The sequence below is a fragment of the Phyllobates terribilis genome, unplaced genomic scaffold (assembly GCF_046119375.1).
Source record: "Phyllobates terribilis strain yellow unplaced genomic scaffold, ASM4611937v1 Scaffold_13__5_contigs__length_258822181, whole genome shotgun sequence".
NCBI lineage: Eukaryota > Metazoa > Chordata > Amphibia > Anura > Dendrobatidae > Phyllobates > Phyllobates terribilis.
This window is the reverse complement of record NW_027362773.1, coordinates 96,285,581-96,573,938: the sequence shown is the minus strand read 5'-3', so window position 1 is coordinate 96,573,938 and position 288,358 is coordinate 96,285,581. Positions and strand designations below refer to the sequence as shown.

At 43.5% G+C, this 288,358-nt stretch overlaps 2 protein-coding genes across 3 annotated transcripts in view; both read left to right on the top strand.

Moving 5' to 3' along the window:
- The first annotated feature begins 48,394 nt into the window (after positions 1 to 48,394).
- SLC6A5 (solute carrier family 6 member 5) lies at positions 48,395 to 194,659 on the top strand. The gene is made up of 16 exons (XM_073658226.1): positions 48,395 to 48,803; positions 52,938 to 53,450; positions 55,068 to 55,203; positions 57,564 to 57,695; positions 86,366 to 86,539; positions 90,272 to 90,413; positions 92,940 to 93,072; positions 100,364 to 100,498; positions 102,276 to 102,379; positions 102,677 to 102,801; positions 102,982 to 103,094; positions 104,321 to 104,452; positions 105,813 to 105,912; positions 131,043 to 131,143; positions 186,922 to 187,089; positions 188,676 to 194,659. Exons 1-16 carry the CDS (start codon positions 48,801 to 48,803, stop codon positions 188,829 to 188,831), a joined length of 2,367 nt encoding a protein of 788 aa, XP_073514327.1. The 5' UTR covers positions 48,395 to 48,800; the 3' UTR covers positions 188,832 to 194,659.
- Positions 194,660 to 237,616: 42,957 nt separating this feature from the next.
- NELL1 (neural EGFL like 1) overlaps positions 237,617 to 288,358 on the top strand; it is a 932,419-nt gene continuing 881,677 nt past the window's right edge. The window contains exon 1 of one of the 2 annotated variants that reach the window (XM_073658224.1): positions 237,617 to 238,053. In XM_073658224.1, coding sequence (XP_073514325.1) covers positions 238,005 to 238,053 — 49 coding nt within the window. In that variant the 5' untranslated portion in view covers positions 237,617 to 238,004. The remainder of the gene's footprint in view (positions 238,054 to 288,358) is intronic. The other variant, XM_073658225.1, reaches the window with a different exon arrangement.

Here is a 288,358-nt window from a genome sequence, read left to right as displayed (position 1 = left end):
ACCTACAAGAGGCCCTGAGGGCCATAAAGCAGACCGACCCTGATGGGGTGGGAAACGAGGACAGGCTGTTGACTGAACAATTTATAGAGGGTTTATATTGCAATGCCCACCGAACCCAGTTGCGGGCAATGGCCTTACAGGATCCCCATCTGGACTTTGCACAGTTCAAGGACAGAGCCATCCGGGTGCTCCGAGAACCGGCACCAGGTGGCGTTGTGACCCACAGACGCCCCACTACCACTTACTACCAGGAGGCGGCGCCCTTGTCAGCAGGGCCTGTGGGAGCTGATGCGCAGGCTTTGGACAATGACCCGGCTCCAGACCTACACCATCAGGTCCAAGAGCTAGCTAAGAGCGTTGCTGCGCTAACCTGAACTGTGCAGTCTTTACAGGTTTCCACCCCAGGGAAGATCCAGCTGGCATCCGGACCGGAGGACATCCCGTGGCGTCGACCAAGGAGGACCCCACCGGCCAGAGGAAGACCCAGTGACCGATACAGTGAGGACGGACGACCCATCTGCCGCCGCTGCAATCAACCCGGACATATGGCAAGGTACTGTTCTTTAAACGGGCACAACCTGGGGTAGAGGGCCAACCCCCAGGAAAAAGATCACCAGGCCCATCGAACTGGCGCGACAGATATGTGGGAGGACGTCCAGTCTTGCCTGTGGTACTGGATGGCATTCCCATGAGTGCCCTACTGGACACCGGGTCACAGGTCACCACCATCCCGTACGTGCTCTTCAAGCAGTACTGGAATGACTCGGATATTACCCGCTACCCCGACGACGACTTGAGTATCATCGCCAGCAATGGTCAGCCCGTGCCACAGATCGGATTTAAAGAGGTGACCATCAAAATTGGTAGAGTCGAACTGGCCGCACAGGGACTGATCATTGTAGATATCGATAAACATGAGAGTCACCCAAAAATAACTCTAGGAACTAATGTAATTGAAAATTGTCTTGCAGAGGTGATTTTCCTTTTACAGCAGGTTGCCAAGAATGCCAGCTCCGGCGAGCAGCGGGTGCTCCAGAAAGAGATCCGGGCACTGATGCAACGGCAACAAGTGGAACTCTCCGGCGGTGAGATTGGTAGCGTAAGAATGTGTGATCCTTTTCCTATTGCCATGCCCCCAAAAAGTGAAATGATGATTTGGTGCCGGGCAGCTATTGGTCTGAGAGGTAGAGATTACCAGGCAATGGTAGAACCAGTTTACTCAGACAGTAGGCCCACCATTTTGACAGCACGGGGGGTGGTCAATGTACGCCATGGGAGGGTGCCCATTCGCATAATAAATATCGGGGAGAGGGAAGTGTACCTGCCCCGGTATGCCACGCTAGCCAAATTATATACCACTAATCAAAGTTCTATACAATCTGTGGAACCCTTGCCTCCATCTCACCCGGAGGAAGGTAACGGCTCTAAGAAAGACATGGAGGACTGGTGTCAGCAACTACATTTGGGTACTGACTCCACTCCCTCACATCAGAAACAAGGAGTCTATCGGGTGGTTCAAGAGTATGAGAGAGTGTTTAGTAAACACCCGTTAGACTTCGGGCGAGTCAAGGGGGTAGAACATCGCATCCCCACGGGAGATCATCCTCCCATAAAAGAGAGGTATCGACCCGTACCCCCTGCACATTACCAACACGCCAAGGGGATGCTTAGAGATATGAAGGAGGCTGGGGTAATCCGCGATAGTTGTAGCCCCTGGGCAGCCCCATTAGTTTTAGTCAAAAAGAAAGACAACACCATGAGGATGTGTGTAGATTACCGGAAAATCAACCATATCACACACAAGGATGCGTACCCCTTACCAAGGATAGAGGAGTCATTGGCTGCTTTAAGATCTGCTAACTTCTTCTCTACCTTGGATCTCACTAGCGGGTACTGGCAGGTTCCTGTAGCAGAGGCGGACCGGGAGAAGACCGCATTCACCACCCCGATGGGACTTAGCGAGTTCACCTGCATGCCGTTCGGACTCTGCAACGCACCAGGAACCTTCCAACGCCTAATGGAGTGTTGTCTGGGCCACAGAAACTTCGAGACGGTCCTGTTGTACCTGGACGATGTCATCGTATATTCCAAGACGTATGAGGACCACCTGAAACACCTGGCGGAAGTGTTCGAGGCTCTGGCGAGTTACGGCCTAAAGGTGAAACCCTCCAAGTGTCACCTCCTGAAACCAAAGGTGCAGTACCTGGGACACGTGGTGAGCGCTGACGGAGTGGCTCCCGACCCCGATAAGATCACCGCAATTAAGGGATGGCCAAGCCCCTCCAGCGTAAAAGAAGTGCGGCAGTTCCTCGGGTTGGTAGGCTACTACCGAAGGTTTATTCCCGGTTTCACCAAAAAGGCAGCACCTATGCAGGACCTCCTGATAGGCCAGTCCCGGAAGGCCAAGAACCAGAAGCCGCCCTTCAAATGGGAAGAGCTGGAAGAAGAGTCCTTCCGCCAGCTGAAGATGGCCCTCACGGGGGACGAAATCCTGGCGTACCCGGATTATAGCCAGCCCTTTATCCTCTACACCGACGCCAGTAACATCGGGCTAGGAGCCGTACTGTCCCAGATCCAGCAGGGGAAGGAACGAGTAATCGCCTACGCCAGCCGAAAACTGCGACCCACCGAAAGGAACCCCGAGAATTACAGCTCATTTAAGTTAGAGTTCCTGGCCGTAGTATGGGCAATCACTGAGCGCTTTAAGCATTACCTCGCTTCTTCCCGGTTCACCGTGTACACGGATAACAACCCGCTGACACACCTGGACACGGCAAGACTCGGTGCCCTGGAGCAGAGGTGGATGGCCCGTCTGTCCAACTACGAGTTCACAATTAAATACCGGGCAGGACGCTCCAATACCAACGCGGACGCCCTGTCCAGGATGCCCAACCTGCCGGACGGAGGAGAAGATCCGGAGGGACTGGAAGAAGTTGAACTCCCTGCGTTCCACCGTCATGGGACTATTCAGTATTCCCACCGGGTAAGGAGTAAGCAGGCTGCTACGTTGAACCCCTTACCCCACTACAACTGGGCGGAAACGCAAGACAGCGACCCTGCCGTCCGACTGGTGAAGGAGATGCTGACTCGGCCGGAGGCTCGCCTTGAACCAGACGCTCCGGAGGAAGCCAAACAACTATGGGCAGAGAAGAGTCGACTGTTCCTTTACAAAGGGAAGTTGTGCCGCAGAATGGTTAACTCCCGGACGCATGAATTACTCTGGCAAGTAGTGGTGCCACGAAGAGACGCAGCCATGGTGATGGAGGCATACCACGACGGAGCTGGACACTTTGGGTGGAAAAAGCTGGAGTTCCTGCTGCGCGAGCGGTTCCACTGGGTAGGCATGAGGGGAACCATCGAGAAGTGGTGCAGAGATTGTGGCCCGTGCAACCTGAGAAGGAAGGACCGAGCCAGCCAGAAGACTCCCCTGCAGTCCATCGTCACCCGGCAACCGTTGGAACTGGTAGCCTTGGATCATGTAAAACTGACCCCAAGCAGAAGTGGCTACGTCTACGCGTTAACCATCGTGGATCATTACTCCCGGTTCTTGGTTGTCGTCCCCGTCAAGGACTTAACGGCTCAAACAGCAGCTAGAGCCTTCCAGCAGCACTTCTGCCGTCCACACGGGTACCCGGACCAAGTGCTGACGGACCAGGGACCTGCCTTTGAAGCGGAGGTCTTTCAGGAATTCTGCAATCTGTATGGCTGCCGGAAGATAAGGACGACACCCTACCATCCGCAGACTAATGGACTTTGTGAAAAAATGAACCAGGTGGTAATGGATCTTCTAAAAACGTTGCCCCTGGAAGAACGCAGTCTGTGGCCTGAAAAGTTGCCCGATCTGGTGGACCTATACAACCACATCCCGGTAGGTTCCACCAACTGTACCCCGGCTTACCTAATGAGGGCAAGACCTGGTAAGTTACCTGTTGACCTGGAAATGGGAGTCCTGACCCCCGAGGACACTTCACCAGAAACAGACTGGGACACAGAGAGGCAGCAGCAGTACCGGAGAGTACAGGAGAGCGTGGAGCGAAGTCTCTGTCAGGCTAGGGAAAGACAAGAGAAAACTTACAACCAGTATGCTCCCGCTGTTCCCCTGGTACCCGGAGAGCAGGTCTTGAAGAGGAAGAGACGGCTCCACAAGTTGGACGACCAGTGGGAGAAGGACCCGTACACCGTACTGCCCTCAAGCCACGAGAACCCGAAGGTCTGTACCATCAGTAAAGACGGAGGGGAAACCACAGCCATTGTATCCCGGGACCACCTGAAGAAGTGTCCCGAACAACTGAGGAACCCTGAAGAGGAACAAGAAGACCATCGACCCGTGGAAGAAAGGGAAGATATGGTTAGTACCGTGCTCGGGGACTTTCCTCAGTCTTGGACTCAAGTCAATGGTGCAGTTGTGGTACCCGTACTCACCTTCCTCCAACCATCATCCCAAGAACCTACGGAGCAACGGGTAGAGCTGGAAGAACAGCCGGTCCAGGAGGCAGAAGACTCCACACAAGCAGAACAGGAGAATCAACCCTCTGCTTATAGTGAGCCTGCCGTACCCCTAGTGAGACAAAGAGCCGGTAGACAGCTGCCCAGTTTACCCTTGACAGCTCCTACACCCTGTAGTTCAGGGCCAGACAGTCAGCTCCGTAGGTCCACTCGGGCCACTAGAGGCCAGTTACCCGCACGCTGGAGAATTTAAAGTGTATAAATTGTTTTATTTATGTTTTTCTGTGTCTTGTTGCTTGTGTATAATTTTGTGTTTCTAGTTATTTTTAGGAAACCTTGGTGGATTTACCGGGAATCCTTGTATATAGTTGGAGCGTAACCCAGGATGGACTAGAGACTGTTAAGGACTCGGGGTAGGACAGACCCCTACCTGGTTACGTCTCCCTGTGTTGGTGAAATGGACACCTTTGCTTTTCTTCAAAGACTGCATCCGGTTGCGGACACGCCGTAACCATCTTATGTGTTTTTCTTATAGTATTGTTATTGTTATACTTTGTTATGTTTTTCTAAATGTGTTTAGTCCCGGAGTACTAAATTTCACTAGGGGGGAATGTGACACCCCAGGGGTCTGGTTGCCACAGTGATAGAGATATTATGTCTGAGAGCAGGTGGGAGGTCCTTTGGTCAGGGATCCTGTGCATGCCACACCTCCTGCCCAGTCTTGGGAGGGGAAGAACTTCCCCTGTATAAACCCGGGGCTGAGGCAGGGTGAGTCAGACAAGGAGAGTAGAAGAAGAGAAGAAGTAGAGACAGCATAGGAAGAAACAGCAGTTACAAGGAGTCAGGGGCTGGCAGCTGCAGAGTTCGCCCTGACTAAGAAGACTTTTTACCGGACCCGGAGTCCGAGGCTGTGGGGACTAATTCCTGCCCAGCAGCAGAATCCGTCAGGCAGGGGATTTCAGGTCCTCTGGCCCAGAAGCCCGAAGGCACGGTCACACGCGTGGGACCAGCACCGCCATCGTGGAGCGGAAGCCATTAGAAGGCCCCGAGTCACCGGCCATACGGGTGAGCACCACACGGTACACTCAGGGACGTGGGCTACTTACATCAGCTCCTAGCAAGGTAGCCAGAAGAGTACAGTCAGTTTGGGAGGCCTACAACTACGCCTGGCCAGGGGAGATCCCATCTGCTCAAGGACTGACCAGGCCCCATCCGCTAGCAAGTACTCCGGGAGGGTCTTTTGTTGTTACCAGTAAAGACCCTGAACTACACCGTACCGTCTCTGAGTGGTTCCTGCTACCCCCATCATCCACGTCGGCTGCCCTGAGGCCATACCCCTCCCGTTGGGGGTTATACTATCACGCTGCACAATCCCACCATCGGCCTCAGCGGTCTGCCCTGCAGCAGCAGCCCCCTGGCTGCACTCAACGGGTGGCGTAGTCATCAACCATTTACTACTAATGGACTGCCGTCTAGTTTGACTCCCTGGGCACGGACCGGGTCACCGCCACGAGACTACAACCCTCCACAGATCCGGCTCCGGGTAAGCTCCCGCATGCGCAGCGCAGCGCGACACAGGCCCAGGGGCGCGTCACCTACAACTCCGCCTGGCCAGGGGAGATCCCATCTGCTCAAGGACTGACCAGGCCCCAATCGCTAGCCAGTACTCCGGGAGGGTCTATCTTTGTGACCAGTAAAGACCCTGAACTACACAGTACTGTCTCCGAGTGGTTCCTGCTACCCCTATCATCCACGTCGGCTGCCCTGAGGCCATACCCCTCCCGTTGGGGGTTATACTATCACGCTGCACAATCCTACCACCGGCCTCAGCGGTCTGCCCTGCAGCAGCAGCTCCCTGGCTGCACTCAACGGGTGGCGTAGTCGTCCAACATCTACCGCTGATACAGCGCCACTTAGTCTGACTCCCTGGGCACGGACCGGATCACCGCCACGAGACTACAACCCTCAAGAGATCCGGCTCCGGGTAAGCTCCCGCGTGCGCAACGCAGCGCGACACAGGCCCAGGGGCGCGTCAACTTTTGGCGTAGTCGGCAGGATTTCGTGCCCGCAACCACCGGGTACTGCGTGCCTGAAAAAGAGACTTTTAAAACTTACCTGTGGTGAAGATTTCCGCCATCCGGCGCCATCTTCAGCCTTCTTCCCGCCATCCGTGGAGTTTTCCCGCCGTTGGACGCCATCTTGGGGACGCCGCGCGGGAAGAAGAGGGGCGTGGACTCCGAAAACGCGCGAGAACTGAAGCCCCGCCTCACGTCCGGACGTTGCGTAAGGTCCTGGAAGGAGCCCAGCAGACGCCGACGTCACAGGAGCGCGACGGAAGGTCCTCAACCCTGACGATCCACTGCGGAGCCGCGGCCTACGGAAGAGGATCATCGCAAGGTAGGCCACGGTCCACTAGGGGGGAGAAGGATGTCGGATACGGAGGAGAGCTTCACCGCTCCAACCCCCGCCAGCGCCACCGCTGTTGCGGTCATGCCTTTCACCATGCCCTATATCCCGGGAGCAGCCTGGCTACCCCAGTACTCAGGGGAGTCACATACCCTGCAGGACTTTAGAGAAAAACTGGATAGCCTCTTCCAGGTGTACCCCCTCACAGAAGAGCAAAAAGTAAGCATCCTGGTGGCCCAATTAACCGGGGCAGCCCAAAGGGAGGTAAAGTCCTGGCCACCTGGGGGGAGGACTGTCGCAGGGATACTAACCCGGCTGAGGGACACCTTTGATACCCGCACCTCAGCCGAGATCAAGCTTAGATTCTACGGGTGCAAACAGCGGGCACATGAGAGTATAAGGGACTATGCCCTGAACCTACAAGAGGCCCTGAGAGCCATTAAGCAGACCGACCCTGACGGCGTGGGAGACGAGGACAGGCTGTTAACTGAACAATTTATAGAGGGTTTATATTGCAATGCCCACCGAACCCAGTTGCGGGCAATGGCCTTACAGGACCCTCATCTGGGATTTGCACAGTTCAAGGACAGAGCCATCCGGGTGCTCCGAGAACCGGCACCAGGTGGCGTTGTGACCCACAGACGCCCCACTACCACCTACCACCAGGAGGCGGCGCCCTTGTCGGCAGGGCCTGTGGGAGCTGATGCGCAGGCTTTGAACAATGACTCGGCTCCAGACCTGCACCATCAGGTCCAAGAGCTAGCTAAAAGCGTTGCTGCGCTAACCCGAACTGTGCAGTCTTTACAGGTTTCCACTCCAGGGAAGATCCAGCTGGCATCCGGACCGGAGGACATCCCGTGGCGTCGACCAAGGAGGACCCTACCGGCCAGAGGAAGACCCAGCGACCGATACAACGAGGACGGACAACCCATCTGCCGCCGCTGCAATCAACCCGGACATATGGCAAGGTACTGTCCTTTAAACTGGCACAACCTAGGGTAGAGGGCCAACCCCTAGGAAAAAGATCATCAGGCCCATCGAACTGGCGCGACAAATATGTGGGAGGACGTCCAGTCTTACCAGTGGTACTGGATGGCATTCCTATGAGTGCCCTACTGGACACCGGGTCACAGGTCACCACCATCCCGTACGTGCTCTTCAAGCAGTACTGGAATGACTCGGATATTACCCGCTACCCTGACGACGACTTGAGTATCATCGCCAGCAATGGTCAGCCCGTGCCACAGATCGGATTTAAAGAGGTGACCATTAAAATTGGTAGAGTTGAACTGGCAGCACAGGGACTGATCATTGTAGACATTGACAAACACGAGAGTCACCCAAAGATAACTCTAGGAACTAATGTAATTGAAAATTGTCTTGCAGAGGTGATTTTCCTTTTACAGCAGGTTGCCAAGAACGCCAGCTCCGGCGAGCAGCGAGTGCTCCAAAAAGAGATCCGGGCACTGATGCGACGGCAACAGGTGGAACTCTCCGGCGGTGAGATTGGTAGCGTGAGAATGTGTGACCCTTTCCCTATTGCCATGCCCCCAAAAAGTGAAATGATGATTTGGTGCCGGGCAGCTATTGGTCTGAGAGGTAGAGATTACCAGGCAATGGTAGAACCAGTTTACTCAGACAGTAGGCTCACCATCTTGACAGCACGGGGGGTGGTTAATGTACGCCATGGGAGGGTGCCCGTTCGCATAATCAATATCGGGAAGAGGGAAGTGTACCTGCCCCGGTATGCCACGCTAGCCAAATTATATACCATTAACCAAAATGCTATACAATCTGTGGAACCCTTGCCTCCATCTCACCCGGAGGAAGGTAACGGCTCTAAGAAAACAATGGAGGACTGGTGTCAGCAACTACATTTGGGTACTGACTCCACTCCCTCACACCAGAAACAGGGAGTCTATCGGGTGGTTCAAGAGTACGAGAGAGTGTTTAGTAAACACCCGTTAGACTTCGGGCGAGTCAAGGGGGTAGAACACCACATCCCCACGGGAGACCATCCTCCCATAAAAGAGAGGTATCGACCCGTACCCCCTGCACACTACCAACACGCCAAGGGGATGCTTAGAGACATGAAGGAGGCTGGGGTGATCAGGGATATCTGTAGCCCCTGGGCAGCTCCACTAGTCTTAGTCAAAAAGAAAGACAACACCATGAGGATGTGTGTAGATTACCGGAAAATCAACCGTATCACACACAAGGATGCGTACCCCTTACCAAGGATAGAGGAGTCTTTGGCTGCTTTAAGATCTGCTAACTTCTTCTCTACCTTGGATCTCACTAGTGGGTACTGGCAGGTTCCTGTAGCAGAGGCGGACCGGGAGAAGACCGCATTCACCACCCCGATGGGACTTAGCGAGTTTACCTGCATGCCGTTCGGACTCTGCAACGCACCAGGAACCTTCCAACGATTAATGGAGTGCTGTTTGGGCCACAGAAACTTCGAAACGGTCCTGTTGTACCTGGATGATGTCATCGTATATTCTAAGAATTATGAGGACCACCTGAAACACCTGGCGGAAGTGTTCGAAGCTCTGGCAAGCTACGGCCTAAAGGTGAAACCCTCCAAGTGTCACCTCCTGAAACCAAAGGTGCAGTACCTGGGACACGTGGTGAGCGCTGACGGAGTGGCTCCCGACCCTGATAAGATCACCGCAATTAAGGAATGGCCAAGTCCCTCCAGTGTAAAGGAAGTGCGGCAGTTCCTCGGGTTGGTAGGCTACTACCGCAGGTTCATCCCCGGTTTCACCAAAAAGTCAGCTCCTATGCAGGACCTCCTGATAGGCCAGTCCCGGAAGGCCAAGAACCAGAAGCCGCCCTTCAGATGGGAGAAGTTGGAAGAAGAGTCCTTCCGCCAGCTGAAGATGGCCCTCACGGGGGATGAAATCCTGGCGTACCCGGATTACAACCAGCCCTTTATCCTCTACACTGACGCAAGTAACATCGGGCTAGGAGCCGTGCTGTCCCAGATCCAGCAGGGGAAAGAACGAGTAATCGCTTACGCCAGCCGAAAACTGCGACCCACCGAGAGAAACCCTGAGAATTACAGCTCATTTAAGCTAGAGTTCCTGGCAGTGGTGTGGGCAGTCACCGAACGCTTTAAGCACTACCTCGCTTCTTCCCGGTTCGTCGTGTACACGGATAACAACCCGTTGACACACCTGGACACGGCAAGACTCGGTGCCCTAGAGCAGAGATGGATGGCCCGCCTGTCCAACTACGAGTTCACCATCAAATACCGGACAGGACGCTCCAATACCAACGCGGACGCCCTGTCCAGGATGCCAAACCTACCGGACGTAGGAGAAGATCCAGAGGGACTGGAAGAAGTCGAACTCCCCGCGTTTCACCGTCATGGGACTATCCAGTATTCCCATCGGGTAAGGAGTAAGCAAGGCGCTACGCTTAACCCCTTACCTCACTACAACTGGGCGGAAACGCAAGACAGTGACCCTGCCGTCCGGCTGGTGAAGGAGATGCTGACTCGGCCAGAGGCTCGCCTTGACCCAGACGCTCCGGAGGAAGCCAAGCAACTGTGGGCTGAGAAGAGTCGACTGTTCCTTTACAAGGGGAAGTTGTGCCGCAGAATGGTTAACTCCCGGACGCATGAACTAATCTGGCAAGTAGTGGTGCCACGAAGAGACGCAGCCATGGTGATGGAGGCATACCACGACGGGGCTGGACACTTCGGATGGAAGAAGCTGGAGTTCCTGCTGCGCGAGCGGTTCCACTGGGTAGGCATGAGGGGAACCATCGAGAGGTGGTGCAGAGACTGTGGCCCGTGCAACCTAAGAAGGAAGGACCGTGCCAGCCAGAAGACTCCCCTGCAGTCCATCGTCACCCGGCAGCCGTTGGAACTGGTAGCCTTGGATCATGTAAAACTGACCCCAAGCAGAAGTGGCTACGTCTACGCACTAACCATCGTGGATCACTACTCCCGGTTCTTGGTTGTCGTCCCCGTCAAGGACTTAACAGCTCGAACAGCAGCGAGAGCCTTCCAGCAGCATTTCTGCCGTCCACACGGGTACCCGGACCAAGTGTTGACAGACCAGGGACCTGCCTTTGAAGCGGAGGTCTTCCAAGAATTCTGCACTCTGTATGGCTGCCGGAAGATAAGGACGACACCCTATCATCCGCAAACTAATGGACTTTGTGAGAAAATGAACCAGGTGGTAATGGATCTTCTGAAAACGTTGCCCCTGGAAGAACGCGGTCTGTGGCCTGAGAAGCTGCCCGATCTGGTGGACCTATACAACCACATCCCGGTAGGTTCCACCAACTGTACCCCGGCTTACCTAATGAGGGCGAGACCTGGTAAGTTACCTGTTGACCTGGAAATGGGAGTCCTGACACCCGAGGACACTTCACCAGAAGCAGACTGGGACACAGAGAGGCAGCAGCAGTACCGGAGAGTACAGGAGAGCGTGGAGCGAAGTCTCTGTCAGGCTAGGGAAAGACAAGAGAAAACTTACAACCAGTATGCTCCCGCTGTTCCCCTGGTACCCGGAGAGCAGGTCTTGAAGAGAAAAAGACGGCTCCACAAGTTGGACGACCAGTGGGAGAAGGACCCGTACACCGTACTGCCCTCAAGCCACGACAACCCAAAGGTCTGTACCATCAGTAAAGACGGAGGGGAAACCACAACCATTGTATCCCGGGATCACTTGAAGAAGTGTCCCGAACAGCTACGGAACCCTGAAGAGGAACAAGAAGACCCTCGACCCGTAGAGGAAAGGGAAGACATGGTTAGTACTGTGCTCGGAGACTTCCCTCGGTCTTGGACTCAAGTCAATGGCGCAGTTGTGGTACCCGTACTCACCTTCCTCCAACCAGCATCCCAAGCACCTACGGAGCGACAGGTAGAGCTGGAAGAGCAGCCGGTCCAGGAGGCAGAAGACTCCACACAAGCAGAACAGGAGGATCAACCCTCTGCTTATAGTGAGCCTGCCGTACCCCTAGTGAGCCAAAGAGCCGGTAGACAGCTGCCCAGTTTACCCTTGACAGCTCCTACACCCTGTAGTTCAGGGCTAGACAGTCAGCTCCGTAGGTCCACTAGGGCCACTAGAGGCCAGTTACCCGCACGTTGGAGGATTTGAAATGTATAAATTGTTTTATTTGTGGTTACCTGTTTTTCTTGTTACTTGTAAATAATTATGTGTTTCTAGTTATTTTTAGGAGTCTTTGGTGGATTTACCGGGAATCCTTTGTGTATAGTTGGAGCGTAACCCAGGACGGACTAAAGACTGTTAAGGACTCGGGGCAGGACAGACCCCTACCTGGTTACATCTCCCTGTTTTGGTGAAATGGACACCTTGCTTTTCTTCAAAGACTGCGCCCGGTTGCGGACACGCCGTAACCATCTTTATGTGTTTTTCTTTTTGTATTATTATTGTTATTATCTTGTTATGTTTTTCTAAAAATATGTTTAGTCCCGGAGTACTAAATTTCACTAGGGGGGAATGTGACACCCCAGGGGTCTGGTTGCCACAGTGATAGAGATATTACGTCTGAGAGCAGGTGGGAGGTCTCTTGGTCAGGGATCCTATGCATGCCACACCTCCTGCCCAGTCCTGGGAGGGGAAGGACTTCCCCTATAAAAACCTAGGGCTGAGGCAGGGTTGGTGAGTAGAGAAGAAGCAGAGGAAAGAAGCAAATATAGGAACAAAACAACAGGAGCTCTGTGGGAGCAGTGTTACAAGGAGTCAGGGGCTGGCAGCTGCAGAGCTCGCCCTGACTGAGAAGTGATCACCGGACCCGGAGTCCGAGGCTGTGGGGACTAACTCCTATCCAGCAGCAGAAACCGACCGGCAGGGGATTGCAGGTCCTCTGGCCCAGAAACCCGAAGGCCCCGAGTCACCGGCCATACGGGTGAGCACCACACGGTACACTCAGGGACGTGGGCTACTTATACCTGCCTCTAGCAAGGTAGCCAGAAGAGTACAGTCAGTTTGGGAGGCCTACAACTCCGCCTGGCCAGGGGAGATCCCATCTGCTCAAGGACTGACCAGGCCCCAATCGCTAGCCAGTACTCCGGGAGGGTCTATCTTTGTGACCAGTAAAGACCCTGAACTACACAGTACCGTCTCCGAGTGGTTCCTGCTACCCCCATCATCCACGTCGGCTGCCCTGAGGCCATACCCCTCCCGTTGGGGGTTATACTATCACGCTGCACAATCCTACCACCGGCCTCAGCGGTCTGCCCTGCAGCAGCAGCTCCCTGGCTGCACTCAACGGGTGGCGTAGTCGTCCAACATCTACCGCTGATACAGCGCCACTTAGTCTGACTCCCTGGGCACGGACCGGATCACCGCCACGAGACTACAACCCTCAAGAGATCCGGCTCCGGGTAAGCTCCCGCGTGCGCAACGCAGCGCGACACAGGCCCAGGGGCGTGTCATACACCAGGGGCGAGGAGCAGATGTTATACTCTGGGGGCGAGGAGCGCATGTTATACCCCAAGGGAGAGGAGCAGATGCTATACACCAGGGGCGAGGAGCAGATGTTATACTCTGGGGGCGAGGAGCGGATGTTATACCCCGAGGGAGAGGAGCGGATGCTATACACCGGGGATGAGGAGCGGATGTTATACACCGGGGGCGAGGAGCGCATGTTATACCCCGAGGGAGAGGAGCTGATGCTATACACCGGGGATGAGGAGCGGATGTTATACACCGGGGGCGAGGAGCGGATGCTATACACCAGGGATGAGGAGCGGATGTTATACACCGGGGGTGAGGAGCGGATGTTATACCCCGAGGGAGAGGAGCGGATGCTATACACCGGGGATGAGGAGCGGATGTTATACTCTGGGGGCGAGGAGCGGATGCTATACACCGGGGGTGAAGAACGGATGTTATACACCGAGAGTGAGGAGCGGATGCTATACACCGGGGGTGAAGAACGGATGTTATACACTGAGAGTGAGGAGCGGATGCTATACACCGGGAGTGAAGAGCGGATGTTATACTCTGGGGGCGAGGAGTGGAAGCTATACACCGGGAGTGAGGAGCAGATGCTATACACCGGGGGTGAGGGGCCGGATGATATGCACAGGGGGCGAGGAGTGGATGTTATACACCGGGGGCGAGGAGCGAATGTTATACGCCGGGAGTGAGGAGCCAGATCTTATACACCGGAGGTGAGAAGCGGATGTTATACTCTGGGGGCGAGGAGCGGATGTTATACACCGAGAGAGAGGAGCGGATGCTATACACCGGGGGTGAGGAGCAGATGTTATACACCGAGGGAGAGGAGCGAATGTTATACACTGAGGGAGAGGGTCGGATGTTATACATCGAGGGAGAGGGTCGGATGTTATACACCGAGGGAGAGGGTCAGATGTTATACACCGAGGGAGAGGGTCAGATGTTATACACTGAGGGAGAGGGTCGGATGTTATACTCTGGGGGCGAGGAATGAATGTTATACACCGAGGGAGAGGAGCGGATGTTATACACCGAGGGAGAGGAGTGGATGCTATACACCGGGAGTGAGGAGTGGATGTTATACTCTGGGGTCAAGGAGCAGATGTTATACACCGAGGGAGAGGAGTGGATGTTATACACCGAGGGAGAGGAGTGGATGTGACTCACACCCTGGGCCGTGGGGCACCCGGAACTGGGCTTCTGTGCGATGCTGGGGGTAGTAGTGGCAACCCGATCCCGTGGCTCAGGGCGGTCAGACCAATGTTGTGGCAGTCTATTTATAGATTTGGGAATGTCCGACTACGCCACCCGTGGATTGCGGTCAGGGATGACCGCCGCTGCAAGGCAGACCGCTGAGGCTGGTGTTGGTGTGCAGCACAGGGGTAGGATAACTCCCCATGGGAAGAGTGTAGCCTCAGGGCAGTGTAGGTGGATGCTGGGGGTGATGGTGCAGGCGCAGCATAAATCACACAGAGTCCAATGGTGCAGTTCAGGCCTTTTACTCACAGTTGATATCCAAGTCTCTTCTGTCAGCAATGACTGCCCAAGCCGTGCTGCGTCCACCAGGTGAGGGACTCGGTCAACCCCCAGGCAACTCAGGAGTGTGGCACAGGACCCCCTTCTATCCTTTCTCTGGCCTCTCGTGTCCCACCAGTGACCACGCTTCTGTCCGGCTGCCTCGGGCCTTCTCTGGTAAAACTTGGCGCCGTTTCCCTGACCCTATGTGGTGCCTTCCTAGCGGGTGTAGCAGGGGGTCGCACCAATAAATGATCACGACCTCCGGTTCTTGGCTGAGGGATGATTTACCTCCACCAACTTGGGAATCCGGTACCCTTCCACGGCCTGACCCTTCACCCGATATAACGCGGGCTTGCAACGGTTGCTGTCCGTTCTGCTCTCTTAGGGTCCCTTCTGCTTTCTTGTTTCTGGAGCCTTTCTACTCCTCTGTCTCTCCTCTTTCCTTCCTTCTCCTTCTCCTCTTCTCCTCTCTGGCCCTGGCCTTCTCTCCAGGCCTGCCTTGTGGAGCTGAGCTCAGGCTGAGCCACAGCTCCCTGTCAGCTCTCTCTCTCTGCTGCTCTGACTGACTGAACTCTACTCTAAAGATGGCTCCCACCTTTTATCTACTTCTCTGTGTCTGAGCTCAGGTGACCTGCACCCAATGAGCTCATTCCTATGCTCCAGAAACCGTCCCCTACTGCTCCTACATCACTGGGTTCTCTCCCCCCTCCCCACTCCAGCCAGGGACATAGTCAGTTGTGCCTGCAATTATATGGGAGCACAGTCGAGCTGTCCCCCGGAAATGGAGTGAGTGTGTGTATGCAGCTAACTGAGCCCTGGTCCACACTCCATCCTTACCTGAGAGTGGAATATCACACCTCTGGTTGAGGTGCAATACCCCTGTGGCAACCGAACCCTCGGGGCGCCACATTCCCCCCTGGTAAACCACAGAACGTCCTCGGGCTGGAGCAAAGCAAAAGACCATTCAGAAACATGCAGATTTTTAGAATGCATTCACATATAAGACTAGAAACCATCATAACTCATCCCTTTATGGGAGGCAATTCTGCTCCTTTAACGTTACTGGCACATTTTCTCTTTCAGCAATTATTATAAGACTTTCTTCACATATATAAAACATTATAAAACTCTTTTCACTTTTATAACCACATCTGTCACATATAAAACATTTTTCTTGTAAACATTCTTCATGTAAAACTTTGGTTAACTGGTCACAGTGGACTTTGCAACCAGGTGTCCATCTTTCTATTAAGTGCAAACACATAAACACAAACACGAGGGACCCGTTCGTAAACCCTCAACGAAGGCCCTGGGGTGGCTGCAGGGCGTAGCTGATTCAGCTGCTGGACCTCGTCTTCAGCCACCTATAACAGGTTTTTGTTCTGAGGTCAGTTGTTGTTGTGGTCTCTTATAAAACCAGTAGGGGGCACTTTAAGAAGTGCAATTATGTATATAGATTGACCGCTCCCAGTCCTCGGCCGGATAGTTCAATAAGTTGGCTGCTCCCAGTCCTCAGCCGGTTTTAACTGACCCGATACCGGGTAACTCTCCGCAACAGTTCCTTCACCCTGACGGGCAACTATGTACATTGGTACGCTGCCACTCCTTAGTAGCGGTGTCCTCCCTGTGCACCTTCTTCCTCCTCGCCATATTCTTCAGACCCGTCCGGGTCCTCTGGGTAACAGTACTCCTGGTACTGCTCCTCCTCCACCCTCTGGACGTTGAGGGCATACCACCCTTTTAGGCCTCGATGCCCGGTGTATATTACCCGATCTCCCGAGAACAACTCCCGCTTCGGGTGACCCGCTGGCAGGTGACCCTCCACATCCCTCCTGTCAACATGGATGTCTGTGGTGGTGGCAGAGTCCCGAATGAACCCCCAACCTTTTGCCTGGTGGAACTTCACCACGGTCCCAGCTGTTTTAGGACCGCGTGCTGCATGGAGGTTTCGGCGTGTGCGCGTCTTCTCCTCCGCGCTTCGGGCCTGCAGCTGCCCCCTCTTCCGGCGCCGTGCCCGCTCCTCCTTCGCAAGCTGCTCACAGATCTCCCGCCTGCGGACGGCGGCCATCCGTGTCTCCTGGGCAAACCCCATCACATCCTCCCCGGTTTGGTCCCATCCTACCTGGACCTCTTCCTCCGGGAACTGAGAGACGGCGACTGGCGGTGGTAAGGGCAAGAGCGGAGCGAGCGGGGCCTCGGCCTTTGCGGGCAGGTTTTTCCGCAGACTGGGGTGAACCCATCCCTCCGGTACGGGGACCAGCTCTCCATCAGGTCCGGCGAGCTGGCTGTACAGGTCAGTCCCAAGGGGTGGTGGTTTCGGGACCGGGGGCGCATGCGGCTGGGAGGCGCCTGTGGTGGTCAGGCCTTGCGACCGGGCCTGGAGCGGGCCGCTTCCTACCGCGTCCGGGGTCAGGGGGCACGACGGGGGGCGTGGTTCAGCGATGGTCTTCGCGGCTTGCGGCCCAGGTGTTTGCGGCAGGAGCGTGGAAGCTGCAGCGGCTCCCGGGACTTCTGGCTCCGCGGCGGGATCCAGGGGTTAGGCTACGGCGTCAGGACCCGGGGCAGGGGCGTCCGCCTTACCTGCCTCCGCGGCAGCACTGTTCTCGGCCTCCGGTCTTCTCTCTCTGTCTTCGGGGGGCAGGCGCACTGCCGGGTGCTGGCAGCGTCTCTTGCTGCCGGGTCACGACCCGCCGGGCCATCTCCTCCCTCCATCAGTCGATGACTTCCCTCTGCGCTCGGACCATCCTCCGGTCCAGCTCCTCCAGCGCTGTCCGCAGGAACTCAGGGTCTTCTGCGGGGAGCTGAGCCATCAGCTCCGTGAGGCTGTACGGGGACGCCTCGGCCTGCAGTAGGCCACTTGTCAGGGTGCTGGAGTTGACGCTCCTCTCCATCTCCGGGTGTGGTCTGGCGAGACTGATCCAAACCACACCCTGCCCCTCGGTTTTCTTCTCTTTCCGCCCCTGTCAGGGGTGGTCCTGGGGCAATCTGCTGACAATCACTCTCAGGGGCAGCCCCCCCACCTTGATGGACATCTCTACAGCCGCACTCATGGCTGTTGGGGGTGGGCTCCTTCTTTGGCGCCATTCTGGGACCTGGCCCACGATGGGAGGTGGCTTCCTGTTGTCGTTTGGCGCGCACATTATGGCGTCCGTTCTGCCGGGGCGGGCGCCATTTTCAATACAGTGAAACAGTCTCTTTTCAGGCACGCAATACCCGTTTGTGGCGGGTTGGTCACAATCCTGCCGACTACGCCAAAGCTGACTCGCCCCCTGGGCCGTGGGGTACCCGGGACCGGGCCTTCTGGTGTACGGTGCAGGGGGTAGTAGTGGCAACCCGATCCCGTGGCTCAGGGTGGTTAGACCAAATGTTGTGGCAGCTATTTATCAGTGTTTTGAATGTCCGACTACGCCACCCGTGGATTGCGGTCAGGGATAACCGCTGCTGCGAGGCAGACCGCTGAGGCTGGAGTTGGGGTGCAGCACAGGGATAGGATAACTCCCCACGGGAAGAGTGTAGCCTCAGGGCAGTGTAGGTGGATGCTGGGGGTGATGGTGCAGGCGCAGCATAAATCACACAGAGTCCAATGGTGCAGTTCAGGCCTTTTACTCACAGTTGATATCCAAGTCACTTCTGTCAGCAATGACTGCCCAAGCCGTGCTGCGTCCACCAGGCGAGTGGCTCGGTCAACCCCCAGGAAACTCAGGAGTGTGGCACAGGACCCCCTTCTATCCTTTCTCTGGCCTCTCGTGCCCCAACAGTGACCACACTTCTGTCCGGCTGCCTCGGGCCTTCTCTGGTAAAACTTGGCGCCAGTTTCCCTGACCCTATGAGGTGCTTTCCTAGCGGGTGTAGCAAGGGGTCGAACCAATAAATGATCACGACCTCCGGTTCTTGGCTGAGGGATGATTTACCTCCGCCAACTTGGGAATCCGGTACCCTTCCACGGCCTGACCCTTCACCCGATATAACGCGGGCTTGCAACGGTTGCTGTCTGTTCTGCTCTCTTAGGGTCCCTTCTGCCTTCTTGTTTCTGGAGCCTTTCCACTCCTCTGTCTCTCCTCTTTCCTTCCTTCTCCTTCTCCTCTTCTCCTCTCTGGCCCCGGCCTTCTCTCCAGGCCTGCCTCGTGGAGCTGTGCTCAGGCTGAGCCACAGCTCTCTGTCAGCTCTCTCTCTCTGCTGCTCTGACTGACTGAACTCTACTCTAAAGATGGCTCCCATCTTTTATCTACTTCTCTGTGTCTGAGCTCAGGTGACCTGCACCCAATGAGCTCCTTCCTATGCTCTAGAAACCGTCCCCTACTGCTCCTACATCACTGGGTTCTCTCCCCCCTTCCCACTCCAGCCAGGGACATAGTCAGTTGTGCCTGCTGTAACATACCTGGCGGCGTCCTTGCATGGTGGTCCATCTCCCACTGTGCAAGAGCGCGCACTTGATCTCCAGTCCAGAATGTCTCTCTGGCTTCCCTCCATGCTGTCTGTTTGTGTCTGTTTCTGCTGCTTAAGGGCGGCGCCCGATCACTTCCTGCTTTTTGTACCTGCTGTGGGTCACACCCCTTGTGCGTCCTCAGCCTATAGCTGTCTGTCACCTGGTATATAGCTCAGCTGCTCCCATCTATTCGTGCCTGAGCATAGTGTTTCATTCAGTGTGTGCTTGCACTCTGAAGGTGCCAGGTCCCGTTCTGTGTTCTCTTGTCTGCCTATCCTGGAGGCTGTATTTCCAGGCCTGTCTGAACACGCTCCTAGCCTGTTCCTCCTGCCTTCTAGGGGCCGATTACCTAGACCCGTTCCTGTATCTTGTCTGACCTGTCTGAACACGCTCCTAGCCTGTTCCTCCCGCCTTCTAGGGGCCGATTACCTAGACCCGCTCCTGTATCTTGTCTGTCCTGTCTGAACACGCTCCTTGCCTGTTCGTCCTGCCTCTCTGGGGGCCGTATTCCCAGACCCGCTCCTGTATTCCGCTGCAGTGTCGGTCTCCTCCGTACACTCAGTTCCAGTCTGAACTCTCTCCTATCCTTTACCTGTTTTGCCTCTATGTCCGTTCCCTTCCTTTTTCTGCAGAGTCTGAACTCGTACCTAACTCCTGCTTGTTGTCTCTGTACTCCCGTTTGTGAGTTTGTGGTCCACTCGCTACTTCTCTGCAAGTACCCTGTGGGTGTCTGGCTCTGCCTTTCCCTTCCTGTCTGTTCCGTGTGAACAGAGCCCTGTCCCCCCTACTCAGCCTTGCCTGCTCTGACTCCTTTGCTCACCGCTCCGGCGGTTCTAGCCTGCTCTGACTCCTTTGCTCACCGCTCCGGCGGTTCTAGCCTGCTCTGACTCCTTTGCTTACCGCTCCGGCGGTTCTAGCCTGCTCTGACTCCTTGCTTACTGCTCCGGCAGCCTTGCTCCGCTCTGACCCTTTTGCTCACTGCTCCGGCAGTCCTGTCCTGCCCTGCTTCTGCCCGCTGCTCCGGCAGTCCTGTCCTGTCCTGCTTCTGCCCGCTGCTCCGGCAGTCCTGTCCTGCCCTGCTTCTGCCCGCTGCTCCGGCAGTCCTGTCCTGTCCTGCCCTGCTTCTGCCCGCTGCTCCGGCAGTCCTGTCCTGTCCTGCCCTGCTTCTGCCCGCTGCTCCGGCAGTCCTGTCCTGCCCTGCTTCTGCCCGCTGCTCCGGCAGTCCTGTCCTGCCCTGCTTCTGCCCGCTGCTCCGGCAGTCCTGTCCTGCCCTGCTTCTGCCCGCTGCTCCGGCAGTCCTGTCCTGCCCTGCTTCTGCCCGCTGCTCCGGCAGTCCTGTCCTGCCCTGCTTGTGCTCGCTGCTCCTGCAGCCCCGTCCTGCTCTGTTCTTGCCCACCGCTTCGGGCGTTCCCTCTCTGCTGTGGTTGTCTACCGCATCTGTGGTTCTGTGACCCAGTCTGTACTGGGTCTTAAACTTTCTGTGCTCCAGCCCGTCCTTTCGGCCAGTACCTCCCTGCCTGCATACTCGCCTGTATCTACCCATCTGCATACCTGCCGTGTTTGCTTACATCCACCAGTCTGTGCCAGCCTAACCTGCCTGTTCCAGTAATCCCAGTGAGGGTCAACCCCCGTGTCCGGAGTTTGACCTGGAGTAGCACCTGGTCCCTCTGCCCGGTTTCTCCCTGGTGCACTGGCGTCGTATGCCGTCGTGCCACCTTGGTCGGATCGGCCAGATACTTAGTCACGCCCCTCCAGGCACTCTCCGGTCCATGGTCCAGTGGAACCACAACACCCGCACACGCCAGTCAGTCCGGGCGTGTGCATAACAGCATGCTCAGGCCATGGTTCCCGTTGAGCCCCACGGCCTTCGCTCTCTGAGAAGTTTTCCAGCGAATACATGCATTAAAATAAATAAATAATATTTTTTTTTTTCCCTTTAGCTGAGTTCCAGGCGAATTACGCACCCGTCCAGATGGATCTATCTGCTCTCGTTCCTGCGGATCCGCTACGTTATTATGGGGATCCAAGACAAAGTCGTGCATTTGTGGAGCAATGCATGCTACACTTCAAGTTCTACCCTCTATGTTTTCCCACCGATCGGGTTAAGGTGGCATTCATTATGTCTTACCTGGCGGGTGATGCCTTGGAATGGATCAACCCCCTATATGAAACACAGGATCCGATCCTCCTGGACCTAATGGCCTTCCTGGTGGCCTTTCTAATGGTCTTCGATGATCCTAACCCGGAGGCTCCTGCTGAAGCTTCACCTCCCAATATCCCGGAGCAGCCCCGATGGGTAATGTGTGTGGGTAGCGCAATAGTCCTCCAGCCCAATGAGACTACTGCCCACCCAGAATCCTCACAGGGTGACTACGCTTTCCGGAATACTTCTCCCAACCTCAAGAGGCAGTCCAGACGTGCTAGACGTAGAGGCAAGCCGTCACGCCAGGGTCTGTCCTCCCTGAGACCTCCTGACCCCAACCTTGAAGTCCCTACTGAAGCTTCATCTCCCTGTATCCTGGAGAAGCCCCAACGGGTAATGTGCGTGGGTAGTGCACCAGGTCTCCTGCCCGAAGAGACTTCTGCCCATCCAGACTCCACACAGGAGAACTTCCTGCACCCGGCATCAGATGCTTCACCCACTTTAACCGGTGTGCATGTCCAAGGATGCTCCAAAGCTGTGGTTACCTCTGAGTCTGTGCACCTCTACTACCTGGCGGAGGACCCCCTGTTGCCTCCTGAATCCTCCGGGATTCCACTCGATGACAAATGGAGAGAGACTTCTCTACACTCGGTACTCGATACTTTGTCCGCTTCGTCCTGTGAGCCTGACAATGGGTACCCCAAAGTGGTAGTTACCCCCGAGTCTCTACACCCCTCCGACCAGGCGGAGGACCTCCAGTTGTCTCCAGAACCCTTCGGGGTGCTACCTGGTAGCGAAAGGACAGAGACTCTCCTATACTCTGTACCTGATACCTCGCTCGCTTCGTCCAGTGAGTCCAACCTAGTGTACTCCGAAGCAGAGGTTACTCCCGAGTCTCTACACCCCTCCGACCAGGCGGAGGACCTCCAGTTGTCTCCAGAACCCTACGGGGTGCTACCTGGTAGCGAAAGGACAGAGACTCTCCTATACTCTGTACCTGATATCTCGCTCGCTTCGTCCAGTGAGTCCAACCTAGTGTACTCCGAAGCAGAGGTTACCCGTGAGTCTCTACCCCCCTCTGACCAGGCGGAGGACCGCCAGTTGTCTCCAGAACCCTTCGGGGTGCCACCTGGTGGTGAATGGACAGAGACTTTCCTATATCCTGGATCTGATACCTCGCTTGCTTCGTCCAGTGAGTCCGACCTAGTGTACTCTGAAGCAGAGGTTACCCGTGAGTCTCTACACCCCTCTGACCAGGCGGAGGACCGCCAGTTGTCTCCAGAACCCTTCGGGGTGCCACCTGGTGGTGAATGGACAGAGACTTTCCTATACTCGGTACCCGATACCTCGCCTGCTTCGTCCAGTGAGTCCGACCTAGTGTACTCTGAAGCAGATGTTTTCTCTGAGCCTCTGCACTCTTCTGACCCGGCGGGGGATCTCCAGTTGTTTCCTGAATCCTCCGGGGTACCACCAGATAACAAAGAGACAGTGACTTTTTCTCATTATGTACCTGATAACCCGTCTATTTCTTCCTGTGAGCTTGACAAGATGTACCTCGAAGCAGAGATTACCCTCAAGTCTCTGTCCCCCTCCAACCCGGTGAAGGACTTCCAGTTGTCTCCTGTACCCTCTGGGGTGCCACCTGAAAATATGTGGAGAGAGACTTCCTTGTGTGCTGTTCCTGGTACTCCACCCGTTTCGTCTGTTGCTGAGGATGGCTGGATAGGAGGTAGCATCCTAGCTAACCAGATGAGATCAGTTTTTCCTGTGGACAGTGGAAGTGATCTCCTTGAAGTGAACGACTGGTCCTCGAATTCCCTGCGGAAGATTCTGGCGGGCCTGAAGAAGAGGGGGCGTAAGGGGGGGGGTACTGTAACATACCTGGCGGCGTCCTTGCATGGTGGTCCATCTCCCACTGTGCAAGAGCGCGCACTTGATCTCCAGTCCAGAATGTCTCTCTGGCTTCCCTCCATGCTGTCTGTTTGTGTCTGTTTCTGCTGCTTAAGGGCGGCGCCCGATCACTTCCTGCTTTTTGTACCTGCTGTGGGTCACACCCCTTGTGCGTCCTCAGCCTATTGCTGTCTGTCACCTGGTATATAGCTCAGCTGCTCCCATCTATTCGTGCCTGAGCATAGTGTTTCATTCAGTGTGTGCTTGCACTCTGAAGGTGCCAGGTCCCGTTCTGTGTTCTCTTGTCTGCCTATCCTGGAGGCTGTATTTCCAGGCCTGTCTGAACACGCTCCTAGCCTGTTCCTCCTGCCTTCTAGGGGCCGATTACCTAGACCCGTTCCTGTATCTTGTCTGACCTGTCTGAACACGCTCCTAGCCTGTTCCTCCCGCCTTCTAGGGGCCGATTACCTAGACCCGCTCCTGTATCTTGTCTGTCCTGTCTGAACACGCTCCTTGCCTGTTCGTCCTGCCTCTCTGGGGGCCGTATTCCCAGACCCGCTCCTGTATTCCGCTGCAGTGTCGGTCTCCTCCGTACACTCAGTTCCAGTCTGAACTCTCTCCTATCCTTTACCTGTTTTGCCTCTATGTCCGTTCCCTTCCTTTTTCTGCAGAGTCTGAACTCGTACCTAACTCCTGCTTGTTGTCTCTGTACTCCCGTTTGTGAGTTTGTGGTCCACTCGCTACTTCTCTGCAAGTACCCTGTGGGTGTCTGGCTCTGCCTTTCCCTTCCTGTCTGTTCCGTGTGAACAGAGCCCTGTCCCCCCTACTCAGCCTTGCCTGCTCTGACTCCTTTGCTCACCGCTCCGGCGGTTCTAGCCTGCTCTGACTCCTTTGCTCACCGCTCCGGCGGTTCTAGCCTGCTCTGACTCCTTTGCTTACCGCTCCGGCGGTTCTAGCCTGCTCTGACTCCTTGCTTACTGCTCCGGCAGCCTTGCTCCGCTCTGACCCTTTTGCTCACTGCTCCGGCAGTCCTGTCCTGCCCTGCTTCTGCCCGCTGCTCCGGCAGTCCTGTCCTGTCCTGCTTCTGCCCGCTGCTCCGGCAGTCCTGTCCTGCCCTGCTTCTGCCCGCTGCTCCGGCAGTCCTGTCCTGTCCTGCCCTGCTTCTGCCCGCTGCTCCGGCAGTCCTGTCCTGTCCTGCCCTGCTTCTGCCCGCTGCTCCGGCAGTCCTGTCCTGCCCTGCTTCTGCCCGCTGCTCCGGCAGTCCTGTCCTGCCCTGCTTCTGCCCGCTGCTCCGGCAGTCCTGTCCTGCCCTGCTTCTGCCCGCTGCTCCGGCAGTCCTGTCCTGCCCTGCTTCTGCCCGCTGCTCCGGCAGTCCTGTCCTGCCCTGCTTGAGCTGTCCCCCAGAAATGGGGTGAGTGTATGTGTGTGTGCAGCTAACTGAGCCCTGGTCCACACTCCATCCTTACCTGAGAGTGGAATATCACACCTCTGGTTGAGGTGCAATACCCCTGTGGCAACCGAACCTTCGGGGCGCCACAGATGCAATACACCGGGGGTGAGGAGTGGATGCTATACACCGGGGGTGAGGAGCGGATGTTATACACCGGGGTTGAGGAGCGGATGTTTTACACCGAGGGAGAGGAGTGGATGCTATACACCGGGGGTGAGGGGCCGGATGTTATGCACAGGGGACGAGGAGTGGATGTTATACACTGGGGGCGAGGAGCGAATGTTATACGCCGAGGGAGAGGAGCAGATGAGGTACACCGGGGGAGAGGAGTGGATGCTATACACTGGGGGTGAGGAGCGGATGCTATACACCGAGGGAGAGGAGAGGATGCTATACACCGGGGGTGAGTAGTGGATGCTATACACCGGGGGTGAGGAGCAGATGTTATATACCGGGGGTGAGGACTGGATGTTATACACCGAGGGCGAGGAGCGGATGTTATACGCCGGGAGTGAGGAGCCGGATCTTATACACCGGGGGTGAGGAGTGGATGTTATACACCGGGGGCGAGGAGCGAATGTTATACGCCGGGAGTGAGGAGCCGGATCTTATACACAGGGGGTGAGGAGTGGATGTTATACACCGAGGGAGAGGAGCGAATGTTATACGCCGGGAGTGAGGAGCTGGATCTTATACACCAGGGGTGAGAAGCGGATGTTATACTCTGGGGGCGAGGAGCGGATGTTATACACCGAGGGAGAGGAGTGGATCCTATACACCGGGGGTGAGGAGTGGATGCTATACACCGAGGGAGAGGAGCGGATGTTATATACCGGGGGTGAGGAGCGGATGTTATACACCGAGGGAGAGGAGCGGATGTTATACACTGAGGGAGAGGGTCGGATGTTATACTCTGGGGGCGAGGAACGAATGTTATACACCGAGGGAGAGGAGTGGATGTTATACACCGGGAGTGAGGAGCGGATGTTATACTCTGGGGGCAAGGAGCAGATGTTATACATTGAGGGAGAGGAGTGGATGCTATACATTGGGGGTGAGGAGCAGATGTCATACATCGAGGGTGAGGAGCGGATGTTACACTCTGGAGGTAGTAGGACTGAATGAAAAAAAAAATGCAATTCAATCGTTTGTTCCATATAGTGTATGTAGGGATACAGGAATGACGAGCATATCTATAATATAACACTACAAACGTCCCTCTGTCCGAAGCCTTATAGACTGCGCAAGCGCGACACACCTGCCAGTCTGGCTCCAGACAGAAGAACGCATGGAGCCGTTACAGGTAAGAGGAGTGTATGGCGCCGGAGATCACGGTATGCGTAGGCACTGAATGCATACCGCGATCTCCGGCGCCATACTTACATATTTACCTGACCGGGTGGAGCGTTACCACGGCGCCACTGTTCTGGCCGGAGACCGGGGCAGGGGTGAGGCATTAGAATCGGCGCATAGCGCTATCCGGCGCCATTTTACTGAAGACACATTTGTCGTGTGTCTTCAGCAAAATGGCGCCGGACAGCGCGATATGGGCACGCGCGTACTCCGCCACCACACTCCTCCCCCGGGGTGCCATGCATACCAGGATGAGGAATGGGGTACCATGCATACCAGGATAGGGATGAGGGGTACCATGCATACCAGGATGAGGGATGGGGTACCATGCATACCAGGATAGGGATGAGGGGGTACCATGCATACCAGGATAGGGATGAGGGGGTACCATGCATACCAGGATAGTGATGAGGGGGTGCCATGCATACCAGGATAGGGATGAGGGGGTACCATGCATACCAGGATAGGGATGAGGAGTACCATACATAACAAGATTGGGGATTAGGGGTCCCATGCATACCAGGATTTGGATGAGGAGTACCATGCGTACCAGGATAGGGATGAGGGGGTACCATGCATTCCAGGATTGGGGATGAGGGGGTGCCATGCATACCGGGATGGGGTACCATGCATACCAGGATGGGGATGAGGGGGTACCATGCATACCAGGATGAGGGATGGGGTACCATGCATACCAGGATAGGGATGAGGGGTACTATGCATACCAGGATGAGGGATGGGGTGCCATACATTCCAGGATAGGGATGAGGGGGTACCATGCATACCAGGATGAGGGATGGGGTACCATGCATACCAGGATAGGGATGAGGGGTACCATGCATATCAGGATAGGGATGAGGGGGTACCATGCATACCAGGATAAGGGATGAGGGGGTACCATGTATACCAGGATGAGGGATGGGGTACCATGCATACCAGGATAGGGATGAGGGGTACCATGCATACCAGGATAGGGATGAGCGGGTTTCATGCATACCAAGATAAGTGATGAGGGGGTACCATGCATACCAGGATGAGGGATGGGGTACCTTGCATACCAGGATAGGGATGAGGAGGTACCATGCATACCAGGATAAGGGATGAGGGGGTACCATGTATACCAGGATGATGGATGGGGTACCATGCATACCAGGATAGGGATGAGGGGTACTGTAACGGGTCTGGGAGGTGGAACCTCTGGGCTACGATACAAAGGGGCAGTCCTTGTAAGGAAGCGGGTGGCTCCCAGGGTAGGCGGGCAGGTAGTCACGGCAAGTGACGGGGACAGTCTCTGGGTAGAAGGGCAGGAGGTCACGGCAAGTGACGGCGAAGCCTCCAGATAGGCTAGCAGGCAGGTAGCAGGTGGACGCTCCCAGGTGAGCGGGCAAGAGTCTCTGGACAGGCAGGTGGTCACAGCAAGTGATGGCTAAGCCTCCAGGTAGACTAGCAGGCAGGTAGCAGGTGGACGCTCCCAGGTGAGCGGGCAAGAGTCTCTGGACGGGCAGGTGGTCACAGCAGGTGACGGCAGAGCCTCCAGGTAGGCTAGCAGGCAGGTAACAGGCGGACGCTCCCAGGTGAGCGGGCAAGAGTCTCTGGACAGGCAGGTGGTCACAGCACGTGACGGCAGAGCCTTCAGGTAGGCTAGCAGGCAAGTAGCAGGCGGACGCTCCCAGGTGAGCGGGTAAGAGTCTCTGGACAGGCAGGTGGTCACAGCACGTGACGGCAGAGCCTCCAGGTAGGCTAGCGGGCAGATAGCAGGTGAGCGCTCCCAGGTGAGCGGGTAAGAGTCTCTGGACAGGCAGGTGGTCACAGCACGTGACGGCAGAGCCTCCAGGTAGGCTAGCAGGCAGGTAGCAGATGAGCGCTCCCAGGTGAGCGGGCAATCAGATCCATAGACAGACTGGCAGGGCTGGTAGGCAGACTGTCGGACCGCAGGAATGCAAGTAGATAGACAAGTGTCAGGCAGGTATCAAGCAGGAATCTGGCAGGTAACTGGCAGGTAACTGGTAACGGGACCTGAGGGCTGAAGCAGAGTGATAGACAATGCAACAACATTGCTCGGGCAGCTCCACCTTGGAGGAGGTGCCTTATATATGGTGAGGTCCTCCGGCCATTGGCCGGGGACTCCTTAGGACGGCGCGCGCGGCCCCTTTAAGAGAGGGGGAGCGCGCGCGCGCCCTAAGCACAGTGGCCGGGAAGCAGCGCGCGCTGCCAGCAGAGCGGGAGGAGGACGCCGGGCACGGAGCGGAGAGGTGAGGGGAACAGAGTCCCTGCCTAGCAGGAGGCAGGGACGCCGACGCTACAGTACCCCCCCCTTTAGGCCCCCCCTTTTATAGGCCAGACAGAAATTTATCAAGGATGAGAGGGGCATGGATGTTCTCCCGGGGCTCCCACTTTCTCTCCTCAGGACCAAACCCCTTCCAATCCACTAGAAAAAGGTCTTTCCTCTTACCCTTTTGGTGGCCAGAATGTTCTCTACCTCAAACTCGTTTTCAGCGGAAACCGGAGCAGGAGGCGTACCTGTAGACTTGGAAAAAGACTTAAGTACCACGGGTTTGAGGAGAGATACATGGAAGGAGTTAGGGATCCGCAAGTTGGCCGTGAGTTTCAATTTATAGGCCACTGGGTTGATTTGTTTGATAACTTCCAGTGGGCCGATGAACCGAGGCCCTAACTTGTAGGAAGGAATCTTGAGCCGGACATACTTGGACGAGAGCCAGACTTTATCTCCAGGACGGAATTGTGGAGGATCCAGGCGTTTTTTGTCAGCGTGTCTTTTCATCCGCTCGGACGACTGAAGGAGTGCGGATCGGGTACTCTCCCAAATGGAGGAAAATTCGCTAACGAGAGATTCCGCAGCCGGATTGTCCACCGAGGTGGAGACGGGAAATGGGATCCGAGGATGCTGACCGAAGACTACAAAAAACGGGGATTTGGAGAAAGATTCGCTCTCGTGATTATTGTAAGAGAACTCGGCCCATGGTAGGAGATCCACCCAGTCCGAATGGTGGGCATTAACGAAGTGCCGGAGGTAACTGGTCAGGATCTGATTGATCCGCTCCACTTGACCATTGGACTGTGGGTGGTAAGCGGAGGAGAAGTCCAGGGTGATGTCCAGCAGCTTACATGTGGCTCTCCAGAAGCGTGAGGTGAACTGAACCCCACGATCCGACACGATGTGGAGGGGCAGGCCATGGAGACGGAAGATGTGGCGGATAAAGTCTTTAGCCAGCTCGGGTGCAGACGGGAGGCCCGGCAGGGGAATGAAGTGAGCCATCTTGGAAAAGCGGTCAGCAACCACCCAAATGACCGTACAACCGGCAGAGACAGGGAGATCCGTTATAAAGTCCATAGCTATATGCTGCCACGGGGCAGCAGGTACTGGAAGAGGTAGGAGGCGACCGGCTGGCAGATGTCTCGGAACCTTGTTGCGGGCGCAGGACACACAGGCTGAAACAAAGTCTATTACGTCCTTGTGCAGGGTAGGCCACCAGTAATGCCGGCTAATAAGCTGGAGGGTCTTTTTCTGACCGGCGTGGCCAGCTAGTTTAGACGAGTGACCCCAGTGTAGGATCTTCTTCCGATCAGGTACTGTTACAAACGTCTTACCGGGAGGGAGACGATTTAGATTCACGGGGGCCACCTGCATTACTCTGGCAGGATCAATGATGTGCTTAGGCTCCTCCTCTAGATCAGACACCAGGAAGGATCGGGACAAGGCGTCAGCTTTGATGTTTTTGTCTGCCGGGCGAAAATGAAGAACGAAATCAAAGCGGGCAAAAAACAAGGACCACCGGGCTTGGCGCGGGTTAAGTCTCTGGGCGCTCTGGAGGTAAGCCAAGTTCTTGTGGTCCGTGTAAATAATTACCGGGTGAAGAGCCCCCTCGAGCAGGTAACGCCACTCCTCCAGTGCCAGCTTAATGGCCAATAACTCTCGGTCTCCTATAGAATAATTGCGCTCAGAAGGGGAGAAGAGTTTGGAGAAGAAGCCCCAAGTTACCATTCTTCCGGAAGACGACTTTTGGGTAAGTACCGCTCCGGCTCCAGAGGAGTAGGCGTCCACTTTGTAGCGCCGGCGTCCCTGCCCACTGCTAGGCAGGGACGCTGTTCCCCTCACCTCTCTGCTCCGTGCCCGGCGTCCTCCTCCCGCTCTGCTGGCAGCGCGCGCTCCTTCCCGGCCACTGTGCTTAGGGCGCGCGCGCTCTCCCTCCCTCTTAAAGGGGCCGCGCGCGCCGTCCTAAGGAGTCCCAGGCCAATGGCCGGAGGACTTCACCATATATAAGGCACCTCCTCCAAAATGGAGGTGCCCGAGCAATGTTGTTGCACTGTTCACTACTCTGCTTCAGCCCTCAGGTCCCGTTGCCAGTTACCTGCCAGATACCTGCCAGATTCCTGCCAGCTTGCTGTCTGACTCCTGCCTGATTATCTGCTACCTGCCTGCTAGTCTGAGGTCCGACGGTCTGCCTTACTACTCCTGTCAGTCTGTCTAAGGACCAGCCTGTCCGCTCACCTGGGAGCGCACTTCAGCCACCTGCCTGCTTGCCTGAGGTCCGACGGTCTGCCTTCCAACTCCTGTCAGTCTGTCTATGGACCAGCTTGCCTGCTCACCTGGGAGCACACATCTGCTACCTGCCTGCTAGCCTACCTGGAGGCTCCGCCGTCACGTGCTGTGACCACCTGCCTGTCCAGTGACTCCTGCCCGCTCACCTGGGAGCGCTCATCTGCTGCCTGTCTGCTAGCCTACCTGGAGGCTCTGCCGTCACGTGCTGTGACCACCCGCCTGTCCAGAGACTTCTGCCCGCTCACCTGGGAGCGCTCATCTGCCGCCTGTCTGTTGGTCTTCCTGGAGGCTCCGCCGTCACATGCTGTGACCACCCGTTCATCCAGAGACTCTCGCCTGCTCACCTGGGAGCTCACGTCTATCATCAGCCGCCACAGGTCGTACCAACCGTTTACCCAGAGACTGCCCTGGTCACTTGCCGTGACCATCTGCCCGTTCATCCAGAGACTGCCCCGGTCACTTGCCGTGACCATCTGCCCGTTCATTCAGAGACTGCCCCGGTCACTTGCCGTGACCATCTGCCCGTTCATTCAGAGACTGCCCCGGTCACTTGCTGTGACTTCCTGCCCGTCTTCCCTGGTCGCCACCCGCTCCCTTACAAGGACTGCCCCCTTGTATAGTAGCTCAGAGGTTCCGCCTCCCAGACCCGTTACAGTTTGCTCGGGCCATGGAACCCGGTGGCACCCAAGCTCCCTCGCTCTCGGACCTGTGTCATGAACTGTCCCGTCAAAGGTCCCAACAGGAGTCCATCCTGGGTCACCTGCGGAATGTCAATACTCGCCTGGACACTCTGACTGCTCCACCAGCAACCTCCGCCAGTGCCATGTCTCGCAATCCGGCAGCTCCGCTGCCCACTAATACCATGGTATCCTACCCCGGACCCCGGCTTTCTGCACCTCCTCGCTTCGGAGGCGACTCCGCCCAGGCTCGGGGCTTCATAAATCAGTGCACCCTGCACTTTGAACTATTGTCCCACCAGTTTAACTCCGACCGAGCCAAAATTGCATTCATCATGTCCCATCTCACCGGGGAGGCCCTGGCCTGGCTAAATCCTCTATGGGAGAGAGGAGACCCCCTGGTGTCCAACTTGCCTGCTTTTCTCACGGCTTTCCGGAAAGTCTTCGACGAACCCGGACGGAAGACCTCATCCGCATCATCACTGCTACGCCTCCGTCAGGGAAGTCTCACCGTGGGCCAATATGCCATACGGTTCCGTACCCTTGCCTCGGAGCTGGCCTGGGATAACGACGCTCTGGTATCCGTCTTCTGGGAGGGTCTGTCCGGCCGTATTAAAGATGAACTTGCCGGTCGGGACATCCCTACCACTCTCGATGACCTAATAACTCTTGCCACCCAGATTGACCTACGGTTCCAGGAGCGTGCCAAAGAGGTCACCCGTGAGAGGAGGTTACCACGTCTAGCTCCTACTTTTTAGAAACCCGTCACTCCCTCCGTCTCTACCCAGGTACACTCTCCTGAGCCTATGCAGGTCGACCAGACCAAGATGGTCAAAACCCGTCAGGACTTACGCCGTGCCGAGGGGAGCTGCTTCTACTGTGGCAGTAAGGAGCACCGGATCCGTACCTGCCCGGAGAGGTCGGGAAACGCCTGTGTCTAGGTTCGCTCAGAGAGGTCGATCTAGACAAGAATAAATCCTCTCCATCTCTGCTGTTGTCAGTCTCAATCGTCTGCGGGGAGAACCGTTATTTCGAACTAGCCCAACTTGACTCTGGAGCAGCCGGGAATCTTATTTCACAGTCCCTGGTAGAAAAATACCGCATCCCCACCAAACCTCTGGCTGTACCCTTGTCTGTTGCTGCCGTGGATGGGGGTCTCTTACCACGCCCCATCCAACTCATCACCGAATCCATTACTCTGCAGGTGGGAATGCTGCATTCTGAGAGTATCTCCTTTCATGTTCTGCCTGGACTCTCCCACGCCCTCTTGCTAGGCCTACCTTGGCTCCAGAGACATGCACCCGTGCTTGACTGGCAGACCGGAGAAGTCCTTCGCTGGGGACAGGACTGCCATAAGACCTGTCTGGTTCCCGTCCATCCCGTCCGTCCTTCTCCTACCCCAGCTAATCTACCTGGACTTCCGATTCCTTATTGGTCTTATGCTGATGTCTTTAATATAAAGGAAGCAGAGACACTACCCCCTCATAGACCATACGACTGCCCTATCGACCTGTTACCTGTTACCTGGTACTACTCCTCCCCGTGGGCGTATTTATCCATTATCCGCTGCTGAGACCCGGTCGATTTCCGAATATATTGAGGAGAATCTGGCCAGGGGATTCATCCGGAAATCTACCTCCCCGGCGGGAGCAGGCTTCTTTTTCGTCAAAAAGAAGGACGGCTCTCTCCGTCCCTGTATAGACTATAGAGGCCTTAACCAGATCACGGTGAAGAATAAGTACCCCCTTCCGCTCATTCCGGAGTTATTTGATCGTGTGAGGGGGGCTAGAATCTTCACCAAACTGGACCTCCGTGGGGCGTACAACCTGGTTCGTATCCGTCAGGGGGATGAATGGAAGACGGCATTCAACACCCGGGACGGCCACTATGAATATCTGGTAATGCCCTTTGGTCTCTGTAACGCTCCTGCCGTCTTTCAAGAGTTGGTCAATTACATCTTCCGGGACCTTCTCTACTCCTGCGTAGTGGTGTACCTGGACGACATCTTGGTCTTCTCTCCAGACTCACCGGAGGGACGTTCGTCAGGTCCTGCTCAGGCTCAGGCAGAATCACCTCTTCGCTAAATACGAGAAGTGCCTCTTTGAGCAGACCTCGCTTCCGTTTTTGGGCTACATAATTTCTCAGATCGGCCTACGAATGGATCCAGAGAAACTGTCTGCCATCGAGTAATGGCCTCGACCGGAGGGGTTGAAGGCCATTCAGCGATTCCTGGGCTTCGCTAACTACTACCGCCTCTTCATACCACACTTCTCTTCCCAGACTGCCCCAATTTCCGCGCTCACCCGTAAGGGTACTAATCCCAAAGAGTGGCCGCCCGAAGCAGAGGAGGCCTTTCTTTCCCTAAAACAGGCCTTCTCTTCCGCCCCGGTGCTGCATCGCCCGGACGGCAACAAGCAGTTCTTCCTGGAAGTTGACGCCTCCTCCTCTGGAGCCGGAGCGGTACTTACTCAAAAATCATCTTCCGGGAGAATGGTAACTTGTGGCTTCTTCTCCAAACTCTTCTCCTCTTCTGAGCGCAACTATTCCATAGGAGACCGAGAGTTATTGGCCATCAAGCTGGCGTTGGAGGAGTGGCGTTACCTACTCGAGGGGGCTCTTCACCCGGTAATAATTTACACTGACCACAAGAACTTGGCTTACCTCCAGCATGCCCAGAGACTTAACCCGCGCCAAGCCCGGTGGTCCTTGTTTTTTGCTCGCTTTGATTTTGTTCTTCATTTTCGCCCGGCTGACAAAAACGTCAAAGCAGACGCCTTGTCCCGATCCTTTCTGGTGTCCGATCTCGAGGAAGAACCTAAACATATCATCGATCCCGCCAGAGTAATGCAGGTGGCTCCCGTGAGTCTAAATCGTCTCCCTCCCGGTAAGACGTTTGTTTCAGTACCTGATCGGAAGAAGATCCTACACTGGGGCCATTCGTCTAAACTAGCTGGCCACGCCGGTCAGAAAAAGACCCTCCAGCTTATTGCCCGGCACTACTGGTGGCCTACCCTGCACAAGGACGTAATAGACTTTGTTTCTGCCTGTGTGTCCTGCGCCCGCAACAAAGTCCCGAGACACCTGCCAGCCGGTCGCCTCCTTCCGCTTCCTGTGCCTGCTGCCCCCTGGCAGCATATTGCTATGGACTTCATAACTGATCTCCCCGTCTCCGCCGGTTGTACGGTCATTTGGGTGGTCGCTGATCGCTTTTCCAAGATGGCTCACTTTATTCCCCTGCCAGCCCTCCCGTCTGCACCCGAGCTGGCTAAAGACTTTATCCGCCACATCTTCCGTCTTCATGGCCTGCCCCTCCACATCGTGTCGGATCGTGGGGTACAGTTCACCTCACATTTCTGGAGAGCCACTTGTAAACTGCTAGACGTCACCCTGGACTTCTCTTCCGCTTACCACCCACAGTCCAATGGTCAAGTGGAGCGGATCAATCAGAACCTGACCAGTTACCTCCGGCACTTCGTTAATGCCCATCATTCAGACTGGGTGGATCTCCTACCATGGGCCGAGTTCTCTTATAACAATCACGAGAGCGAATCCTCCTCCAAATCCCCGTTTTTTGTAGTCTTCGGTCAGCATCCTCGGATTCCTTTTCCTGTCTCCACCTCTGTGGACAACCCGGCTGCGGAATCTCTCGTTAGCAAATTTTCCTCCATTTGGGAGAGTACCCGATCCGCACTCCTTCAGTCGTCCGAACGGATGAAAAGACACGCTGACAAAAAACGCCTGGATCCTCCACAATTTCGTCCTGGAGATAAAGTCTGGCTCTCATCTAAATATGTCCGACTCAAGATACCTTCTTACAAGTTAGGGCCTCGGTTCATCGGTCCTCTGGAGGTCATCAGTCAGATCAACCCGGTGGCCTATAAATTGAAACTCCCGGCCAACTTACGGATCCCTAACTCCTTCCATGTATCTCTCCTCAAACCTGTGGTACTTAACTCTTTTTCCAAGTCTACAGGTACGCCTCCTGCTCCGGTTTCTGCTGAGGACGAGTTTGAGGTAGAGAACATTCTTGCCACCAAAAGGGTAAGAGGAAAGACCTTTTTTCTAGTAGATTGGAAGGGGTTTGGTCCTGAGGAGAGAACGTGGGAGCCCCGGGAGAACATCCATGCCCCTCTTATCCTAGCTAAATTTCTGTCTGGCCTAAAAAAGGGGGGGCCTAAAGGGGGGGGTACTGTAGCGCCGGCGTCCCTGCCCACTGCTAGGCAGGGACGCTGTTCCCCTCACCTCTCTGCTCCGTGCCCGGCGTCCTCCTCCCGCTCTGCTGGCAGCGCGCGCTCCTTCCCAGCCACTGTGCTTAGGGCGCGCGCGCGCGCTCTCCCTCTCTCTTAAAGGGGCCGCGCGCGCCGTCCTAAGGAGTCCCAGGCCAATGGCCGGAGGACTTCACCATATATAAGGCACCTCCTCCAAAATGGAGGTGCCCGAGCAATGTTGTTGCACTGTTCACTACTCTGCTTCAGCCCTCAGGTCCCGTTGCCAGTTACCTGCCAGATACCTGCCAGATTCCTGCCAGCTTGCTGTCTGACTCCTGCCTGATTATCTGCTACCTGCCTGCTAGTCTGAGGTCCGACGGTCTGCCTTACTACTCCTGTCAGTCTGTCTAAGGACCAGCCTGTCCGCTCACCTGGGAGCGCACTTCAGCCACCTGCCTGCTTGCCTGAGGTCCGACGGTCTGCCTTCCAACTCCTGTCAGTCTGTCTATGGACCAGCTTGCCTGCTCACCTGGGAGCACACATCTGCTACCTGCCTGCTAGCCTACCTGGAGGCTCCGCCGTCACGTGCTGTGACCACCTGCCTGTCCAGTGACTCCTGCCCGCTCACCTGGCAGCGCTCATCTGCTGCCTGTCTGCTAGCCTACCTGGAGGCTCTGCCGTCACGTGCTGTGACCACCCGCCTGTCCAGAGACTTCTGCCCGCTCACCTGGGAGCGCTCATCTGCCGCCTGTCTGTTGGTCTTCCTGGAGGCTCCGCCGTCACATGCTGTGACCACCCGTTCATCCAGAGACTCTCGCCTGCTCACCTGGGAGCTCACGTCTATCATCAGCCGCCACAGGTCGTACCAACCCTTTACCCAGAGACTGCCCCGGTCACTTGCCGTGACCATCTGCCCGTTCATCCAGAGACTGCCCCGGTCACTTGCCGTGACCATCTGCCCGTTCATTCAGAGACTGCCCCGGTCACTTGCCGTGACCATCTGCCCGTTCATTCAGAGACTGCCCCGGTCACTTGCTGTGACTTCCTGCCCGTCTTCCCTGGTCGCCACCCGCTCCCTTACAAGGACCGCCCCCTTGTATATTAGCTCAGAGGTTCCGCCTCCCAGACCCGTTACACACTTCCAGGAAGAATTGTTTGTTGCCGTCCGGACGATGCAGCACCGGGGCGGAAGAGAAAGCCTGTTTTAAGGAAAGAAAGGCTTCCTCTGCTTCGGGCGGCCATTCTCTGGGATTAGTGCCCTTACGGGTGAGCGCAGAGATTGGAGCAGTCCGGGAAGAGAAATGCGGAATGAAGAGGCGGTAGTAGTTGGCGCAGCCCAGGAACCGCTGAATAGCCTTCAACCCCTCTGGTCGGGGCCACTTCTGGATGGCAGACAGTTTCTCAGGATCCATTCGTAGGCCGGTCTGAGAGATTATGTAGCCCAAGAACGGAAGCGATGTCTGCTCAAAGAGGCACTTCTCATATTTAGCGTAGAGGTGGTTCTGCCTGAGCCTGAGCAGGACCTGACGAACATCCCTCCGGTGAGTGAGAAGATCCAGAGAGAAGACCAAGATGTCGTCCAGGTACACCACTACGCAAGAGTAGAGAAGGTCCCGGAAGATGTCATTGACCAACTCTTGAAAGACGGCGGGAGCGTTACAGAGACCGAAGGGCATTACCAGATATTCATAGTGGCCGTCCCGGGTGTTGAATGCCGTCTTCCATTCATCCCCCTGACGGATACGGACCAGGTTATACTCCCCACGGAGGTCCAGCTTGGTGAAGATTCTAGCCCCCCTCAGACGGTGAAATAATTCCGGAATGAGCGGAAGGGGGTATTTATTCTTCACCGTGATCTGGTTAAGGCCTCTATAGTCTATACAGGGACGGAGTGAGCCGTCCTTCTTTTTGACGAAGAAGAAGCCTGCTCCCGCCGGGGAGGTCGATTTCCGGATAAATCCACGAGCCAGATTCTCCTCAATATATTCAGACATGGACCGGGTCTCAGCAGCGGACAAAGGGTAAATACGCCCTCGGGGAGGAGTAGCGCCGGGCATCAGATCGATTGGGCAGTCGTATGGTCTATGAGGGGGTAATGTCTCTGCCTCCTTTTTATTAAAGACGTCCGCATAAGACCAATAGGGAACCGGAAGACCAGGTAGATTGGCTGGGGTAGGAGAAGGACGGACAGGATGGACGGGAACTAAACAAGTCTTATGGCAGTCCTGTCCCCAGCGAAGGACTTCTCCGGTCTACCAATCAAGCACGGGTGCATGTTTCTGAAGCCAAGGTAGGCCTAGCAAGAGGGCGTGAGAGAGTCCAGGCAGAACATGAAAGAAGATGCTCTCAGAGTGCAGCATTCCCACCTGCAGGGTTATGGACTCGGTGATGAGTTGGATGGGATGTGGTAAGAGGCCCCCATCCACGGCAGCGACAGATAAGCGTACAGCCAGAGGTTTGGTGGGAATGCAGTATTTCTCTACCAGAGACTGAGAAATGAGATTTCCGGCAGCTCCAGAGTCAAGTTGGGCTAGTGCAAAATAACGGTTCTCCCCGCAGATGACAGAGACCGACAGCAACAGAGATGGAGAGGGTTTACTCTTGTCTAGGACGACCTCTCTGAGTGATCCTAGACACAGGCGTTTCCCGACCTCTCCGGGCAGGAACGGATCCGGTGCTCCTTACTGCCACAGTAGAAGCAGCTCCCCTTGGCTCGGCGTAACTCTTGACGGGTCTTGACCATCTTGGTCTGGTCGACCTGCATAGGCTCGGGTGAGTGCGCCTGGGGAGTAGCGGGAGAAGTGACGGATTTCTGAAAAGTAGGGGCTAGACGTGGAAACCTCGTCTCACGGGTGACCTCTTTGGCGTGTTCCTGGAACCGGATGCCAATCCGGGTGGCAAGAGTTATTAAGTCGTCGAGAGTGGTAGGAATGTCCCGACCGGCGAGTTCATCTTTAATACGGCCGGACAGACCCTCCCAAAAGACAGACACCAGGGCGTCGTTACACCCAGGCCAGCTCCGAAGCAAGGGTACGGAACCGTATGGCATATTGGCCCACAGTGAGATTTCCTTGATGGAGGCGTAGCAGAGATGATGCGGATGAGGTCTTCCGTCCGGGTTCGTCGAAGACTTTCCGGAAAGCCATGAGAAAGGCTGGCAGGTTGGACACCAGGGGGTCTCCTCTCTCCCATAGAGGATTTAGCCAAGCCAGTGCCTCCCCCGTGAGATGGGACATGATGAAGGCTACTTTGGCCCGGTCAGAGATAAACTGGTGGGACAGGAGTTCAAAGTGCAGGGTGCACTGGTTTATGAAGCCCCGAGCTTGAGCGGGGTCGCCTCCGAAGCGAGGAGATGCAGAAAGCCGGGGTCCAGGGCAGGATGCCATGGTATTGGTGGGCAGCGGCGCTGCCGGGCTGCGAGTCATGACACTAGCGGTGGTTGCTGGTGGAGCAGTCAGAGTGTCCAGGCGAGAGTTGACTTTCCGCAGATGACTCAGGATGGACTCCTGTTGGGACCTCTGACGGGACAGTTCATGACATAGATCCGAGAGCGAGGGAGCTTGGGTGTCACCTGGTTCCATGGCCCGAGCAAACTGTAATGGGGCTGGGAGGTGGAACCTCTGGGCTACGATACAAAGGGGCAGTCCTTGTAAGGAAGCGGGTGGCTCCCAGGGTAGGCGGGCAGGTAGTCACGGCAACTGATGGGGACAGTCTCTGGGTAGAAGGGCAGGAGGTCACGGCAAGTGATGGGGACAGTCTCTGGGAAGAAGGGCAGGAGGTCACGGCAAGTGACGGCGAAGCCTCCAGATAGGCTAGCAGGCGGGTAGCAGGTGGACGCTCCCAGGTGAGCGGGCAAGAGTCTCTGGACAGGCAGGTGGTCACAGCAAGTGATGGCTAAGCTTCCAGGTAGACTAGCAGGCAGGTAGCAGTTGGACGCTCCCAGGTGAGCGGGCAAGAGTCTCTGGACGGGCAGGTGGTCACAGCAGGTGATGGCAGAGCCTCCAGGTAGGCTAGCAGGCAGGTAGCAGGCGGACGCTCCCAGGTGAGCGGGCAAGAGTCTCTGGACAGGCAGGTGGTCACAGCACGTGATGGCAGAGACTCCAGGTAGGCTAGCAGGCAGGTAGCAGGCGGACGCTCCCAGGTGAGCGGGTAAGAGTCTCTGGACAGGCAGGTGGTCACAGCACGTGACGGCAGAGCCTCCAGGTAGGCTAGCGGGCAGGTAGCAGGTGAGCACTCCCAGGTGAGCGGGTAAGAGTCTCTGGACAGGCAGGTGGTCACAGCACGTGACGGCAGAGCCTCCAGGTAGGCTAGCAGGCAGGTAGCAGATGAGCGCTCCCAGGTGAGCGGGCAATCAGATCCATAGACAGACTGGCAGGGCTGGTAGGCAGACTGTCGGACCGCAGGAATGCAAGTAGATAGACAAGTATCAGGCAGGTATGAAGCAGGAATCTGGCAGGTAACTGGCAGGTAACTGGCAGGTAACTGGTAACGGGACCTGAGGGCTGAAGCAGAGTGATAGACAATGCAACAACATTGCTCGGGCACCTCCATTTTGGAGGAGGTGCGTTATATATGGTGAGGTCCTCCGGCCATTGGCCGGGGACTCCTTAGGACGGCGCGCGCGGCCCCTTTAAGAGAGGGGGAGCGCCTGCCCTAAGCACAGTGGCCGGGAAGCAGTGCGCGCTGCCAGCAAAGCGGGAGGAGGACGCCGGGCACGGAGCGGAGAGGTGAGGGGAACAGCGTCCCTGCCTAGCAGGAGGCAGGGACGCCGACGCTACAGGTACCATGCATACCAGGATAGGGATGAGGGGGTACCATGCATACCAGGATAGGGATGAGGAGTACCATACATACCAGGATTGGGGATTAGGGGTGTCATGCATACCAGGATTTGGATGAGGGTTACCATGCATACCAGGATAGGGATGAGGGGGTACCATGCATACCTGGATGAGGGATGGGGTGCCATGCATACCAGGATTGGGATGAGGGGGTACCATGCATACCAGGATGAGGGATGGGGTACCATGCATACCAGGATTTGGATGAAGGGGTTCCATGCATACCAGGATGAGGGATGGGGTACCATGCATACCAGGATGGGGATGAGGGGGTGCCATGCATAACAGGATGAGGGATGGGGTACCATGCATACCAGGATTGGGGATGAGGGGGTGCCATGCATACCAGGATGAGGGAAGGGGTACCATGCATACCAGGATAGGGATGAGGGGTTGCATGCATACCAGAATGAGGGATGGGGCACCATGCATACTAGGATAGGGATGAGGGGGTACCATGCATACCAGAATGGGGATGATGGGGTGCCATGCATACCAGGATGAGGAATGGGGTACCATGCATACCAAGATAGGGATGAGGGGTACCATGCATACCAGGATAGGGATGAGGGGGTCCCATGCATACCATGATGGGATGCCATGCATACCAGGATGAGGGATGGGGTACCATGCATACCAGCATAGGGATGAGGGGGTCCCATGCATACCAGGATGAGGGATGGGGTACAATGCATACCAGGATAGGGATGAGGGGGTACCATACATACCAGGATAGGGATGAGGGGGTACCATGCATACCAGGATAGTGATGAGGGGGTACCATGCATACCAGGATAGGGATGAGGGGGTACCATGCATACCAGGATAGGGATGAGGAGTACCATACATAACAGGATTGGGGATTAGGGGTCCCATGCATACCAGGATTTGGATGAGGGGTACCATGCGTACCAGGATAGGGATGAGGGGGTACCATGCATTCCAGGATTGGGGATGAGGGGGTGCCATGCATACCGGGATAGGGTACTATGCATATCAGGATGGGAATGAGGGGGTACCATGCATACCAGGATGAGTGATGGGGTACCATGCATACCAGGATAGGAATGAGGGGGTCCCATGCATACCAGGATGAGGGATGGGGTACAATGCATACCAGGATAGGGATGAGGGGGTACCATGCATACCAGGATAGGGATGAGGGGGTACCATGCATTCTAGGATTGGGGATGAGGGGGGTGCCATGCATACTGGGATGGGGTACCATGCATACCAGGATGGAGATGAGGGGGTACCATGCATACCAGGATGAGGGATGGGGTACCATGCATACCAGGATAGGGATGAGGGGTACTATGCATACCAGGATGAGGGATGGGGTACAATGCATACCAGGATAGGGATGAGGGGGTACCATGCATACCAGGATAGGGATGAGGGGGTACCATGCATACCAGGATGAGGGATGGGGTACCATGCATACCAGGATAGGGATGAGGGTTACTATGCATACCAGGATGAGGGATGGGGTACAATGCATACCAGGATAGGGATGAGGGGGTATCATGCATACCAGGATAGGGATGAGGGGTTACCATGCATACCAGGATAGTGATGAGGGGGTACCATGCATACCAGGATAGGGATGAGGGGGTACCATGCATACCAGGATAGGGATGAGGAGTACCATACATAACAGGATTGGGGATTAAGGGTCCCATGCATACCAGGATTTGGATGAGGGGTATCATGCGTTCCAGGATAGGGATGAGGGGGTACCATGCATTCCAGGATTGGGGATGAGGGGGTGCCATGCATACCGGGATGGGGTACCATGCATACCAGGATGGGGATGAGGGGGTACCATGCATACCAGGATGAGTGATGGGGTACCATGCATACCAGGATATGGATGAGGGGTACTATGCATACCAGGATGAGGGATGGGGTGCCATACATTCCAGGATATGGATGAGGGGGTACCATGCATACCAGGATGAGGGATGGGATGCCATGCATACCAGGATTGGGGCATGAGGGGTGCCATGCATACCAGGATTGAGGATGAGGGGTACCATACATACCAGGATGAGGTAAGGGGTGCCATGCATACCAGGATTGAGGATGAGGGGTACCATACATACCTGGATGAGGGATGGGGTGCCATGCATACCAGGATTGGGTGCATGAGAGGTGCCATGCATACCAGGATGGGGATGGGGGGTACCATTCATACCAGCATAAGGCTGAGGGGGCTATACATACCAGGATTGGGCATAAGGGAGCCATGCATACCAGGATTGATATGAGCGGTGCCATACCTACCAGGATAGGATGGGGACCTCACATAAGAGGATGGGGGGCCACAAATACCAGGATGTGGGCAGCACAAATACCAGGATGGGGGCAGCACAAATACCAGGATGGGGACAGCACATAGTAGGATGGAGGCGCATGATGGGGGCAGCACAAAACAGGATGGGGGACCATATACCAATAAAAATGCTCGCCACCCGGGCATAGAATGGGTTCAATAGCTAGTCCTTATATAATCAGGCTGATTTGCCATTCTAGGGTAGTTTGCCAAGCTGTGTTTGGCACCTCAGGTAGAATCAGCCATCTTCTCCATATTGGTGGTCACCCAGCTTTCTCAAGGGACTGCTGAATCAAACTACACACCCTTTGCTTGTTGTCTGTAAGGTTAGAAACACATTCTTCTGCATAGGAGCTGTATACACAAAGCAGTGGATGAGTTTTAATCGATATTATTTGCAAAGTTGCAATATTTTTTATTAACTTGGAAAGGAACAATGGAACTCGATATTGTGTAAAATCTCTCCACACCTGTTTATAGTCTTGAGGCAATGACTCTTGTTTCAGTACATCATGTGTCCAGTTTCTTGATGCCGGTGCTGAACTCAACTGATGCTAAGTTGTGACCTTTGTGCACCAGTCCAGGGTCCAAAGCCGGATCAAAAAACACTGTATTTAGGCTAGGTTTCCATATATCTATTGCACTGGGATCAGTTTCCCTTTAGCAACATTGTAGCTTGCTGGTGAGAAATAAAAAGCTGGATCCTCATATAAACAGAAACAAGGTCTTGGGGTTTTGGATCCAATTCTGGTGCAGCAACTGATGCAGAGGAAGAATAGGATGATCCCATGGAAACCTATAGGACCATTAGCGATTTTTATTTTGTATCCTATTCCAGAGGAAGAAAAGGGAATAAACGCAAATAGTAAATGCATAGGAGCCCGTAATATTTTCATTTTCAGGGTCATTCTGTGCAGTGTTGCTGTTTCCCCTATTTGTAGATATTAAGCACAGGTTGAAACAAACCAGAAACATGCAAATAAAATAAATCAATCTTTTTCAAGTGTCCTTCCCAGCCCCCCATAATAGGATTATTACAAGCGCAATCACCTAATGATCATCAGTATTATCTCTATTATTGTACTTTAAGTACTGGTGGGGTTTGGAGATAATCTGCAGGACCCTCCTCAGGGGGTAATTCATTTTACACACTGTCAGTTCATTGTCTCCTGTAAACAGTGATGGACTAAATAGTGTCATTATCTCTGCGCAGTAGTCTCTGCATAGCCAGCCTGTCCTCTGATGCTGGAGTACATTGCTGCTAATAAGCTTCTGTAATACAAGGATTTTATTCATACACAGCCACTCTCTAATTACATGATGTAAAGTGATTTTACACATCCTCTTCTGTAGTGATTCATTTCCCAATTTATACTAAAGATTGTCAGAGCTCCATTTTTCCAAACCAGTGCTCCAAAAAAAAAAACCCTGCAAAGACAGAAATGTATCTTCCTTTAGCCACCACTAGGCGGTGCTTAAGAGCTTTGTGAATACTGGTGTACATTGAGCTCCATAATAAGTCTGTCTTCTAAAGCTGCAAAGTAGTGTCAAATTCAGGTATACTCTTCATTTACAGTTATATGAAAAAGTTTGGGCACCCCTATTAATCTTAAGCTTAATGTTTTATAAAAATAGTTTTTTTTGCAACAGCTATTTCAGTTTGATATATGTAATAACTGTTGAACACAGTAATGTTTCTGCCTTGAAATGAGGTTTATTGTACTAACAGAAAATATGCAATCTGCATTCAAACAAAATTTGACAGGTGCATAAGTATGGGCACCTCACCAGAAAAGTGACATTAATATTTAATAGATCCTCCTTTTGCAAAAATAACAGCCTCTAGTCGCTTCCTGTAGCTTTTAATGATTTCCTGGATCCTGGATGAAGGTATTTTTCACCATTCCTCTTTACAAAACAATTCCAGTTCAGTTAAGTTTGATGGTCGCCGAGCATGGACAGCCCTCTTCAAATGATCCCACAGATGTTCAATGATATTCAGGTCTGGAGACTGGGATGGCCATTCCAGAACATTGTAATTGTTCCTCTGCATGAATGCCTGAGTAGATTTGGAGCGGTGTTTTGGATCATTGTCTTGCTGAAAGATCCATCCCCTGCGTAACTTTAACTTCATCACTGATTCTTGAACATTATTGTCAAGAATCTGCTGATACTGAGTGGAATCCATGCGTCCCTCAACTTTAACAAGATTCCCGGTGCCGGCATTGGCCACACAGCCCCAAAGCATGATGGAACCTCCACCAAATTTTACTGTGGGTAGCAAGTGTTTTTCTTGGAATGCTGTGTTTTTTTGCCGCCATGCATAACGCCTTTTTGTATGACCAAACAACTCAATCTTGGTTTCATCAGTCCACAGGACCTTCTTCCAAAAGGAAATTGGCTTCTCCAAATGTGCTTTTGCATACCTCAGCCGACTCTGTTTGTGGCGTGCTTGCAGAAACGGCTTCTTTCGCATCACTCTCCCATACAGCTTCTCCTTGTGCAAAGTGCATTGTATAGTTGACCGATGCACAGTGACACCATCTGTAGCAAGTTGATGCTGCAGCTCTCTGGAGGTGGTCTGAGGATTGTCCTTGACTTATCTCACCATTCTTCTTCTCTGCCTTTCTGATGTTTTTCTTGGCCTGCCACTTCTGGCCTTTAACTAGAACTGTCCCTGTGTTCTTCCATTTCCTCACAGTGGAAACTGACAGGTTAAATCTCTGAGACAGCTTTTTGTATCCTTCCCCTGAACAACTATGTTGAATAATTTTGTTTTCAGATCATTTGACAGTTGTTTTGAGGAGCCCATGATGCCACTCTTCAGAGGAGATTCAAACAGGAGAACAACTTGCAAGTGGCCACTTTAAGTAGCTTTTCTCATGATTGCATACACCTGGCTATGAAGTTCAAAGCTCAATGAGGTTACAAAACCAAAAAAAAGTGCTTTACTAAGTCAGTAAAAAGTAGGTAGGAGTATTTAAAACAAGAAAATGATAAGGGTGCCCATACTTATGCACCTGTCAAATTTTGTTTGAATGCAGATTGCACATTTTCTGTTAGTACAATAAACCTCATTTCAAGGCAGAAACATTACTGTGTCCAACAGTTATTATATATATCAAACTGAAATAGCTGTTGCAAAAACACCAATTTTTATAAAACATTAAGCTTAAGATTAATAGGGGTGCCCAAACTTTTTCATATAACTGTACAATCTACAGTACAGATGCAGATCGATGTGTTTCCATGGTTACATAACACAACAAGCAACCCCTGCACAGTCTGATCCTGCAGTTGTGTGTTACCATTCTTCCATTCATCTCTCCTTCTTCTGTCAGTAGTTTACAAAAAAAGAAAAGCAGAAGTAATGACTGACTGCAGCATTAGAGCCTCTAATTTTGGAGTCACATTGATCTGCACAAGAGCTGCAGACATTTTTACGTTTTCCTTTCCAAATCAAGAATGTTTGCAAAATTGTTAATTAATTTTATTTTATTTTTTTTATTTGCTTCATAAATTCTAAAATAAGGTTACAACATATCACATTCTCCAAAGTATCTAATTAACGCATTGTTATAGGAGAAACTGACTATAACTATTGGATTATATAGTCTCCATCTTCTCCATCAATGTGCAGTAAAATGCAATTTATTCTCTATTAATTGCAGTAATTTTCAAACATTGATTTATTTACCCGGTTACATCTCTTATAACGCTGCTGCGCTGTATAATATTCTTCCCTGTATTGGCATTTATTATTAGTTTATTGTCTGCAGTGTCTCTTTTTTTCCAAGCCTCCCTGCTCTCCTCCATGTCCTTCCTCTCCTCTTTTGTCCCCTCACATTTCGCCCCAATCCCCCCAACCCCAATTCTCTGCAGTGCAGCCATTTACACATTGTCAGTCACGACCTAAAGACCAGAAAGAAAACTCCATGTTTTCCTAATTTATCAGTGAAACTACAAGACCCAGAAAGGAGGGAGGAGGCAGGGGGTGCAGCTGTCCTCCCCGGCAGAGTTACACCTGTGACGTCATTAGCGTCTTATAATAACGCAGCCTTAATAGTTTATCGTCTTATTAATGTCCCGTTGATAGAAACAGAATTGAGTCATTGTGCTGGGACAGCAGGATCGGAAAAGACGCAAAGCTGCGAGTCAGCAAGGAGAAAATATATATTAAAAACGAGATTTAACTCCTCCAGAACCAGCAAGGACAGATATAAGACAGGACATGGGGCCGATCTGACACCCACCTAGATTTATAGAAATTCTTCTGGATTTGTATTTTACACAGTATTATTATCTCCTTATGCAAGAAACGAAATCATCTATAATAAATATAAATATATATATATATATATATATATATATATATATATATATACACACATACACACACATACATATATCTATATACAGTATATATATATATACATTCACACATACGTATATATACACACATATATATACACACACACATGTATATATACACTCACACATACATATATATGTATATATATATATACGTATTATACACATATGCATATATATGTGTGTGTTACTATTCATGCATATTCAATTATAATTTTATTTAAACCAATGTATCAAAGAAGTGAAAACATACACAATTTAAATGTTAGAATCTAGAAGAATTCAGTTATTGTAATTATTTAATTATTTTATCATCTTTCCTATTTGAATTATTCTAATGTGATATTTTTTTTATTTCCTATTATTATTTTGCTTTGCTATTTTTTCCATATTTTTTTTAGGAGTATAATGATGCTTATTTTACTATTCTATGTTTTTTTTATTATTATTGTTGTATTAATGTTACAATGCTACTCTTGTATTATTATAAATGATAGCCATCAGTATCTATTACTGCATACTTAGTTGAAGGAATAAATGAAACAAATCCGACATCACGTTTCCTCTTCTTTTTTTTTAAACTCCTTTATATTTTCGGTGTGTAAATCCTTTGTAATTTAAAGTAATACAAAACATAACGGGAAAAATATCGTTTTATATATATATATATATATATATATATATATATATATATATATATACATATATATATATATATATACACTCACACATATATATATACACACATATATATATACATATATATATTATATATATACACATATAAGTGCACTCTTATATGCACATACATATATATAAATACACACACATATATATACATACATGCATATATACATATAAGTAAACATATATATACACATCCATATATATGTACACACATACATATAAATGGAACATAAATGCACACGTATTTATATATATATATATATACATACATATATATACATACTATGTTATATATATATATATATATATATATATATATATATATATATATATATATATATATAGATGCACTTCTATGTAAAATGTCACCAGGACCTGAGCTGTCAGTCCTATACACACTTTCTGCAGCTGTAGATATACTATATCCTTATGTCCTATGCAGATATATTATCTCAAAATAGTCCAAAGCTCTAGAATAAAAACCCATCAGCCTTAGATAAAAGGCTCCTAAATTATTAGGTCAAATGTCCTTTCTCCTTTGCTGTAAAATAAGAACTTGCAGTTAACCATTTGCAACTCGGTATAAAATCCCACCCCATAATATAAATGCCCCCTTAAAGCTGCCTCATTGCTAAATCCAGATCCAATTGGATAAACACCTGAATCCAAATAAGGGAAGGGATCTGCCACTGACTGGGCTCATTGCTGCCTGTGTGTTTAATGTAAAGGGACGTGGTAGTGCTGAGCCCCCTCTAATGACTCCCTCCCTGTAGTAATCGCCCCCCTGTGACTCACGTTGTAGACGCAATCCCCCCTGATGACTGACAGCTCACAGGGCTCTAGGAGGACGCTGTCCCTTTAAAATCTGAATGCAAGTGTAATGATTTATCAAACTCTTATTATCAAGAAAATGTCAGGCGAAGGGCACCTTGTGCTGCACTGACGCAAAGCCAGACTTCTCCAGGAAGGTATACAAGCGTCTCCTCTCACAGGAGGATCCAGTCTTCCTTACTCTGCTGCAAGTGGCGCCAGGACTCCTGCGGAGATGGTGAGTGCTGGACTCTTCTCTTCACATCTGTGGGGTGATTTCTGTGGTTACACTCTTTATTTCTGTACTATCTGCAGGGTTTTATCACTGGGGTGAGATGTCTATGTTGTGCAGAACCTGGGGCACTGTGTGTAGTGTTGGAGGGTCGTACTGCCTATACTGATAAATTTGGAGGGTTTTTACATAGTGCTAAGCTCTGGGAGACCTATAAATAGGGTTTAAGGTAGGGGAGCTCTTGACAGTGCTGAACCCACCATGAGCTGTCCATAGTGTTAAACTTAGGGGTCCTCTCCAAAGTGCTAGACCCCTGTTGAGGTGTCCTAAGTAATGAACCTAGAGATGTCCACAGTGCTGAACCTAGAGATGTCCACAGTGCTGAACCTAGAGATGCCCTTAGTGTTAAACCTACAGATGTCCACAATGCTGAACCTAGAAATGTCCACAGTGCTGAACCTAGAGATGTCCACAGTGCTGAACCTAGAGATGTCCTTAGTGCTGAACCTAGATATGTCCACAGTGCTGAACCTAGAAATGTCCACAGTGCTGAACCTAGAGATGTCCACAGTGCTGAACCTAGATATGTCCTTAGTGCTGAACCTAGATATGTCCACAGTGCTGAACCTAGAAATGTCCACAGTGCTGAACCTAGAGATGTCCACAGTGCTGAACCTAGAGATGTCCTTAGTGCTGAACCTAGATATGTCCACAGTGCTGAACCTAGATATGTCCACAGTGCTGAACCTAGATATGTCCACAGTGCTGAACCTAGAGATGTCCACAGTGCTGAACCTAGAGATGTCCTTAGTGCTGAACCTAGATATGTCCACAGTGCTGAACCTAGATATGTCCACAGTGCTGAACCTAGATATGTCCACAGTGCTGAACCTAGATATGTCCTTAGTGCTGAACCTAGATATATCCACAATGCTGAACCTAGATATGTCCACAATGCTGAACCTAGATATGTCCTTAGTGCTGAACCTAGATATATCCACAATGCTGAACCTAGATATGTCCACAGTGCTGAACCTAGATATGTCCACAGTGCTGAACCTAGATATGTCCACAGTGCTGAACCCCCCGGTGCTGTCCCCAGTGCTGAACCCCCAGGCCCTGTCCACAGTGCTGAACCCCCAGGGTGCTGTCCACACTGCTGATTTCCCCGGTGCTACCCTAGTGCTGAACCCCCAGGTGCTGTCCCCAGTGCTGAACCCCCAGGTGCTGTCCCCAGTGCTGAACCCCCAGATGCTGTCCCCAGTGCTGGACTCCCATGTGCTGTCCCCAGTGCTGGACCCCCAGGTCCTGTCCCCAGTGCTGAACCCCCAGGTGCTGTCCCCAGTGCTGAACCCCCAGGTGCTGTCCCCAGTGCTGAACCCCCAGGTGCTGTCCCCAGTGCTGGACTCTCATGTGCTGTCCCCAGTGCTGGACCCCCAGGTCCTGTCCCCAGTGCTGAACCCCCAGGTGCTGTCCCCAGTGCTGATCCCCCCTGTTCTGTCTATAGTGCTGAACCCCCCGGTGCTGCTGAATCCATCCTGTAGATGTCCACAGAGCTGATCTGCTCATTATATCCTAATGGCGCGCAAGCCACCTGAGATTTCAGCAGTCTCAAACCTTATTCTGGAGCTCTGCACTTACAGGAGACAGTCCGCAGTCCTGAACCTGCCATTTTGGGATCCACAATTCCTCAATCATTGGCGTTCTGTCCATTCTGCTCAACCTGCCTGGGCTTTCTACGTTTTTTAAGGACAAAATCTATACATTATCCCCTTCACATGAGCACAGATCCGGATTCTAGGTAGCACGAACAGATCCAGTCTGTCTATCATTTACTTTTCTTAAATGTATATAATTATGTTAAATGCGTTCACCACAGACACACGCGTTGGATAAATTATAAATCAGTTAATCAAACATTGATCATTTGAATTTGTATAGAAAACACTTTAATTTCTTAAACTCTTTCTTTCAGCTAGTTTATTCTCTGTATATGTAGATATATATACATACATGTATATGTACATATATATTCATACAGTATATCTACATGTATTTATTTATTTGCGGCCACATTCACATTTACCTGTTATGTATTTACAGTCTCCCTTCTCTGTGTATAATGTTCCCCTTTATTTGTATATTAGATCCCCCTTCTCTGTACATCCAGTCCCCCTTCTGAGTTTTTACAATCCCTCTTCTCTGTATATACAGTTCCCCTTCTCTTTAGATACAGTTACCCTTTATCTGTATATTAGGTCCCCCTTCTCTGTATAAACAGTACCCCTTCTCTGTATATTAGGTCCCCTTCTCTGTGCATACAGTCCCCCTTCTCTGTATATTAGGTCCCCCTTCTCTGTATATACAGTTCCCCTTCTCTGTGCATAGTCCCCCTTCTCTGTATATTAGGTCCCCCTTTTCTGTATGTTAGGTCCCCCTTCTCGGTACATACAGTCCCCCTTCTCTGTATATACAGTCCCCCTTTTCTGTACATACAGTCCCCCTTCTCTGTATATTAGGTCCCCCTTCTCTGTACATACAGTCCCACTTCTCTGTATATACAGTCCCCCTTTTCTGTACATACAGTCCCCCTTCTCTGTATATTAGGTCCCCCTTCTCTGTACATACAGTCCCCCTTCTCTGTATATACAGTCCCCCTTTTCTGTACATACAGTCCCCCTTCTCTGTACATACAGTCCCCCTTCTCTGTATATTAGGTCCCCCTTCTCTGTACATACAGTCCCCCTTCTCTGTATATACAGTCCCCCTTCTCTGTATATACAGTCCCCCTTTTCTGTACATACAGTCCCCCTTCTCTGTATATACAGTCCCCCTTCTCTGTACATACAGTCCCCCTTCTCTGTATATACAGTCCCCCTTCTCTGTATATACAGTCCCCCTTCTCTGTACATACAGTCCCCCTTCTCTGTATATTAGGTCCCCCTTCTCTGTATATTAGGTCCCCCTTCTCTGTACATACAGTCCCACTTCTCTGTACATACAGTCACCCTTTTCTGTATATACAGTCCCCCTGCTCTGTATATACAGTCCCCCTTCTCTGTATATTAGGTCCCCCTTCAATGTACATACAGTTCCCCTTCTCTGTACATACAGTTCCCCTTCTCTGTATATACAGTCCCCCTTCTCTGTACATACAGTCCCCCTTCTCTGTATATTAAGTCCCCCTTCTCTGTATATTAGGTCCCCCTTCTCTGTACATACAGTCCCACTTCTCTGTATATACAGTCCCCCTTCTCTGTATATACAGTCCCCCTTCTCTGTATATACAGTCCCCCTTCTCTGTATATTAGGTCCCCCTTCTCTGTACATACAGTTCCCCTTCTCTGTATATACAGTCCCCCTTCTCTGTATATACAGTTCCCCTTCTCTGTATATTAGGTTCCCCTTCTCTGTATATACAGTCCCCCTTCTCTGTACATACAGTCCCCCTTCTCTGTATATACAGTCCCCCTTCTCTGTATATACAGTTCCCCTTCTCTGTATATTAGGTTCCCCTTCTCTGTATATACAGTCCCCCTTCTCTGTACATACAGTCCCCCTTCTCTGTATATACATTCCCCCTTCTCTGTATATACAATCCCCTTTGTCTTTATATACTGTTCCCCTTTGTCGGAGACTGGAGACATTGTCGCATCTTTTCTTCCTGAAATAAAGGTAAGTATTTCCCAGTAGGGTCGCAGAGTTGGGATTGTGAGGGGTCATAGGAAGAGACATGGGGAGGATTTTGCAGAGTTTTTACCCTCCTGTCTCCTGACTCTGCGGCTGCTGAGCGCTGAGTGACACAGAGGAAATGGGGCGTAAAATTAAAGAATCTTTGTACAACAATGAAAGGGGCAGGAGCTAGATCAAGTCGTGATATGAAACCCAACGAGGATCTGGGTCCCCGCAGCCCTCTGTGCCAGCATTGTGCACTGTGTAATACTGCACCCCCGGTAGATAATCCCATACACCCCTGGGCTAACAAAAATAAAATGTAACCATTGCAAAGCCAAGAGAAATTAATTAATGGGCTAAGTGCAGCAGATACAATGTTACCTTGCATTGCAGGTCAGAACATCCCCCCACATGTGATATAGGGCGCATGCAGCAGAGCAATAAGAATCCCCTTATATTCCATAGGACTACGTGAATCCAATGGATGTGAGGCAGAAGACGGTGAACAGCCCGGAGGGGGCTTCTCCAGGACTGATTGGGGGCGCAGGAGTTACCCAGCACAGCCCGGACAATGATGTCCCCCTACAAGCCTCCTCCAAATTGGCCAGGTTATCCCAATCTACTTCCAATGACAGCAAAGGATTTGAGGAATCCAAAGCTAGTGCCCTGGAGAGGTCTAGAACTGGGGGGTCGTGTAAGATCAGCACCCCAAGTCATGGCAACTTGGTGATAAGGAAAGACTCTGCAGATGGATTTCCACTGAAGGCTTCAAACATGACTGACATCAACGGGCAGAGTAACTCTGTGCACTGCAGAATTGTGCCCCTCCAGAGCGCAGAGGGGGACCCCAGCCAGAGCTATGGCAAGACCAGCCTGGAGCAGAACAATGCCAAGGGGGGCTGGGTGCCCATGAACCAGAGCACGGTGGTCCTGGGCACAGATGGCAACACCTCGGTCTTACCCGGCAACCTCAGTGGGGTAAGAACCTCTAAGGAGCTTATTATTTGTGTAGTGGGGGTGAGATGGGCAAATGTTCTGTATAAGAGCCACAAGAGCTTACAATCGAGATTCAAGGTGATGTCCTGGCAGAATGTCACCGTGTTAGTGGGTAAATAGTTTGTCGCAGTAAATCAGGAGCCGCTGGTTCAAGTTTATAGATTTTTGCTTTTAAAAAATAAATTGCTGCAATGAACATAAAGGTTTTTGGTTTGAAAATTGTGGAAACGAATTGTGCAGCAGCGAAGGCATAAAGGTATATTCTGTATACTCCTGACACCGGTATATGCATGTGCCGCACACGAATATAACGGATGTGTGTGCACGGATTTAACTGAAACGGATTTTCTTTTGAAATACTTGGTGCGACTGACGTCAACCAAATATATAGATTTATCTGCAGACCCCGAAAAATATACCATGTCACTTATTATACCAAGAGTAATGCCAAAAAAACATACATTGTCTATCTGTCTATCTATCTATCTATCTATCTATCTATCTATCTATCTATCTATCTATCTACTTATTATCCTATTTTCTATCTAATTACCTTTAAATTAATTTATTTTCTATTTATTGTCTATTTATCGATCTATCTATCATCTATCTATTATCTGTCTATTTTCTATCGAATTGCCCTTTAATTAATTTATTAATTTCTACTATCTATCTGTCTATTATCTATCTATATAATTATCTATCGATCTCCTTATTATTTTATTTTCTATCTAATTACTTTTTAATTAATTTATTTTCTATTTATTATCTGTCTATCTATCATCTATTATCTATCTATTTTCTATCAAATTGCCCTTTAATTAATTTATTTATACTATCTATCTATCTATCTATCTTACAATATCTATTTATTTTCTATGTAATTATTAATTAATTTTCTATTTATCTATCTATCTATCTATCTTACAATATCTATTTATCTATTTATTTTCTATCTAATTATTAATTAATTTTCTATCTATCTATCTATCTATCTATCTATCTATTTTCCAATATCTATTTATCTATTTATTTTCTATCTAATCATTAATTAATTTATCTATCTATCTATCTATCTATCCATCTATCTATCTATCTATCTATTTTCCAATATCTATTTATCTATTTATTTTCTATCTAATCATTAATTAATTTATCTATCTATCTATCTATCTATCTATCTATCTATCTATCTATCTATCTATCTATCTATCTATCTTCCAATATCTATTTATCTATTTATTTCTATCTAATTATTAATTATTTTATCTATCTATCTATCTATCTATCTATCTATCTATCTATCTATCTATCTATCTATCTTCCAATATCTATGTATCTATTTATTTCTATCTAATTATTAATTATTTTATCTATCTATCTATCTATCTATCTATCTATCTATCTATCTATCTATCTATCTATCCTTGGATCTATCTCTGTAATTCTATAACAACCGTTATTATGCATATTTTTAAAATATGTTCATCCACAATGTAAGAGAAAACATTGTAAGAAAAGTTAGGGCATTTGTCAGTGTATAAATCAGCTCTTTTGTTCTGGTTTTGTGAGATATGTGACCTGATTCTCTTTCCTTAGGAAGATGATGGGGATGAAAATAAAGCAAGAGGGAACTGGTCTAATAAACTGGATTTTATCCTTTCTATGGTGGGCTATGCTGTGGGCCTGGGCAATGTCTGGAGATTTCCCTACTTGGCATTTAAAAATGGCGGAGGTACAGTACTGATTGCTGTCACATTGGAGATGCTGCAGAATGCAGAGGATGTTCTGTACCTGAAAAAAAATAATACATAGGAGCAGATAAATAGTGGTAACATTATATAAACCTGAACCCCAGGATTACAGGACTGTCAAGGAGTATCTGGAGAACCTGGTGCTATTTGAAGCACTTTACTATGTACAGTATATGAGACAGAAGAGACAGGGATGACAGGTGTGACAGTAGATGAGACAGGGGTGACAGGGGTAACAGGGGTGACATGGGTGCACACCTCTCCCCCAATGACAATACATGTAACCCTGCACACCATACAATACTGCAGTGCAGGGAACAGAGCAGATCTGCAGATTGTCAGGGAAAAGGTTAATGCTTCAAAGAGGGAAATGTCGCTTCAGGGCAGAACATAATACAATGAAACAAATACCCTGCTGTGTATAATATACTAGTATTACTGTACACTGTAATAACAACTACAGAACACTGCAGTATACAACGTGCTATTACAGAGGTATAACAGCACAGCAGTGATCAACGTCCTATAATCACTGCAGTGTACAATATACTGTATACAATATACTGTTATTACATCGTACATCACTGCAGCTTATAATATACTGTTATTACATCACACATCACAGCAATATACAATATACTGTTATTACATCACGCAACCTGCAGTATATAATATACTAATATGACATCACACCACACATCACTACAGTATATGATATACTATTACATCATACATCAGTGCAGTATATAATATACTAATATTACATCACTGCAGTGTACAATATACTGTTATTACATCACACAACCTGCAGTATATAATATACTAATATTCCATCATACATGACTGTAGTGTACATGCACAGCAATACTATTTCTCCACATACAATATGCAGTATCCTATTATAATAACCAAACCCTGCAGTATACAGCATACTATGATATCACCATAGCATCAGACGGTTATCACCGCACAGCTCTGTAGGGTACAGGGTTGTATTATCATAGTCGCAGGACTCTGCAGTGTATGATATACTAGTATTACACCACACACTGCAGTCTGCAACATGTGATAAGCTTTCATCCCAATTAAACAACCCTGCAATTAATATTCTCATTTCACATCTCACAAACCTGTAAAATCCATTATCCATTATCCTATTGTCACAGTCAAACATTGATAGAAGAAAAGAGACAGATAGGAGAAAAGAAAGATAGATAGATAGATAGATAGATAGATAGATAGATAGATAGATAGATAGATAGATAAAGATGAACAAAGCAGGCAGCACTCCAATAATATAAAAATATATATATGGGCTGATTAAAGTCCACTTTGTTCATCTTTATATATTCTTCTTGGGAGGCCTTGCACCCATCATTCCAGTGTCACTAGTATGCTGTTCTAATTTTTTACTCTTGATGGATAGATAATAGAGAGTAAAATAGATAGATAGATAGATAGATAGATAGACAGATAGATAGATAGAGATATATAGATAGAAAGATAGATAGATAGATAGAGATATATAGATAGAAAGATAGATAGATAGATAGATAGATAGATAGAGATATATAGATAGAAAGATAGATACATAGATAATAGACAGATAGGCAGATAGAAGACAAACAGAGGCCAACAGACAGAGAGGTAAATATATAGATAAGTAGATATGAGATAGATAGACAGGCAGACATACATTCTGAGATGTGTTATGTTGAGAAGTTACATTCCAATTTCTGCACTCTTAAAGGGGTTTTCCCATAAACAAAGTACATTTTAATCAATAGATCTTGGAATAATAATAATTTCCACAATTGGATGTGTTTAAATAAAATGTCCCTGTGCTGAGATAATCTTATAAATGAGCCCCTGCTGTGTACTGTGTAATGGTTGTGTCTGACCGTTCAGGAACATAGTCTGATCATACCACAGCTCCTGGGAGAGAAGGGGAGAAAAAAAGTGCAGACAGGACAGCACAGGATTGCAAATGAGTTTTTATTTAAGTAAAGCATTATTTAAAAAACAGGCAGTGTGATGTTGTAGATCACAGAAAAAATCTGCTGTAATGTCTGTATACTCTTTTGCTCACCACCACCCCCCAGGAGATGTGGTATGATCAGAACATGTTCCTGTATGGTCAGACACAGCCATTACACAGTACAAAGCAGGGGCACATGTATAAGATTATCTCAGCACAGGAACATTTCATTTAAACACATCCAATTGTGGAAATTATTATTATTCCAAGATCTATTGGTTAAAATGATGATTAAACTTAACTTTGTTTGTGGGAAAACCCCTTTAAGGCTTCTTATTATTTTATTACTCTGTCTTCTCTCAGGTGCTTTCCTTATTCCCTACTTGACCATGTTGGCTCTGGCCGGGATCCCCATTTTCCTTTTGGAGGTGTCACTTGGACAATTTGCCAGTCAGGGCCCCATCTCTGTCTGGAAAGCCATTCCTGCATTGCAAGGTAAGTGACACTAAAGCTTCTTCCACAAATTCCACCATTTCTGCTCTCTGTGATACATTGTGTCTGGAGAGATCCAGAGATTCTTGGTGTTATCACCTCTTTACCAAGTTGTTTTGCCATCTTGGCTATGTGCTGGATCAGGTTTACTTGCTACCAGTTGTAGAATAATGTTCTCTATGACCCATGTTCTAGAGCAGTGTTCCCCAACTCCAGTCCTCAAGAGCCACCAACAGGTCATGTCTTCCGGATTTCCTCAGTATTGCCCTGGTGATAATTCCATCACCTGTGCGATACTAAGAAAATCCTGAAAACGTGACCTGTTGGTGGCTCTTGAGGACTGGAGTTGGGGAACACTGCTCTAGATCCTAGCTCCTTTACCTGTGGGATACAATCAGGGGACACCACAGTGATAATCCAAATGAGGAACCCTTCTAATGTATGTTCACACCATGACATCCCTACAACCAAAAATATAAAGAACGTTGTAGATTCTGCCCTGGTTCATTTTTCATCTTAAGAGAGGAAGCCAAATATTGTCCACGCTGCCTATGGAGCAGATCAGGACTCTATATTCACCTGGAGCTCCCTCCTTCACTGTTCTCCATAGTGGCTCTCTATGCTCCCCAAGTGTCCTTGGTAAGGTGGGTGGTGTATAAAGTTCTAGATCCCATACTTTGTCACTTCTGTTTGCTATGTACTCTAATATTCTGTTCTAGATTGCTCATATCATCGTCTGGGTATTTGACCTCACATATGCCAATGGTGGCCATGATGTTGCACCCTGTTGCTTTCAGCCAACATGTCCTCTCCAGGACTGTGGACACTGTTGTGACTATTGCTCCTCTGTGGACACTATGTGATTGGAAATATTAGATAGACTCTGCCATAGGGCTGCCTCAATGTTGTGTGGCTGGCACAATGATTGTAGCAGTAATTTATTGGTTTGATAATGATATTTGTCCTGCATGTCTTCATGGGCACAACAGTAGGGCAGACGTATAAGGCGGCACTACTATATGGGGCAGTCTTGTGAGAATACTGTTTGGAATAATACAGGATTGTTAATTGACTCACAAACACTGGGCTCTAAGAGTCCACGTCATGATTATAGTTGCATTTTTTTTGTTGCTCTGGTTTTTAGTGTTTTTTGCCTGTTTTTCGTATGCACTTTCTTTTTCGTTTTGCTTTTTTTTTTTCATTGTTGTTTTCTTCTATGTTTCTCACCTTGGGTGAAGGTTTGGGGTTTTCAGATATTGTCGGCTGATTCATCAGTTGCAACTTTTTAAAAAGTCATTCCATTTTTGAGCAAATGTGCTCCAGCCCACGTACTTTATCCCCAGATTGATTATATGTGCACGTGAAATTTTTGTACACATTTTGCAACGTTTAGAGTGGAAAATGCAACGTTTTGTATTAAAAAAATGCAAAATAGGTTGGTGCAAAAGAAACAAAAATCAATGAATATAACAAGACAAAAAAAAAAAAAGAAAAGAAAAATGACTTAAAAAACCCTCAAAAAACAAGTGATGAATCGAGCCCTTAGACTGAGAACCCAGAACTAAACACAGAAATGTGTACAGGTTATTATCAGGGTGAATGTGGAGGTGCGGCCTGGATTGTGATGGGGGAGGGGAGAGGCTTGTATCTGAATATTTTTTGATGTCCATTTTTTTATGATTGATGACCTGGAATGGCAGCTAAACTTCACAGCTTTCATCTACCCCTGACACACTATGCAAAATGTTCTAGGTGCTGCAAAGCATATGCAGATGTGTTGTGACCTAGACTACCTTGAGGATACATGGCATGCCTATTTATTGTGGAACTTTGTGCATTATTATACCGCTGCTGTTTCTTTTATACATGTTGTACTTGGCCTAAAAACATTGAAAAACACTATTTTAGCTGATACAAGAGACTACAGGGAAGTCTGGGCACATTCTGTCTGATCGGTCCGAGGTTTCTCTAAACCTTTTGTTTAAAAAAAAATAAACTATGTCTCCCCGAGAAGCATCATTTGGGAACCGAGTGTGAATTTAATTATTTTAGATGACATGTTCATGTTATTTAACTTCTTAACTCCTTGTTCTTCCTAGTATTAGTCGTACGACTACAAGCAGTCTCCATAACCTTCATGTGATCACTGTCTATTCTCATTCCTCATTGCCCGGGCTTTTTCCTCGACTTAACTTTGTGCCCTTTGATCTGTCTTTTATGTTCTAGGTTATTCATGTTTTATCCTTTCTCCACTTTATCATGTTATTTTATCTGATCTCTATATTACACTTTTATCTGAATACGTTTTAAAAGCTCAGTTATATGAGGGTTCTGGATCACAGGCTGCTCTCATGATGTCTCTTTACTGCCGTCTATATTATAAAGCTTCTCTCCCACTTTACAAGCTGTTTCACAGGACACTTTATTACTAGAGCAGACATAGGGCCAGGACGGAGCAGATTAGAGCCCAAGCTCTGCTGTTTTAGGATCAGTTTTTAGTTTTGCTATGATGTCCAGATTCTATAAATGTCCTGGTCCTGGCTGGAACTGTTCATATGAAACTTTATGGATTAAGTTTCCATTCAAAGTAGCTATACCTATTAGTAATATCTTCATGTCCTATGCCAAAGAATGACTTGAGTGGCATTGATTGGGTTTCCACGCAAAGTAGCTGTAACTAATGCTAAAATCACGTGTACCATGCCAACGGTTGGCTTGAGAGGCATTTATTGGATTTCCACGCAAAGTACCTGTACCTAATGTTACTATCACCTTGTGCTATGCCAAAGAACGGCTTGAGTGGCGTGGATTGTGTTTCCATACAAAGTAGCTCTACTTAATGCTAGTATCACTCTGTGAAATGTCAAAGGTTGGTTTGAGTGGCAAAAATTATTTGTCTACATATGTTGCAGATAAATCTGGAGAGTAGAAGGTGTGTAAGCTACTGTACGGAAGTGTTGTTTGGGCACCATATGATGTAGTTAATTAGATGTAAAGCCAGCGCCGGTGTTCCTACATGGTCCCTTTACCTCCTCCCAGCAGGGACACCAACATACTCACTGCGACAGCCGCTTGGCAGCATCCCCTTCCTCTGCCACAACTTCCTGCTCCCAGGGCCTGTGCACCTCGCACAGGTCTCCCGACAGCACGCGTTTGCATTCCTTGCCTCTTAAAGGGGTAGCGCACACTCCTTATATGTCCCCAGCTAATAGATGGGAGACACTAAGTGCTTAAGGCACCTTCCCCTGTAGGGAGGTGCCCGAGCAAAATTAGAGTTTAGTTAGTCTGCAAGCAGCTAAGTCCGTTGCCAGGTCCCTGTTCCTGTACCTCTCCTGTTACTCAGAACTTGAACCAGTTCTGCCTTCCTGAACCTGAATAGTCTGAATAAGAACTTTAACCTGGTACCATCCTGTCTAATGCTTCAGTACCCCCCTATATCTCCTCTCTTGTCTCAGTCTACCACCCTACACGTGCCCTCCATTCTGCAAATGACTTAAAACTAAAATCCTCCATAATCCGAACTTCCCACTCCCGTCTCCAAGATTTCTCGCGTGCTGCGCCAATTCTTTGGAATGCATTACCCAGGACTGTTCGATTAATTCCCAATACCCACAGTTTCAAGCGAACCCTAAAAACACATTTCTTTAGACTGGCGTATCGCCTAAACACACTCTGTCCGTCCCAGTTTTCCCCCATATTAAAATCTTCTTCAACTTCAGGTTCATACCAACCATGCACTTAATAGCCTCTGTCAGGACTGTACACATACTGGCTGGCGACCAGTCCATGTATTATTATTTATCCTATTCAGTATATCAAGGCTGCATTATACAATATATGTACTTTTTACCTTTCGTGTCTCCCCCATTTCCTCATAGACTGTAAGCTCGCGAGCAGGGCCCTCACTCCTTTCGATATGAGAAATGCTTATTCTGTATTGTCTGTATATGTCCCCCCTAAAATTTGTAAAGTGCTGCGGAATATGTTGGCGCTATAAAAATATAAACTATTATTATTATTATAATACCTGCACCAGTGTCCATCCAGCTTTGTAATCCAGAATCTACATTGTCTGAACCAGCACCAGTGTCCGTTCTGTCTGTGATCCAGAATCTGCACTGTCTGAACCAGCACCAGTGTCCATCCTGTCTGGCAATCCAGAATTTGCATTGTCTGAACCAGCATCTGTGTATGTCCTATCTGTGATCCAGAATCTGCACTGTCTAGGATTCCGATTCTGTGTCTGTGATCCTAACCCTTGGGGTCAGCTGCCGCAGTACCGGGGACTGCCCTGGAGTAGTACCTGGGTCTACTTGCAGCTCAAACCTAACTCCACCATCAGGAGCTCTAGTGAAAACCATGTGGCCGCTTAGCCACATGGGTCACACCCCTCCAGGGTAAGCCTGGCCCATGGCACAGTGGGTCCACGATCCACCAGCTTGACATTAGACACCATATAGGTTGATTATTTGGACAGTACAGGGTGTCCCTAAAGTCTGAACACATAGGAATTCTCTTTAACTAGAATGAATGTGGTAAAATTGATGGAAATGTGAATTTATTAAATCGAGTTCACGTGAACTTTGCAAAGTGCATTAACCTTTGCATCACAAATTTGGTGCACACTTTGCATGGCTAAATAATTTGTTATACCTTCCCATCTACTTGTTTTCCATATATCTCCACCTTCTTCTCCGTTGACAGCTCTGGCCTTACAGAGAACAAAGAAGGGTGGAGATAGAAGAGAAACACCTATCTTGGCTTGATCAGTCATTTTGGACCGACGGTTGCCTTTAATCACTGCTTCTACATTTACACATGAGGTTCTAGAACCTTAGAACTGGTTTCATATCTTTTTGCTGCAGATATTTTTCAAGTCAAACACTTTTTTTGTCTCATTCCTCTAGGGATAGAAACATTGTGGTGACTCCTTCACTGTTAGATCATCATCACCCTCTTGCAAACTCTGTTTTCTCTCCATAGTTTAGTTTTTTGGATTTCTCATAGATTGATAACAGGGTGAGAAAGGGCTTACTCTGCTTTACCTGTAATATTCCCAATGTGATCCCTAAATCTCTGCGTACCTCTATGATTAGATGACATCTTTTTATTTCTTTACTCCTGGTTGTTAGTATTCCATTGATGTAAGTTCTAGTCTCTTATTTATTTATCATTTATGTGCCAGAAATAAATATACTGTTCTTCTCTTGTTTTCTCGCATTCTAGTTTTTTTGATGCTTTTGCTCAGTTATATCTGTCTGGTGCTGAGATCAGCCATATTTTTTAGTTTTTATTTCAAGGTGAATAATCTATTTTTTTATATGTTTTTAATAATTTTATATATTCACTATCTGTCTGACATATATGGCATAATGTTCCAGATGTGTGTTCTAGATCTAGTTTCATACATGATCTGGATTAACACTCATAATCTAGCTATGTAGGTTTCCTCCACTTTATTATACGTTCTAGATTTCAAGTTTTTTTTTCTCTCCTGATTTTGACACAATATTATTCTTATTCTGACTAATGTAAGATCTAGATTTCTTACTTTTAAAGTCTGGTTTGGAGAATGATATAGATAATTTCTGATGTGTTAGTGATTGTTCTTCTGGATATTCCAGAGCGCCAGCATTCTGTTACGGATGTTCTAGATTCACAGTGTTGTATCTAGGTGTGCAGATCACCTATGAATGATCTCACTTCTCTCTGCAATGTATGATCTGGATTTCACATGTTCTTGCAGATGTAGATCTAAAATTCTTAGTTCTAAACCTCATCCACCAACATCCAGATTCTCAATGTATTGTCTAAACTCCTGGTTTTGTCTATGAAATAGGATGTCTGAATCATATGATGTTTTCCTTAATCATCTATGAAGTTTTTTTTAAATATTTTATATTTATAATAGTGTATCACATACAATAAATATCATCGCAAACTCACCCAAACCAGGAAAAAAAGGGACTCAACTAATAAAACTAGTGTCAATATGTAACTTTTTCACTTTTGAAGAATGCCACCATTTCTCTGCAGCCTTTACACGGTTTATAAGTTTATACCAAAACTGAAATATGAGATTTCCAGAAGAGAGACAACTTCTAATAGTGATAACTCTAGATAAGAGAAGAAGATGGATCACAACCTCACTAACAGACGAACTTAATGAATTGCCACAAAATTCTCCAAACAGCAAAAGAGCCTATAAAGAGACGACCACATGTTGCATCTATGTAACCTAGATTCTCAAACCATAAAGAGAGAACTTTTGGTCGTAAACAAAAAATTAGCATTTTACAAGTCACTTTTAGAACATTTTGAGTCTAAATAACCAATTTTAAACATAAAAAAGAGAACTATGGATGCAATCTGTGGATTATCATATACTATATCATTAAAAAATCATATTTCAAGGAAGAACTGCTTATTGACTCTTGAATACTTATCCAAGCTTCATCTGATATATCATACAGAACTCATTCTCAATAGGCTGTAGATTAAAAATTAAGCCTCATATTTAAAGAAATCAATTGAGATATTTATACAGTAATTCGCAGCTGATTTTATGAGTATAATAAGAACACATAAGCTTTTTCAGCGTTTTTTTCTGCATTTTTTTCTGCAAATTAAAAGTTGCATTTTTACAGCATCAGCAAAAGCTATGACACTTCAGAAATCTCATGCACACACTTGTTTTTTTTTTTTTTAAATCTGCAACAGGTCAATTCTTTCAGCATTTTTGCAGCATTTTTACAACCATAAAAGCAATGAGAAATTGAAAACAACACTGCAAGACGTTTTTCGTGGCATTTTCGAAGCATGTTTGGTGAATAAAGTAAACTTTATTAAACATTTAGACAAAGCAGAAATGTAATCTGCACCTAAAAACAGAAAACATAGCAATAAAAATGCAGCGTAATGACAGGTGTTTTGAATGCAGAATTTTTACTGCAAGTTTTGGTTGCAGAAAAAAATGCAGCAAAAATGCTGCATGTGAACATGGTCTAAGGGTCTGAGACCAAACTCATAATGTTAAAAAATATTTTTTTTGTTAATAAAACTTACCCATTGTATAAATGAAATTTTTCAAATTTCTAAGACACTTTCTGTTTCATTCTATCCCTTCCCATTGAATAAAAACCTTCTGATTTACACTCAGAATTGAACAATTCTCTCTAACTTAATAGATGATTATCTGCAGACTAAATACATTTAGCATCAGATTGTTTTGTCCTCTTGTATTTTAGTGCAGGTTATTAAAATTAACCCTAAAGATCTAGATGATTTAGCTTGCAGAGTTGTATCGACTGGATGCAAATGCAACAAACTCTCTGCTGTGATAATTATTAGATCAGGACTGGTTTCCAAATCACTAACAGCAGACAAAGATCTTGAAAAAGACGTTTAATTGAAGGACAATAAATAAGAGAAATTTGCCCATAAATTCAATCTGTTCTACGTCCACTTTCACCACATTCATTATGTGTTTTGCAAATCATATCCAGCATGAACCTTTGTGATACATTTGGACGATCAGATTGTCTAGTCTACATTTACTCTGCAGATTACTTAGTAAATCTGTCTTACTGTCTATTACAAAGTTACAGAATATATCTAATTAACCCCCTAGATGAGCTGAATTGCATCGGAATTTACCATCAAGCATGTCATAATTTAGATATTAGAGCATCAATAAACTGTAATCTGGATGTTTAGTACATGATTAATATTTGTAGCATTTTGTACAAATATTAATACTTTCTACAGAGCCATTAATAATATTAATATGTAATTAATATTTAATTATTAATATTAGTATTTTCTACAGAGCCAAGTGAGCAGAGCTTTATGGCAGTTTCCATCCATTCTCTAAGCTGTCCGCTCTGCAAATAATAGAATTAAACCCTACATATAAGTGGAGTTATTATTGGACTTGTTCCTCATCAGTTAGTTTTCTTTTCAGAGAACAATAGTAGCATGTAAATATGTATAAGTTTCTTATTGTGCCTCCAAATATCAATATACTACCTAGATATTCTTCAACAGAAGCAATGTTTCTAGACACGAGTTTCTTCTTAGTATAGTAAAACTTTTATGGGGTCATACACTACACCCCCGTACATCAGGGGTTTTAGAGTCATAGTTGGCTGTTTAGCTCCATCTAGTGGTGGCTGTCAGAAGACAGAATTTTATTATTGAACTCAATATCTGTGCAGACAATTTTGGGAACTTTGAAAAAAAAGCTTCAACTGCTATAAAGATTTATTAGAAAATTAGTCTCATCTAATACTGAACTGTAGAGGGATTCGGATAAGGTGGTTCTAGCATATTCCGCGGCATTACATGCAAATAAGGTCATGGGATGCATTAAAAGAGTTAGAGATGCCAGGACGAGAACATAATTTTGCCTTTATACAAGTTGACTCTACAAGTGCAGCCACTGTGTACAATTTTGGTCTCAGGTCTATAAGAAGAACTTCGCTTAACTAGAGCGGGTGCAGAGAAAAGCGACCGAGGTTATTAAGGGACTGCAGAACACGGGGCATCAGACCTGGAGTTATTCAGTTTGGGAAAAAAACAAATATATGAATTCACAGTACAGAGATCTGTATAATCAGCTTTTCAGACCTAGTCCTGCAGCGATGACAAGGGGGAATCCTCTACATCTAGAGGAAAGAAGGGTTCATCAAAATCACAGGTAAAAAGTGAGACAATGGATTCTTTACTGTGTGAGCAGTGAGACTATGGATTCTTTACTGTGTGAGCAGTGAGACTATGGATTCTTTACTGTGTGAGCAGTGAGACTATGGATTCTTTACTGTATGAGCAGTGAGACTATGTATTCTTTACTGTGTGAGCAGTGAGACTATGGATTCTTTACTGTGTGAGCAGTGAGACTATGGATTCTTTACTGTGTGAGCAGTGAGACTATGGATTCTTTACTGTGTGAGCAGTGAGACTATGGATTCTTTACTGTGTGAGCAGTGAGACTATGGATTCTTTACTGTGTGAGCAGTGAAACTTTGGATTCTGTACTGTGTGAGCAGTGAGACTATGGATTCTTTACTGTGTGAGCAGCGAGACTATGGATTCTTTACTGTGTGAGCAGTGAGACTATGGATTCTTTACTGTGTGAGCAGCGAGCCTATGGATTCTTTACTGTGTGAGCAGTGAGACTATGGATTCTGTACTGTGTGAGCAGTGAGGCTGTAATGCACACGCCCAGACTGACTGGCGTGTGCGTGTTTAGTGGTTCCACTGTGCCATGAACCGGAGAGTGCCTGGAGGGGCGTAACTAAGTATCTGCCTGATCCGACCAAGGTCGCACGACGGCATACGACGCCAGTGCACCAGGGAGGAACCGAGCAGAGGGACCAGGGTCTACTCCAGGTCAGACTCTGGACACGGCTGTTGACCCACACCGGGGAATACAGGAACAGGCAGACTAGAGCGCAGGCTGGGTAGGGTCCAGTACAGACTGGGAGACAAATTTGGAGCCGCAGATGCGGTAAACAAACAGAGTAAAGCGAAACCGCAGGTGCGGTAGTCAAGGCCGAGCAAAGCGAAACCGCAGACGCGGTGGACAGGGCCGAGCAAAGCGAAACCGCAGACGCGGTGGACAGGGCCGAGCAAAGCGAAACCGCAGACGCGGTGGACAGGGCTGAGCAAAGCGAAACCGCAGACGCGGTGGACAGGGCTGAGCAAAGCGAAACCGCAGATGCGGTGGACAGGGCTGAGCAAAGCGAAACCGCAGACGCGGTGGACAGGGCTGAGCAGGCAAGAACAGCCGAAGCGGCAAGCAAGGCAGAGCGGAGGGGACAGGGCTCTGTTCACACGGAACAGACTGGAAGGGAAAGGCAGAACCAGGTACACACAGGATACTTGCAATGAAGTAGCGAGTTGACTCTAAACTCACAAACGGGAGTACAGAGACAACGAGTAGGAGATAGGTACGGGATCAGATTCTGCAAGAAAAGGGAAGGTATGGACATGGAGAAAAACAGGTAACAGGCTAGGAGAGTATACAGACAAGAACAGGCAAGATACAGGAACAGGTCTAGGTATGCGGCCCCTAGAAGGCGGAAAGAACAGGCTAGGAACGTGTTCACACTGGCCTGGAAATACAGCCTCCAGGATAGGCAGAAGACAACAGGCTAGAGAGCGTGTACAGACTGCAGGTTAGAGTACACAAGTAGGACACAGTACAGACACGGGAACAGATACTACAAGACAGGTAACATACACAGGACGTGGCATGTCAGAGACAACAAGCCAACTGACAGGGCAAGATGCTCAGGCATGGGTTAATTGGAGCAGCTGGTTTAAATACCAGGTGACAGACAGCAATAGGCTGAGGACGCACAAGGGGTGTGCCTGCAGCAGGTATAAAAAGCAGGAAGTGATCGGGCGCCTCCCTTAAGCAGCAGAAACAGGCAAACAGACAGCATGGAGGGAAGCCAGAGAGACATTCTGGATTGGAGATCAAGTGCGTGCTCTTGCACAGTGGGAGATGGACCACTATGCAAGGACGCCGCCAGGTATGTTACAGAGGCTATGGATTCTTTACTGTGTGAGCAGTGAGACTATGGATTCTTTACTGTGTGAGCAGTAAGTCTATGGATTCTTTACTGTGTGAGCAGTGAGACTATGGATTCTTTACTGTGTGAGCTGTGAGACTATGGATTCTTTACTGTGTGAGCAGTGAGACTATGGATTCTTTACTGTGTGAGTAGTGAGACTATGGATTCTGTACTGTGTGAGTAGTGAGACTATAGATTCTTTACTGTATGAGCAGTGAGACTATGGATTCTTTACTGTGTGAGCAGTGAGACTATAGATTCTTTACTGTGTCAGTAGTGAGACTATGGATTCTTTACTATATGAGCAGTGAGACTATGGATTGTTTACTGTGTGAGCAGTGAGACTATGGATTCTTTACTGTGTGAGCAGTGAGACTATGGATTCTTTACTGTGTGAGCAGTGAGACTATGGATTCTTTACTGTGTGAGCAGTGAGACTATGGATTCCTTACTGTGTGAGCAGTGAGACTATGGATTCTGTACTGTGTGAGCAGTGATGAGACTATGGATTATTTACTGTGTGAGCAGCGAGACTATGGATTCTTTACTGTGTGAGCAGTGAGACTATGGATTCTGTACTGTGTGAGCAGTGATGAGACTATGGATTATTTACTGTGTGAGCAGCGAGACTATGGATTCTTTACTGTGTGAGCTGTGAGACTATGGATTCTTTACTGTGTGAGCAGTGAGACTATTGATTCTTTACTGTGTGAGCAGTGAGACTATGGATTCCTTACTGTGTGAGCAGTGAGACTATGGATTCTGTACTGTGTGAGCAGTGATGAGACTATGGATTCTTTACTGTGTGAGCAGCGAGACTATGGATTCTTTACTGTGTGAGCAGTGAGACTATGGATTCTTTATTGTGGGAGCAGTGAGACTACGGATTCTTTACTGTGTGAGCAGTGAGACTATGGATTCTTTACTGTGTGAGCAGTGAGACTATGGATTCTTTACTGTGGGAGCAGTGAGACTATGGATTCTATACTGTGTGAGCAGTGAGACTATTGATTCTTTTCTGTGTGAGCAGCGAGACTATGGATTCTTTACTGTGGGAGCAGTGAGACTATGGATTCTATACTGTGTGAGCAGTGAGACTATGGATTCTTTACTGTGTGAGCAGTGAGACTATGGATTCTTTACTGTGTGAGCAGCGAGACTAGGGATTCTTTACTCTGTGATCAGTGAGACTATGGATTCTTTACTGTGTGAGCAGTGAGACTATGGATTCTTTACTGTGTGAGCAGCCAGACTATGGATTATTTACTGTGTGAGCAGTCAGACTATGGATTCTTTACTGTGGGAGCAGTGAGACTATGGATTTTATACTGTGTGAGCAGTCAGACTATGGATTCTTTACTGTGGGAGCAGTGAGACTATGGATTCTTTACTGTGGGAGCAGTGAGACGATGGATTCTTTACTGTGGGAGCAGTGAGACTATGGATTCTTTACTGTGGGAGCAGCGAGGCTATGTATTCTGTACTGTGTGAGCAGCGAAACTATGGATTCTTTACTGTGTGAGCAGCGAGACTATGGATTCTTTACTGTGTGAGCAGCGAGACTATGGATTCTTTACTGTGGGAGCAGTGAGACTATGGATTCTTTACTGTGTGAGCAGAGAGACTATGGATTCTTTACTGTGGGAGCAGCGAGACTATGGATTCTTTACTGTGGAAGCAGTGAGACTATGGATTCTTTACTGTGTGAGCAGTGAGACTATGGATTCTTTACTGTGGGAGCAGTGAGACTATGGATTCTTTACTGTGGGAGCAGTGAGACTATGGATTCTTTACTGTGTGAGCAGTGAGACTATGGATTCTTTACTGTGTGAGCAGCGAGACTATGGATACTTTACTATGTGAGCAGTAAGACTATGGATACTTTACTATGTGAGCAGCGAGGCTATGGATTCTTTACTGTGTGAGCATTGAGACTATGGATTCTTTACTGTGTGAGCAGTGAGACTATGGATTTTTTACTGTGTGAGCAGTGAGACTATGGATTCTTTACTGTGTGAGCAGTGAGACTATGGATTCTTTACTGTATGAGCAGTGAGACTATGGATTCTTTACTGTGTGAGCAGTGAGACTATGGATTCTTTACTGTGTGAGCAGTGAGACTATGGATTCTTTACTGTGTGAGCAGCGAGACTATGGATTCTTTACTGTGTGAGCAGCGAGACTATGGATACTTTACTATGTGAGCAGTGAGACTATGGATTCTTTACTGTGTGAGCAGCGAGGCTATGGATTCTTTACTGTGGAAACAGTGAGACTATGGATTCTTTACTGTGTGAGCAGTGAGACTATGGATTCTTTACTGTGGGAGCAGTGAGACTATGGATTCTTTACTGTGTGAGCAGCGAGACTATGGATACTTTACTATGTGAGCAGTGAGACTATGGATTCTTTACTGTGTGAGCAGCGAGGCTATGGATCCTTTACTATGTGAGCAGTGAGACTATGGATTCTTTACTGTGTGAGCAGTGAGACTATGGATTCTTTATTGTGGGAGCAGTGAGACTACGGATTCTTTACTGTGTGAGCAGTGAGACTATGGATTCTTTACTGTGTGAGCAGTGAGACTATGGATTCTTTACTGTGGGAGCAGTGAGACTATGGATTCTATACTGTGTGAGCAGTGAGACTATTGATTCTTTTCTGTGTGAGCAGCGAGACTATGGATTCTTTACTGTGGGAGCAGTGAGACTATGGATTCTATACTGTGTGAGCAGTGAGACTATGGATTCTTTACTGTGTGAGCAGTGAGACTATGGATTCTTTACTGTGTGAGCAGCGAGACTAGGGATTCTTTACTCTGTGATCAGTGAGACTATGGATTCTTTACTGTGTGAGCAGTGAGACTATGGATTCTTTACTGTGTGAGCAGCCAGACTATGGATTATTTACTGTGTGAGCAGTCAGACTATGGATTCTTTACTGTGGGAGCAGTGAGACTATGGATTTTATACTGTGTGAGCAGTCAGACTATGGATTCTTTACTGTGGGAGCAGTGAGACTATGGATTCTTTACTGTGGGAGCAGTGAGACGATGGATTCTTTACTGTGGGAGCAGTGAGACTATGGATTCTTTACTGTGGGAGCAGCGAGGCTATGTATTCTGTACTGTGTGAGCAGCGAAACTATGGATTCTTTACTGTGTGAGCAGCGAGACTATGGATTCTTTACTGTGTGAGCAGCGAGACTATGGATTCTTTACTGTGGGAGCAGTGAGACTATGGATTCTTTACTGTGTGAGCAGAGAGACTATGGATTCTTTACTGTGGGAGCAGCGAGACTATGGATTCTTTACTGTGGAAGCAGTGAGACTATGGATTCTTTACTGTGTGAGCAGTGAGACTATGGATTCTTTACTGTGGGAGCAGTGAGACTATGGATTCTTTACTGTGGGAGCAGTGAGACTATGGATTCTTTACTGTGTGAGCAGTGAGACTATGGATTCTTTACTGTGTGAGCAGCGAGACTATGGATACTTTACTATGTGAGCAGTAAGACTATGGATACTTTACTATGTGAGCAGCGAGGCTATGGATTCTTTACTGTGTGAGCATTGAGACTATGGATTCTTTACTGTGTGAGCAGTGAGACTATGGATTTTTTACTGTGTGAGCAGTGAGACTATGGATTCTTTACTGTGTGAGCAGTGAGACTATGGATTCTTTACTGTATGAGCAGTGAGACTATGGATTCTTTACTGTGTGAGCAGTGAGACTATGGATTCTTTACTGTGTGAGCAGTGAGACTATGGATTCTTTACTGTGTGAGCAGCGAGACTATGGATTCTTTACTGTGTGAGCAGCGAGACTATGGATACTTTACTATGTGAGCAGTGAGACTATGGATTCTTTACTGTGTGAGCAGCGAGGCTATGGATTCTTTACTGTGGAAACAGTGAGACTATGGATTCTTTACTGTGTGAGCAGTGAGACTATGGATTCTTTACTGTGGGAGCAGTGAGACTATGGATTCTTTACTGTGTGAGCAGCGAGACTATGGATACTTTACTATGTGAGCAGTGAGACTATGGATTCTTTACTGTGTGAGCAGCGAGGCTATGGATCCTTTACTATGTGAGCAGTGAGACTATGGATTCTTTACTGTGCGAGCAGCGAGGCTATGGATTCTTTACTGTGTGAGCAGTGAGACAATGGATTCTTTACTGTGTGAGCAGTGAGACTATGGATTCTTTACTGTGTGAGCAGCGAGACTATGGATTCTTTACTGGTTGAGTAGTGAGACTATGGATTCTTTACTGTGTGAGCAGCGAGGCTATGGATTCTTTACTATGTGAGCAGTGAGACTATGGATTCTTTACTGTGCGAGCAGCGAGGCTATGGATTCTTTACTGTGTGAGCGGTGAGACAATGGATTCTTTACTGTGTGAGCAGTGAGACTATGGATTCTTTACTGTGTGAGCAGTGAGACTATGGATTCTTTACTGTGTGAGCAGTGAGACTATGGATTCTTTACTGTGTGAGCAGTGAGACTATGGATTCTTTACTGTGTGAGCAGCGAGACTATGGATTCTTTACTGTGTGGGCAGTGAGACTATGGATTCTTTACTGTGTGAGCAGTGAGACTATGGATTCTTTACTGTGTGAGCAGTGAGACTATGGATTCTTTACTGTGTGAGCAGTGAGACTATGGATTCTTTACTGTGTGAGCAGTGAGACTATGGATTCTTTACTGTGTGAGCAGTGAGACTATGGATTCTGTACTGTGTGAGCAGTGAGACTATGGATTCTTTACTGTGTGAGCAGTGAGACTATGGATTCTTTACTGTGTGAGCAGTGAGACTATGGATTCTTTACTGTGTGAGTAGCGAGACTATGGATTCTGTACTGTGTGAGCAGCGAGACTATGGATTCTTTACTGTGTGAGCAGTGAGACTATGGATTCTTTACTGTGGGAGCAGCGAGACTATGGATTCTTTACTGTGGAAGCAGTGAGACTATGGATTCTTTACTGTGTGAGCAGTGAGACTATGGATTCTTTACTGTGGGAGCAGTGAGACTATGGATTCTTTACTGTGTGAGCAGTGAGACTATAGATTCTTTACTGTGTGAGCAGTGAGACTATGGATTCTTTACTGTGTGAGCAGTGAGACTATGGATTCTTTACTGTGGGAGCAGTGAGACTATGGATTCTTTACTGTGTGAGCAGCGAGACTATGGATACTTTACTATGTGAGCAGTGAGACTATGGATTCTTTACTGTGTGAGCAGCGAGGCTATGGATTCTTTACTGTGGAAACAGTGAGACTATGGATTCTTTACTGTGTGAGCAGTGAGACTATGGATTCTTTACTGTGGGAGCAGTGAGACTATGGATTCTTTACTGTGTGAGCAGCGAGACTATGGATACTTTACTATGTGAGCAGTGAGACTATGGATTCTTTACTGTGTGAGCAGCGAGGCTATGGATCCTTTACTATGTGAGCAGTGAGACTATGGATTCTTTACTGTGCGAGCAGCGAGGCTATGGATTCTTTACTGTGTGAGCAGTGAGACAATGGATTCTTTACTGTGTGAGCAGTGAGACAATGGATTCTTTACTGTGTGAGCAGTGAGACTATGGATTATTTACTGTGTGAGCAGCGAGGCTATGGATTCTTTACTATGTGAGCAGTGAGACTATGGATTCTTTACTGTGCGAGCAGCGAGGCTATGGATTCTTTACTGTGTGAGCAGTGAGACAATGGATTCTTTACTGTGTAAGCAGTGAGACTATGGATTCTTTACTGTGTGAGCAGTGAGACTATGGATTCTTTACTGTGTGAGCAGTGAGACTATGGATTCTTTACTGTGTGAGCAGTGAGACTATGGATTCTTTACTGTGTGAGCAGCGAGACTATGGATTCTTTACTGGGTGAGTAGTGAGACTATGGATTCTTTACTGTGCGAGCAGCGAGGCTATGGATTGTTTACTGTGTGAGCAGTGAGACAATGGATTCTTTACTGTGTGAGCAGTGAGACTATGGATTCTTTACTGTGTGAGCAGTGAGACTATGGATTCTTTACTGTGTGAGCAGTGAGACTATGGATTCTTTACTGTGTGAGCAGTGAGACTATGGATTCTTTACTGTGTGAGCAGTGAGACTATGGATTCTTTACTGTGTGAGCAGTGAGACTATGGATTCTTTACTGTGTGAGCAGTGAGACTATGGAATCTGTACTGTGTGAGCAGTGAGACTATGGATTCTTTACTGTGTGAGCAGTGAGACTACGGATTCTTTACTGTGTGAGCAGTGATACTATGGATTCTTTACTGTGTGAGTAGCGAGACTATGGATTCTGTACTGTGTGAGCAGCGAGACTATGGATTCTTTACTGTGGGAGCAGCGAGACTATGGATTCTTTACTGTGGAAGCAGTGAGACTATGGATTCTTTACTGTGTGAGTAGTGAGACTATGGATTCTTTACTGTGGGAGCAGTGAGACTATGGATTCTTTACTGTGTGAGCAGTGAGACTATAGATTCTTTACTGTGTGAGCAGTGAGACTATGGATTCTTTACTGTGTGAGCAGTGAGACTATGGATTCTTTACTGTGGGAGCAGTGAGACTATGGATTCTTTACTGTGTGAGCAGCGAGACTATGGATACTTTACTATGTGAGCAGTGAGACTATGGATTCTTTACTGTGTGAGCAGCGAGGCTATGGATTCTTTACTGTGGAAACAGTGAGACTATGGACTCTTTACTGTGTGAGCAGTGAGACTATGGATTCTTTACTGTGGGAGCAGTGAGACTATGGATTCATTACTGTGTGAGCAGCGAGACTATGGATACTTTACTATGTGAGCAGTGAGACTATGGATTCTTTACTGTGTGAGCAGCGAGGCTATGGATTCTTTACTATGTGAGCAGTGAGACTATGGATTCTTTACTGTGCGAGCAGCGAGGCTATGGATTCTTTACTGTGTGAGCAGTGAGACAATGGATTCTTTACTGTGTGAGCAGTGAGACAATGGATTCTTTACTGTGTGAGCAGTGAGACTATGGATTCTTTACTGTGTGAGCAGCGAGACTATGGATTCTTTACTGTGGGAGCAGCGAGACTATGGTTTCTTTACTGTGTGAGCAGTGAGGCTATGGATTCTTTACTGTGTGAGCAGTGAGACAATGGATTCTTTACTGTGTGAGCAGTGAGACAATGGATTCTTTACTGTGTGAGCAGCGAGACTATGGATTCTTTACTGTGTGAGCAGCGAGACTATGGATTCTTTACTGTGGGAGCAGCGAGACTATGGATTCTTTACTGTTGGAGCAGTGAGACTATGGATTCTTTACTGTGTGAGCAGTCAGACTATGGATTCTTTACTGTGTGAGCAGCGAGACTATGGATACTTTACTATGTGAGCAGTGAGACTATGGATACTTTACTATGTGAGCAGCGAGGCTATGGATTATTTACTGTGTGAGCAGTGAGACTATGGATTTTTTACTGTGTGAGCAGTGAGACTATGGATATTTTACTGTGTGAGCAGTGAGACTATGGATTCTTTACTGTGTGAGCAGTCAGACTATGGATTCTTTACTGTGTGAGCAGCGAGACTATGGATATTTTACTATGTGAGCAGTGAGACTATGGATACTTTACTATGTGAGCAGCGAGGCTATGGATTCTTTACTGTGTGAGCAGTGAGACTATGGATTTTTTACTGTGTGAGCAGTGAGACTATGGATTCTTTACTGTGTGAGCAGTGAGACTATGAATTCTGTACTGTGTGAGCAGTGAGACTATGGATTCTTTACTGTGTGAGCAGCGAGGCTATGTATTTTTTACTGTGTGAGCAGTGAGACTATGGATTCTTTACTGTGTGAGCAGTGAGACTATGGATTCTTTACTGTGTGAGCAGTGAGACTATGGATTCTTTACTGTGTGAGCAGCGAGCCTATGGATTCTTTACTGTGTGAGCAGTGAGACTATGGATTCTTTACTGTGTGAGCAGTGAGACTATGGATTCTTTACTGTGTGAGCAGTGAGACTATGGATTCTTTACTGTGTGAGCAGCGAGACTATGGATTCTTTACTGTGTGAGCAGCGAGACTATGGATTCTTTACTGTGGGAGCAGCGAGACTATGGTTTCTTTACTGTGGAAGCAGTGAGACTATGGATTCTTTACTGTGTGAGCAGTGAGACTATGGATTCTTTACTGTGGGAGCAGTGAGACTATGGATTCTTTACTGTGGGAGCAGTGAGACTATGGATTCTTTACTGTGTGAGCAGTGAGACTATGGATTCTTTACTGTGGGAGCAGTGAGACTATGGATTCTTTACTGTGTGAGCAGTGAGACTATGGATTCTTTACTGTGGGAGCAGTGAGACTATGGATTCTTTACTGTGTGAGCAGCGAGACTATGGATACTTTACTATGTGAGCAGTGAGACTATGGATTCTTTACTGTGTGAGCAGCGAGGCTATGGATTCTTTACTATGTGAGCAGTGAGACTATGGATTCTTTACTGTGCGAGCAGCGAGGCTATGGATTCTTTACTGTGTGAGCAGTGAGACAATGTATTCTTTATTGTGTGAGCAGTGAGACTATGGATTCTTTACTGTGTGAGCAGTGAGACTATGGATTCTTTACTGTGTGAGCAGTGAGACTATGGATTCTTTACTGTGTGAGCAGTGAGACTATGGATTCTTTACTGTGCGAGCAGCGAGGCTATGGATTCTTTACTGTGTGAGCAGTGAGACAATGGATTCTTTACTGTGTGAGCAGTGAGACTATGGATTCTTTACTGTGTGAGCAGTGAGACTATGGATTCTTTACTGTGTGAGCAGTGAGACTATGGATTCTTTACTGTGTGAGCAGCGAGACTATGGATTCTTTACTGTGTGAGCAGTGAGACTATGGATTCTTTACTGTGTGAGCAGTGAGACTATGGATTCTTTACTGTGGGAGCAGTGAGACTATGGATTCTTTACTGTGTGAGCAGTGAGACTATGGATTCTTTACTGTGTGAGCAGTGAGACTATGGATTCTTTACTGTGTGAGCAGTGAGACTATGGATTCTTTACTGTGTGAGCAGTGAGACTATGGATTCTGTACTGTGTGAGCAGTGAGACTATGGATTCTTTACTGTGTGAGCAGTGAGACTATGGATTCTTTACTGTGTGAGCAGTGAGACTATGGATTCTTTACTGTGTGAGTAGCGAGACTATGGATTCTGTACTGTGTGAGCAGCGAGACTATGGATTCTTTACTGTGTGAGCAGTGAGACTATGGATTCTTTACTGTGGGAGCAGCGAGACTATGGATTCTTTACTGTGGAAGCAGTGAGACTATGGATTCTTTACTGTGTGAGCAGTGAGACTATGGATTCTTTACTGTGGGAGCAGTGAGACTATGGATTCTTTACTGTGTGAGCAGTGAGACTATAGATTCTTTACTGTGTGAGCAGTGAGACTATGGATTCTTTACTGTGTGAGCAGTGAGACTATGGATTCTTTACTGTGGGAGCAGTGAGACTATGGATTCTTTACTGTGTGAGCAGCGAGACTATGGATACTTTACTATGTGAGCAGTGAGACTATGGATTCTTTACTGTGTGAGCAGCGAGGCTATGGATTCTTTACTGTGGAAACAGTGAGACTATGGATTCTTTACTGTGTGAGCAGTGAGACTATGGATTCTTTACTGTGGGAGCAGTGAGACTATGGATTCTTTACTGTGTGAGCAGCGAGACTATGGATACTTTACTATGTGAGCAGTGAGACTATGGATTCTTTACTGTGTGAGCAGCGAGACTATGGATACTTTACTATGTGAGCAGTGAGACTATGGATTCTTTACTGTGTGAGCAGCGAGGCTATGGATTCTTTACTGTGGAAACAGTGAGACTATGTATTCTTTACTGTGTGAGCAGTGAGACTATGGATTCTTTACTGTGGGAGCAATGAGACTATGGATTCTTTACTGTGTGAGCAGCGAGACTATGGATACTTTACTATGTGAGCAGTGAGACTATGGATTCTTTACTGTGTGAGCAGCGAGGCTATGGATTCTTTACTATGTGAGCAGTGAGACTATGGATTCTTTACTGTGCGAGCAGCGAGGCTATGGATTCTTTACTGTGTGAGCAGTGAGACAATGGATTCTTTACTGTGTGAGCAGTGAGACAATGGATTCTTTACTGTGTGAGCAGTGAGACTATGGATTCTTTACTGTGTGAGCAGCGAGACTATGGATTCTTTACTGTGGGAGCAGCGAGACTATGGATTCTTTACTGTGTGAGCAGTGAGGCTATGGATTCTTTACTGTGTGAGCAGTGAGACAATGGATTCTTTACTGTGTGAGCAGTGAGACAATGGATTCTTTACTGTGTGAGCAGCGAGACTATGGATTCTTTACTGTGTGAGCAGCGAGACTATGGATTCTTTACTGTGGGAGCAGCGAGACTATGGATTCTTTACTGTTGGAGCAGTGAGACTATGGATTCTTTACTGTGTGAGCAGTTAGACTATGGATTCTTTACTGTGTGAGCAGCGAGACTATGGATACTTTACTATGTGAGCAGTGAGACTATGGAAACTTTACTATGTGAGCAGCGAGGCTCTGGATTCTTTACTGTGTGAGCAGTGAGACTATGGATTCTTTACTGTGTGAGCAGCGAGACTATGGATACTTTACTATGTGAGCAGTGAGACTATGGATTCTTTACTGTGTGAGCAGCGAGGCTATGGATTCTTTACTATGTGAGCAGTGAGACTATGGATTCTTTACTGTGCGAGCAGCGAGGCTATGGATTCTTTACTGTGTGAGCAGTGAGACAATGGATTCTTTACTGTGTGAGCAGTGAGACAATGGATTCTTTACTGTGTGAGCAGTGAGACTATGGATTCTTTACTGTGTGAGCAGCGAGACTATGGATTCTTTACTGTGGGAGCAGCGAGACTATGGATTCTTTACTGTGTGAGCAGTGAGGCTATGGATTCTTTACTGTGTGAGCAGTGAGACAATGGATTCTTTACTGTGTGAGCAGTGAGACAATGGATTCTTTACTGTGTGAGCAGCGAGACTATGGATTCTTTACTGTGTGAGCAGCGAGACTATGGATTCTTTACTGTGGGAGCAGCGAGACTATGGATTCTTTACTGTTGGAGCAGTGAGACTATGGATTCTTTACTGTGTGAGCAGTCAGACTATGGATTCTTTACTGTGTGAGCAGCGAGACTATGGATACTTTACTATGTGAGCAGTGAGACTATGGATACTTTACTATGTGAGCAGCGAGGCTATGGATTCTTTACTGTGTGAGCAGTGAGACTATGGATTTTTTACTGTGTGAGCAGTGAGACTATGGATATTTTACTGTGTGAGCAGTGAGACTATGGATTCTTTACTGTGTGAGCAGTCAGACTATGGATTCTTTACTGTGTGAGCAGCGAGACTATGGATACTTTACTATGTGAGCAGTGAGACTATGGATACTTTACTATGTGAGCAGCGAGGCTATGGATTCTTTACTGTGTGAGCAGTGAGACTATGGATTTTTTACTGTGTGAGCAGTGAGACTATGGATTCTTTACTGTGTGAGCAGTGAGACTATGAATTCTGTACTGTGTGAGCAGTGAGACTATGGATTCTTTACTGTGTGAGCAGCGAGGCTATGTATTTTTTACTGTGTGAGCAGTGAGACTATGGATTCTTTACTGTGTGAGCAGTGAGACTATGGATTCTTTACTGTGTGAGCAGCGAGCCTATGGATTCTTTACTGTGTGAGCAGTGAGACTATGGATTCTTTACTGTGTGAGCAGTGAGACTATGGATTCTTTACTGTGTGAGCAGTGAGACTATGGATTCTTTACTGTGTGAGCAGCGAGACTATGGATTCTTTACTGTGTGAGCAGCGAGACTATGGATTCTTTACTGTGGGAGCAGCGAGACTATGGATTCTTTACTGTGGAAGCAGTGAGACTATGGATTCTTTACTGTGTGAGCAGTGAGACTATGGATTCTTTACTGTGGGAGCAGTGAGACTATGGATTCTTTACTGTGGGAGCAGTGAGACTATGGATTCTTTACTGTGTGAGCAGTGAGACTATGGATTCTTTACTGTGGGAGCAGTGAGACTATGGATTCTTTACTGTGTGAGCAGTGAGACTATGGATTCTTTACTGTGGGAGCAGTGAGACTATGGATTCTTTACTGTGTGAGCAGCGAGACTATGGATACTTTACTATGTGAGCAGTGAGACTATGGATTCTTTACTGTGTGAGCAGCGAGGCTATGGATTCTTTACTATGTGAGCAGTGAGACTATGGATTCTTTACTGTGCGAGCAGCGAGGCTATGGATTCTTTACTGTGTGAGCAGTGAGACAATGGATTCTTTACTGTGTGAGCAGTGTGACTATGGATTCTTTACTGTGTGAGTAGTGAGACTATGGATTCTTTACTGTGTGAGCAGTGAGACTATGGATTCTTTACTGTGTGAGCAGTGAGACCATGGATTCTTTACTGTGCGAGCAGCGAGGCTATGGATTCTTTACTGTGTGAGCAGTGAGACAATGGATTCTTTACTGTGTGAGCAGTGAGACTATGGATTCTTTACTGTGTGAGCAGTGAGACTATGGATTCTTTACTGTGTGAGCAGTGAGACTATGGATTCTTTACTGTGTGAGCAGCGAGACTATGGATTCTTTACTGTGTGGGCAGTGAGACTATGGATTCTTTACTGTGTGAGCAGTGAGACTATGGATTCTTTACTGTGGGAGCAGTGAGACTATGGATTCTTTACTGTGTGAGCAGTGAGACTATGGATTCTTTACTGTGTGAGCAGTGAGACTATGGATTCTTTACTGTGTGAGCAGTGAGACTATGGATTCTTTACTGTGTGAGCAGTGAGACTATGGATTCTGTACTGTGTGAGCAGTGAGACTATGGATTCTTTACTGTGTGAGCAGTGAGACTATGGATTCTTTACTGTGTGAGCAGTGAGACTATGGATTCTTTACTGTGTGAGTAGCGAGACTATGGATTCTGTACTGTGTGAGCAGCGAGACTATGGATTCTTTACTGTGTGAGCAGTGAGACTATGGATTCTTTACTGTGGGAGCAGCGAGACTATGGATTCTTTACTGTGGAAGCAGTGAGACTATGGATTCTTTACTGTGTGAGCAGTGAGACTATGGATTCTTTACTGTGGGAGCAGTGAGACTATGGATTCTTTACTGTGTGAGCAGTGAAACTATAGATTCTTTACTGTGTGAGCAGTGAGACTATGGATTCTTTACTGTGTGAGCAGTGAGACTATGGATTCTTTACTGTGGGAGCAGTGAGACTATGGATTCTTTACTGTGTGAGCAGTGAGACTATGGATTCTTTACTGTGTGAGCAGTGAGACTATGGATTCTTTACTGTGTGAGTAGCGAGACTATGGATTCTGTACTGTGTGAGCAGCGAGACTATGGATTCTTTACTGTGTGAGCAGTGAGACTATGGATTCTTTACTGTGGGAGCAGCGAGACTATGGATTCTTTACTGTGGAAGCAGTGAGACTATGGATTCTTTACTGTGTGAGCAGTGAGACTATAGATTCTTTACTGTGGGAGCAGTGAGACTATGGATTCTTTACTGTGTGAGCAGTGAGACTATAGATTCTTTACTGTGTGAGCAGTGAGACTATGGATTCTTTACTGTGTGAGCAGTGAGACTATGGATTCTTTACTGTGGGAGCAGTGAGACTATGGATTCTTTACTGTGGGAGCAGAGAGACTATGGATACTTTACTATGTGAGCAGTGAGACTATGGATTCTTTACTGTGTGAGCAGCGAGGCTATGGATTCTTTACTGTGGAAACAGTGAGACTATGGATTCTTTACTGTGTGAGCAGTGAGACTATGGATTCTTTACTGTGGGAGCAGTGAGACTATGGATTCTTTACTGTGTGAGCAGCGAGACTATGGATACTTTACTATGTGAGCAGTGAGACTATGGATTCTTTACTGTGTGAGCAGCGAGGCTATGGATCCTTTACCATGTGAGCAGTGAGACTATGGATTCTTTACTGTGCGAGCAGCGAGGCTATGGATTCTTTACTGTGTGAGCAGTGAGACAATGTATTCTTTACTGTGTGAGCAGTGAGACAATGGATTCTTTACTGTGTGAGCAGTGAGACTATGGATTATTTACTGTGTGAGCAGCGAGGCTATGGATTCTTTACTATGTGAGCAGTGAGACTATGGATTCTTTACTGTGCGAGCAGCGAGGCTATGGATTCTTTACTGTGTGAGCAGTGAGACAATGGATTCTTTACTGTGTGAGCAGTGAGACTATGGATTCTTTACTGTGTGAGCAGTGAGACTATGGATTCTTTACTGTGTGAGCAGTGAGACTATGGATTCTTTACTGTGTGAGCAGTGAGACTATGGATTCTTTACTGTGTGAGCAGCGAGACTATGGATTCTTTACTGGGTGAGTAGTGAGACTATGGATTCTTTACTGTGTGAGCAGCGAGGCTATGGATTCTTTACTATGTGAGCAGTGAGACTATGGATTCTTTACTGTGCGAGCAGCGAGGCTATGGATTCTTTACTGTGTGAGCAGTGAGACAATGGATTCTTTACTGTGTGAGCAGTGAGACTATGGATTCTTTACTGTGTGAGCAGTGAGACTATGGATTCTTTACTGTGTGAGCAGTGAGACTATGGATTCTTTACTGTGTGAGCAGCGAGACTATGGATTCTTTACTGTGTGGGCAGTGAGACTATGGATTCTTTACTGTGTGAGCAGTGAGACTATGGATTCTTTACTGTGTGAGCAGTGAGACTATGGATTCTTTACTGTGTGAGCAGTGAGACTATGGATTCTTTACTGTGTGAGCAGTGAGACTATGGATTCTTTACTGTGTGAGCAGTGAGACTATGGATTCTTTACTGTGTGAGCAGTGAGACTATGGATTCTGTACTGTGTGAGCAGTGAGACTATGGATTCTTTACTGTGTGAGCAGTGAGACTATGGATTCTTTACTGTGTGAGCAGTGAGACTATGGATTCTTTACTGTGTGAGTAGCGAGACTATGGATTCTGTACTGTGTGAGCAGCGAGACTATGGATTCTTTACTGTGGGAGCAGCGAGACTATGGATTCTTTACTGTGGAAGCAGTGAGACTATGGATTCTTTACTGTGTGAGCAGTGAGACTATGGATTCTTTACTGTGGGAGCAGTGAGACTATGGATTCTTTACTGTGTGAGCAGTGAGACTATAGATTCTTTACTGTGTGAGCAGTGAGACTATGGATTCTTTACTGTGTGAGCAGTGAGACTATGGATTCTTTACTGTGGGAGCAGTGAGACTATGGATTCTTTACTGTGTGAGCAGCGAGACTATGGATACTTTACTATGTGAGCAGTGAGACTATGGATTCTTTACTGTGTGAGCAGCGAGGCTATGGATTCTTTACTGTGGAAACAGTGAGACTATGGATTCTGTACTGTGGGAGCAGTGAGACTATGGATTCTTTACTGTGTGAGCAGTGAGACTATGGATTCTGTACTGTAAGAGCAGTGAGACTATGGATTCTTTACTGTGTGAGTAGCGAGACTATGGATTCTGTACTGTGTGAGCAGTGAGACTATGGATTCTTTACTGTGTGAGCAGTGAGACTATGGATTCTTTACTGTGTGAGCAGTGAGACTATGGATTCTTTACTGTGTGAGCAGTGAGACTATGGATTCTTTACTGTGTGAGCAGTGAGACTATGGATTCTTTACTGTGTGAGCAGCGAGACTATGGATTCTTTACTGGGTGAGTAGTGAGACTATGGATTCTTTACTGTGTGAGCAGCGAGGCTATGGATTCTTTACTATGTGAGCAGTGAGACTATGGATTCTTTACTGTGCGAGCAGCGAGGCTATGGATTCTTTACTGTGTGAGCAGCGAGACAATGGATTCTTTACTGTGTGAGCAGTGAGACAATGGATTCTTTATTGTGTGAGCAGTGAGACTATGGATTCTTTACTGTGTGAGCAGTGAGACTATGGATTCTTTACTGTGTGAGCAGTGAGACTATGGATTCTTTACTGTGTGAGCAGCGAGACTATGGATTCTTTACTGTGTGGGCAGTGAGACTATGGATTCTTTACTGTGTGAGCAGTGAGACTATGGATTCTTTACTGTGTGAGCAGTGAGACTATGGATTCTTTACTGTGTGAGCAGTGAGACTATGGATTCTTTACTGTGTGAGCAGTGAGACTATGGATTCTTTACTGTGTGAGCAGTGAGACTATGGATTCTTTACTGTGTGAGCAGTGAGACTATGGATTCTGTACTGTGTGAGCAGTGAGACTATGGATTCTTTACTGTGTGAGCAGTGAGACTATGGATTCTTTACTGTGTGAGCAGTGAGACTATGGATTCTTTACTGTGTGAGTAGCGAGACTATGGATTCTGTACTGTGTGAGCAGCGAGACTATGGATTCTTTACTGTGGGAGCAGCGAGACTATGGATTCTTTACTGTGGAAGCAGTGAGACTATGGATTCTTTACTGTGTGAGCAGTGAGACTATGGATTCTTTACTGTGGGAGCAGTGAGACTATGGATTCTTTACTGTGTGAGCAGTGAGACTATAGATTCTTTACTGTGTGAGCAGTGAGACTATGGATTCTTTACTGTGTGAGCAGTGAGACTATGGATTCTTTACTGTGGGAGCAGTGAGACTATGGATTCTTTACTGTGTGAGCAGCGAGACTATGGATACTTTACTATGTGAGCAGTGAGACTATGGATTCTTTACTGTGTGAGCAGCGAGGCTATGGATTCTTTACTGTGGAAACAGTGAGACTATGGATTCTGTACTGTGGGAGCAGTGAGACTATGGATTCTTTACTGTGTGAGCAGTGAGACTATGGATTCTGTACTGTAAGAGCAGTGAGACTATGGATTCTTTACTGTGTGAGTAGCGAGACTATGGATTCTGTACTGTGTGAGCAGTGAGACTATGGATTCTTTACTGTGTGAGCAGTGAGACTATGGATTCTTTACTGTGTGAGCAGTGAGACTATGGATTCTTTACTGTGTGAGCAGTGAGACTATGGATTCTTTACTGTGTGAGTAGCGAGACTATGGATTCTTTACTGTGTGAGCAGCGAGACTATGGATTCTTTACTGTGTGAGTAGCGAGACTATGGATTCTGTACTGTGTGAGCAGTGAGACTATGAAACTCTCAGCCACATGATGTTTTTATGGTTGTTTTAGTAAAAAAAAAAGTTAAAGGAGGGCTTGGATACTTTTTTTGAAAAATATGTTACAGATCATGAGTCCTAAATTTTGGAGATTTAATGTTGATCCAGACAAATAGTCTTATTGCTATATGTGAAGTCAGAAAGGAATTTTTCCCCTATTATGAAGCATATGTTTTTTTTTCTTCCTCTGGATCAAGATGTTAGGTTATAGGTTGAGCTTGATGGTCTTGGATCTTCTTTCAACCTTAAAACAATAAACTATTACAGTATTTGTATGGCAATGGTTCAGGATCTGTGCCCGCTCTTCCCGACCATGAAAGTCTAGATTATCGTTAAATCTGATTACAGCTGTTTAATCCCTATCAGAGCCCCCATAACTTGAGATTTAAGAAAGACCCCATGTTTCCTGCAAATCTAGGAGGTAAATATATAAAAACAATGGGGGAGATATTTTAAGACTGCCGAGCGGCAAAGAAAGTTTAAAAAGTTGCAAACCATGTTGTATATATGGCGCGTGCCATAATTTGTGATTTTTTTTATGCCATTTGCTGGTAGTAGGGCAATGATACATGTCCCTCACTATGGTTTATTACCCCTTTAAATTGCCGTCCGGATGCAGTTTTGAGTCTTTCTTTGCTGTCAGCAACGTTCATTATATCATGAAATGTTCACGTCGTTAATATTCTGTTGGTTATAGGATTCTATTACCAGTTTACGATGCTGCAAATCGTCCCGTCCTCCTGCGCAATGTGCGATTAACCAAATAATTACAAATAATTAAAACAATAAATATGTTTTATTTGTTTTGATTCTTTTCACATTTTAATGAGAAATGTTCAGAAGTTGTATAACGGCCGCGTCTCCCCCCTCTCCCCAGGCTGCGGGATCGCGATGCTGATTATTTCTGTGCTGATCGCCATATACTACAACATCATCATGTGCTATACCCTCTTCTATCTCTTCGCCTCATTCGTGTCTGTGTTACCCTGGGCGTCATGTGAAAATCCGTGGAACACGCCAGACTGTAAAGATAAAAACAGATTGTTACTGGGTAAGTTGGGAACAAGAATACTCCTGATATATTAATTTATGTGAGTATAATACATTTATTCCACTAATAGGGATAGGAAGAGCTCGCTGAACTCTCATTCCTTAAAGGGGATTCTGTGCTTAGAATAAATACCTAAAAATAACCTATACATGTCTAAATGCTGATGCCACCACCGCTCAGAAGTTATTACTGTTTTATTACCTTGCTCAGCTCTGTGCTGCACCTTGGTTTTAATGCTGCCCGGGCTTCCTGTTTCCAGGATTATCAATGTTAAGGACTACACTCAGTCATGGGATTGCTCTCTCCTCTGGCAGACATTTACCTTATTTATAACAGGTCCCTGTATTACAAGTGTAAAATAGTGCTGTAATTACTCCCTGCCTTCACACACAACACAGATCTGCTATAGAGAGACTCTGCTGTTCTGTTGCGCTGTTCATTGACTCTGCCCAGTCTTGTTCCAAGCATGTGAAACACAATCCTTCCGAAGACAATACTGTATGTGGCCCAGAATGCAACACACAATCCTTCCAGGGACAGTATGGTAAAACCCAAAACAAGCGAAGTGAACATATACCCTGCTATAAGTAAATAAGTAAAAGCAATAGTGCATATAAATTACATTGGGTACTTAGTAAACAACGTCAAGTTGTACCCAAATTTGGGATTGTACCCAAATTTTCATTTTTTTTTTAGTTCAGGGACAATATGTTGTCCAGCATGTGAAACACAATCATCCCAGGGACAACATGTTGCTCAGCATGTGAAACACAATCCTTCCAGGGACAATATGTTGCCCAACATGTGAAACACAATCCTTCTAGGGACAATATGTTGTCCAGCATGTGAAACACAATCCTTTAAGGGACAATATCTTGCCAACACTTGAAACACAATCTTTCCAAGGAAAATATGTTGCCCAGCTTGTGAAATATAGTCATTAAAGGGACAATATGTTGCACAACAGGTGAAACACAATAATTCTAGGGACAATATGTTGCCCCACTTGTGAAACACAATCCTTCCAGGGACAATATGTTACACAACATGTGAAACACAATCATCCCAGGGACAATATGTTGCCCAACATGTGAAACACAATCCTTCCAGGGACAATATGTTGCCCAGCATGTGAAACACAATCCTTCCAGGGACAATATGTTGCCCAACATGTAAAATACAATCCTTCTAGGGACAATATGTTGCCTAGCACTTGAAACACAATCTTTCCAAGGAAAATATGTTGCCCTGCTTGTGAAACACAATAATTCCAGGACTAATATGTTGCCCAGCATGTGAAACACAATAATTCCAGGGACAATATGTTGTTCAGTATGTGAAACATAATCCATCCTGACACAAGGAGGTATTGGGAGAGCCAGGGATCAGTCAAAATAAGAGGCATGTGATATGTGAATTCTGTTCATCAGGGAGTGATAAGAGGACCTATAACCACATGCTCACAGCAAGATAAACATTATCTTCAAACACTACTGTATATTAGTCAGTGACTAATCTTGCTACATTTTCTCACATTTTTAAAAATATCAGTAAACACCTTTAAGTTCAAGTGGATCTGTATAAATCTTCATGCAATGAGCTCCCTCCAGTGGTGGCTGCAGGAAAACAAGATTTTTCTCTGTATCACAAAAAGCTCAGGGCATTAAAGAGTTATATTATTAAATGGATAAGAATATTTTCTTTTTACTATAAAAAAAATCTATCTATCTATGTATCGACTGTGGAATAGCTATAGGAGGTGGGGGTGCTTAGGTAGCTAGTGGATCTGAGTCCTGGTACCTCATGGAGCCCAAAGACTTCTTTACTACCTAAGAACGCATTAGTATCAGAACTGGCACATGCTACTTGGGGGCCTTGTTACAGATCTAGAATTGGGGTCAAAAAAGTTGAATTTACGCTTTTATGTGCAGATTATAGTAACATGCTAGAACAAGGCTTTTTAGGTAAAAGTTATATTGATCAATAGGGGCAAATAAGTTTTACCTATTTTCTGGTCTGGACACAGAATTTGCACAAAGAATGGGATCATTCCTGTAGCTGCCGCAGAATGGAGATATAGTAGCACTCATGCGCCCTCCGGTGACCAGTCCGTGTAATAAATACTCTTAGTGGTTGGTTTATATCAGTGTGTTTCTCAGGACATGGATGGATATTTGCAGGTGATTGTACAAAAGGAAACATTTTCTCATATTAAGTGATTCTCATAGTTTAACCTTGCACATTTCTTGAGATAGAACACACAATGTGAGTCATATAGTTAGTTATATGCAATGAGGTACAGACTGTGTTGGCGCCTGTCATATATTTATAAATAAAAAGTCAATATTGTAAAATATAAAGAGACAAATGAGTAAATATTTGCTCCTTATGAGGCCTCATCTCATCAGAGAAAGCAAAGCTGCAGTGCAAAGCATGAGAAGACAGAACAGCAATTGGAGCCTCTGACAAAACCAGAGGTGGATTTCAGATTACCTAAAATTCCACGGGACACTGGAGCTAATCTGGAGTCACGGAGCATAGCTGTGCGCTAATGGAGCAATAAAAATGGAAGCATGTTTGCACCACCTTGGGCTAGTGATCGATATATTGGATCTATACAGTGGCATGTAAAAGTTTGGGCACCCCTGGCTAGTGATCGATATATTGGATCTATACAGTGGCATGTAAAAGTTTGGGCACCCCTGGCTAGTGATCGATATATTGCATCTATACAGTGTCATGTAAAAGTTTGGTCACCTCTGGCTAGTGATCGATATATTGGATCTATACAGTGGCATGTAAAAGTTTGGGCACCCCTGGCTAGTGATTGATATATTGCATCTATACAATGGCACTTAAAAGTTTGGGTACCCCTGGCTAGTGATCGATATATTGGATCTATACAGTGGCATGTAAAAGTTTGGGCACCCCTGGCTAGTGATTGATATATTGGATCTATACAATGGAATGTAAAAGTTTGGGCACCCCTGGCTAGTGATCGATATATTGGATCTATACAGTGGCATGTAAAAGTTTGGGCACCCCTGGCTAGTGATTGATATATTGGATCTATACAGTGGCATGTAAAAGTTTGGGCACCGCTGGCTAGTGATTGATATATTGGATCTATACAATGGAATGTAAAAGTTTGGGCACCCCTGGCTAGTGATCGATATATTGGATCTATACAGTGGCATGTAAAAGTTTGGGCACCCCTGGCTAGTGATTGATATATTGGATCTATACAATGGAATGTAAAAGTTTGGGCACCCCTGGCTAGTGATCGATATATTGGATCTATACAGTGGCATGTAAAAGTTTGGGCACCCCTGGCTAGTGATTGATATATTGCATCTATACAGTGGCATGTAAAAGTTTGGGCACCCCTGGCTAGTGATTGATATATTGGATCTATACAATGGAATGTAAAAGTTTGGGCACCCCTGGCTAGTGATTGATATATTGCATCTATACAGTGGCATGTAAAAGTTTGGGCACCCCTGGCTAGTGATTGATATATTGGATCTATACAATGGAATGTAAAAGTTTGGGCACCCCTGGCTAGTGATCGATATATTGCATCTATAGTATAATCATAACCCCACTGATTGGATCAGCCCTGCAAAATGCCCTGATTCTTGGCTATTTGGGGCGACAACTCTGCAGTCTCTGTCCGCGCCCACCAGGTACTATTCCTCATCCCGTGTCTCACCATATCTCATGTCTCCTCAGATTCCTGTCTCATTGGGGACCAACCAAAAATTCAAATCAAGAACAGCACGTTCTGTATGACCGCCTATCCAAACTTGACAATGGTGAACTATACCAGTCACGCCAACAAGACCTTTGTCAGCGGAAGTGAGGAATACTTCAAGTAAGACTTGGTTTTTGTCTCTCACAGGTTTGACAGTGGGAAGCGACTCGTAATATGCTTATAATTTACAAGGCAGGGGGTAATAGTGATCAGACATACAATTCTGTATCTTGTAATACATCTGCACTAACTTTTTGCTGTTTTAACTTATTTTAATTATGGAAACCATCAGCAAGTAGGTTCACTGTTAGTTTTTTTTCATCTGGAGCAAAGATTCAGTTCAGCATTTATTCTATCGCAGATAAAATACAAATTGGCAAGCTTTTTTATATAAACTAGCAGAGTAACAGTATCTTCTCGGGATAGAATCAGTACAATAGTCCCTATAACATAGTATTTCCTGCCATTGCATTTCCAATATAATAGTTTTCATCGCTCTCCTCCACCTAGGAGGAAACATCTATGCACTGAAAGTACTAAATAGCAGATCCATCAACAACAACTTGCTGATGGTTTCCATGCAGAACCAGAAACTTTAGTTTTGAAAAAAAAAATATTGCAGCATTGTCGGAGTTTATATTTATTCATTATTCCGAGGGTAATTGTATGTGTTACTCCATATACTTACGGGCAGTAGAAAATATTGCAGAGAAAATAAACTAACACATAGTTGCAGGATAAGAATAATACACTAAGCATATATGTTACCTATAACCACTAGAACACATAGCTCTGCATTAGAGCTGCATATGACGCGCCCCCTGGGCCGCGTGGGGAACCCGGAACCGGGCCCTTTTTGTGGACGCTAGGGGTTGTAGTCACCGTGGCGGCGACCCGGTTCCGTGGCTCAGGGTGGTCAAACCAGTGGCAGTCTTTATAGGGTTTTTGTGGTTTAATGTCCGACTACGCCACCCGTGGATTGCGGTCAGTGCGAACTGCCGCTGCAAGGCAGACCGCTGGGGCTGATGGTGTATGCAGCTGAGGTCGTGTAACTCCCCACGGGAGGAGTGCAGCCCCAGGGCAGTGTAGTAGATGGTGGGGGTGATGGTGCGGGCGTTCCAGCACTAGTAGTGCTGTATGCGGTGAGAAAGCACAGAGACAAGGTATTGCAGTTCAAGTTCTTTACTCACAGTTCTCATCCAGGTCACTTATGTGCAGGTAGGACCGCCCGAGCCGCACCAGGGGGCTCGATCAACCCCCAGGCAATTCAGGAGTGTGGCACAGGACTCCCTTCTATCCTTTCGTCAGCCGTGCCCCACCAGTGACACTACTTCTGTCCAGCTGCCTCAGGTCTTCTCTTGGGAGGCTGGGTGTCCACTTCCCTGACCCTATGTGGTGTGCCTTTCTAGTAGGTGTAGTGAGGGGTCGCACCAGTAAATGGTCACGACCGCCGGTCCTTGGCTGAGGATTAGTGGCCTCCACCAACTTGGGATCCGGTACCCTGTTCTGCCAACCCGTCACCCGCAATCTCCTTGGTCCTTAGGGTTCCTTCTGCTTCCGTGTCTCTGGGCCTCTCTTGGTGTTCTGTTCCTTCTTACTTTCCTTTCTGTTGCCGTTCCTCTCCTCTGGCTCTGGCCTCCACTCCAGGCCTGCCTCGTGGAGCTGGGCCCAGACTGAGCCACAGCTCCCTGTCAGCCCTCTCTGGCTGAACTCCTTCTCTTCTCCAACTCTCTGCACTCCCCGCTCCCCTGAACTAAGATGGTGCCCACCTTTTATACCTCCCTTCTATGTTTGAGCCCAGGTCACTTGCAACCAATGGGCTCCTACCTATGCTCAGAGACCGTCCCCTTCTGCTCCTACATCACTGGGTTTTCCTCCCCCCTCCCCACTCCAGCCAGGGACATATTCTGTCGTGCCTGCATTACTGTACTAATGGGAGCACCGTTGAGCTGTCCCCTGGAAATGGGGTGTGTGTGATGCATCCAGCTAACTGAGTCCCGGTCCACACACCATCCTTACCCGGGAGTGGGATATCACACCTCTGGTTGAGGTGCAATACCTCTGTAGCGACCGAACCCTCGGGGCGCTACACATACGCAGAACGGTAGAAGACTTTCTAATTAGGGTTATTTGCAAATTTGCTTCATTATTAATATTTTTTTTTTTTGCAAAACTATATATTCTTTAAAGGGTTATTCTCTTCTTCCATCGTGAGCAGCACACAGCTCCTCTGCTCCCCAACTTCTTGGTTGCAGGTTGGGGTGCGCTTGTGAGTTTAGACAGTATAGGGAAACTTGAGGTGACCTAATTCAGTTGTCCTGCCAGATTCAGAGCCGCTCTTGTAAGCTTTATAGATCCTTGACTAGAGAACTGGCCACCCCTTGATAGATTGCAGAGGTGGTCGGTACCCTAGGTAATGAGCAGTACTCTAAACACCTAAAGATCCTTTGTTCTTCAGAATGGAGAGGATTTTTAATAAGAGGCAAATTGAAAAGTTGTTAGTTTTTCCAAGAACTTTGCATGTAACAAGATCCAAGTACAAGGGCGTCACAAGGCAAGTTATGTGCTGCTGTAAATTCCCTTTGGACCCTGCACAGTGGAATAAACCCCCCCTGTATATAATTTGTAATAGTCCCCTTATCTCAGGTACAATATGCTGAAGATTTCCGCTGGCATCGAGTATCCCGGTGAAATCCGATGGCCGCTCGTCTTTTCTCTTTTCCTGGCCTGGGTCATCGTCTACGCATCACTTGCCAAAGGGATCAAGACATCAGGAAAGGTAGGAGCAGACTCCAGAGGACAATAGCGGGAGTGCAATCTGTGATAAAATGATGTCAATAATATCGTTACTGTCTGTTATAACTCCACCAGAACGGAAAAATTCAGTTCATTTTGGGCTATGTTTGCATAACCATAAACTCTTTGACATTTCATGATTCTAGAAGAAATGAGCTGATTGGGAGGTATACTACCTGGGGTCCTGGAAGCTGAGATATGAGGGGCCACACAATTTATAGATCCCTGAAAAGTTCAGTTTTTGGACTTTTTGTCCGTGCAAAGCTGCAAAATGAGTCCTCACTCGCCAGAGTGTCCCCTCCATTTACAGGCAGCACTGCACAGCTCTGCAGGGTAAGGACATTGCAAACAGAGCCTCATATCTCAGCTTCCTGGATGAATTTGACATGGAATGAATGGGATATCGGGTTAAGGTTTTCAGCGTTGTACAGCAATGCAAACCTCATACAATAAGTCACCCTTTGCAGATACCTATTTTAAGTGTGGGGAAAGGGTGTTATTGCCATTTTTCCTATACTTATAGGCTGTCCGGTGGGTTTTTTTGCCCTGAAATAAACATTTATTAAATATATACTCTGGAATCAACTTTTTCTCATGTAATTAATGTTCACTTTTGTAAGTTATATCCACTGTTGCTGGATTAATACAGTTCTGCCCAGTGCACACTCCACTAGTCGAAGTATGCACTTTTTTCATTGTATCCAGAGAGCTCCCCCTGGTGGTGACAGCAGGCGGTCAGAAGTTTGTTAGGTAACTCTACGTCTATACAGGGGTTTGTGTATACAAACACCAGGGGCGGACATTTTATTGGTGCAACCCGAGGCCCATTAAATAAGGGGGCCACTACCATCTCCAAGGCAGGTGGAATTGTGCATAATGATGAGTTATTGGACTGCAGAGGGCCCATATATTGTTCTTGTACAAGGGCCCTTTTCTGTGTCACACACAATATATATGCTTATTGGATTTATATCAGAACATTCTTTAATCGATTATTTCCAGTATTAAGCTCCATTACTTTATTCCTTTGCTATGAATTAAACTGAACTGATAAAGAACAATGTATCACTTGCATCATTCCATGTTCCCAGGAGTTCACAATCTATCCCTGTATCACATAATACGGCCACAAGTCATCCTCTAATGTCCCGTTATGCAAAATATGAATATTCCTGCCATGGCAGCTACCACAGGGTTTACAACCCAGCTGTCCAAGGCTCCTGAAAGGCAAATCTGTGTCTAAGCAGAGCTGCCTACATGGGTTTTTTGCATTCTGAATTCTGGGAAAGCTTGGTTTCCACCATGAAACAAGCAAAGTATTACACTGTGTTATGAAAAGTGTCTCATGACAATGAGATTTAATCACTTGCAGAGTCTAAACATCTCAGCAATGAGTGAAGTAGCATGAAAATCATCTGCAACCAACAGGGACAGCCAGCCTCCTCATACAGAAGGCAGCCGCGGTTATTACCATCCCTGCCTTTCTGATCGCTGTATACATGTGTTAAATAATCAAATATTAATTTCTAATTTAAGTTCTGTACTGGTACATTGCTTCACCCTCATGGAAGGTTTTCTGACGTGATATTTAGGTTATTTCTGTACACTTAGCTCAGGGTAGATGGTAGTGCCATATATAGGAAACAGGTGCCTGATACAAATACTCCTATTCCTGCAACATCTTGTGCCATGATATTGACACGAACAGACGCAAAGTTCCATTCAGGATCCCGGGAAAGATGGGGAACAAACTTTAACCTAATGAGTTAATTATAGATAAATGGATAATCTCTTTGTAACTACTTCACCTATTTGATATTTTGCTGCAATGATTCTTTTTGGTAGAAAATCCAATAAACCATTACATTTTTTATAAGAATTACCATGACATTTTCTTTGGAGTATCGCATCTGGTAAGAAGTCCTGAATAAATAAATATACAAAATAAGTATATTTAACTAATCATGTCAGCAAATATACCCAGAACAGAGCTGAGAGTAAAAATGAATAGCCATAATTAATATTTAACAACATGAATGCAGCTTTCTGTTTAGAAAGCGGCAACTTTTGCTGTTCTGACGAAGGAGACCTAACCGCTGCTTATATTTCAGCCACCAAAAAAAGAGGAAATCAGCAGTAAAAAAAAAAAAAAAATGCAATGTTACAATGTAGCTAAAAGAGTGACCTGACGTAGGAGCAACAATGTATATAGAAAAATATAAGTTGATATTAAATAAACATCTACAAAAAATAAATATAAAAAAACAAACAAACAAAGTCACTGCACAAACTACACTTCTAGCCAAGATTTCAAAGTCACAAAGCTTTACATCCTGTATATAAAATTGATTGTAAAGATGATAAATATGGATTTTTGTTCACTTTGTAATATTGAAAAAAAGTGAAAAATGCATTTATTATTATAAAATATGGATATAAAATATATATAATAAAAATACATTAAGTTTGTTGAACGGTTGAATGAAAAAAACCCTGCAGATTTAACAAAAAAAAAAGAAGAAAAAAAAGCATCTATGACTGGGAATTAAGGATGTGTTCCCACGTTGTAGTTTTTCTGCAGATTTTCTTGCTGAAAGTTTTGTAATCTGCAGTGTGGGAATTTACCCTAACGAGAAAAATGACATAGACTGAGAGATGTGCGGCACAGCCCAGTCTTTAAAGGATATGGACACCTTCAGGGACAATTTTATTTTTACTGAAATACATGTATTTGGGGCAAAAAAATATGTTTGCAATTGGGTTTCATTACAGCTTTTGCACCGTTTGGCTTTTACAGGCTCACTGTTTCCCTGCACATTGCTTGCTGTAGAATGAGTTAACTAAGAATCCATCAGTGAGCTTATTATTATGGGTGCTTGCATCTCTTTTATTTGGCATTTTCTGAGCTCCTCTGAGCTAATTTCTGACTACGGACCATATCAAAGTTGAGCTGAACTTTGATGTGGTCCTAAATCAGCTGAGAAGAGCTCAGGTTAAAAAAAAACAACAACCCAAACTTCCTGTGAGAATGAGCTCACTGATCGGTTCTCAGTCATTCTGTAGCCAGCAATGTGCAGGGAAACAAAGTACTTGTAAAAGCCAAAACGGTGCAAATTTATAATTAAACACAATTCCAAAAATTATAATTAGCTGGAAAATACATGTATTTAAGTAAAATCAATGGTCCTTGATGACATCCATATTCTTTAAATGATTGAAAAACACTCATTAGAGAATCCCTGTGACATGCTCTGTACCATCAGGTCCCGCACTTGGCATATCACAGTGTATCAATTTTTCTGAAGTGTCCCTTTAAATACAACTCTAATACTGTAGGACGAGCCATGGACTTTTTCAGGGGAAATACTCTCTTATTAATGTCTTTGTTATTATTTTTTATATGACCTTTTAATGTAGGAATTGGCAGCCACTAGGGGGCACTGCTGTCTCATGACTTGTATATGTGCAATATATGGGTAAGTGTAGAGTAAGGACGCCTTGCCGCAGGATGGTAGGGAAAAGACCACCTTTGTTGACATGTCTGTGTTGGGGTATGTTCACATGACCGCATTTTTATGGATACATTGCAGTTATTAACAGAGGAAACTGTATTCTTATATCAGAAAATAATAAAATTTACAAGATCGGACGTATAGATTGTTTATGGATAATGATACACATGAAAAAAAAAATCCTCAGTTTTTTATACGCTCGTGTGAACGTAGCCTTACTGTCCAGGGGTAATAGTGAAGTATTTTCAGTGTCTTCCTCTGCACAGATTAACTTTGCACATTTTTCAGGTTTTTCCTGGCTGCTTTGGAATGAAGCCTAATTAGTTACTGGATTGTTGTCTGCAGAGCATGGTTAGTCTAAAAGGAAGGTGGTCCTCGTCCTCGTCCCACCCCTGGACCCCAGCCAGTGCTACTCCACACGCAACACCCACTAGGTGATGAAAGGACTGTGAACACAGAGAGGACAGGATAGACGCCTTTCTTTATCTTTACACTATTTGTATGAAAACTCGTATTACATTTGCAACTGTTTGAGTTTCTTATGCTCTAGTCACATCCAAAGCTGCATTTACAATTCTGCTGGCTTCCTTTTAGCTCTCAGGTTTATAGTCTCTTGGGTTTCCTTGAGGCTTTGTAGTAGTTACAAGCAGCATAAGAAGCCAGAATTATGAATGCAGCTCTGAATGTGACTGGTGTATAACATCATATGAAAAGGATAACATTGTATTCCACAACATAATGTTGTATCAATAAATCTCAATATTCTGTACAATGAGACTGCAATTGAAATTTGACTTTTAATTCATGTTCTGCAGCTTCTTATAATGTACACTGCTCAAAAAAATAAAGGGAACACTGAAATAACACATCCTAGATCTGAATGAATGACATATTCTCATTGAATACTTTGCTCTGTACAAAGTTGAATGTGCTGACAACAAAATCACACAAAAATCATCAATGGAAATCACATTTATTAACCAATGGAGGCCTGGATTTGGAGTCACCCCCAAAATTAAAGTGGAAAAACACACTACAGACTGATCCAACTTTGATGTAATGTCCTTAAAACAAGTCAAAATGAGGCTCAATATTGTGTGTGGCCTCCACGTGCCTGTATGACCTCCCTACAACGCCTGGGCATGCTCCTGATGAGGTTGCGGATGGTCTCCTGTGGGATCTCCTCCCAGACCTGGACTAAAGCATCCGCCAACTCCTGGACAGTCTGTGGTGCAACGTGACGTTGGTGGATGGAGCGAGACATGATGTCCCAGATGTGCTCAATCGGATTCAGGTCTGAGGAACAGGCGGGCCAGTCCATAGCTTCAGTGTCTTCATCTTGCAGGAACTGCTGACACACTCCAGCCACATGAGGTCTGGCATTGTCCTGCATTAGGAGGAACCCAGGGCCAACCGCACCAGCATATGGTCTCACAAGGGGTCTGAGGATCTCATCTCGGTACCTAATGGCAGTCAGGCTACCTCTGGTGAGCACATGGAGGGCTGTGCGGCCCTCCAAAGAAATGTCACCCCACACCATTACTGACCCACTGCCAAACCGGTCATGCTGAAGGATGTTGCAGGCAGCAGATCGCTCTCCACGGCATCTGCAGACTCTGTCACGTCTGTCACATGTGCTCAGTGTGAACCTGCTTTCATCTGTGAAGAGCACAGGGCGCCAGTGGTGACTTTGCCAATCCTGGTGTTCTGTGGCAAACGCCAAACGTCCTGCACGGTGTTGGGCTATGAGCACAACCCCCATCTGTGGACGTCGGGCCCTCATACCACCCTCATGGAGTCGGTTTCTAACCATTTGTGCAGACACATGCACATTTGTGGCCTGCTGGAGGTCATTTTGCAGGGCTCTGGCAGCGCTGCTCCTGTTCCTCCTTGCACAAAGGCGGAGGTAGCGGTCCTGCTGCTGGGTTGTTGCCCTCCTACGGCCCCCTCCACGTCTCCTGGTGTACTAGCCTGTCTCCTGGTAGCGCCTCCAGCCTCTGGACACTACACTGACAGACACATCAAACCTTCTTGCCACAGCTCGCATTGATGTGCCATCCTGGATGAGCTGCACTACCTGAGCAACTTCTGTGGGTTGTAGAGTTCGCCTCATGCTACCACGAGTGTGAAAGCACAACCAACATTCAAAAGTGACCAAAACATCAGCCAGAAAGCATTGATACTGAGATGTGGTCTATGGTCCCCACCTACAGAACCACTCCTTTATTGAGGGTGTCTTGATAATTGCCAATAATTTCCATCTATTGTCTATTCCATTTGCACAACAGCAAGTGAAATTGATTGTCAATCAGTGTTGCTTCCTAAGTGGACAGTTTGATTTCACAGAAGTTTGATCTACTTGGAGTTATATTCTGTTGTTTAAGTGTTCACTTTATTTTTTTGAGCTGTGTATCAGGGCAGAATCTGGGTCAGCAGAATGATTTGTGCTAATAAAACAAACCCTCAGCTGTGTCAGGAAAGATGGATTTTCAGCTCATTTACCAGCAAATTGAAGATAAAGGGTGAAATTAAAGGGGTGTTTCCATGATTGGTCTTCAGAAGTGCACCGCTCCTCTGTCTCCCAGCTTCTTGCTTGGCAGAGGTGGGGGGTTCACTTCTCAAGATTGACAGTTTGGACCAGTCTGTCCAGCGATCTGTCGAGCTTCAAATCGGAGTTTACAAGCTCAATATCAAAAATTTTGTAAGCGCTGTACTCCTTACCTAGGAGATCAGCCACTGCTGAGACCGCAGAGGTGGTCGGTAACCTAAGCAACCAGCAGTAAATAATGCAATTAAAAATCCCTCCGATCTTGAGAATGGAGATGATTTTAAATAAGATGTATATTGCAAAGTTCCTTATTTTTACCAGAACTTTGCAATTGCATCCATTTAATATGATGAGAAAAACCCCATTTAAAACTCAAAGGACTTTGGAAAGTTGCAGACGGTTTCATTTTACATTGGTTAAGCTTCATATAGTGATGACAAACTCAGCTCTGCTGCATTTGTAATATGGTATATATCCACCCTATCACCTTAGTATACAGACACAATATTAGTTTGATATGGATAGATAGATTTTACATTATTAGACAATGTTGAAACATTAACTGATCCAAGATAAAGACCATTGGCGGGCGAGAGACACAATTGCAAAGTCTGAGCCAAGCACAACACAGGGCGCTGATACACAGAGCAGCCAGTAGATGGCAGTACTCAGGACCCCCTCACCCTTCCATCTATGTTTCTAAACTAGGTGTCAAGAAAGTTCTTCATGTGCCTCTTCTTGTCCTGTGCTGTAACAATGTGCCTCCTGTGTTACTCTGCTTTGTGCATATACTTTCTGTGAATTTCTGTGATTGGCGTAATGTCCCTTTTATTCCAGGTGCTCACGCAGATTCTTAAAAAGTTTGTACCCCTCCCATTGTATCCATTGCTCTGGCAGCCACTCATCAGCAGATGAGCTAATTACGATGTATCTCAGGTGATCCTTTGCATTCATTCTATAAATCCTATTAGATGTAATGATATTTTAGGTGTAGTACCAGGCATCGGCCACTAGGCGGAGTGGAGAGCAAGCAGAGCACAGTGATACGATTGGAGGGGTCGTGCCAAGATCTTTGTCTCTCTAGGTTTTGTGTCTTTTCTCCAGGATCTGTCCAGTCTGTTCTCTGTGATGGTGGCCCAGTGCTGTTGTATCACTTCTCTCGCTTCCGTAGGACTCGTCATAGTATATTAATTTGGTTTTGTTTTATCATTCAGGTTGTGTATTTTACAGCCACTTTTCCTTATGTGGTTCTTATCATCCTCCTCATTCGAGGAGTAACTTTGCCAGGGGCAGGAGACGGCATCTGGTACTTTATCACCCCGAAGTGGGAGAAACTCGGAGATGCTATGGTGAGTATAGAAATGATATAATCCTTGCTGCCTGCAGCCACCACTAGAGGGAGCTAAACACACACCTTAATGTCTAATTCTGTCTGCAGTGAGCTCCTCCTAGTGGTAGCTGCAGGTAGCGACTATGACAATGTCTCTGGCTCAGTGGGAGGGTGGGACGCTGTCAGTGTCTAGGGGGGGCGCTCATGTCATGCAGCAAAGTCCAGAGAGTCCTGAGCATTCCCGAATATTGGAATTGAAGTATAACATTAGCCATCACTGTAATGTTGCTGATGATGAGGGTAATAGTACAGCAGTGTCTCTCGCACCCCTGGGGTACAATGTAATAGTCACATTGAAATCTAGGATAAAACTGCAACACATAAATGTATCACGTACGGTGACACGTTACTGTATCCGGGGATTGATGCTCCCGCCTGAGCGGCTCCACAAACGCTGGTGTCATCTAGTTTTAAATTGCCTCATTGATCGCTCCACGTTCTGGGGTCACCTGGGTCTCCTGTCATGTCAGCAGCGAACAGCAGAGCCCCCGATGGGACAGCAGTATGGACGTCCGCTCTGCACACAGGGAACATGCTGCTTGTATCAGCGCGACGTGGCCATAAGTAAGTGCACCCCTCCGCTGCCCGATCATATGGTAAACTAAGTAACGGGTGTGAATACAGAGCTGCTGTTACACTTTGTGCCGATATTTCAGCGCTGGTCTCCTTCTCGGTCTTTCTTTCACTGTATCTGTCGCTCTCATCAGTCACTTATCTACCATTTATTGTAGGAGATCAGCGCTGACTGAAGTCGGCACCACAACCATAGCGCAAGCGGATACACAATATCACTGCCTGACAGAGAGGTGACAGCCCTCACAATCCAGGCAAAAAAACAGAAAATAAATCTGGCCGAAAACTATATAATGCACAATCCTTGCTATATACCAAGCAATGGGGTCCCAGCAGTATCAGTATGCATTGTACCTGTATACAGGGGCCGACATATTAGTGCAACCTGGGCCAAAGAGACAACAGGGCCACAGCCACCTCCAGAGCAGCCCCTGACACAGACACCTAATGGAGGCATAATGATGAACTAATTGATGGTGAAGGACCTATATACTGTTCTCGCAGAGGGGCCCGTCTGTGAGACTCTTTTTACTCCTCTGTCTGAAATCTTGCAGGGAGAACCTGGTCATGGCCGGTTTATGATGAAATGATGTTCTTTCCACTTCTGGATTATGACCCTAACAGTGCTCATTGGAACCTTCAGTAATTTAGAAATTCTTCTGTAACCAAAGCCATTAGTATATTTTTTTTCAACAATAAGGTTGCAAAGGTCTTGAGACTGCTCACTGGTTTTAACCATCATGAGCTGTTTCTTGTGTTGCACCTTGGTAATGAGACACCTTTTTATACGCCATCCATTGAACCAGCTGATATTTTTCCCTTAGTAGCAGTATTGCTTTCTAATTACTGATAGATTTCAGCTGGTGTCAGGACTTTCCATGGCTTTTTGCGCCTCTATTTCTTCATGTGTTCAATACTTTTCCCTGTGTCATTTCTCATTATTACACACAACTAATGGACATCTATGGTTTGATTTCTTTGCCTGTGTTGATTGGATGGGTTGTTACCAACATCTGGTGAGAATTTCATGGCAATAGCACCTTTAGAAATATATTTACTTAGAAAATTGGTGACGTGTTCAATACTTATTTCACTGTCTCTATCTAGCTATCTATCCATCTAATTCATATCTATCATATATTGTATTTCTCTTTTTTATGAAGGTCTGGAAAGATGCAGCGACACAGATTTTCTTCTCCCTGTCTGCGGCCTGGGGAGGGCTGATCACGTTGTCATCTTACAATAAATTCCATAATAACTTGTATCGGTAGGTGCATAGAGGGATGGTTCATCTATTATTATTCTTAATCTAGCTATACCATCTATTATACTCATGACTGATTTTCTTGCTCGTGTAGAAGCTTCTTAAACATTAGGTTCAAAAGTAAGATGAACTATCAACCTCCAGATTAAAGAAACAGTGACACCTAGTGGTGAAATGAGATTATTAATTTTTACTGATCCCCCCGTCATTCTGCCCTCATCCATGTCTAGACTCCTGTGGGGTATAAGAATGAACTTGCCATCTATCTGCTCCTCTTATGGACTTTCTTCTCTCTTGCAGGGACACTCTGATAGTCACTTGCACCAACAGCGCCACAAGTATTTTTGCCGGGTTCGTCATTTTTTCTGTCATCGGCTTCATGGCAAACGAGCTAAAAGTAAACATTGAAAAAGTTGCTGATCAAGGTAAGTGCATGTATAGAGATATAATACTAATATAATGGAATATAGTAGAAATATAAGACAAAGCAAGCCACACCCACTGTCTTTGTGACCCCGCCCATGAGTAGCCTAGTTCTGCCCACAAGGTACATCACATTGCTCCATCTACAGAACTGCACTGACGTTTCCTAATTTTACCCACAGGTCCTGGCATTGCTTTTGTAGTGTACCCTGAGGCCCTGACCAGACTGCCCCTTTCCCCATTTTGGGCAATAATATTTTTCCTTATGCTTCTAACTTTGGGACTGGACACAATGGTAAGAGCAAATGAAGAATGATAATATATAATAAGCTTAGTCTGAAGAAAATATGCAGCATTGACGGGTAACACATGGAATATAACTAGAAAAGAAAGTAGATTCAAATGAATATTAGGCCTCCATCTAGTGGCCAAAAAGAGTACATGCTACAACAAGTAGGTAGATTCATATAATCCCCATATCATAAAGTGCATGTGCAAAATAAAAAAAGGCCACTACGAGGAGTGTTAAATAAAAGCTAATCCTAATGATCAGATGCTCCAGTATCTCAAAAAAGCATGTATATTAACAATAAAGTGCAAGTGCATGAAAACAGGTAGGTAGAGGAACAAGAAGCATCAGACCAGAAGGCAAAGGTTATTCAGCCAACATTACACATTGCAGAGGACAAGAAAATACATTTCCATATTTACCACCTCTAAGCCCTTTAACGCACATTTCGCAAAATGCTCCATCTGAAACGGGCCCTTGTTTGAGGTACTGGAGCATCTGATCATTGGGATTAGCTTTTAATTAACACTCCTTCTAGTGGCCTTTTTTATTTTGCACATGCACTTCATGATATGGGAATTATATGAATCTACCTACTTGTTGTAGTATGTACTCCTTTTGGCCACTAGATGGAGACGTAATACCCATTTCTATCTGAAGTATATAATATGTATAAAATGTAATGTATTTTCTCCATATAGGTCATTAGTAGGAAATAGGCGACATTCAGAAATTTGGACTGACATAGTGTCTGCATGCATATTTACCTGTGTTTACTGCAGTACAATCTGGCTTATTATTGTAATGTGTTTTCTTTTGTGTTGATATATATTGTCAATAAATATATATTTTTTTAATTAAAGGGAGTGTATCTATTGGCTTTTTTTGGTTTAATACTGCCTTTACATAGGACCTTTGTTTAGATATCCATGGAATATAACTATATGGTGCAGGAAAAATAGATTTTTGTACCGTGTTAGCTATATGGCATGGAGTCATGAAGTGCCACCTGGTGGACAGAATGTGAGGTTGATCTATTATCTCTAGAACTGGGGGGAGACGTTCGATTGTCAATCAGCATCAACTAGTGGCTCCAATTTTTGCCATCTTTGCCCTCGTTCTAGTATGAAGGATAGTGATGTCATTGAGGCACTGAGGTCTCAGGGAGGTCATTGCGGTGGAGATGTTTATTTGCCACTTTCTCCTTATTTTGTATTTATTTTTCATTTCAGTTTGCAACAATTGAAACAATTGTAACTTCGGTGGCGGATGAGTTTCCCAAGTATCTGCGGACACACAAGCCCCTCTTCACCCTGGTGTGCTGTGTGGGCTTCTTCATCATGGGGTTCCCGATGATCACACAGGTCAGTGGATCTGTCAATGAGAAAGATCTGTACATCAGAGGGACTGATTGTGAAAACAGGCGACTTTGCACTTTACCTCTTATTAACAATCCCCTCTGGTCTCACGAATGAATCGATTTTTAATTCCATAGCTAACTGCTTCGTGCCCAGGTTACCGGCCACTTCTGCAGTCTCACATCAGACATGGCTGGTTTCCTAAGCAGGGAGTGTGAGCTTACAAGCTATTTGCTGTGCCATCCTGGCATATGTTTCCATCCTGGTACATGTCCTTCCATCCTGGTATCATGTCCCTCATCCTGGTATCATGTCCCTCATCCTGGTATAATGTCCCTTATCCTGGTACAGTATCATGTACCTAATCCTGGTATAATGTCCCTCATCCTGGTATAATGTCCCCCATCCTGGTATGAAGTCCCCCATCCTGGTATCATGTCCCTGATCCTGGTATCATGTCCCTGATCCTGGTATAATGTCCCTTATCCTGGTATAATGTCCCTCATCCTGGTATATGTCCCCCATCCTGGTATCATGTCCCTCATCCTGATATAATGTCCCCCATCCTGATATCATGTCCCTCATCCTGGTATAATTTACCTTATCCTGGTATAATGTCCCCCATCCTGGTATAATGTCCCCCATCCTGGTATCATGTCCCTCATCCTGGTATAATGTCCCCCATCCTAGTATAATGTCCCTCATCCTGGTATAATGTCCCTTATCCTTGTATATGTCCTTCCATCCTGGTATATGTCCCGAATTTTGGTATATGCCCCCCATCGTGGTATATATATTCCCCATCCTGGAATATGTTCCCCCATCCTGGTATATGTCTCCATCATGGTATATGTTCTCCATCCATGTATATGGCTCCCCATCCTGGTATTTGGCCCCCCATTCTACCGGTGCCGCCGTTGTTCAATGCATAGAAAAACATAAATAAATGCTCCTACTCACTTTCCCTGTGCTCCCTTACCGCGAGGCGACGTCTTCTGAAGCCGGCAGCTGACTTCAGTGTCCAAGCAATGGGAGTGCGCCGTCAGTTGTGTGCACGCCGACGTCTGCTAGTGGCCTCTGATTGGTTGGCAGCATGTAATGCGGTGCACAAACCTAGCAAGCTCATGCGCTGCAATACACTTCAGCTGGATTTGCGTCCACACATCCAGTTGAAGTAGGGGCTGGAATCGGTGGGCCCCTTACCCGCCGGGCCTGGTCGCAGCGGCAACTGCTGCGGCCCCGGTCGTTACACCATTGTGCACACCCATCCCAGCCAGCAGGAATCTGAGAGGCAGGGCAGATAATGATAAGATTTGATTACCATTTTAATAATTAACTTTTTCTCATCACTTTTTGTCTTTTCTAGGGAGGGATTTACATGCTGCAGCTCGTCGACAACTATGCAGCGTCATATTCACTTGTAATTATTGCAATCTTCGAACTGGTGGGAATTTCCTATGTGTACGGTAAGAAATATCTCACAGAATCAAATATAACTGCAGCAAACAAGATTCCTTCCTATTAGGGTGACTAATTCCAGCTGTATATACAGACATTGTATATGTGTATAGTGACCAATACATGATAAAGGGCAGTATTCTAGTAGTTATATTCCTGTACATAGGGGCAGTATTATAGTAGTTATATTCTTGTACATAGGGAGCAGTATTATAGTAGCTATATTCTTGTACATAGTGGGACAGTATTATAGTAGCTACATTCTTGTACATAGGGGCAGTATTATATTAGTTATATTCCTGCACATAGGGGCAGTATTATAGTAGTTATATTCTTGTACATAGGGGGCAGTATTATAGTAGTTATATTCCAGTACATAGGAGCAGTATTATAGTAGTTATATTCTTGTACATAGGAGCAGTATTATAGCAGTTATATTCTTGTACATAGGAGCAGTATTATAGTCGTTATATTCTTGTACATAGGAGCAGTATTATAGCAGTTATATTCTGGTACACAGGGGCAGTATTATAGTAGTTATATTCTTGTACATAGGGGCAGTATTATAGTAGTTATATTCTTGAACATAGGGGGCAGTATTATAGTAGTTATATTCTTGTATATAGGGAGCAGTATTATAGTAGTTATATTCTTGCACATAGGAGCAGTATTATAGTAGTTATATTCTTGTACATAGGAGCAGTATTATAGTAGTTATATTCTTGAACATAGGGGCCGTATTATAGTAGATATACTCTTGTACATAGGAGCAGTATTATAGTAGTTATATTCTTCTACATAGGGGCCGTATTATAGTAGTTATATTCTTGAACATAGGAGCAGTATTATAGTAGTTATATTCTTGTACATAGGGGGCAGTATTATAGTAGTTATATTCTTGTACATAGGGGGCAGTATTATAGTAGTTATATTCTTGTATATAGGGAGCAGTATTATAGTAGTTATATTCTTGTACATAGGGGGCAGTATTATAGTAGTTATATTCTTGTACATAGGGGGTAGTATTATAGTAGCTATATTCTTGAAAATAAGAGCAGTATTATAGTAGTTATATTCTTGTAAATAAGAACGTTATTACAGTAGTTATATTCTTGTACATAGGGGCAGTATTATAGTAGTTATATTCTTGTACATAGGAGCAGTATTACAGTAGTTATATTCTTGTACACAAGGGGCAGTATTATAGTAGTTATATTCTTCTACATAGGGCTTAGTATTACAGTAGTTATATTCTTGTAAATAAGAGCAGTATTATAGTAGTTATATTCTTGTAAATAAGAGCAGTATTACAGTAGGTATATTCTTGTACATAGGGGGCAGTATTATAGTAGTTATATTCTTGTACATAGGGGGCAGTATTACAGTAGCTATATTCTTGTACATAGGAGCAGTATTACAGCAGTTATTTTCTTGTACATAGGAGCAGTATTATAGTAGTTATATTCTTGTACATAGGAGCAGTATTATAGTAGTTATATTCTTGTACATAGGAGGCAGTATTGTAGTAGTTATATTCTTGTACATAGGGGGCAGTATTATAGTAGTTATATTCTTGAACATAGGAGGCAGTATTATAGTAGTTATATTCTTATACATAGGAGGCAGTATTGTAGTAGTTATATTGTTGTACATAGGAGGCAGTTTTATAGTAGTTATATTCTTGTACATAGGAGCAGTATTATAGAAGTTATATTCTTGTACACAGGGGACAGTATTATAGTAGTTATATTCTTGTACATAGGGGGCAGTGTTATAGCAGTTATATTCTTGTACATAGAGGGCAGTATTATAGTAGTTATAATCTTGTACATAGGAGCAGTATTATAGTAGTTATATTCTTGTAAATAAGAGCAGTATCATAGTAGTTATATTCTTGTAAATAAGAGCAGTATTACAGTAGTTATATTCTTGTACATAGGGGGCAGTATTATAGCTGTTATATTCTTGTACATAGAGGGCAGTATTATAGTAGTTATATTCTTGTACATAGGAGCAGTATTAAAGTAGTTATATTCTTGTAAAAAAAAGCAGTATATAGTAGTTATATTCTTGTAAATAAGAGCAGTATTACAGTAGTTATATTCTTGTACATAGGGGGCAGTATTATAGTAGTTATATTCTTGTACATAGGGGGCAGTATTACAGTAGTTATATTCTTTTACATAGGAGCAGTATTATAGCAGTTATATTCTTGTACATAGGAGCAGTATTATAGTAGTTATATTCTTGTACATAGGGGGCAGTATTATAGTAGTTATATTCTTGTACATAGGAGGCAGTATTATAGTAGTTATATTCTTATACATAGGAGGCAGTATTGTAGTAGTTATATTCTTGTACATAGGGGGCAGTATTGTTGTAGTTATATTCTTGTACATAGGAGCAGTATTATAGTAGTTATATTCTTGTACATAGGAGGCAGTATTATAGTAGTTATATTCTTGTACATAGGAGCAGTATTATAGTAGTTATATTCTTGTACATAGGAGCAGTATTATAGTAGTTATATTCTTGTACATAGGAGGCAGTATTGTAGTAGTTATATTCTTGTACATAGGGGGCAGTATTATAGTAGTTATATTCTTGTACATAGGAGGCAGTATTATAGTAGTTATATTCCTATACATAGGAGGCAGTATTGTAGTAGTTATATTCTTGCAGATAGGGGGCAGTATTATAGTAGTTATATTCTTGTACATAGGAGGCAGTATTATAGTAGTTATATTCTTATACATAGGAGGCAGTATAGTAGTAGTTATATTCTTGTACAAAGGGGGAAGTATTATAGTAGTTATATTCTTGTACACAGTAGCAGTATTATAGTAGTTATATTCTTGTATATAGGAGCAGTATTATAGTAGTTATATTCCAGTACATAGGAGCAGTATTATAGTAGTTATATTCTTTTACATAGGGGCAGTATAATAGTAGTTATATTCTTGTACATAGGAGCAGTATTATAGTAGTTATATTTCAGTTCATAGGAGCAGTATTATAGTAGTTATATTCATGAACATAGGAGCAGTATTATAGTAGTTATATTCTTGTACATAGGGGGCATTATTATAGTAGTTATATTCTTGTACATAGGGGCCGTATTATAGTAGTTATATTCTTGAACATAGGAGCAGTATTATAGTAGTTATATTCTTGAACATAGGGGACAGTATTATAGTAGCTATATTCTTGTACATAGGGGGCAGTGTTATAGTAGTTATATTCTTGTACATAGGAGCAGTATTATAGTAGTTATATTCTTATACATAGGAGGCAGTATAGTAGTAGTTATATTCTTGTACAAAGGGGGCAGTATTATAGTAGTTATATTCTTGTAAATAAGAGCAGTATTATAGTAGTTATATTCTTGTAAATAAGAGCAGTATTAGAGTAGTTATATTCTTGTACATAGGGGGCAGTATTATAGTAGTTATATTCTTGTACATAGGGGGCAGTATTACAGTAGTTATATTCTTGTACATAGGAGCAGTACTATAGTAGTTTTATTCTTGTACATAGGAGCAGTATTATAGTAGTTATATTCTTGTACATAGGAGCAGTATTATAGTAGTTATATTCTTGTACATAGGAGGCAGTATTGTAGTATTTATATTCTTGTACATAGGGGGCAGTATTATAGTAGTTATATTGTTATACATAGGAGGCAGTATAGTAGTAGTTATATTGTTGTACATAGGGGGCAGTATTATAGTAGTTATATTCTTGTACACAGTAGCAGTATTATAGTAGTTATATTCTTGTACATAGGGGCAGTATTATAGTAGTTATATTCTTGTACATAGGAGCAGTATTATAGTAGTTATATTCTTGTACATAGGGGAAGTATAATAGTAGTTGTATTCTTGTACATAGGAGCAGTATTATAGAAGTTATATTCTTGCATATAGGGGGCAGTATTATAGTAGTTATATTCTTGAACATAAGATCAGCATTATGTAGTAATATTCTTGTACATAGGTGCAATATTATAGTAGTTATATTCTTATGCATAAGGGGCAATATTATAGCAGTTATATTCTTGTACATAGGGGCAGTATTATAGTAGTTATATTCTTGTACATAGGGGCAGTATTATAGCAGTTTTATTCTTGTACATAGGAGCAGTATTATAGTAGTTATATTCTCGTACATAGGAGGCAGTAATATAGTAGTTATATTCTTGTACATAGGAGGCAGTATTGTAGAAGTTATATTCTTGTACATAGGGGGCAGTATTATAGTAGCTATATTCTTGTACACAGTAGCAGTATTATAGTAGTTATATTTTTGTACATAGGGGCAGTATTATAGTAGTTATATTCTTGTACATAGGAGCAGTATTATAGTACTTATATTCTTGTACATAGGGGCAGTATAATAGTAGTTATATTCTTGTACATAGGAGCAGTATTATAGAAGTTATATTCTTGCACATAGGGGGCAGTATTATAGTAGTTATATTCTTATGCATAAGGGGCAATATTATAGCAGTTATATTCTTGTACATAGGGGGCAGTATTATAGTAGTTATATTCTTGTATATAGGAACAGTATTATAGTAGTTATAATCTTGTACATAGGGGGCAGTATTATAGTAGTTATATTCTTGTACATAGGAGCAGCATTATAGTAGTTATATTATTGTATATAGGAGCAGTATTATAGTAGTTATATTCTTGTACATAGGAGCAGTATTATAGTAGTTATATTCTTGTATATAGGAGCAGTATTATAGTAGTTATATTCTTGTATATAGGAGCAGTATTATAGTAGTTATATTCTTGTACATAGGGGCAGTATTATAGTAGTTATATTCTTGTATATAGGAGCACTATTATAGTAGTTATATTCTTGTACATAATGGGCAGTATTATAGTAGTTATATTCTTTTATATAGGAACAGTATTATAGTAGTTATAATCTTGTACATAGGGGGCAGTATTATAGTAGTTATATTCTTGAACATAGGAGCAGTATTATAGTGGTTATATTATTTTACATAGGAGCAGTATTATAGTAGCTATATTCTTGTATATAGGAGCAGTATTATAGTAGTTATATTCTTGTACTTAGGGGCAGTAATATAGTAGTTATATTCTTGTATAGAGGAACACTATTATTGTAGTTATATTCTTGTACATAGGAGCAGTATTATAGTAGTTATATTCTTGTACATAGGAGCAGTATTATAGTACCTTTATTCTTGTATATAGGAGCAGTATTATAGTAGTTATGTTCTTGTGCTTAGGGGCAGTATTATAGTAGTTATATTCTTGTACATAGGGGCAGTAATATAGTAGTTATATTCTTGTATAGAGGAACACTATTATAGTAGTTATATTATTGTACATAGGAGCAGTATTATAGTAGTTATATTCTTGTACATACGAGCAGTATTATAGTACCTTTATTCTTGTATATAGGAGCAGTATTATAGTAGTTATATTCTTGTACTTAGGGGCAGTATTATAGTAGTTATATTCTTGTACATAAGAGCAGTATTATAGTAGTTATATTCTTGTATATAGGAGCAGTATTATAGTAGTTATATACTTGTACATAGGGGGCAGTATTATAGTAGTTATATTCTTGTATATAGGAGCAGTATTATAGTAGTTATATTCTTGTACATAGGGGGCAGTATTATAGTAGTTATATTCTTGTACATAGGAGGCAGTATTATAGTAGTTATATTCTTATACATAGGAGGCAGTATTGTAGTAGTTATATTCTTGTACATAGGGGGCAGTATTGTAGTAGTTATATTCTTGTACATAGGAGCAGTATTATAGTAGTTATATTCTTGTACATAGGAGGCAGTATTGTAGTAGTTATATTCTTGCACATAGGGGGCAGTATTATAGTAGTTATATTCTTGTACATAGGAGGCAGTATTATAGTAGTTATATTCTTGTACATAGGAGCAGTATTATAGTAGTTATATTCCAGTACATAGGAGCAGTATTATAGTAGTTATATTCTTTTACATAGGGGCAGTATAATAGTAGTTATATTCTTGTACATAGGAGCAGTATTATAGTAGTTATATTTCAGTGCATAGGAGCAGTATTATAGTAGTTATATTCATGAACATAGGAGCAGTATTATAGTAGTTTTATTCTTGTACATAGGGGGCATTATTATAGTAGTTATATTCTTGTACATAGGGGCCGTATTATAGTAGTTATATTCTTGACCATAGGAGCAGTATTATAGTAGTTATATTCTTGAACATAGGGGACAGTATTATAGTAGCTATATTCTTGTACATAGGGGGCAGTGTTATAGTAGTTATATTCTTGTACATAGGAGCAGTATTATAGTAGTTATATTCTTATGCATAGGAGGCAGTATAGTAGTAGTTATATTCTTGTACAAAGGGGGCAGTATTATAGTAGTTATATTCTTGTAAATAAGAGCAGTATTATAGTAGTTATATTCTTGTAAATAAGAGCAGTATTAGAGTAGTTATATTCTTGTACATAGGGGGCAGTATTATAGTAGTTATATTCTTGTACATAGGGGGCAGTATTACAGTAGTTATATTCTTGTACATAGGAGCAGTACTATAGTAGTTTTATTCTTGTACATAGGAGCAGTATTATAGTAGTTATAGTCTTGTACATAGGAGCAGTATTATAGTAGTTATATTCTTGTACATAGGAGGCAGTATTGTAGTATTTATATTCTTGTACATAGGGGGCAGTATTATAGTAGTTATATTCTTATACATAGGAGGCAGTATAGTAGTAGTTATATTGTTGTACATAGGGGGCAGTATTATAGTAGTTATATTCTTGTACACAGTAGCAGTATTATAGTAGTTATATTTTTGTACATATGGGCAGTATTATAGTAGTTATATTCTTGTACATAGGAGCAGTATTATAGTAGTTATATTCTTGTACATAGGGGCAGTATAATAGTAGTTGTATTCTTGTACATAGGAGCAGTATTACAGAAGTTATATTCTTGCATATAGGGGGCAGTATTATAGTAGTTAGTTATATTCTTGAACATAAGATCAGCATTATGTAGTAATATTCTTGTACATAGGTGCAATATTATAGTAGTTATATTCTTATGCATAAGGGGCAATATTATAGCAGTTATATTCTTGTACATAGGAGCAGTATTATAGTAGTTATATTCTTGTACATAGGGGCAGTATTATAGCAGTTTTATTCTTGTACATAGGAGCAGTATTATAGTAGTTATATTCTTGTACATAGGAGGCAGTAATATAGTAGTTATATTGTTGTACATAGGAGGCAGTATTGTAGAAGTTATATTCTTGTACATAGGGGGCAGTATTATAGTAGCTATATTCTTGTACACAGTAGCAGTATTATAGTAGTTATATTTTTGTACATAGGGGCAGTATTATAGTAGTTATATTCTTGTACATAGGAGCAGTATTATAGTACTTATATTCTTGTACATAGGGGCAGTATAATAGTAGTTATATTCTTGTACATAGGAGCAGTATTATAGAAGTTATATTCTTGCACATAGGGGGCAGTATTATAGTAGTTATATTCTCATGCATAAGGGGCAATATTATAGCAGTTATATTCTTGTACATAGGGGGCAGTATTATAGTAGTTATATTCTTGTATATAGGAACAGTATTATAGTAGTTATAATCTTGTACATAGGGGGCAGTATTATAGTAGTTATATTCTTGTACATAGGAGCAGCATTATAGTAGTTATATTATTGTATATAGGAGCAGTATTATAGTAGTTATATTCTTGTACATAGGAGCAGTATTATAGTAGTTATATTCTTGTATATAGGAGCAGTATTATAGTAGTTATATTCTTGTATATAGGAGCAGTATTATAGTAGTTATATTCTTGTACATAGGGGCAGTATTATAGTAGTTATATTCTTGTATATAGGAGCACTATTATAGTAGTTATATTCTTGTACATAATGGGCAGTATTATAGTAGTTATATTCTTGTATATAGGAACAGTATTATAGTAGTTATAATCTTGTACATAGGGGGCAGTATTATAGTAGTTATATTGTTGAACATAGGAGCAGTATTATAGTAGTTATATTCTTTTACATAGGAGCAGTATTATAGTAGCTATATTCTTGTATATAGGAGCAGTATTATTGTAGTTATATTCTTGTACTTAGGGGCAGTAATATAGTAGTTATATTCTTGTATAGAGGAACTCTATTATTGTAGTTATATTCTTGTACATAGGAGCAGTATTATAGTAGTTATATTCTTGTACATAGGAGCAGTATTATAGTACCTTTATTCTTGTATATAGGAGCAGTATTATAGTAGTTATGTTCTTGTGCTTAGGGGCAGTATTATAGTAGTTATATTCTTGTACATAGGGGCAGTAATATAGTAGTTATATTCTTGTATAGAGGAACACTATTATAGTAGTTATATTCTTGTACATAGGAGCAGTATTATAGTAGTTATATTCTTGTACATAGGAGCAGTATTATAGTACCTTTATTCTTGTATATAGGAGCAGTATTATAGTAGTTATATTCTTGTACTTAGGGGCAGTATTATAGTAGTTATATTCTTGTAAACAGGAGCAGTATTATAGTAGTTATATTCTTGTACATAAGAGCAGTATTATAGTAGTTATATTCTTGTATATAGGAGCAGTATTATAGTATTTATATACTTGTACATAGGGGGCAGTATTATAGTAGTTATATTCTTGTATATAGGAGCAGTATTATAGTAGTTATATTCTTGTACATAGGGGGCAGTATTATAGTAGTTATATTCTTGTACATAGGAGGCAGTATTATAGTAGTTATATTCTTATACATAGGAGGCAGTATTGTAGTAGTTATATTCTTGTACATAGGGGGCAGTATTGTAGTAGTTATATTCTTGTACATAGGAGCAGTAATATAGTAGTTATATTCTTGTACATAGGAGGCAGTATTGTAGTAGTTATATTCTTGCACATAGGGGGCAGTATTATAGTAGTTATATTCTTGTACATAGGAGGCAGTATTATAGTAGTTATATTCTTATACATAGGAGGCAGTATAGTAGTAGTTATATTCTTGTACAAAGGAGGCAGTATTATAGTAGTTATATTCTTGTACACAGTAGCAGTATTATAGTAGTTATATTCTTGTATATAGGAGCAGTATTATAGTAGTTATATTCCAGTACATAGGAGCAGTATTATAGTAGTTATATTCTTTTACATAGGGGCAGCATAATAGTAGTTATATTCTTGTACATAGGAGCAGTATTATAGTAGTTATATTTCAGTGCATAGGAGCAGTATTATAGTAGTTATATTCATGAACATAGGAGCAGTATTATAGTAGCTATATTCTTGTACATAGGGGGCATTATTATAGTAGTTATATTCTTGTACATAGGGGCCGTATTATAGTAGTTATATTCTTGAACATAGGAGCAGTATTATAGTAGTTATATTCTTGAACATAGGGGACAGTATTATAGTAGCTATATTCTTGTACATAGGGGGCAGTGTTATAGTAGTTATATTCTTGTACATAGGAGCAGTATTATAGTAGTTATATTCTTATACATAGGAGGCAATATAGTAGTAGTTATATTCTTGTACAAAGGGGGCAGTATTATAGTAGTTATATTCTTGTAAATAAGAGCAGTATTATAGTAGTTATATTCTTGTAAATAAGAGCAATATTAGAGTAGTTATAATCTTGTACATAGGGGGCAGTATTATAGTAGTTATATTCTTGTACATAGGAGCAGCATTATAGTAGTTATATTATTGTATATAGGAGCAGTATTATAGTAGTTATATTCTTGTACATAGGAGCAGTATTATAGTAGTTATATTCTTGTATATAGGAGCAGTATTATAGTAGTTATATTCTTGTATATAGGAGCAGTATTATAGTAGTTATATTCTTGTACATAGGGGCAGTATTATAGTAGTTATATTCTTGTATATAGGAGCACTATTATAGTAGTTATATTCTTGTACATAATGGGCAGTATTATAGTAGTTATATTCTTGTATATAGGAACAGTATTATAGTAGTTATAATCTTGTACATAGGGGGCAGTATTATAGTAGTTATATTGTTGAACATAGGAGCAGTATTATAGTAGTTATATTCTTTTACATAGGAGCAGTATTATAGTAGCTATATTCTTGTATATAGGAGCAGTATTATTGTAGTTATATTCTTGTACTTAGGGGCAGTAATATAGTAGTTATATTCTTGTATAGAGGAACACTATTATTGTAGTTATATTCTTGTACATAGGAGCAGTATTATAGTAGTTATATTCTTGTACATAGGAGCAGTATTATAGTACCTTTATTCTTGTATATAGGAGCAGTATTATAGTAGTTATGTTCTTGTGCTTAGGGGCAGTATTATAGTAGTTATATTCTTGTACATAGGGGCAGTAATATAGTAGTTATATTCTTGTATAGAGGAACACTATTATAGTAGTTATATTCTTGTACATAGGAGCAGTATTATAGTAGTTATATTCTTGTACATAGGAGCAGTATTATAGTACCTTTATTCTTGTATATAGGAGCAGTATTATAGTAGTTATATTCTTGTACTTAGGGGCAGTATTATAGTAGTTATATTCTTGTAAACAGGAGCAGTATTATAGTAGTTATATTCTTGTACATAAGAGCAGTATTATAGTAGTTATATTCTTGTATATAGGAGCAGTATTATAGTATTTATATACTTGTACATAGGGGGCAGTATTATAGTAGTTATATTCTTGTATATAGGAGCAGTATTATAGTAGTTATATTCTTGTACATAGGGGGCAGTATTATAGTAGTTATATTCTTGTACATAGGAGGCAGTATTATAGTAGTTATATTCTTATACATAGGAGGCAGTATTGTAGTAGTTATATTCTTGTACATAGGGGGCAGTATTGTAGTAGTTATATTCTTGTACATAGGAGCAGTAATATAGTAGTTATATTCTTGTACATAGGAGGCAGTATTGTAGTAGTTATATTCTTGCACATAGGGGGCAGTATTATAGTAGTTATATTCTTGTACATAGGAGGCAGTATTATAGTAGTTATATTCTTATACATAGGAGGCAGTATAGTAGTAGTTATATTCTTGTACAAAGGAGGCAGTATTATAGTAGTTATATTCTTGTACACAGTAGCAGTATTATAGTAGTTATATTCTTGTATATAGGAGCAGTATTATAGTAGTTATATTCCAGTACATAGGAGCAGTATTATAGTAGTTATATTCTTTTACATAGGGGCAGCATAATAGTAGTTATATTCTTGTACATAGGAGCAGTATTATAGTAGTTATATTTCAGTGCATAGGAGCAGTATTATAGTAGTTATATTCATGAACATAGGAGCAGTATTATAGTAGCTATATTCTTGTACATAGGGGGCATTATTATAGTAGTTATATTCTTGTACATAGGGGCCGTATTATAGTAGTTATATTCTTGAACATAGGAGCAGTATTATAGTAGTTATATTCTTGAACATAGGGGACAGTATTATAGTAGCTATATTCTTGTACATAGGGGGCAGTGTTATAGTAGTTATATTCTTGTACATAGGAGCAGTATTATAGTAGTTATATTCTTATACATAGGAGGCAATATAGTAGTAGTTATATTCTTGTACAAAGGGGGCAGTATTATAGTAGTTATATTCTTGTAAATAAGAGCAGTATTATAGTAGTTATATTCTTGTAAATAAGAGCAGTATTAGAGTAGTTATATTCTTGTACATAGGGGGCAGTATTATAGTAGTTATATTCTTGTACATAGGGGGCAGTATTACAGTAGTTATATTCTTGTACATAGGAGGCAGTATTGTAGTATTTATATTCTTGTACATAGGGGGCAGTATTATAGTAGTTATATTCTTATACATAGGAGGCAGTGTAGTAGTAGTTATATTGTTGTACATAGGGGGCAGTATTATAGTAGTTATATTCTTGTACACAGTAGCAGTATTATAGTAGTTATATTCTTGTACATAGGGGCAGTATTATAGTAGTTATATTCTTGTACATAGGAGCAGTATTATAGTAGTTATATTCTTGTACATAGGGGCAGTATAATAGTAGTTGTATTCTTGTACATAGGAGCAGTATTACAGAAGTTATATTCTTGCATATAGGGGGCAGTATTATAGTAGTTATATTCTTGAACATAAGATCAGCATTATGTAGTAATATTCTTGTACATAGGTGCAATATTATAGTAGTTATATTCTTATGCATAAGGGGCAATATTATAGCAGTTATATTCTTGTACATAGGGGCAGTATTATAGTAGTTATATTTTTGTACATAGGGGCAGTATTATAGCAGTTTTATTCTTGTACATAGGAGCAGTATTATAGTAGTTATATTCTTGTACATAGGAGGCAGTAATATAGTAGTTATATTCTTGTACATAGGAGGCAGTATTGTAGAAGTTATATTCTTGTACATAGGGGGCAGTATTATAGTAGCTATATTCTTGTACACAGTAGCAGTATTATAGTAGTTATATTTTTGTACATAGGGGCAGTATTATAGTAGTTATATTCTTGTACATAGGAGCAGTATTATAGTACTTATATTCTTGTACATAGGGGCAGCATAATAGTAGTTATATTCTTGTACATAGGAGCAGTATTATAGAAGTTATATTCTTGCACATAGGGGGCAGTATTATAGTAGTTATATTCTTATGCATAAGGGGCAATATTATAGCAGTTATATTCTTGTACATAGGGGGCAGTATTATAGTAGTTATATTCTTGTATATAGGAACAGTATTATAGTAGTTATAATCTTGTACATAGGGGGCAGTATTATAGTAGTTATATTCTTGTACATAGGAGCAGCATTATAGTAGTTATATTATTGTATATAGGAGCAGTATTATAGTAGTTATATTCTTGTACATAGGAGCAGTATTATAGTAGTTATATTCTTGTATATAGGAGCAGTATTATAGTAGTTATATTCTTGTATATAGGAGCAGTATTATAGTAGTTATATTCTTGTACATAGGGGCAGTATTATAGTAGTTATATTCTTGTATATAGGAGCAGTATTAAAGTATTTATATTCTTGTACATAGGAGCAGTATTATAGCAGTTATATTCTTGTACATAGGAGCAGTATTATAATAGTTATATTCTTGTACATAGGAAGCAGTATTATAGTAGGTATATTCTTGTACATAGGAGCAGTATTATAGTAGTTATATACTTGTACATAGGGGAGCAGTATTATAGTAGTTATATTCTTGTTTATAGGAGTAGTATTAAAGTAGTTATATTCTTGTACATAGGAGCAGTATTATAGTAGTTATATTCTTGTACATAGGAGCAGTGTTATAGTAGTTATATTCTTGTATATCGGAGCAGTATTAAAGTATTTATATTCTTGTACATAGGAGCAGTATTATAGCAGTTATATTCTTGTACATAGGAGCAGTATTATAATAGTTATATTCTTGTACATAGGGAGCAGTATTATAGTAGGTATATTCTTGTACATAGGGAGCAGTATTATAGTAGGTATATACTTGTACATAGGGGAGCAGTATTATAGTAGTTATATTCTTGTTTATAGGAGTAGTATTAAAGTAGTTATATTCTTGTACATAGGAGCAGTATTATAGTAGTTATATTCTTGTACATAGGAGCAGTGTTATAGTACTTATATTCTTGTAAATAGGGGCAGTATTATAGTAGTGACATTCTTGTTCATAGAGGCGTTATTATAGTAGTTATATTCTTGTACATAGGAGCAGTATTATAGTAGTTATATTCTTGTACATAAGGGGCAGTATTATAGCAGCTATATTCTTGTACATAGGAGCAGTATTATAGTAGTTATATTCTTGTACATAGGAGCAGTGTTATAGTACTTATATTCTTGTACATAGGGGCAGTAATATAGTAGTGACATTCTTGTTCATAGAGGCGTTATTATAGTAGTTATATTTTTGTACATAGGAGCAGTATTATAGTACTTATATTCTTGTACATAAGGGGCAGTATTATAGCAGTTATATTCTTGTACATAGGAGCAGAATTATAGTAGTTATATTCTTGTACATAGGGGGCTGTGTTATAGTAGTTATATTCTTGTAGATAGGGGGTAGTATTATAGTAGTTATATTCTTGTACATAGGGGGTAGTATTATAGCAGTTATATTCCAGTACATAGGAGCAGTATTATAATAGTTATATACTTGTACATAGGAGCAGTATTATAGTAGTTACATTCCTGTACATAGGGGCAGTATTATAGTAGTTATAGTCTTGTACATAGGAGCAGTATTATATTAGTTATATTCTTGTGCATAGGAGCAGTATTATAATAGATATATTCTTGTACACAGGTGGCAGTATTATAGTAGGTATATTCTTGTACACAGGAGCAGTATTATAGTAGTTATATTCTTGTACATAGGAGCAGTATTATAGTAGTTATATTCTTGTACATAGAAGCAATGTTATAGTAGTTATATTCTTGTATATCGGAGCAGTATTAAAGTAGTTATATTCTTGTACATAGGAGCAGTATTATAGCAGTTATATTCTTATACATAGGAGCAGTATTATAGTAGTTATATTCTTGTACATAGGGAGCAGTATTATAGTAGGTATATTCTTGTACATAGGAGCAGTATTATAGTAGTTATATACTTGTACATAGGGGGGCAGTATTATAGTAGTTATATTCTTGTTTATAGGAGTAGTATTAAAGTAGTTATATTCTTGTACATAGGAGCACTATTATAGTAGTTATATTCTTGTACATAGGGGCATTATTATAGTAGTGACATTCTTGTTCATAGAGGCGTTATTATAGTAGTTATATTCTTGTACATAAGAGCAGTATTATAGTAGTTATATTCTTGTACATAAGGGGCAGTATTATAGCAGCTATATTCTTGTACAAAGGAGCAGTATTATAGTAGTTATATTCTTGCATACAGGAGCAGTATTATAGTAGTTATATTCTTGTACTTGGGGGCAGTATTATAGTAGTTATATTCTTGTACATAGGGGCAGTATTATAGTAGTTATATTCTTGTATATAGGAACACTATTATAGTAGTTATATTCTTGTACATAGGGGGCAGTATTATAGTAGTTATATTCTTGTATATAGGAACAGTATTATAGTAGCTATAATCTTGTACATAGGGGGCAGTATTATAGTAGTTATATTCTTGTACATAGGAGCAGCATTACAGTAGTTATATTATTGTATATAGGAGCAGTATTATAGTAGTTATATTCTTGTACATAATAGCAGTATTATAGTAGTTATATTCTTGTACATAGGAGCAGTATTATATTAGTTATATTCTTGTATATAGGAGCAGAGCAGTATTATAGTAGTTATATTCTTGTACATAGGGGGTAGTATTATAGTAGTTATATTCTTGTATATAGGAACAGTATTATAGTAGTTATAATCTTGTACATAGGGGGCAGTATTATAGTAGTTATATTCTTGTACATAGGTGACAGTATTATATTAGTTATATTCTTTTACATAGGAGCAGTATTATAGTAGTTATATTCTTTTACATAGGAGCAGTATTATAGTAGCTATATTCTTGTATATAGGAGCAGTATTATAGTAGTTATATTCTTGTACTTAGGAGCAGTATTATAGTAGTCATATTCTTGTACATAGGGGCAGTATTATAGTAGTTATATTCTTGTATATAGGAACACTTTTATAGTAGTTATATTCTTGTACATAGGAGCAGTATTATAGCAGTTATATTCTTGTACATTGGAGCAGTATTATAGTAGTTATATTCTTGTACATAGGAGCAGTGTTATAGTAGTTATATTCTTGTTTATAGGAGCAGTATTAAAGTAGTTATATTTTTGTACTTAGGAGCAGTATTATAGTAGTTATATTCTTGTACATAGGAGCAGTGTTATAGTACTTATATTCTTGTACATAGGGGCAGTATTATAGTAGTTACATTCTTGTTCATAGAGGCGTTATTATAGTAGTTATATTCTTGTACATAGGAGCAGTATTATAGCAGTTATATTCTTGTACATAGGAGCAGTATTATAGTAGTTATATACTTGTACATAGGGGGGCAGTATTATAGTAGTTATATTCTTGTTTATAGGAGCAGTATTAAAGTAGTTATATTCTTGTACATAGGAGCAGTAGTATAGTAGTTATATTCTTGTACATAGGAGCAGTGTTATAGTAACTTATATTCTTGTACATATGGGCAGTATTATAGTAGTTATATTCTTGTTCATAGGAGCTGTATTATAGTAGTTATATTCTTGTATACAGGAGCAGTATTATAGTAGTTATATTCTTGTATATAGGGGGCAGTATTATAGTAGTTATATTCTTGTACCTAGGGGCAGTATTATAGTAGTTATATTCTTGTACATAGGGGCAGTATTATAGTAGTTATATTCTTGTATATAGGAGCAGTATTATAGTAGTTATATTCTTGTACATAAGGGGCAGTATTATAGTAGCTATATTCTTGTACATAGGGGGCAGTATTATAGTAGTTATATTCTTGTAGATAGGGGGCAGTATTATAGTAGTTATATTCTTGTACATAGGGGGTAGTATTATAGCCGTTATATTCCTGTACATAGGAGCAGTATTATAATAGTTATATATTTGTACATAGGAGCAGTTTTATAGTAGTTACATTCCTGTACATAGGAGCAGTATTATAGTAGTTATAGTCTTGTACATAGGAGCAGTATTATAGTAGTTATATTCTTGTACATAGGAGCAGTATTATAGTAGATATATTCTTGTACACAGGGGGCAGTATTATAGTAGGTATATTCTTGTACACAGGAGCAGTATTATAGTAGTTATATTCTTTTACATGGGAGCAGTATTATAGTAGTTATATTCTTGTAACATAGTAACATAGTTTTTAAAGCCGAATAAAGACTTGCGTCCATCAAGTACGACCTGTTAGTTCTGTAATTGCTAAAGTTGATCCATAGGAGGGCAAAAACCGCAAATGATTTAGCCAATCTTCACCTGAGGAAAAATTCCCTCCCGACTCTGAAACCAGCAGTCAGAATAAATCCCTGTATCAACCTACTATTTTATTTTATTTTTAAGTATACGCTGAAATCTGCCTGGTATCTAGAAATGCATCCAGTCCCCGCTTGAACTGGTGTAGTGAATCCGACATTACCGTCTCCTCACTCAGTGAATTCCATATTCTCACTGCTCTTACCGTAAAGAACCCCTTCCTATGCTGGTGCTGAAACCTTTTCTCTTCCAGTCTTAGTGAATGCCCTCTTGTTACCGTAATATCCCTCCTTTTGAACAAATCCCGGGCAAGATCTCTATACTGTCCCCTAACATATTTGTACACATTTATTATGTCCCCCCTCAACCTTCTCTTTTCCAGGCTGAATAGTCCTAGTTTTGCCAACCTCTCTGGGTATTGCAGTCCCTCCATTCCCTTTATTAATTTTGTTGCCCTCCTTTGTACCTTTTCAAGCTCATTTATATCCTTTCTATATATTGGGGCCCATAACTGAGCACAGTATTCCAAGTGTGGTCTGACCAGTGCTTTGTACAGTGGAAGAACAATGTTCTCATCCTTTGCAGCTATACCTCTTCTGATACATCCCATTACCCTGTTTGCCCTTACAGCAGCGGCCTGACTTTGGGCACTCCAATTTAGTTTGCTATCAATCAAGATGCCCAAGTCCTTCTCCATCTCTGAATTCCCCAATGATTTCCCATTCAGTGAGTACTGGTGACTTCCATTTTTCCTTCCCATATGTATGACCTTACATTTCTCCTCGTTAAACCTCATTTGCCATTTAATGCTCCACCTACCCAGCTTATCCAAATCCCTCTGTAGGTCTGCACTGTCCTCTTTTGTATTAATTGTTTTACATAACTTTGTGTTATCTGCAAATATTGATATTTTACTATTTATCCCGTTGACTATGTCGTTAATAAAGATATTAAATAACATTGGGCCTAGTACAGACCCCTGTGGTACCCCACTAGTGAGTATATTCCATTTATAACCACCCTCTGCCTTCTATCCTTTAGCCAGTTAGCTACCCACTTGCAGACATTTTCCCCCAGCCCCATCATTCTCATTTTGTATACCAACCTATTATGTGGCACGCTATCGAACGCTTTTGAGAAGTCGAGATACACGACATCCACTGGTTCCCCCTGATCTACTCGAGAGCTAACCTCCTCGTAGAAGTCAATCAGGTTTGTTTGGCAGGAGCGATTCCTCATGAATCCATGTTGGTTCGGGGTTAAAAGATTATTAGCATCAAGATGCTCCGTAATCGCCTCTTTAATGAAACTCTCAAAAATTTTGCCCACAACGGACGTCAGACTCACCGGCCGATAGTTTCCGGCGTCACTTTTCGCTCCCTTTTTGAATATTGGCACTACATTCGCCTGTCGCCAATCAAGTGGCACAGACCCAGTCTCAACAGAGTCCTTAAATATAAGATATAACGGTCTGTCTATCACATTACTTAGTTCCCTTAGTACCCGTGGGTGTATGCCATCAGGTCCTGGTGATTTGTTTATTTTAATGTTACTGAGGCGTTTCTGTACCCCAGCTTGGGTTAGATTTGTCATACTTAGTGGAGGATTAAGTTTGTCACTTCTCATTTCTCCTGTTAGTTCTATTTCCTTTGTGAAAGTTGTCGAAAAAAAATTATTTAATAGATTAGCTTTATCCTCATCTTTTTCTATGATTTTGCCTTCCTCACTTTTTATCGGTCCAATATTATCCGATTTAATCCTTTTACTATTTATATACGTAAAGAACAGTTTGGGATTTGATCTACTTTCCCTAGCAATACGTCTCTCTGTTTCCTCCTTCGCTATTTTTATTTGTTTTTTGCAGGTTCTCGTTTTTTCCTTGTAACACATTAGTGCCTCCTTACTGTTTTCCTGTTTTAACCTCTTGAATGCCTCTTTTTTGCTATTTAACGCCCCTTTTACGTTCTTGTTCAACCATATTGGTTTCCTCTTATTTCTGGCCCTTTTATTCCCATACGGTATATATCTCTCGCACTGAGTATTCAGAATTCTTTTGAAGGTTTCCCATTTACTATTCGTATTCCTTTGATTAAGAACTTTGTCCCAGTCAATAAGTTGGAGGTTTTCTATCACCTGATCAAACTTCGCCCTCCTAAAGTTTAATGTTTTTGTTGTTTCCTTATTGATAACCCTACATAGGAGCAGTGTTATAGTAGTTATATTCTTGTACATAGGGGCAGTATTATAGTAGTTATATTCTTGTATATCGGAGCAGTATTAAAGTAGTTATATTCTTGTACATAGGAGCAGTATTATAGCAGTTATATTCTTGTACATAGGAGCAGTATTATAGTAGTTATATTCTTGTACATAGGGGCAGTATTATAGTAGTTATATTCTTGTACATAGGGGCAGTATTATAGTAGTTATATTCTTGTATATCGGAGCAGTATTATAGTAGTTATATTCTTGTATATCGGAGCAGTATTAAAGTAGTTATATTCTTGTACATAGGGGCAGTATTATAGTAGTTATATTCTTGTATATCGGAGCAGTATTAAAGTAGTTATATTCTTGTACATAGGAGCAGTATTATAGCAGTTATATTCTTGTACATAGGAGCAGTATTATAGTAGTTATATTCTTGTACATAGGGGCAGTATTATAGTAGTTATATTCTTGTTTATAGGAGCAGTATTATAGCAGTTATATTCTTGTACATAGGGGCAGTATTATAGTAGTTATATTCTTGTATATCGGAGCAGTATTAAAGTAGTTATATTCTTGTACATAGGAGCAGTATTATAGCAGTTATATTCTTGTACATAGGAGCAGTATTATAGTAGTTATATTCTTGTACATAGGGGCAGTATTATAGTAGTTATATTCTTGTTTATAGGAGCAGTATTAAAGTAGTTATATTCTTGTACATAGGAGCAGTATTATAGTAGTTATATTCTTGTACATAGGAGCAGTATTGTAGTTATATTCTTGTACATAGGAGCAGTATTATAGTAGTTATATTCTTGTACATAAGGGGCAGTATTATAGCAGTTATATTCTTGTACATAGGAGCAGTATTATAGTAGTTATATTCTTGTACATAGGGGGCAGTATTATAGTAGTTATATTCTTGTAGATAGGGGGCAGTATTATAGTAGTTATATTCTTGTACATAGGGGGTAGTATTATAGCAGTTATATTCCTGTACATAGGAGCAGTATTATAGTAGTTATATACTTGTACATAGGAGCAGTAGTTATATTCTTGTACATAGGAGCAGTATTATAGCAGTTATATTCTTGTACATAGGAGCAGTATTATAGTAGTTATATTCTTGTACATAGGGGCAGTATTATAGTAGTTATATTCTTGTTTATAGGAGCAGTATTAAAGTAGTTATATTCTTGTACATAGGAGCAGTATTATAGTAGTTATATTCTTGTACATAGGAGCAGTATTGTAGTTATATTCTTGTACATAGGAGCAGTATTATAGTAGTTATATTCTTGTACATAAGGGGCAGTATTATAGCAGTTATATTCTTGTACATAGGAGCAGTATTATAGTAGTTATATTCCTGTACATAGGAGCAGTATTATAGTAGTTATATTCTTGTACATAGGAGCAGTAGTTATATTCTTGTACATAGGAGCAGTATTATAGCAGTTATATTCTTGTACATAGGAGCAGTATTATAGTAGTTATATTCTTGTACATAGGGGCAGTATTACAGCAGTTATATTCTTGTTTATAGGAGCAGTATTAAAGTAGTTATATTCTTGTACATAGGAGCAGTATTATAGTAGTTATATTCTTGTACATAGGAGCAGTATTGTAGTTATATTCTTGTACATAGGAGCAGTATTATAGTAGTTATATTCTTGTACATAAGGGGCAGTATTATAGCAGTTATATTCTTGTACATAGGAGCAGTATTATAGTAGTTATATTCTTGTACATAGGGGGCAGTATTATAGTAGTTATATTCTTGTAGATAGGGGGCAGTATTATAGTAGTTATATTCTTGTACATAGGGGGTAGTATTATAACAGTTATATTCCTGTACATAGGAGCAGTATTATAGTAGTTATATACTTGTACATAGGAGCAGTATTATAGTAGTTACATTCCTGTATATAGGGGCAGTATTATAGTAGGTATATTCTTGTACACAGGAGCAGTATTATAGTAGTTATATTCTTGTATATAGGAGCAGTATTATAGTAGTTATATTCTTGTACATAGGAGCAGTATTATAGTAGTTATATTCTTGTACATAGGGAGCAGTATTATAGTAGTTATATTCTTGTACATAGGGTGCAGTATTATAGTAGATATATTCTTGTACATAGGGGCAGTATTATAGTAGTTATATTCTTGTACATGGGGGGCAGTATTACAGTAGTTATATTCTTGTACATAGGGGCAGTATTATAGTAGTTATATTCTTGTACATAGGGGGCAGTATTATAGTAGTTATATTCTTGTACATAGGGGCAGTATTATAGTAGTTATATTCTTGTACATAGGGGCAGTATTATAGTAGTTATATTCTTGCACATTGTGTACGATAGCTTCTGAATTCAGGAGAACGTTTTTCCAAGGTTATGGGGGATATAAAATTTTTGCTGTAATCTAATATATAAAGTAATAATTCATTTTAATACACACATTAATAACTTTTGAGTCCTTTGTTCGGCTCTTTCCTCATGTTTTTTTGCACCATTCATGTTATTATCGGCAGTGTCCTGAGTTGCTTTGTTAATCTCTTTATTATTATTCCGTGTACAGAGATGCATTTAGGAGGGGGCGCTCATCTTGGGGCTATATCTTGGATTTCTTGTAGACATGCAATCCTTTTTATGGCTGGATACCAGGATGATGATGCTGGCGCCCATCTGGGAGTCTCTTCATAAATAGCTGGAAACAGTTTGCATCTTGAATTGCTGCTATTTTAATTTTACGATCTTCACTTGTGTTAAAGACGGCGCCATTTTCTGTTTACTGCTCCCTGGAGGAACATTAAAGCCATCATAACACATATGTGTTACCAAGCGAGTGAAGGATCAGACGCCAGGAGACTCCACAAAAAGCTGATTTACACAAATTAAACCTGAATTACATGAAGACATTAACAAGAAGACGAGTTTTTAGTTGATTTTTAAAAGTTTTACTTGTAGAATTAGCGAGGTATGGAGGTAGATGGTGTCGCCCTTCTGTGCTGCCCCTAGTGGTGATTCAATCAAGTGCACATTTTTTTTTACTTTCTCATTATTGCCTTCACAGTTCAAAAGCATCTGTAAATGCACAATGGTCACGGGTATTCATGAAATACGTCACTTTGCTTGAACTGATAAAAATCGTGGATTTTCTGCACAAAAACGCACCACAAAAAACAAAAACAAAAAATCACAGTGTATATTCCATGTTGGGGTCCAGAATTTCAGGTTACGCCTCTGGAAGTGCGGCTGTGGCTGCAGAAATGATAAGAATGATGCATCAGGTCAGCCCATGACTGATAAAATATGGTTGGCCCATCCTAAGTCCTGGAAAACCCCTTTAAGCCCTTGTGCAAATGCTGTCTGACCTCCATTTCAGCTCCCATACAGGTCGTCACTCTGCTTTCCTACAGTCCAGAATGGCTGCAAATTTTCCTTAAAGTGCACAGCTGCATGACTATCTGATATGTATGGGGGTCTTCTGATATGTATGGGGTCTTCTGATGAGTATGGGGGTCTTCTGATGTATATGGAGATCTTCTGATGTGTATGGGGGTCTTCTGATGTGTATGGGGTCTTCTGATGTGTATGGGAGTCTTCTAATGTGTATGGGAGTCTTCTGATGTGTATGGGGGTCTTCTGATGTGTATGGGGTCTTCTGATGTGTATGGGGGTCTTCTGATGTGTATGGGGGTCTTCTGATGTGTACGGGAGTCTTCTGATGTGTACGGGAGTCTTCTGATGTGTATGGGGGTCTTCTGATGTGTATGGGGGTCTTCTGATGTGTATGGGAGTCTTCTGATGTGCATGGGGGTCTTTTGATGTGTATGGGGGTTTTCTGATGTGTATGGGAGTTTTCTGATGTGTATTGGGGTCTTCTGATGTGTATTGGGGTCTTCTGATGTGTATGGGAGTCTTTTGATGTGTATGGGGGTCTTCTGATGTGTATGGGAGTCTTCTGATGTGTATGGGGATCTTCTGATGTGTATGGGCCTCTTCTGATGTGTATGTGAATCTTCTGATGTGTATGGGGTCTTCTGATGTGTATGGGAGTCTTCTGATGTGTATGGGCCTCTTCTGATGTGTATGTGAATCTTCTGATGTGTATGGGAGTCTTCTGATGTGTATGGGGTCTTCTGATGTGTATGGGCCTCTTCTGATGTGTATGTGAATCTTCTGATGTGTATGGGGTCTTCTGATGTGTATGGGAGTCTTCTGATGTGTATGGGGGTCTTCTGATATGTATGGGAGTCTTCTGATGTGTATGGGGGTCTTCTGATGTGTATGGGAGTCTTCTGATGTGTATGGGGATCTTCTGATGTGTATGGGCCTCTTCTGGTGTGTATGGGGGTCTTCTGATGTGTATGGGGGTCTTCTGATGTGTATGAGGGTCTTCTGATGTGTATGGGAGTCTTCTGATGTGTATGGGGGTCTTCTGATGTGTATGGGCCTCTTCTGATGTGTATGTGAATCTTCTGATGTGTATGGGGTCTTCTGATGAGCATGGGAGTCTTCTGATGTGTATGGGGTCTTCTGATATGTATGGGGGTCTTCTGATGTGTATGGGAGTCTTCTGAAGTGTATGGGGGTCTTCTGGTGTGTATGGGGGTCTTCTGATGTGTATGGGAGTCTTCTGATGTGTGTGGGAGTCTTCTGATGTGTATGGGAGTCTTCTGAAGTGTATGATGGTCTTCTGATGTGTATGGAAGTCTTCTGATGTGTATGGGAGTCTTCTGATGTGTATGAGAGTTTTCTGATGTGTATGGGAGTCTTCTGATGTGTGTGGGGGTCTTCTGACTTTCCCCTGATGTTGGGGAAGAGAAGGATCCGGCAATTGAAATTTAACCCCCTGATCCTTTTGTCTTCAGGGGAGATTAGCTGATACCAGAGGAGTCCAACTGCTTTTTCCTTTCTGTCCATTGGAAACACATAGACGCTCATTCAAGCATCCATCACATATATGGGAAAGTTGGGAGAGATAGCTGTCGCCCTAACAGCTATTTCATATACGACATCATGCAGATTTGGGTGGAGGGGGGGAATTAACAGAATTGGGGTCTTTAAAATCGCAGGGACAAATCCCAATCCATCAACGAGCACTCGCAATTAGTAGGTGATATGTGGACATTGACGTGGATTGTGGTTTGGATTTGTACAATTAACCTGAGACAAAGCTGAGCAATGCGAAACGCATGACCAGAAGTGTTATCATGAGAACGCTAGAACAGAACAGCTCTGAATATGTATAAAGAGAAATCTGATAATCAAGAAAATCTGATAATCCAGCACAGAACTGGAAAGAAAACCAGAAAAGGAAACCAAAAGACTGAGCAGAGATCATTGATTAGGAAACTGCCATGATAGTGACCTCGATTATAGGAGTCATCGACACCCAAACACGTAAATAACAGCTCATGTAATCTCATGAATTTATAATAATCCAGAATATCTGATCATCTAGCTTTCATTCATTCCTATTAATTCTAGTCTTAATCATTGTTACTGCCATTTCCTTGAGGCTGAGAAATGTTATAATGTACAGATGAGACAATGAGGACATATTGTGGCAGATTTGCTGGTCTGTTGCATTCTCAAATATGACCACCAGATAGCGATGTTACATTCTCCCAGTTTTCCTGATGGTGATGAATCCAGTCTGCTCAAAGTGACTTTTGCCGTCAATCTCCCGTCTCGTCACATGAAGACTTTCTGCTCCCACTTCGGTCTGAATAATATTAATAGTAATAACATAACCCTGTGCTGTACCGGGTGCTCCCACGGGGGCTCATGCTGCTGCAGACTATGCTACGTACATTGGATATTTTGGGTCTAACATGAACCTTTGCCTTTTGCTTGTGCCCGCAGGTCTGCAGAGATTTTGTGAAGACATAGAGATGATGATTGGATTCCAGCCCAATCGCTTCTGGAAGATTTGCTGGGCCTTTGTCACTCCGACTATTCTAACGGTAAGGAGATTTAATAGAGCTTTTTACTCTGGGCATAATATAGTCCTTAAGTGCCGGACATAGGGACTGTGACTCCGGGGAGGAGGGAGAGAATAGTCCATGGGCAGGGCTGCCACCAGGAATTTCAGGGTCCCACACTGGCAAAACTTTCGGGCCCCCTTGAGACTCTGCCCAGGCTCTACCCCAGCTCTGCTCCAACTCCTCAAACCTTCTACAGTCCCACTGCCCACTCTTGGAAAAACTCCACTTCTGCACCATGTCCTCACCAATCACACATTAACACTTCACATTGAACACCATATCACATACATAGCCAGCAACTTTTGTTTTGGCCAAAAGATTTTTTAAGCAGCCATCACAACAAGGAGATTCTTATGGCCTGGCCCTACTCTACTCTAACCTAGTAAACATTTCTTATAATACCCAATATTCTTTTATAATATTTTTTTTAGGGAATATGTCACATGCATTTTTTAAAATGACCAATAATACCACATACAAGGGACAAATACCTCCACACAGTGACCAGATCACATATTACCACCACATAGTGACCGAATACTACAATACTGGTTATTAATAAAAAAAAAACAGAATACTGAGTGCCATTATACACATGATCACTGTACATAGTATAACAGTGTATACTGTCAGTGTACAGTTAACATACTGACTCACCAGTGATGTCACTAGGTGAAGTCCTTCATCTTTGCTTTTCCTCTTCATCCAGCGCAGACCGCCATCACTTCTTCCAGCCAGAACTTGTCTCTGCATAAAACAACAGTTATCTACAGCAGCTTCCAGAGCACATTCCCCAATATTTCCCCAACTTCTACACTACACCAGACAAAGAAATAAAAGTGACATAGTGCTGCCCTGCACAGTAACAGGACCTCCTCTCCCATTCTGCCCCTCATGTCTCCATTCTGCCCCCATGTCTCCCATTCTGCCCCTCATGTCTCCATTCTGCCTTCCATGTTTCACATTCTGCTCCAATGTATCCCATTCTGCCCCAATGTCTCCCATTCTGCCCCATGTTTCCATTCTGCCCACCATGTCTCAATTCAGCCCCCCATGTTTCCTCCCTGCCCCTAATGTCTCCCATTCTGCCCCCATGTTTTCATTATGCCCCCAAAGTCTCTCATTCTGCTCCCATGTTTCCTTCCTGCCCCCACAGTGTGGCTTAAAAAAAAAAACGTTCTCCTTATTTTGCCGCTCTCCAGCGGTGGCGGGCTCTCCCATCACCGGGAGTGTGATTGCTGGCGCATGACAGTGATGTCATACGCCTGCGACGTGCGCGCTGACGTCAGCCGCTGGCCTGTGATTGGCCGGCGGCTGTTAACTATTGCCGTGTGGGAAGCTTCCAGCATGGCAATAGATTTAAAGTGAACTTGCGCCCGAAGATGTACGTTCACTGAACCGGCCGGGCCCCCACTGCTCACCGGGCCCCATACGCCAGTAAGGGCAGTAATGCCCTGATGGCGGCCCTGTTCATGAGTGCTGGACATAAGGACTGTGATTCCAGTGGAGGAGGGAGATAATAGACCATGAGTGCTGGACATAGGGACTGTGACTCTGAGGAGGAAGGAGAGAATAGTCCATAAGTGCTGGACATAGGGACTGTGACTCCGGGGAGGGAGGAGAGAAAAGTCCATAAGTGCTGGACATAGGAACTGTGACTCTGGGAAGAAGGGAGAGAAAAGTCCATGAGTGCTGGACATAGGGATTGCGACTTCAGGGAGGGGGGCAAGAATAGTCCATGAGTGCTCGACACAGGGACTGTGACTCTGGGGAGGGGGGAGAGAATAGTCCATGAGTGCTGGACACAGGGACTGTGACTCTGGGCAGGGGGGAGAGAATAGTCCATGAGTGCTGGACATAGGGACTGTGACTCCGGGGAGGAGGGAGAGAATAGTCCATAAGTGCTGGATATAGTTACTGTGACTCCGGGGAGACGGGAGAGAATAGTCCATGAGTGCTGGACATAAGGACTGTGACTCCGGGGAGGAGGGAGAGAATAGTCCATGAGTGCTGGACATAAGGACTGTGACTCCGTGGAGGAGGGAGAGAATAGTCCATGAGTGCTAGACATAAGGACTGTGACTCCGGGGAGGAGGGAGAGAATAGTCCATAAGTGCTGGACATAGGGACTGTGACTCCGGGGAGGAGGGAGAGAATAGTCCATGAGTGCTGGACATAAGGACTGTGACTCCGGGGAGGAGGGAGAGAATAGTTCATGAGTGCTGGACATAAGGAATGTGACTCCGGGGAGGAGGGAGAGAATAGTCCATGAGTGCTGGACATAGGGACTGTGACTCTGGGGAGGAGGGAGAGAATATTCCATGAGTACTGGACACAGGGACTGTGACTCCAGGGAGGAGGGAGAGAATAGTCCATGAGTGCTGGACATAGGGACTGTGACTCCGGGGAGGAGGGAGAGAATAGTCCATGAGTGCTGGACATAGGAACTGTGACTCTGGGGAGGACGGAGAGAATAGTCCATGAGTGCTGGACATAGGGACTGTGACTCTGGGAGGAGGGAGAGAATAGTCCATGAGTGCTGGACATAGGGACTGTGACTCTGGGAGGAGGGAGAGAATAGTTAATGAGTGCTGGACATAAGGACTGTGACTCCGGGGAGGAGGGAGAGAATAGTCCATAAGTGCTGGACATAGGGACTGTGACTCCGGGGAGGAGGGAGAGAATAGTCCATGAGTGCTGGACATAAGGACTGTGACTCCGGGGAGGAGGGAGAGAATAGTCCATGAGTGCTGGACATAAGGACTGTGACTCCGGGGAGGAGGGAGAGAATAGTCCATGAGTGCTGGACATAGGGACTGTGACTCTGGAGAGGAGGGAGAGAATATTCCATGAGTACTGGACACAGGGACTGTGACTCCAGGGAGGAGGGAGAGAATAGTCCATGAGTGCTGGACATAGGGACTGTGACTCCGGGGAGGAGGGAGAGAATAGTCCATGAGTGCTTAACATAGGAACTGTGACTCTGGGGAGGAGGGAGAGAATAGTCCATGAGTGCTGGACATAGGTACTGTGACTCTGGGAGGAGGGAGAGAATAGTCCATGAATGCTGGACATAGGGACTGTGACTCTGGGAGGAGGGAGAGAATAGTTAATGAGTGCTGGACATAAGGACTGTGACTTCGGGGAGGAGGGAGAGAATAGTCCATGAGTGCTGGACACAGGGACTGTGACTCCAGGGAGGAGGGAGAGAATAGTCCATGAGTGCTGGACATAGGGACTGTGACTATGGGGAGGAGGGAGAGAATAGTCCATGAGTGCTGGACATAGGGACTGTGACTCTGGGGAGGAGGGAGAGAATATTCCATGAGTACTGGACACAGGGACTGTGACTCCAGGGAGGAGGGAGAGAATAGTCCATGAGTGCTGGACATAGGGACTGTGACTCTGGGAGGAGGGAGAGAATAGTTAATGAGTGCTGGACATAAGGACTGTGACTCTGGGAGGAGGGAGAGAATAGTCCATGAGTGCTGGACATAGGGACTGTGACTCCAGGGAGTAGGGAGAGAATAGTCCATGAGTGCTGGACATAAGGACTGTGACTCTGGGAGGAGGGAGAGAATAGTCCATGAGTGCTGGACATAAGGACTGTGACTCCGGGGAGGAGGGAGAGAATAGTCCATGGGTGCTGGACATAAGGACTGTGACTCCGGGGAGGAGGGAGAGAATAGTCCATGAGTGCTGGACATAGGGACTGTGACTCTGGGGAGGAGGGAGAGAATATTCCATGAGTACTGGACACAGGGACTGTGACTCCAGGGAGGAGGGAGAGAATAGTCCATGAGTGCTGGACATAGGGACTGTGACTCTGGGGAGGAGGGAGAGAATAGTCCATGAGTGCTGGACATAGGGACTGTGACTCTGGGAGGAGGGAGAGAATAGTCCATGAGTGCTGGACATAGGGATTGTGACTCTGGGAGGAGGGAGAGAATAGTTAATGAGTGCTGGACATAAGGACTGTGACTCCGGGGAGGAGGGAGAGAATAGTCCATGAGTGCTGGACATAGGGACTGTGACTCTGGGGAGGAGGGAGAGAATATTTCATGAGTACTGGACACAGGGACTGTGACTCCAGGGAGGAGGGAGAGAATAGTCCATGAGTGCTGGACATAGGGACTGTGACTCCGGGGAGGAGGGAGAGAATAGTCCATGAGTGCTGGACATAGGAACTGTGACTCTGGGGAGGAGGGAGAGAATAGTCCATGAGTGCTGGACATAGGGACTGTGACTCTGGTAGAAGGGAGAGAATAGTCCATGAGTGCTGGACATAGGGACTGTGACTCTGGGAGGAGGGAGAGAATAGTTAATGAGTGCTGGACATAAGGACTGTGACTCTGGGGAGGAGGGAGAGAATAGTCCATGAGTGCTGGACACAGGGACTGTGACTCTGGGGAGGAGGGAGAGAATAGTCCATGAGTGTTGGACATAGGGACTGTGACTCTGGGGAGGAGCGAGAGAATAGTCCATGAGTGCTGGACATAGGAACTGTGACTCTGGGGAGGAGGGAGAGAATAGTCCATGAGTGCTGGACATAGGGACGGTGACTCTGGGAGGAGGGAGAGAATAGTCCATGAGTGCTGGACATAAGGACTGTGACTCCGGGGAGGAGGGAGAGAATAGTCCATGAGTGCTGGACACAGGGACTGTGACTCCGGGGAGGAGGGAGAGAATAGTCCATGAGTGCTGGACATAGGGACTGTGACTCTGGGAGGAGGGAGAGAATAGTCCATGAGTGCTCGACATAAGGACTGTGACTCTGGGGAGGAGGGAGAGAATAGTCCATGAGTGCTGGACACAGGGACTGTGACTCCGGGGAGGAGGGAGAGAATAGTCCATGAGTGCTGGACATAAGGACTGTGACTCTGGGAGGAGGGAGAGAACAGTCCATGAGTGCGGGACACAGGGACTGTGACTCTGGGGAGGAGGGAGAGAATAGTCCATGAGTGCTGGACATAGGGACTGTGACTCCAGGGAGGAGGGAGAGAATAGTTAATGAGTGCTGGACATAAGGACTGTGACTCCAGGGAGGAGGGAGAGAATAGTTAATGAGTGCTGGACATAGGGACTGTGACTCCAGGGAGGAGGGAGAGAATAGTTAATGAGTGCTGGACATAAGGACTGTGACTCCAGGGAGGAGGGAGAGAATAGTTAATGAGTGCTGGACATAGGGACTGTGACTCCAGGGAGGAGGGAGAGAATAGTTAATGAGTGCTGGACATAGGGACTGTGACTCCAGGGAGGAGGGAGAGAATAGTCCATGAGTGCTGGACATAGGGACTGTGACTCTGGTAGGAGGGAGAGAATAGTCCATGAGTGCTGGACATAGGGACTGTGACTCTGGGAGGAGGGAGAGAATAGTTAATGAGTGCTGGACATAAGGACTGTGACTCCGGGGAGGAGGGAGAGAATAGTCCATGAGTGCTGGACACAGGGACTGTGACTCTGGGGAGGAGGGAGAGAATAGTCCATGAGTGTTGGACATAGGGACTGTGACTCTGGGGAGGAGCGAGAGAATAGTCCATGAGTGCTGGACATAGGAACTGTGACTCTGGGGAGGAGGGAGAGAATAGTCCATGAGTGCTGGACATAGGGACGGTGACTCTGGGAGGAGGGAGAGAATAGTCCATGAGTGCTGGACATAGGGACTGTGACTCTGGGAGGAGGGAGAGAATAGTTAATGAGTGCTGGACATAAGGACTGTGACTCCGGGGAGGAGGGAGAGAATAGTCCATGAGTGCTGGACACAGGGACTGTGACTCCGGGGAGGAGGGAGAGAATAGTCCATGAGTGCTGGACATAGGGACTGTGACTCTGGGAGGAGGGAGAGAATAGTCCATGAGTGCTCGACATAAGGACTGTGACTCTGGGGAGGAGGGAGAGAATAGTCCATGAGTGCTGGACACAGGGACTGTGACTCCTGGGAGGAGGGAGAGAATAGTCCATGAGTGCTGGACATAAGGACTGTGACTCTGGGAGGAGGGAGAGAATAGTCCATGAGTGCTGGACACAGGGACTGTGACTCTGGGGAGGAGGGAGAGAATAGTCCATGAGTGCTGGACATAGGGACTGTGACTCCAGGGAGGAGGGAGAGAATAGTTAATGAGTGCTGGACATAAGGACTGTGACTCCAGGGAGGAGGGAGAGAATAGTTAATGAGTGCTGGACATAGGGACTGTGACTCCAGGGAGAAGGGAGAGAATAGTTAATGAGTGCTGGACATAAGGACTGTGACTCCAGGGAGGAGGGAGAGAATAGTTAATGAGTGCTGGACATAGGGACTGTGACTCCAGGGAGGAGGGAGAGAATAGTTAATGAGTGCTGGACATAGGGACTGTGACTCCAGGGAGGAGGGAGAGAATAGTTAATGAGTGCTGGACATAAGGACTGTGACTCCAGGGAGGAGGGAGAGAATAGTTAATGAGTGCTGGACATAAGGACTGTGACTCTGGGGAGGAGGGAGAGAATAGTTAATGAGTGCTGGACATAAGGACTGTGACTCTGGGGAGGAGGGAGAGAATAGTTAATGAGTGCTGGACATAGGGACTGTGACTCCAGGGAGGAGGGAGAAAATAGTTAATGAGTGCTGGACATAAGGACTGTGACTCCAGGGAGGAGGGAGAGAATAGTTAATGAGTGCTGGACATAGGGACTGTGACTCCAGGGAGGAGGGAGAGAATAGTTAATGAGTGCTGGACATAAGGACTGTGACTCTGGGGAGGAGGGAGAGAATAGTTAATGAGTGCTGGACATAGGGACTGTGACTCCAGGGAGGAGGGAGAGAATAGTTAATGAGTGCTGGACATAAGGACTGTGACTCCGCGAGGAGGGAGAGAATAGTCCATGAGTGCTGGACACAGGGACTGTGACTCCAGGGAGGAGGGAGAGAATAGTTAATGAGTGCTGGACATAAGGACTGTGACTCCGGGAGGAGGGAGAGAATAGTCCATGAGTGCTGGACACAGGGACTGTGACTCCAGGAGGGGTGCGGGTATTGTTTCTATGAGGTGAATCGATACAAGTAGATAGATCTTCCTATAGACTTATCACATCTCCCCCAGTAAGGGCGCATCCACACGTCAGTGATTTTTCTGATGTGCAAAAAAAAGTCTGAGTTTCTTCAGTGATTTTGATCAGAGTTTGGTCCGTGTCAGTTTTTACCATCAGTTTTTCTTGGATGAAAAAAACAAACAAACTATGGATGAAGGTTTATCAATCTTCTAGTATTAAACGGTCCATGAAGAATGGACAGCAGACATGTCATCCGAGTGCGATCCGATTTTTTTCACCAATCCATTGACTTGCATTGCCGATTATGATCCAACACTCAGATCAATATCAGATAAGTCTCTTTCCTTGTGTGCAGACCACTCAGTCTGAGGAAAAAAATAATCGGACGTGTGAACTGTGCCATAGACATATAGGTACAAGTGCTATCCGTGAAAAAGAAGGAAAACCGTATGAGACTTATAGAGGGTCCTGCAAGAGATACAGGAGGCTGTCAGTCTGAGGTAGGACCCTCCTAATGTCAGGCAGTAGAGATGTATACAGGGCTTCATCTCTCAGTCATCCATACATTGCTAATACACCACCCAGTACATATATACAATACATATATATATACAGTACAGACCAAAAGTTTGGACACACCTTCTCATTTAAAGATTTTTCTGTATTTTCATGACTTTGAAAATTGTACATTCACACTGAAGGCATCAAAACTATGAATTAACACATGTGGAATTATATACTTAACAAAGAAGTGTGAAACAACTGAAAATATGTCTTATATTCTAGGTTCTTCAAAGTAGCCACCTTTTGCTTTGATGACTGCTTTGCACACTCTTGGCATTCTCTTGATGAGCTTCAAGAGGTAGTCACCGGTAATGGTTTTCACTTCACAGGTGTGCCCAGTCAGGTTTAATAAGTGGGATTTCTTGCCTTATAAATGGGGTTGGGACCATCAGTTGTGTTGTGCAGAAGTCTGGTGGATACACAGCTGATAGTCCTACTGAATAGACTGTTAGAATTTGTATTATGGCAGGAAAAAAGCAGCTAAGTAAAGAAAAACGAGTGGCCATCATTACTTTAAGAAATGAAGGTCAGTCAGTCAGAAAAATTGGGCAAACTTTGAATGTGTCCCCAAGTGCAGTTGCAAAAACAATCAAGTGCTACAAAGAAACTGGCTCACATGAGGACCGCCCCAGGAAAGGAAGACCAAGAGTCACCTCTGCTTCTGAGGATAAGTTTATCCGAGTCACCAGCCTCAGAAATCGCAGGTTAACAGCAGCTCAGATTAGAGACCAGGTCAATGCCACACTGAGTTCTAGCAGCAGACACATCTCTTCAACAACTGTTAAGAGGAGACTTTGTTCAGCAGGCCTTCATGGTAAAATAGCTGCTAGGAAACCACTGCTAAGGACAGGCAACAAGCAGAAGTGACTTGTTTGGGCTAAAGAACACAAGGAATGGACATTAGACCAGTGGAAATCTGTGCTTTGGTCTGATGGGTCCAAATTTGAGATCTTTGGTTCCAACCACCGTGTCTTTGTGCGACGCAGAAAAGGTGAACGGATGGACTCAACATGCCTGGTTCCCACCGTGAAGCATGGAGGAGGAGGTGTGATGGTGTGGGGGTGCTTTGCTGGTGACAATGTTGGGGATTTATTAAAAATTGAAGGCATACTGAACCAGCATGGCTACCACAGCATCTTGCAGCGGCATGCTATTCCATCCGGTTTGCGTTTAGTTGGACCATCATTTATTTTTCAACAGGACAATGACCCCAAACACACCTCCAGGCTGTGTAAGGGCTATTTGACCAAGAAGGAGAGAGATGGGGTGCTACGCCAAATGACCTGGCCTCCACAGTCACCAGACCTGAACCCAATCAAGATGGTTTGGGGTGAGCTGGACCGCAGAGTGAAGGCAAAAGGGCCAACAAGTGCTAAGCATCTCTGGGAACTCCTTCAAGATTGTTGGAAGACCATTTCCGGTGACTACCTCTTGAAGCTCATCAAGAGAATGCCAAGAGTGTGCAAAGCAGTCATCAAAGCAAAAGGTGGCTACTTTGAAGAACCTAGAATATAAGACATATTTTCAGTTGTTTCACACTTTTTTGTTAAGTATATAATTCCACATGTGTTAATTCATAGTTTTGATGCCTTCAGTGTGAATGTACAATTTTCATAGTCATGAAAATACAGAAAAATCTTTAAATGAAAAGGTGTGTCCAAACTTTTGGTCTGTACTGTACATATATACAGACATCTCATACACATGCAGCACACACACATATCACACATACAGCTCACATACACATCACACATGCAGCACACATACACATCATACACATACAGCACACATACACATTAAACACATACAGCACACATACTGTACACATGATCCACATACAGCAAACATACACACACAGCTCACGTACATACCATACAGATACAGCACACATACACATCATCCACATACAGCACACATGCACATCATACACATACAGCACACATACACATCATACACATACAACACACATACACATTATACACATACAGCGCACATACACATCAAACACATACAGCACACATACACATCATACACATACAGCACACATTCACATCATACACATACAGCACACGTACATATACACATACACATACAACACACATACACATCATGCACATACAGCACACATACACATCATACACATACAGCACACATGCACATCATACACATACAGCACACATGCACATCATACACATACAGCACACATACACATCATACACATACAGCACACATGCACATCATACGCATACAGCACACATACACATCATCCACATACAGCACACATACACATCATACACATACAGCACACATGCACATCATACACATACAGCACACATACACATCATCCACATACAGCACATATAATACACATCATACACATACAGCACACATGCACATCATACACATACAGGACACATACACATCATACACATATAGCACACATACACATCATACACATACATCACATATGCACATCATACACACCATACACATACAGCACACATGCACATCATCCAAATACAGCACACATACACATCATCCACATACAGCACATATAATACACATCATACACATACAGCACACATGCACATCATACACATACATCACACATGCACATCATACACACCATACACATACAGCACACATGCACATCATACACATACAGCACACATACACATCATCCACATACAGCACATATAATACACATCATACACATACAGCACACATGCACATCATACACATACAGCACATATACACATCATCCACATACAGCACATATACACATCATACACATACAGCACAATACACATCATCCACATACAGCACATATACACATCATCCACATACAGCACATATACACATCATACACATACAGCACACATACACATCATCCACATACAGCACATATAATACACATCATACACATACAGCACACATGCACATCATACACATACAGCACATATACACATCATCCACATACAGCACATATACACATCATACACATACAGCACACAAACACATCATCCACATACAGCACACATACACATCATACACATACAGCACACATACACATCATACACATACAGCACACATGCACATCATCCACATTCAGCACATATACTACACATCATACACATACCGCACACATACACATCATACACATGCAGTACACATACACATCAAACACATACAGCACACATACACATCATAAACATACAGCAGACATACACATCATACATATACAGCACACATACACATTAAACATTTACAGCACACATACACATCATACACATATAGCACACATACACATCATAGAGATGCAGCACACATACACATCATACACATACAGCACATATACACATCATCCATATACAGCACATATACACATCATACACATACAGCACAATACACATCATCCACATATAGCACACAAACACATCATCCACATACAGCACACATACACATCATACACATACAGCACACATACACATCATACACATACAGCACACAAGCACATCATCCACATTCAGCACATATACTACACATCATACACATACAGCACACATACACATACCGCACACATACACATCATACACATGCAGTACACATACACAGCTCCAATACACATCATACACATACAACACACATACACATCAAACACATACAGCACACATACACATCATACACATACAGCAGACATACACATCATACATATACAGCACACATACACATTAAACATTTACAGCACACATACACATCATACACATACAGCACACATACACATCATACACATACACATCATACACATACAGTACACATAACAGCGCACATACACATTAAATACATACAGCACACATACACATCATACACATAAATCACACATACACATCATACACATATAGCACACATACACATCATACACATACAGAACACATACACATTATACACATACAGCACACATACACATCATACACATACAGCACACATACACATCATACACATACAACACACATACACATCATACACATACAGCACACATACACATCATACACATACATCACACATACATATCATACACATACAGCACACATACACATCATACACATACAACACACATACACATCATACACATATAGCACACATACACATCATACACATACAGCACACATACACATCATACACATACATCACACATACACATCATACACATACAGCACACATACACATCATACACATACAACACACATACACATTATACACATACAGCACACATACACATCATACACATACAGCACACATACACATCATACACATACAGCACACATTCACATCATACACATACAGCACACGTACATATACACATACACATACAACACACATACACATCATGCACATACAGCACACATACACACCATACACATACAGCACACATACACATCATACACATACAGCACACATACACATCATCCAAATACAGCACACATGCACATCATACACATACAGCACATATAATACACATCATACACATACAGCACATATACACATCATACACATACAGCACAATACACATCATCCACATATAGCACACAAACACATCATCCACATACAGCACACATACACATCATACACATACAGCACACATACACATCATACACATACAGCACACATGCACATCATCCACATTCAGCACATATACTACACACATATACACATCATCCACATACAGCACATATACAAATCATACACATACAGCACAATACACATCATAAACATACAGCAGACATACACATCATACATATACAGCACACATACACATTAAACACATACAGCACACATACACATCATACACATATAGCACACATACACATCATAGAGATGCAGCACACATACACATCATACACATACAGCACACATACACATACAGCACATATACACATCATCCATATACAGCACATATACACATCATACACATACAGCACAATACACATCATCCACATATAGCACACAAACACATCATCCACATACAGCACACATACACATCATACACATACAGCACACATACACATCATACACATACAGCACACATGCACATCATCCACATTCAGCACATATACTACACATCATACACATACAGCACACATACACATACCGCACACATACACATCATACACATGCAGTACACATACACAGCTCCAATACACATCATACACATACAACACACATACACATCAAACACATACAGCACACATACACATCATACACATACAGCAGACATACACATCATACATATACAGCACACATACACATTAAACATTTACAGCACACATACACATCATACACATACAGCAGACATACACATCATACATATACAGCACACATACACATTATACACATACAGCACACATACACATCATACACATACAGCACACATACACATCATACACATACAGAACACATACACATCATACACATACATCACACATACACATCATACACATACAGCACACATACACATCATACACATACAACACACATACACATCATACACATACAGCACACATACAGATCATACACATACATCACACATACACATCATGCACATACAGCACACATACACATCATACACATACAACACACATACACATCATACACATACAGCACACATACACATCATACACATACAGAACACATACACATCATACACATACATCACACATACACATCATACACATACAGCACACATACACATCATACACATACAACACACATACACATCATACACATACATCACACATACACATCATACACATACAGCACACATACACATCATACACATACAACACACATACACATCATACACATACAGCACACATACACATCATACACATACATCACACATACACATCATACACATACAGCACACATAAATCATACACATACAACACACATACACATCATACACATATAGCACACATACACATCATACACATACAGCACACATACACATCATACACATACATCACACATACACATCATACACATACAGCACACATACACATCATACACATACAAAACACATACACATTATACACATACAGCGCACATACACATCATACACATACAGCACACATACACATCATACACATACAGCACACATTCACATCATACACATACAGCACACGTACATATACACATACACATACAACACACATACACATCATGCACATACAGCACACATACACATCATACACATACAGCACACATACACATCATACACATACAGCACACATACACATCATCCAAATACAGCACACATGCACATCATACACATACAGCACACATACACATCATACACATACAGCACATATAATACACATCATACACATACAGCACACATGCACATCATCCACATACAGCACATATACACATCATCCACATACAGCACATATACAAATCATACACATACAGCACAATACACATCATACACATATAGCACACAAACACATCATACACATACAGCACACATACACATCATACACATACTGCACACATACACATCATACACATACAGCACACATACACATCATCCACATTCAGCACATATACTACACATCATACACATACAGCACACATACACATCATACACATACATCACACATACAAATCATACACATGCAGTACACATACACAGCTCCAATACACATCATACACATACAACACACATACACATCATACACATACAACACACATACACATCATACACATACAGCACACATACACATCATACACACACAGCGCACATACACATCATACACATACAGCAGACATACACATCATACACATGCAATACACATACACAGCTCCAATACACATCATACACATACAACACACATACACATCAAACACATACAGCACACATAAACATCATACACACACAGCGCACATACACATCATACACATACAGCAGACATACACATCATACATATACAGCACACATACACATTAAACATTTACAGCACACATACACATCATACACATACAGCAGACATACACATCATACAGATGCAGCACACATACACATCATACACATACAGCACACATACACATCATACACATACAGCACACATACACATCATACACATACAGCACACATACACAGCATACACATACAGCGCACATACACATCATACACATACAGCACACATACACATCATACACATACAGCAGACATACACATCATACATATACAGCACACATACACATTAAACATTTACAGCACACATACACATCATACACATACAGCAGACATACACATCATACAGATGCAGCACACATACACATCATACACATACAGCACACATACACATCATACACATACAGCACACATACACATCATACACATACAGCACACATACACAGCATACACATACAGCGCACATACACATCATACACATACAGCACACATACACAGCATACACATACAGCGCACATACACACCATACACATACAGCACACATACACATCATACACATACAGCACACGTACATATACACATACAGCACATATACACATCATACACATACAGCACACATACACATCATACACATACACATCATACACATACAGCACATATACACATCATACACATACAATACACATCATACACATACAGCTCAAATACACATCATACAGATACAGCACACATACACATCATACACATACAGCATACATACATATCATACACATACAGCACACATACACATCATACACATAAAGCACACATACACATCATACACATACAGCACACATACACACAGCTCACATACACATCATACACATACATGACACATGCACATTAAACATTTACAGCACACATACACATCATACACATACAGCACACATACACATCATACACATACAGCACACATACACATTAAACATTTACAGCACACATACACATCATACACATATAGCACACATACACATCATACAGATACAGCACACATACACATCATACATATACAGCACACATACACATCATAAACATACAGCACACATACACATACATCACACATACACATCATACACATACAGCACACATACACATACAGCACAAATACACATTATACACATACAGCACACATACACATCATACACATACAGCACACATACACATTATACACATACAGCACACATACACATCATACACATACAGCACACATACACAGCACACACATACAGCACAATACACATACAGCACACATACACATCATACACATACACATCATACACATACAGCACACATACACATACAGCGCAATACACATCATACACATACAGCACACATACACATCATACATATACAGCGCACATACACATCATACACATACAGCACATATACACATCATACACATACAGCACACATACATATCATAAACATACAGCACACATACACATCATACACATACAGCACACAAACACATCATACACATACAGCACACATACACATCATACACATACAGCACACATACACATCATACATAAAGAGCGCACATACACATTAAATACATACAGCACACATACACATCATACACATAAATCACACATACACATCATACACATATAGCACACATACACATCATACACATACAGCACACATACACATCATACACACACAGCTCACATACACATCATACACATACAGCACACATACACATCATACACATACAGCACACATACACAGCTCCAATACACATCATACACATACAACACACATACACATCAAAAACATACAGCACACATACACATTATACACATACAGAACACATACACACACAGCGCACATACACATCATACACATACAGCAGACATACACATCATACATATACAGCACACATACACATTAAACATTTACAGCACACATACACATCATACAGATGCAGCACACATACACATCATACACATATAGCACACATACACATCATACACATACAGCACACGTACACATCATACACATACAGCACACATACACAGCATACACATACAGCGCACATACACATACAGCACACATACACATCATACACATACAGCACACATAAACATCATACAGATACAACACACATACACATTATAAACATACAGCGCACATACACATCATACACATACAGCACACATACACATCATACACATACAGCACACATACACATCGTACACATACAGCAAACATACACATCATACACATACAGCACACATACACATCATACACATACAGCACACATAAACATCATACACATACAACACACATACACATTATAAACATACAGCGCACATACACATCATACACATACAGCACACATACACATCATACACATACAGCACACATACACATCATACACATACACATCATACACATACAGCGCACATACACATCATACACATACAGCACATATACACATCATACACATACAGCACACATACATATCATAAACATACAGCACACATACACATCATACACATACAGCACACAAACACATCATACACATACAGCACACATACACATCATACACATACAGCACATATACACATCATACATATACAGCGCACATACACATAAAATACATACAGCACACATACACATCATACACATAAATCACACATACACATCATACACATATAGCACACATACACATCATACAGATACAGCACACATACACATCATACACACACAGCTCACATACACATCATACAGATACAGCACACATACACATCATCCACATACAGCACATATACACATCATACAAATACAGCACACATACACATCATACACATATATCACACATACACATTAAACATTTACAGCACACATACACATCATACACATACAGCACACATACACATCATACAGATACAGCACACAAACACATCATACACATACAGCACACATACACATCATACACATACAGCACACATACACATACCGCACACATACACATCATACACATGCAGTACACATACACAGCTCCAATACATATCATACACATACAACACACATACACATCAAACACATACAGCACACATACACATTATACACATACAGAACACATACACACACAGCGCACATACACATCATACACATACAGCAGACATACACATCATACATATACAGCACACATACACATCATACAGATGCAGCACACATACACATCATACACATACAGCGCACATACACATCATACACATACAGCGCACATACACATCATACACATACAGCACACATACACATCATACACATACAGCACACATAAACATCATACACATACAACACACATACACATTATAAACATACAGCGCACATACACATCATACACATACAGCACACATACACATCATACACATACAGCACATGTACATATACACATACAGCACATATACACATCATACACATACAACACACATACACATCATACACATACAGCACACATACACATCATACACATACAGCACACATACACAGCTCAAATACACATCATACACATACAGCACACATACACATCATACACATACAGCACACATACACATCATACACATACATCACACATACACATTAAACATTTACAGCACACATCCACATCATACACATATAGCACACATACACATCATACAGATACAGCACACATACACATCATACATATCCAGCACACATACACATCATAAACATACAGCACACATACACATACATCACACATACACATCATACACATACAGCACACATACACATCATACACATACAGCACACATGCACATTATACACATACAGCACACATACACATCATACACATACAGCACACATACACATTATACACATACAGCACACATACACATCATACACATACAGCACACATACACAGCACACACATACAGCACAATACACATACAGCACACATACACATCATACACATACACATCATACACATACAGCACACATACACATACAGCGCAATACACATCATACACATACAGCACACATACACATCATACACATACAGCACACATACACATCATACAAATACAGCACATATACACATCATACACATACAGCACACATACATATCATAAACATACAGCATACATACACATCATACATATACAGCGCACATACACATTAAATACATACAGCACACATACACATCATACACATAAATCACACATACACATCATACACATATAGCACACATACACATCATACACATACAGCACACATACACATCATACACATACAGCACACATACACATACCGCACACATACACATCATACACATGCAGTACACATACACAGCTCCAATACACATCATACACATATAACACACATACACATCAAACACATACAGCACACATACTCATTATACACATACAGAACACATACACACACAGCGCACATACACATCATACACATACAGCACACATACACATACAGCGCAATACACATCATACACATACAGCACACATACACATCATACACATACAGCACACATACATATCATACACATACAGCACATATACACATCATACACATACAGCACACATACATATCATAAACATACAGCACACATACACATCATACATATGCAGCGCACATACACATTAAATACATACAGCACACATACACATCATACACATAAATCACACATACACATCATACACATACAGCACACATACACATCATACAAATACAGCACACATACACATCATACACATACAGCACACATACACATCATACACATACAGCACACATACAAATACCGCACACATACACATCATACACATGCAGTACACATACACAGATCCAATACACATCATACACATACAACACACATACACATCAAACACATACAGCACACATACACATTATACACATACAGAACACATACACACACAGCGCACATACACAACAAACACATACAGCACATATACACATCATACACATACAGCACACAAACACATCATACACATACAGCACACATACACATCATACATATACAGCGCACATACACATTAAATACATACAGCACACATACACATCATACACATACAGCACATATACACATCATACAAATACAGCACACATACACATCATACACATACATCACACATACACATTAAACATTTACAGCACACATACACATCATACACATACAGCACACATACAGCACACATACACATCAAACACATACAGCACACATACACATCATACACATACAGCACACATACACATACCACACACATACACATCATACACATACAACACACATACACATCAAACACATACAGCACACATACACATTATACACATACAGAACACATACACACACAGCGCACATACACATCATACACATACAGCAGACATACACATCATACATATACAGCACACATACACATTAAACATTTACAGCGCACATACACATCATACAGATGCAGCACACATACACATCATACACATATAGCACACATACACAACATACACATACAGCACACGTACACATCATACACATACAGCACACATACACATACAGCGCACATACACATCATACACATACAGCACACATACACATCATACACATACAGCACACATAAACATCATACACATATAACACACATACACATTATAAACATACAGCGCACATACACATCATACACATACAGCACACATACACATCATACACATACAGCACACATACACATCGTACACATACAGCACACATACACATCATACACATACAGCAAACATACACATCATACACATACAGCACACATACACATCATACACATACAGCACACATAAACATCATACACATACAACACACATACACATTATAAACATACAGCACACATACACATCATACACATACAGCACACATACACATCATACACATACAGCACACATACACATCATACACATACAGCACACATACACATCATACACATACAGCACACATACACATCATACACATACAGCACACATACACATCATACACATACAGCACACATCACAGCACACACATACAGCACAATACACATACAGCACACATACACATCATACACATACACATCATACACATACAGCACACATACACATCATACACATACAGCGCACATACACAACATACACATACAGCACATATACACATCATACACATACAGCACACATACATATCATAAACATACAGCACACATACACATCATACACATACAGCACACAAACACATCATACACATACAGCACACATACACATCATACACATACAGCACATATACACATCATACATATACAGCGCACATACACATAAAATACATACAGCACACATATACATCATACACATACACATCATACACATATAGCACACATACACATCATACACACACAGCTCACATACACATCATACAGATACAGCACACATACACATCATCCACATACAGCACATATACACATCATACAAATACAGCACACATACACATCATACACATACATCACACATACACATTAAACATTTACAGCACACATACACATCATACACATACAGCACACATACACATCATACACATACAGCACACATACACATCATACACATACAGCACACATGCACATCATACACATACCGCACACATACACATCATACACATGCAGTACACATACACAGCTCCAATACACATCATACACATACAACACACATACACATCAAACACATACAGCACACATACACATTATACACATACAGAACACATACACACACAGCGCACATACACATCATACACATACAGCAGACATACACATCATACATATACAGCACACATACACATCATACAGATGCAGCACACATACACATCATACACATACAGCACACATACACATCATACACATACAGCACACATACACATCATACACATACAGCGCACATACACATCATACACATACAGCACACATACACATCATACACATACAGCACACATAAACATCATACACATACAACACACATACACATTATAAACATACAGCGCACATACACATCATACACATACAGCACACATACACATCATACACATACAGCACACGTACATATACACATACAGCACATATACACATCATACACATACAACACACATACACATCATACACATACAGCACACATACACATCATACACATACAGCACACATACACAGCTCAAATACACATCATACACATACAGCACACATACACATCATACACATACAGCACACATACACATCATACACATACATCACACATACACATTAAACATTTACAGCACACATACACATCATACACATATAGCACACATACACATCATACAGATACAGCACACATACACATCATACATATACAGCACACATACACATCATAAACATACAGCACACATACACATACATCACACATACACATCATACACATACAGCACACATACACATCATACACATACAGCACACATGCACATTATACACATACAGCACACATACACATCATACACATACAGCACACATACACATTATACACATACAGCACACATACACATCATACACATACAGCACACATACACAGCACACACATACAGCACAATACACATACAGCACACATACACATCATAGACATACACATCATACACATACAGCACACATACACATACAGCGCAATACACATCATACACATACAGCACACATACACATCATACACATACAGCACACATACACATCATACAAATACAGCACATATACACATCATACACATACAGCACACATACATATCATAAACATACAGCACACATACACATCATACATATACAGCGCACATACACATTAAATACATACAGCACACATACACATCATACACATAAATCACACATACACATCATACACATACAGCACATATACACATCATACACATACAGCACACATACACATCATCCACATACAGCACACATACACAGCACACACATACAGCACAATACACATACAGCACACATACACATCATACACATACACATCATACACATACAGCGCAATACACATTATACACATACAGCACACATACACATCATACACATACAGCACACATACACATCATACACATACAGCACATATACACATCATACACATACAGCACACATACATATCATAAACATACAGCACACATACACATCATACATATGCAGCGCACATACACATTAAATACATACAGCACACATACACATCATACACATAAATCACACATACACATCATACACATATAGCACACATACACATCATACACATACAGCACACATACACATCATGCACATACAGCACACATACACATCATACAAATACACAACACATACACATCATACACATACAGCACACATACACATCATACACATACAGCACACATACACATCATACACATACAGCACACATACACATCATACACATACAGCACACATACAAATACCGCACACATACACATCATACACATGCAGTACACATACACAGCTCCAATACACATCATACACATACAACACACATACACATCAAACACATACAGCACACATACACATTATACACATACAGAACACATACACACACAGCGCACATATGCATCATACACATACAGCACACAAACACATCATACACATACAGCACACATACACATCATACATATACAGCGCACATACACATTAAATACATACAGCACACATACACATCATACACATAAATCACACATACACATCATACACATATAGCACACATACACATCATACACATACAGCACACATACACATCATACACACACAGCTCACATACACATCATACAGATACAGCACACACACACATCATAGAAATACAGCACACATACACATCATACACATACATCACACATACACATTAAACATTTACAGCACACATACACATCATACACATACATCACACATACACATCATACACATACAGCACACATACACATTAAACATTTACAGCACACATACACATCATACACATACAGCACACATACACATCATACACATACAGCACACATACACATACCGCACACATACACATCATACACATGCAGTACACATACACAGCTCCAATACACATCATACACATACAACACACATACACATCAAACACATACAGCACACATACACATTATACACATACAGAACACATACACACACAGCGCACATACACATCATACACATACAGCACACATACACATCATACACATACAGCACACATACACATCATACACATACAGCACACATACACATTAAACATTTACAGCACACATACACATCATACACATATAGCACACATACACATCATACAGATACAGCACACATACACATCATACATATACAGCACACATACACATCATAAACATACAGCACACATACAAATACATCACACATAGACATCATACACATACAGCACACATACACATACAGCACACATACACATTATACACATACAGCACACATACACATTATACACATACAGCACACATACACATCATACACATACAGCACAATACACATACAGCACACATACACATCATACACATACAGCACACATACACATCATCCACATACAGCACACATACACATCATACACATACAGCACACATACACAGCACACACATACAGCACAATACACATACAGCACACATACACATCATACACATACAGTACAGACCAAAAGTTTGGACACACCTTCTCATTTAAAGGTTTTTCTGTATTTTCATGACTATGAAAATTGTACATTCACACTGAAGGCATGAAAACTATGAATTAACACTTGTGGAATTATATACTTAGCAAAAAAATGTGAAACAACTGTAAATATGTCTTATATTCTAGGTTCTTCAAAGTAGCCACCTTTTGCTTTGATGACTGCTTTGCACACTCTTGGCATTCTCTTGATGAGCTTCAAGAGGTAGTCACCGGAAATGGTTTTCACTTCACAGGTGTGCCCTGTCAGGTTTAATAAGTGGGATTTCTTGGCTTATAAATGGGTTTGGGACCATCTGTTGTGTTGTGCAGAAGTCAGGTGGATACACAGCTGATAGTCCTACTGAATAGACTGTTAGAATTTGTATTATGGCAAGAAAAAAGCAGCTAAGTAAAGAAAAATGAGTGGCCATCATTACTTTAAGAAATGAAGGTCAGTCAGTCCGAAAAATTGGGAAAACTTTGAAAGTGTCCCCAAGTGCAGTTGCAAAAACCATCAAGCGCTACAAAGAAACTGGCTCACATGAGGACCGCCCCAGGAAAGGAAGACCAAGAGTCACCTCTGCTTCTGAGGATAAGTTTATCCGAGTCACCAGCCTCAGAAATCGCAGGTTAACAGCAGCTCAGATTATAGACCAGGTCAATGCCACACAGAGTTCTAGCAGCAGACACATCTCTTCAAAAACTGTTAAGTGGAGACTTTGTTCAGCAGGCCTTCATGGTAAAATAGCTGCTAGGAAACCACTGCTAAGGACAGGCAACAAGCAAAAGAGACTTGTTTGGGCTAAAGAACACAAGGAATGGACATTAGACTAGTGGAAATCTGTGCTTTGATGAGTCCAAATTTGAGATCTTTGGTTCCAACCACCGTGTCGACGGAGAAAAGGTGAACGGATGGACTCTACATGTCTGGTTCTCACCGTGAAGCATGGAGGAGGAGGTGTGATGGTGTGGGGGGGGCTTTGCTGGTGACACTGTTGGGGATTTATTCAAAATTGAAGGCATACTGAACCAGCATGGCTACCACAGCATCTTGCAGCGGCATGCTATTCCATCCGGTTTGCGTTTACTTGGACCATCATTTATTTTTAAACAGGACAATGACCACAAACACACCTCCAGGCTGTGTAAGGGCTATTTGACCAAGAGGGAGAGTGATGGGGTGCTACGCCAGATGACCTGGCTTCCACAGTCACCAGACCTGAACCCAATCGAGATGGTTTGGGGTGAGCTGGACCGAAGAGTGAAGGCAAAAGGGCCAACAAGTGCTAAGCATCTCTGGGAACTCCTTCAAGATTGTTGGAAGACCATTTCCGGTGACTACCTCTTGAAGCTCATCAAGAGAATGCCAAGAGTGTGCAAAGCAGTCATCAAAGCAAAAGGTGGCTACTTTGAAGAACCTAGAATATAAGACATATTTTCAGTTGTTTCACACTTTTTTGTTAAGTATATAATTCCACATGTGTTAATTCATAGTTTTGATGCCTTCAGTGTGAATGTACAATTTTCATAGTCATGAAAATACAGAAAAATCTTTAAATGAGAAGGTGTGTCCAAACTTTTGGTCTGTACTGTACACATCATACACATACAGCACACATACACATACAGCGCAATACACATCATACACATACAGCACACATACACATCATACACATACAGCACACATACACATCATACACATACAGCACATATACACATCATACACATACAGCACACATACATATCATAAACATACAGCACACATACACATCATACACATACAGCACACATACACATCATACACATACAGCACACATACACATCATGCATATACAGCGCACATACACATCATACACATAGAGCGCATATACACATCACACACATACAGCACACATACACACAGCTCACAAACACATCATACACATACAGCACACATACACATCATCCACATACAGCACACATACACATACAGCACACATACACATCATACGCATACATCACTATGCACATCATACACATACAGCACACATACACATCATACACATACATCACTATGCACATCATACACATACAGCACACATACACATCGTACACACACAGCTCACATACACATCATACAGATACAGCACACATACACATCATACAAATACAGCACACATACATATCATACACATACATCACACATGCACATCATACACACCATACACATACAGCACACATGCACATTATACACATACAACACACATACACATTATACACATACAGCGCACATACACATCATACACATACAGCACACATACACATACACATACAGAACAAGTACATATACACATACAGCACACGTACACATACAACACACATACACATCATACACATACAGCACACATACACATCACACACATACAGCACACATACACATACACATACAGAACAAGTACATATACACATACAGCACACGTACACATACAACACACATACACATCATACACATACAGCACACATACACATCATACACATACAGCACACATACACATCATACACATACAGCACACATACACATCATATACATACAACACACATAAACATCATACACGTACAGCACACATGCACATACCGCACACATACACATCAAACACATACAGCACACATACACAGCTCAAATACACATCATACACATACAGTACACTTACACATCATACACATACAGCACACAAACACATCATACACATACAGCACACATACACATCATACACATACAGCACACATACACATCATCCACATGCAGCACACATACACATCATACACATACAGCACACATACACATCATACACATGCAGCACACATACACATCATATACATACAACACACATACACATCATCCACATACATCACACATACACATCATACACTTACAGCGCACATACACATCATCCACATACAGCACACATACACATCATACACATACAGCGCACATACACATCATACACATACAGCACACATACACATCATACACATACAGCACACATACACATCATACACATACAGCACACATACACATCATACACATACAGCACACATACACATCATACACATACAGCACATATACACATCATACACATACAGCACACATACATATCATAAACATACAGCACACATACACATCATACATATGCAGCGCACATACACATTAAATACATACAGCACACATATACATCATACACATAAATCACACATTAACATCATACACATATAGCACACATACACATCATACACATACAGCACACATACACATCATACAAATACAGCACACATACACATCATACACATACAGCACACATACACATCATACACATACAGCACACATACACATCATACACATACAGCACACATACAAATACCGCACACATACACATCATACACATGCAGTACACATACTCAGCTCCAATACACATCATACACATACAACACACATACACATCAAACACATACAGCACACATACACATACAGAACACATACACACACAGCGCACATACACATCATACACATGCAGTACACATACACATCAAACACATACAGCACACATACACATCATACACATACAGCACATATACACATCATACACATACAGCACACAAACACATCATACACATGCAGCACACATACACATCATACATATACAGCGCACATACACATTAAATACATACAGCACACATACACATCATACACATAAATCACACATACACATCATACACATATAGCACACATACACATCATACACATACAGCACACATACACATCATACACACAGCTCACATACACATCATACAGATACAGCACACACACACACATCATAGAAATACAGCACACATACACATCATACACATACATCACACATACACATTAAACATTTACAGCACACATACACATCATACACATACAGCACACATACACATCATACACCTACAGCACACATACACATTAAACATTTACAGCACACATACACATCATACACATACAGCACACATACACATCATACACATACAGCACACATACACATTAAACATTTACAGCACACATACACATCATACACATACAGCACACATACACATCATACACATACAGCACACATACACATACCGCACACATACACATCATACACATGCAGTACACATACACAGCTCCAATACACATCATACACATACAACACACATACACATCAAACACATACAGCACACATACACATTATACACCTACAGAACACATACACACACAGCGCACATACACATCATACACATACAGCACACATACACATCATACACATACAGCACACATACACATCATACACATATAGCACACATACACATCATACAGATACAGCACACATACACATCATACATATACAGCACACATACACATCATAAACATACAGCACACATACACATACATCACACATACACATCATTCACATACAGCACACATACACATCATACACATACAGCACACACACACATTATACACATACAGCAAACATACACATTATACACATACAGCACACATACACATCATACACATACAGCACAATACACACCATACACATACAGCACACATACATATCATAAACATACAGCACACATACACATCATACACATACAGCACACATACACAGCACACACATCCAGCACAATACACATACAGCACACATACACATCATACACATACACATACACATCATACACATACAGCACACATACACATACAGCGCAATACACATCATACACATACAGCGCAATACACATCATACACATACAGCACACATACACATCATACACATACAGCACACATACACATCATACACATACAGCACACATACATATCATAAACATACAGCACACATACACATCATACACATACAGCACACATACACATCATACACATACAGCACACATACACATCATGCATATACAGCGCACATACACATCATACACATAGAGCGCATATACACATCACACACATACAGCACACATACACACAGCTCACAAACACATCATACACATACAGCACACATACACATCATCCACATACAGCACACATACACATCATACGCATACATCACTATGCACATCATACACATACAGAACACATACACATCATACACATACAGCACACATACACACCATACACATACATCACTATGCACATCATACACATACAGCACACATACATATCATACACATACATCACACATGCACATCATACACATCATACACATACAGCACACATGCACATTATACACATACAACACACATACACATTATACACATACAGCGCACATACACATCATACACATACAGCACACATACACATCATACACATACAGCACACATACACATACACATACAGCACAAGTACATTTACACATACAGCACACGTACACATACAACACACATACACATCATACACATACAGCACACATACACATCATACACATACAGCACACATACACATCATACACATACAACACACATAAACATCATACACGTACAGCACACATGCACATACCGCACACATACACATCAAACACATACAGCACACATACACAGCTCAAATACACATCATACACATACAGCACACTTACACATCATACACATACAGCACACAAACACATCATACACATACAGCACACATACACATCATACACATACAGCACACATACACATCATCCACATACAGCACACATACACATCATACACATACAGCACACATACACATCATACACTTACAGCGCACATACACATCATCCACATACAGCACACATACACATCATACACATACAGCACACATACACATCATACACTTACAGCGCACATACACATCATCCACATACAGCACACATACACATCATACACATATAGCACACATACACATCATACACATACAGCGCACATACACATCATACACATACAGCGCACATACACATCATACACATACAGCACACATACACATCATACACATACAGCACACATACACATCATACACATACAGCACACATACACATCATACACATACAGCGCACATACACATCATACACATACAGCGCACATACACATCATACAGATACAGCACACATACACATCATACATATACAGCACACATACACATCATACACATACAGCACACATACACATCATGACATACAGCGCACATACACATCATACACATACAGCGCACATACACATCATACACATACAGCACACATACACATCATACACATACAACGCACATACACATCATACATATACAGCACACATACACATCATACAGATGCAGCACACATACACATCATACACATACAGCACACATACACATCATACACATACAGCACACATACACATCATACACATACAGCGCACATACACATCATACACATACAGCACACATACACATCATACACATACAGCACACATAAACATCATACACATACAACACACATACACATTATAAACATACAGCACACATACACATCATACACATACAGCACACATACATATCATAAACATACAGCACACATACACATCATACATATACAGCGCACATACACATTAAATACATACAGCACACATACACATCATACACATAAATCACACATACACATCATACACATATAGCACACTTACACATCATACACATACAGCACACATACACATCATACACATACAGCACACATACACATCATACACATACAGCACACATACACATCATACACATACAGCACACATACACATCACACATATACAGCGCACATACACATTAAATACATACAGCACACATACACATCATACACATAAATCACACATACACATCATACACATATAGCACACATACACATCATACACATACAGCACACATACACATCATACACACACAGCTCACATACACATCATACAGATACAGCACAAATACACATCATCCACATACAGCACACATACACAGCACACACATACAGCACAATACACATACAGCACACATACACATCATACATATACACATCATACACATACAGCACACATACACATACAGCGCAATACACATCATACACATACAGCACACATACACATCATACACATACAGCACACATACAGATCATACACATACAGCACATATACACATCATACACATACAGCACACATACATATCATAAACATACAGCACACATACACATCATACATATGCAGTGCACATACACATTAAATACATACAGCACACATACACATCATACACATAAATCACACATACACATCATACACATACAGCACACATACAAATACCGCACACATACACATCATACACATACAGCACACATACACACACAGCGCACATACACATCATACACATACAGCACACATACACATCATACACATACAGCACACATACACATCATACACATACAGCACACATACACATCATACACATACAGCACACATACACACACAGCGCACATACACATCATACACATACAGCACACATACACATCATACACATACAGCACACATACACATCATACACATACAGCACACATACACATCATACACATACAGCACACATACACATCATACACATACAGCACACATACAAATACCGCACACATACACATCATACACATACAGCACACATACACATTATACACATACAGAACACATACACACACAGCGCACATACACATCATACACATACACACATCATACACATACAGCACACAAACACATCATACACATACAGCACACATACACATCATACATATACAGCGCACATACACATTAAATACATACAGCACACATACACATCATACACATAAATCACACATACACATCATACACATATAGCACACATACACATCATACACATACAGCACACATACACATCATACACACACAGCTCACATACACATCATACAGATACAGCACACACACACATCATACAAATACAGCACACATACACATCATACACATACATCACACATACACATTAAACATTTACAGCACACATACACATCATACACATACAGCACACATACACATCATACACATACAGCACACATACACATTAAACATTTACAGCACACATACACATCATACACATACAGCACACATACACATCATACACATACAGCACACATACACATACCACACACATACACATCATACACATGCAGTACACATACACAGCTCCAATACACATCATACACATACAAAACACATACACATCAAACACATACAGCACACATACACATTATACACATACAGAACACATACACACACAGCGCACATACACATCATACACATACAGCACACATACACATCATACACATACAGCACACATACACATCATACACATACAGCACACATACACATTAAACATTTACAGCACACATACACATCATACACATATAGCACACATACACATCATACACATACAGCACACATACACAGCGCACATACACATCATACAGATACAGCACACATACACATCATACATATACAGCACAAATACACATCATAAACATACAGCACACATACACATACATCACACATACACATCATACACATACAGCACACATACACATCATACACATACAGCACACATACACATTATACAAATACAGCACACATACACATCATACACATACAGCACAATACACACCATACACATACAGCACACATACACATTATACACATACAGGACACATACATATCATAAACATACAGCACACATACACATCATACACATACAGCACACATACACAGCACAATACACATACAGCACACATACACATAATACACATACACATCATACACATACAGCACACATACACATACAGCGCAATACACATCATACACATACAGCACACATAGACATCATACACATACAGCACACATAGACATCATACACATACAGCACCTATACACATCATACACATACAGCACACATACATATCATAAACATACAGCACACATACACATCATACACATACAGCACACATACACATCATACACATACAGCACACATACACATCATGCATATACAGCGCACAAACACATCATACACATAGAGCGCATATACACATCACACACATACAGCACACATACACACAGCTCACAAACACATCATACACATACAGCACATATACACATCATCCACATACAGCACACATACACATACAGCACACACACACATCATACGCATACATCACTATGCACATCATACACATACAGCACACATACACATCATACACATACAGCACACATACACACCATACACATACATCACTATGCACATCATACACATACAGCACACATACACATCGTACACACACAGCTCACATACACATCATACAGATACAGCACACATACACATCATCCACATACAGCACATATACACATCATACAAATACAGCACACATACATATCATACACATACATCACACATGCACATCATACACACCATACATACAGCACACATGCACATTATACACATACAACACACATACACATTATACACATACAGCGCACATACACATCATACACATACAGCACACATACACATCATACACATACAGCACACATACACATCATGCATATACAGCGCACATACACATCATACACATAGAGCGCATATACACATCACACACATACAGCACACATACACACAGCTCACAAACACATCATACACATACAGCACACATACACATCATCCACATACAGCACACATACACATACAGCACACACACACATCATACGCATACATCACTATGCACATCATACACATACAGCACACATACACATCATACACATACAGCACACATACACACCATACACATACATCACTATGCACATCATACACATACAGCACACATACACATACAGCACACATACACATCGTACACACACAGCTCACATACACATCATACAGATACAGCACACATACACATCATCCACATACAGCACATATACACATCATACAAATACAGCACACATACATATCATACACATACATCACACATGCACATCATACACACCATACACATACAGCACACATGCACATTATACACATACAACACACATACACATCATACACATACAGCGCACATACACATCATACACATACAGCGCACATACACATCATACACATACAGCACACATACACATCATACACATACAGCACACATACACATCATACACATACAGCACACATACACATCATACACATACAGCGCACATACACATCATACACATACAGCGCACATACACATCATACACATACAGCGCACATACACATCATACACATACAGCACACATACACATCATACACATAGAGCACACATACACATCATACACATACAGCACACATACACATCATACACATACAGCACACATACACATCATACATATACAGCACACATACACATCATACACATACAGCACACATACACATCATGACATACAGCGCACATACACATCATACACATACAGCGCACATACACATCATACACATACAGCGCACATACACATCATACACATACAACGCACATACACATCATACACATACAGCACGCATACACATCATACATATACAGCACACATACACATCATACACATACAGCACACATACACATCATACACATACAGCACACATACACATCATACACATACAGCGCACATACACATCATACACATACAGCGCACATACACATCATACACATATAGCGCACATACAGATTATACACATACAGCACACATACGCATCATACACATACAGCACACATACACATTAAGCACATACAGCACACATACACATTAAGCACATACAGCACACATACGCATACAGCACACATACACATCATACACATACAGCGCACATACACATAATGAACATACAGCACACATACACATCGTACACATATAGCACACATACACATCATACACATACAGCGCACATACATATCATACACATACAGCACACATACACAGCACACACATACACATCATACACATACAGCACACATACACATCATACACATATAGCACACATACACATCATACACATACAGCACACATACATATCATACACATACAGCGCACATACATATCATACACATACAGCGCACATACATATCATACACATCATACACATATAGCACACATACACATCATACACATACAGCGCACATACATATCATACACATACAGCACACATACACATACAGCACACATACACATCATACACATACAGCACACATACACATCATACACCTACAGCACACATACACATCATACACATACAGCACACATACACATCATACAGATACAGCACACATACACATCATACACATACAGCACACATACACATCATACACCTACAGCACACATACACATCATACACATACAGCTCACATACACATCATACGCATACATCACTATGCACATCATACACATACAGCACACATACAGTACAGACCAAAAGTTTGGACACACCTTCTCATTTAAAGATTTTTCTGTATTTTCTTGCCTATGAAAATTGTACATTCACACTGAAGGCATCAAAACTATGAATTAACACATGTGGAATTATATACTTAACAAAAAAAGTGTTATACAGCTGAAAATATGTCTTATATTCTAGGTTCTTCAAAGTAGCCACCTTTTGCTTTTGATGACTGCTTTGCACACTCTTGGCCTTCTCTTGATGAGCTTCAAGAGGTAGTCACCGGAAATGGTTTTCACTGCACAGGTGTGCCCTGTCAGGTTTAATAAGTGGGATTTCTTGCCTTATAAATGGGGTTGGGACCATCAGTTGTGTTGTGCAGAAGTCAGGTGGATACACAGCTGATAGTCCTACTGAATAGACTGTTAGAATTTGTATTATGGCAAGAAAAAAGCAGCTGAGTAAAGAAAAACGAGGAAGAAACGTTGTCATGGGAACACATACAACATTAAGTGTTGTCGTATAGACACAATCCAGCTCCTCGCTACAACTGGTTATATGATAGATAGAGCAATGTCTTGCAGTAGCACAGAGTATTTCAGGAGAGGAGCACGGTGATCTGGTGGAAAGTCATGGAGTGAGAGAAATTTAGTAAAAGTGGCAGAGTCTTCCAGCAGCGCAGAGTATTTCAGGATGGAAGAATAATATAGTGGTAGGAACTGTGTACTAGTAAAGAAAAACGAGTGGCCATCATTACTTTAAGAAATGAAAGTCAGTCAGTCCGAAAAATTGGGAAAACTTTGAAAGTGTCCCCAAGTGCAGTTGCAAAAACCATCAAGCGCTACAAGGAAACTGGCTCACATGAGGACCGCCCCAGGAAAGGAAGACCAAGAGTCACCTCTGCTTCTGAGGATAAGTTTATCCGAGTCACCAGCCTCAGAAATCGCAGGTTAACAGCAGCTCAGATTAGAGACCAGGTCAATGCCACACAGAGTTCTAGCAGCAGACACATCTCTACACAACTTTTTAAGAGGAGACTTTGTGCAGCAGGCCTTCATGGTAAAATAGCTGCTAGGAAACCACTGCTAAGGACAGGCAACAAGCAGAAGAGACTTGTTTGGGCTAAAGAACACAAGGAATGGACATTAGACCAGTGGAAATCTGTGCTCTGGTCTGATGAGTCTAAATTTGAGATCTTTGGTTCCAGCCACCGTGTCTTTGTGCGACGCAGAAAAGGTGAACGGATGGACTCTACATGCCTGGTTCCCACCGTGAAGCATGGAGGAGGAGGTGTGATGGTGTGGGGGTGGTTTGCTGGTGACAATGTTGGGGATTTATTAAAAATTGAAGGCATACTGAACCAGCATGGCTACCACAGCATCTTGCAGCGGCATGCTATTCCATCCGGTTTGCGTTTAGTTGGACCATCATTTATTTTTCAACAGGACAATGACCCCAAACACACCTCCAGGCTGTGTAAGGGCTATTTGACCAAGCAGGAGAGTGATGGGGTGCTACGCCCGATGACCTGGCCTCCACAGTCACCAGACCTGAACCCAATCGAGATGGTTAGCACAGATTTCCACTGGTCTAATGTCCATTCTTTGTGTTTTTTAGCCCAAACAAGTCTCTTCTGCTTGTTGCCTGTCCTTAGCAGTGGTTTCCTAGCAGCTATTTTACCATGAAGGCCTGCTGCACAAAGTCTCCTCTTAACAGTTGTTGCAGAGATGTGTCTGCTGCTAGAACTCTGTGTGGCATTGACCTGGTCTCTAATCTGAGCTGCTGTTAACCTGCGATTTCTGAGGCTGGTGACTCGGATAAACTTATCCTCAGAAGCAGAGATGACTCTTGGTCTTCCTTTCCTGGGGCGATCCTCATGTGAGCCAGTTTCTTTGTAGCGCTTGATGGTTTTTGCAACTGCACTTGGGGACACGTTCAAAGTTTGCCAAATTTTTCGGACTGACAGACCTTCATTTCTTAAAGTAATGATGGCCACTCGTTTTTCTTTACTTAGCGGCTTTTTTCTTGCCATAATACAAATTCTAACAGTCTATTCAGTAGGACTATCAGCTGTGTATCCACCAGACTTCTGCACAACACAACTGATGGTCCCAACCCCATTTATAAGGCAAGAAATCCCACTTATTAAACCTGACAGGGCACACCTGTGAAGTGAAAACCATTTCCGGTGACTACCTCTTGAAGCTCCTCAAGAGAATGCCAAGAGTGTGCAAAGCAGTCATCAAAGAAAAAGTTGGATACTTTGAAGAACCTAGAATATAAGACATATTTTCAGTTGTTTCACACTTTTTTGTTAAGTATATAATTCCACATGTGTTAATTCATAGTTTTGATGCCTTCAGTGTGAATGTAAAATTTTCATAGTCATGAAAATACAGAAAAATCTTTAAATGAGAAGGTGTGTCCAAACTTTTGGTCTGTACTGTACACATTAAACATTTACAGCACACGTACACATCATACACATACAGCACACATACACAGCATACACATACAGCACACATACACATCATACACATACAGCGCACATACACATCATACACATACAGCACACATACACATCATACACATACAGCGCACATGTACATATACACATACAGCACACATAAACATCATACACATACAGCACACATACACAGCATACACATACAGCACACATACACATCATACACATACAGAGCACATACACATCATACACATACAGCACACATACACATCATACACATACAGCACATGTACATATACACATACAGCACACATAAACATCATACACATACAGCACACATACACATCATACACATACAGCACACATACACATCATACACATACAGCGCACATACACATCATACAAATGCAACACACATACACATTATACACATACAGCGCACATACACATCATACACATACAGCACACATGCACATCATACACATACAGCACACATACACATCATACACATACAGCACACATACACATCATACACATACAGCACATGTACATATACACATACAGCACATATACACATCATACACATACAGCGCACATACACATCATACACATGCAACACACATACACATCATACACATACAGCACACATACACATCATACACATACAGCACACATACACATCATACACATACAGCACACATACACATCATACACATACAGCACATGTACATATACACATACAGCACACATACACAGCTCAAATACACATCATACACATACACATAGAGCACACATACACATCATACACATACAGCACACATACACATCATACACATACAACACACATACACATCATACACATACAGCACACATACACATCATACACATACAGCACACATACACATCATACACATACAGCATACATACACATCATACACATAGAGCACACATACACATTATACACATTCAGCACACATACACATCATACACATACAGCACACATACACATCATACACATACAGCACACATACACATCATACACATGCAGCACACATACACATCATACACATACAGCACACATACACATCATACACATACAGCACACATACACATCATACACATACAGCACACATACACATTAAACATTTACAAGCCCACATACACATAATACACATACAGCACACATACACATTAAACATTTACAGCACACATACACATCATACACATATAGCACACATACACATCATACAGATACAGCGTACATACACATCATACACATACAGCACACATACACATCATACACATACAGCACACATAATCATCATACACATACAGCACACATAAACATCATACACATACAGCACACATACACATCATACACATACAGCACACATACACATCATACAAATACAGCACACATACACATCATACACATACAGCACACATACATATCATACACATACAGCACACATACACATCATACACATACAGCATACATACACATCATACACATAGAGCACACATACACATTATACACATTCAGCACACATACACATCATACACATACAGCACACATACACATCATACACATACAGCACACATACACATCATACACATGCAGCACACATACATATCATACACATACAGCACACATACACATCATACACATGCAGCACACATACACATCATACACGTACAGCACACATACACATCATACACATACAGCACACATACATATCATACACATACAGCACACATACACATCATACACATGCAGCACACATACACATCATACATGTACAGCACACATACACATCATACACATACAGCACACATACATATCATACACATACAGCACACATACACATTAAACATTTACAAGCCCACATACACATAATTCACATACAGCACACATACACATTAAACATTTACAGCACACTTACACATCATACACATATAGCACACATACATATCATACAGATACAGCACACATACACATAATACACATACCGCACACATACACATCATACACATACAGCACACATACATATCATACACATACAGCACACATACACATCATACACATACAGCACACATACACATCATACACATACAGCACACATACATATCATACACATACAGCACACATACACATCATAAACATACAGCACACATACACATACATCACACATACACATCATACACATACAGCACACATACACATTATACACATACAGCACACATACACATCATACACATACAGCACACATACACATCATACACATACAGCACAATACACACCATACACATACAGCAAACTTACACATCATACACATACAGCACACATACACAGCACACACATACAGCACAATACACATCATACACATACAGCACATATACACATCATACACATACAGCACACATACAGCACACATACACATCATACACATACAGCACACATACACATCATACACATACAGCGCACATACACATTAAATACATACAGCACACATACACATCATACACATAAATCACACATACACATCATACACATATAGCACACATACACATCATACACATACACATCATAAACATACATCACACATACACATACAGCACAATACACATCATACACATACAGCACACATACACATCATACACATACAGCACATATACACATCATACACATACAGCACACATACAGCACACATACACATCATACACATACAGCCCACATACACATTATACACATACAGCACACATACACATCATACACATACAGCGCACATACACATTAAATACATACAGCACACATACACATCATACACATAAATCACACATACACATCATACACATATAGCACACATACAGCACACATACACATCATACACATACAGCACACATACACATCATACACATACAGCACACATACACATCATACATATACAGCACACATACACATCATACACATACAGCACACATACACATCATACACATACAGCACACATACACATCATACACATACAGCACACATACACATCATACAAATACAGCGCATATACACATCATACACATACAGCACACATACACATCATGCACATACAGCACAATACACATCATACACATACAGCGCACATACACATCATACACATACAGCACACATACACATCATACACATACAGCACACATACACATCATACACATACAGCACACATACACATCATACACATCCAGCACACATACACATCATACACATACAGCGCACATACACATCATACATATACAGCGCACATACACATCGTACACATACAGCACACATACAGATTATACACATAGAGCACACATACACATCATACACATGCAGCACACATACACATCATACACATGCAGCACACATACACATCATGCACATACAGCACACATACACATCATCCACATACAGCACACATACACATCATTCACATACAGCACACATACAGCACACATACACATCATACACATACAGCACACATACACATCATACACATACAGCGCACATACACATCGTACACATACAGCACACATACAGATTATACACATAGAGCACACATACACATCATACACATACAGCACACATACACAGCATACACATACAGCACACTTACACATCATACACATATAGCACACATACACATCATACACATACTGCGCACATACACATCATACACATACAGCACACATACACATCATACACATACAGCGCACATACACATAATGCACATACAGCACACATACAGATTATACACATACAGCACACATACACATCATACACATACAGCACACATACACATCATACACATACAGCACACATACACATCATACACATACAGCACACATACACAGCACACACATACAGCACACATACACATCATACACATACAGCACACATACACAGCACACATACATATCATACACATACAGCGCACATACATATCATACACATACAGCACACATACACATACAGCACACATACACATCATACACATACAGCACACATGCACATCATACACATACAGCACACATGCACATCATACACATACAGCACACATGCACATCATACACATACAGCACACATACACATCATACACATACAGCACACATGCACATCATACACATACAGCACACATACACATCATACACATACAGCACACGTACACATGCAGCACACACACACATCACACATACAGCACAGCTTTAGTGCACATGCAGCACACACAGACAAATATATTGTATCTGGAGGAAAATAAAAATCCAGCGACTATTGACTGACAGGTCCTACATTGTATACGGCACAATAAGAACTATCTCTGCACAATAGATGAGGATACAGCAGTAATATGTCATTTTCTCTCCAGCCGAAATCAATACAAATAAAAAGTCCAGATTCTAAATACCAGAGATATTGATATTCACACAATACCAAGATGGTAATGATTGCCGAACGCAGACTATAGGGCGACTTATGCCGGGCAATGTCTGACAAAGCCGGGAGGAGATACAGTATGGAACTAACCTGTCCTGAGACTTCTCACATCCTTCATATGGGGTCGGCCTGTTTAACAGCTACAAGTACAATATGTCATTGCTGCTCTGACCACAAGATGGCACCAAAATACTTTGTGGCTCCTTTTCCATTGACTGTGGATTTCTAGGCGGAGGACCCCTTGTAATTATGTTATACACTGGATTTTTTGCTGCTAGTGAAAATTATAATGTTCTAAATTTAAAATTAAATAAAATCTTATTGTACCCCCTCCATCACCAGTAATTTCCTCAACAATATAGACTTATGCACGTTATCTGATAATTTATGGTCTAAAACATTTTAAGAAGTCTGTGTGCGTATCCAAGGTGCTGCTGATTTCATTAGCTGATATATCAGCACAGCTTCTATCCTGCACTTATTTCCTTTTCTTGTGCTTTCCTCCTTATTTATAGCCCGTTTTCGCTGCCCTCCATGAGAAGTTATATGCTTTCTTCCCTGTCCTCAGTGTGGAAATCTGTGTTCTACCACCTGAATGCTGGTATTTCTAATACTGAGGGAAGGTAGGGGGAGCAGAGATAGGCATCAGAACCAGAAGCTCTGATGGATTTGAACTATTTTTGCTGATCACTCAGCTAGATAAAGGAGTTACAGACACTCTGCAGCATGAAAATGGTACAATTTTTTTTTAATGAAGACTATTTATAAATTTCCTTAACTTTGCATTTAGAAAGCAAATTAACAATATAAAACAATTCTGCGTGAAGGTGTATAAAGCTAGTAATAACCAGCATCTTATATTTTTACTGAAAATTAAATCTAACTAGAAGAATACGGCGTTTCTGGTGCCACGGAGAGCTCATCTGCATACTTTTGCCCGTGGAGCATCACCAGTACAAGTCCCTACAAAAGCTGCAATGAGAAGCAACACCGTCCAGATGTTTGATGTGGGTGTAGTTCCTACTTTCAGACACTGGGTGTCGGCAAAGAGCAACCAAAAATACATAATATCCGTGTATATGTCACCATGGAGGGCTGTATACTGTATCTATAGGGATGCCGCCATTCTGTGCATTTATAATGTCTGCTCCTCGATTGCTTCATTAATTAAGGATCATAGCCAATATATATAAAAAGATGAAAGACAAAAGGGATCAATGCGATGTACTGGGAGGACGATATATACCACAACTTTATAACACACGACAATTATAATACCGCTATACATTGCTTACAATTAATTCTGCACCTTTACATTTATAAGCCAGAAAAGAATTTAATCTCTATTTAATTCCCTCACCTGAAGCTTGTAATCAAATATTAAATAGATTGTAAATATCTGAAGTTACAAACCTGCTGTGTCCCTATGACAACACTTCCTGGCCCTGTACTCTGGTAGCTCAGTGTTATCATAGACTGACAGAACTTAGAGATGAAAGTTGGGTTTGATAGTAACCATAAGAATATGCATAGTAGCCAATGAAATGCTGGCGTGCAGGGTCAGTAAGTGTTGTCATGGGGACATGGGCAAGAAGTGTTGTTTAGGGTGACAGGGAGGAAGAAACGTTGTCATGGGAACACATACAACATTAAGTGTTGTCGTATAGACACAATCCAGCTCCTCGCTACAACTGGTTATATGATAGATAGAGCAATGTCTTGCAGTAGCACAGAGTATTTCAGGAGAGGAGCACGGTGATCTGGTGGAAAGTCATGGAGTGAGAGAAATTTAGTAAAAGTGGCAGAGTCTTCCAGCAGCGCAGAGTATTTCAGGATGGAAGAATAATATAGTGGTAGGAACTGTGTACTAGTAAAGAAAAACGAGTGGCCATCATTACTTTAAGAAATGAAAGTCAGTCAGTCTGAAAAATTGGGAAAACTTTGAAAGTGTCCCCAAGTGCAGTTGCAAAAACCATCAAGCGCTACAAGGAAACTGGCTCACATGAGGATCGCCCCAGGAAAGGAAGACCAAGAGTCACCTCTGCTTCTGAGGATAAGTTTATCCGAGTCACCAGCCTCAGAAATCGCAGGTTAACAGCAGCTCAGATTAGAGACCAGGTCAATGCCACACAGAGTTCTAGCAGCAGACACATCTCTACAACAACTGTTAAGAGGAGACTTTGTGCAGCAGGCCTTCATGGTAAAATAGCTGCTAGGAAACCACTGCTAAGGACAGGCAACAAGGAGAAGAGACTTGTTTGGGCTAAAGAACACAAGGAATGGACATTAGACCAGTGGAAATCTGTGCTCTGGTCTGATGAGTCTAAATTTGAGATCTTTGGTTCCAACCACCGTGTCTTTGTGCGACGCAGAAAAGGTGAACGGATGGACTCTACATGCCTGGTTCCCACCGTGAAGCATGGAGGAGGAGGTGTGATGTTGTGGGGGTGCTTTGCTGGTGACAATGTTGGGGATTTATTAAAAATTGAAGGCATACTGAACCAGCATGGCTACCACAGCATCTTGCAGCGGCATGCTATTCCATCCGGTTTGCGTTTAGTTGGACCATCATTTATTTTTCAACAGGACAATGACCCCAAACACACCTCCAGGCTGTGTAAGGGCTATTTGACCAAGCAGGAGAGTGATGGGGTGCTACGCCAGATGACCTGGCCTCCACAGTCACCAGACCTGAACCCAATCGAGATGGTTAGCACAGATTTCCACTGGTCTAATGTCCATTCTTTGTGTTCTTTAGCCCAAACAAGTCTCTTCTGCTTGTTGCCTGTCCTTAGCAGTGGTTTCCTAGCAGCTATTTTACCATGAAGGCCTGCTGCACAAAGTCTCCTCTTAACAGTTGTTGTAGAGATGTGTCTGCTGCTAGAACTCTGTGTGGCATTGACCTGGTCTCTAATCTGAGCTGCTGTTAACCTGCGATTTCTGAGGCTGGTGACTCGGATAAACTTATCCTCAGAAGCAGAGATGACTCTTGGTCTTCCTTTCCTGGGGCGATCCTCATGTGAGCCAGTTTCTTTGTAGCGCTTGATGGTTTTTGCAACTGCACTTGGGGACACGTTCAAAGTTTGCCAAATTTTTCGGACTGACAGACCTTCATTTCTTAAAGTAATGATGGCCACTCGTTTTTCTTTACTTAGCGGCTTTTTTCTTGCTATAATACAAATTCTAACAGTCTATTCAGTAGGACTATCAGCTGTGTATCCACCAGACTTCTGCACAACACAACTGATGGTTCCAACCCCATTTATAAGGCAAGAAATCCCACTTATTAAACCTGACAGGGCACACCTGTGAAGTGAAAACCATTTCCTGTGACTACCTCTTGAAGCTCCTCAAGAGAATGCCAAGAGTGTGCAAAGCAGTCATCAAAGCAAAAGGTGGCTACTTTGAAGAACCTAGAATATAAGACATATTTTCAGTTGTTTCACACTTTTTTGTTAAGTATATAATTCCACATGTGTTAATTCATAGTTTTGATGCCTTCAGTGTGAATGTAAAATTTTCATAGTCATGAAAATACAGAAAAATCTTTAAATGAGAAGGTGTGTCCAAACTTTTGGTCTGTACTGTACACATTAAACATTTACAGCACACATACACATCATACACATACAGCACACATACACAGCATACACATACAGCACACATACACATCATACACATACAGCACACATACACATCATACACATACAGCACATGTACATATACACATACAGCACACATAAACATCATACACATACAGCACACATACACAGCATACACATACAGCACACATACACATCATACACATACAGAGCACATACACATCATACACATACAGCACACATACACATCATACACATACAGCACATGTACATATACACATACAGCACACATAAACATCATACACATACAGCACACATACACATCAGACACATACAGCACACATACACATCATACACATACAGCGCACATACACATCATACACATGCAACACACATACACATCATACACATACAGCACACATACACATCATACACATACAGCACATGTACATACACACATACAGCACATATACACATCATACACATACAGCACACATACACAGCTCAAATACACATCATACACATACAGCATACATACACATCATACACATAGAGCACACATACACATTATACACATTCAGCACACATACACATCATACACATACAGCACACATACACATCATACACATACAGCACACATACACATCATACACATACAGCACACATACACATTAAACATTTACAAGCACCCATACACATAATACACATACAGCACACATACACATTAAACATTTACAGCACACATACACATCATACACATATAGCACACATACACATCATACAGATACAGCACACATACACATCATACACATACAGCACACATACACATCATACACATACAGCATACATACACATCATACACATAGAGCACACATACACATTATACACATTCAGCACACATACACATCATACACATACAGCACACATACACATCATACACATACAGCACACATACACATCATACACATGCAGCACACATACACATCATACACATACAGCACACATACACATCATACACATACAGCACACATACACATCATACACATGCAGCCCACATACACATAATACAGATACAGCACACATACACATCATACACATATAGCACACATACACATCATACACATACAGCACACATACACATCATACAGATACAGCACACATACACATCATACACATACAGCACACATACATATCATACACATACAGCACACATACACATCATACACATACAGCACACATACACATCATACACATACAGCACACATACACATACATCACACATACACATCATACACATACAGCACACATACACATCATACACATACAGCACACATACACATTATACACATACAGCACACATACACATCATACACATACAGCACAATACACACCATACACATACAGCACACATACACATCATACACATACAGCACACATGCACAGCACACACATACAGCACAATACACATCATACACATACACATCATACACATACACATCATACACATACATCACACATACACATACAGCACAATACACACCATACACATACAGCAAACTTACACATCATACACATACAGCACACATGCACAGCACACACATACAGCACAATACACATCATACACATACAGCACACATACACATACAGCACAATACACATCATACACATACACATCATACACATACATCACACATACACATACAGCACAATACACATCATACACATACAGCACACATACAAATCATACACATAAATCACACATACACATCATACACATATAGCACACATACACATAATACACATATAGCACACATACACATCATACACATACAGCACACATACACATCATACATATACAGCACACATACACATCATACACATACAGCACACATACACATCATACACATATAGCACACATACACATCATACACATATAGCACACATACACATCATACACATACAGCACACATACACATCATACACATACAGCACACATACACATCATACATATACAGCACACATACACATCATACACATACAGCACACATACACATCATACACATACAGCACACATACACATCATACACATACAGCACACATACACATCATACACATACAGCACACATACACATCATACATATACAGCACACATACACATCATACACATACAGCACACATACACATCATACACATATAGCACACATACACATCATACACATACAGCACACATACACATCATACACATACAGCACACATACACATCATACATATACAGCACACATACACATCATACATATACAGCACACATACACATCATACACATACAGCACACATACACATCATACACATACAGCACACATACACATCATACACATACAGCACACATACACATACAGCACACATACACATCATACACATACAGCACACATACACATCATACACATACACATCATACACATCATACACATACAGCACACATACACATCATACACATACAGCACACATACACATCATACACATACAGCACACATACACATCATACACATACAGCACACATACACATCATACATATACAGCACACATACACATCATACACATACAGCACACATACACATCATACACATATAGCACACATACACATCATACACATACAGCACACATACACATCATACACATACAGCACACATACACATCATACACATACAGCACACATACACATCATACAAATACAGTGCATATACACATCATACACATACAGCACACATACATATCATACACATACAGCACCCATACACATCATGCACATACAGCACAATACACATCATACACATACAGCACACATACACATCATACACATACAGCACACATACACATCATAAACATACAGCACACATACACATCATACACATCCAGCACACATACACATCATACACATACAGCGCACATACACATCGTACACATACAGCATACATACACATCATACACATCCAGCACACATACACATCATACACATACAGCACACATACATATCATACACATCCAGCACACATACACATCATACACATACAGCACACATACACATCATACACATACAGCACACATACACATCATACACATACAACACACATACACATCATAAACATACAGCACACATACACATACATCACACATACACATCATACACATACAGCACACATACACATCATACACATACAGCACACATACACATCATACACATACAGCACAATACACACCATACACATACAGCAAACTTACACATCATACACATACAGCACACACATACAGCACAATACACATCATACACATACAGCACACATACACATACAGCACAATACACATCATACACATACACATCATACACATACATCACACATACACATACAGCACAATACACATCATACACATACAGCACACATACACATTGTACACATACAGCACACATACACATCATGCACATACAGCGCACATACACATTAAATACATACAGCACACATACTGTACACATGATCCACATACACATCATACACATAAATCACACATACACATCATACACATACAGCACACATACACATCATACACATATAGCACACATACACATCATACACATAAATCACACATACACATCATACACATATAGCACACATACACATCATACACATATAGCACACATACACATCATACACATACAGCACACATACACATCATACACATACAGCACACATACACATCATACATATACAGCACACATACACATCATACACATACAGCACACATACACATCATACACATACAGCACACATACACATCATACACATACAGCACACATACACATCATACACATACAGCACACATACACATCATACATATACAGCACACATACACATCATACACATACAGCACACATACACATCATACACATATAGCACACATACACATCATACACATACAGCACACATACACATCATATACATACAGCACACATACACATCATACATATACAGCACACATACACATCATACACATACAGCACACATACACATCATACACATACAGCACACATACACATACAGCACACATACACATCATACACATACAGCACACATACACATCATACACATACAGCACACATACACATACAGCACACATACACATCATACACATACAGCACACATACACATCATACAAATACAGCGCATATACACATCATACACATACAGCACACATACACATCATACACATACAGCACACATACACATCATAAACATACAGCACACATACACATCATGCACATACAGCACAATACACATCATACACATACAGCGCACATACACATCATACACATACAGCACACATACACATCATACATATACAGCACAATACACATCATACACATACAGCACACATACACATCATACACATACAGCACACATACACATCATAAACATACAGCACACATACACATCATACACATACAGCACACATACACATCATGCACATACAGCACACATACATATCATACACATACAGCACACATACACATCATACACATACAGCACACATACACATCATACACATACAGCACACATACACATCATGCACATACAGCACAATACACATCATACACATACAGCACACATACACATCATACACATACAGCACACATAAACATCATACACATACAGCACACATACACATCATACACATACAGCACACATACACATCATGCACATACAGCACAATACACATCATGCACATACAGCACACATACATATCATACACATACAGCGCACATACACATCATACACATACAGCACACATACACATCATACACATACAGCACACATACACATCATGCACATACAGCACACATACACATCATACACATACAGCACACATACACATCATAAACATACAGCACACATACACATCATACACATCCAGCACACATACACATCATACACATACAGCACACATACACATCATACACATACAGCACACATACACATCATACACATACAGCGCACATACACATCGTACACATACAGCATACATACACATCATACACATCCAGCACACATACACATCATACACATACAGCACACATACATATCATACACATACAGCACACATACACATCATACACATACAGCACACATACACATACATCACACATACACATCATACACATACAGCACACATACACATTATACACATACAGCACACATACACATCATACACATACAGCACACATACACATCATACACATACAGCGCACATACACATCGTACACATACAGCACACATACACATCATACACATACAGCACACATAAACATCATACACATACAGCACACATACACATCATACACATACAGCACACATACACATCATACACATACAGCGCACATACACATCATACACATACAGCACACATACACATCATACACATACAGCACACATACACATCATACACATACAGCACACATACACATCATACACATACAGCACACATACACATCATACACATGCAGCACACATACACATCATGCATATACAGCGCACATACACATCATACACATACAGCACACATACACATACAGCACACATACACATCATACACATACAGCACACATGCACATCATACACATACAGCACACATGCACATCATACACATACAGCACACGTGCACATCATACACATACAGCACACATACACATCATACACATACAGCACACATACACATCATACACATACAGCACACATACACATCATACACATTCAGCACACATGCACATCATACACATACAGCACACATACACATCATACACATACAGCACACATACACAGCACACATACATATCATACACATACAGCGCACATACATATCATACACATACAGCACACATACACATACAGCACACATACACATCATACACATACAGCACACATGCACATCATACACATACAGCACACATACATATCATACACATACAGCACACATACACATACAGCACACATACACATCATACACATACAGCACACATGCACATCATACACATACAGCACACATACATATCATACACATACAGCACACATACACATACAGCACACATACACATCATACACATACAGCACACATGCACATCATACACATACAGCACACATGCACATCATACACATACAGCACACATACACATCATACACATACAGCACACATGCACATCATACACATACAGCACACATACATATCATACACATACAGCACACATACACATACAGCACACATACACATCATACACATACAGCACACATGCACATCATACACATACAGCACACATACATATCATACACATACAGCACACATACACATACAGCACACATACACATCATACACATACAGCACACATGCACATCATACACATACAGCACACATGCACATCATACACATACAGCACACATACACATCATACACATACAGCACACATGCACATCATACACATACAGCACACATACACTTCATACACATACAGCACACGTACACATGCAGCACACACACACATCACACATACAGCACAGCTTTAGTGCACATGCAGCACACACACACATCACACATACAGCACAGCTTTAGTGCACATGCAGCACACACAGACAAATATATTGTATCTGGAGGAAAATAAAAATGCAGCGACTATTGACTGACAGGTCCTACATTGTATACGGCACAATAAGAACTATCTCTGCACAATAGATGAGGATACAGCAGTAATATGTCATTTTCTCTCCAGCCGAAATCAATACAAATAAAAAGTCCAGATTCTAAATACCAGAGATATTGATATTCACACAATACCAAGATGGTAATGATTGCCGAACGCAGACTATAGGGCGACTTATGCCGGGCAATGTCTGACAAAGCCGGGAGGAGATACAGTATGGAACTAACCTGTCCTGAGACTTCTCACATCCTTCATATGGGGTCGGCCTGTTTAACAGCTACAAGTACAATATGTCATTGCTGCTCTGACCACAAGATGGCACCAAAATACTTTGTGGCTCCTTTTCCATTGACTGTGGATTTCTAGGCAGAGGACCCCTTGTAATTATGTTATACACTGGATTTTTTGCTGCTAGTGAAAATTATAATGTTCTAAATTTAAAATTAAATAAAATCTTATTGTACCCCCTCCATCACCAGTAATTTCCTCAACAATATAGACTTATGCACGTTATCTGATAATTTATGGTCTAAAACATTTTAAGAAGTCTGTGTGCGTATCCAAGGTGCTGCTGATTTCATTAGCTGATATATCAGCACAGCTTCTATCCTGCACTTATTTCCTTTTCTTGTGCTTTCCTCCTTATTTATAGCCCGTTTTCGCTGCCCTCCATGAGAAGTTATATGCTTTCTTCCCTGTCCTTAGTGTGGAAATCTGTGTTCTACCACCTGAATGCTGGTATTTCTAATACTGAGGGAAGGTAGGGGGAGCAGAGATAGGCATCAGAACCAGAAGCTCTGATGGATTTGAACTATTTTTGCTGATCACTCAGCTAGATAAAGGAGTTACAGACACTCTGCAGCATGAAAATGGTACAATTTTTTTTTAATGAAGACTATTTATAAATTTGCTTAACTTTGCATTTAGAAAGCAAATTAACAATATAAAACAATTCTGCGTGAAGGTGTATAAAGCTAGTAATAACCAGCATCTTATATTTTTACTGAAAATTAAATCTAACTAGAAGAATACGGCGTTTCTGGTGCCACGGAGAGCTCATCTGCATACTTTTGCCCGTGGAGCATCACCAGTACAAGTCCCTACAAAAGCTGCAATGAGAAGCAACACCGTCCAGATGTTTGATGTGGGTGTAGTTCCTACTTTCAGACACTGGGTGTCGGCAAAGAGCAACCAAAAATACATAATATCCGTGTATATGTCACCATGGAGGGCTGTATACTGTATCTATAGGGATGCCGCCATTCTGTGCATTTATAATGTCTGCTCCTCGATTGCTTCATTAATTAAGGATCATAGCCAATATATATAAAAAGATGAAAGACAAAAGGGATCAATGCGATGTACTGGGAGGACGATATATACCACAACTTTATAACACACGACAATTATAATACCGCTATACATTGCTTACAATTAATTCTGCACCTTTACATTTATAAGCCAGAAAAGAATTTAATCTCTATTTAATTCCCTCACCTAAAGCTTGTAATCAAATATTAAATAGATTGTAAATATCTGAAGTTACAAACCTGCTGTGTCCCTATGACAACACTTCCTGGCCCTGTACTCTGGTAGCTCAGTGTTATCATAGACTGACAGAACTTAGAGATGAAAGTTGGGTTTGATAGTAACCATAAGAATATGCATAGTAGCCAATGAAATGCTGGCGTGCAGGGTCAGTAAGTGTTGTCATGGGGACATGGGCAAGAAGTGTTGTTTAGGGTGACAGGGAGGAAGAAACGTTGTCATGGGAACACATACAACATTAAGTGTTGTCGTATAGACACAATCCAGCTCCTCGCTACAACTGGTTATATGATAGATAGAGCAATGTCTTGCAGTAGCACAGAGTATTTCAGGAGAGGAGCACGGTGATCTGGTGGAAAGTCATGGAGTGAGAGAAATTTAGTAAAAGTGGCAGAGTCTTCCAGCAGCGCAGAGTATTTCAGGATGGAAGAATAATATAGTGGTAGGAACTGTGTACTATGAAGAACACAGAGTATTTAAGGAAAGGAGTGTACTGATCTTGCGGGAAGTCACAGACACAGTGCAAGGACTCCAAGCAGCGCAGAGTATTTCAGGAGAGGAGTGTACTGATCTTGTGGGAAGTCACAGATACAGTGTAGGATCTCCCAGCAGCGCAGAGTATTTCAGGAGAGGAGTGTACTGATCTTGTCGGAGGTCATAGACACAGTGCAGAGTCTCCCAGCAGTGCAGAGTATTTCAGGAGAGGAGTGTACTGATCTTGTGGGAGGTCACAGACACAGTGCAGGTACTCCCAGCAGTGCAGAGTATTTCAGGAGAGGTGTCATAATTGTGTGATAACTCATGTGATAATGGCTGCTTGTGAAAGGAGCAGTGTGGTACTGTGAAGTACATGCAGGTTATAAGTAATAGATGCAGGGGCTCCTCGCAGCACAGAGTATTTCAGAAGATGCATTGATTGGACAGAACAGTGCTCCTAGTGGCCATGATAAGAGGTGACACTTTAGGTGTGTGGGCTATCTGTGCAGGATGATTAGGCTGGGACATGATAGGAGGACACCGGGGTAAATCTGCCGGCGGTGCGGTTCTGCATTATTCGCCCTCGCAGGTTTTGCGTTACAATGTGTCGCCACCTGATGTGTTTCCCTCTTTGTCTTTCAGTTCATCCTGTGCTTCAGCTTCTACCAGTGGGAGCCCATGACTTATGGCAGCTATCACTACCCCACGTGGTCCATGGTCCTCGCGTGGCTGATGCTGATCTGCTCCGTCATCTGGATTCCGATCATGTTTGTCATCAAAATGCATCTGGCGCCGGGCAGCTTCATCGAGGTAGCGGCTCCGAGCGTCTCAATCATTAGCCGCGCTCTGGTTTTGCATACTAAATACTGATTATTTCTGCCCATTGCAAGACAAAAATAAAATGAGATTGTTTCTTCCAATAAGCAGAGAACAGCTGGATTATAAAAAGATTACAGCGCACTTTGTCATGGCCGTGCACCTCGCCAAGCGCACTGTCCCCAGCCTAATCCACCGCGTTTACCACTTTTCACTTGGGAGGTCGAGGAGTCAAAATGGCAATTTAGCGGAGATTAAAAATAACGACATTAGAAGCTCAATTTATTTTAATAGTGAATAAACCAATAATTGTTCGGTTTATGACGCCCCCTCCCCTGATTCATCCGCAGCAGACATGGAGGCCGTTCTTCTTCGCGTGCACCTCGGTGGAGAACGATCATTCGCAGATAATTAGAATCTCAGGTTTCTTATTTAGCTGGGTTTGCATACATCGGGGGATTATCAGGAACACAAATTCAATTACTTTGAAGCCCCCACTGTCCGGGCTACTGGATTCCATAATTAAGGAAAAAGTGGATGTGAAGCTTTCGTTAAGAATCGGAAATCAGATCTAATAGATTTCACTTAGGTTCCTCTGGGATAGACACGTTCTCCTGGTGGTCCATTGACTTATTACTGATTGTAGAATGTGGTTATCTTCCCTAGTTTAGACTACTACCCCTATTCCTGTACTACTACCCTCATAGTGGCAGATAACACCAATGCGATGGAGTTCAGGAGGTGCAGAAAAGCCTGAACTGCCATAACAACCAATATGGAGGTAGCCCAGGCAAATGGCCAAAGTCAACGATGAAGATGATAGAAATTTAGTGGCAAATTAAAGCCCAACCCCAAGAAATCGGGCCCTTTTTTCATTTCGGGGTCCTCTTCTTAGGACTTGTTGTATCAAGCTGTTTTATGAAATAGGCTCTTTGCTCTTCCATTGTTCATTGAACTCATTGGATTGAAACCCATTGATACCTAATGAGACCTGCAAATGTCCAATGAAACCAATGGGCTTCCAAGAAAACTAATAGATACCAACTAAAATCAACAATGTCCTACAAAGTCAATGGATTCATTCTGGTACCAACCCAAAAGTTAGACGTTTGGTGATGGCATGAGGGAATGGGGACTATGGTGGTGCAAGGAAGTGGTGGACAATTGAGACCCTGTTCCCTGGAATTTCAGATTAGTGCTAGAAATTATTTACTGCCCATTGACTAAAAACTTTCCATTGAGTCTTGGATTGGCTTAGAATGTTATGATGAGTTGGAACTTTTCGTGACCGAATTATTACAAAAGTGAAATACCCTGCAATAGTCGCACAATGGATGGAGATTACTCAACAGTGGTCTTCCAGCCCTGTCCTAAACCCATCCACCTATTTGGGAAGAGCTCCCCTAATCTAGACAAGGTTTTCCGGGATGGATTTGCAGTTCTCTCAGATCTTCTTCTGTCAGAAGACCACCCCTCTAGAAGACCATTTTGCTGGCCTTGGAGAAGCTTCTAGATAAGTTACCTAAAGTTACCAACATTTTACTCTTTACTAACCTGACACTTTTGTTCTCACCTTGCAGAGGCTGAAGCTGATCTGCTCTCCGCAGCCAGATTGGGGTCCGTTCCTGTCCAAACACCGTGGAGAACGTTACAAGAACATGATAGACCCATTGGGCACCTCTTCACTTGGCCTGAAGCTTCCTCCTAAGGATATGGAGCTGGGAACACAATGCTAGTACATATGGTGTCTGTACCTCTGTCGTACAGGCTGCCCACATTCCTCATAACATCCGTCGTCTTCTTCTCCCGTAGCCGACAGTGCAGGTGGCCTCTTAGATAAACAGTAGGATCCCTTGTTGCATGCTATAGCCAACACCTAAACTGACCGCCTTGCACATTCGTTGCTTCTCTATATTGTCCACAACCTTTTGTTTGACTGCCAAATATCAGCAGTGCCTCTGACGATGATTGTCCAGCTGCAGTAAGTAATATTATTTTATAGTAGTTGTTCCTACCATGATATAAGAGTATTGTATAGAGTGTGAGCTATCTCATTGTAAAGCCAAGAACATCCTTTATTTAGTCCATCGTCAATGGGTAACACAAAAACGCATCTTTCCTGCCAGCCCAGAGTGGTTGTGGTCTTCAGATCTTCAGATGTCTGGAGATACAGGTCCAAATCATATGTTATGGTAGTAAACTGTACTGGGTTAGAGTTCTTGGAGATAGTCCACTACTCATAATGGTGGCTTCAACAGGTCAACTTTCTGTTGGCATGGCATCGTCAGGTCAATGGAGGAAGCCTTTAGGATCGTTGGTGATAAGTGGATAAATGATGTATTAATGCTCATCTAAGTGGCATCCTCAAGGAAGGAAAGTTCTTCAAGTAGATATCGTCTTGTAGATCTGCCATTAGCGGTCATCGAATGAGTGGTGATGGTTATACTGGAGCTTAGAGTCTAAGAAATTATCTAAGGAAGTCAATTAGTCGAACAAGGAAACATCTTTTAAAATCTAAACAAGTCCAGTTGATGTTGGTTTACTTTTACTTGCGACCTGAAAATATGATAAAAAAAACATTATAGACTGGTCCAAAAACTTCTCATGGCACAAACGCTATGGGGCTTAATAGTCTTAGAATGGACCAAACATTTTATGAATTGTCCTTGTTGGGGCTATTTAGGCTCAATATTGTCTCCTCCTCAACCTCTTCGGGTCATTCTTCTGACCAATACAAGCAATGACTTTGCCTATAATTTACACTAAACGTTGCATATCGGTTTGCACATTTGCCATGGGCTACTAAACTAATTATTGGTGAGTGGAATGACCCTTTAATGCCTAAATAACTAAAAGAATCAAAGAAATTTTGAAAATCCCAACAACTTTTATGTTAAACCTTATATTACTCTTTCCTTCTTGCTGTATATACATGCAACTATTATTATTTTGCTTTCTTCCTGTCTTTCCTCTTTGCAGGGTCTTTCCTGTTTACTATGCAAAGTAAAAATTGCCCTTTCACCTCTAACAAGCCATCAAATAATGGTTAACGTTGATGGACGTTTAGTTCATTGGACAAATGGCAGAACTATGGGTTAATAATGAGTCTAATTCGACCCCAATCCCCATGTTATAGCTGGAGGAAATCAGCCGTTTAATATAAATGTATCACAACGATAGACTCAGATTGACTTAATTGGACTTTATAATGATTCATTCTTTAAGTCTTGTCGTCTTGTAAAGACAGCCTATTATATTTTCTTAGGAGGGCATGTTGAGGTAATAGAGGGGATCCACTTATTGAGACCCCACTATGTAAATAGTATTGTTACGCCCATCTAAAAGGGCTGTTTCAATGTTTATTGAACTTGGTGGATGCCCATTGAATCCATTAGGTGTCCAGTGAAACCAAGTGAAAACCACTGAAACCAGTAGGTGTCCAGTATACCAATAGACATTCGGTAAGACCAGTGGATGCCCAACTGAGACCTATTAATCCAATATATGCCCATGGAAACCAATGGATGTCCAATGAATTCTATAGACATTCAATAAAATTAATGGCCATCCATGATGCCCATTAAAACCATGTGATATCTGAAGACATCAATGGATGCTTATTGAATCCAATGAAACCAGTAGGTGTCCAGTATACCAAGAGACATTCGGTAAGACCAGTGGATGCCCACTTAATCCAGTGGATGGCCAATAAAACCAACTGAGACCCATTAATCCAATATATGCCTATGGAAACCAATGGATGTCCAACGAATTGTCTAGACATCCAATAAAATTAATGGCCATCCATGATGCCCATTGAAACCCTGTGATGCCTGAATACATCAGTGGATGCTTAATGAAACCAGTATATGTCCCATAAACCAAATAGATGCCTAATAAAACCAGTGTGGGTCCATTAAAACCAGTGGACATCTATCAAACCCAATGGACATCCACCAAAACAAATGGTTGTCAAATGATAATAGCAGACGCCCATTGATATAAAAAGACATTCAATTAAACCAATGGATGTTCATTGTAACCAATGGATGCCTAGTAAAACCAATGTGCACCCATTAAAACCAATGATGCTTAGTTATTACCCAACAAAATGTAAAAAAAATCTTAATTTTACCTGCAGCAGATGGTTTGCAATGGACAACCATTTTTGTTGATTTGCCAAGTGCTAATCCTGTGTCTTCCATGAGACGGTTCAGAATATTCTGAGCCGATCGGCACATTCCCGCATTCTTCACTTTACTCTTTTCATCCATTTCTTGACCCCCCCCTTTTCCTAGAAGCCATTATATAGTTTGTGCCTAATTTTCTATAGTCGCTCCGATACGTGCACCTAGTAGTAGATGATCCCGTTCTTTGATGTGGTGTTTAGTATTGACCTCTCCTCCCCCGATCCCTTTCTGTCGTCTTTCTATAATAATAATATATTCTATGTGTTATTCCGTGAAGAAAACAAATAGCGGCCAGCTCTGTCTATATATTATATATATAGTTATATTAATGTTTATGGACATCTTTCTCCTGTACCAAGCCATATGTGTGTGTATATAACGTCTTGACCTATACAGATGACTGTTGGAACAAGGTTCAAGTGGCTCTACCGGGATTTGCTTGATTTCTAGCATCAGATAATAGTGAGAGGTTGGTTGGGCGACCAAAGTCAAAGGAATTCAATCTCATGAAACGACCAAAAATAGTGTTTGACCAGCAAAATGTCTGTAGACTTCATGATTATAAATCCAAGCAAGGAGCAAATATTTAGTAAAAGGGGGCCCTTTTTGGGGATCGCCTACATCAGGTTTAATTTGGTCAGAGTATCCTATTCTTATGTAATGTCCCCTGGATCAATGATACAAGTTGACCGACCCTCAACTTTCTGATCTTCTTAATTGTAAAATGGTCACTTTTTTGTGAGGTCCTAATGATGTAAATGGACTGAACCCCTTGAAAGTCAACCCAGACATTAATATATATATATATATATATAACCTGACCCCATCTTATTGATGCCTCTGTACAGTGCAATTGAACCCTTACACAATTTTTTTTTTAAAATATGTCCGTAATGTGGTGCAGTGCATTAGCGATTGCGTCTTACCCAGTTTTCAGCGCTGCTCCACTCCACTTCTGGCCACTCTGAGTGCTCCTCTCCTCTCCTGACTCACACAGGGTTGTGAGCGAATGAGACTCAGAACAAGGCTCCATAATCTTACATTGTAAAAGTGACTTCTGTTCCACACATAAACCCCTGTGTGACCCGGAGAGTCTGATTTCAAGTCATGTGGCTTAGAAGAGGAGTGGAGTGTCGCTGAAAACGGGAGAAGGCGACATAGACTTAAAAAACAGCCAAAATGTAAGTGCATGACGCCAGTAACTTTGGGAATTCATTCTTAGCCACCTATAAATTTATGAATATGAAGTACACCCCTCACTCAAGATACGGATTCTTCTCATTGATCCAAACTGACTGATATATTAACCTATCCAATTGACAAAATACAAAGTATATACTCTGACCCCAGATTTATTGGTGGTTTTATATGTAGAACCTGGACCTTCAACTTACCCGAAATTAGGGATCTATGGGAAGTGACCCCTAAATGTATGAGAAATTACCTCCTAACCTATTAATTTATAACTACACCCTTAACCAGTGATGTATACAAAGTGACCCCAATTTATTAATATATATCTAGATCCTTAATCCTTATTATATGAGGAGTGACCCCCAACTCATTAATATATAAGTAGACCCCTAATCGCTGATATATGAGAGGTGAGACACAATTGCCTGATATATAACTATACCCCTAATAATCAATATATGGGAAGTGACTCTAATCATTAATATATGGGAAGTGATCCCAAGATATTATTTTATAACTAGACCCCAAATCATTGATTTAAACCTACACCCCTAATCATTACTATATGGGAAGTGACCCCCAAACTCACTGATACAGAATTTTACCCCTAATAATTTATAATATAACTAAACCCCTAATGACCGATAATGGCACCATAGTATTGGGGAGAAGGGCCTCCTCTTTTCTGGATCTTCTCCCAGGTGGATGTCATGAAGCACAGAGGGGTCGGCCCCCCGGCCCCCTCCCGATGTGGAGAGCTGCCCGGGGGCGTCAGTGATAGGATATACATGTGATTACATAGCGCACCTCTGTACAGAACACTGTCGCGGCTTCCATGCTTCCGCTTTTGCCTCTGACGTGCTGGAGGTTGTGGGCACGTTCCACTTTCATCACCTGCACCGGGTGACAGGACTGTTCCTGCAAAAAAACAACTCGAGATGTCACCTGTCCATATTTAATAAGCTTCAGATACTGATGGAAAACACAACCTCCTCCTCCGACTCTTCAGTACATCAGACGTGAGGATGAAAGGACACGTTCGCCGGCTGGGAGCAGCCACCGCTGGTTGTGGGTTACACTTCATGGAGAACTTGGCCTCATTTTGTGTCTTGTTTGTTGTAATATTCGTTAAATTTTCATTCACTTATACTGAAGGCACAAGAAAGGTAGATTATGTCACTCACTGATCTACCACATTCCAGATGTAGCAGCGCTGTACTGGTCACTTTATGGCAGAGCTCTGTTTGTGTAACAAATAATGATTTATGTATGGTTTTACATGGGACTGCGGGTGGACTTACTATGTCAAACTCTGAACACTGCTGAGTAACTTGGTAAATGCATTGCATTACTGATTTTTAATTATATCCTAGAGCTACGCTCACTATTCTGCTGGTGCAGTCACTGTGTACATACATTACATTACTGATCCTCTACTGATCCTGAGTTACATCCTGTATTATACTCCAGAGCTACGCTCACTATTCTGCTGGTGCAGTCACTGTGTACATACATTACATTACTGATCCTATACTGATCCTGAGTTACCTCCTGTATTATACTCCAGAGCTGCACTCTCTATTCTGCTGGTGCAGTCACTGTGTACATACATTACATTACTGATCCTATACTGATCCTGAGTTACATCCTGTATTATACTCCAGAGCTGCAGTCTCTATTCTGCTGGTGCAGTCACCGTGTACATACATTACATTACTGATCCTATACTGATCCTGAGTTACATCCTGTATTATACTCCGGAGCTGCACTCACTATTCTGCTGGTGCAGTCACTGTGTACATACATTACATTACTGATCCTGTACTGATCCTAAATTACATCCTGTATTATACTCCAGAGCTGCACTCACTATTCTGCTGGTGCAGTCACTGTGCACATACATTACATTACTGATCCTGTATTGATCCTGAGTTACATCCTGTATTATACTCCAGAGCTGCACTCACTATTCTGCTGGTGCAGTCACTGTGTACATACATTACATTACTTATCCTGAGTTACATCCTGTATTATACTTCAGAGCTGCACTCACTATTCTGCTGGTGGAGTCACTGTGTACATACATTACATTACTGATCCTGTACTGATCCTGAGTTACATCCTGTATTATACTCCAGAGCTGCACTCACTATTCTGCTGGTGCAGTGACTGTGTACATACATTACATTACTGATCCTATACTGATCCTGAGTTACATCCTGTATTATACTCCAGAGCTGCACTCACTATTCTGCTGGTGGAGTCACTGTGTACATGCATTACATTACTGATCTGAGTTACATCCTGTATTATACTCCAGAGCTGCACTCACTATTCTGCTGGTGCAGTGACTGTGTACATACATTACATTACTGATCCTATACTGATCCTGAGTTACCTCCTGTATTATACTCCAGAGCTGCACTCACTATTCTGCTGGTGCAGTCACTGTGTACATGCATTACATTACTGATCTGAGTTACATCCTGTATTATACTCCAGAGCTGCACTCACTATTCTGCTGGTGCAGTGACACTGTGTATATGAATTACATTACTTATCATGTAGTGACCCTGAATTATAGCCTGTTTTATACCTCAGAGCTGAGTTTAAAATGTTGCAAGCTTCAGAGCTGAAATCTGCCAGCATTTCCAGCTTGTTCAGTGTCTGCACTGAGCCGATGATTTGCATCGTGTAAAGTGTCATCTTTATACCATTAACATTATGATAATGTTATGTGCTAAGATCTCTCTGCTCCTGGATTACTGTACTTTAGCTCAGATGTCCCACACGCTTGCTGACTGTTTCCAATACCAACCTGCAAAGCTGCTAATGCATCTCCCAGACTGGAACTCAGAATCAGTACAAACATATCACATGGCAAACATAAGATAATGTCAAATATTTACATGCAGTCCCATGTAACCTGTAAATAATGCATTGTACAATGACAGAACTGCTCCAAGTGAGAAATCAAAGTCTGCTCCACCTGCACGTGTAAAGAAGAGCAGCAGAAAATGTGGCTGTGAGCGACCAGTGATACAATGTGACGAGTCTGTGTCAGTAAGTCTTCCCTTAGTCCAGTACAAGTGTGAAATTCTATTTTCCTTGGAATATTATGGTATAAAGTCTATAGAGCAAATATCAGATGTTAGGATAGATATTACTATACTCAGATGGTGATATATATACACATGTAAATCGGACGTATCTATATATATATAGCTAGATAGTTTATTTTCATACCTGCATGAAATTCATGTCTGTCTCTGTGTGAACTGTGTCTAATCTGTCACTTATAACCTAATCTGTTCCATCGTTCAGCTGTGGTAAAGCTTGGCCATCCGGATCACGGGGTGTCAGGGTGGCGCATGGACTTACCTGCCTGGCTACAATCACAGCAGATTGGCACCAAATAGGCAAATGCAATAGGTGGTATTACTTAGAGGGGGTTTATTAGGGAGGGTCTGGCTTTTGTGTCCCCTAGCGATCAGCTTATTGCTGGGAACTTTTGCATCTGGGCCCCATTAAAAAAAACTGTAACAGGGGCCCCATCTACCATAGATAATACTGGTGTCTTCTTTCATGGCAGAAGGGTCTTTGGGCCACATCTAGGACTGCAAACTCTGCACCCCCTCTGGTTACATCCCTGTAATATATATATATATATATATATATATATATATATATAATGTAGTCAGCGATGTAGGACAGGGGAGGGGCGATCCCAGGACAGGCGAGGGGCAATCCCAGGATAGGAGAGTTGCGATCCCAGGACAGGCGATTGGCGATCCCAGGACAGAAGAGGGACAATGCCAGGACAGGCGATGGGCGTTCCCAGTACAGGCGAGGGGCGATACCAGGACAGGTGAGGGACGATCCCAGGACAGGCCAGGGGCGATACCAGGACAGGTGAGGGACGATCCCAGGACAGGCCAGGGGCGATCCCAGAGCAGGCGAGGGGCGATCCCAGGCCCGGAGAGGGACAATCCCAGGACAGGTGAGGGACGATCCCAGGACAGGTGAGGGACGATCCCAGGACAGGCGAGGGACGATCCCAGGACAGGCGAGGGACGATCCCAGGACAGGAGAGGTGCGATCCCAGGACAGGCGATTGGCGATCCCAGGACAGGAGAGGTGCGATCCCAGGACAGACGAGGGGCAATCCGCGGACAGGAGAAGTGCGATCCCTGGACAGGCGTGGGGCAATCCCAGGACAGGTGAGGGGCGATCCCAGGACAGGGGAGGGGCGATCCCAGGACAGACGAGGGGCGATCCGCGGACAGGAGAAGTGCGATCCCTGGACAGGCGTGGGGAAATCCCAGGACAGGTGAGGGGCGATCCCAGGACAGGGGAGGGGCGATCCCAGGACAGGGGAGGGGCGATCCCAGGACAGGCGAGGGACGATCCCAGGACAGGAGAGGTGCGATCCCAGGACAGACGAGGGACAATCCGCGGACAGGAGAAGTGCGATCCTAGGACAGGCGAAGGACGATCCGAGGACAGGCGAGGGGCGATCCTAGGACAGGTGAGGGGTGATCCTAGGACAGGTGAGGGGCGATCCCAGGACAGGAGAGGTGTGTTCCCAGGACAGGAGAGGGACGATCCCAGGTCAGGCGATGGACGATCCCAGGTCAGGCGATGGACGATCCCAGGACAGGTGAGGGGCGATCCCAGGACAGGCGAGGGGCGATCCCAGTACAGACGAGAAGCAATCCCAGGACAGGAGAGGTGCGATCCGAGGACAGACGAAGGGTGATCCCAGGACAGACGAGGGGCGATCCGTGGACAGGAGAAGTGCGATCCCAGGACAGTTGAGGGGCAATCCCAGGACAGGCAAGGGGCGATCCTAGGACAGGTGAGGGGCGATCCTAGGACAGGAGAGGTGCAATCCTAGGATAGGTGAGGGGCAGTTCTAGGACAGGGGAGTATAATAATTTATTATTTTTGTAAGCTATCCCCAGACCTATAAAGAATCCAGGAACATGGCCGATGTCAATTGAATCCCCCCAAAATTCATATTTTTGCAAATCTGAAACTTTCAGGAAATTCGTAACATTTTTGATTCCTTACAAATCCTTTCGCTCATCTGTAGCTGTTACCTTTAAAATAGCAACGTTTCCTAATCCAGATCGTGCTTTGTAACAATCCGGTCATGGGAACGTATCTTCAGGTAAGGTATCGTATGGATTAAGACCTCTACTGAACTACTGGACACAACTGCAGCTGACTGTTGTGTGACCCCTCTCGGCTCTACTCAATGCCCCCCTGTTTTCAAGCCCCTAATTGGCTCTTTTAGTGAGTGTAATTGTGTCCTCTGTGTGATGCACTTATACAAATTGCCTTGTCCTGATGTTAAATTGCCTTTAATTCCAGCCAGAATCATGACTATGTTAATGGCTATGCCGGAGCAGTTCAGAGGCAATGCTTACGCAAAAGAGTCAAATATAATTTTAATAATTTTTATTTGCTTTCAGAAGCACTTTCTGTAAAAAGAACATATTAGTAAATGTGTTGCTACTTTATACTGCTGAGTTTCTGCTACTTCCAGGAAGAGGGGGGGTGGGGCATCTGCTAACTCCTCCTCTTTCCAGATCCTGCACATGCTCAGTACATCACAATTGAATTTGATTAATTACTAGAGGCATTTCAATGCAATTTTATTCTGCTCCCAATAAGTGGAGTTGCAATTTAATATTTCACATTGGGAGGTTTATATATTGTCTATTTTTCCATTCCACATGAATATTTTTTGTCCTTTTCTACTTTTTTGAAACATTTCCCTGCATAATAATTTGCCTAAGAGAAGGTGGAAATATCTCCATAATTATGTCCTGACCGCGGCTGCGATGGACGACCCTGCGCTATGAGTGACTTGTTTTAGCCAGAGGTAAATGCAAAGCTGCTATTAGGATGAATATATTCCCTGCGCTGAGCGGTTACATTATGTGAAAAGCTGCAAATCTGAATTTTTTTTATATTTTTTAATCGATTGGTCGGTTAATTACAGTCCAAACAGTGTCATCCCTTTCCTGCGTTTTGTAGGTTTAAGTCTTTTAAGGGTAAAGATACATTTTATCAAGTTGATACAAAATAAAATAATAATAATAATAAATATAAATTTTCAAGATCCTCAATGGAAAACAAGTGCCCTTTTGCACAGAAAGGATAAATTAAAGTCAATTAAAGGGGTTGTCCAGTTTAATGGAAGGGAGGTCTTTTCTTTAGGATCCTTATCTCTTGGCCTTTACAAAGAGTGTGTCATGCCCTGCATTAAACAGGCAACTCATTGATGTGAATAGACATTGTGTAATGCCCAATTTTGCCAGTGGGGGCATTGCAGGGAAATTGAATACTTCTTGCCATTTGCACCATAGATTACAGATACTGTCCTTGGTGATGTGCGGACCCTTTTATTAAATAGGTCTTAAGCAGAAATCCCCTTAAATGCACTGAACATGGGTAACTTGATGTTAGAGGAAGGGCAGATTTGTTGAATAGGTAATCATTATATTGAATATATTTCCTTAATTATTTTGGTATCTCTGTGTATTAGGCACAGTAGGGGCGCTCTAAAGCATCATCATGTAGGTGAAGCTTTCAATGTCTGACTGTTGTGTTTATTACTTTTCTATGCTAAGGAATATTGAAGCATCCATCACTTGGTGGGTTTCGGCTCCTACATCGATCAGTTGTCAATCGTAGGTGCTGCAAATGTTGGGATACCAGCATGACTTAAATTATAGAGTAATTTTCTAGAAAAAAAAACAACTTATCTAGATGCAGACTCAAAATAATATAAGTTTACTGCCCCCACTTCCTCCCCGAAAAAAGGATTAAATATTTGTCTCCTTTAATTTGCCGCCTTAGGCATGGTCCAAATTCTTATCACTTAATTACTACTCGCTTAACCACATACTAATTGGAGCACTTGATTAATGCTTATTTCAGTATAGGTTAATGAGTCCATCATAGCAGGGGGTCTAAAGACTCAAAATAATATAAGCTTACTGCTTCTACTCCCCCCAAAAAAGGGTTAATTATTTGTCTCTTTTAATTTTGTCACCTTAGGCATGGGCCAGATTTTTATCACTTAATTGCTACTCACTTAACCATATACTAATTGGAGCACTTGATTAATGCTCATTGCAGTATAGGTTAATGAGTCAGGGGGTCCAAAGACCCTACATAAAAAGTCAGCAGTGCCATAATTGAGGGGTGGAAGTTGATGCTTTTATGAGCTCTCCCATCCACAAAGCAAACATGGTCCTGCCCCTGAGGAATTAGCAAGGGGATAGGAGGCACGGTTGTCCTATTTGCCCACCACGTTAATACTTTTTTGGCCGCTAGACTGGTATATGTTATATACAGTCATATGAAAAAGTTTGGGCACCCCTATTAATCTTAAGCTTAATGTTTTATAAAAATTGGTGTTTTTGCAACAGCTATTTCAGTTTGATATATGTAATAACTGTTGGACACAGTAATGTTTCTGCCGTGAAATGAGGTTTATTGTACTAACAGAAAATGTGCAATCTGCATTCAAACAAAATTTGACAGGTGCATAAGTATGGGCACCTCACCAGAAAAGTGACATTAATATTTAGTAGATCCTCCTTTTGCAAAAATAACAGCCTCTAGTCGCTTCCTGTAGCTTTTAATGAGTTCCTGGATCCTGGATGAAGGTATTTTTGACCACTCCTCTTTACAAAACAATTCCAGTTCAGTTAAGTTTGATGGTCGCTGAGCATGGACAGCCCTCTTCAAATGATCCCACAGATGTTCAATGATATTCAGGTCTGGGGACTGGGATGGCCATTCCAGAACATTGCAATTGTTCCTCTGCATAAATGCCTGAATAGATTTGGAGCGGTGTTTTGGATCATTGTCTTGCTGAAAGATCCATCCACTGCGTAACTTCAACTTTATCACTGATTCTTGAACACTATTGTCAAGAATCTGCTGATACTGAGTGGAATCCATGCGTCCCTCAACTTTAACAAGATTCCCAGTGCTAGCATTGACCACACAACCCCAAAGCATGATGGAACCTCCACCAAATTTTACTGTGGGTAGCAAGTGTTTTTCTTGGAGTGCTGTGTTTTTTTTGCCACCATGCATAACGCCTTTTTGTATGACCAAAAAACTCAGTCTTGGTTTCATCTGTCCACAGGACCTTCTTCCAAAAAGAAATTGGCTTCTCCAAATGTGCTTTTGCATACCTCAGCGGACTCTGTTTGTGGCGTGCTTGCAGAAACGGCTTCTTTCGCATCACTCTCCCATACAGCTTCTCCTTGTGCAAAGTGCGTTGTATAGTTGACCGATGCACAGTGACACCATCTGCAGCAAGTTGATGCTGCAGCTCTCTGGCGGTGGTCTGAGGATTGTCCTTGACTGATCTCACCATTCTTCTTCTCTGCCTTTCTGATGTTTTTCTTGGCCTGCCACTTCTGGCCTTAACAAGAACTGTCACTGTGTTCTTCCATTTCCTTACTATGTTTCTCACAGTGGAAACTGACAGGTTAAATCTCTGAGCCAGCTTTTTGTATCCTTCCCCTGAACAACTATGTTGAATAATCTTTGTTTTCAGATCATTTGACAGTTTTTTTTGAGGAGCCCATGATGCCACTCTACAGAGGAAATTCAAACAGGAGAACAACTTGCAAAGTGGCCACTTTAAGTAGCTTTTCTCATGATTGCATACACCTGGCTATGAAGTTCAAAGCTTAATGAGGTTACAAAACCAAAAAAAGTGCTTTAGCAAGTCAGTAAAAAGTAGGTAGGAGTATTTAAAACAAGAAAATGATAAGGGTGCCCATACTTATGCACCTGTCTAATTTTGTTTGAATGCAGATTGCACATTTTCTGTTAGTACAATAAACCTCATTTCAAGGCAGAAACATTATTGTGTCCAACAGTTATTACATATATCAAACTGAAATAGCTGTTGCAAAAACACCAATTTTTATAAAACATTAAGCTTAAGATTAATAGGGGTGCCCAAACTTTTTCATATGACTGTATGTTAAACAAACCTTGATCCAGTGACAGGTTCCCTTTAAGAAGATTATACTATAATCAGGTAAAAAATCCAATTTTCAGATTAATACCGGCCTCTTAGTGCGGCAGACTTTCCAGCTGTGGATGTATGCCAATTAAATGCAAGGTAATAGTGGTCTGATCTCTGCACTGCTGCCCCCCTCTTACGGAGCGCAGCTCCTGGGAAGCAATCTCTTCAATGACTTAATGCAATCTCATCAACAGCGGCGGAATATTAGCCTAAGCAAACACTCATGACTGAGCAGAGCCTTTCATGCAGGAGAAATGAAATACAAGCAAATCTACCCATGGAATACTGAACTGAAATCAATTAGACCTCTCTGCGGGGAATGATATTTTTGTCAAGATGAATTATTCTTGGCTCTGCTCATAGAACTGAATAGGATCAGAGGCTCCGGCTGAAGAAATCTCCCACATCCCGCTAATTACTGTCATTCCCTTCCCCTGTTTAGAAGCCTTTACCTCTGTGCCAAAACCCGTCTGACTGAAACCATTTTTTGAGCTAATTGCTCTTCACCGGTTACGTTTTCTTGCTTTTTTGAGGATTGTGTTAAACTGTTTCACTGTCTGAAAATTCCTTCCAGTTTAGTCGAGGTTCACACTGGCGTTCGGAGTTCAGTTATAGGAAAAGAAGTAATGTCACGCCTGCAAAAAACGCATCCGTCCTATGATAGATACAAACAGCACCATCTGGATCCCAATCACTATAATAGGGTCCACTTAGGTTTTTTTGTGTGAACCTTGAATTTCTCTCTTTTTTTGCCTTTAAATTATATAAAATATTGGAAATATATTATTACTGAAGGGAATCTCCCAGTAGGATCAACCCTCCTAAGCCGTCTATATGGGCACGTAGGTCATAGGCAGCTGAATAAAATAATACCCTGATATCTGCGATCCGATGTCTTATTCCAGAGAAATCTACATTTTTCTTAATATGTAAATGAGCTGTTAAGATCTATGGGCCGGACATAGATCTCCCCGAGTATCTGCCTCTAGAACTTATTTTAAATGTAAGGAGGCGTTACCAGTGTGAGACATGTAATGACTGACAGTTCACTCTCCTGATCTATACGTGTCTCACACTGTTAATGTCTCCTTTCATTCAAAATAAGCTCTGGATGTAGATTCTCAAGGAGATCTATGCCCCGCCCATAGATCTTAACAGCTCATTTACATGTTAAGAAAAATGTGGATTTCTCTGGAATAAGACATCGGATAACAGATATCAAGGTATCATTTTATTCAGCTTCCTATGACCTACATGACCATAGAGACGGCATAGGGGGATTGATCTTACAGACAGATGCCCTTTAATGCACACACATCTCAATTCCTGCCTCTGGAATATTAAACATTTTTTTTTTTTGCAAAACATTTGGATGGAAATATGGACTTTGATATCTGATTGCCGCAGGTCTGTCTTCAGAAAGCACGGTTAGTTGCCATCATCAGAGGAGGTTGTGGCTGGCCATATATACCCTCTGAAGCTCCTGTACCTACAATGGCGCAGTCAGACGGAGCGAGACCGGAATGCAAGGCTCGGACTGGCCGGCGGCTCTCCCTACCAAGAGCGTGACAGCTTTGTGTACTTCTATGCAGCTGTCCCGCTCGGGTAGGGAGAGCCGCCGGCCAGTCTGTGCGCTGCGTTTTGATCTCACTCTGATTTATACGGCCGTCTGATTGCGCCCTAATTGTCACCCATTTGTGTGATATATGCCGAAACAAGAGCCACTCTTTCTTTCATCCCGGCTAGTAGATGGAGGTCATTAATCCTCTTCTATGACAGCCATATTTCCTACTAGAAATGGGTTTGTCTTAGATTTTAGAGGGTGATGATCATGCAATTTAGTTCTCTCCTTAAGCAAAATGGAATGAAAAAAAAACATTTTTTAGAGCAAAATATGGAGATGTGCTGGTAACGTTCCTCCTCCAAACACAGGAAATGTAGTTCTAGGAGAAAATAAACTTTAAAGGGGATGTTCACTGCTCGGACTAATGTAAAATGCCATCCTGTACACCTCTCCTGTGCCGGCGCGGATCCTGTGACATTGAAGACTGGTCTTCCAGGGATCGTATGACGTTGTTATACCACGTGAGCCCTGCATCCAATCAGCGGCCAAAAAAGTGAGAGCTGCTGTGATGAAGGAGGTGCGATTGAAGCAGCTGCTGATTGACTGCAGGGCTCAAGTAGAATAGCAACAGACGCGAGCCCCGGGAGACCAGGCACCAATTCCGCTGGAACGGCACCGGCAAAAGTGGGGAGAACGGGCTTTTGTTATCTTATAAGGTGGAATATAGCTTTTGAGAAGGGTTTGTCCGAATAGTGGACAACCCCTTTAATGAAATGTTTTTGAGTGGTGGCACTTTACTGAAAGGAGCAAAAGTGGCCAAGTATAAAATTTCCTCACCAATGCGACATAGAGGGAAGTTTTTTTTTCAGGATGACGATATTTCTTTTATGATATTAGCTCAGTCTGAGATCATTGGGGTCAGAAAGGAAAGGTAGGAACAAAATATCAAAATTCCAATTTATTTACCAAGAACGACTCGGTATCTGTTACGTTTTGAAATTCCCAAAACTTCCCCCTGACTTAGGTTAAAAAATATATTTGAAAATCTAATTCCCAACACCCCAATAAGTTTATCAAGTAACCAACTTCTCAACTCCTTTCAAACTCTATTATCTTATAAGACTCCAAAAAGTTTCCCAATCTTGTTGTTCCCTCTTTCTCCAGTAACTTTTTATTCTCAAAAATTTCATATGGCCACTCGTCAAATTGCTGAGAATAAATCTCTTTGTGTAGATCATTGATGCCTTCATCAGTATTCTGCACAAGAGTTGTCAACTTGCTTTGCTTTCCCTCAGGCCGAGCATCTTATGCAGGCAGCTCGTAGGGGGGCATTTACACTGCACAATTATCACGAATGCTCTTTTATAAATAACCTGTCAGTGTGAACCGGCCGCCAATTTCACAATGAATGAGCAAATCCCTCATTCATCATGCGAAACATTTAAGTTTGTGTAAAAAAAAAATAAATCATCATTTTCGGCAGCACGATCTCTTTTAACAAGGCATCTGTTGCCAAGAACATTTTCGGTCTATGCTCACAGAACGATCGTGATAGCGATTGTTCTGTGCCCATGGGAAATGCAGATCGCCTATCTAAATAGGATATTAAACAATCTGTTTCTATGTAGCCAGTTGGTGCCATCAGTCGGCACAGCACTCTCTTTCTGATGTTGTCTTCTGAGGATCCGCCGACCAGGTTGCAAAGACTCTCAGATGGCAGACATTGTAGGTTTCTTCAAACAGATGTCAGTTGTCCTTTTTGCTGTCTTGGTCATTGTTTTGGTGGTATTCCACAGTAATTGAATTTGGTGGACCTTTTTAGGGTTTGGGGACTACACACGGTGGCCACAAATAGGTCACGTGAATTCATCATTTCTTGAATGTAACACAAGCCATTGGAAATTTATACTAGAGATCTCCTTCATTGCGGAGGAGACAGAAGTTTCAATAATCTGACACCCCCGTAAGCAATAAGACAGTGGATGTTTTGGAGAGACACTATAGCGGTGAAGACCTGCCACTGAACCTCATTCTCTGCAGTCTTTTGATTTAACTGCGATTCATTCTGTGAATAGGAATCACGCTTCGAGATCTTCGCTCGGATTCTCTGTATTGTCGCAATTGAAACCCATTAGTCTTGTCATCATCTGTCCCGATGCACAATTACTAGACACAAGCTAATTATTTCTCTTCTCTAGTTAACACTGACAAAACATGTTTTCTAGATATCATTGTACGACGATTCCGAGTGGGAGGGTATCTCATTGTAGGCTATGCAGCATTTGTCACAATCCCGTTGGGACGCTTCGTGTTGTATTGCAGTTACAGTTGATGTGCACAAAGAACGACGTCCATCCATAATAATCTCAGCTTCGCATTCCGATGCCGCCACCACCGTCTCTGCTTCCATGTTGGTGATATGATTGACTCAGCCGCTAAACCCAAGTCTTCCATTAGGAAATGTCTTTGTCTACTCATATTTACTTTGTGGTCAGATATAGCACATTACTAAATAGATGGGACATGAAAAAGAGATACAAGAAAGGAAGGGTTATAGAGACTTAAGCCCACCATATTTTATAGATGGCTGTTGACCGAATAATGGCTTCATCTCAGCCGTGTCTCCCATACACAGGAGCATTCGCTTGGCCAAATGTTCCCATGTTCTCTATGAGAGAGCCGCAACCAGACTCCTCTGGTGGTGGCTTATCTCCAAGAGAACAAAATAATCAGTCATCCAAAATAAAAAAAATTAACTGTCCGGGGCCCCATACACATCAGACTGTTGGCCAAACCCATTGATATCAGCAGGTTCAGCTGACATTAGTCTAACATTGGGGGCTTAATTCAAGGTTGGGAGAGATATGGGTAGATTTTGAGATGATGACCAATGTAGACAAAGATATAAAGATGGAGAAATGGAAAAGACTGTCATATAGACAAAGTCAGTAGAAGGCGGTGTATGGAAGCATAGATATGACAAAGAAGTAGTTAAGGCTTTAGGAGTGAGATATGGGAAAATCTGAAGACCAAAGAGTAAATGGGGAAGGGAAAAGCAGAAAAAAACCTAGTACAATGAATGAAGGCAGAGGGACAACTGATGGCAAAGATTCATTTATTCTTCAAATTCATGGATTGGCGAATCAATGGGTGTTCAACAAACTGGATCCCAGGAACCTTGTTCAGTTGAGGTCATTGATTTGGCACAACTAAATATGGCATACATAGTCGTATGATGAATATTCCTGAGCTAATTCATTGTAATAACTAGAGGAGTATATCCATGGAGGTATGAGACATTAGATGATGCTAAGAAGGGTCCTAGTTGGGACTTATGGATCATCGGGAGTCTCCATAGGGAAGTAAATCCAGTTGATGAACCCGAGACCCAAGTGCCAAATTCTATATCCAATGACGATGATGATAACACTCGTGATACCAGGCGCTCATATCAGTTGAAGAACCTCATGGTTGATGTTCATGGAATCTTCAACTTTCGTCTTGACCTGGTGATTGGGATGACCAGATTAATCCACACAATGGCGTCTAATTATGGACAAATACAATATCAATGAACATCAAAATGTATTTTATATGAATACTTTAAGATTTAAAGAGCCAAAGAGTGAAGAGAAATAGGAAGAGTTTAAGAATTATAAGACTTAGATGATGGAGAGTTGGGTGGAAAGTGAGTAGTTGGGTGGTGGATTGAATGAAGGGTGGAGAGGAGAGTCGAGAGACAAATTCATTCTTTCTTGTAGATGTTTAGGAGACAGCCTGACTGATTTATCTTTATTTTAGCCGGTAATATAACACATCGTCAGGTAAGCCATTTGCCTTATAGGTGTCTTATCCATACATCCATTCATAGTCCAAGTGTCGTCTGTGTCTCATTAACTCCCTTGTGTCATGTTGTGTCTTCTGTGTCTTTTCTGGCACTTTTATTGCGGACCTATTACTGAATAGGTTTAATCCTAATTACTTGCGTAATGTCGTATAAAGGAACAGACATTCTTTATGGGTACTGCTACCTATGGATATAGATATGTACCCAATATCAGGTCCTTATTTTTCTTTCATTAGCTGTAGATGAAGAATATAGATACAAATGTTTTAAATAAAAGATGCATCATATCTAATACTATAGAAATATCTATATACAGAACATATATAATGTACATTAGTGGTATAAAAGATCATTATCCTTGAGGCCCTACCTCAGATTTTCTATTTATGTGTACAAATGCAATTTACAGCATTATATATATATTGCTTATTATATGATGATGTTATAAATTAGAGTTTATTCTAAATTGTCTGAATTCCGAAACATGAAATAAATGTTAGTGTTAAAATAAACCTGAGTGGTGGAGCACATTCTTTTTCAGACCCTATGATATCCAGTATGCAACCTCTCCCTAGTTTTAGACTTTTCTCATGTGGTTGTGCCTCTCCCAGTAATAGATGTTTGATCTATGTCCAGGGTGCTGCTTCCTTCCCTAGCTCTCATGTATCAGCACAGATTCATTCCTGTACTGATTTCCCCTTCAGCTACAGTGGTGCATACTGTAAATCTATAACCTAATTCAGTACAGCCTGTGTGACCTGCCCTGCATGTAGACATGGGCGCTTTCTCCCCTCTCCACACTCTGATCTGCATTGCACAACCTCCTGCACCTCCCTGCTGCTATCTCTAACAGGAAGGAAGAGGAGAGTAAACAAAGCCCACAGCCAGGGGCAGCGTTCTGCCAGATCTATGCAAGAAGCAACAGGACTGCCAGCTATGTGTTACGCTCGCGTCCGGACTGACTGGCGTGAGCGTGATTAGTGATCCCACTGGACCATGAACCGAGGAGTGCCTGGAGGGGCGGAGCTAAGTATCAACCCGGTCCGACCAAGGTCGTACGGCGGCTCAGTCGACTCCGTGAACCAGGGAGGAACTGAGCAGAGGGACCAGGTGCTACTCCAGGTCAGACCTCGGTCACAGCTGTTGACCCACACCGGGGAATGCAGGAACAGGCAGGTTAGTTGGTATGCAGACAGGTGGGTACTGGCTGGCACAGCTGGTATGACGGCAGGTGGGTACTAACAGGCACGGCTGGTATGAAGGCAGGTGGGTACTGGCAGGCACGGCTGGTATGCAGACAGGCGGGTGCTGACAGGCATGGCTGGAATGCAGACAGGCAGATACTGGCAGGTATGAACGCAGGCTGGATAGGGACTAGTACAGACTGGGATACAGGAACAGAGCCGCAGGTAAACAAGCGGAGCAGAGTGGAACTGCCGGAGCGGTGAACAAGCAGAGCAGAGCGGAACCGCCGGAGCGGTGAACAAGCAGAGCAGAGCGGAACCGCAGGTGCGGTAAACAAGGGGAGCAGAGCGGAACCGCCGGAGCGGTGAACAAGCAGAGCAGAACAGAGCAGAAGGTGAAGGCAGACAGGACAGAGCTCTGTTCACATGGAACAGACTGGAAAATACAGGAAGCTAGCTAGAACACAGGGGGTAAATACGGAGGCAGGGAAACAGAACGAGAAGAACCAGATGCACACAAGGTACTTACAATGAAGTAGCGAGTGGACACAAAACTCACAAACAGAAGTACAGAGACAACGAGTTGGAGTTAGGTGCAGGTTCAGACACTGCAGGAAAAGGGAAGGTTCGGACATAGAGACAAACAGGAAACGGGCTGGGACACTGTTCAGACAGGAACTGAACCGGGAGCAAGATACAGGAACGAGCCTGGGAACTCAGCCCCCCAGGGTGGCGGAAACAGACTAGAAGTGAGAGATACAGGTAGCGGCCCTGGGTACTCAGCCCCCAGGGTGGCGGAAACAGACAAGAAATCAGAGATACAGGTAGCGGCCCTGGGTACTCAGCCCCCAGGGTGGCGGAAACAGACTAGAGTCAGGACAGGACCTGGCAACTCACAGTTGCACAGAACACACTGTTGCTCAGGCCCCTCCTACTGGGAGGAGGGGGTTTAAGTATCCAGTGACTCACAGCAATAGGCTGGGGACGCATTAGGACTGTGCACACAGTAGCTATAAGAAACAGGCAGAAACCGCGCCGACGACCTAAGCAATCAGACAAGACACATGGACACAGCAGGTAATGGAGCAAAGTGTGCAGCCTGGACTGACAGGTAAGATTGCGGTCTTGCATGGTGGGAGGTGGTAAACCATGCAAGCACACCGCCAGGGATGTTACACTATGCACAAAAGTTACACAGACTTTACAACAACAAAAGTGTAGGGAATTTTCAACAGACACTATTATTAAAGTTGCCACATATTTCATTTAAGAAGCAAGTTAAAGGGGTTATCCAAGACTTTTATTATTTTTGACTATGGGATTCAGAACTAACAGGCAGTTAGTTGCTAACTACCGAGGACGATCTCTGCCAGCTCAGCCAGTGATTCCCCTTCTTCATTTCACCTCTCGTCAACAGACCATCTCTTCTTTTTCTGCTCTGCCTGCTGTGTCGATGGGGCATCACCGCTGATGTCCTGCTGATTGTAGCCAGCTCCCCGCAGGAAGGCAGCGGGGAGCCGGCTGTCAATCGGGATGACATCGGCAGTGACACCATGTCAACAGAGCAAAGCGGGTGAGAAGATGCTGCTCTGTTGATGTGACATAAGTGGATGCAGGGAAATTGCTGTTCCGCAACTGCTCTGGACTTGCAGAAATCATCACCATTGCCAGGCAAAACAGGCAGTAGTTACAACCACCTTTATCAAGAAGATAGTTGCATTTATTTGCGCAAAAAATTATCAAAGTTGTACATAGTGACTGATAAATTTGATGCAAGTTGCAGATAAAACATTTCTGTCCAGACCTTTACTACTTTTTAGGTCACCCCCTATTGGAGCGAGAATTACAACTTTGTTTTTGCAACATTTATAACATTTAAAAATGCAAATTGTCTCTTTAGAGAGGAAGAGGACAAAAACTCTAGCGCCACCTATTGGAAGCATCAATCCTAAAAGTGAATACTGACTCTTTAACGAGCTTTGCAATTTGACACGCTAAAAGCCAAACCAGAATCTCAATTTGCAGACACAATGTTTTGAGGTGTTGCCCTTCACCAGTGCAAAGTATGATATCTGATTCGGCTAAGTGAGAGGCTCTGGACTGAGGTCTAAGGAGTAACGTGTCTCCTTGTGGAGAGTGACAAGCCAAGCCTGGCATGTCAGTGAGGAGACTTATAAGCAATGCAATGCCCCTCTGGGAAATTAAATATGTAAATGATCTCTTCAAAGAGGAAGATGACTAGAACTCCCAGTCCAGAGCCTCTCACCTAGCCAAATTAGATCTCATACTTTTCACTGATGAGGGGCAACACCCTGAAACACCATGACTACAAATTGAGATTCTGGTTTGGCTTTTATCCAAGTCATATTGCAAGGCTTGTTTAAGAGTAGATATAGAATTTTAGGTGGCGCTAGAGTTCTAGAGCTCTTTCTTTCTGAAGAGACAATTTACATATTTAATTTTCCAGAGGAGCATGTATTGCTTATAAGTCTCCTCACTCTGACATGCCAGGCTTGGCTTGTCACTCTCCACAAGGAGAAATGGTACCCTTTACACCCTATAACATAAAAAAAAAAAAAAAAGAAGTGTGACATTTTTTTTTGCACAAAAACATGCTACTCCCTTTGTGTTTCATTCCTTTGGAAATTTTTACAATTTTTTAGGACAGGTTTCAGCTTCTGGGTGGGAGCAAAAATGTCTCTATTCACTGACAGCAAGCACAGATTGTGAACCTAATGAAGAACTGAAATACAGATTGTTGCTGATCTTTGCATTATACGAAAGTTCCAATTCTGAGATCTCTTTAAGAACGGCGGGTCTACAAAGTTTTATTTGTCCCTTTTTTGCTGTGGTTTCTAATATTGGAGGTTGCGATGGTCTTTCATGAAGCCCCTGAAGACTAATTATGTGCACAGTGCAAAAATAGATGTCGTCTACCATTACTCCAGCGCTCATCATAAAACAGGTCCGCAGAGAGGAATATTTGGAGGGGGTAAAGCAAACAATGGAGGATGTCTTAAAAATACCAACCTTCATGTGTTTTGCATAACATGAACATTTAGTATCCTAAATTATAATCAAAACTTTATAATGTATACGGAGTTTATCGGTTATTAAGTTAATATTATTAATACCCTAAAGGTGCTTATACCCAGCGGAGATGACTTACTTTTACTGTCTAATTTAGATAGTGAAAATTTGCCCAAAAAAAGTCTATGAAAATGTGGGATGAAAAATTTGGCTCTATCTAGTCTAAATCCACACCCCCTATTAGTTGGCTTCTTTAGCTATGTCAAATTTTGGTGTAATTTCACCCAATTTTGGCATGCAGAATAGCAATTTAGGATCACATCCCTTCCAATGGGCATCAGCTCCTTCGAAAAACTTGTCCAAAACTCAAAATAAATTTGTCACGGGCATATAAAACAGATTTTTGGCTCAAATTAAGCAAAAATTCTGCTGTATGTTTTTTTTTTTTTTTACAAACTGTGAAGCTTTTTTGCTTTATTTTTCCTAGTATTTTTTTTGATAAAAGTGTAAAAAAATGTAGTACAAGTTTTTTTTTGTGGCGTTTTTCTGCAATTTTTGAGGATGTTTTTGGGTCCCTGGCATTTTATTTTTAAGATGCAACTTTCACGCAAGGTTTGTGAAAGACTAAGTGCAACACAAAGGGAAGGGGGAAAGGGAGCGCAGACTCTAGGGAAAAGGGGGAGTGGAGTCTGCTCTAATATCACCCTGTCTCCACTAACGTCCCTGTATTGGTTCTTCACCAATCGCCGCACGTGAACCTAAACCCTGTATTTCCCTAGCGCTTGGTCATGGATAGGGAAGGAGGGGAGGAGCACTAGTCGATCCCCACTGACAACTAAAGACAGCAAGGGTTACAAACACAGGGAAAAGTAGCTTAACATTAGCCAACTTCAGAGAGATAACTCCAAGCATCCTCCTAGCACCACAGAGGAAGATAGCAGTCTGAAAGCTCCAAGCATTCACAAGGAAACGTGAGTATCACCGGCACCTCCCTGCTGCAAAGTGAAACTATTTAAACACCCAGGCCAGGGTGTCAATTAGCAGGAAGAAGGTAGCTGATGGGTCCTAGAGTGAAACGGCTAAGGTGTCTGTAATGCCAAATGAAATAAGAAAAAAACATATGAGAAAAACACATGTGTGTTTCAAAACTGCATAAAAATCATGGTTTAAAAGGGTTGATATAATTTTGTGGTTTCATTGCTGCAATTCATGTGAAATAAAAAAGGAAAATTCTTTAACAAGAAATAACACAATAAAAGTCTCCGTTTTGTGCTCAGGGCTCCTACTGCTGATTCATACATCTCCATGGTTACAGACTACAAACAAGCACTGTGTAGTCAGATCATGTACTCCCTTGTATCTGTCTCCCTTTGTACAATTTTCTTTTGTTTCTAACCTTGGAGTTGTTCCATTTGGATACACAAAACCCTGGGATTTTTTTTTCTTCAAATCAAGACAATTTCCAAAGTTACTGTCAAGTCAATGATTTTCCTGCTGTCATTCTCCATCAGTTGCAAAACCACAACTCTCTGCATCAATTGCAGTTTTGCAATATCTTGTAATCAATCAATATTATCTGACGTCTAGGACCCCCAGCAATCCCCAGGACAATGATTGTAGGAGAGGTCAAGCATGCGCACCCCCAGCGCAAGACTCGGCTCTGCAGTGCCCCCTCTCCTCAGGATCCTTGGGGGTCCCTGCTAACTTACTGATCAGATACCCTGCAATTCTGGGAAATGTAGCAGATATGAGTTTGTCATCACTGCACAGAATTAGCAGGTAAATGACGAGTTCAGCTCCGCGCCATCTGCAGAAGCCCAGTATATAGTATAATATATGCATGTAGTTTATAGCATTTCTAATGTTCTACAGAAGAGGCTCAGAACTCCACACAGAATTATATTGTGTCTTTCTTAGGTATTTATCTCGCTTTATTACCCCTGGGAACAGTCATTTCTGTTGTATTGGATGATTAGGAGACGGGATTGTCTCAGAACGATCTATACCTGGAGATCCGCACCTGGACTCGCTCGCACAGTCACAGATGTGGGTGAATAGTCCTGACCTTTAAAAGCTCAATAAGACAATTACATTAAGCCAAGCATTAGAGATCTACCGCCGGAATAAAATTGTACAAATTCTTACGCATTACACCTGGGGTGAAGGAGACATGGATAACAGAATAAAGACATTAATGGGTAAAAATTTAGATTCCCAAAAAGGGTGTGTGAAAGGTGAATCTGAGGTTACATGACAAAATTGGGGCTACATGATAATACTGTGATTGCATTACAATACTGGGGCTAGTTTAAAATATTACGCTCCTGTTCTGGATCCGTGCTTTGCTTCCCTCACCCTGGTCCAGTAGACTTTCTTGTGCTCCAGGTCAGGCTTTGCAAATAGCCCGGTGTGCTCCCATGTGTTGAAATTTCACACATCTGTGTCTTGGAATTGTGACTTTCTAGTATGACGTTTAGTTTGTCAGTGCACAGTAGCTGTCCGTGTTCTCCAGGACTTCACCTGTCTGTCTCTGGCTTCTAGTAACCCTTCTACGTGTCCGCCTACGGCTTTCAGGTGGTCTCCTGTCCACTTGTGGCTTCCAGGACTTTATGAACACTTCAGTATTGCTAAGGATTTGGCACACTCCATACATCTTAATCTACTTAGCTGCTGACTGTGGTCTCTTAGACGTATCCGGCCTGCCTGCAGTTACCAGCATCCGTCCGCCTGCCTGCCATCTCCTGGACATCTCCGCCCTGCCAGCAGTTTCCAGCATCCTGCCTGCTTTCCTGCGGTCTCTTGAACATCTTCCTCCTGCCAGTGGTGTCCAAACATTCTGCCTGCTTGCCTGCGGTCTCCTGGATGTCGTCCGCCTGCCTGTGGTTTCCTGCATCCCGCCTACAGTCTCCTGGACGTCGCCCTCCTACCAGCGATTTCCAGTATCCCACCTGCAGTCTCCTTGACGTCACCCTCCTGCTACCGGTTTCTATCATCCTGTCTGCTTGTCTGCAGTCTCCTGGACATCTCATTCCTGCCAGTGGTTACCAGCATCCCACTTGCAGTCTCCTGGACATCTCCCTCCTGCCAGCGGTTTCCAGCATCCCGCCTGCAGTCTCCTAGACGTCTCCCTCCTTCCACCGGTTTTGGCATCCCGCCTGCTTGCCTGCGGTCTCCAAGACATCTCCCTCTTGCCAGTGGTTACCAGCATCCCGCCTGCAGTCTCCTGGACATCTCCCTCCTGCCAGCGGTTTCCAGCATTCCGCCTGCAGTCTCTTGGACATCTCTCTCCTGCCACCGGTTTCTAGCATCCTGCCTGCTTGCCTGTGGTCTCCTGGACATCTCCCTCCTGCCAGCAGTTTCCAGCATCCCGCTTGCTTTCCTGCAGTCTCCTGGAAGTCTCCCGCCTGCCTGCAGTTTCCTGTATCCCATCTGCCTGTGGTCTCCTTGACCCTTCCTGTAGTTTCCAGCATTCCACCTGTCTACCTGCGGATCCAGTCCCTCAGGTATCCGTGTTGGCGCGCTCCACCTAGTTATTGCACCAACACCCGTGACCATGTACCCACCCGGACCTTGGGCTTGGAGGATCCATCTCACCTAGTGAGCCTGCTTTATGCCACATATAATATTGGGACTACATTATAAAACCAGGGCTAGATTATAATCCCTGAGTTATATCAAAATACCGGAGAAACCTTACAATACTGGGGCTAGGATAGAATATTGGGGCTATGTTACAATATTAGGGCTAGATTACAATACTAGGGCTACATTAAAATATTACAGCTAGATTTTAATACTGGGTCTAAATTATAATCCAGGAGTTATATCAAAATACTGGAGAGACATTACAATAAAGGGGATCCATTGCATTACTTGGGCTTGATTATAATATTGCCTTACAATACTGGGGCGACCTTACAGTATTGCTGCTATAGCCCGTTACTGGGGCTGCATTACAATTTGTATCTACGTCACACTATTGGGGTTCCTATATTTCCATTGAAGAAGTGTGTGGCACTTTACTGTAGCGAGCAGCTGCCTTGTAAATGACCGAAAATTTCTTACAAATATGAACAATATAATCTGGATTTATTTCACGCCGGTGACGTTGGTCATATTCATTATGGAGACATAGAATTAGTCGATATTAGACATCTATGTTCTATATCACATTCTCACATGTCACAAGGAAAGTTCTTCCAGGAGGACATTAGTGCTTCATCCAACATCTCACGAGGAGCTGTCCATTTCAGCACCGCAGTCAAGTGCCGCTCTCCCCATTGATTTATCCGGCCTGGACGTGGTAATGGGACGAAGGTTTTTCCGGAAAGTAAAGAAGAAAGATTTGGTTGACGAATGGTCCATTTCCCTTCTGGGATTCCAGCTGACTACATTTGCACATGATTTGCGATAACAGTTCTGGGTGTTTCGGAGACAATGCACACGATTTATTGGCGGCTCGAGAGTGAATTCCTTTGTTCTAAAACAAGTGGCGCAGACACATATTACATCACATGTGGGGCCACTTCATTACTAAGAGGAATCAATGCACCGAACAACTGGTCCTGTGTGATCAGGGCTTTATACAGTGGCGAGATCTGCACTACAATGAGAATGCAGAATTCACCAAATGTAAAGCAAAAATACATGAGGACCATATGGGGGAAACACTTAGCAAAGCTCTCAGGAATTCTAGAGATCCTGCAACTAATATGGTGGATTTATTAATATTTTCTGTCCTAGGGAACTCACTAAAATCTGGCCATACATATAGATGTTGACCAGTATCAGATTGGACAGTTAAAGGGGTTATCTAGTTTTCTGCTAAAAGTCTGCACCAGTAATGCTAGTGAGAGCAGGTGGTCACTTGCCAACTAGACGTGCTCAGCTTCTCTCAATTCACTTGTATGGAGGAGAATGAGCACGTTTAGTAGGAATGCAGCAGGAAATTTGTAAATTGCATACTTGAGGTCACATGACCTACCTTCTTGCCGGCAATACCAGAGAATCCTGACAGTGTGCGCAGAGCACACTGTAAGGAGTCAGAACATTACCATCACATAGAGTGACTGCAGACTTTTATCTGAAGACCGGACAACCCCTTTAAGCTAACGCCACACATTTGACCATTAGCGGGACCCATTGTAATTAAATGGATTTACTCCCCCCAAAAAAAATCTAAACTTGCTTGTCCTAATTTGTCCTACGTATAGGAAAAAAATATTACAAATGAACAGTTCTGACCACTTTGATCAACTATTGCTTAAACAGTTTTGCTGTTTTGCTTATGATCTCAATTTTTCAAAAATTCTAAAGGGAGGAGAAGGATGGTGGTGAGGGATGGCAATGAAGAAACCAGCGGATCCAACTGCAGGTACGTAGTAAGGTGGTCAGCCCGTCCTGCATGAAAAACTGCTCCTGTGTTTAGGAAATAGAGATAGGGGAAGATCAGCGATTGGTCAATGTTCATGTGGTTCCCAGATTTTAATGAGGATGGTGTAATGCATTATATCTCCTGTGGAGACGCTGCAGAGTAATAAAACACTTAGGGATCCTGATTCTTGAAGTCACTTTTCTTTTCTTTTTTGTCTTGTGGTATCCACTGACCTTTTATTTTGCACCAAATTCATTTTTGAGAATTTTACACAAAATCAAAAAAGTGCTCTTTAGGATTTTCGTGAACCATTTCTGCATCTTTTAAGCATGAAAAATCTCATGTTCTGCTAAAAGGTGGCAAAACTTTTGGAGGTAAAAAAAAATAAAAAATAACTGTAGGAGGCACCGGAGCACATTTGTAACAAAATGCAACTTTGTTGAAGAAGCCACAAATGATAAATCAGGCAGAAATATCTGGAAACTGGAAACTTTGTTTTTTAGTGTTTGTCATTGTGGTCAAACAAAAACGAAAACAAACAAATAAAACAAAAACAAACACAAAAGGGACTAAAAAAAAGATGCAAATGAAAAAATGAGTAAGGGGCAAGCAAAATAAATGCAAAATACCAAAAACATGTGCAAATGTATAAAATGAATTGGACCCTTGGTTCTAGGTTCCTGAAGAGCTGATCGCGGGGGTCAGTACACCCCATGGGGGAACCCTACTAAGAAAAATTGAGGAAGCCCCATCATAGACTGACGTTCCCCACCACCATGACCTATGGACTAATTGACCCCTGGATTACGATGCACAGATTGCTGGGCTGTAAATCCCCATCTCTCATTGATCCCATGTAACGCTTTGTAGCCAGGCGTCCTCAGCTATTCTTTTATATAAGCTCATGATACAAATCGCTCCCCAAAAATAGATGGAGACCACGGTCCATTTACTCATAATTTGATATTTTCTGTTGCCTAGAAACCAAAACTTCAGAAGCATTTATAAATTAGTAATAATTCCAGGGCAGGATACAGTTTGTCTCTGGAAGATGGCAAGTTAAAAGCATCTCAGATCCTCAGGGACACGGCCACCGTCCACAATCCCCAGATTTTTTTATTTTTAGTTATTTGTTTTTACTTTTTTTTGTGTGAAAGGTAGAACTGAATTAATACCCACTCAGTGTCACTTGAAAATTGTGCCGCGTCACAATAAAACCCATTCACCGGCCGAATTCTGTCACTTCAATGGAGGACGTTCTGTTAAACTGATTCTGAGATTATCCTCCGAGCTGCTCGGAGACGCATGGAAAGTATATACGGACTCATCCGGGCTGACATTAAAAGCTACTGATGCATATTTGAAGACTTTTCCCTTTGAGACTGCAAAACTTCCATACTGTAAAACAATGTTACTATGACTGCCCAGTAAAAATGTCACTGCCCGGATTTTACTGCCTGTTATTTTATAGAGCCTGACACTATCTCATCAGCTGCAAGGTCCAGGGCTGAGCGCAGCCACAGACACTTACACATTTAATAACTCAGCTCATTTATTAGCACTGAAGAAATGTGGTTTCTTACTGTAAAGTATTAGCTATCATCGTGTATATGGGGGCAGTATGATAGGAGTTATATTCTTGTACATAGGGGGCAGTATTATAGTAGTTATATTCTTGTACATAGGGGGCAGTATTAAAGTAGTTATATTCCTGTACATAGGGGGCAGTATTATAGTAGTTTTATTCTTGTACATAGGGGCAGTATTATAGTAGTTATATTCTTGGACATAGGGGGCAGTATTATAGTAGTTATATTCCTGTACATAGGGGGCAGTATTATAGTAGTTATATGCTTGAACATAGAAGGCAGTATTATAGTAGTTATATTCTTATACATAGGGGGCAGTATTATAATAGTTATATTCTTGTACATAGGAGCAGTATTATAGTAGTTATATTCTTGTACATAGGAGCAGTATTATAGTAGTTATATTCTTGTACATAGGGGGCAGTATTATAGTAGTTATATTCTTGTACATAGAAGCAGTATTATAGTAGTTATATTCTTGTACATAGAAGCAGTATTATAGTAGTTATATCCTTGTACATAGGGGCAGTATTATAGTAGTTATATTCTTGTACATAGGGGCAGTATTATAGTAGTTATATTCTTGTACATAGGAGCAGTATTATAGTAGTTATATTCTTGTACATAGAAGTAGTATTATAGTAGTTATATCCTTGTACATAGGAGCAGTATTATAGTAGTTATATTCTTGTACATAGGAGCAGTATTATAGTAATTATATTATTGTACATAGGGGCAGTATTATAGTAGTTATATTCTTGTACATAGGAGCAGTATTATAGTAGTTATATTCTTGTACATAGAAGTAGTATTATAGTAGTTATATCCTTGTACATAGGAGCAGTATTATAGCAGTTATATTCTTGTACATAGGAACAGTATTATAGTAATTATATTATTGTACATAGGGGGCAGTATTATAGTAGTTATATTCCTGTACATAGGGGGCACTATTATAGTAGTTTTATTCTTGTACATAGGGGCAGTATTATAGCAGTTATATTCTTGGACATAGGGGGCAGTATTATAGTAGTTATATTCTTGTACATAGAAGCAGTATTATAGTAGTTATATTCTTGTACATAGGAGCAGTATTATAGTAGTTATATTCTTGTACATAGGAGCAGTATTATAGTAGTTATATTCTTGTACATAGGAACAGTATTATAGTAATTATATTATTGTACATAGGGGGCAGTATTATAGTAGTTATATTCTTGTACATAGGGGCAGTATTATAGTAGTTATATTCTTGTACATAGAAGCAGTATTATAGTAGTTATATTCTTGTACATAGGAGCAGTATTATAGTAGTTATATTCTTGTACATAGGGGGCAGTATTATAGTAGTTATATTCTTGTACATAGGGGCAGTATTATAGAAGTTATATTCATGTACATAGGAGCAGTATTATAGTAGTTATATTCATGTACATAGGAGCAGTATTATAGCAGTTATATTCTTGTACATAGGGAGCAGTATTATAGTAGTTATATTCTTGTACATAGGGGGCAGTATTATAGTAGTTATATTCTTGTACATAGGAGCAGTATTATAGTAGTTATATTCTTGTACATAGGGGGCAGTATTATAGTAGTTATATTCTTGTACATAGGGGCAGTATTATAGAAGTTATATTCATGTACATAGGAGCAGTATTATAGTAGTTATATTCATGTACATAGGAGCAGTATTATAGCAGTTATATTCTTGTACATAGGGAGCAGTATTATAGTAGTTATATTCTTGTACATAGGGGCATTATTATAGTAGTTATATTCTTACACATAGAAGCAGTATTATAGTAGTTATATTCTTGTACATAGGGAGCAGTATTATAGTAGTTATATTCATGTATATAGGAACAGTATTATAGCAGTTATATTCATGGACATAGGGGGCAGTATTATAGCGGTTATATTCTTGTACATAGGGGGCAGTATTATAGCAGTTATATTCTTGGACATAGGGGGCAGTATTATAGTAGTTATATTCTTGTACATAGAAGCAGTATTATAGCAGTTATATTCATGGACATAGGGGGTAGTATTATAGTAGTTATATTCTTGTACATAGGGGCAGTATTATAGTAGTTATATTCTTGGACATAGGGGGCAGTATTATAGTAGTTATATTCTTGTACATAGAAGCAGTATTATAGTAGTTATATTCTTGTACATAGAAGCAGTATTATAGTAGTTATATTCTTGTACATAGGAGCAGTATTATAGTAGTTATATTCTTATACATAGGAACAGTATTATAGTAGTTATATTCTTGTACATAGGAACAGTATTATAGTAGCTATATTCCTGTACATAGGAGCAGTATTATAGTAGATATATTCTTGTACATAGGGGGCAGTATTATAGTAGTTATATTCTTGTACATTGGGGGCAGTATTATAGTAGTTATATTCTTGTACATTGGGGCAGTATTATAGTAGTTATATTCTTGTACATAGGGGCAGTATTATAGTAGTTATATTCTTGTACATAGGGGGCAGTATTATAGTAGTTAGATTATTGGACATAGGAGCAGTATTATAGTAGTTATATTCTTGTACATAGGGGGCAGTATTATAGTAGTTATATTCTTGTACATAGGAGCAGTATTATAGTAGTTATATTCTTGTACATAGGAACAGTATTATAGTAGTTATATTCTTGTACATAGGGGGCAGTATTATAGTAGTTATATTCTTGTACATAGGAGCAGTATTATAGTAGTTATATTCATGTACAGTACAGACCAAAAGTTTGGACACACCTTCTCATTTAAAGATTTTTCTGTATTTTCATGACTATGAAAATTGTACATTCACACTGAAGGCATCAAAACAATGAATTAACACATGTGGAATTATATACTTAACAAAAAAGTGTGAAACTACTAAAAATATGTCTTATATTCTAGGTTCTTCAAAGTATCCACCTACTGCTTTGCACACTCTTGGTATTCTCTTGATGAGCTTCAAGAGGTAGTCACCGGAAATGGTTTTCACTTCACAGGTGTGCCCTGTCAGGTTTAATAAGTGGGATTTCTTGCCTTATAAATGGGGTTGGGACCATCAGTTGTGTTGTGCAGAAGTCTGGTGGATACACAGCTGATAGTCCTACTGAATAGACTGTTAGAATTTGTATTATGGCAAGAAAAAAGCAGCTAAGTAAAGAAAAACGATTGGCCATCATTACTTTAAGAAATGAAGGTCAGTCAGTGCGAAAAATTGGGAAAACTTTGAAAGTGTCCCTAAATGCAGTTGCAAAAACCATCAAGCGCTACAAAGAAACTGGCTCACATGAGGACCGCCCCAGGAAAGGAAGACCAAGAGTCAACTCTGCTTCTGAGGATAAGTTTATCCAAGTCACCAGCCTCAGAAATCGCAGGTTAACAGCAGCTCAGATTAGAGACCAGGTCAATGCCATACAGAGTTCTAGCAGCAGACACATCTCTTCAACAACTGTTAAGAGGAGACTTTGAGCAGCAGGCCTTCATGGTAAAATAGCTGCTAGGAAACCACTTCTAAGGACAGGCAACAAGCAGAAGAGACTTGTTTGGGCTAAAGAACACAAGGAATGGACATCAGACCAGTGGAAATCTGTGCTTTGGTCTGATGAGTCCAAATTTGAGATCTTTGGTTCCAACCACCGTGTCTTTGTGCGACGCAGAAAAGGTGAATGGATGGGCTCTACATGCCTGGTTCCCACCGTGAAGCATGGAGGAGGAGGTGTGATGGTGTGGGGGTGCTTTGATGGTGACACTGTTGGGGATTTATTCAAAACTGAAGGCATACTGAACTAGTATGGCTCCCACAGCATTTTGCAGCGGCATGCTATTCCATCCGGTTTACGTTTAGTTGGACCATCATTTATTTTTCAACAGGACAATGACCCCAAACACACCTGCAGGCTGTGTAAGGGCTATTTGACCAAGGAGGAGAGTGATGGGGGTGCTACGCCAGATGACCTGGCCTCCACAGTCACCAGACCTGAACCCAATCGAGATGGTTTGGGGTGAGCTGGACCGCAGAGTGAAGGCAAAAGGGCCAACAAGTGCTAAGCATCTCTGGGAACTCCTTCAAGATTGTTGGAAGACCATTTCCGGTGACTACCTCTTGAAGCTCATCAAGAGAATGCCAAGAGTGTGCAAAGCAGTCATCAAAGCAAAAGGTGGCTACTTTGAAGAACCTAGAATATAAGACATATTTTCAGTTGTTTCACACTTTTTTTGTTAAGAATATATTTCCACATGTGTTAATTCATAGTTTTGATGCCTTCAGTGTGAATGTACAATTTTCATAGTCAAGAAAATACAGAAAAATCTTTAAATGAGAAGGTGTGTCCAAACTTTTGGTCTGTACTGTATATAGGAGCAGTATTACAGTAGTTATATTCTTGTACATAAGGGCAGTATTACAGTAGTTATATTCTTGTACATAGGGAGCAGTATTATAGTAGTTATATTCATGTATATAGGAGCAGTATTACAGTAGTTATATTCTTGTACATAGGGGCAGTATTATAGTAGTTATATTATTGTACATAGGAGCAGTATTATAGTAGTTATATTCTTGTACATAGGAGCAGTATTATAGCAGTTATATTCTTGTACATAGGAGCAGTATTATAGTAGTTATATTCTTGTACATAGGGGCAGTATTATAGTAGTTATATTCTTGTACATAGGAGCAGTATTATAGTAGTTATATTCTTGTACATAGGAGCAGTATTATAGTAGTTATATTCTTGTACATAGGGGGCAGTATTATAGTAGTTATATTCTTTTACATAGGAGCAGTATTATAGTAGTTATATTCTTGTACATAGGGGGCAGTATTATAGTAGTTATATTCTTGTACATAGAGGCAGTATTATAGTAGTTATATTCTTGTTCATAGGGGGCAGTATTATAGTAGTTATATTCTTGTACATAGGGGCAGTATTATAGTAGTTATATTCTTGTACATAGGAGCAGTATTATAGTAGTTATATTCTTGTACATAGGGGGCAGTATTATAGTAGTTATATTCTTGTACATAGGGCAGTATTATAGTAGTTATATTCTTGTTCATAGGGGGCAGTATTATAGTAGTTATATTCTTGTATATAGGGGCAATATTATAGTAGGTATATTCTTGCACATAGGGGGCAGTATTATAGTAGTTATATTCTTGTACATAGGAGCAGTATTATAGTAGTTATATTCTTGTATATAGGGGCAGTATTATAGTAGTTATATTATTGTATATAATGTGTTATGTTTTTAATACACTGTAGGTATATTCTACCAGTTTTAGTGTTAAGCTCCCACCTTGTGGATCAATCTTTGAAGTCCCTATATCTATATTTGACAATTGTGCCTTATTTGGCGAGATTTTAATAAATTAATGTTTTTTCAATGAATTATTTCCATCCTGTGTTGGGCTTAGTGCTTTGGGCTTCCCGTTTCTTCTACATATATTGTACTTTTGATCTCGGTCTCCGTTAATCAGCGACTATATGTTACAAATATAAAATTACCATTTAATAAAACCTTCTGCTTCCATTTACTTCTCACTCTGATATTTTGCATTTGTCAAACATTTTCCTATTTTACAAACTTCCAGAATGATTATTTCAGGTTACAGTGGGTGACGACGCCATTTCTCCACACGATGATTCTGACAGGAGATCTCATTGTTACACGGTGACATTGTTGCATTCCCGCTGCATGGATTGACAGTAATGTGTGGTGACAGGACCATGATGACTCATTTATAGGATGAGCAAAAGAAAAAAAATACAATGGAGGCAATTTCACACTTATACAGTCATGGCCAAAAGTTTTGAGAATGACACCAAAATTATATTTTCACATGATCTGCTGGCCTCTGGTTTTTATTAGTGTTTGTCTGATGTTTATATCACATACAGAAATATAATTGCAATCATATTATGAGTACCAATAGGTTATATTGACAGTTAGAATGAGTTAATGCAGCAAGTCAATATTTGCAGTGTTGCCCCTTCTTCTTCAAGACCTCTGTAATTCTCCCTGGCATGCTCTCAATCAACTTTTGGACCAAATCCTGACTGATAGCAGTCCATTCTTGCATAATCAATGCTTGCATTGTGCCAGAATTTGTTGGTTTTTGTTTGTCCACCCGTCTCTTGATGATTGACCACAAGTTCTCAATGGGATTAAGATCTGGGGAGTTTCCAGGCCATGGACCCAAAATCTCTATGTTTTGTTCCATGAGCCATTTAGTTATCACCTTTGCTTTATGGCAAGGTGCTCCATCATGCTGGAAAAGGCATTGTTGGGCGCCAAACTGGTCTTGGACGGTTGGGAGAAGTTGCTCTTGGAGGACATTCTGGTACCATTCTTTATTCATGGCTGTGTTTTTAGGCAAGAATGTGAGTGAGCCGATTCCCTTGGCTGAGAAGCAACCCCACACATGAATGGTTTCAGGATGCTTTACAGTTGGCATGAGACAAGACTGGTGGTAGTGCTCACCTCTTCTTCTCCGAATAAGCTGTTTTCCAGATGTCCCAAACAATCGAAAAGGGGATTCATCAGAGAAAATGACTTTGCCCCAGTCCTCAGCAGTCCACTCCCTGTACCTTTTGCAGAATATCAGTCAGTCCCTGATGTTTTTTCTGGAAAGAAGTGGCTTCTTTGCTGCCCTCCTTGAAACCAGCCCTTGCTCGAAGAGTCTCCGCCTCACAGTGCGTGCAGAAGCACTCACACCAGCCTGCTGCCATTCCTGAGCAAGCTCGGCACTGCTGGTAGTCCGATCCCGCAGCTGAAACAGTTTTAAGATACGGTCCTGGCGCTTGCTGGTCTTTCTTGGGCGCCCTGGAGCCTTTTTGACAACAATGGAAGCTCTCTCCTTGAAGTTCTTGATGATGCGATAGATTGTTGACTGAGGTGCAATCTTTGTAGCTGCGATACTCTTCCCTGTTAGGCCATTTTTGTGCAGTGCAATGATGGCTGCACGTGTTTCTTTAGAGATAACCATGGTTAACTGAAGAGAAACAATGATACCAAGAACCAGCCTCCTTTTAAAGTGTCCAGTGATGTCATTCTTACTTAATCATGACTGATTGATCGCCAGCCCTGTCCTCATCAACACCCACACCTGTGTTAATGGATCAATCACTAAAACGATGTTAGCTGCTCCTTTTAAGGCAGGACTGCAATGATGTTAAAATGTGTTTTGGGGGTTAAAGTTCATTTTCTGGGCAAATATTGACTTTGCAAGTACAGTAATTGCTGTTAAGCTGATCACTCTTTGACATTCAGGAGTATATGCAAATTGCCATTACAAAAAATGAAGCAGTAAACTTTGGAAAAATTACTATTTGTCTCATTCTCAATACTTTTGGCCATGACTGTATATGTAGCTAAAAGCAATGCTGGTCCTATAGTGGTGCCATGATGTTCTGGAATAAATGATGGTCCTGTTTAGAGAAATGCTGTAAAATCGCCATCTTGTTGCACATTTGTCTTCTAATCTACCGTCCTGACCATTAGGATTCCTAATCTCTTCCCGTTGGTCGCAGTCGATAAGTCAGATCATGTTTAATGCTTTTTATGTAGGACACAAAGTACATTTATGTTAATTGCCTCCCTTGATACTCTGCTATTAGTTTTGGGGCAGGGGGTTTGCAGTATAATAATACCGCACAGTAATATATATATATTTTTCAGTTATTTATTCTGCAGTTGTAATGCCCTGAGGTTTTTCTTCCATAATCTAGCAGTAACGAGTTCTCTGCAATCAGCCGGGACATTTGAGGACAAGGTTGTTTTAATGGGAAACAAAAAAAAAAGCTGAAGTTCCCAGCTCTATAGGAAAGCTGCCGATGAACTAAAAGTACCAGCATTTACTTCTGCTTGGACTTGTCGTTCTACCATAGCAAAAGACACTGAATTATTTTCTTTTTTCCAGTTAGTAGAAGCTCCGACTAGTGGTTTCTGTGTCTAGGAAAGCTGGGTGGCAACTTCTGATCCGTGTCTGCCAGATACCTGATGCTTGTGAGAAAAGAGGGGAGAAAATATTAAAGATCAAACTGTGCCCCCCATAGAAGTGCTTGTTTCCCCTCTACTCTTTCTTCACCCCTTGTAATGTAACAGTGCAGATCTGCTATATTGGCGAGTGCTGCTCAGAGTATCAACACCTAATAGGAAGGGGGTTGAAACTAACCAGATTTGGGACCCTTCCCTGAGAGCCCCATATCACTTTGTAGTTCAAACATGTTTGCCTAAATGGGGCAGTCCTATGTAAATCAAGTTCAGTATGGCAACCTTTCCAAGGTGTAGATTTTTGGCTTTTGGCAAATTGTCACGCAAGGTGAGAGAAAGACTAGGTGCACAACAACGGGAAGAGGGGGAGGAAGCCCAAACACTAGGGAAAGGAGAAGTGGGGACCCCCTAGGCAGATCTGACAACATCCTGATTCCCCTAACGTCCCTAAATAGGTTCTGCACCTATCGCCGAGCAGGAAACCTAATTCCTGACTGCCCCTAGCTATAGGCCCTAGATAAGGAGGAGACGGGGTGAGCACTAGTCAGCTCCCACTGCAACTAAAGACAAACAGGTAAACAAACAAGGGAAACACTTAGGTTGAGAAGACACCAGAAAGATCACGCCAACTATCCTCCAAGGGAACTCCAAGAAGACACTAGCCGACTATTAGTACTTCAAGCCTGAACAGAGGAAAATAGAGCTATCACCGGCGACTCTCTAGAGAGACTGAAGGTATTTAAACATCCAGCAAGGGTGTGTCAATTAGCAGCAGAAGGGGAGGTCACTGATAGGTCCCAGAAGGAGAAGGATATCACTACAATACAGAGATGAAACGATTAAGAAGGTGCCTGCAGAGCCAACCACAGTGATCTTCTACAGTTGGATCCAGAACGATTGTCTATCACACCTGACACACCCGTGACACAAATCCACTGCATTTTACAGTGCCTAGTGTGGGAGATTTAAAGAAATCTTATGCACTTGCTGCAAATAATATCCACAGCATAAATTGACTAGAGCTGCAAATTTTGCATCCGCAGCATGTCAATTAATGGCGCAATGCCAAGGGTAATAAATGCAGACCGCCTGCTTGTTTCTTCGCAATGATATCCGCAGGGGCTTCTCCACTGCGGCTGGTCCCCGGTGTTGGTGCTATGTGGGAATGTAGCCTAAAAGGGAAAAGTAAAAACTTACTATTGTAAGAATTCAAAAATTTTATGGTTGCATCGAAAATTGAAATGTGGTGCCGTAACCCTGGATAAGCACTCCATGGTGGCATACAGCAAGTGCAAAACAAATTAATATTCCAGCATTACTTGAATATTTATCTATGTGCTAAAAAACTGTGCTACAATGAAACATTTCTGACATCAGTATTCTCGTGCTTATCACAAGTCACTCAGACTTTTTTAACTTATTGGAAAACTGTGATCTCATAGAGTTGTGGTAATGCTGTGCTTTTCCCTGAAGCTCAAAAGCGTCCAAACTCTGCGTTTCCATAGGGGATTAGCCAAAACCTGGGACTACAGAAACATTTGTGCAAATTGTCTGCAACTATTTTAGAGCTGTGATTTGGCTGTAAAAAAAAAAACAAAACAAGAAAAAAAAAACAAACAACATACAAGAGCTGCAATTGCCTGCCACCCACAATGAACTCAATGGTGGCAAATTCACAGGCAACTTGGGATCTGCATCCATAAATTCAACAGGTCTGGATTTTGTAAGTCAAGGTTCACAATGCAACTCTATGGACAATCACTAGACACAATGTTACAATGTGACGCATATGTGTAGCCCCGGTCATATTCTGCCACCAGAATGCACTATTCTACTGTAGCATACGTCGATGTACTCCATTGACTTGTGTTATATGTATATACTATATATATTTCTATATTAAATGATATTCATATTTACCAGTGAAGCCGCGCTCTCATCTGCTTCTCATTGACCGCTCCTCTGTTACATCCGGGTCAAGCAATGGATCAGAAGATCACATTATCATTTGTCAGGTCAGGGATTTGCAGACTCTAATATTAGCATAACCATGAAATTACGGCTAAATACGGCAGGAATTAATGTGTTGTCTTGGAGACGTCTTCTCTCTTGATATGGTTTAATTTGCGCTGCTCTTATTTATGTCCCTGACCTCATCCAGGGTTGAAGATTTATAAAATGACTTCAGTATAAGCAAAACATCCAAATCAGTGGTAGGTTTGTGTGACTCATGAGGCAGCAGTTTGTCCTTCGGAGCAGGCATCTCACACTGTAATCATGGAGGAGTCAGGAGACAAGAAATCATCATAGACCGAAGCCTCAATATGGCAGTGGAGGAGCCGATTATGTCTTGGGATCTGGCATGAAACCAACTCATTCTCACATTCTGATTCAAGACTCAAACATTAGCAACCCCTGACGTCTTATCTTCTGCCCCTGTATGAATCTGCAGCACAGAGGGTTTAAGCTACAATGGCAATCTTAGATTATGTATTTTTTTCTATGTGGATTTTGAAGCACCTTGAAAACTTTGTCCCAAGCATCCTATTAAATAAGAGAGCAAAGGTAGAACCAACAGTAAAAGCCTGACCAAAAGCAAGTGGTCGGAGATGTTTTATCACACCATTGAGACTGGAAGTGCTGAGCAGACCCAATTTTACATTTAAAGAGGGCCTTTCACCAGTCTGAGCATGTTAGACTGCCCACATCATGGAATAGCGGCTGCAGAGGTGAATAAAATGCCGTCTTTATTTTTACATTTCTCCTCTATATTGCAGAGATTTTAGCTTTTAAAGTTAGGTTATAATCTGTGTTAAGACCAAAGGGGCGTTGCCAATGATTTTTCACTGGGGGCGTGTACTTCTTTCACTGCATGAGATTGACCTGTCACAACATGCAGGGGGAAGAAGAACACACTCCCACAAAAGCTTAGAGCAGGTTTCTCAGTGGGAGATGTAATGACAGAGAGTCTGATCTCCTTACTGAGCTTGCTGTTGTGCGTGATTACAAAGTGCCATGAAGAGAGCCAATAGGAGTGTGATTACAAAAACTTTTTCAACTTTCCTATCCCAACGGTCAGTGTGGGGGGCAGGGAAATACAACTGAGCTGACAGCGCTTTGAGATAACAGCTCTAGAGGGGTTTGTAATGAGATATTGCTCAGCTCTGCCATACATGACTCTTCCGCCACGTTGACTGCCTGGGGATGAAAAGTGTTAGTTATCTCTTCTCTACTCCCAGCACTTTGTAATCGTACTCAGCTCTGCAGTGAGATCAGACTGTCTGTTATTACATGTCTCCCACTGAGAAACATGCTCTAACCTATTGTGGGGGCGAGTTCTTTTTCCTCCTAGTATGTTGCTGCCTGCTTATGATTGGACAACATCATGTAGGTGAAGAAGAACACGCCCCCAGAGAAAAAAAATCTATGGTAACACCCCATTCGTTATAGTGGAAATTAGCATATAAACTTTACAAGCCTATATCTCCGCAAGGGAGAGGAGAAATTAAAAGATACAAACATTTTATTCAGCTCTGCAGCCGCTGTATCATGATGTGACCACTTTAACATGGGGAAACTGGTGAAAGGTCCTTTGTAAGAGTTTAATGTGAACATACCCTTATAGATGGAGAAAATAGAGGGGGAAAGGGATTGGAGAAAAGCTGCAGTGTATTTTCCTGCAATGATAATGATAACAAAAACTGCAACATAATAACGCTGTAATTTGCGGTGAAATCAGTGGCAGAATTCTGACGCTGACCTTTAGATTTCTGCCGCGGTTTTGAAGGTTGAAATGTCAAAGGTCTGGACTCAAGTTTTCTCCATATATTGGGACTAATACACACCAGTAGACTGTTCTGGCAGAATTTCTGTGGCCAAATGAATGGTAATTCGACATTCCCATTTAAAATAATGAGAGCGGTTTGAAAAGACCCCTAAGGGGTTTACTCCCGAGTCACATGCAGAGATTTTGCTATAATTTCAGCAAATGAAGTGTGAATATTTACACAATGCAGATTTGAAGAAGTTTCTACAACAGCTCCAGAAATCAAAACGGCACGAGCAAAAAACGATGCTGCATAAAACCACAATTATACATACGGAGCCGATTTTAGGCAGCAGAAATTTCTTCAGCAAATCCAATACCCCTGATACGGCTCCTATCATTCCAGCTCCTGTAATACACGCTGAAAGACTAATTCCACCAGTCACTGCAGGAATGACCTGTGATACTCGGCATCAGAGAAGACATTCAGGACAGGTTTCCAGCTTCAGAATCTAAAACATGAATGGATCTAGTCATTGACTGCAAGCAGGGATCTTGAAAATGATGAAGAAACAACAGCAGTAGAAAGTTGCAGAATGTTTCATTCCATAAATGTGGATTTTTCCTGTATTTTCAGCTTGTCCTGCAGTTACACTCAATGAGCAAAAGAGGGCGCTCTTGCAATGTCAGGAAGAGTATAGAGGAAGAGCAGCTGAGCGTTCAAAATAATAATATATGGATCATATATAGGTTATTTGTGCTGCAGTAATTCTGCTTTGGCTGTTTGTTAACCTCCAATAGTCCAGAAAATCTAACAATCTGGCCACTAAAGATCATTAGCTCAATCCCTTAACATGCATTGTCAGAGAGTAGAAAGTCATTTTAAGGCCCTGTTCAGATGATGAAATGAAAAAAAAAAATCAACAAATTCTCATCCAGAAAAAAATGGCCAATTTTCATCCTTATTGTCATCCGAATTCCATCAACATTTTAAAGAAAATTTACTAGATCTAATGCAGTATCCTTTGTAAAGGCAGTGTATCTGTGAAAATATGATCCATGTGGTATTCAATTTTTTTTTTTATAAAACACTCATCTGAACAGCCCTATTGGATAACATTGGCCAGTGTATGGTCCTTGTGCTCGCTGACTTTAAACACTGACAGCGCATATACATATAATAAAACTAGTCTGAAAGAGCCTTTAGCGTGGTAATTCCCTCCCTTCATTACCTAAAGCACACTCGTCAAACCAGACCCTGGACCATGTAGAAATTACTACATATAGCAGCTGACCCCAGAGATACATTTGAGAAGAAATTGCTATTTAAAGGCAACCTGTCACTTGCCATAAATGTATTATTTTTTTCATCTGCTGTAAATGCCGCTGTTCTCCTGAATCCGGTGTTATTTTTCTTTTGTTCTTATGCCTCTCCGTTCCTGAGATATCTCCCCCTAATCCCTGTATGTAAATCTTGTGTTTTTACCCGAATGGGCGTGGTTCTCAAGAAGACGCCCACAGAGAAGAGCTAAGGACACACCCACATAGCAACACTGGTAATAAGGGGTCATATCTCAGGAACGGAGAGGCGCAGGAACAAAAGAAAAACAGCGCCGGATTCAGGAGAACACCGGCATTTACACCTGATAAAAAATACTTATTTATAGGAAGTGACAGGTCTCCTTTAATTGGTAAACATTTGAAACTTTTCGCCTATAGGAGGCATGCAATTTTAAGCTGCATGTAAGTAGTAGTTTTGCAGGCTGAAAAGTACTGGATTAGGGCAAACAATGTTCCATAGTGGATACCCCCATAGCGCCTATGGGACCCTTGGAGAAGTGGACCCCTTGGTCATCTTGCCCTATTGTCCTTTACTTGGCCAGGGTTCTCACTCTTTACAGGCACCAAGATGGCATCGGAAAACATTGTTTTTTAATAGGTGGAATATGACTACGATGGTGAGAAGATGGTTTGGGACCAGGGAGCAGATAGCAGAGCCCCCTGTTTAGTCGCTCCCCCCATCTGGAGGACCCGTATTTTACAACATGTCATGAATTGAATGGCTTTCCAACAGCCGCCTGACCCCGGAGAAACTTCCGACGAGTATTTTATACAATCAGAAATGATTTTATAGTGAAACCCTTTGTATTTTCTGGAGGGGTAGAACCGCCACTTAGCGCAGGAGCAGCGGCGTTATCTGCGCCCCCTGACAGCCATGAGATGTGTTCATCTGTCAGTCTCTCCCTCGAGGAGCTTTGTACCAGGGTGATAAGCTCCATCGTATAAAAAATCATTCACTCGCGGCCGATCACATCTTTATGATTGCAAACTTACCTTTTATAGGCAAAAGACTTTATCTGACAGAAGAGATTTATACCGCAGGTGCCCTGGGGACACCTCATATGTGAATATTACTGCTATACAGTCAATGCGAGGACCCGGATATCTGCAAATATGCATCACTGCCTGCACCATGGGGTGTCGTCTGCAGGTTACATTGAACTCCTGGTGTCTGATACTCAACTTTCCTACAGTCCTGAAAAGCAAATATATAGCGGCAATGGGAAGAGGCCTTTTATGGAGGATGGAAAATCTGTGACCGTCATATCGGTGGATGGTATTAACTGTCAGCCAGCTGTCCAGGAAGCTCATAAGACTTCAAGGAGATATGTCAGCAGAAAATCACCTATTGTTTACATTTATTTGTTATGTGTATTTTATTTAGAATATTTTTTTCAATTTTCAATATCACTATATTATAAAAAAAAAATCTGAAATTTAAAGTTTTTTCACCCTGAATACTAGGCTCAATACTAGATTCATACTTCCTATTATTTTCAGCGGGCACATGGTCAAAAAGATCAATGGACTGATGCTGACCCTATTGACTTGTATAGAAGTATTTACTGCTCATGCTCCAATCTGTGCAAAGGTCATTGAACACAAGGGGGAGGAGGTGATCTGTGACATCAGCTATTGTGAGTGGTGGATCCTATGATATCTACTGTATATAGAGGTGTTATCAGTCATTGTGCAGGAGGGGGAGGAGGTGAGCTGTGACATCACCTATTGTGAATGGTGAATCCTGTGATATCTACTGTATATAGAGGTGTTATCAGTCATTGTACAGGAGGAGGAGGTGAGCTGTGACATCACCTATTGTGAATGGTGGATTCTGTGTTATCTACTGTATATAGAGGCGTTATCAGTCATTGTACAGGAGGCGGAGGAGATGAGCTGTGACATCACCTATTGTGAATGGTGAATCCTGTGATATCTACTGTATATAGAGGTGTTATCAGTCATTGTACAGGAGGAGGAGGTGAGCTGTGACATCACCTATTGTGAATGGTGGATTCTGTGTTATCTACTGTATATAGAGGCGTTATCAGTCATTGTACAGGAGGCGGAGGAGGTGAGCTGTGACAGCACCAATTGTGAATGGTGGATTCTGTGTTATCTACTGTATATAGAGGTGTTATCAGTCATTTGTACAGGAGGCAGAGGAGGTGAGCTGTGACATTGCCTATTGTGAATGGTGGATCCTGTGATATCTACTGTATATAGAGGTGCTATCAGTCATTGTACAGGAGGAGGAGGAGGTGAGCTGTGACATCACCTATTGTAAATGGTGGATCCTGTGATATCTAGTGTATATAGAGGTGTTATCAGTCATTGTACAGGAGGGGGAGGAGGTGAGCTGTGACATCAGCTATTGTGAATGGTGGATTCTGTGTTATCTACTGTATATAGAGGTGTTATCAGTCATTGTACAGGAGGAGGAAGTGAGCTGTGACATCACCTATTGTGAATGGTGGATCCTGTGTTATCTACTGTATATAGAGGTGTTATCAGTCATTGTGCAGGAGGGGGAGGAGGTGAGCTGTGACATCACCAGTTGTGAATGGTGGATTCTGTGTTATCTACTGTATATAGAGGTGTTATCAGTCATTGTACAGGAGGCGGAGGAGGTGAGCTGTGACATCACCTATTGTGAATGGTGGATTCTGTGTTATCTACTGTATATAGAGGCGTTATCAGTCATTGTACAGGAGGCGGAGGAGGTGAGCTGTGACATCACCAATTGTGAATGGTGGATTCTGTGTTATCTACTGTATATAGAGGTGTTATCAGTCATTTGTACAGAAGGCAGAGGAGGTGAGCTGTGACATCAGCTATTGTGAATGGTGGATTCTGTGTTATCTACTGTATATAGAGGTGTTATCAGTCATTGTACAGGAGGAGGTGAGCTGTGATATCATCTATTGTGAATGATGGATCCTGTGTTATCTACTGTGTATAGAGGTGATGTTTATTGTAATCCTGCCTATGATGATATTGAGACTGCTGAAAACTCTCCTGTACAGAACAGGAGGTGAGAGCCTAGTATAAGTCCTCGTGGCAAGTGTGAAAAAAACAAGATTTTTGGATATATTTTTAATAAGGATAATGATATGGAAAATTGAGAAAAAAAATCTGGTTTAAACAATAGGTTGTTTTCTGATGACAAATTCCACCTTTGCAGATCTCATAATGTAAACTACCTGCATTAATAAAAAAAAAATCTCTTAAACCTGATGAGGTTGGTGTACTTACTTTGAAAATGTATGTTAGAACGGCTGTATCAAAAACTGACATGTCTTTGGATACTCAGTGCACAAAAAAACCTCAACATATATGTGAAAAACATGGCTAGAACACGTACTTAGATGCCTGAATAAAGCCTTATACTGCTATTCTGACATTCAAAGTAAGTACATTGGCTTCATCAGGCATAAGAGCTCGATTTTACATATGTAAATATAGAAGCTGTGTTCTGCTGCAACATAGAAATGTATTACCAGCGACATCACCCTGTAGTCTTCCTAATCCTGCCCAAATGATCACCACGGAGCCCTGACATTTACCAGTACACATGGCATTTACCAGTAAACGCTACCAGTAAATGCCTCACAGCTTTTCATATTTTGCAGCTTTGTTACTTTGCATCCATACAATCTACGCGGGATGTATACATTAGCGCAATGCATAATGCAGGCTGCTGCCCCCGGGGACCTGTTTTCATTACCCTTAATCCGCGTTAATTGCCTCTTGATTATTATGGGCTCCTGCTCCTATTGGAACAATTGTCCTGTTATTGCATATGGGGGGATTTCTATCCTACACGTTTATGATGCTTTATTCTGCAGGAGGCGACATGTGAAGGGTCGGACACCCATGGAGGCCAGTGCTGACTGCAAGGTGATAAGTCGCCATTGGATTGGGATGTCCTGGATGAGGACATGAAGGACCTCTAATGGAGGAGAACTAACCAATCTATCACAGCCTCATACTTCTCATCTGCACTGTGGTCTGTCCCAATAGAACGAGCCTTTGACCCAGTACGAGACCCTCTGGGATGACCCCAAATTTACTTCTCCTTGAATCCGCCAATATTGTAAATACACAATAATTCCACATTGCTGCATAGTAATGTTGCAGGGTGCTTGATCATCCTCCAAGCTACAAGAGACTTATAATATATCTGATGACCTGGAAGCAAGAATCAGATTTATTATTAGATTTACTATATGGCCAAAAGTATTGGGACACACCTTTTAATCATCAAATTCAGGTTTTTCAGTTTGGCTTGAGTCACACAAAGCACAGGTCAGAGGTGTCCTCCTAATGTTGCAGTGGATTTCTGCTATATCATTAATAAATTAATTGCTAATGGTTGCATTGTTTGGTGGGAAACAGGAGCTTCATGGTATGAGTTTCCATTGCCAAAGGTTGCACACAGCCATACATCACCAAGCACAATGCAGAGCGTTGGATGGAGTGGTTTAAAGCCGCCACCACTGGACTCGCGTTCTGGGCAGTGACGGATCGCACTTCTCTATCTGCGTCTGATGGAGGAGTCTGGGTTTGGTGATTCCAGGAGGACATTACCCCCTGACTGCATTGTGCCGCTGTACAGATGGTGGAGGAGGATATCGCTATGGGCCGTTATCAGGGGGCGGCCTCAGCTCCTCAGCTCCAGTGATGGGAAATCTTAATAATTCAGCACAAGACAATTTGAAGAATTGTGGCTTCAGCTTTGTGGGAACAGTTTGGGGAAGACCCTTTTCAGTTCCCCATGACTGTGCCCAGTGCACAAGCTCCATACAGACATGGGGGGAGGGGGTGGAGAACATGAGCGGCCGCACAGAGCCCGGACCCCAACCCCATCCATCAATTAGACCAGAGATTGTGAGCCCGGCCTCCCCCCAACATGAGGGTCTGACCTCACAAATGCTCTTCTGGATGAAGGGGCAAGAAGTCCCATAGACACCTTTGAGATTTAGGGCCCATTCCCATTTGGTCTCACTATGATATGATTGTTCAAGGGAACCTGCATAAAGATGAGGCTTAACCAGGTGCCACAATGTGAACAAGCTTAGTATAATGCTACATTCACACATCCGTGTGACACATCCTAATGCGGTCCGTTTTTTCTCTTGGACGGCACACTAATCCATGAAGTTTAATTGATCCACATGAGTTTTAAAAATGGGTCGGTGTCTCCAGTCCATGAGACTCAGATCAGGTTATCTTCTCATCTGCTTCGTGGATCAGACTCGGGCATTAAAGTCTGCGGCGATTCATGTAATACGGATGATACACTGAAGACTTTCCATCTACTCGAGTTCAATCCAAGGTTCACCGGAGTTTAACTGATCGGCTGCAGGAGTCAATGGATAAAAAAAAAGTTCAGACAGTCTACCTGCTTCAGTGAAAAAACCTAAACATGAATGTGTGAACGCAGCCTAGGAATATGTACTGGAGTCCTGATATAGAATGGGATCACCTGGGACCCCTGTTATTGTGATTAGGATATTGTCCAGCTGCACGCTGCTATATAACTCAGCACATGACACAATGGGGCAGTTTTAATAATACAGTCCTAAAAATTAAACAAAATTAGGCAAAAGAAATGGCACAAAATTTATTCCAGCAATGCACATTGTAGACCTCTGGCACATCTTACTTGACATATCAAACACCTTCCCTTCACAACTCGGTTGGTTTTTACTTTGAATCATTAGTTTGTGCCCAAAAAAAAATTGTGCTCTTCATTGATAAATCTGGAGAAGTAAAAAAAAAGTCACTTCACTGTTCTCCCTTTTTCTATAAAATGTTCATTACAGTCTAAAACACATGATACATTGTGCACATGTCAGATACACCAGGATTTGGGTGCATTTACAATCCACAATTGTTTTTGTGTTCTTTCCAGTGCAGGATACATTACTCATTGTTTTTGGTGTGTGATACAATGTATGTACAGTTTCTAGTACAATGTTGTTTAGCTGTTATCTGCTATACAATTCCTTGTATTTTCCAGTATATGACAATGTTCTTTCCAGTGCTGGATACATTACTCATTATTGTTTTTAGTGCATGATACAATGTATTTACAGTTTTTAGTACAATATTGTTATTTTCCTCAGTACATGATACCAGACCATTTCCATTGCTTTGACCTTTGCAGAAACTTGTAGCCAAAATATAACATCCAGTAAATTTCAACCCTTACAAAACATTTGCTTTTGTACTTTTGCTGCTGGTTAAAAAAAATCCACACTTGACCCCCCCATGGATCCAGGAGTGGAGTCAGAAAGCCCCTGAGTAATGAGCATATAGCAGATGAGTGATAATTACAGATCTCAGTCCTTTCTGCACAACCTCTACATCTATATGCTGGAGTTTCTGATGTGAGGCTGAACCAAAACTCCCATCAGGGTGAAGCATCACTTCCATCATCCTGTGCTCCCCTCCTCCACCCTGGCACATTCATATAATGTGATATTTCTGGATGTGGTGAATAATACTATCAGGGGCATGCTCCCTTTTCAGGGTGGGTGTTGCAGTGTGGAATAGGCTTGGTGCTGGTTGTTCAGCTTCCCCCTCATTGATTAGTGGTGTGTGCCCAGATCTCATTCTCCTGGAGCTTGCAAACCTTCAGTCTCACACCAGCCTTCCAGGGAGCTGCACAACTTTCAGTCTCCAACAACCTGGATGAGGATTATTTGCTGCTTCCAAACTGGGGGACAATTCTGCGCATAATACAAATGGATGGGATTTTTGCATTTCTGGCTTGTGTGCTCACAGCTAAAGCAGGTAAGACTGGCAGAGGGCTGGCATTGCCTTCTGGGTGTTGGTGGATGCCACTGTGTGATGTGCAGGTGGCAGATAGTCTCCTATTGCCGTTATACTTGGGTTTAGCTTGCTGGGTGTGCACAGTGTCTTACAGTTGCACTTGACCACTGCTTCTTGCACAGCTGGGTGTAGATGGGAGATGCATTGTGCTGTGCAGGTGACATATAATCTACCATTGTCTATAGTTGCTGTTTCAACTGCAGCGTTGTTCTTTACTGGCAGAGTGGGTAATTGGGTATGTGCTAGTTTGCCTGGTATATCACTGGCTAAGAAGCTTGCATGGCACAGCTGGAAGTGCTTATTCTTTGCATGGTAATTTTGCTTTTGATTTGTTCTAGAACTCAATCTAGACAATAGTCACCTGTGCTTGAAGGCATGTCATTTACAGGAGCCAGCTCTACATTTTGCAAGGTGCCAATCTTCCATTCTGATCTCATGCCTACTGGACAAGTGCTGGCAATCACCATCTCCTCATCAGTTGCAGGGACACAATCTACTCTACCTGTGCTCCTAGAGAAGAGCAATATCAAAGGGTCAATGATTACACACCTGCACCAGGTCTCACCATTGCACTAATCCTGCTTGCAGATAAAAGTTTCTAATTGCCTTCTCTGTGGACTGTCCAGATTTGCAATGACAGATGTCACCTTCTCCATCTTAGGACATCAGCTTTTATTGGATGTCAATGCAATCAGCCACTGCAGGGATGTCCGTAATCTTTACTGTCATCTCATTTAAATGTCAGCTGCCTGTGTTGCTTATTAATAATGGGCATGAGCCTGCGAATGTCATGTAAGGAGACTATTATTATATGTGACAAGACCCCTGTGTTATCTAGATGGTGGGTGCTGCTGACACCTGTGTAATACCTGGCTGCTCACAGTCGCCTGCATTCCCAATGTTGGACTGTGGTGTATGCAGGGTGACCGTCACTAAATAGTTCAGACATGATGATTTTCTGCAATGACAACCCTATCACTGGGTAATGGTGCAGGTCTGCATAGGGGGGCACTGACAGGTTTGTCATCATCTGCTGAGGAATATTGCACAGAAATGGCCATGTTTCCATTAATACGCACTTTAATCAGAATTTCCCAATCACAGCAGTAATATAGGTTATCTGTTGGTGTCCTCATTGCACCATCGCTCTGGTGTCTGCTCCGCGCTTGGAAGGCAGCAGAACTTGGGTTTCTTTATTATATACGAATTGAATAATAGACTATATAACAGATAAATATAGATATATTTTTACTTCTCTTTGGCTTGTACGAACCAATACAAAGTCTCCGAACGCCTTGCCCAAATCCCAGTCTCCTTGCCTTAGGCTCTGGATTGTGTTCTTTGAAGTGTTTTACACAGGTGAATTAGCCAGAAGACCGCTCACCACCCATCAAAGGATTCCTATCGCCAGCATTTTCTTGATTAGCAATAGAAAAAAGTCCACAGGAGAATCATTTCCTATTAATATTTTATGCATTTTCCGTCTGGGGGAAGCTGTAGTACAGGGGCAGACTTCTTAATAAGTCTGGGGGAATTGGAGGCTTGAAGAGGGAAACTTAACCGGGGCTACTTTCTGTCTAGGGGGTCTACTGGCAAAGCGTAGTGGTGAGGGGGGTACGTAGTATAGGGGATTTATTTTGGGATATGATTTAGATACATGAAGGAATGAGAATTAATTTGGAGAAGAATGTGTATTTGAGGGATTTGAGGTGAATAAAAGGAACCCTTCAAGATGGGGGTGGGTTGGCACCACTGGTGGACACAGACAGAAAAGGGCCCCTGTGCAAGAACAATATATGGGCCCTTTGCAGCCCAAGAGCTCCTAAAAAAGCAAAATTGCACCTGCTTTGGGGGTAGAAATGGGCCCCTGTGCGGTCACACAGGTTGCACCAATGATATGTGCTCCCCTGATTGGCACACTGGTGCCCATTGGCCAACATATCTGGATGTAAGGATGGGGTCAGTAAATCGAACCTTTGCTGCAAGTAAAGGAAAACTTGGCTTGTAATGAGAAGCTGCCATTTTTCTTTTTGGCATCCAAGTGCAATTTTTGACCCGCCAAAAATTGCAGGGGTAAATGTGCTGCACCTCACCCCAAACATCAGTGTGGCCCATACCAAATGCTCTTGTTGTAATGAGATTATAGACTGGTCCTAGCTGTGATGGGAGGTGACCCATTTATTGTCCAGGATTTTTTCTTACCAACCTTTTGTAAGATACAATCCTGATTTTGTAGAAACACGTGGACGATAATCGCAACGTTCTGCATCGGCGTCATACTGACACCTATATATATAATGCACTAATAATTGGGAGTTTCCTGATTCTTGACTCAGCCCTGTATGTAAAGGATCATGTGGAGTCCATACACCCAATCCATGGTATATCGCGGGCACACACGATCATACATGTACACGGTCTGCTTTTGCTTTACAATTGTAGCCATGAAAATACTTCCAATGGAATTTGGTGCTAATAATGTAGCAAAACTATATATATATATATATATATATATAATATATTCGTACAGACCAAAAGTTTGGGCACACCTTCCTTCTCATTTAAAGATTTTTCTGTATTTTTATGACTATGAAAATTGTACATTCACACTGAAGGCATCAAAACTATGAATTAACACATGTGGAATTATATACTGAACAAAAAAGTGTGAAACAACTGAAAATATGTCTTATATTCTAGGTTCTTCAAAGTAGCCACCTTTTGCTTTGATGACTGCTTTGCACACTCTTGGCATTCTCTTGATGAGCTTCAAGAGGTAGTCACCGGAAATGATTTTCACTTCACAGGTGTGCCCTGTCAGGTTTAATAAGTGGGATTTCTTACCTTATAAATGGGGTTGGGACCATCAGTTGTGTTGTGCAGAAGTCTGGTGGATACACAGCTGATAGTCCTACTGAATAGACTGTTAGAATTTGTATTATGGCAAGAAAAAAGCAGCTAAGTAAAGAAAAACGAGTGGCCATCATTACTTTAAGAAATGAAGGTCAGTCAGTCTGAAAAATTGGGAAAACTTTGAAAGTGTCCCCAAGTGCAGTTGCAAAAACCATCAAGCGCTACAAAGAAACTGGCTCACATGAGGACCGCCCCAGGAGAGGAAGACCAAGAGTCACCTCTGCTTCTGAGGATAAGTTTATCCGAGTCACCAGCCTCAGAAATCGCAGGTTAGCAGCAGCTCAGATTAGAGACCAGGTCAATGCCACACAGAGTTCTAGCAGCAGACACATCTCTACAACAACTGTTGAGAGGAGACTTTGTCCAGCAGGCCTTCATGGTAAAATAGCTGCTAGGAAACCACTGCTAAGGACAGGCAACAAGCAGAAGAGACTTGTTTGGGCTAAAGAACACAAGGAATGGACATTAGACCAGTGGAAATCTGTGCTTTGGTCTGATGAGTCCAAATTTGAGATCTTTGGTTCCAACCACCGTGTCTTTGTGGGACGCAGAAAAGGTGAACGGATGGACTCTACATGCCTGGTTCCCACCATGAAGCATGGAGGAGGAGGTGTGATGGTGTGGGGGTGCTTTGCTGGTGACACTGTTGGGGATTTATTCAAAATTGAAGGCATACTGAACCAGCATGGCTACAACAGCATCTTGCAGCGGCATGCTATTCCATCCGGTTTGCGTTTAGTTGGACCATCATTTATTTTTCAACAGGACAATGACCCCAAACACACCTCCAGGCTGTGTAAGGGCTATTTGACCAAGAAGGAGAGTGATGGGGTGCTACGCCAGATGACCTGGCCTCCACAATCACCAGACCTGTACCCAATCGAGATTGTTTGGGTTGTGAGCTGGACCGCCGCAGAGTGAAGACCAAAGGGCCAACAAGTGCTAAGCATCTCTGGGAACTCCTTCAAGATTGTTGGAAGACCATTTCCGGTGACTACCTCTTGAAGCTCATCAAGAGAATGCCAAGAGTGTGCAAAGCAGTCATCAAAGCAAAAGGTGGCTACTTTGAAGAACCTAGAATATAAGACATATTTTCAGTTGTTTCACACTTTTTTGTTAAGTATATAATTCCACATGTGTTAATTCATAGTTTTGATGCCTTCAGTGTGAATGTACAATTTTCATAGTCATGAAAATGCAGAAAAATCTTTAAATGAGAAGGTGTGTCCAAACCTTTGGTCTGTACTGTGTGTATATATATATAGATAGATAGATAGATATAGATATTTACAGTTAGGTCCTTTTTTATATTTGGACAGAGACAGCATTTTTCTAATTTTGGTTCTAGACATTACCACAATGAATTTTAAACAAAACAATTCAGATGCAGTTGAAGTTCAGACTTTCAGCTTTCATTTGAGGGTATCCACATTAAAATTGGATGAAGGGTTTAGGAGTTTCAGCTCCTTAACATGTGCCACCCTGTTTTTAAAGGGACCAAAAGTAATTGGACAATTGACTCCAAGGCTATTTCATGGACAGGTGTGGGCAATCCCTTCGTTATGTCATTCTCAATTAAGCAGATAAAAGGCCTGGAGTTGATTTGAGGTGCGGTGCTGGCATTTGGAAGGTTATGCTGTGAAGTAAACATGCGGTCAAAGGAGCTCTCCATGCAGGTGAAACAAGCCATCCTTAAACTGCAAAAACAGAAAAAACCCATCCGAGAAATTGCTACAATATTAGGAGTGGCAAAATCTACAGTTTGGTACATCCTGAGAAAGAAAGAAAGCACTGGTGAACTCATCAATGCAAAAAGACCTGGGCGCCCACGGAAGACAACAGTGGTGGATAATCGCAGAATAATCTCCATGATGAAGAGAAACCTCTTCACAACAGCCAACCAAGTGAACAACACTCTCCAGGAGGTAGGCGTATCAATATCCAAATCTACCATAAAGAGAAGACTGCATGAAAGTAAATACAGAGGGTTCACTGCACGGTGCAAGCCACTCATAAGCATCAAGAATAAAAAGGCTAGACTGGACTTTGCTAAAAATACATCTAAAAAAGCCAGCACAGTTCTGGAAGAACATTCTTTGGACAGATGAAACCAAGATCAACCTCTACCAGAATGATGGAAAGAGAAAAGTATGGCAAAGGTGTGGTACAGCTCATGATCCAAAGCATACCACATCATCTGTAAAACACGGCGGAGGCAGTGTGATGGCTTGGGCATGCATGGCTGCCAGTGGCACTGGGTCACTAGTATTTATTGATGATGTGACACAGGACAGAAGCAGCCGAATGAATTCTGATGTATTCAGAGTCATACTGTGTGCTCAGATCCAGCCAAATGCAGCCAAACTGATTGGTCGTCGTTTCATGCTACAGATGGACAGTGACCCAAAACATAAAGCCAAAGCAACCCAGGAGTTTATTAAAGGAAAGAAGTGGAATATTCTTGAATGGCCAAGTCAGTCACCTGATCTCAACCCAATTGAGCATGCATTTCACTTGTTAAAGACTAAACTTCAGATAGAAAGGCCCACAAACAAACAGCAACTGAAAACCACCGCAGTGAAGGCCTGGCAGAGCATCAAAAAGGAGGAAACCCAGCGTCTGGTGATGTCCATGAGTTCAAGACTTCAGGCAGTCATTGCCAACAAAGGGTTTTCAACCAAGTACTAGAAATGAACATTTTATTTACAATTATTTAATCTGTCCAATTACTTTTGGTCCCTTTAAAAACAGGGTGGCACATGTTAAGGAGCTGAAACTCCTAAACCCTCCATCCAATTTTAATGTGGATACCCTCAAATGAAAGCTGAAAGTCTGAACTTCAACTGCATCTGAATTGTTTTGTTTAAAATTCATTGTGGTAATGTCTAGAACCAAAATTAGAAAAATGTTGTCTCTGTCCAAATATATATGGACCTAACTGCATATACTGCTCAAAAAAATAAAGGGAACACTGAAATAACACATCCTAGTTCTCAATGAATGAAATATTCTCATTGAATACTTTTGTTCTGTACTAAGTTGAATGTGCTGACAACAAAAGCACACAAAAATCATCAATGGAAATCACATTTATTAACCAATGGAGGCCTGGATTTGGAGTCGCCCCCAAAAATTAAAGTGGAAAAATACACTACAGGCTGATCCAACTTTGATGTAATGTCCTGAAAACAAGTCAAAATGAGGCTGAGTATTGTGTGTGGCCTCCACGTGCCTGTATGACCTCCCTACAACGCCTGGGCATGCTCCTGATGAGGTTGCGGATGGTCTCCTGTGGGATCTCCCAGACCTGGACTAAATCATCTGACAACTCCTGGACAGTCTGTGGTGTAACGTGACGTTGGTGGATGGAGCGAGACATGATGTCCCAGATGTGCTCAATCGGATTCAGGTCTGGGGAACGTGCGGGCCAGTCCATAACTTCAATGCCTTCATCTTGCAGGAACTGCTGACACACTCCAGCCACATGAGGTCTGGCATTGTCCTGCATTAGGAGGAACCCAGGGCCAACCGCACCAGCATATGGTCTCACAAGGGGTCTGAGGATCTCATCTCGGTACCTAATGGCAGTCAGGCTACCTCTGGCGAGCACATGGAGGGCTGTGCGGCCCTCCAAAGAAATGCCACCCCACACCATTACTGACCCACTGCCAAACCGGTCATGCTGAAGGATCTTGCAGGCAGCAGATCGCTCTCCACGGCGTCTCCAGACTCTGTCACATCTGTGAAGAGCACAGGGCACCAGTGGCGACTTTGCCAATCCTGGTGTTCTGTGGCAAATGCCAAGCGTCCTGCATGGTGTTGGGCTGTGAGCACAACCCCCATCTGTGGACGTCGGGCCCTCATACCACCCTCATGGAGTCGGTTTCTAACCATTTGTGTAGACACATGCACATTTGTGGCCTGCTGGAGGTCATTTTGCAGGGCTCTGGCAGTGCTCCTCCTGTTCCTCCTTGCACAAAGGCGGAGGTAGCGGTCCTGCTGCTGGGTTGTTGCACTCCTACGGCCCCCTCCACGTCTTCTGGTGTACTGGCCTGTCTCCTGGTAGCGCCTCCAGCCTCTGGACACTACGCTGACAGACACAGCAAACCTTCTTGCCACAGCTCGCATTGATGTTCCATTGATGTGCCATCCTGGATGAGCTGCACTACCTGAGCAACTTCTGTGGGTTGTAGAGTCCGTCTCATGCTACCACGAGTGTGAAAGCACAACCAACATTCAAAAGTGACCAAAACATCAGCCAGAAAGCCTTGGTACTGAGATGTGGTCTGTTGTCCACACCTACAGAACCACTCCTTTATTGAGGGTGTCTTGATAATTGCCAATAATTTCCATCTATTGTCTATTCCATTTGCACAACAGCATGTGAAATTGATTGTCAATCAGTGTTGCTTCCTAAGTGGACAGTTTGATTTCACGGAAGTTTGATTTGCTTGGAGTTATATTCTGTTGTTTAAGTGCTCCCTTTATTTTTTTGAGCAGTGCGTATGTATATGACATTATATATATATATATATATATATATATATATAATTTTTTTATATTAGAATCTCTGTGTGCAAGCATCTGCCCATTTTAGTATAGGGTCTCCTGTTGTACAGAATTTAAGTATAATGTTTGTCCGTGTGTATTTATATATCTCTACGTACAGTCAAAAGTTTGGACACACCTATACATGCAATGGTTCTCGTTGGAATGTGCACATTGAAGATTCAGACTGAAGGCGGCAAAACCACAAAGGAACACAGATGGAAACAAGGAGTAAAGAAACGTGTGAAGCAAATCAGAATAAATATATTCAACCTTAGATTCCTCTACTTATCCACCTTCTACTGTGATAACAGCTTTACACCCTCTTGGCATTGTCTCCGCATCTTCATCAGGTCACCACAAGGAATGGCTTCCACTGAATAGGTCACCTGGTCAAGAGGTCATTTGTCGTTCAGAAAGTTTTTGTGACCATCAGGTGAGTTTTGCAGAAGTGGTATTCGTATAAAGCCCCATTCAGTGTTGAGCCCTTTTATACAACTGTGCTAAGCCAGAATATGGCAAGTATCACTCAGCTAATTAAAGAGAAATGCCAGTCCATCTTAACTATGACATGAAGGTCAGTCAACTTGGAAAATTGCTAGAACCTTGAATGTATCCTCATGTGCAGTCATGAAACTGGCTCTGATGAGGACTGCCCCAGGAAAGGAAGATAAAAATTGTCTCTGCTGCAGAGGATAAGTTCATCAGAGTACCAGTCTCAGAAACCCCGCATTGATAGCTCCTCAGATGTCTGTACATCATTTATGAGGACTGTTATCAAGTAACAGAAACATCTCAACATTTTCTGGCCAGAGGAGACTGCGAGAAGTATAAATGTATGATCAAATTTTTGCAAAAAAGCCACTAGTGAGGGCCCCAAACAAGAAGAGACTTGTTGGGAACAAACAAGACAAGGATTGGTCATTAGATCAATGGAAATCTCTACTGTGGCTGATGAGTCACGATGTGAAATTTTTGGTACCAACTCCCATTGTCAGATCCAGAAAAGGTGAGCGGATGGTTTCTACATTTTGTGGTGCCCACCGTGACGTGTGGAGGGCTTTACTGGTGACACTGTTGGTGATTTACTGCAAATTCATGGCGACCACAGCGTTCTTCAGTGATGATATCCCATCTGGTTGGCACTTAGTGGGACCATTATTAGTGTTACAATAGGACAATGACCCAGATCACCTTCAGGCTATGTTGGGGTGATGTGACCAAACATGAGAGAGTTGGAGGATGCGTCAGACGACACAACCTCCACAATCACCTGACCTCAACCCAATGGAGATGGTTTGGTATGAGTTGGTGAACACAAAGCAGCCAACAAGTACTCAGCACCTGTTGGAAGCCATTCCAGGTGATGACCTGATCAATCAGCTGAGGAAACAAGGGGGTGTAAAGCTGTCATCAGCGCAAAAGAGGGGATACTATGAGGCATCTAAGTTGTAACATATTCTGTTTTGGTTGCATGAGTTTCTTTACTTTTTGTCTCCATATTTTTCGATTTGTCGTTTTGTAGATTCAGACTGAAGGCAGCATGTGCACGATTTATTAAGAACAAGGTAAACCATTGCTTGAAAGGGTGCATCCAAACTTTTGACCGCTACTGTATATCCTGATTAGTTGGTACAGACTTTGTCTTGTGTCTCTGTGTAAGTGTGGCTGTATACGCTTATTTGTGTGGCGGTATATGCCTGTGTATACCTTATATAGTGTTGAACTACGTCTGACTCAAATTCTAATTAAGCCGGAAGGAAAAATAAAATAAATCTCTCTGTAATAATGTTTAAAATTGCAATTACCCCAGGAACATCTCCCAGCAAAATGATGTCTTAATGTGATTTCATTGCAGAAGTGAGATTGGCACGAGGTGTCCAAGTCTCATGAATTTTAATGCTCAAAATAGTATTGTTTTCCATTTGCAGGTGCTAACCCTGTAATCAGGAGAGCTAAGTGAGAAGGTACTTACATAAAATTGGATCATCTACTCTGTGCTTCACTTGTGATTTGGAGTTATTCAGATTTGCGGCGCGCAGCGACTGATTTGACGTGTGCCGGAGATTAGAGTAGATTAACTCCTCCCTTGCTGGAGGCATCTGAGTTGTCTTGCTATTATTTAATTCATGGTCGTTCTGCTCCGGCTGAAGCTTCTGGGGCCCCAGTGCAAAATCTATAACTGGGTCCCAACGTGTCACATCTGATACTGCGTCCACTTGGGTTACGTGAAGTCCCTGAGAGCTTTAAGTTATTGGGGCTTGGGTGCAAGTATTTTCCTGCATCCTTTATAGCCAAAGTCCTGGACATTTGTCACCTATCGATGTCCTTCACAGTGCTATGAAACAGGAGGGGTAAAACCTCATGCATTAATCAGCTCATGGGAATAAGAGCAGCGGGAGTGGAGTGAGTTGACTTTGTGGGAGCCAGTGACCTGTCCACTCATATTAGTGAGAAGAGGACTGCGTGTGCCAGGCAGTGGCCTGATGCGAGGAAGGTAAGGGGGACAAGTGAGAGTTAAGGAATAAGGACTGGAAGCGAAGGTCTGCCAGTGGATTTACTGATGTGAAGTTGGACATATGTAGCAGAGCTGAGTCAGTCTCTTTCTGCAAAGTATCATAGGATTGCAGGTTATATTGCTGCATGATGTTTGCAATGGAAACCATATTTAGCTCAGCTACATCGAGATGTTACTTTTTTTTTATATACTTGCTGTGCAGATTCTGGCTCCTCTCTCGACCATGAGCTCATAAGGCCTCTGTTTTGTTCTCTAGGTTCTGTGCTTGGTGGGTTTATGTAGGCAGGTTTGTCATCGAAATCCATCCAAAAACCCACTAGAAGTCAGTTACTCAGTTCTCTCCATCTGTTGTATTTCATATGACGCACAAATTTCCATAATCATTTTTATAATTGACTTTCACACATCCTGACATTAGGAGGCTCTGCTCAGAGACTGTGCCCCCCTAAGGATATAACTACTATAATACTGCCCCCTATGTACAAGAATATAACTACTATAATACTACTCCTATGTACAAGAATATAACTACTATAATACTGCCTCCTATGTGCAAGAATATAACTACTATAATACTGACCTCTATGTACAAGAATATAACTACTATAATACTGCTCCTATGTACAAGAATATAACTACTATAATACTGCCCCCTATGTACAAGAATATAACTACTATAATACTGCCCCTATGTACAAGAATATAACTACTATAATACTGCCCCCTATGTACAAGAATATAACTACTGCTCCTATGTACAAGAATATAACTACTATAATACTGCCCTCTATGTACAAGAATATAACTACTATAATACTGCCCCTATGTACAAGAATATAACTACTATAATACTGCTCCCTATGTACAAGAATATAACTACTATAATACTGCCCCTATGTACAAGAATATAACTACTATAATACTGCCCACTATGTACAAGAATATAACTACTATAATACTGCTACTATATATACATTTGAACTTGTAGATAATTTGTATGTGGCTGGGCGTAGTTTTTGTTGGATGTTATTACTATTCTCGCCCTCCTCTTTATATTAATACATTTTTGCTCTTACTTGTGTTTATAACTTTACTTTGTGTCACCTATTGGAGGAGCAGTATCTAGAGCAGGATAGGGCTGTGATCTCAGGAGCTGCGCTCTGTATTGGTTGCATTTTGCTATACGTCTGTGCAGGAAATATCAGGCTTCGCTCTCATTTATATGAGAACATATTCTTCTATGTGACTTTGTAACTTATTACTCCTGAAAATGCATTTCACATCCTTTTATTACCCGCACCTTTAAAATCGTAGACCCCATGTGGCGGCATTAATATAAATTTTGTGCCGCAGTGCCTTTTAGAGATTGTTACATTGTGAACCTCTGGTTTATTACAGATATTGTCAAAATAAATTGTAAGAGGCATTTATGAAAATAAAAGGTGGCGAACCGCTGCTAGATGAGCGCAAAACCTTCCACGCTCCTATTAAGAATTTATAAGTCAGAAGGTGATGCGTGTTGTGTGTGGGTTTTTTTTTTACTCTTTTGTGGTATTTGCAATTATGTTGTTTCCTTGTATTTAGTCAGTGGATGAGTGGATGAGAATAATGTGGGGAACATGAAGGATTAGAGTTCCTAGCAGCACAGAGTATTTCAGGAGAGGAGTTGGTTGCAACATGTCAAGAGATATGTTATGTTAGTGAGAACAGGGCTGCATGGGACAGGACCATTGTCCTGTGAAGGGAGAGGAGTGAGAGATTGCACACTGAGAATTGCATTGTAAGGCTATGTGCCCACGTTGCATTTATGAAGCAGAAAATTTCTGCTGCATAAATGCAAGTCCTCTCACGGAAAAACGCATGCGGAATTCCGCACGCGTTTATCGCGCGTTTGTCACGCGTTTTCCACATGCGGAATTGCCTTGCGTTTTTTATGCATTGGACAAAGGCAATTCTGCTTGCGGAAACGCAAAATTAAATGACATGCTGCGGATTTTTGAACGCGGCATAAACGCTGCGGAAAAATCCGCAGCATGTGCATAGAACTTGCGGAATCCCATTGGGGACCATGGGGTGCGGATATATATGCGTTTTTCAAGCGTTTACGCTGCGGAAATTCCGCAGCATATACGCTTGAAAAATGCTACGTGGGCACACAGCCTAAAAGGAGCTGGGCCCTCAGCAGCACAGAGTATTTTAGGAATCAAGTGTTTGGGCTTGTTAGACTAGGTGACCTGCTGCACATCATCATCATTTTAGAAACTATTCAGATGATCCCTCTTCTATACAAAGTCATTACTCCTCCTCTTCCTTCCCCCAATTTCCAGCATGTTGAAGACCTCGGCGCACTACATGTATCAGCTTACACTTATTACTGTATAAGGGGACACTCAGCTCTACATAAGGGCGGTGAAGTGCAGTCCTTGTCTTGTAATATAGTTTTATTCACTGATATTCAGAATGCATCATCTTCTTCATTGTTTTCAATGCAAGAATGATACAATGCAACCGATTTGTTCTGCAGTTATTGTTTGTGGAGTATTCAGTGTTTTATAGAGTGCATTTATTGTTTATTGTTTGCTATGTGAAGAGTAGTTGGTCAGTCTAAACTGTAGTTGTCACATCGATTGAACCATAGTGTTGAGATTTTTCTACCACTTTAATGTCTGCCGTAAAGCCACTATATATGGGAATATAGAACCATCTCCCCAGGCAGGCAAGATCCGACTTAGGTTGTATTCACACATTCGTTGTACAGATCCATGTGCTGACTACTTTTTTTTTCTAAATGCTCATCACACACATCCATAAACTTTCATTGATTGATGCTTTGATACACACATGCATTTTAACATCAGATCTGTGCACCCAATCCCTGATACTCAAGGCTGTCCTATTTTTCATCTGTTTTGCAGATCAAACTCAACCATTAAACTCTATGGCAAAATGTATGACACATGAGAGTAGAATGGCCCATTTTAACGTGGCTGTGAAAATGGAAACAGATTTGTGAATGTAGCCGTATAATATTGAATTATATGACACTCGAATATTTACCTTGTGTGAAATGGTTGAAACATTTTGTTTAGGGGACCACAATGGGGTCCTATGAGCAGCCCAGAACAATAATGGGGTCTAGATTCACCCCATTTAATATCAGTGGCACTATCAGGATGTTAATGGGATTGTGCAGGATTGGAAAAACATGGCTGCTTCCTTCTAGAAACAGAACACTACCTGTTTATGGTTGTGTGAGATATTGCAGCTCAACTCCATTGAAGTTCCAGTGTGGTGCAGTTTTTGAAGGAAAGAGGCTTTTATGTTTTTACTGTGGAACTAATCTTCCAGGAGACAATTGACAAAAAAGAGGGTTGGAACAAAGGTGGTATTATTACTATCAGAACGGGTACTCGAGGTAACATTACTTTTTAATGGGCACTTAAAATCATTATTACTGGCTAGGGGTCTCAAAACTTGCCTTGCCCTGGGTGTTGTCAGCCCACCCTACGCCACTTGTCTCATCCTCCTTTACCCCAAAGTAGCATTGTCCAATGTATATATGTTTTATTATTAGATTTTTTTGGAGTTTAACCAGTTAATATTTGGCTCCAATTTTTCAGTCAGTTCCAAGTAACTGATATCTGCCACCATCTGTCAAGTTCTGTGCAGATTCTGCGTGACTGACAGGTGAGGTGACACTCGATATTTATCCAGACAGGTGACAGAATCTAACAACTTTAATGGAGATTTCTGCACTTTGAGGTAGGAGATAATATGTATTTTTAATAGCTGCAAATGTGATAGCGCAAAGAATTTAAGTAGCACAGAGTATTTCAGAAGAGGTATGTGTTGAACTTCTGAAAGGCAGTGATGGGGGTTGATGACCGTACACGGCAGCATGTCACATAGTGTCAAAGTGCAAACAAGTGGAAGATCACAGATTTAGGCCATGGCCCCACTATCAGTATTTGGTCAGTATTTTTTCTCAGGAGTGGGGAGACAAAACCAGGAGTGGGTGATAAATGCAGAATTGGTGACTTGTTTCTATTATACCTTTTCTCTGATTGTTCCTCACCTGGTTTTGGTTCCCACTCCTGAGAAAAAATGCTGACCGAATACTGATAGTGGGGCTGTGTCCTTAGAGTGACAGTGGAGTGCAGTACAGAGTATTTCAGGAGAGGAGTATATTAATCTATTCACTCATGATGTTGGTAAGGAGAGGGTGTCATGTGAAAATGGCAATGTCATGAGGAGGCTATTTGATCAACATAAGATCGCAGACTGAAAATTGCTTAGTAGAAGGAGCTGGGTCAACAGCAGCACAGAGTATTTCAGGAGAGTAGAGTGCTGCTTTTGTGGAGGTTTTGGCAGGTGTACTTGTAGGAGAAGGCTGCTTGTGACAAGAGCAGTGTCCTGATTTGAGGATATAACTTGGAATAAATGTGAGCTCACAAATCGAGAAAAGTTCACCAGCAGCACAGAGTGTTTCAGGAATGGAGCGCACCGATCTTGTACTATTCTACTTGCACTATCTGATTACTGAGGACAGAGCTGCCCTCAATAGGGTCCTAATGTTATAATATGAGAGAGGGGAATGGGAGACAAGTGTGAAGGGCAGAGCTTCACAGCAGCACAGAGTATTTCAGGAACAAGAGATAATTGCCTATGTAGTCATCTGATAAGTTAAGCGAGGAAAGGGATGCATGTGGTGGGGACTTAATGCCGTGATGTGAGACGTGGAATAGAAATAAGTAGACAAGGAAAGGTTCCACAGCAGCGCAGAGTATTTCAGAGGAAGTTATTATGAATTTATGATGCATATTTGAATCTGTTCGAAAGTTCTCCTTTTTTATTATATATATTTTTTTTTTATTATTATTTTGAACATGATTTTTTTTGATAATAATTAATATAAATATTTTTTTCGCACTGAAGCTGAGTTGCTTCCACCTCCCCGGGGTCGTCCTCGGCTGATCCCCGATACGGTAATGCTTCTATCTGGTAAAGCCCATGTTATAGCGGCTTATTTGGGGGATCAGACCTCCAGCTCGGTGCCCGGCATGTACGGTATAAAATAGGATGGAAAACTATTTAAAACGAGATTCTATTTTGCCTTTCATGACTTTTATCATCGGCGCTCAAAAAGAAACTCGGTCTGCCGTTCATCACATGTGACAAAATCTCCTGCAAACACAAAGGCCCCTTGATGTCTCTCCTCTTCCCTCCGTTCCGATTTTTTTTTTTTTTTTTTTCTTGTCGTAATCTGCTGTCTCCTAGTTACAGGGAGGCAAAATAACTTCCATCTCCAAACACCATCAAACGGGGCGACATCCCATCCTCCCCCCGCCCGCGCCGCGCTTTTATTTTGCTTTATTTGCTTTCTGGAAAAAAAATAATAATAATAAAAAAAAAAACCTTTTGCACACAACAATGAATATAAATGGAGTATTTAGGTCACCGATGCATTTTCCTTGGAATCCCCAGGAGGGGTCTTTATAGCGGAGGCAGTGTGATCACAGGTGGTGGAGAGCACTCGCTATATTAAAGGGATGCCTGTGTTCATTAATTATTAATTAAATACTCTGTTATTAAATGTCTGCATGACTCCCCCGAACAACCGCAGGGACGGAGCCGAGAAGCACGGGCTGCAGAGAAATATGCAATTTTTGAGAGTGCATAAAAAAATTCTAATAATCGAGGATGGATCTGAAACATTGTTTCATTTTTATTTATTTTAAATCGATTTATTTATTTATTGTTCACTGTTATCAGCCATTTAGGCTAGGCGTTGCCTGACTGCAGGGTACATGGAATTCTTCAGCCTTTATTCTGCTTCAAATGGCTGATACCAGAAAGCAATAGCTTGAGTTCAGTAGTCTAATCTATTAAGCTATTAATCACTGCTATCAGCCACTTTAGGCTGAATGATTTCAGAAATCCTATAATCAGACACCATCTAGCCTAAATGGCTGATAACAGAGAGTCGTAACTTTGAATTATACAGTACCTGAATCTATTGCTTTCTGTTATCAGCCATAGTAGCCTTGTAGTTGGCTGAATGATTTTTTTAAGAAACCTCAGCCAATATGGCTGATAACAGGGAACAGTTGATTAAGTTGTACAGTGCTAAGATTTATTGCTCCCTGTTATCAGACACGACCTGACTGTACAGCTGTTCATATCATCCACCCTTCATATACTCCCAAAAAATGGCTGATACAAGAAATCAATAGATTGAATTCAGTAGGTCTTTCAAACTGTCGCTTCCCGAATATCAGACGTTTTGGGCTGAATAATTTTGCAATCCTACAAACAACCTAAATTGCTGATATCACTGCTGTACTGTAATAAGAGGTCACTGATGTCATCCGCTCCTCCTATATCACTGCTGTACTGTAATAAGAGGTCACTGATGTCATCCGCTCCTCCTATATCATTGCTGTACTGTAATAAGGGGTCACTGATATCAGCCGCTCCTCCTATATCACTGCTGTACTGTAATAAGAGGTCACTGATGTCATCCGCTCCTCCTATATCACTGCTGTACAGTACTAAGAAGTGACTGATATCGGCTGCTCCTCTTATCACTGCTGTACTGTAATAAGAGGTCACTGATATCTGCTGCTCCTCCTATATCACTGCTGTACAGTACTAAGAAGTGACTGATATCGGCTGCTCCTCTTATCACTGCTGTACTGTAATAAGAGGTCACTGATATCGGCTGCTCCTCTTATCACTGCTGTACTGTAATAAGAGGTCACTGATATCGGCTGCTCCTCTTATCACTGCTGTACTGTAATAAGAGGTCACTGATATCAGCCGCTCCTCCTATATCACTGCTGTACTGTAATAAGAGGTCACTGATATCAGCCACTCCTCCTATATCACTGCTGTACTGTAATAAGAGGCCACTGATATCAGCCGCTCCTCCTATATCACTGCTGTACTGTAATAAGAGGTCACTGATATCAGCCGCTCCTCCTATATCACTGCTGTACTGTAATAAGAGGTCACTGATATCGGCCGTTCCTCTTATAGCACTGCTGTACTGTACTAAGAGGTCACTGATATCAGCCGCTCCTCCTATATCACTGCTGTACTGTAATAAGAGGTCACTGATATTGGCCGCTCATCTCATCACTGCTGTACTGTAATAAGAGGTCACTGATATCAGCCGCTCCTCCTATATCACTGCTGTACTGTACTAAGAGGTCACTGATATCGGCCACTCTCCTTATATCACTGCTGTACTGTAATAAGAGGCCACTGATATCAGCCGCTCCTCCTATATCACTGCTGTACTGTAATAAGAGGTCACTGATATCGGCTGCTCCTCTTATCACTGCTGTACAGTAATAAGAGGTCACTGATATCAGCCGCTCCTCCTATATCACTGCTGTACTGTAGTAAGAGGTCACTGATGTCATCCGCTCCTCCTATATCACTGCTGTACAGTACTAAGAAGTGACTGATATCGGCTGCTCCTCTTATCACTGCTGTACTGTAATAAGAGGTCACTGATATCAGCCGCTCCTCCTATATCACTGCTGTACTGTAATAAGAGGCCACTGATATCAGCCGCTCCTCCTATATCACTGCTGTACTGTAATAAGAGGTCACTGATATCAGCCGCTCCTCTTATATCACTGCTGTACAGTACTAAGAAGTGACTGATATCGGCTGCTCCTCTTATCACTGCTGTACTGTAATAAGAGGTCACTGATATCAGCCGCTCCTTCTATATCACTGCTGTACTGTAATAAGAGGTCACTGATATCTGCTGCTCCTCCTATATCACTGCTGTACTGTAATATGAGGTCACTGATATCGGCCGTTCCTCTTATAGCACTGCTGTACTGTACTAAGAGGTCACTGATATCAGCCGCTCCTCCTATATCACTGCTGTACTGTAATAAGAGGTCACTGATATTGGCCGCTCATCTCATCACTGCTGTACTGTAATAAGAGGTCACTGATATCAGCCGCTCCTCCTATATCACTGCTGTACTGTACTAAGAGGTCACTGATATCGGCCACTCTCCTTATATCACTGCTGTACTGTAATAAGAGGTCACTGATATTGGCCGCTCCTCTCATCACTGCTGTACTGTAGTAAGAGGTCACTGATATCAGCCGCTCCTCTCATCACTGCTGTACTGTAATATGAGGTCACTGATGTCATCCGCTCCTCCTATATCACTGCTGTACTGTACTAAGAGGTCACTGATATCGGCCGCTCATCTTATATCACTGCTGTACTGTAATAAGAGGTCACTGATATCGGCTGCTCCTCCTATATCACTGCTGTACTGTAGTAAGAGGTCACTGATGTCATCCGCTCCTCCTATATCACTGCTGTACAGTACTAAGAAGTGACTGATATTGTCCGCTCCTCTCATCACTGCTGTACTGTAATATGAGGTCACTGATATCAGCCGCTCCTTCTATATCACTGCTGTACTGTAATAAGAGGTCACTGATATCTGCTGCTCCTCCTATATCACTGCTGTACAGTACTAAGAAGTGACTGATATTGGCCGCTCCTCTCATCACTGCTGTACTGTAATATGAGGTCACTGATATCAGCCGCTCCTCCTATATCACTGCTGTACAGTACTAAGAAGTGACTGATATTGGCCGCTCCTCTCATCACTGCTGTACTGTAGTAAGAGGTCACTGATATCAGCCGCTCCTCCTATATCACTGCTGTACTGTAGTAAGAGGTCACTGATATCGGCCACTCCTCTTCTTACTTTGTTACAGTAGTTCTCCTCTTATAACGCTGCTGTGCTATTATAACCCCAGGTCTGTAGTTTTCCTGTTGCTTTAGCTTTTCTATATGATCAATGACAGATTTCTGATGTGTTTTGTTGATCGCCCCCTGCGGTCCCTCACATCTGTCATTGCTGCTTAGTATGTGTGAAGCCCCCTATAAGCCCCCTGGCATGTCATTGGGGTGCAGGCGGTGAACACCCGGAGCTGCTGGTGCTGGCACTGAGTGTGCGGTGACTTTTCAGGCGCCTTCATGTTGTGACCGGATTTTGCCTTTCATCCTTGATGATGAAACCTGATTTGGGAGTTGCATCAAGTAGAAATCTGACGTAAATGGCGGCTCCTGTGCCTTTAATAAAAACATGCTGATCTCATCTGTTTGTGCAGTAGATACAGATCAAGAAAGTCTCATCCCAGGAGACCTCACACAACCATTATAGAAACAAATATCACTTTGTTATTGGGTATGTAGACTTTTGCAATCATTTGTTTTGCTCGGATGCATCCACATAAATGTAAGTAAATCTCCAACCGTTTTGGGTTTACAGCTCTCCTGCCCTCATGTAATTGCATATAGGCCAGAGACAGGTGTCTTGAGAGAGCCCGGAGGCCCCCATACACATCAGACTGCCCACCCAGCTCCACGGTATTTGCAAGATTATCCCACATTAGTCTAACGGGTATGGGGGCCCGAAGTGGTGGCAGTGGGAAAGGAGTAACACAGATGCACAGGACTTGTAATCTGTTAAAATTGAAACACATAAATCTGCGTAGGAGCTGTATACATAAAACGGTAGTCAATATTTTTGCAAAATTGCTATTATTGGTAGCAATAAAAAACATTGGTTGTAGATTTTTGCAAACAATGTGTAACCTTCTTAGTTCTCCAAATCACCAGACTCCTTAAAGGGAACCTGTCATATGCAAAAAAAAAAAAAAAGCCCAAACCAAAAAATCCCACTAAAATCTGCAGATGAATAGTGTTAAAATTTTGCCTGGCTGCGTTACTGACAGCATGGCCATTGGGCAGTGAGCCGCTGCAGTCATCGCTCACTATACTGTGATCACTCCACAGAGCTCTGATTGATTGACAGCTCGCTGGGCACCGATGTACTGCAGAGAGAGCTGTCAATCAAACTGCCAGGGAGTTGCGGTATAGTGAGCAATGACTATAGTCATTCTGTGCACGCCCCCATTAGTGGAAGCCGGCAGCTCCCAGGAGGAAATAAGAAGTTAATTTTTCCATGTATCCGAGCTGTCGGTGAGGTGGCTGGGCAGCATTGTGACGCCATCTACCTGAAGATTAACCCTGTATTTGAAGGTACAAAGCATTTTTGCACATGAGGGGATCCCTTTAAAAATAGGTTTCTGAATCTTAAAGAGAATCTGTCACCACATTTTTGCTATGTAATCTGAGAGCAGCATGAGGTAGGGATAGAGACCCTGATTCCAGAGATGTATCGCTTACTGGGCTGTTTGGTGCAGTTTTGATACGATCTCTGTTTTCTCTGCTGTAGATCTAGCAGAGCTCTGAATGCTGAGCTGTATATTACCCAGCCTACACCACTGATTGGCAGCATCCTGTGTACAGATTACATTGTCAATCAGTGGTGGGGGTGGGTTTACACAGATTAGCTGGACTGCTGTGCACGTGAGACCTAGTCCTGTATTGATAGTCAGAAAACACTGATTGTATTGAAACTACAGCACAAAGCCTAATAAGTGACACATTGCTGGAATCAGGCTCTCTGTCCCTACATCATGCTGCTGTCAGATTACATAGTAAAAAAAAAACAGCTAACAAGTTCCCTTTAAATCTTTCACTAGGACCTAGTGGAAAAGATTTATTTTGAGATGGATCCAACATCATTCTCAACAATAGAACAGTTTCATTAGGATCATTGTAATACACAGATAATTTGAAGTGTTATCTATCTTACAGTATCTATCATCATGCACATCTATCTATCTATCTATCTATCTAGCAGATAATTATGAGATTATGCATTTATCGATCTATCATAGTCCAGTGCGATTTATCGGCCTTATATTTTTGGTGTATATTGTGAAGGGTTTTGGTAAAAGGCCTAGAGGCTTGTACCCACTATCTGTAGGGGCCTGTGCTGCTTTACATTTTTATATCTATATCTATCTGTATATCTAATTTTTGTCTGATCCAGGACTCCAAATCCTCTGCATAGACCTTATTACATTATATCATGCAGCCACCACTAGAGGGAGCTCACTGCATACTGTATATACTTTGATATCAATAATAGAGCAGTTTGCAGTGAGCTCCCTCCAGTGGTGGCTGTAGGCAGCAGAATTTTTACCATGTAACTACATCTATGCAAAGAATTTGGAACATTTTGAAGTTTAGAAACTGCTATAAATGAGAACTAATATGCACAAAATTCTGTACATTAAAAACATGTAATTAAACATTGAAGTCATTAGAGGGCTTAAAAAAAAAAAAAAAAATTATATATATTATTTATTAGTTCAACCATGTGTATATGTAATCGAGAGTTGTCTGTAGACAGGGGTGATGCAGATTTTGTTGGCGGACAGCTGTGTTTTTATTTCCCCTGAACATCAGCTAGTGTTTGATATTGCAGTTCTTCACCGTTTACTTTAATGGAGCTGAGCTGCAATACCAGACACAACCTATAGGTGCGGGTGTCGCTGCTGTCAACGGCAGGCAGCTATGTTTACCCCTTTACCATATAGGATAAGTTCCATGGAGCCTACAGCGGCCCAATGCATTAACACTTCACGTTAACACAAAGTGACCACACTCTTATTTATTTTCTTCAATAATGGTACAAGTGAAGATAAGAAACTTTGTAATTTATCTTATCAAGGAAATCTGCTTCCTTCTCCACTTATCAGCCGCTTTTTATCTCTCTGCACCGATTTTTCAATTTTAAGTTACTCAAATCTGTCTACAAATCTGTCTTCAGTGAGGGATCAGTTTACACCTGCTGCCTATGAAACCTATGGAAAAAGGGGTGGAAAAGAAGGTAGAGGGGCAAAGATGCAGAGCACACAAATTCTGAGGTTTTTAGTGCAGAATGAAAAACTAATAAAAATGCCGGATAGCAGTCATATAATGGCCAGAAATTATAGTGCAGTTACACGTTAAGGGACAAAGGCAAAACTAGACTTCATTGGAGCACAGTGTCTGGAGGAGTAGCCCCCGGGCCACCAGGGAGTATACCTGGCGCTGTGCCCTTGACCATCTGGGATCAGGCTCTTATTTAATGCTCTGTGTGGCATAAAGGTGTAGTCATAAATTGCCTTGGACGGCAGAAGATCGTGTGTTGCCACCGCTCCGACATCTGCCAGGCAGAAAGTATCTGTCGGTCCCTGATGGAACCATGACATTTGCTTTGGACTATTGTTTCTCTAGCCCGGGATGTCGCTGCCAGTTGCTATTTGTCTGGCAGATGGCATCCTGTAAGACCCCTGCGGTCGCTCGTCAACAGTTGCCAAACCCTAACAACGAACGCCGCATTTTACCTCCAACATTAATATTTACTAGGTCACTTTAATAACCGGTGCGTGGCGCTGACTGGGAACGTGCACGGATTTAGTGAGATGCAGCCACTGCCAGTGCGTTCCAAGGACAGGATGGAAAATAGACAAGCATTGACTCCCTCTATGGCGGCATAGGTAGAAGAAAGAGGCCCCATAGCAAAGATCCAATGGTCTCCGCATTATGGTGCTAGGATTTCACTCCCAGGACTGAAGGAACGACCAAAAGCAAAGGGGATCGGATTAAAGAGGATAAGGGGTTGTCAACCTTTAGGGGAATTTTATTTTATTTTATTTTTTACCTTATTTAAATGCATGTATTTTTGGCTAAAAATAATTTTTGTAATCGGGTTTCATTAAAAATTTTGCCTTCCATAACCACTGTCTGGCACAATGATCGTGGTTGCAGAGGGTGCGACTGCGACCACGCCGTGCAGGAGGAGGGCCCTGCGACTCCGGCGCCTATTTCAGCTGAATGTGCATCCAAGGACCGGCCGGTTCCCTGCACTGCAATACACACCGCCAGCCAATTAGAGGCCGGCAGCTGATGCGCTTGTCATGAGCGGCACATGGAAGTAACATTGTGCGCTGCCCATAGCTGGCATGTCTAAGTCATTTACCAGCTGTAGAGGAGGATGCCACACGTTGAGAGCAGAGGAAGGGAAGAATCATTTGTTTATTTTTTTTTATAATGTTTTGGAAAGCAGCAGCAGAACGGACATTATACCAAGAAGGTGCCCAGGATGGGGGACATTATACCAGTAAAAGGGCCAGGATGGGAGACATTGTTACAAGAAGGGGCTCTGGATAGGGGACATTATACCAGGAAGGGACCCTGAGTGGGAATCATTACAAAAAGAGGCCAGGATGAGGGAGATTATTACAAGAAGGGGCCAAGATGGGGGACATTATACCAGGAATGGGCCAGAAAAGGAGGACATTATTACAAGAAGGGACTTAGGATGGGGGACCTTATACCAGGAAGGGGCTCAGGATGGGGGACATTAGACCAGGAAGGGGCCAGGATGGTGGAAATTTTTACTAGAAGGTGCCCAGGATGGGGGACATTATACCAGCAAAAGGGCCAGGATGGCGGACATTGTTACAAGAAGGGGCTCTGGATAGGGGACATTATACCAGGAAGGGGCCCTGAGTGGGAAACATTATTACAGAAAGGGGCCAGGAAGGGAGCCTTTATACCAGGAAGGGGCCCTGAGTGGGAAACATTACAGAAAGAGGTCAGGATGGGGCAGATTATTACAAGAAGGGGCCTGGATGGGCGACCTTATACCAGGAAGGGGCTCAGGATGGGGGACATTAGACCAGAATGGGGCCCAGAGTGGGAGACTATATTACAGAAAGGGGCCAGGATGGGGGACATTATACCAGGAAGGGGCCAGTATGAGGGATGTTATACCAGGAAGGGGCCCAGAATGGGAGACAGTACCAAAAGGGGCCAGGATGGGATCTTTTATAAGATCTAAATTGTTCCAAAGGCCCATACATCTAACCAACATGGAGGTGGGGGCCCAGGTCCAAACTTTGCACTGGGGTCCATTGGACTCTAGTTACCCAACTGTCCCCTGTGTTTCACTGCCTAATACTGGCTGCAGAATGGGCTAACTGTGACTCCGTTAGCGAGCTCTTTCTGAAGTCCCAATGGGAGAATTTCTTTCAGCCGTCTATTTTGTGCTCCTCTCAGCTCTTTTATGACCACAGTTGATCGTGCAAAAAAACAAAAAAGTCTGTAAAAGCCAAACCGCGCAAAATTTTTAAAGAAGTCCAATTGCAAAATTATTATTTTTGGTGCCAAATACTTGCATTTAAGTAAAAAAATATATAACCAAACAGAAGAATCTGAATACTTTTCTGATGGTGTCACATCTGTATCCTAATGTGTGCGGCGCTCCCCCGTATGTTTCCATGTTCAGTTCTGCGCCCTTATGATATATCGCACCACTTCTCTGCCATTTCGGATATGATGGATTTTTATTCTTCTTCTGGAATATGTTTTCCGTATGACAATCCCCCAAACCCGCCTCCTCCACTTCTTTGGAAGACCTCCTGAGTGACCTTCCATTTCTGCTGGAGGCGATTATACCAACTCCAGCGCTTGTTCCTCGGAATATGTACATAATATTTATTTCGCACAGCACCTTACAGTGAGAAAATAGAAAATGCATCTCCGGCTCCAGCTTCAGACAGGTTTAATGCTCCGGCTTTGAATAGAACATAATGTGAGATCCGATCTGAGATTTCCTCTGCCCTTTAGCGATTGAAAACAGAATACAGCTGGTTGAAATTTGCAAATATGCTTTCCAGAGGAGCGAGGAAGTTGGCCTTCATCTCAAGACATGTTCCTTGTTTTACATGAGGGTAAACATGGCCGTCTGTGTGCTCGGCCGCCGCTGCTCTTATGGATTTCTGCGGATATCAGAGGACTAATTTGTAGACTATAATGAAGTCACAGAAAGGAAAACTAACTGGAATTTGCTTGAAAAGGCAGCGATCACTCCAGCGACATCCGTTTTTTCCAATCCTCAGCTCTTGTGTAGTCACTGGTTCTACCTCCTCAATCGATTGGATATATGGCGAATAGTTTGAATTTAATACATGGATACCTTTTAATCCAGAGTTTGCTTAGGCACGATGAGGCATCCTGCGCTCCAGGGTTCTGTACTGGATGGTGACCCAGAAGGTGGATGTCCCATCATAGCAATGATAAAAATGCGAGACCTTTCCAGGGGCAACCTGACACCATTACACTAGATGTTCTAGTTTTCGTATCCCAGTATAAGAGGATTGTCCCATCTCGGCCAGTTATGGATAGGTGATAAATTGCTGATTGCTGGGGGTCAGACCACTGGGTCTACCCCCGATTTCTGAAATGCCCTGTTAGAATGAAGCCATGGCTGAGCATGCGCGCCGCTGCTGCTGCAACAATTGTCTATTAGCAGTGGTGTAACTAGGGCCTCGATGCAAAATTTGGACCTGGGCCCCCAACTGCATGTTCGTCAGTTGTATGAGCCCTTGTAACATTCCATATCTTGCAAGGACACACATGTTTGCCCTCTCGTGTTATAATGTTCCCCATCCTGTAATAATGGCCCTCATCCTGGCCCCTTCCTGTAATAATGTCCCCTATCTTGTGCCCCTTTCTTGTAGTAATGTTCCTCATCCTGGCCCCTTCCTATTATAATGTTCCTCCTCCTGGCCCCTACCTGTAAATAATGTTCCTCATCCTGGAACCTTCCTGGGATAATGTCCTCCATCCTGTGCCCCTTACTGTAATAATGTTCCTCCTCCTGGCCCCTTCCTGTAAATAATGTCCCTCATCCTGGCCCCTTCCAGGTATAATGTCCCTCATCCTGGCCCCTTCCTGTAATAATGTCCCTCATCCTGGCTCCTTCCTATAATAATGTTTCTCATCCTTGTCCCTTCTGATAATAATGTTCCTCATCCTGGCCCCTTCCAGGTATAATGTTTCCCATCCTGTGCCCCTTTCCTGTAATCATGTCCTCCATCCTGGCCCCTTCCTGGTATAATGTTTCCCATCCTGGGCTTCTTTCAGTAATAATATATCTGTTCTGCTCCTCCAACAAATATAAAAAAATAAATGATTCTACTCTCTTTCCTCTGCTCCCACGCCGTGCGGCATCCTCCATAGCCGGCGGCTGACTTAAGCGTACAAGCGATGGGCAGCTCATGACGTCACTGCCATGCGCCGCCAATGACTTGCACGCTGACGTCAGCTGCCTCTGATTGGTCGGCAGCGTGTATTGAAGTGCAGGGACCCTGCGGATCTCTGCGCCTCAACACATTCAGATGAATATGCGTCCTACTCCTTGGATACCCCTGTCTATGGGACATGGTAGAGTCCTGCCCTTGGCTTTCACCAGCAGCCCCATAGGGCGATGTACATTTTAAGGCATCTCTCCATTCTGACAGGGTATTTCAGCGCCCCGTTCTTGAGTACCACAACCCCTTTTATGACTTCAGGCAGAGAAAAAACTTAACTCTTCTAGACCCAAACATAAAATCTGAAATAAGACCCCCATCTACCATATACTGGTGTCATTTTATGTGATAGGAGTCTCAGTGGACTGCATTCTCCAGGGCCAAGGAGTGACTGCTACCTCTGCATGGCCAATAGCTATGCTCTCGACTTTGATACATTTTCTAGTTTGTCACAATTGTAGCAACTGGCAAAATACTAAAGAGGGGATTTTTTCATGTTTTCTGTATGGTGAGTGATTCTGGGGTAATCTCTGTTTTCCCAACATGTTACCATTAAATCCACTTACTGAATGTATAATTATTGTTTAGTAGTTTGTACTCTGCGTAAAGTGCTTAACGGCATTCTGCAGTCAGTAATTACTCCCTTCTGTACTGAAATCTACACCTGTCTGAAGGATACGGAAAATCTGTTTTTATTTCTTGTTAATTCTTTAGGAGAATTTTCAGACTCTTTGCCAACTACTTAGCCAATTACCCAATTTAATACTTGCTTTAAATGGGTGAAGTTTTTTTCTCTAAGGTAATTTTAATGGCTATGGACACCTTTTCATATGTGTTGGTAATTTCAGTCTACAATCTAAATTCTTTCATTCATTTTCATACTCTCTTGATATACAGTTTTTAGCCTAATCCAAGTTTCACATTTTTCTCTTGTGGGAGTGTCTCTCTCAGTAATACAGGCTGGATGTGAGCTCTGTGTATCCAGGGTTCTGTGTCTTCATTAGCTCAGCACAGCTTTTATTCTACCCTTATTTCCTCTTTCTTTGCTTTTTTTGTTATATGCAGCCTGTGTCCTCACTGAGCCTGTAGATACTTTCCTTCTCTCCATATTGTGAAGCTCTGTATAAAACCCTAACCTCGCTACTATCTCTAACACTGGGAGAAACGTGGGATGCAGCATAGATCCTTCAGAATCGGGAGCTCTGATGGATTTATAACATTGTTGCATGGCACTCGGCTAGATTAAGGATTTGCAGATTCATTGCACCAGTAAAACGTTGGATTTTATTTTTATTTTAAGACTAGTTAGATTTTTGTTTAACTTTTGCATTTAGGAAGCGAATGGACAGTAATGAAAATCCTGTGTGAAGTTGTATGTGACCTACGGATAAACTTTAAAAACCTTTTTCCTCTTGTTTGACCACTAGGTGGCACTGTTTTATCCTAATTTGTTGATTCTTTAATTCTTCATTGTGAATAGAGATGAGCGTTGTTCGACTAGAACTGTTCACCAATCTCAAATTCGAGCTGTTTTGGGCGGTGTGCAAGTCGTTCGGCGAACACGAACGATTTGCAAAAAATTCGGCTGTTCGAGGTTATGTTCGATAACTGTTCGTGCAACAAAAGCGTGTCCTGCATGTCTGGCGCTATTTAGAGCACCAATCATGCAGGGATTGTCTGCCACTCACTGTAATGTCACAGCCATGGTGGTTGTGGCATTACAGTGATAGCCCAAATCGATGGGAACAGTGCTCACAGTGAAACATGAAAAGCCGGCAATTCATCAGCGGCATACACCGGTACCCGACAAATTAGAACAGAAAGAATAGAGAATCACACATAGATTAGATAGATAGATAGATAGAAACATGTCAGTCACATATATAATAAGTACAGTGACAGTGTTGGTTACTGTACTTGTCATTTAGTATTAAAATAAAGGATTTATTAAAAAAAAAATTGGCGTGGGGTTCCCCGTAATTTTAGTCTCTAGCGGAGGTTAAGCAGACGGCTGGGGCAGATGTTTGAAGCCTGGGAAAGGGGTAATACCCACGGAGCTTCCCAGGCTACTAATATCAGCCCCCAGCTGAATACCTAGCCTTTGCTAGCTATTAAAATGGGGGACCCCCCAAAAAATGACGTGGGGTCCCCCCTATTTTAATAGCTAGCAAAGGCTAGGCAGACAGCTGGGGGCTGATATTAATAGCCCAGGAAGGGTGCCATGAATATTGGCCCCCTCCCAGGCTAGAAACACCAGCCATCAGCCGCCCCAGAAATGGCGCATCCACAGGATGCACCAATTCCGGCACTTAGCCTCGCTCTTCCCACTGCCCTGTAGCGGTGGCAGTGGGGTAATAGGGCTGAGGTTGATGCCAGCTGACATCAAGCCCAGGTTAGTAATGGAGAGGCGTCTATAAGACACCCCCATTACTAACCCCATAGTCAAAGTTAAAAAAAACAGCACAAACACCCAGAATAAAGTCATTTAATTGAAATAAACACACAATTCTTTATTGTTCTAAATTAAACCATACTTACCATCACGCCCATTCCAGCTGAAGCCAACGATCTCCTGCAATAAAAGTAAAATAATAAAGCAACATCATCCTTACCTTTCCATGGTTCCCACGACAGCTTCAGCTCTGCTACATTCAAATGGCAGGCTGGACCGCAGCAGAACGCTGCCATCCAGCTTGCCATGCCGCAGACACTGAGAAGCGCAGGCATACTTGCGCTCTGCAGTGTCTGGCTGTGACGACATAAAGATGAGCCGAGGTCATGTCCAATGAACTCAGCTCACCTCATGCATGTCACTGACAGCGTGGGAAAATTCTCAGCGCTTCAGCAGGAGAATTCTCCCACGCTGGGATAGCATTGAGATGACAGGCTGGATGGCAGCTGAGCGCTGCCATCCAGCATGCCATCCTTCATAGACACTGCAGAGCGCAGGCATGCTTGCGCTCTGCAGTGTCTCTGAAGGATGACAAGCTGGATGGCAGCGCTCAGCTGTGATCCAGCCTGTCATCTCAATGCCATCGCAGCGTGGGATAATTCTCCTGCTGAATTCTGAGTATGGTTTAATTTAGAGCAATAAAGAATTGTGTCTTTATTTCAATTAAAGGACTTTATTCTGGGTGTTTGTGTTTTTTTTAACTTTGACTATGGGGTTAGTAATGGGGGTGTCTTATAGAAGCCTCTCCATTACTAACCTGGGCTTGATGTCAGCTGGCATTATAAGCTGACATCAACCCCAGCCCTATTACCCCACTGCCACCGCTACAGGGCAGTGGGAAGAGCGAGGCTAAGTGCCTGAATTTGCGCATCCTATGGATGCGCCATTTCTGGGGCGGCTGACGGCTGGTGTTTCTAGCCTGGGAGGGGGCCAATATTCATGGCACCCTTCCTGGGCTATTAATATCAGCCCCCCAGCTGTCTGCCTAGCCTTTGCTAGCTATTAAAATAGGGGGGACCCCACGTCATTTTTTGGGGGGGTCCCCCATTTTAATAGCTAGCAAAGGCTAGGTATTCAGCTGGGGGCTGATATTAGTAGCCTGGGAAGCTCCGTGGGTATTACCCCCTTCCCAGGCTTCAAACATCTGCCCCAGCCGTCTGCTTAACCTCCGCTAGAGACTAAAATTACGGGGAACCCCACGCCAATTTTTTTTTTAATAAATCCTTTATTTTAACACTAAATGACAAGTACAGTAATCAACACTATCACTGTACCTCCTATATATGTGACTGACATGTTTCTATCTATCTAATCTATGTGTGATGCTCTATTCTTTCTATTCTAAATTGTCGAGTACCGCTGCTGAATTGCCGGCCGGCTTTTTTTAAGGAGACGGTGCATGAAAACACTATTATTTTTTTTAAGAAATCCTTTAACACTAAATGACAAGTACAGTAAGCAACACTGTCACTGTACTTATTATATATGTGACTGACATGTTTCTATCTAATCTATGTGTGAAGCTCTATTCTTTCTGTTCTAAATTGTCGGGTACCGGTGTATGCCGCTGATGAATTGCCGGCCGGCTTTTTTAAAGAGTGTTTTCTGAGCAGTTTGTCAGCTTTTGAACACCTTTTGAAGGTGGTTTCTATGTGTTTTTGTTTGCCTGCCATTGGTTTTAACGGTGTTCGATGGTGTTCTAAGGTGTTCGACGAACAGTTCCACGAACATCCCGGTGTTCGACGAACCGAACCCGAACACTACGGGGGTGGCTCAACACTGATTGTGAATTCAGCGCATGAGGTTTCCTACAGGAACCAAATAATCATGACTGTTTTTGTATAACTCATGGGGACTTGAAAAGTAAGAAAGGAAGGATTGGAAGACTAAGATCTAATAAATATAAACATTCCTCGTGTGAAGATTTGTTTAGCTTTTTCTTTCACCGTTTCAAATATATCTTGATCTTTCCAAAAACCTTAAATTGATCAGCCTCCTCCATCCCATCCCTTATTTTTTTTTTTATGCGATTTTTAAAAATCTTTTTATAATATGAAAGTCTTTAAAGGAGTGGTCAGGTTTGGGCTATCACTATATGTTTAAGCCTCTCCTGCTGGAACTGCAGTGACCAGGGAAAGCCTGGCAATACGTGTTCAATTCCCCTGCACTGCCTCCACAGGTGAAATAAAGTATTGCACAGTTTTTATTGATCTCTCCTATCAATCCATGTCATTGTGCCATGCACAGACATGATGGATCCTGAAGAGGAAGGGACTCTGTGAAGCTGCTGACTATGGCACCCATCTTGGCAATTTATTTCCTCATGTGGTGCGGTGTGTATATTATTATTATTATTATTATTATTATTTTCTAAAAAAAAATGTACATATAAAAATATCAGTATATTAAACATTTTAAGTAGCATGTTAATGTGTTTGTGATTTATATATGTCATGTGATTTTATAAATATCATGTAATATTTAAACAAGAATACTAAGTGGTTAATTAATATTTGGCCACAACTTTTTTTTTTTTTGTGCTGTTAATGAAAAATGGCAAATATCCTGTGCCACTTTTTGCATAAAAAAAATGAAATATGCAATTTGTAAAACCACCCTAATAGTGTACTTGAAAATTGAGTTTTCTAAACTACAAATCCCCTTTTAATGAGACATTGTTCATAAAATAATTATATTCCCAGCAGTGGGAACTGTGCGGGATTTTGCTCTTCCTGCAGATATTGCGCTGCCCTTTAACCTCTTAGCGACATCCAGCAGATATCTCTAGCGCTTTCTCTAAGGGGTTATTGCAAGGAAAAATAGTTATATACACTGTATATAGATTGAACTTTTTTTTTTTTTTTTTACATAATTTAACAATTAACTCTTAACTAAAATGATCAAATAAGTTTAAAAAAAAAAAAAAAAAAAAAAAAAAAAAAAATGAAATCCAGTTTCTTTATACTGTTTATGAGCAAAAAAATGGATAAAAAAAGTGCTCATAAGTTATGGCTCTTAGAATGTGACAGAATTTATTGTTTTTAAGTGTTTGGGGTACAATCCCACTGAATGTATTAATGACTGATTTTGTTGTGGACTTATCCGCAGCATAAATTAACGTTTTCTTCACTATGTGCAGCATGAAGTTGTAATCACAGCACGGCTACTGTAATGCACAACGTTCCCATGAGCTGAATAATCAGCGGATTTTCGGACTTGAGATTGCATGCAAAAATTGAGAAAAGCAGTAATCTTAAAGAAAAAAAAAACAAAAAAAAAACCCCCCCACCCTCCTGAAAAATAGTAAAAATATATTTTCTGCTAAGTAAAAAGCTTTCCTTGTGGTGTAAGGAAGTGGACGAGTCAATTTCACAAATTGTCTGAGTGACTTATTACAAGATGAAGGGGTTGACCACCGTCAGAAACCTTTCTGCTATTAAAGATTATGTGTATGTATATATCTGCAAGACCCAAGTGGCCGCCGGGCTGATAAATAGCTTCACTTTTGGACTTTTTTTTTTTCTTTTTGGAATACTGTTTACCTTTTTTTCTATAGTGCGTGTGTGGTACTGACCAAAAGTTTGGACACACCTTCTCATTTAAAGATTTTTCTGTATTTTCATCACTATGAAAATTGTACATTCACACTGAAGGCATCAAAACCTTGAATTAACACATGTGGAATTATATACTTAACAAAAAAGTGTGAAACCACTGAAAATATGTCTTATATTCTAGGTTCTTCAAAGTAGCCACCTTTTGCTTTGATGACTGCTTTGCACACTCTTGGCATTCTCTTGATGAGCTTCAAGAGGTAGTCACCGGAAATGGTCTTCCAACAATCTTGAAGGAGTTCCCAGAGATGCTTAGCACTTGTTGGCCCTTTTGCCTTCACTCTGCGGTCCAGCTCACCCCAAACCATCTCGATTGGGTTCAGGTCTGGTGACTGTGGAGGCCAGGTCATCTGGCGTAGCACCCCATCACTCTCCCTCTTGATCATATAGCCCTTACACAGCCTGGAGGTGTGTTTGGGGTCATTGTCCTGTGGAAAAATAAATGATGGTCCAACTAAACGCAAACCGGATGGAATAGCATGCCGCTGCAAGATGCTGTGGTAGCCATGCTGGTTCAGTATGCCTTCAATTTTGAATAAATCCCCAACAGTGTCACCAGCAAAGCACCCCCACACCATCACACCTCCTCCTCCATGCTTCACGGTGGGAACCAGGCATGTAGAGTCCATCCGTTCACCTTTTCTGCGTCGCACAAAGACACGGTGGTTGGAACCAAAGATCTCAAATTTGGACTCATCAGACCAAAGCACAGATTTCCACTGGTCTAATGTCCATTCCTTGTGTTCTTTAGCCCAAACAAGTCTCTTCTGCTTGTTGCCTGTCCTTAGCAGTGGTTTCCTAGCAGCTATTTTACCATGAAGGCCTGCTGCACAAAGTCTCCTCTTAACAGTTGTTGTAGAGATGTGTCTGCTGCTAGAACTCTGTGTGGCATTGACCTGGTCTCTAATCTGAACTGCTGTTAACCTGCGATTTCTGAGGCTGGTGACGCGGATAAACTTATCCTCAGAAGCAGAGGTGACTCTTGGTCTTCCTTTCCTGGGGCGGTCCTCATGTGAGCCAGTTTCTTTGTAGCGCTTGATGGTTTTTGCAACTGCACTTGGGGACACTTTCAAAGTTTTCCCAAATTTTTGCACTGACTGACCTTCATTTCTTAAAGTAATGATTGCCACTCGTTTTTCTTTACTTAGCTGCTTTTTTCTTGCCATAATACAAATTCTAACAGTCTATTCAGTAGGACTATCAGCTGTGGATCCACCTGACTTCTGCACAACACAACTGATGATCCCAACCCCATTTATAAGGCAAGAAATCCCACTTATTAAACCTGACAGGGCACACCTGTAAAGTGAAAACCATTTCCGGTGACTACCTCTTGAAGCTCATCAAGAGAATGCCAAGAGTGTGCAAAGCAGTCATCAAAGCAAAAGGTGGCTACTTTGAAGAACCTAGAATATAAGACATATTTTCAGTTGTTTCACACTTTTTTGTTAAGTATATAATTCCACATGTGTTAATTCATAGTTTTGATGCCTTCAGTGTGAATGTGCAATTTTTAAAGTCATGAAAATACAGAAATTTCTTTAAATGAGAAGGTGTGTCCAAACTTTTGGTCTGTACCGTATGTGTATGTGACGCGCCCCCTGGGCCGTGGAGCACTACTGGTGGAGTGCAGCGCTGGCTACTGTCGGATCATCAGCTTCTCCAGCAGATCCTTTCTCCAGCTGGCGATGGCTTCCTGCTGGGCCCTCTCCATTCTCCTTCCCAGCTCCTGGATTTCCGCCTGGAGGAATTCAGTATCCTCCAGGGATAGCTCTGCCATGGCCTCTTCCAAGGTAAGAGGCCTTGCCGCCTGTTGCAGACCACGGATGGGAGCTGGCTCCTGACTCTCCCATCTTGCCCTCCGGGTGCGGTCTGTCTGGACTCTTGGAGACCACACCCTGTCTCCCAGGTTTCTTCTCTCCTCTCCCCTTTCGGGGGCGGTTCCATGGCAACTTGCTGTCGGACACACTTTGGGGCTGTCCCCCCAGCTTGACACACATCCACATACATGGTCACTGTTACTCGGGGCGGGCCTCGCTTTTGGCGCCATTCTGGAACCCGGCCCACGATGGGAGGCGGTTTCTGGTTGTCTTTTGGCTCGCACATAATGGTGCCCGTTCTTCTGGGGCGGGCACCACATTCAGTATAAAACACAGTCTTTAGGTGGGCTCATATCCTGTTCGTGACGCCAAGTTTGACGCGCCCCCTGGGCCGTGGGGTACCTGGTGCCGGGCCGGTAGATGCTGGGGATGTCACAGTGGTGGTGACCCGGTCCGTGACCCAGGGCGGTCATTCAATAGGGGATTATTTACAGGGGATTTATGTACAAAGTTCGTGACGCCACCTGTGGTATGCGGCTAAGGGAGCCGCCGCTGCGGAGCAGGTCCTCTGGAGCTGGTATTACTGCAGCAGGGATGGTGTGGCTCTCCACAGGTAGAGCTTAGCTCCAGGGCAGTGTAGACGTTGTAGGTTGTGCTGGGCGCTGTAGTGCAGTGGCTGATGGCGCAGCAAGAAACACAGAGACAATGAAGTGCAATCCTCAGGGTCTTTACTCACGGTTATTGCAGTCCATGTTACAGACGCCAAAGTAACTTCCCTCGCCGTGCTGCGCTTACTCAGTGAGGGGCTCGGTCCACCCTCAGGTATCTCTGGAGTACTTAGCAGGACCCCCTCCTGTGTCCTCTCTCTGGCCGTCTCCCTGCACCTCATACCTAGTGTCCCAATCCGGTACCTGCGTGCCTTGTCGGGCAACGTCTGTTCCATCCCCTGGGTCCTCTATAGCTACCTTCTTGGTGAGACTGATATGGAATGTTGGCTGCAGGACTTGAAATACTGCAGCCTCCGGTTTCTATTTGAGTCATAAAGTTCTCTGCTAGTTGAGGGACCGGTCCCCTTTTGTGTGGCCTGACCCCTCCACCTCCCGGTAGATTCGGGCGTACGGGTGGCCTCCAGCACTGGCCATACCCCTGGGGTCCCTTCTGTCGTTCCTGGAGCCCTTCCTGCTCCCTCTCCTCTTTCCTCAGTCCTGGGCCTCTCCTCAGGCACTCTGCCTGAGCAGAGCTCCTGCAGAGCCCCGCTCCACTCCTCTCACTGTAGACTGTTCATTCTCACTCTCTCCTCAGACTGAACCAGCTTTCTAAGATGGCTCCTCTATTTATACCTTCCTCTCATGTGCTCCCCTAAGCTACTTCCTCCACCCACACCCACTACATGGCCCCCCCCCCACTCCAGGCAGGAAAGGGGCTCAGCAAGAACCAGAGGCATCTTGCCCCTCCTGCTGGCCTGGAGTGGTGTGTTGGATGCAGGTGTTAGGGTCCTGAGCTGTACTCCTTCCTTACCGGAGAGTGAGATACCACACCTCTGGTTGAGATGCAGTACCTCTGTGGCGATCGAACCCTCGGGCGCCACCCCCCCCCCCATGGTAAAACACAGCACGTCCGTGGGCTGGAACAGAGTAAAAACAAAGCAATTTTAAAGACATGCACATTTTTAGATGCATCACATATAAGATCATAAACACAACATCTTTTCTTCCCTTTATGGGAGGCACTTTTTCTTGACCGTTACTGGTTACTTTTCTTTTATCAAAATATTATAAAACTTTCTTAAATAACCTTTTTCTTTATACTTATAGAACATTCTTCTTATAAAACATTTTTTCATATAAAACATTCCTTAACCGGTTACAGCACGATCTGCAACCGGGTGTCCTTTTTCCTTATCAAGGTGCAAAGTGTAACATGAGGGACCCATCCGAAAACCCTCAACGTAGGCCCTGGGCGTGGCTGCAGGGCATAGGTGATCCAGGTGTTGGACCACGTCTTCGGCCACGCCAAACGGGTTTTTGTTCTGAGGTCATTTTTGTATATATAAAACCAATAAGGGGCACTTCAAGATCACCGTCCTCTTCCCCAATGTCTCTATACCCTTACCGGGTAACTAAATGAACAAAACTTCCTATACCTTTCCTGGTAACTTATGTACAGTTTCTGCAACACAAACAGTTTAACAGGGGTGCTCCCTCCGGGGGAACTCCTGATTTTTGCAGGCTGACCCAGCCGGGCCTTCAGCCTGGGGCTGCGGGGGCATGTCTCTTTTCTTTACCACGCGGTATACTTGCACGGCATACCAGCCGCGCTCGACCTTGTGGCGGGTAAAGGTGACAAGGTCTGGTAGGGGGCCTAGGAGCAGGTTGGCGGAACAGGCGTCCGGGATCGGAGATTCCGCCGGAAGACCGGGCAGCGGGTCGGCAGAGCAGGCGCCCGGGATCGGAGGTTCCGCCGGGGAGCCCAGGAGCAGGCTAGCACTTTCAGCGCCCGGGACAGGGAGTCTCTCCTTACCTGCTCCCGCAGCCGCGCTTGTGCCGTCCTCTGCCTCCTGGCTCCATTCAGGTCCCTCCAGGGCTGGAGCGCTGCTGGTGGAGTGCAGCGCTTGCTGCTGCCGTATCATCAGCTTCTCCTGCAGCTCCTTTCTCCAGCCGGCGATGGCGTCCTGCTGCGCCCTCTCCATCCTTCTTCCCAGCTCCTGGATCTCTGCCTGGAGGAATTCGGTATCCTCCAGGGATAGCTCTGCCATGGCCTCTTCCAAGGTAAGAGGCCTTGCCGCCTGTTGCAGACCACGAATGGGAGCTGGCTCCTGACTCTCCCATCTTGCCCTCCGGTTGCGGTCTGTCTGGACTCTTGGAGACCACACCCTGTCTCCCAGGTTTCTTCTCTCCTCTCCCCTTTCGGGGGCGGTTCCATGGCAACTTGCTGTCGGACACACTTTGGGGCGGCCCCCCCAGCTTGACAGACACATCCACATACATGATCACTGTTGCTCGGGGCGGGCCTCGCTTTTGGCGCCATTCTGGAACCCGGCCCACGATGTGAGACGGTTTCTGGTTGTCTTTTGGCTTGCACATAATGGCGCCCGTTCTTCTGGGGCAGGCACCACATTCAGTACAAAACACAGTCCTTAGGCGCACAATACCCGGTGATAACGGGTGGGTTACATATCCTGTTCGTGACGCCAAAGATGACGCGCCCCCCTGGGCCGTGGGGTACTTGGTGCCGGGCCGGTCATCGCTAGGGGAGATGTCACAGTGGCGGTGACCCGGTCCGTGACCCAGGGCGGTCAATCAAAAAGGGGATTATAGTTTATATATAAAGTTTGTGACGCCACCTGTGGTATGCGGCTAAAGGGAGCCGCCCCTGCGAAGCGGGTCCTCTGGAGCTGATGTTAGTGCAGCAAAGCTGGTGTGGCTCTCCACAGGTAGAGCTTAGCTCCAGGGCAGTGTAGATGTTATCGGTTGTGCTGGACGTTGTAGTGCAGGGGTGATGGCGCAGAGAATAATCACAGAGACAGTGGGGTGCAGTCTTCCGAGTTTACTCACAGTTGATAAGTTCCTCAGGTTACAGGTTCCGGACTACAACCTCCCACGTCGTGCTGCGTTCACCAGGCCGGGGTTCAGCAATCCCTCAGGTAGTTCAAGAGTGCCTGACAGGACCCCTTTCTATGTGCCTTCCTCAGTCGTCTTCCTGCGCTGGCTCTCACCCTCCTGCCCTGCACCTCACAATCAGTGTCCCAAGCCGGTAGCCTCGGGTCTTGTCGGGCGACTTGCTGTCCCCTGGACCCTCTGTGGCCACCTTTTCAGCGATATAATTGCGGATGTGGCCACTGCACCTTACAAGTACAGAAGCCTCCAGTTCCTAGCTGAGCCTTGTAGTTCTTCACTAGTTTAGGGGCCGGTCCCCTCTGCGGCTCGATATCTCCACCACCTGGCAGATTCGGGCATATGGGTGGCCTCCAGCACTTCCTGTACCCCTGGGATCCCTTCTGTTCCTGGAGCCTTTCTCTTGCTCCCTCTCCTCTCTCATTCCTGGGCCTCTCGGGCTAGGCCTGCCTCCCGAGCAGAGCTCCTGCAAAGCCTCTGCTCCTTTCACTTCTCCTCCTCTGACTGGCTTGTCTTTCTAAGATGGCTCCCTCTTTTATACAACTTCTTTCATGTGCTCCCCTGAACTACGTCCTCCACCCACACCCACTACATGGTTCCCCCTTACTTGGTTCCTCTCCACACCAGCCAGGGACTGTGCTCTCCCTTAGGAGCAATCTCGCCATGCCCTACTGAAGTGCATGTGTTGGATGCAGGTGTTAGGGTCCCGGGCAGCACTCTATCGTTACCTGAGAGTGGGATACCACACCTCTGGGTGAGATGCAGTACCTCTGTGGTGACTGAACCCTCAGGGGCGCCACAAAATCACATTGTATAAATTTATTTGAATTTTGCAGTGAGAAATAGGTATTTGATCCCCTATAAACCATTATTAGTTCTGGCTCCTACAGACCAGATAGATGCTCCTAATCAACTCGTTACCTGCATTACAGACAGCTGTCTTACATAGTCACCTGTATAAAAGACTCCTGTCCACAGACTCAATTAATCAGTCAGACTCTAACCTTTACAACATGGGCAAGACCAAAGAGCTTTCTAAAGATGTCAGGGACAAGATCATAGACCTGCACAAAGCTGGAATGGGCTACAAAACCATAAGTAAGACGCTGGGTGAGAAGGAGACAACTGTTGGTGCAATAGTAAGAAAATGGAAGAAATACAAAATGACTGTCAATCGACATCGATCTGGGGCACCATGCTAAATATCACCTCGTGGGGTATCCTTGATCATGAGGAAGGTGAGAGATCAGCCTAAAAGTACACGGGGGAACTTGTTAATGATCTCAAGGCAGCTGGGACCACAATCACCAAGAAAACCATTGGTAACACATTACGCCTTAAAGGGTTAAACTCCTGCAGTGCCCGCAACGTCCCCCTGCTCAAGAAGGCACATGTGCAGGCCCTTATGAAGTTTGCCAGTGAACACCTGGATGATTCTGTGAGTTATTGGAAGAAGGTGCTGTGGTCAGATGAGACAAAAATTGAGCTCTTTGGCATTAACTCAACTCGCCGTGTTTGGAGGAAGAAGAAGGATGAGTATAACCCTAAGAACATCGTCCCAACCGTGAAGCATGGTGGGGGAAACATTATACTTTTGGGGGTGCTTTTCTGCAAAGGGGACATGACGACTGCACCGTACTGAAGGGAAGATGGATGGGGTCATGTATCGCGAGAATTTGGCCAACAACCTCCTTCCCTCAGTAAGAGCATTAAAGATGGGTTGTGGCTGGGTCTTCTAGCAAGGAAAATGACCCAAAACATATAGCCAAGGCAACAAAATAGTGTCTCAGAAAGAAGCACATTAAGGTCATGGAATGGCCTAGCACATCTCCAGTCCTTAATCCCATGGAAAACTTATGGAGGGAGTTGTAGCTCCGAGTTGCCCAGTGACAGCCTCAAAATCTGAATGATTTAGAGATGATCTGCAAAGCGGAGTGGACCAAAATTCCTCCTGACATGTGTGTGACTCGCCCCCTGGGCCGTGGGGTACCCGAAACCGGGTCTTCTGGTGTACGGTGCTGATGGGGGTAGTAGTGGCAACCCGGTCCCGTGGCTCAGGGCGGTCAGACCAATGTTGTGGCAGTCTATTTATAGATTTGTGAATGTCCGACTACGCCATCTGTGGATTGCGGTCAGAGATGACCGCCGCTGCGAGGCAGACCGCTGAGGCTGGTGTTGGTGTGCAGCACAGGGGTAGGATAACTCCCCATGGGAAGAGTGTAGCCTCAGGGCAGTGTAAGGGGATGCTGGGGGTGATGGTGCTGGCGCAGCAGAAATCACACAGAGTCCAATGATGCAGTCCAGGGTCTTTTACTCACAGTTGTTATCCAAGTCACTTCTGTCAGCAAGGACTGCCCGAGCCGTGCTGCGTCCACCAGGTGAGGAGCTCGGTCAACCCCCTGGCAATTCAGGAGTATGGCACAGGACCCCCTTCTGTCCTTTCTCTGGCCTCTCGTGCCCCACCAGTGTCCTGACTTCTGTTCGGCTACCGCGGACCATGTCGGGTAAGCGTTGGCCTTCACTTCCCGCTATCCTATATGGTGCCTTCCTAGCAGGTTTAGAATAAATGGTCACAACCTCCGGTTCTTGACTGAGGGTAGATTCGCCTCCACCAATTTAGGGATCCGGTACCTTTCCACAGCCTGACCCTTCCACCCGGTATAATGGGGTATGCAACGGTTGCCTTCTTGTTTCTGGAGCCCTTCCACTCCTCTGTCTCTTCTCCTTCCTTCCTTCTCCTTCTCCTCTCTGGTCCCGGCCTTCTCTCTAGGCCTGCCTCGTGGAGCTGAGCTCAGGCTGAGCCTCGGCTCCCTGTCAGCTCTCTCTCCCTTCTGCTCTGACTGAGCTACTCCTCTCTTTAAGATGGCTCCCACCTTTTATCTGCTTCTCTGTGTCTGGGTGCAGGTCACCTGAGCTCAATGAGCTCCTTCCTATGCTCCAGAAACCGCCCCTATCTGCTCCTACACCACTGGGTTCTCTTCCCCCCCCCCCTTCCCCACTCCAGCCAGGGACATGGTCAGTTGTGCCCGCAGCTGGGAGCACCGTCGAGCTGTCCCCCGGAAATGGGGTGAGTGTATGTGTATGCAGCTAACTGAGCCCTGGTCCACACTCCATCCTTACCTGGGAGTGGAATATCACACCTCTGGTTGAGGTGCAATACCCCTGTAGCAACCGAACCCTCGGGGCACTACATTCCCCCCTGGTAAACCACAGCACGTCCTCGGGCTGGAACAGAGCAAAAGACAATTCAAAAACATGCAAGTTTTTAGAATGCATTCATATAGAAAATTATAAACCATTATTACTCATCCCTTTATGGGAGGCAATTTTTCTCTTTTAACGTTACTGGCACTTTTTTTTTTTCTTTCAGCAATATTATAAGACTTTCTTCTCATATATAAAACATTATAAAATTCTTTTCACTTTTATAACCATATCTGTCACATATAAAACATTTTTCTTATAAACATTCTTCATGTAAAACTTTTATTAACTGGTCACCGTGCACTTTGCAACCAGGTGTCCATCTTTCTATTAAGTGCAAACTCTTGAACACAAACACGAAGGGCCCGTTCGTAAACCCTCAATGAAGGCCCTGGGGTGGCTGCAGGGCATAGCTGATCCAGCTGCTGGACCTAGTCTTCGGCCACCTCTAACGGGTTTTTGTGCTGAGGTCAGTTGTTGTAGTCTCTTATAAAACCAGTAGGGGGCACTTTAGGAAGTGCAACTATTTACAGAATTGACCGCTCCCATTCATCGGCCGGATAGTTCACGAAGTTGGCTGCTCCCAGTCCTCAGCCGGCTTTAACTGACCCGATGCCGGGTAACTCTAGGTAACAGTCTCTTTACCCTGGCAGGTAACTATATACATTTGTACGCTGCCGCTCCTCAGTAGCGGTGTCCTCCTTGCGCACCTTCTTCCTCCTCACCATACTCTCCAGACCCGTCCGGGTCATCTGGGTAGCAGGGTTCGGGGTAGTGTTGCTCCTCTTCCACCCTCCGGATGTTAAGGGCGTACCACCCCCGCAGACCTCTGTGTCTGGTGTAGGACACCCGATCTCCCGGGAACAGATCCCGCCCCCGGTGACCTTCTGGCAGGTGGCTCTCCACGTCCCTCCGGGTAACAAACACATCCGTGTCCGTCGTCAGGTCTCTCATGAAACCCCACCCTTCCTCTTGTTGGAATTTCACCACGGTCCCTATGATTCTGGGACTGCTTGCGGTTTGGGGGTCTCGCCGGGCGCACATTTTCTGTTCCGCCCTCCGGGCCTGCAGCTGCTCATGCCTCTGGCGCTGCACCCGCCTCTCCTTCTCCAACTGCGCCACCTGTCGGTGACAGAACTCCCGCCTGCGGGCTGCGGCCGCCCGCGTCTCCTGCGAGAACCCCATGAGGTCCTCCCCGGCCTGGTCCCACTCGTACTGGACCTCTTCAATCGGGAGCTGGGGGACATCAACGGGCTGTGGAGCAGGCAGGAGCGGACGAAGCAGGGCTCCGTCCTCTGCGGACAGGCCCACCCTGAGACCAGGGTAGACCCACCCCTCTGGTACAGGGACCGGCTCCCCATCGGGTCCGGCGAGCTGGCTGTGCAGGTCAGTCCCAAGGGGTGGTGGCTTCGGGACCGGGGGCGCACGCGGTTAGGAGGCGCCTGGGAAGGTCAGGCCTTGCGACCGGGCCTGGAACGGGCCGCTTCCGACCGCACCCGGGGTCAGGGGGCACGACGTGGGGCGTGGTTCAGCGGCGGTGTTGTTCGCGGCTTGAGGCCCAAGTGTATGCGGCGGGAGCGTGGAAGCTGCAGCGGCTCCCGGGACTTCTGGCTCCGCGGCGGGATCCAGGGGTAAGCTTATAGCGTCAGGACCCGGGGCAGGGGTGTCCTCCTTACCTGCCTCCGCGGCAGCGCTGTTTTCGGCCTCCGGTCTCCTCTCTCTGTCCTCGGGGGCAGGCGCACTGCCGGGTGCTGGCAGCGTCTCTTGCTGCCGGGTCGCGACCCGCCGGGCCATCTCCTCCCTCTATCCGGCGATGACTTCGCTCTGCGCCCGGACCATCCTCCGGTCCAGCGCTGTCCGCAGGAATTCAGTGTCTTCTGCGGGGAGCTGAGCCATCAGCTCCGCGAGGCTGTACGGGGTCGCCTCGGCCTGCAGCAGGCCTCTTGCCAGGGTGCTGGAGTTGATGCTCCTCTCCATCTCCGGGTGTGAGCTGGCGAGACTGATCCAAACCACACCCTGCCCCTCGGTTTTCTTCTCTTTCCGCCCCTGTTGGGGGTGGTCCCGGGGCAACCTGCTGACAATCACTCTCAGGGGCAGCCCCCCCACGTTGATGGACATCTCTACAGCCGCACTCATGGCTGTTGGGGGTGGGCTCCTTCTTTGGCGCCATTCTGGGACCTGGCCCACGATGGGAGGTGGCTTCCTGTTATCTTTTGGCGCGCACATTATGGCGTCCGTTCTGCCGGGGCGGGCGCCATTTTCAATACAGTGAAACAGTGTCTTTTCAGGCACGCAATACCCGTTTGTGGCGGGTTGGTCACAATCCTGCCGACTACGCCAAAGCTGACTCGCCCCCTGGGCCGTGGGGTACCCGAAACTGGGTCTTCTGGTGTACGGTGCTGATGGGGGTAGTAGTGGCAACCCGGTCCCGTGGCTCAGGGCGGTCAGACCAATGTTGTGGCAGTCTATTTATAGATTTGTGAATGTCCGACTACGCCACCCGTGGATTGCGGTCAGGGATAACCGCCGCTGCGAGGCAGACTGCTGAGGCTGGTGTTGGTGTGCAGCACAGGGGTAGGATAACTCCCCACGGGAAGAGTGTAGCCTCAGGGCAGTGTAAGGGGATGCTGGGGGTGATGGTGCTGGCGCAGCAGAAATCACACAGAGTCCAATGATGCAGTCCAGGGTCTTTTACTCACATTTGTTATCCAAGTCACTTCTGTCAGCAAGGACTGCCCGAGCCGTGCTGCGTCCACCAGGTGAGGAGCTCGGTCAACCCCCAGGCAATTCAGGAGTATGGCACAGGACCCCCTTCTGTCCTTTCTCTGGCCTCTCGTGCCCCACCAGTGTCCTGACTTCTGTTCGGCTACCGCGGACCGTGTCGGGTAAGCGTTGGCCTTCACTTCCCGCTATCCTATATGGTGCCTTCCTAGCAGGTGTAGAGGGGGGTGGCACCAATAAATGGTCACAACCTCCGGTTCTTGGCTGAGGGTAGATTCGCCTCCACCAATTTAGGGATCCGGTACCTTTCCACAGCCTGACCCTTCCACCTGGTATAATGGGGTATGCAACGGTTGCTGTCCGTTCTGCACTCTTAGGGTCCCTTCTGCCTTCTTGTTTCTGGAGCCCTTCCACTCCTCTGTCTCTTCTCCTTCCTTCCTTCCTTCCTTCTCCTTCTCCTCTCTGGCCCCGGCCTTCTCTCTAGGCCTGCCTCGTGGAGTTGAGCTCAGGCTGAGCCTCGGCTCCCTGTCGGCTCTCTCTCCCTTCTGCTCTGACTGAGCTACTCCTCTCTTTAAGATGGCTCTAACCTTTTATCTGCTTCTCTGTGTCTGAGCTCAGGTGACCTGCACCCAATGAGCTCCTTCCTATGCTCCAGAAACCACCCCCTATCTGCTCCTACACCACTGGGTTCTCTTCCCCCCTCCCCACTAAAGCCAGGGACATGGTCAGTTGTGCCCGCAGCTGGGAACACCGTCGAGCTGTCCCCCGGAAATGGGGTGAGTGTATGTGTATGCAGCTAACTGAGCCCTGGTCCACACTCCATCCTTACCTGGGAGTGGAATATCACACCTCTGGTTGAGGTGCAATACCCCTGTAGCAACCGAACCTTCGGGGCGCCACATGTGCAACCCTCATCATCCACTACAAGCAAAGTCTGATTGCTGTGCTTACCAACAAGGGTTTTGCCACCAAGTATTAAGTGTTGTTTGCCAGAGGAATCAAATACTTATTTCTCACTGCAACATGCTAATAAAATTATCTAATTTCTACAATGTGATTGTTTTTTTTTTTTTGGATATTCTATCTCTCAATGTTAAAATTAACCTACCCTTAAAATTACAGACTGTTCATGTCTTTGTCAGTGGGCAAACTTACAAAAACAGCAAGGGATCAAATACTTATATATATAAATTTTACCCTCCCTGGGTATAGCTATACCTCTGCTCCTGTCTGTTTGGCTGCAGCATTAATATTACGTCAACAGCGCTGCAGCCAATCACTAAACTCAGCGTCTTCTGCTGTCTGTATGCTACAGAAGCATATAGCAGAAAGTTGACAACCCCTTTTAAATCTGCTTCTTTTTAGGGTTTCTAGGTAGTATACACATCATATGCACAGTTTGGCCCCAGCAGAGCTGCCCTTCATTAGAACATGCCGTCATTGAACACCTCAATCTTTCTCAGACAGGAGAGCTACAACTCGCCCCTCGTATTCCCCTTTGGTGGTGAAGATTCGGGGATGAAGCTGAGGTGTCTCATGTTGACATACCCTCGGGAAGCAGCGTGTCCCCAGCAGAGCGTGGCTTCATGACACACTTGCTCATTCCTGCTGCCATCTTTTTTTTCAGATTTGAGGAGCCTAGCAAATATTCACACACTGAGGTCACGTTCACACCTTCAGTATTTGGTCAGTATTTTACATCAGTATTTTTTGACTTACAAATACAGAAGTGGTGACGTGTTTCTATTATACTTTTCCTCTGATTGTTCCACTCCTGGTTTTGACTTACAAATACTGATGTAAAATACTGACTGTGTGAACATGACCTCAGACAAGATATGAGATGGACTACTTGCGTCCATTGTACGGACCAGACTACTACCAGTAACCAGCGGGCAGCTCCTCCATTCCTCCAATATGGGGAAGAATACATGAAGCAGATTGTGGACATATTTGCGGACATGAGTGGCCTGATTTTTAGTATGGTCATCTGAACTCTGCCTTCTAGTCAGAAAAATGCAGTATATACATTTATCTTTTTCCATAATTGTACTGACCTGCAAAAAAAAAACAAGCCCCATCCTGCGACGGTATTGGAAAACTTGAAAAGTTTATTATTAAAATTAAAAACAAACGACTCAAAATATTGGAGTCATTAAGAGGGTAAAGCACATGGGACTGCGGGTCGGTCAGACTGGACATTTGGGACTTTGTGCAGTCTGTGTTTTTTTGAGTTTTTAATCTCCAGTTTTGCTTTGCATTGTACAGCACTACAGACCATGACGGAGCTATGTATAAAAGACACTAAAACTTTCTCTCTGAGGAGGCATCTTCAGCTTATTGTCATCTGATTCCTGCCCTAGAAATCTGGTCTAGTTTTATGACAAATGATGCATCTTCCTGCCAGACCCGCGCACCCACTTCTCCATGGGATCCTGGCGGGGTCCGTCCGTACCTCATCAATAATGTAGATGGAGGAATCTAGGTTGGGTCACTTCAGTAATTACACACATGGAGATACGAGCGAGTTCCAGATCGGAGCAGCAATGAGGGGTTTGTCTCCCTGCGGAGTCGTTTTGTGTATCTTGAATATATAATGTTCGTTCTTCGAGTCGCACGCTGTTCTGGGAAAAAAAAGCAAAAGAAAACCTTAATTCTGCTCGAATAAATCTCTGCGGTAAATCAGAACAATAGACTGAGATCCTGCGGTGCCGCTTCCTCCATTAAAGGCGACGCACCATCTTGATGGGTTCTAGTAGGACGTGGTTGCCCTGTGGGTTCTCTGTGGGGCACCAGGTACTTGCCAGGATGTGGCTGACCTAGGAAACCCTGAAGAATGTCTTCGATGACAATGAACTTCTCCAGGAACCTGATGGTCTGATTTGGAAGTGGTCAAGATGGAAAGGAGCTCTCCACTATAACTAGAGGTTTGCACAATGATTTGCGGGATTATGGTCCAGCAGCCACGTCAGTAGTCCTTGGCCACCAAACCAGAGCACTACGAACCTTCTCCTACCTGCCGGCTTCCTTGGTGCCTCTTCTGATTAGTCGGCACGGCGTGATGTCATCTGTGCATCCCACCGCAATGATGATGTCGTGCCAGACCTACATATGTCAACAGGTACGGGGAGGTTAGTAGTAGAGATGAACGAACCCAAACTTAAAAGCTCAGTGTTCGTACCGGACAGTTAGTGTCATGTGCTAAACGTCGAACAATGACTTCTCCCAGAAGTCCTTTTTAATGTTCGGAGTTGCGGTGGAGGTCCGGATGAGAGAGAGAATTTTCCGGCTCCAAAGTCCCTGTAGTTTTCAATGGGGTTCGGGTACGGGAACCGAACTTTGGACTAAATTTCGAGTCGGGTAACAAAATCCGAACTTCCACTGGTCCGCTCTTCCCTAGTTAGAAGTGCTCCAATCTGGTGGCCATGGACTACCGACGTGGCCACTGGACCAGGATCCTACAAATCGTTCTACTCAACGAATTACAACCCTAATTCCTCTACCCATACAAGATAAACTGTTCACAATGAAGTAGGTGGCCATATTGAGCCAGATATTAACATGGCTTTAGTGCCAGCTGAAGGAGCCCCCACCAGGAGTCATCTGACTGCCTCATTTTTAGAGCAGTATCCCCCGAAGCTCCTGATTAGTGGCGATGATGGAGCCTTCACCTCGTTCTCACCAAGCTCTTCAGTCCGCCCAGAGGCTGTATTGCAGATATAATAACCTTGTCTTGACTGCGCAATATCAAGCTGGGTGACCTCCTCCTGAATTGTCAATGTCCTCCTCACCCCACCGCACCGAGAGCCCAGAGGACTGATCCGACACCTAGCACTGTCATACCTGTGTGTTACTTTCCTTGACAGCAGATTCCTGCTCGGCAGCACTGGAATCTTCTTACCTATTGTAGCGCCGGCGTCCCTGCCCTCTGCTAGGCAGGGACGCTGTTCCCCTCACCCCTCTGCTCCGAGCCCGGCGTCCTCCTCCCGCTCTGCTGGCAGCGCGCGCTCCTTCCCGGCCACTGTGCTTAGGGCGCGCGCGCTCCCTCCCTCTTAAAGGGGCCGCGCGCGCCGTCCTAAGAAGTCCCCGGCCAATGGCCGGAGGACTTCACCATATATAAGGCACCTCCTCCAAAATGGAGGTGCCCGAGCAATGTTGTTGCACTGTTCACTACTCTGCTTCAGCCCTCGGGTCCCGTTGCCAGTTACCTGCCAGAAACCTGCCAGTTTGCTGTCTGTTTCCTGCCTGACATTCCTCCTACCTGCTTGCTAGCCTGAGGTCCGACGGTCTGCCTTCCTACCCCTGTCAGTCTGTCTATGGACCAGCTTGCCCGCTCACCTGGGAGCACTCATCTGCATCCGCCTGTTAGCCTACCTGGAGGCTCCGCCGTCACATGCTGTGACCACCTGCTTATCCAGAGACTCTCGCCTGCTCACCTGGGAGCACTCATCTGCATCCGCCTGTTAGCCTACCTGGAGGCTCCGCCGTCACATGCTGTGACCACCTGCTTTTCCAGAGACTCTCGCCTGCTCACCTGGGAGCACTCATCTGTCATCCACCTGCTAGCCTACCTGGAGGCTCAGCCGTCACAGGTCGTACCTACCCTATACCCAGAGACTGTCCCGGTCACTTGCTGTGACCTCCTGCCCGTTTACCCAGAGACTGTCCCGGTCACTTGCTGTGACCTCCTGCCCGTTTACCCAGAGACTGTCCCGGTCACTTGCCGTGACCACCTGCCCGTTTACCCAGAGACTGTCCCGGTCACCTGCTGTGACTACCTGCCCGTCTTCCCTGGTCACCACCCGCTTCCTTACAAGGACCGCCCCCTTGTATAGTAGCTCAGAGGTTCCGCCTCCCAGACCAGTTACACCTATTACACTATAGTCTCTACATTGCGGCAACCCTCTGCCCCTCTAACCCAAGATAGGAGTCAGTTTACCTGTCCTATCAAGGACCTGCTTGTACTTAATATAAAGTGGGGTACAAGTGACAACATCAGTAGCAGCAAAGTCCTGGAGTAGGACATTAGGGGTGCACATGATAGCAATGGGGGCCACATTAGATTTTTTCTTTTAAGCACAATTTTATTACTGAAACAAGTGGTCTGGCTGTATAGGTCCAAGCACAACAATAAAAATGATACCTATATTATAATAATCCGATGTACCAGCTCCAAGAAATCAAGCTTAGAAGTCACATGCAAATTATCTGTATTGGGGGTGTGTCAGTGCATGGTGAATACATTGCACACCCCTTATGTACTTCCAAGCTAATTTGCATGTGGCTTCACAGCTTGATTTCTCAGCCCTAGCACATCGGATGTCTACAAATCAGGTACCATTCTGATTGTCTTTCTAAGATCTATACAGCCAGACCACTAGTTTTATTAATAAAATTGTACTAACAGGCCCCCTTTAAGAATCATAATTCCATTTTAAGATAAGCAATTACTAATTTCTTCAAGATAAAATTATTAGATGTAACTCAGGAGCTAATATTTTAGCAAATGTGCTCCATATTGACAAATAAGTAGGTTATGATGGACGGTCTGTTCTCTGTTTAAAGGATCATCATGGGGTTTAAAAAAAAAAAAACCTGAATACCACTGATCCACGGAAAAAGTGGAGGTGTCCAGTAGTGTAGCTCAGATCTGTTGTCTATGGTCAGCTGAATGATCAGGTTCATGGGGAACAAACTCATGATACTCGCTGATCTTAAGAATAGGTTATCCTTGTATATTCCTGGAAATTGCCTTAAACTTTTTGTGAACGTCTTGACTAGTTGAAAATTCCTCTTTATGTTGTTCAAAGCATTAACTTTCCTTAGCAGAGGCAGGGAATTCTTCTATGCACTTGCATGACGGCTGTTTGATATTCGAGATGCTGCAACTTCTTGCTGGGAGAGGGGGGAGAGAGCTGCTTTATTTATTCCCAGTCTGGACACCGAGCTGTTCACATAACTACTGAAGCTCATGTTAAGCGTGGAATAAAAGCTTATTTTCCTCATTCCACGTAACAATTTACCATTTTTGTCTGTCTACAATATTGAATCTTTTCATACAAAATCTCCAGACCTTTCTTTAGCTTGTGTGACTGAGGGCTGACTATTTACAGGCTGCAGAATGGCAGATAATCACCTTCTCACCTTTGTCACATAACAACCTGATTTCTATTGGCTGGAAGCAACAGTCTAATTAGCATAGATGCGTTAATTATCGCAATGATCACTCTCTGCTTTGAGTCACCTGAGCTTTTCACGTCTCTATGATTATCAGAAAATAACATTGCTGGCACTCCGGGGACTTGTAATTATCCAAGAGTGAAAACTGGGGTCAACTTATAATGAATATTTACGATTGTGTAAAATCCTCAAAAGAAGTGAGAAAATTCGATAATGTTCTTTTATTTTAACAATTTTCATGTGGATCATGGCCTGTGCTGAAATAAATTAAAGCCTGGCAGGAAAGTTTGTATTAGTTCACGCAAAGAATAGTTATCAATTGTCCTAGATGTTCTGGGGAGAAGCAGGGTGGTGGACTATATAATATGGAACTAGTTGCTGGAGGTCTGACAACTGGGAACCCCAGCAATTGTGAGATCAGGACTCCTGAAGCCTTAAAATGTGGGTCTGCAGCCCCATCTGAGAGTAAGAAGAAATCACGTTTGTACGATGGGAAGTGACCAAAATTGGTTCTCCTTAGTCTAAAAAAAATGGCCTAAATAGAAGAGGAGCAGTCTTATGAAAATGGAAGCTTTCTAATTTGGGTGTAGGCTATGGACTGAGATCTGAGAGGTTCTGGACATAGATTGTTGATG

What these genes read in the sequence shown, in the direction of transcription:
- SLC6A5 (XM_073658226.1), top strand. An exon ending in TGAAAAAGTTGCTGATCAAG is followed by an intron (nt 102,802 to 102,981) that starts GTAAGTGCATGT and finishes TTTTACCCACAG; the next exon opens with GTCCTGGCATTGCTTTTGTA. An exon ending in TCACTCCGACTATTCTAACG is followed by an intron (nt 131,144 to 186,921) that starts GTAAGGAGATTT and finishes TTTGTCTTTCAG; the next exon opens with TTCATCCTGTGCTTCAGCTT.